Consider the following 230,339-nt stretch of genomic DNA (forward strand, 5'->3'; position numbering starts at 1 on the left):
GCTTTACAAGCTTTTTGCCTGTTATTTATTGGGTTTATTTATTGTGTGCCATTTTCTTATTGACTTGAAGGAGTCCTTTATATTTTCCTGATACAGGTCCTTTATTGGACAAACATATCACAAATATGTTTTCCCACTGTGTGGTGTGATGTCTTTTAAAGGTATGGTTGGATGAATGAAAACTCTGGATTCTCATATAATCTAATTTATCAGTGGTGGGTGGTTTTGGTGTCCTGTTTAAGAACTCCTTCTCTACTACAAAGTAAAGAAGATAATCTGTTTTCCCTTAGAAGCTTTTCCATTTCATATTCTATACTCTATCTGAGAATAATTTCTAAATATATGAAGTGTCAATGTTCAATATTGTTTTTATAAGGACACTTCAACTGTCCAGCAACATTCATTGAAAATACTTTCCTCCATTGTCTTGCAGTCTACCCTTGCTGTAATTTAGATAATCTTCTATGTGTGGATCTTTTGTCCAACTCTTTAATCCCTTCCATTGGTCCATAAATGCTGTTTTAAATAATGTGCTTTTAGAATGAGTCTTTATCATCCAGCAGCACGTCATCCAATTTTGTCCTTCATCTTCGAGACTGACTTTGCTATTCTCAGCCCTTTACATTTTCATTAAAATTTAAGAATCATCTTGCTAATTTCTTTAGAAAAGACCACGATGGTTTTGATTGAGATACAGTGTTGCCTGCTGGGAGTGGCCTCTAGTTTAGTTACCCGGGGTATGGGGTTTGGAACCTGAAACATGGGAGAAGCTTTAAGTTTGGCTGGAGCCAGATTTTAAAGAAACCCGAGGGTCATTTAAAGAGTTTCTGCTCCCCTCAGGGGACTATGGGAAGGCATCAGAGCTCTTTGAGCAGATCAGTGAGATCATCAGATTTGTGTTTTCCTGGGTCACTAGAAGGCAGTACCCATATCCCATTCCAGCCCCATAAATTCCTAAATACCCACCCTAAAGGGGGAGTTATGGTAACACCCAGGTGTAGGGGAATGAGTTATTCCTTCTGGAACCCCGAAGCAGACAAGTCGCTCCATGCCTAGGGCTGGAAGGAGAAATACCTTCACGTGTTAAACACAGTGTGCAAGATATTCCTTCCCAGTACACCAGCCTCCAGTGTGAGCCTGCTCGGAACCAGTTTCTGTCTGTGGGGAAGTAACATCATTCTCTGTGATGTACACGGTGATGAGAGCAGACACAACGGCTCAGGTCCTGGAGATGTGCCGGCATAGCTCACCCTCCATCCCAGATCTCCCTATCATCTCCCACCCCCACCCCCAGCACTTGAAAGTACTGGAGACATAACACATCCGGAAGCCACACTGCGTTCAATGAATTGCACATGAGACAGCAATGCATTCAGAGACACTCAGCCGCGACTCAGATCCTGCCCCCCCAAACTTCTGACCCAGTTAGCGGGAACAAGCAGGCAGCCCTGCAAAAGTACAGATGGTTCTTTCCCAGAAACCAGCTGGCTGAGTAGCTTACTTAAAAATTCATATGCATTATTTAGGACAAGAGTCAGAGAAAAACACTATAAGAGAAGAGGAAATGGGAATAGTAGTTAACTCACTTATCAAAACTAGGTGACAGGAACAATCTATTCAAATTACATTCATATTGGGAAAAAGAGAGCGTCGTGCTTTGTTTTTTCCACCCATCTCCTATGGAGTGATGGGGCTCACAAGGGCACAGTGGCCACCAGTCTACCCTCTGACCATCTCTTTAGGTCGATTCCAGAGTCCATAACTGGACAAACCAAGGAATTTTTTATTAACGATTTATTTATTTATTTCTCTCCCCTCCCCCATCCCACCCCCATTTGTCTGCTCTCTGTGTCTATTCGCTGTGTGTTTTAATGTGTCCACTTTTATTCTTGTCAGCGACACCGGGAATCTGTGTCTCTTTTTGTTGCATCATCTTGCTGTATCAGCTCTCTGGGTGTGCGGCACCACTCCTGGGCAGGCTGCACTTTTTTCGTACTGGGCGGCTCTCCTTACGGGATGCACTCCTTGCACGTAGGGCTCCCCTAGGCAGGGGACCCCCCTGCATGGCACAGCACTCCTTGCATACATCAGCACTGCATGTGGGTCAGCTCCACATGGGTCAGGAGGCCCTGGGTTTGAACCCTGGACCTCCCATGTGGTAGGTGGACGCTCTGTCCATTGAACCAAAGCCACTTCCCAAACCAAGGAATTAATTGTGATGTCTTTTGCAAAAGCAGAATAGGCCAGAATGGCTAAAAGAATATAAGTAGGCCTAATTTCTGTCCAGATCCAGGGAAAGCATTAGTTCTGCTTTTTTGATTTGAATACAAGAAAGACTTAGACAAGCCATCGCATCCAACGTCTCTGCACTCACAGAGCCCCCTTTCCAGACCCATGGATTCTCTCAGCCTCGGCAGGAAGGTTCAGGAGCTCCTTGGAGAAAGGCAGAAGCATGAGCTCCGTGCAAATGTCCTAGCCCAGCCTCGTCCTGGAGGCAGTGCTGAGGCTTTCCCATGAGCAGGGTTGGCTTTCCCAGTTGGAGAGCTAGACAAATTCGTGGGGCAAAGTCAATGTTGGCATATTTTTAAAAAATCAAGACAGAGGGGAAATTAAAAGAATTTGATATTCAATATTCCCCTGAGAAGCCTCAATGTAGTCATTATTAAAACAGAAACCAAAGGAAAGCAGATTTGGCTCAACGGATAGAACATCCACCTACCACATGGGAGGTCCAGGGTTCAAACCCAGGGCCTCCTGATCTGTGTGATAAGCTGGCCCATGCGCAGTGCAGATGCGCACAAGGAGTGCCGTGTCATGCAGGGGTGTCCCCCGCATAGGGGAACCCCATGCACAAGGAGTGCTCCCTGCAAGGAGAACTGTCCCACACGAAAAAAGTGCAGCCTGCCCAGGCTGACACCACACACACAGAGAGCTGACACAATAAAAAGAGACACAAATTCCTGATGCTGCTAACAAGAATACAAGTGGACACAGAAGAACACACAGTGAATGGTCACAGAGAGCAGACAACTGGGGGGGGGGGGGGGGAAGGGGAGAGAAATAAAAATAAATAAATATTTTTTTAAAAAAAAGCAGAAACCAAAAAACCTTGCTGAACTTCCTTACACTTATTTTATTGTTTAGCATTTTGATTTTAGGATATTTAAAGGCATAATTCAGCCCAGCCCATCCAGAAACCCTGACCAACAGATACAACCTGGGGAGGTTTGTAAGTCAAGTAGAAATGACTGCATGAATTCACTGGGGCATGGCTGTCATGACAGAATGAGAAGACAAATCAAAGGGCTCACCTGCACAAGCCTACCTCTGTAACAGGCGGTCACTAGTGCTGTGCCCCGGGCTAGCTCTTCCCCACCTCTCTGTCACCACACCCCTACCCCAGCATCCCTGCTCACACCAGGACCCCACCCTGAGCTAAATGTTTAATGTGAAGGATGGTCTACCAAGGTAGAAAGAGAGAAGGAGAAACCCCTGTGGGAATTTATGATATCAGTTTACCCTTGACTCTTCTAATAAAACAATGGTCTCAGATTTCAGCTGAATGATCTAGAAAGAGACATCCTATACAGCCAAGTGATTCTGCAGGCTGAGCTCATCTAATTCTCTCACTCCCGCCTTATACTTCCTTATACTATAGGGTCCACATGTCCCACCTTAACCCTTGGACCCTCAGCCTGTCCCTGAGCCCTCTTCCCCCACTGGCTCAGCCTCCCACACACAGTGCTCAAGCCACATTCTGAAACACAGGCACAGCAAAGAGTTACAGCTCCCAAAATTCAAGTAGCTGGGAAAGCGATGAGGTGCGCAGCTGCTTTCTATCATCCATCCATAGATGTGGCTGGAACTGGGGTTGGGAAGGATTCCAATCTGCCGACTTGCAATGGAGATAGAGAGTATTTCGTCTTTCCACCAAGTGCTACTTGTGTTATCTCATTTCTCTTCATAGCCACCCATTGGGGCAGGCACCAATAGCACCCCATATTACTGATGAGGAAATCTAGACTGAGAGATTGCCTTATCCACAGTAACGATGCTGGTTAAGTTATACATATATATTTTTAAATGCGTCTAGCTTCCACATTAGGCTACTTCTTTTAAGTATTCCCCAAGGATATGGATGACATTCAGATGAAATATGAATAAAAATTCATTACTGAAGAAATAAAGCTAGCATTGGACTTATGGCAAAGAGAAAATTACAGCAATTTACAGTGAAAAGGGAAAGGATAAGATTGGAGTATTTACTATTTAAACCTCTACTTGTTACCTCTGAATCAGTTTGCTTTCTATAGCATGCCTTGTGCAAAATTAATAAGGTATTTATGGTTACAGATACAATTTTAATATACTCAATTCGTTATGATGATTATTCTATTTTCCAATTTTAGAAATATTTTTCTATAGTTTGGACAGAATAAGTTAAATATAAATTAATTATTAAGTGTTCTAGGCCCAGGGTCATATTAGATACTGCTGGAAATTCAGAGTAGAAGCTTCTGGTGATGCTTATAATCTTTACAATTATCTTACAAATCAAAATGGAAATGTATAAATGTTTTATGATGCTTAAAACAAGAGAATGGTACAGATTCAGTGATTAGTCAAAAAATATAAATTTTATTTATTATGAGCGTTCAGAGGGGGAAAGAACACATTTCAGCCAGAGCCTGGATATTTCATAGTTGAGAATCAGTAGGAAACTGACACCAGTGGATAGGACAACATCAGGTATTCACACGAGAGGCATTTACATTTTAGGCAGGAGAAGGAATGATCTAGAAGGCCCAGAACTCAGTGCTGAGACCTGTCTCTCCACTGAAGAGACCCTGGAATTCATGAACAACATTCAGTGTCCATTCCATCCCAACTAGCATCAGGCATCATTTTAAGCACTAGAAATAGAGAGACAAAAAGACTTGGTCACTCCTTCAAGAAGCTCAGAGCCCAAGAGAAAATAAAGACATTCAAACCATCACCTGTAATAGTGCAGTAATTAGCATTCTGAGTTTTAGAGCTGCACTGACCCGCTTTGAACTCTCACTTCTTTTACTTGCTGGCATATTCTTAACTTCTCTGACCCTGTCTCTGCCACTACAAAATCACTATTAACATAATTGACATGAGAATAAAATTTGACAATTTAAGAAAATGTTCATTACAAAATGACAGTTCTGTGGTTTTGAACACGTGAATGTTTTAGAATGCCATCAGATAGGAGCAATTCATTTGAATTACCCTATTGCATAAATCTAAAAAATACCGATGATGGGACCTCACTCCAGACAGATTGTATCCGTTAATATCTGGAAGTAAGGCCTGCCATCATCAGAACCTGGTAAAATGTCCCCAGGTGATTTCTCATGTGCCAGCTATGTGGAGAACCTCTGTGACTGACAGATGGGGGAGTACCTTGGAGAAAAAAGTGATTCTGCCTGTATGTGTCAAGGGAGGGAAACAGTCCAGGTGGGACTTGAGATGCCCGAGTAGTACAGCAGGTGCAAGAACCCAGTGGAAATCATGGGAAAGTATTAGATGCCGATAAGACATTGGAGAGAATGGGCAGGGTTATGGTCCCCTGTTTGGACTTAAAAGTGATTCCCCACTACAGCATATCTCAAACTCATTGAGTTCTCCAAAGAAAGAGAACCAACAGCAGGCATGTGTGTGTGAATGTAAGTACATATAAGAACAGGTTTATCTTTAAGTCATTGGCTCACATGGTGGTGGGAGCTGACAGGCTGGAAATTCCAATAAGAAATGATGTTGAAATATTGAGTCAAAAATCTGTAGGCAACACCAGCAGGCTAGAAACACAGAAAGGAGTAGATGGTTTTTTTCCTTTTCTTTTCTTTTTTGGGGGCCCACATTTCTTTGCCCTTAAGGTTGCCGATTGATTGGATGAGGCCCAGCCACGATGTCAAGGGTCATCTCCTTTATGCAATGTCAACAACTGCGAGGCCAATCCCATCTACAAAATACCTCCACGGCAACATGTTTGACCAGTGTTCGACCAAACACCTGGACACCATAACCTAAACAAGTTCACACAAAACTGACCATTGTATCCTCTTACAATTTCTTGCATTTGAAATTTCTCTCAACCTGCAGCAAATTACAAGCCAGGAAAGTCAACAAAGATGCATGACCGCAGCGTCCAAGGCCAGAGCAATCAATAGTGTAGACCCTGCCGGGCTGCCACATGCCTGTGTTCAGATTCTCGGGTCCCTGAAAGACTCCCTGATGGGTTGGGGATTGGAGGTGCTCCTTTCAGTTTACAACTGTCCTTAAGGAAAGGAAGGGTGTTGCATGGTTGCAGCCAGGTCACACGCACAGCCCGAAATCTGCAGTCCGCTCCAGTGTTTTCAGAGAAGCAATCAGAGTAAAAGACATTTAAAACTGGGTCGCACTTAAATCATCCCCTCACATCCAGCTTGCTAGAAGATTAATCAAAGGCTTTTCATCTTCTCCTCCATGTGTGAGAAGAAAGACATCATCTCCAGACCAAAATAACCAGGAACAAGGAGCATTAATCTCACTGTCCTCATTTTAAATTTCCCAGTGAGGATAGCTCTTGGCAAAATCCAACCTGAATCTGTGCACCTGTCGGAGTGCTGAGTACAGCCCCGTTACTGCCCATGTCCCTCCTCATCAGAATGGCACAGGGGCCTCCAACATTGATATGCAAGTCACTCGCGGGCTATGAGTCAGTTTTCTTCTCAAAGCAATTAGCAATTACCAGCATTTATTCAGTGAACAAGAGTCAGGCTAAGTGAACAGACGCTGACAGTCTGTCATTATCCCAACAAAAGAATCGCAGCTTTCATCCTCCCCAGAGGAATTAAATTTTAAGAACTCCTCAACTTTTAAGCTCACACTTTACCCAGACCTATGATTTATTTCCTCAGGAATCGTAAAGTAATATAAAGTTCTTCCATTTATTTCTATGGAGTTGCTTACAGATGCAACTCCCAAGGATATACTGTGGAGCCCCATAAAATGCTAATCAGAGACACCTGAACATGGATTTAGTAGGCCCATCCATACAGGGCACTTCTTCTACCTGCACCTCACTTTTTTGAAAAAATTATTATATTTTCAATTTTTTTATTAGAGCAGTTATAACTTACAGAAAAATCATGCAGAAGGTACAGAATTCCTATATACACCTTCCTCCTGCCCATACACACAGTTTTCCCTATTAACCTTTGTTTTGATCTATGAAATGATATTTTTATAATTATACTAAGTAGTCCATGGTCTACATTAGGGTTCAATCTTTGTGTTTTACAGGCCCATGTTTTTATTTCTTTGTTTTAATTCTGATAAACACAGAGCCAATTTGCAAAGACTGTGGAGTGTGTTTGGAGCTGGTTTGCTTGTATTTGTTAGCTCCTGATACCAAGAAAGCCTCTGTCATCACACTATCTGGAAACAAACTTAAGGAACAGACTACTCAGGGACTAAATCCCAGAGTGAAACTTTAAAATATTAAAGTGTACAATACATAAAACAGGATTGCAAGACAAAGAAATAGGAAATGATGGCCTATCCAAAGGAACAAGAAAAAAATGTAGGAAGTACTTGCTCGAGCACTGAGACAAGAACCAGATATAAAAGGCATTCAAATTGGAAGGGAAGAAGTCAAAATTTCATTATTTGCAGATGACATGATCCTATATATAGAAAACCCTGAGAGATCTACAACAAAGCTCCTAGAACTCATAAATGAGTTTAGTAAAGTCGCAGGTTATAAGATCAATGCGCAAAAATCAGTAGCATTTCTATACACCAATAATGAGCAAGATCAGGAGGAAATCAAGAAACAAATACCATTCACAATAGTAAATAAAAAAATCAAATACTTAGGAATAAATTTAACTAAAGAGGTAAAAAACTTATACATCGAGAACTATACAAGATTGTTCAAGGAAATCAAAGAAGACCTAAATAAATGGAAGAATATTCCCTGTTCATGGATAGGAAGACTGAATATTATTAAGATGTCTATCCTACCAAAACTGATCTACACATTCAATGCAATCCCAATAAAAATCAACACAGCCTTCTTTAAGGAACTAGAAAAACTAACTATGAAATTTATTTGGAATAGAAAGAGGCCCCGAATAGCCAAAGACATATTGAAAAAGAAAAACGAAATAGGAGGAATCACACTTCCTGACTTCAAAACATACTACAAAGCTACAGTAGTGAAAACAGCATGGTACTGGCATAAGGAGAGACACACAGACCAATGGAATCGAATTGAAAGTTCAGATATAGAACCTCATGTATATAGCCATATAATATTCGATAAAGCCACCAAACCCTCTCAACTGGGAGAGAATGGCCTATTCAACAAATGGTGCCTGGAGAACTGGATAGCCATATGTAGAAGAATGAAAGAGGATTACCATCTCACACCTTATACAAAGATCAACTCAAGATGGATCAAAGACCTAAATATAAGAGCCAAGACCATAAAGACCTTAGAAAGCAATGTAGGGAAACATCTACAGGACCTTGTAATAGGAAATGGCTTCATGAATATCACACCAAAAGCACGAGCAGCAAAAGAACAAATAGATAAATGGGACTACCTCAAAATTAAAGCCTTCTGCACCTCAAAGGAGTTTGTCAAGAAAGTAAAAAGGGAACCCACACAATGGGAGAAAATATTTGGCAACCATATATCTGATAAGAGACTTATAACTTGCATATATAAAGAACTCATATATCTTGAAAACAAAAAGATAAACAACCCATTTAAAAAATGGGAAAAAGACTTAAACAGACACTTCTCCAAAGAAGAAATACAAATGGCTAAAAAGCACATGAAAAAATGCTCCAAATCTCTAGCAATCAGGGAAATGCAAATCAAAACTACAATGAGATACCATCTTACTCCCATAAGATTGGCAGCCATGAAAAAAACAGTAGAATACAAATGCTGGAGAGGATGTGAAGAAAGGGGAACACTCATCCATTGCTGGTGGGAATGCAGAAGGATCCAACCATTCTGGAGGACAGTTTGGCGGTTTCTCAAAAAATTATCCATAGATTTGCCATATGACCCAGCAATACCACTGCTGGGTATATACCCATCAGATCTGAAAACAAGGACACAAACCGATATATGTACACCAATGTTCATAGCAGCATTGTTCACTATCGCCAAAAGTTGGAATCAATCCAAATGTCCATCAACAGATGAGTGGATCAATAAAATGTGGTATATACACACAATGGAATACTACTCAGCTGTAAGAACCAATACACTACAATCGCACGTGATAACATGGATGAACCTTGAGAATCTTATGTTGAGTGACGCAACTCAGGCATTGAAGGACAAATACTATATGACCTCAATGATATGAAATAAGTTAACTCCCTCAGAGAGCTAGAGTCTAGAAAAGTGGCTTACAGGAAATCGGGGGGTGGAGGAAGGATGTGAGTTAATGTCTGCAGGGGTGGAATCTGTGATGAGCTGGTGGTAAGTATGAGCACAAAGAAGGGACAAAATGGGGGCAAGGGGTTACCTTCGGGTGGGGTTTTCTGGGTTTGAGGGGGGCTGGGGATGGGAAGAGGGGTGATATTGTCCAAGAAATAGGTGGGAGGGAGGGGCAACATACGAATATGGGAGAGTGTCAGAAGTTCGTTGAGAACTAAATGTTGAGTAAAACGTATCAAAGTATAAGTAGGAGGGTTACCTGGTTAGGACGCTCAGGGGGTATGGTCTGATGCGGGACGGACTCCGGAGGGAATAGCTGAAGGCTCATTTTGCCAAGGTGGGTTCTACCATTGGGTGGGGTGGACCCATATCCTGGGGAAGACTAATGCCGTTGAATAGAGAGAACTGTATCTCTCGTGAGAAAGGACGGCTCCCAGGGTATCAGATTGGCAGGTGTTGTGGGCCCTAAGGGGAGGGGAAAATGGATGTGGAATGGATGGAACAAAGGTAAATAAGGGGGCAAAAGAGGAGTTATGTGAGAGTACACGAGGATGAATATAAAACAGCTAATATTACACCAAAAACATATAGGGGACGACAGACTAATAATGAAAACCATAAGACAAAACATAGGATAACTAAAAAATTTAGAAAACTGTATAGCCTAAAATATGGACCACATAGTAAGCACAAATGTCACCTTGTTTGAAAACTATAGTGTTGGAATCTGTACATCAGTTTCAGGAAATATGATATGAATAAGTTAAAAGATTATTGCTGTGCAAGGGAAAAGGTTTTATGGTGGATTTGGGGAAATACTGTATATTGTATATATGAATTTCAGTGATCTAAGACTCTTCTGAAGCTGACATTATGTTGGGATTCACTTTACGGGAAGTTTTGGATCACAGAGTGGTTCAACAATGGCAGCGGAGGAATACTGATATGGGATGTTATTGACAGGATATATATGGTTGACAGGGAGTTATACAGGGCATATGCCCAGGGTATATGGTAATGTCTATATATACTCATAGTGGAAACAAAAACAACAGCTGGGGGGATACTGGGCTCCTGGCCGGGGGGTCACTGTTGTGGGCCCTGGGAGAGCAGCGGCAATCCTCCAGGTGCAACGGCAAGAACCAGGAAGGAAGGAGGGCCCAACAGTGGGCTCGTGATACTAATGGTTACACTTTTGAGCCTATACACCTGCAATAAGAACAAGGCCTAGAGTAGCATTGTGCCTGGGGGTTTCCTCCTGACAGCCTGCATGTTACTCAAATGTGGCCACTCTCACAGCCAAACTCAGTGTGTAGATGCGATGCATTCCCCCCAGCGTGGGACATGACACCCGGGGATGAGCCTCCCTGGCACCGAGGGATCACTACCACATACCAGCTGAAGAAGCAACTAGAAAATGACCTTGAATTAAAGATTCAATACGGAACAGCAGAATATACCTGTCTACATATAATAACATGACTTCGGGAAGCTGTTTGACCTAATGTAAGGGGGAAATGGAAAGGAGAAATGAGATTATAAGGCTGTGAGTCTCTAAAAAAGAGTCTGGAGGTTGTCAGAAGGAATAGCCCTATGTACAACTGAATAGAGTCTAAGAGACAGATAAGGTAGATACAACCCCAGGTATTGGTTCTTTTGAGGGATAAAGAGACCCACGGGTTCTATGGTCATGGCAGAAGGGGTTCACTGCCATGACAGATAGCCCTTCTTTGGAGCTGGTGTTTCTGCGTGATGGAATTGGACTCAGAGGGGATCTCTTTTCACAAGACTTGCATGCTACTTTATTGGAATTGTAGTCGGTGCTGGGTTTAAGATATATGTAGGGGATTTGAATCTCTGGACTGATAATATGACACCCAGGCCCAGAGCCTCAACAGACTTCAGCTCCTACACTTTGATTTATTGGACTTACTCCATTCAGCTAACATGGAGTTGAAGAAGGTCAACCACCACAACATGGAGCCTAGAGTGTCTACAACTGGAAGCGGGAGGAGTGCATCCAGTACCCATATGGAATCTAAGCCCTCACTTGACATAGATGTGCAATGGACACAACCAATCCAATGTCCACAGAGAAAATGTGGAATGGGTGTGGGAACGGTAGCCATGGTGGCTGCTGGGTGTGGGGAACGGGAGGAAGAGATGAGATGTGGAGGCGTTTTCGGGACGTGGAGTTGTCCTGGATAGTGCTTCACGGACAATTACAGGACATTATAGATCCCCCCAGGGCCCACTGGATGGAACGTGAGAGAGTCTGGGCTATGATGTGGACCATTGACTATGGGGTGCAGTGATGCTCAGAGATGAACTTACCAGGTGCAATGGATGTGTCATGATGATGGGAGAGAGTGTTGCTGTGGGGGGAGTGGGGGCGGGGGCGGTGGGGTTGAATGGGACCTCATATTTTTCATAATGTAATTTAAAAAAAAATAATAAATAATTAAAAAAAAAAAAAAAAGTAAAGATCATCGACTAAGAAAATCAGAGTTTGGACATACCAGACAAAGACCTTTAAAAAATGAGTCTCAATAAGCTCAAGGGGTTAAAGGAAAACACAGAGAAAGAACTAAGGGATATCAGGAAAATAATAAGAGAAATTCAATAAAGACATAGAAATTTTTAAAAAGGAACAAAAGAGAAATATGGAGTTGAAGACCCCAATAACTGAAATGAAATATTTCCTGGAGATTTTTGGTAGCAGACTGAAGATGACAGAAGAAAGAATCAGTGAACTAGAACACATGACAATTGAAATGATTCGAGCTGGCAAGCATAAAGAAAAAAGAATTATAAAGAACAAGAAGAGCTTAAGAGGACTTTGACACCATCAAAGATACCAATGTAAGTATTATGGAAATCTCAGAAGGTGAAGAAAGAGATAAAGAGCAGAAGGAATATTCAAAGAAATAATGGCAAAAAAAAAAAATCCCAAATTTAAGAAAAGACATGAATATGCACATTCAAGAAGCCCGACAAATCAAAGTAGGATAAACTCTAAGAGAAACTCCCTCAGACACATAATAGTCAAGATGTCAAATGCCAAGGATGAGGAGAGATCTCAAAAAGCTGCAAGAGAAAAGTGATGTGTTCAGGCTCCCTCTTCCTCTTAAGGCTCCATGGTCCCAGTTTCTTCCAATATCAGCTATAGGCTAGGTTAAGCTTGTCTCTCTCCTGGGGCTTATTTCTCTCTGGGCTCAGCTGCTCTGCTCTCTACACAAGTTCAGCTGTAAACTATTAGGCAAATGGTTCACTTCTCTTCCCAGGACCTCTGCCATGTCTACTGGAGCAGTCTATTCCACTGTGTTCTTCTCCTGTGTGTTTACTTCCTGGGACTCCAGCTCCAAAACTCTACCTCTCTTCTCTGCTGTGTGATTTTTCTCTGCCTTGGTGGGTAGTGACTCAACTTTCAACTGATATGGCCCAATCAAAGCCTTCATTATAATTTTATCACACACAGAGGAACAGACTAGTTTACAAACATAATCCAGTATCTATTTTTGCAATTCATAAACAATATCTAACTGCTACAGGGTACACTACAAAAAAAAAACAAATGAACACAGAAGAAGATATTAGCAGAAGAATTGAGGGGCCAAAAAAGTAGAAGACTTACAAATACAAGGCAGCAAAATAGCAGAAGAAAATCCTGCATTAGCAGTAGTTACTTTAAATGCAAATGGAATAAGCCCTCCAGTCGAAAAGCAGAGAATAGCAGAATGGATAAAAAGCATGACCCAAATATATGCTGTTTACAAGAGACTTACCTTAAATTCAAATACACAGGGAAGCAGACATGGCTCAATTGATAGAGCATCCATCTACTATATGGAGGGTCCAGGGTTCGATCCTCAGGGCCTCCTGACTCATGTGGTAAACTGGTCCATGCGCACTGCTACCGGGCGCAAGGAGTGTTGCACATGGGAGCCCCACGTGCAAGGAGTGCAACCTGTAAGGAGAGCCGCCCTACATGAAAAAAGTGCAGCCCACTAGGAGTGGCACTGCACACATGGAGAATTGACGCAGCAAGATGATGCAACAAAAAAGAGATGCAGTTTCCCAGTGCCACCAGATAATGCAAGTGGACACAGAAGAACACACAGCAAATGGACATAGAGAGTAGACAACAGGGGGGAAGGGGAAAGAAAGAAATAAAATAAATCTTAAAAAAAAATTCACATACACAAGTAGGTGAAAAATGAAAGGATGGAAAACATATGTACCATGAAAATAATAACCAAAAGAAAGCTAGGGTAGCTATACTAACATCACACAAAAGGTACTTAAGTCAAAAACTGTTATGAGGGATGTAGCAGTTTGATATTATTGATGAATTCCAAAAATATTGGATTATGTTTGTAAACTGATATGTCCTCTGGGCATAATAAATTATATTGGATTCATAAGTTTCCTTGATCAAGTAATCATGTAAACCTTTTGTGCCAGTAGGGCATTGAGTCCCCACCCTTTGGTGGGTGGGGACTCAGATAAAAGGCATGGCAAAGGACAGAGTTGAGGGTTTTTGATGTTGGAGTTTTGATGTTGAGTTTGATGCTGAAACCTTAGGCTGAAGCCAGGAAGTAAGCACACAGAGGACAGAGAAGCAAGGTCCTAGAAGGGAGGAACCCAGGAAGCCTGAACCCTCGTAGACATCGGCAGCCATCTTGATCCAATATATGAAAATGGACTCTGATGAGGGAAGTAACTTATGCTTGATGGCCTGGTATCTGTAAGCTCCTACCCCAAACACCCTTTATTAAAAACCAACCAATTTCTGGTACTTTTGCATTAGCACCCATTGACTGACTAATAGAAGGGACAAAGGCAGTGACTATATATTGATAAAGGGATCAATTCAACCAAAAGACATAATAGCTATAAATCCACATGCCCTTAATGGCAGAGTCCCAAAATGCATGAAGCAAATATTGACAGTTTCAGATGGAGAAATAGGTGGTTCTGTGTTTATAGTAGGGGATTTTAATACACCACTTTCAATAATGGATAGAACATCTCGACAGAAGACCAGTGAGATAGTAGAATAGAAGACTTTAACAAAGTTAAGGAAAAAATTCAATTTACAATAGCAACTAAATAATCAAATATCAGAATAAATTTAACCAAGATGTAAAGGACTTAAACATGGAAAACTGTAAAACATTGCTAAAAGAAATCAAACAAAACCTTAATAAATTGAAGGACATTCCATTTTCATGGACTGGAAGACTGGATACTGTTAAGATGTCAATTCTACCCAAAGTGACTCATCCCAGTCAAAATTCCTATAGCCTTCTTTTCAGAAATGGAAAGCCAATTGTCAGATTTATATGAAAAGGTAAGGGGACTTGATAGCAAAATAATTATTTTGAAAAAGAATGAAATTGAAGGACTTATACTTCCTGATTTTTAAAACTTATTACAAATTTACAGTGGCCAAACAGCATGGTATTGGCATTAAGAACAGACATAAAGACCAATGTAATCAAATTGAGAGGTCAGAAATAGACCTTACACCTATGGCTGAGTTTTGAAAAGGGTGCTATGGTGGTTGGAGGTTACATACCCCAGAAACACATGTTCTTACACCGAATCCATTCCTGTGGGTATGAGCCCATTGTAACCAGGACTCTGATGAGGTTACTTCAGTTAAGGTGTGGCCTGACCCAATCTAGATGAGTCTTAATCTTATTACTGGCATCCTTTAGAAGCAGAATGAAATTCATAGAGAGAGAAAGCTACAGGAAGCAGGAGCTGAAGGTCAACAGAGCCCAGAAGAGAACAAAGAGAGACCAGGAGAGGTTGCATGTTCATTGCCATGTGACAGAGGAGCCATCACCAGCAGCCAGCCCCAGAATGCTGGTTTTCAGAGAGAAAGCATTACCTTGATGACTCCTTGATGTGGACTTTTTCCAACCCTTAACAGCATGAGCTGAAAAATTCCCATTATTTAAGTCAATGCCTTGCATGGTATTTGCTTGAGCAACAAGGGAAACTGAAACGGATGCCAAGTGCACTCACTTGGGAAAGAAGAGTCTCTTCAACAAATGGTGCTGGGAACCTGGATATCCATATGCTAAAGAATAAAAGTACACCCTTACCTCTCACCATCTACAAAAATTAACTCCAAATGGATCAAAGGCCTAAATATAAAGACCAAAACCTATGAAAGTCCCAGGGGAGGGGGGGTAGAAACAGGGAAACAACTTCAACTTGTGTTAGGCAACGGTTTTTTAGATTTTACATGAAAAACATGAGCAACAAAAGAAAAACTAGATAAATGGGACCTCATCAAAATTTAAAACTTTTGTGCATCAGAGGACTACAAAATGAAAGTAAAAAGACAACCTATAGAATGAAAGAAAGTATTTATAAATAATTTAAGGGTTAAATTGTATATATGTTACTGATAAGGGTCTGATATCCAGAAATTATACAGAAATCCTCCAAAGCAACAAAAAAGACAACCCAATTTAAAAAAATGGACAAGGAACTTAAATAGGCATTTCTCCAAAGAAGATAGACAAATGGCCCAAAAGCACATAAAAACAAATTCTCAACATCATTAGCCATTAAGGAAATGCTTATCAAAACCACAATGAGATACCATTTCACACTCACTAGAATGGTTAATATTTTAAAATGAAAAATAAGCACTGCAGAGGATATGGAGAAATTGGAAAACTTGCTCAATGTTTGTTAGGAATGTGCAAGGGTACAGCTGCTTTGTAAAATAGTTTGGTCGTTCCTCAGAAAGATATGAATAGAATTACCATGTGGCCCAGCAATCCCATTTCTAGGTATATTTCTAAAAGAACTGAAAGCAGAAACTCAAACACATATTTGTACACCGATGTTCATAGCAGCATTATTCACAATTGCCAAAAGACAGAAGCAACTCAAGTGTCCATCAACAGATAAGAAAAATATAGGATACACATACAATGGAATATTATTCAGCTGTAAAAAGGAATGAAGTTCTAAAACATGTGACAACATGGATGAAACTTGAAGACATCATGTTGGGTGAAATAAGCCAGGCACAAAAGTATGAATAATGTATGATTTCACTTATATGAAATAATTAGAGTAAGTACCTCTGTTAGTGTCAGAAACTAGAATACAGGTTACCAGGGACTGGGTTATGGGTAGGGAATGGAGAGTTAACAATTAATTGGTACAGAACTTCTGTTTGGATGATGGAAAGTTTATGTAATGGAGATGGTTATGGTAGCACAACATCGTGAATGCATTTAACAACACTGCATTATATATTTGAACATTGTTAAAAGAGGAAATTTTAGATTGCATATATGTTACTAGAATAAATTTTTTTAAATCCACAGAACTGCACAACACAAACAGTGAACCCCACGTTAAACCATGGACTCTAGTTAATAGTACAATTATAAAAATGTGCTTTCATCAGTTGTAACAAATGTACCACACCAATACAAGATGTCAACCATAGGGTGGTATATGGAAATCCTGTATTTTATGCATGATTGTTCTGTAAACTCACAACACCTCTATTTAAATGCACATATACATCTGGTTATGATATTGTACTATAATTTTCCAAGTTATTTTTATTGGGGGAAATGGAGTAAAAGTTACATAGGTCTCTTTGTATTACTCCACACAACTGCATGTTAACTTACAATTATCTCAAAATTGAAAGTTTGATTTGATTTCAAAAAATTTTTAAGAAGTGTTTTAGGGACACAGTCAAAATTCAGTTCATACTTACATGTTTTTCTGGCTCCATTAGTGTTCTAAACAAGCATATCTAGAGATATGTCATGTTTATTCCAGCCAAAAGAATCCTTACAAGGGAATAAGGTTTGGTGTCACTCTCAGAAGCTCCAGGGTCAAGGAATGGTGAAAGTTCTTAAAAGAAGAGCTGCTTGGTAGCTGAACTTCAAGTTTATGTTTGATTATTGTAAGGGCAAAGACAACTAAAATTCAACTTCACCAAATTCCTGAAGCCTTAGCCAAACACACAAAGGTCTAAACAGGGAGCATTGCCTAGGCCTGAGAAGATCTCTGATCGGAATCCAGGAATTACAAAGGATTGGTTTTGAGAAAGGTTGTGAATATTGAGAATGCTCACCAAGGAAAGTCTTGAGAAGTATGGGCTATATGTGCTACCTAATACCATGATGGCTATAAATCATAGGAGAGAGCAATGCACCAAATAAAGTTGGTATTTAAGAATATGAAATTGGCCGAGATTGGTAATGGTATTACCGGGTGGAAATGCTGTCCAGTAAGAGGAATTTTCTAAGCACTCTTGACCATATTACTCTCCCACAGAAGTGGAGCAAGTTTCTCTTGGTGGACTACTATTGCTCCATGGCTCTCAAATGCATGGAGTTAATCTTTCAAAAGAACTGAATCTCTCTGAAGATCTCGTCTCCTTCTGTATCACTCTTTACCTGCACAGGGTAAGGCAGCCACTGAGGAAGACTTACTATGACTGCTCAGTAAATTCAAACTTTGCTTTGGAAGAACTGTCACAAAGTCTGGTCTAAGGGAGGAGGGGGAATGGTGGACAAAGCACTTTGATCTTCCACATCAAAATCACATTCTCTAAAATCAGCTCTGTTAAAATATGTGGCGTCTCTCTCTCTCTATGCTGACGTTTACATTATTTTTCAGTTGGTTCAGAACTTGAGCAGATAAGAGGAGGGTTGTTTATGGAAGTCCCTCAAACTCCAACAGAAAGCAAGTTGGGAAGGATTGCTTTCTGTAAAAGTCTCAGTGGAATGGTAAACTTTCTGAAACTGCCCTGCTCAGCTCTTTATCATGAAGGAAATGAAGATGCTTAAATTCCTAGGATTGTCAATTTAGGAATCTCATTTTAGGACGAATATTTCTCCAGATATGCTACAGGGTGGGTTAGTACCTGCTACGACATTCTTGGAGAATATGCAATGGGGACTGTCATCTAAAGCTGGACTCGACAGGTTTAGGGTGGGTTTTCTGGATGGCCCAAAGCCTGAGAGAATGGTTGGCTGTGATGTCCTGTCCTCAGCGAAAGGGCCCTACGGTGAGGATGAGGCATCTCTGCAAGTAAGTGCATGTCAGGAGGGAAATTTGCTGAACTTGGATGTTTAGATAAAGGAAGAATGTAAGAGAGAAAATTTCATCCAATCTAATCTGATTGATGGTTTGTAATGGTAACTGATTATGAGGACAAACCCTTCAATTCTAACCATGTTTTTGAGGTAGATAATGGAATCTTTTATGCATGACGTGTCGACTAGAGATTAAGATGTGTTGTGTGATGATGGAACATTATGCAGCAGTAAGAAGGAATGAAGTCATAAAGCATATGACAACATGGCTGAACTGGAGGACATCACACTGAGTGAGGCAAGTCAGACAGAAAAGGGCAAATACAGTATGACTGTGCTGTTATGAACTAAATATATCATGTAAACTCATAGAATTTAGAATATAGGTCACCAGAAAATAGAATGGGGGTAGAGAATAGACAGCTGAGGGTTAATCTGTGCAGAATTGGTTAAGAGGTTGTTTGTAAATCTTTGGAAATGAATAGAAATGGTGAAAGCACATCATAGTGTTTGTAACTAACAGCTATTTATAAGGGTATGACAGTGGTTAAAAGGGAAAGTCTAAGGTCATGTATAGTACTAGAAGGAAAGCTAGAAAAAGTAACATGGGACTGTGTAACATAGTAAAACCTCTTGTGAAGTATGAATAAGGGTAGTATTGCATATATAAGACTGTTTTTACAAAATATAAATACAAATAAACTAAAGAGATGGAAACAGAATAACAGCTACATAAGGCAGGGGAAGCATAGAGAGATTGAGAGGTGATGAGTTGTTTGACTGTTTTTTGTTTTTTATTTTTATTATTATTGGAATAATGAAAATGCTCTAATAATGATTGATAACTACAGAATACCATTGAATGTACACTTTGAATGAATTTGTGCTTTATTAACATGGATAAATAAAACTAATTTTTTAAAAATCAATAGAATCATTCCAAAAAAAAAGGAAAGATGTGTTGTGTGATTGCTACTGAAATGAGTCTGACATTCACTTACAGATTACACGTTACATTAAGGTGATGGGTTGGGAAGTTAGAGAAAAAGAAAGGCAATTCATTGTAATATTTTAAGATTTTATTTGTGCATAGTTTATGGAAATACCTTATGTCTTGTAAGGAACACATGTGCCACAGGTTTTAACTTTTATGATCTGAAATTTTCTTTAATTCTCTAAACAGAATGTCGTGCCAGTCAACAAGAACCTATAGTACGTGCAAGTCAAAATTTGTGGACCGACAGCAATTTCAAAAAATCTAAATACTGTTGTACTAATAAACCTATAAACTGGAGAAGACCACATTGGTGATTAATGAAAATAGATTCCGCAACATAAAGTGATCTTTAATTTATACAAGGAAAATAGCAATAGGCTCTAGGAGTCTGTTATTTTTGTGACTGCCACGAGAGGGCACTGTCCCCTTGGCAGACGATAAAAGCGCAGCCATTAAACACTTCATGGCGAGAGGTTTTTTTCTTCAGGAAGCAACATTGCAGGGCAGGAAATGAACACCAGTGGTATATTTCAAAATGTTCTTCATGTCATCCAACTAAATTGATTTTCTCGTGTTTTTATTTTTATACGTCATGCCACCTTTGCAGTTAAGTGAAAGAGGGTAGATGACAAAGAACAGAAGCACAATACGATGTAAGGTATAATTTCCCCATTAATATCTTCCCCCAGATACCATGCAATGCTAAGATCCCATCCCTGTCATGCAAGGACGTTTAAATACACCGTGATTAAACATCCTGGTTCTTATGACAGGATGCCAAAGGTTTCCACGGAGCATGCTTCCCCTTTGGACTCAAGGTAAAGAATTATCAACACGGAGCAGCTAAGTCTCCTCACAGTAAAAGAATATAAAAACTATTTTTTTTTAAAGCATATAATCTCTTTTTAATATTTTCTATGTGTCATTAGGAGGATGGAGAAGAGTGTCAGGTGGAAGGCACAGATTATACAGGATTAAAGATGGGCAGAGGCGATGAAGAAACTGCTTCCTGCCTCACAACCGAACAAAACATGGGGTGCCCCAATCTATTCTTCACAGAATGGCAGCTTTTTTTGAGGGGTGGAATTATGTCCCCTCCCCAGTGACTTCAAAATGGGTTGTAAAACCACAGTTTCAGTGGCTTATGTTTTCAATTATGGATTACAAAACCCTATGCTGGACAGTCATCTCAGTTTCTAGAACTCTGTTTCTCTGTGAGAGAAGTATACAAAAGATTGGAAGGGAAAGCAATTGGAAAATCTAAGTCAAAAATCACATACTGATAGGGCAGACTTTCAATATAAAGTGACTTTTGGACAGCATCCTCTGGACCTAAATTGCTCATTAAATCATTTCTGTGGCTGTATCAAAATATTATCATTCAGTGAGAATATCTTACAAAGAGATATGTGTCCATGCATGTATATATGGCTTGAATTTGTACAGCACCTTTCCTCAAAATCCTAACACTATTTATTCTTTTTATCTGTTTCATTTCTGTGACTTTGTCATATAAAGACTATTGGAGGAAAGTATCCAAATCCCATGAGAAGACATTGAGAAAGGAAGGTTAAGCGACCAACCTTAGTCACCAGATTTGGTCTCTGACAACACCTGGTGTGAAAAACAGAATATACCCGATTCCTCTAAACAGACCTGTTTCATCCAAGGATCTCACAGAACCTAAGTAGGATAATTTACCTAAGGAAAGGAAGGAAGCACAGAGTGATCAATAAAAAACCCAATTCACAGACAGCCCACCAGCAGCTCTCTGCAAGAATCAAGGCCTCCTCTCAGGCCATTAGGGAGGAGATTCTGCTCATGGGAAAGGAGGCCCCTCAGCTTTCAAGCGGACGACACAGCAAAAAGCCACCACGCGGTGTGCGGGATTTCAGCGCCATGGAAAACGCCGATTCGCCAACTTCAGTGGGCTTTGGAAAGAGAAGGCATGGGATTCGCATTGAAACGCGACTCCAGACACAATCCTCTTCCTTGGCTTCCTGAAGTCTTTGTAGTCATCCCACACTTGAGGATTCTTTCTAGACCTTTGGAGATGTAAACCGTCGTGGCAGAACTGAGAATTCTTCAAAGCAACCTCGAGCACAGGGCCATCCAGTGCGGTCTGTATCACAACGTAGCAGAGAGTGCAGGTGTCATGTCAGCCACCGGTTTGGGTCTGGGGTCTGCAGGCAATAGAGAAAAGCTGTCCTCCCCACAACCCCAGGGCAGGGTCTTCTCCTGGCCCTGGTACCTAACAGGTCATGCTGGTTTGGCCCTACCTCTGCTCAGGGGTTCTCTACTTTCTTCTTGAGTGGTCCGTGGCTGGGTTATAGTACAGTCCACAGACCTTCTGGCTATGATGTAGACCTTTGGTAGTTTCACCTTTGACCAAGAAAAAACTACCCAGGTCACTCCTACATTGAACCTTATGAACAGTGTCAGACTTGCCCTGCCTCCCACCATCCTCTTTGTAGTCACACCTGAGATTGGAGCCCCTGTTTCCAACCAGGACCTGGTGGAGAGCAAGAACATTTACAGAGGAGAAAATGCTATTGGGTGGGCGATTTTGGTCTAGAGGAGACAGAATCATGCAGCTCTGTTTAACTTTCACTTTGGGAGTTTCTGCCAAGAATCCGTTTTAACCGACAAAGAGAAAATTCTGGGTAATATTCTTGAAATGACTTTGAAAAATAACTGTCTGAAAGGCTTGAGCAAGTCATCTTGTGGACCTATTTTGCCTTTAAATTTGAGTAACGGCATTTCCACTAAAAGGTCAGTTAAATGTGTATTAAAGACCAGCCGCAGTAAACCATTTAAATGTGCTCCAAGCCTTGGTCAAACGCTTCCATAGCTCTTCCATTGAGGAGGAACTGTTTAGAAGGCTGTAAGCTAGAAGAATGTTTTAGGTCATACTATTATTTCCTCCCATTACGATTTTGCATTCCCTCAACATTTGGTCTACACTGTGAGTCCTAAACAACCATTCAATAGCTGCGAATCATGGGAAGAATCCATGATAGTTTCCAAAGCAGAAAGTTCAAACATGAGCCGCCCTAGCTAGAAACATCAGGGACCAAGGTAAGGAGCTAAATGATTACTTCTCTCCTGTGAAGACTTGGGGAGCGGGGAGCTGTCTTCCGTGTAGTCCAAGGCCCTAAGTAGCACCTTCCACTTGGCATACAAACATCTAAATGAAAGCTGGGAAGCTTCTATGACTGCAACTTGCTTTCTGGTTTTTCCTTTCTTAATGTGAAGATTGTTTTTTGCTTACCAAATATTAAAACTTCTTGGTAAAACTGGGGAAATATTCAATAAATATTTCCATTTAGCTTGCAGATAAAATTCAGAGGGTTATTTCAAGTTGAATGTCAAGCCACACTCCCATGATACAAAACAACATGTGTTACATCGACAACTTGCCAAAATGGGTTTTTAGTGGGTTGTGGTTATTCTCGTGGTAAGAAATATTCACGGTGCTTAGTAAACGAAGATGGTCATATTGTTTCTTTAACAAAATGACCTCTTCTCTAACAAGGGACCCCAAAATATCTATTATTCTTTAGTCAAAAGACTCTGTTGTGTTTCATAGGATTTAAAGCTTAGGTTTGTTTCATTTGGTTTGATCGCAAAAAGCTTAAAAGAAAGTGCATTTAAAAGAAGGGATAACCTAAGATGAAATTTCTTTTCTAGTTAAAAGAGTGACTTAAAGCAAACAGAGAAATCTAAGAGCACTGGGTTGAGAGAGAGAAAGAGAGATGGGGAGAGATACAAAGCAATAAATCAAAGATTATTAATGCATGCCCCCATATTTATCCCACAAGATTATCTGAGCATTCCTCATATATTAGAGTGCAACATCATAACATCAGTGAATCAACAGTATTCCTATTTTCTCAAGCAAAAAGAATATACTTTGAGAATATATACTGAGCAAAACATATAATAGTATATCATTTTTTAAACCCTAGTAATTTGAACTTCTATAAATATATTTAAATAACAAACATATAATAGATAGCCATCTATTTACATAGGACCCAAAGTGACACATAACCATACAAAAATAAAACAAATCGTGTTTAAACTCTTGCTGATTTTGTTGTTTGTTTGGAGCAAAGGTAATAAAACAATTCAGACGCCCATAATCATCCTTTCAGCAGTGACCTCAGGGAAACTGGCTATAAATCCATACTGTGCAGAAGCACCAGAACCAAGGTCAAAAGCAGCAAACACTTCCTGCTGGACTAGTTTTCTCCTACAGTTGCTTCGAAGACCTAGGAGAGAGCGGAGGTCCCCAGGTGTACTGTGATGCCCTTCTCTAGCTGTTTCATGGAAAAGGAATGTTGATCCGAGGCTCCCACCTGAGTCAACTGTGAAACCACCAAGTTGTCCTCAGAATGGATTACAGACCATGCCTCCAACTTGGGCTCTCCCACAATCCTCTAAGAAGCAATTGTCCACAAGATCTGTAACCAGAGGTTTTGTTCCACAATTCCACACTTGCCCAGCTCCAGTTGCATTCCTCCAGTCCAAAAAAAAAAAAAAAAAAAATCGAGTTGGAGAACTCAGCGACCCAACCAAGGGGAACATATGTATCCTTCTTTAGTAAAACAGAATATTTCTATGAATAATTGCCCCTGGTAAAATTTTATCTTTTGTCTACATAATAGTTGTAATTATCTTGAGAGCAAGGAGCAGAAAAGTGACTTCTCATGCCCCACCTAGAGCCTAGCAGAACCTGAGCTCCCAGCAGGAAAACACGAAATTTCTGCCCAACTGAAATAAATCATGCCCATCGTGATGGATGCTTTACAATTGGAACTCAGAGTCTTGTTGTATTTGGTGCATGCCTTCACCGAAGTTGCATCTTTAGAGGGGAGGTGATGCTTGAGGAACCAGGTTCCTTTTTCCTTTCAAGAAAAAATGTAAGATCTTGCAATCTCTAGAAGTGCTGCTTGGATAACATATAAGGGGAGAGAATCCAGGCTTGTTCTCAAAAAGAACTTTCAAGACAGGCAGAGGAAGGTAGTTTCTCGAGTTCCTGGGGATTGCCTTCAGGGGCAGACGTGGCTCGTTGCTGGTAGATATCCTGAATGAGCAGGGTGTTCACCATTTTCCATTCTCTGTATTTCCTGGCTGTCAGCTTTGGATCATCCAGCAACTGGTTGATGGTGGCGAGGTCATGCTCTTTGCACTGTCCAGGTAGAATAAGAGAGGTAAGGGGATATGGTTGGTGAGAACCTTAATTTCAATAAATCATATTTAGCACTTAAGACATTTATCTTAAAATTACCAAAGTGTTTTGCACATTACTCTTCTAATCTCTATACCTAGCTCAAAAGGTAAGGTAGGACAGTCATTTACGTGTGCTAGCTACAAAGAAGTTCAGTGTCCTCCCCAAGAGTTGGAGAAAGAACTAGACATCTAGCCAATGTCTTCTAAGTACTCTTCCCTGATGAATGGAGTATTGATAGTACCTTGGTATAAGCCTTCTTCCTCCCAAAACTTACAGTTGTATAATCATTCTTTTGACCATCCAAAGTTCACTATGGAAAACTGGAACATAGTACTTTACCTAAGAAATCTTTTAAAATTTTTCAAATACATTTTTTAAAATTTTTAAATAAATCACACACATATTTTCAATGAAAATATACAGAATGAACATACAGTCTACCTTTTGTATTGAAAGAAAAGACTACTGACCCTCCGGCAAAGAGTATTTGTTCAAATAAAGCTAATAGAAAAAAATCTATTCATATTATTTCACTCCTTCATAACCAACACACACATTATTAAAATATCTAGCTCAGATTTGGAGTTTTCTGTAGTCAAGGAACAGAGTAAAAGATGCATTCACTTCCGCACTCAAAAAAAAAAAAAAATCACTCAGTCCTGACAATTTTATCTCAAATCCATTCTTTTTTTTTCCATTCCAATTACCACAGTCCAGATTTTGGTTCCAATATTTCACACTTTGTCTAAGTGCAGCTCCTGCCTCCAATCTCCTCTTTCAATGTGCCAACTACATGGTGGTGCAGGGGGTCCACCCAGAATGCACAGGTTCCTCCAGGTGGCTCCCGTAGTACCCTCAGCTCCCCGTTACCTCATTAGGTCCACCTGTGGCCACTCCGCTCCCTTCTTCTTCCTTTCTATTCTAATAGTATCAACCTGCATTTCCACCCACACAGTGCTATTCACACCTGCATGAGGTTGCACCACACCATGTGGAGAAGCTTCCTCACCTTTCTTCACCTGATTAACTCTAATTCATTGTTTCTTCCACATGGAACACAACACCAACTTCCTTTGCCTGATTTTACTATAACTCATAAATCTGTATTCACTCTTGGCATCAGGTTCTCCCCTGAACTCCCAGATTGGAAAGCTTTTTTTCCTATGTTCTCGTGCTTTCTGGTGCTGACAGCTCTCCCGGGAATGACCATGTTATACTGAATTTAACAGTTATGAGTCTGTCATCCCACCTAGCACTTCCTTAAGGAAGGTTCCGTTTTATTCCATCCAGTGCCTGGTGCAGACATTCAGCTCTTGTTCATTGTTGAACCCATCTCTCCACCTACCCCACAACAGCAGGTACTAGTTAAATGTGCCTGGGGAAAATTTCACAACCAAGCCCATTGTTCTCACTGTAAACTCATGACCACCACCCCTAAATGGACTTTCACTGCTAGCCAGCTATGACTAGGTTTCCTCATCTCTTTTTTCACCCCCTCTTCCTAATGACTATTTTAAAACTTCTCATCTCTTCTCAATCATCCTCCTCCATCCTCACATGCAGCTGATGACCTTGCACCCTACTTTTGGAAGAAATGGAAACAATCTCGAGAATTTCTCCCAAGTTCCTATCACCCAGCACAAATGCACACAGCCTGTTAATAGGGATGAAATGTCTGTGCTCCCAGCAAAAGTGAGTCTCTCCACTTGTGCTCTCAGCAAGTGAGAGACTCTCACAGTCTCTCCTCCTCAAGGAAATCACTCCAGCAATTCTTTCTTCTGTCACCAGTTGATCAGGTGATTTCCACTTAATTACTCACACTGGCATACATGTCTGTCATTGTTTCTCCCATCTTAGAAGACTTCTCTTGGCCTACTTCCATGTTCCAGCTAATGCACCACTTTTCTCCCTAGCTCTACATAATAATTCATCACAACAAGGTTGTCTCAACTCACTGTATCCAATTTCCCTGTGTCCATTTGCTCACAGACCCACTTCAGCCAGGTATTTGCCCTCACTGTTCCACCCAAACTGCTCTTCTTTTCAAGGTCATCAGTGATCTCCATGTTGCTAATTCCAATAATCAATTATCCATCTTTAACTCATTTATCAGCAGCATCTAAAACTGTTGACTACTTCTTCTTCTTAAAACATTTTCTTCTCATGACACACTCTCCTGATTTTCTCCATTCCACATGAGCCGCTTATTCTCAGTCTCTTTTGTAAGTTCCTCCTGACTGACCAACCACTTGACATTGAAGTGTCCCCACATCCCACCTTGAACCTCTTCTCAACTCTACCTGCACTGATGCTCTTGGTCATCTCATCTCATCTCTCTCATTCTCCTGATATACTCATGGCCCCAAAAGTACCACTCCAGCCTGACCCCTTCCCTGAACTTCACACTTGTTTGTCTAAACTTCCTTTCAGCAGTTTTGCTTGGACTCCTATTAGGCAGCTTCTGTAACATGTCCAAAACCAAGCTCCCATTATTCTCTTCACCACCAACTACCAATCCACACTGATAAATTTCCCATGGCACTTAAAAGCCGCTCCATCTTTTGAGTTGCAGAACAAAATATTGGAGTCATCCTAGACTTTCATTCTCATATCTAATCCATTAGCAAATCCTGATGGTTCTACCTTCAACATATGACAGACTATGCCACGTCTTTATTCACAACCTTCCAAAGGAAAGGCTTCCCATCTCAGAGTAAAAGCCAAGGTATTTACAACGGCAACACAGCACTATATGACATGACCCCCAGGTGCTCCTCTGACCCACTGCTGCCCTCCCCACCCCTAATCTTCTGCTCCACCCCAGCCACACTGACTTTACTCTTCTTCAAACATGCTAGGCATAACTCCCACTCCCCAGTACCTTGGCATCCTTTGCCTTGGTTACTTTTGCCTAGGACATTCTGTCTCTTATATTCTTGCATCTCATCCCCTTGCTTTTTTCAGGTTTTACTCAAATTCTATCTTTCAAAGAGCCTTTTCATGCATATCCTAATAATGAATCACCATCCAACATTTCTTGTTCCCCTTCTTTTTTATTCTTTTCCAAATTTATCATCACTTAGCATACCATAAAAATTTTTTTTCTATTTTATTATATTCTTTTATCATTTTCTTCCCCCTGCTGAAATGTAAGCTTCATGAGGGCAGGAATTTCTTGTCTGATAGATCCACTGCTATATCCTCAAGTGCCTGAAGGAATATTTGACCCATGGTAGACAGTCACTAAATATTTTCTGGAAAAAAAATGATGTATAAAATAAAGAATGAATGAATAAACTAATTACTCATTTACTTTTTAATTTTTGTTGCATCATGAATGCTATGGAGAATCTGAGGGAGTCTCTCCATCAACAAGTTTATATACAGACACATACATTTTCATAGTTTCAGGGATTCTGCAATCAACAATATTATTTTATCCAAATGAGGCATCTGGTCATGTATCAGTGGCACATAAATACATTATTTGTACTCTACAGTTAGATTTAACTTCAGTTTTGTTTGGGGTGTTTTATTCTATTTCCTTGTTTTCCTCTTTTCATGTTTCTGAATTATTCAAAATAACAGGGATTTCAAGGGAAATCAAGAGAATAAGAATGAGGAGACAGAAGGAGGCCAAGAAGTATATTTGGATGCCAGGAAAGAGAGAAAAATCATGCAGTAGAAAAGTAACCAAGGAAGGAAAACCTAAACTGGAAGCAAAGGAACAGAAGGTTAAACCAATGGGTAGCTGGAAGGGACTGCTATGTAAAAGGCAGAGCCAAGAGATTTTCCTTTCTTCTGAATCCTCAACAACTAGGCATCAAAATGGTCTCTTCAAAAATAATACTAAGATTTTCATCCTCTGCTATCAGCATAGTACTATTCATATGAAGTTATTTAAGGAATTCTACTTCATTCTAAAGGAATTCTGACATCTTCTTTAGAGGGACTTTTTAATATTTTATTGAAAAAGATAATGTGTTCTTTACAGAGTAACAAAATTTGAGAAATTATTTTTTAAAAGGCAAAAATGAATCAATCACCCCTGTATATCTGATGAAACATTTTGGGAAAGCATCTCTTCAACTTTAGGCATTAGGCTGACACTTCCCCTAAGGATTTTGGCCCTTAGAATTTCTCACTATTTGACTCAAACCTACGTTAGTTTGGATAAAAGAAAAAACTGTAGAAAACAATACAAAAGAAGGAAATTCATGAAACAACATAATGAGCTCCTTCCCAGACCAGGCACTTGGGGTCAGCAGCAACAGGTAAGGGCCCTGCCTTTTCCATGCCTCTCAGTGCTTCACCCACTTTCATGTTGCCCTCCCAACATTCAGTGAAAGACTTGACTCAAGACCTAAGCTTTGGAAATGTGTTCTGCCGCAGCAGTTAGAATAAAGGGTGGGTTCATTTTTATATAGGCCAGAGTAAACCACTCATCAGCCTATTAATCACTCAATTCAAAACAGGCTTAGCTCAAAGTCAGTGAATGTCCATCTGTTGGAAATCCCTAATGAACTACATTCAAATATGATACTGTCATTTGCTCAGCTTTCTAGAAGAATTTCTCCAAAGAGCACTCTTTCCAATGCAGTTCCAATGCATTCTTCATCTATGGAATGTGCCTGTCACTAATATAAACATTACTGTTAAAACAGAGTTTCCTCGTTTCCTCAAGAAACTGTTGTCTTTGCCTACTCTCTAGATTTGAGGATTTTAAAATAATAGGGGAAGCAGATTTGGCTCAATGGATAGAGCATCCACCTACCACATGGGAGGACCAGGGTTCAAACCCAGGACCTCCTGACCCATGTGATGAGCTGGCCCACGCGCAGTGCTGATGCGCATAAGGAGTGTCATGCCACGCAGGGGTATCCCCTGAATAGGGGAGCCCCACGCACAAGGAGGGCACCCCGTAAGGAGAGCTGCCCCACGTGAAAAATATGCAGCCTGCCCAGGAGTGGCGCCGCACACACAGAGAGCTGACGCAGCAAGATGAGGCAACAAAAAGAGACACAGATTCCCAGTGCTGCTGACGAGAATACAAGCGGACACAGAGGAGCACATAGCAAATGGACACAGAGAGCAGACAACTGGGGAGAGGTGAAAAGGGGAGGGGGAGAGAAATAAATAAAAAATAAATCTTTAAAATATAATTAAAACAATAGACATTATTGATTGCAATGTAATGTACATACAGAAAAATGGGCGCACATAAAAAGGTGCCTGCTTAGTGAATTATCACAGAGTGAAGACATCTGGGTAACCATCGAGATCAAAAAGGAACACTGTCCAGCACCTCAGAATCTCCACTTATACCCCCTCTTCTTCTTCTAAGGCAACCGCTACCTAGTCTACTTTGAATATTAAAGACAATTAAAAAATAATTCTTGTAGTCTTTCAACATGAATAGACACACACATGCCCAGTTATCTTCCTCTGTTGAATAGGTTGATGTCTTTTTTCCTTCAGCAAGGTCCCTCACCACATCATCAAGTCCTCTCGCCTCCTGATGAGATTAACAGAACAACAGAAGATGGGCTACGTCTCATCAGTTCCTGGCATTGCACTTTCTCAAGGCCACTTGCCATGAAGGTACAGAGAGAACAGTTCTTCGGTTGGGCCCCCAAGATGGCCCCAGTGTTCCCCGCTTCCTGACGTTCATACCCCATAAAATATAATAGCTGGGCTGACCTAGTGGCTTGCTTGAAACACAAAAGGAGAGGGATGTCACTTGCTCACTCGCTCGCTCTCTTACTCTCTCTGAGGGAAGCCAGTTTCCATGTTGTGGAAGAGGTCTGAGGGCAAGGAAAGGGGGGCAGCCTCCAGCCAACACTCAGAAAACAAGTGAGCCCCACAGTTCAACAACCTGTAAGGAACTGAAGCCTACCAACAGCCCCACGAGTGAGCTAGTTGGGCCTGGGGATGACTGCCACTCTGATGACACTTTGATGGCAACTCATCTGAAACCTGGTGGCAAAGGCACCCAAGCCAAGCCACACTCAGACTCCTGCCCCACAGAAATTATGATAAAATTCATTCTTATTGTTTGAAGTTGCTAAGCTTTGAGGTAATTAGTGTCCTAGCAACAGACTTCCAGTGCACTGGGAGGAAAGAAAAAATTGCTGAGCTCATGAAGTACACAGCCATAGTGCACAGAGCACAAGAAACCACCGGACCAGTAAAACCTTTCAATTCTTTCTACTAACTTGGTCTCCCAGTGGTGGGGCCACACCTGATTCTGAGATTGCTGCTCTACAGAAAACCTGGGACCACAGTCTTTCTCCTTCCAGAAATGGCCTGAACTGCCCCTCATCCCCTTACACCTCTACTTCTTGTTTCTCAAGAGTTTCCCTTCCTTGAATGTCCTTCCCTTCTCTTCCCAACATTCTTCAACTTTTACTCATGGCCAGTTGTCGCCACATCCGTGACATGGTCCTTAATGACCTTAGGCAGTTAGCCACTTCCCTCTTTGGGATACCAAAGCACAGCTGCACATAGATAACCACAGCACTCATCTCGTTATGCTTTAGTGATTTGTTTTTCAGCTCTGTCTCCACTTTCCCGTAGGGTTTACCCAATGGTCTTCAGTGCCTAGAACAGTCCCTGGTACATGGTATGATTCCAAAAGTATGTGTTCAATGAACCATTTATTCATTTCTATCAGCTGCCACAGACAAATAAGACAGTAAAATCCCAACATGCATATTACATGGAGTGATCACACTCTGTCCACACTGTAGACTGTAACCTATCTGCCTTTGATATGGGTGCTAGGCTTGTCTTTCCTCAAGAAATACTTGGAATTTATCTGCACATGGATTTTCTTTTTTTATGTGAAATATGCCCTTTCCTTTTTATGTTTTCAGCCTCATTTTTGCAGCCTGTTAAGGTGCTTAAGTTTCCTATTGACCAACAGGGACGTCTGAGTAAGAGTCACTCAGCCATCTCTTTGTAGCCTTGTCCTTTTGATTGCTGCCATTTCTTCCTGGAAAAGGACTCAAAGTTCTTAATGTAAAAGGACACGTCAAAAAGCAGAATTAAATTGCAGGATCTATCAAGGCTTTTCAGAATCGCCAACTCTTCAGCTAATTTGAAACTACTTTACAAAATATCCTGGCCTCCTCCTGCTCATGGTGTAATCCAAATGTAAAAGCGGGAGGCTTTTGTTAACAAGAACCATTTTAGTTTCAGGAGGTCCTGAAAATAGTTTTTGTACATCCTGCATGCCATCCTCTCTTCACATTGTGGAAACATAAAATGTGTACTTCCACTGCTTGACTCTTATGGCATTCCTTGGTCGACAAGTGAGAGTTGCTAAGTCTTTTGCTATACCTGATACCTAGGAAATTTCTTCTAAATAATAGCATGTAATAAATCAGGTGAAATCCCAAGATCTTATTAATATTATTTTTTATCTCAAAAGTTGACTATTTTAGACTCTAATCCACAACATTTATGGATCCAGGCACTATTCTAGATACAATGGGAACAAAAACAAGTTACAAAAGCCTTCAAATAGTTTAAAATCTGAAATTTCATATCAGAGTGAATGAAAAATTCAAGGCCTATAGGCCCTAGGGTTTTAAGAACACCAGGGATAATCTTGCCAGATACGGACTGTATTTGCTTTTCCTGCCCTTTGCTCTACCTACACAAACAAACTGTAATTAGCATAAATCACTACAGGGACTCCTCCCAAGTCCATAGAGTTTATCCACAGTCTGGAAATTTTTACCTTTAACGTGCTGTTCAAGGTTCGGATTTTGTGGAGTTTCTCATTTATGGATGGATTTTTGCACCGCCTAACAAAGGACTTCCTCAATTCCTTTTTGGTTGAAGGTCTTCGGTCTCCAAGAGGAGATAAACTAGCTTGCTCTAAGGATTTGTAGAGCTTCTCCATCTCATCATCACCAGACACTTTTGTTTCTTCTAAAAAAAATTTAAGAAAAGAAGCAAACATGATAAACCCAATTAAAATCAAGGAGAGAACATTAGGCACAGTGGCACTAAATCCCAAGAATAGAATTCAAAACCAGACTTAGAAACACAGAGCTCCTAAACTTCATCCACTCATCCATTTATTCATTCATTGCCCCAAAAGAGTCCCCATACCTACTATGTGCCACAATATTGCTTTTAGATAGGATTTGTCCTCAGATGTCCTGTAGAATATTCCATGTTGGCCATTTCATTGATTCTTTTTTTAAAATAAAGTTTTATTGAATCTTTCATACTCATGCACATACATAAACAATAGGTGTAAAATAAAAGTTGTGAGCTTAAAAAACACACATGCATATCATCATCTAGGGCCCCGCAGGGTTCCTACCCCACCACTTCACCCCACCACTTCACTGATTCCGACAATTTCTTAGTACTTTTTCAAAGTGGGAAATGCTACAAATGCAACCAAGAAATAGAAGACAAGCCATTCTGATTTAATCACCCAGTAATCCACATTTACATTTTTTAACACTACCAATAAATACAATAAAGTAAGTGGAAAAGTAAATGCAATAAAACAAATTGCAAGGAATTTAGATTTCAGTGTAGGGATTAGAGAGGCTATGGAGAGTAAAACTTTTAATCTCTACTACTCAATAAGAGGAAATATACTTAAAATGGAAAGTAACTATCTATATTGCTCAACAAGATGAACGTGCTACTGAAAAAATTTGTAGTAAGTACTTCTATGAAGAGCTTTAAAATACAGTAGTGTATTTCTAAGTGCATAATGTAAATCAAATTCATATTGATTGGTTGACAGGTTTTTATCTTTCTGAGATGGTGTCTGTCTAAAAGGAATTTTAAAAAGTCCTCCAGATCAGTGTTGTCTTTGTTTGCCACAGCTGCTACAACAAATACACCACAGACTGGTTGGCTTAAACAACAGGAATTTATTGTCTCACAGTTTCGGAGGCTGTGAGTCCAAAACCAAAGTATTACTAGGCCATGCTTTCTCCTGAAGTTGCAGGTTCCTGGTGAAAGTTTGCAGCAATTCTCAGGGGTTCTTGACTTGTGAATGCATCTCTGCCTCTGTCACATGATGATCTCTCTCCTTCTGTTTCTTCCACTCTGGTTTCTATCGACATGTCCAATTTTCTTTGCATATAAGGACTCCAGTCACTGAATTGAAGCCCAACCTGGCAGTTTGGCCTCACCTAAACTAATAGCATATCCAATGGTCCTCTTTACAAATGGGTTCACACCCACAGGACCAGGTATTGGGCCTTAAGCATGGATTTTATGGAGGGCATGTTTTGACACCCAACAAGTGGCTCTCAAAGTGTCTTCCTCATTAGCATCACCTGGAACTTGGTGGAAATGCAAGTCTTGGGCTCTGACTAGGACAAGGAAATCAGAAATTCTGGAGTAGGAACCAGGAATCTTGGTTTTTAAAAGGTGATTCTGATGTACCCCAAATTTGAGACCTCCTGCCCTAGATGGCTGCTAGGTGTCCTCCCAAGAGATATCTTTTGAGAGATGATGTCTCTATGGTCTGGGGTTTTAAGCAGAAAGCGATCATTTCTCATTTTCCCACACAGTCTTCATTCCCCTTGCCACCCTGAGCCCACATGCCTCAAGCAAAGAGGACCCTGCCCTAGGATCCAGGATGACTGTATCCTAGGCTAAGTCAATGGCAGCTCCATCATGCTGACCACAGTAATTGATTTGGGGGTGATTTAGTTTCTCATTGCTAAAGCAATGGACTGCCTTAAATAGTGGGAATTTATTGGCTCACATTTTGAGGCTAGGAGAAATCCAAATCAGTGTCATGAAGGTGATGCTTTCTTCCTGAACAGGGGCGTTCTGGGTCTGGCTGCTGGTGATCCTTGGTCCTGGGCTCTTCTGTCACATGGCAAGGCACATGGTGGTCCCTCCTGGTGTCTCCCTTCTCTTCCGGGTTCCACTGACTTCGAGCTCCTGGTTGCTCCCCTTGTGGTTTTTTCCTCTATTGTGACCTTCTCCATAAGAACTCCAGTAACAGGAGTAAGAACCTTCCTGGGTCACACCTTACCTGAAGTAGCATCATCTAAAGGTCTTATGTACAGGAGTTCACATCCATGGGAATGAATTAAGTTTAAGATCATGTTTTTCTAGGGTACAGAGCTCCAAACCACCAGGGGTGAGCATGCCTCTCAGGTCAGGCATGTTGGGACCAGGGAGCCTTAATTCCAGCAGTTTGGTTTGGTGTATCAAGGAAGTAGTCTCTCTTTTATCTAGAACCAAGAGCTGGGATGGCATGAGCTGGAGACTTCCAGGAATCAACTAAAGTATCATGAGAATGGAGCTTATCCATACAACACAGCTGAGAAACAGGTCTTGGGGGTAGCTTTGGAGCCCTCTCAGCTTCTGGGGGCCAATGTGCTGCCACACTGGATCTGGTTCTTAGTCAAAAGTCACTGAAAAGGCTTCAAATGATACAGAAAGCTACCCAGAGGAACCTACATCTCTTGATGTTGCTTTAATTTCTCATTTACAACTTCAATCTTTTATTCCTCCATTGTTTGAAAGTAATCTTGGGAAAGATATGCAATGAGATTTCTCTTTCTACCCTGTAGTCCTTAGTATCTATGAGTCTCACTTCCTCTCCTAAGAACAAGCTTGATTTGACCACATAAAAAGTACGGCATTAGGAGGAACTGAGTAAAGGGCCTCCCCAAAAGGGAGAGAAAAACATATAATGGTAATGCAAGAGCATCAAAATTGAGCACACTTCACTTACTTTACAATTAACTCATCTATGATTAGAAATCTTTAAACAAGAATTCCTCCATCCATCTCCAGAAGGCCTCCTAATAGTCTTTCATAAAATGGAGAGCAAAGACGTTGGACTACTTTTAAATGACTTGATTAAAGTATTAAGCAGCTCGACCTCTTTGTTTTCTAACAAAACCATTTCAAAACAACAGAGAAAAATATACAAAAAGCACTATCAGAAATTTTGGCTCCGCTGTGTACAGGTATCAAAAGTGGGCATAAGCACATGAAAAGATGCTCAATATTAAGGAAATGCAAATCAAAATTACAATGATATACCACTTCATACCTACTAGAATGGCTAAAAACAAAAAGGCAGAAAATAACAAGTATTTACAAAGATGTAGAGAAACTGGAACCCTCATGTATTGCTGGTAGGAATGTAAAATGCTGCAGTGACTTTGCAAAACATTTTGGCAGTTCCTCAAAAGGCTAAACATATAGTTACCATTTGATCCAGCAACTCTGCTCCTAGGTATATACCCAAAATAATTGAAAACAGGGACTCAAACAGATACTGTACACCAATGTTCATAGCAGCATATTCATAATATCCAAAAAAGGTGGATGCATGGATAAATAAAATGTATATATCCATACAATGGAATATTACTCATCCATTAAAAAAGAATGGTGTACTGATACATGGATGAACCTGGAAAGCACTATGCTAAGTGAAAGAAACCAATCACGTAAAACCACATATTGTGTGATTCCATTTATACGAAACGTTCAGAATTGGCCAATTCAAAGAGACAGAAAGCAGATTAGTGATTTTCTGGGCTGGAACAGAGAAACACAGCAATGAGGAACCATTTCCTCAGGGGATGTTGAAATGTTCTCAAATTAGATTGTGGTGATGGTTGCACAACTCTGTTAATATACTAAAAACCACTAAAAAGTGCATTCTAATTGGGTGAATTTTACGCTATGTGAAATACATTTCAATAAAGCCGTAAAAAAAAGGTGGGCTTGTATGTGATTGTCATTATAACTGATAATTGCACAGCAGAAATCTTAAGGAAAAATTATGCCAACAATTCTGGGGTTAAGCTAGAGACATTAGACAGTCTTTCAAAAATTAAAAGGAAAGACATCAGAATCTTAGAGAAGACCTTAGGAATTACAACTCTGGTACTTTTGAGACATCCAAGGATGCTATAATTTTACTGATTTGTTTTTAGGCAAGGGAATAAAGAATTCACTGAGAAACAAGGAAACTAGAAATGAGATAAATAGGCGACTTGTAGCATAGGTTGTGGGTGTGCTACAGGGTAAGATGCACTTGTAATTTTACTGATTTTTACAACATGCCAGCTGGGACTACACTTCAAATAAAGTCAAGACATAGAGCTTTCAGAACATCACAGTATTTTAAAGTCAGTACTGTACACTTTAATAAGCTTCAAGGTACAAAGTATATAACAAAAATCAAATAAAATAGAGTGGCTACCCTAGATTTCTCCATGTTCACCAAGTACCTCAGTTGTGCTATTAAAGACTGTGGTAGAAAATGAAATTGCTTTTGACTAATACGTAAGTTTATAACTAGGTTGAGATAAAAAGTATATTAAGATCATGTACCAGATTTGATGACTATTAAATTGGTAAGATAAAAATAACTTTAGGGTCTTGAGATAACTTGGCATAAATCGCATTCCTTAAATGAAAAACAAATGGGACTCCCTTTTAGGATAATTTTAATTTTATTTAATATAAAATATATTCATAAGGGAATATATTATTTCTTATGTTAAAAAAAAAACAAAACAGAGGCAGTCTTCCCTCCCTCCGCCCTTCCTTTCCCTAAGTTAAAGTTCAGGACGTTAGCCATCAGGGTATTTGATAATTCTGACAAATAGATATGGGAGTCAAGATTTTCAAGATTTTATGTGTGTGTGTACATATATATATGCATGTACATATAAACACCTACACATACATATATACACACATATATATAAATTCAGATATAAATAACTTGATCCTCCAGGAAATAATAGAACTTTAACGTTAACATACAAGTTAAAGTGGACCTGTTGAGAATCCCGAAAATTAATACAGAATTCACCTAAAATATGACCTGACAATGTTCATAAAATGAACACCCGATTTGAATTAATCTACAGCTGGAGAACAAGTTGGTTCGGATAAGATGAAGTCTATTGGGGGAAAGAGAACAAATGAAAGGCAAATTACCACTTATTTTCTTTCCTCTCAGCAGTCAGTCTCTTTTCAGGGAAAAATGTGCAATTGAAAAACTATATGCCTGGCTTCTAATAACCTGATTCCAGAATCGCTTACGCACATAAAGAAAATAAAATAATCAAAGGCAGAGGCAAGAGTCTTACTGGCTCTTTGGTGTCATAATATGAACGATGTACAACATATTACTAAGTGGCCATGGGACCTACCTGTGATACCAAGTCCATGCCTTAGCCGCCCACTGTATGGTGCTTTTTACCCTTGCTAATGGCTAGTGCTTAGGTTTTCACAGAGTCATAAGCTGAGCATCCACTAATAATGGAAGCTGGTAACAAATAAGACCATAGAACAAAAAAGGACCCAGAGGATACAAGTACACAACAAAACACAGCTTGCACTTGACCCCAAAGCAGAGGTGAGAGGCCTTCTCAATTGTCATACCCAAGTCCAGGGCTGGCTTATTAAGCTGTTAGGGCCACTCTTGTATGTCTACGAAGCTTTTCAATAAAGTACTATTTTTCTAAATTATAATTTCATTTTAGAAAGCACTAGGTTATTTCCCTTATTTCACCGGACTGTAGAGAGCAAGGACAAAGATTGGCAGAAAAGACCACCCTTCTCTCTCCTACTGTAAACAGAAGTCAAGTCAATTATTTCCACTTCCATTGTCTTCCAAAGAAAAGTAAATGGATTTTGTCCAACAGTCAAGTGTTTCTAATGCAATTGCTATCCTTCCTGTCAAGTGCATATTTCAGTCTTCCAATATAAGATAACGGGGCTTTGATTCCCATCACCACATAAGTCAGTCTATAGTCTGTCTCATTTATCCTCTCGAAGGCTTTGTTAAGTAAGAAAACTACTTTTATGGATAAAACAATGGAGATGCGAAACATTAAGTGATCTTTCTGAAATGCAAGTTAATTATAGAGTGAAGAATAAATGCACTGTGTCATGCAAATCTAAACCAATGCTTCTCAAACCCTCATGGGCACAAAACACCTAAGGACATTATTAAAAGGTGGATGTGATTCAGAAGGTCCAGGACGGGGCTTGGGAAATGTTTAACAAGCTCCCAGGTGATACCGGATCTGTGGGTCCTGGGCTAAAGTTGAATTAGCAAGGCTAGACTCTCTACAGCAATTTGTCATGAAACACTGGCGTCAACTCCTGGAAGAGACAAAGCCTGGAGTTACAGCTCGAAAGTTGAGACCTGTCCATAAAGAAGCATCTGTTTTCTTTGTGCCATGACCCTTTTTTTTTTAAAAAAAAAAAAAAAGCACATCTGGCTTTGTCTGAAGACGTATGTCTAGAATCCCTGCTCTACGGCATCTCTACCTTATATGTTGAGTTGGTGGGCACTTGAGATAAATGTTAGTGATTCTTTGCATCTGTTTGACTAATTCCCAGTGTCTTGAGGGTTTAGAGTAATAAGCTCTATCCAAACTCAGCTCAGTAATCTAGCAATTTAGACCCTAGAAAGGTATGGTATTGTGTTTTTTCACAAGATCCTTTCTGGCATCATTAGCAAACAAGACAAAACAGCGTTTTCAGCTAGTGATTAGGAGTTTGCTCCTCTCCAAGACGGTGTCAGATGAACGTGCTGCTCGCTTCTCAGCCTCCTACATAGCACAAGCTATTGTCTGCTTCTGGCAGGACAGGCAGGCTCCAGGAGAGCCAGAATTTGCCTGTTGACAACACTGTACGCAGATGATCTGTCTAAGCGCTGTATTTTCTTCCAACGCTGCCTCCTCCACTGGCTTATTTTTGGTGTCTCCTTGTGCCTTCTAGAACGTTGCTGCTTATTTTCTATTTAGAATAAAAATGCTGCCTTCAGGAGAGCAGGGGGGGAATCTGTCTGCCCTGTTGCCTATCAGAATTTGAAAGGACGCCTTTTCAAGATTGGCGAAGTCTAACCAATGTCCCAAGGAAGATAATTATAGCCTCCAAACATGAAACGCTTGGAAAGGTTTAGGTAGAAAACGGCATTCCCTGTTTCATGTGCAATGTTCTAAATGTTTGAGAAAGAAAAAACCACGGAAGGCACTTGTCACAAGGAGAAGAATTAACTCCACAGTCATGTGGACATTCTGGAAGGGCTTTAAGTGTTTACATGCCATTTCATGTAACCCTGACGGCAACAGAACAACAGCGGTTTACAGGCCTTCTCTAATCAGGGTTCTGACAACTCTAAAGCATAGCAAATGACTTGGAATCATAGCGACAGAAAGTATGAAATTATCACAACGAAGATAAATCTGGATAATAAGGACCCTGCTGCCTGACATCAGCCTAAAATAATTTGGGGAAGAGTTCCTATTTCTGCTGCTACTGGTGGCGGTGGAGATAGCTAAAGTTTCTTAAAATCTTCCTATGCAGCAGGCCTTGTGTTACCCACTGCACTATCTCATTTAGTCGTTGTAAACAGCCTTGCAAGAACAGTATCGTTAACCCTGATGTAAAGGAGAAGGTATCAAGACTTTTTGATCAAGAGCCTTGACCAATATCACGAAGAGGCAAATGTAGGTTATAGACCTAAAGCTCATTTTCTTAAACACTATGCTAGTAAGTGTGTGTGTGTGTTTTTTGTTTTAGGCAATGCCAGGATCTGGTACATGGGAAGCAGGCACTCAGCCATTGAGCTACATCCACACCCCAATGAGATTTTTTTTTTTTTCATTTGTTTGTCTTGTTTTGCTTATTTTCAGGCAATACCAGGGATGGAACCTGGCTCCTCATATGTGGGAAGCAGGAGCTCAACCACCTGAGCTGCATCTGCCCCCCTATGCTACATTATTAATATATTTAATGTACTTGCTTTTGAATAAGATGCAATTGAGACGATTCCAATCAGTTACCAAGATGGTAACTGGCCATGTGGACAGGCCAAGGCCGGGCTGCCTCTCCCACTATTCTCTCTTCCAAAGGTAAAACCCCACAAACAGCCTCTGCTGCTGAGCTGCCCAGTTTCATGCCACGTTCTCTGTTTCCCAGTGGGCACAAGGACTGGACCCTAGGAGAGGAAGTGCATGTGCCAGCCAGCAACCTCCGACACAGGCTGGGCAATGAGATTCTCTCCTCCAGAGTTTGCATTGGACACGTAGGGGTAATGAATCAAGGGCAGAAGACGAGTAAGTGCGTGAAAGGCTGTGGCCATGCATTCAGCAAAGAGAGGAGCCCTTAGAAACGGAGAATATAATGGGGGAATCCCAGTTGGAAGAATGGTGGCTAAAAGTAAAAGATGATCCAGAAAAGTAATTCCATGAGAGAGACAAATCAAACATATTAAGAGAAAGATGGAAAATGCACTCATGGCGCAAGCAGTATTTTCACTTGTGCTCTTGTGTGCCTAAGGGAAGAGTTGTTTCACTTTGATTTCCCTCATTTTTCTGTTTGCTTAATCTCTCTGCTGGAGTCTGGTCCACATATTTTCTCTTGCATGGTTGCTATCTCTTTTAAGGAAGGCAATTCAGTATTCTTCTATTATATTATTACTTCTATTAATAAGAACAAACCTAGTCTGTTGGGCGATCTTTAATGTTGCTCTCTTGTTTTATTATTGCCTCTTGTGGCAATGATTTTTCTGAAATAATTTTAGATTTACTTCATTTTGCCCAACCATCAGATGAGTAGTGTCACAATCTTAAAGCCAATATCTCATTTGTTTTCCAAATGTATGCTTCCAAAGGTAAGAGTACCAGGATTAGGTGAAATATTTACTATAGAGATAAATTTCTATTTCTGCTCACATCCAAAGAAAACAAAACATTGGCATGCACACACATATACAAAAAGACATTTGTTTGGTCTTTTTCTAGGAGATGGAGATTCAATGGGAAAGAAATAAGAAAAAAACATTAAAAAGATGGAAGATTGTCTAAACTCAGGGATACAAAGTCAATGCACTGTAGAAAAATATGACAGCACTGGCCCCATCACCTGCTGGATGCATCAGTCGCCTGGATCCACAATGGGGACAGGAGAACACAACATAAAGAAATGGAGAATTCAGAAGGAGGGAAGGTTAATTCACTTGGCCAATTCCTTTGGGGCAATCAGGCCTAGATCACATCACCCCTTGGCAAGGCCCTTCCTACCCACCCATGCTAACCAACGTTCCTGCTCTCCCCCACTATTCCCTACCAGAAATGATCCTTTCTTGTAGTTAACTGCTTATCATCTTGTCACGTGCCCAAACTGACATACACCCAGGCTGTAAGCTCTATCAGCAAGGGACGTTTACTTCCTTATTCCCAGAAGTATCCCCAAATGCTCCATATTTGCCTGGATCAAAAACAATAAATATGTATTAAATCTTTATTGCACGGACGAAAGTTTCATACTTGATTTCACTCTCACTCTGTCATCTGTCCGTGTATCAAATAAGGACAAAGAACAAATTTTGAAATTGGATTTTCAAAAAAAAAAACACAATAGATAAACCATATTTATTAATTTTCAAGTGTCTAGACAGCTCTAGGGCAAAATAAACTATTTTTCAAACCAATGCTTACTATAGTTTGTGTACTTCTGAGGCAGACAGAACCTTATTTGCTTTGGCTTTAATTAGGAAAACAAAAGTTACAGCTAGGGAAGCGGGCTTGGCCCAGTGGTTAGGGCGTCCACCTACCACATGGGAGGTCCGCGGTTCAAACCCTGGGCCTCCTTGACCCATGTGGAGCTGGCCCATGTGCAGTGCTGATGTGCGAAAGGAGGGCCTTGCCATGCAGGGGTGTCCCCCACGTAGGGGAGCCCCACACACAGGGAGTGTGCCCCATAAGGAGAGCCGCCCAGCACAAAAGAAAGTGCAGCCTGCCCAGGAATGGCGCCGCACACACCAAGAGCTGACACAACAAGATGACGCAACAAAAAGAAACACAGATTCCTGCTGCCGCTGATAAGGATAGAAGTGGTCACAGAAGAGCACACAGTGAACTGACACAGAGAGGAGACAACTGGGGCGGGGGGACAGGGGAGAGAAATAAATAAAAAATAAATCTTAAAAAAAAAAAACTATAGCTAGAGAAATTAGAAATTGACAACAAATAGGCAGTGCAGTATTAGACCCTCCAAGTCCAAGGATCTCAGAGTGATGAAAACTGACCTTAAATCTGCCCTTGTTTTCTGTAAATTCAGACACGGGCTGGGTCATCTTGTCCTAGTTACTTGCACTTGATGAGCGGGCAGGCATGTGGTCAGGGGTCTCCAGAAGAAGTGAGAAGGAGCTAGGAAACCACGGTCAAAGGAAGTAGCCACCAAATCTGAGACCATGAAGTTAGGAGAGTTTCAAAGGACTGGACAGGGTTCTTTCCAGAGGAAGGAGTGTAATCCCAGGGGGACAGCGGATCAAGGAATAACCATCAGTCCTTGGGGCAGGCAGGGCTGACCCAGGTCTGAGTAACCACCTCTACAGAGAGAGTCCCACTCCACTGTCAATAGGAAATCCGCATCCTTTTCCCCAATCATTGGCACAATTAAATCATTACTGCTAACCAATCATTACTGTGATCCCATGCAGAGAGCCCAATAAATCTCTAATTGCTTTGAAATTTGCAAACACTCCTCTAAATACATGTCCAGGTAAAGAAGAAGCTAAAACCGAATTTGGTATAAAAATTCACAGTTTACAAAAGGCCAGCCATGAAGGCACTGCACAAACTGCGAGTGACAGTGGATGGGGTGCTCAGGGCCTACATGTATTTACTAGGAAAGAAAGTGATGGAAAGAGAATCAACCAGGCAATTAAATCCAGGAGCTAGTCAAGGCCAAACAAAATAAGATCAAAGAAAGTAGAAGGGAACAATTCATAAAGATAAAGCAGAATTTTATTAACTGGATAACGAAAATAATATACAATCAATAAAAGCAAATAATGTCTGTTTTTTCTGAAAAAAGTAATAAACTAAAGAAACCTCAGGCAAATTCTGATCACACAACAAGTAACAAAAAGAAATAAGGCATAAATATTAGAGAGAACAAGAAAAAATGGTCAGTTTTTTTTTGAAGATAGGATCACTTACCTAGAAAATCCAAGACAATTTTTAAAAACTTAGAACTAAAAAATAGGTTGACTCATATATGACAAAAATGAAAAAAATTAACCTTCGAACTAGCAATAGTAGTGACAAAATATAATGCAACAAAGGGATTCCATTCACATGTATAAGAATTAAAGTAGCCTAGGAACAAATTCAATAAGATAGTCCTAGACCCATAAGAAGAAAATTGTACATAAATGCATAAAATATCCTGATTGGACAGGTGTCCTAATATCCCATAACCATGTTTGGAAGGACTCAGAGCCATTCTCACCTAATCAACTGAAATATCCAAAGAAATTTTCATTGAAATCCAAATGTTATCTTTTAAATAAAGTCTAGAAGAGAGAACTCACACTCTACTAAACATCAGAGCATTCTATACAACTCGAATCTAACCACAGCACTGGCAACATGATAAACAAAAGATTAGGGGGGTATAAAGACTTCAAAAACAGACCCACAAGTATATAAGATTTTTAATATTTGAAGTGGCAATAAAAGTCAGTGGCAAAAGAATGGGTTATCTGATAAAAAGCACTGGGCAATTGAGTAGTCACTGAAAAATAAGATCCTTGTAAACATAAAAGTAGAGAACTGTCTTTTCTAAACTATAAATGGACTACAAGAAAATATGGGTGAAATTTATCATAAATTGGTTAAGTGGCCTTTTTTGAGAAAGATGCAAAACCTGAAAGCCAGACCACAGCCTAAAACTTAAAAATCTCTGTATGAAGGCACTATAAACAATTTCTTAAGATCAAGTAATACACAGGAAGAAATTTTTGCAAAATCCATAATAAAGTATAACTATTCCTAACAAAGAAATAAATAGCTCCTAAAAATCATTTAGAAACCATTTTAAAATGCACAAATTGAACAAACAGCAAAGGCATAGAAAATATAAACAAATGAAAGTTCAATCGCACTGGTAATCAAGGCACTGCAGAATAAAACAAAGATTTATAATATCTTTGTAATATTTATGTATGTGTATGTATGTATACATACATGCATGTGTGTAAGGATATATGCATATATACACAAATATGTATATTTTGTTTGCTTATTTTGCTAACCAGTTTGGCACTCACATGCAAATAGAAATTTTCTCATATACTCTGGGTGAGTTATTAATTATAGTTATTACTAAAGCTGTTATTAATGCAGCTTTTTTAAGAGAAAGTTTTCAGTGTATCTCAACATTTTAAGTGCACTTGTCCTTTGACTCTGCATTGTAGCTACCTCAAAAAAATAGCACATTTGCAGAAAGTGATACATACAAGAATGTTTCCTGAAACAATCTCAGGAATAAATGAAAAATTGGGAATAACTTTAGTGATTGACGCCCATCAACTAGAGAATAATTAATAATGAATAATACTGTACTGGCTACATTACTATATTCATACCATAGGAAACTATGTAGTTACCAAAAAAGAATGATATATATCTGTATGAACTAATCTGGGAGATAGCTAACACTGATGTTTTAAAAAGCAAGCTGCAGGGGAGCGGCTGTGGCTCAATCAGTTGGGCTCCCGTCTACCATATGGGAGGCCCTGGGTTCACGTCCCGGGGCCTCCTTGTGAAGACAAGCTTGCCCACCAGTGCCATGGAGAGCCAACTCAGCAAGGTGACAGAACAAAAAGGGAGACAAGCAAAAAAAAAAAAAACACAGAAGAGTGCACAGCAAATGGACACAGAGAGCAGACAACAAGCAAGCTGCAAGGGAGGGGGGAATAAATAAATAAAATACAAGACACAGAGGAAAGCACAGCAAATGGACACAGAGAGCAGACAGCAATCAAAAAAAAGCCGGGGGGAGGGGGAAATAATTTAAAAAAAAGCAAGCTGCAGAAAAGTACATATAGTATAGTCCCATTTACGTAAAAAAGATATTGATGGTATATATATACGTATCTGTATCCATACACGGAAAAAACACAAACTATTACAATGAGAACAGGAGCCCCAAGAAGACAGAAACTTTGTTGTGTTCACCAATATATCCACAATATATGGTTTTCTGTCAAACCACAAAAACATAATCAAAATCTCTTGAATTTTTGACATCTTTCTGTAGTATACTGAATATACCACTATACTATTCCAATTAAAACATTCTTAATATTTTAAACTAATTCTGACCACCTCTTTAAAAGAAGACAGATAATGTTAAATGTCACAAGAAACAAATAAACGTAATTCCTTCTAATAAAGTAAAATTATTTGTGAAGTGTTACTAATGCATATCAGCGTACAGCCACTTTTCCTTTAAAAATAATGCAGAATGGAGTTTCCAGCTCTTCTTCTTGGTGTGATTACCCAGTCTTTCAGGTTAAAAAGCATATGCCCATGGGATAAAGGAAACAGTAAATACCAGTGATGCCTCAGCCTCTTACCACAGTATAATCAGTTGAGTTTAAAAGAGTTTTGAGAAAACAACTCAGAAAGGGAGTTTCATACAAGGCTGTGCTGCCCTAAGGACAGGTGCCTCAGTACTTCTGGTTCAGCACGTGCAGACTCTAAGCCAGTGACTGCACAGATACTCAAGCCAAGGTGTTTCCTTCCAAATCGTACTTAAATCCCAAACAGGAAGATATTTGCAATGCACCTTCAAACATTCTGAAGGTATTTCCAACAGGCACTTTGTATTTTCATGGCAAAAAGGTTCAGTGCTACCTAACGTGGTCTGTATGGCTGATAGAACACATTAACATCTCAAAAAACAGAGTTATAAAATTGCAGTAGACTTGGCTTTGATTTAAACAGAAGATATGCCATAGATTTATTAGAAACATGCTGTGTCAGGGGAAGCAGATTTGGCTCAATGGATAGAGCATCCACGACCACATGGGAGGTTCAGGGTTCAAACCCAGGGCCTCCTGGCCTGTGTGATGAGCTGGCCCACGCGCAGTGCTGGTGCATGCAAGGAGTGCTGTGCCATGCAGGGGTGTCCCCCTGTAGGGGAACCTCACATGCAAGGAGTGCACTCCGTTAGGAAAGCTGCCCAGCCTGAAAAAAGTGCAGCCCACCCAGGAGTGGCACCGCACACACAGAGAGCTGACGCAGCAAGATGACGCAACAAAAAGACACAGATTCCTGGTGCCACTGACAAGAATACAAGCGGACACAGAAGAACACACAGCAAATGCACACAGAGAGCAAACAACTGGGGGGGGGCAGGGCGGGGAAGGGGAGAGAAATAAATTTTAAAACATAAATCTTAAAAAAAAATGCTGTGTCAAATTCCATATTATGATTATGTCCTCAGCTTTTAATTCTTACCCTACTTGACTTCTCAGTGGCTCACACACTTGACCCTCTCCTCACTCCCCGGGATAACGACTCTCCTTGTTCTGCTCCCATAGCTTCAGGTCCCTCCTTTTAAGTCTCCCCTCAGGTACCTCTTCATCCTCCCTGCCTGTGAATACTGGGGTACCCCAGGGCTTGGCACCAAGAGCTCCCCTTCTCTCTATACATATCTCCCTAGGTGATCCCGAATCACCCCATTCTTCACATACAATTAACAACTGTAGACCTCCAAGCCATCCCCTGAACCCCAAGATCCTCACTTGGGTTTCCGGAACGCATTTCAAAGTGAACACATCCAGAGCCTAATTCCTGATTCAGAGCTCCAAACAGCATGTCTTTCCCATTTCAGGAAATGATGAGTCCATTTTTCTAGACTTTCAGGTCAAAGTCTTTGAAATCATCCTTGACTCCCCTCCTTCTTTCACACCTCTCAGCTTTCCTTGAAATGTCTGCAGAGCTGACCAGTGCTCTAGAACTGTTGTAGAAGTTGAGAGAGGTTCATTTATTTGTGTATAGAAAGGCCAGGACTCAGGAATAATTTTGAGAAGGAGAAAGGATTTATTTAGGACCGGCCGGGATCAGAGCTTCTCATTCAAAATCAGGGCCTCAAACAAGATTTTTGAGTTCTTTTTATACAGAGGAAGGGCCAAATGGTTCTTTGTTTCAGTGCTCAATAAGCTTGAATTAATACATAGTTTTACATTCTAGGTGAGCTTTTAGCATGGACTTCATCCATTCCATGTAAGCTTTTAGCACATTTGGTTTGCATTTTCCCTGAATATTTAAAGTTTATAGAGTTTGCATAGCTAAATTGTTTCTCCAGGACTGGAGTCATTGCCATGGTTACCAAGGGCAGGGCTGCAGCTTCTCACAGTCCCACACGCACAGCTCGGGACACATACAGCTCAGGTTATCTACGAAGAGATGAACAGCCCCCTACCCACAGCCTACATCAGAACAAGCCTCCATCATCTCACCTCAACTGCTGCCAACAGCCTCCCAACAGGCCATCCCACTTTCACCTATGCCTCCTATTATCTGCTCTTTCCTAAAAGTCTGAGCAATCCTTTTAAAACCTAAGTCAGACGGTGTCACTCACTCCTAAAAACACTCCACAGCTAACCCATCTCACTCAGCGGGAGCTCAGAGAGAGTCCTCACCGTGACTCCACGTGCCCTGATTCCTTCCACCTCTTCTACCTCCTCTCCACATTCCTGCCCTCTGCTCCAGAACCTCTAGCACCCTCCTGTCTTCCATTCTACCAAGCACTCTTCACCCACAGGGCCTTTGCACTTAGAATTTTTTCCCTGGAAGGCTATTCCCCAGATTGATATTCCTTTGGCTCATTCTCTCCTTCCATTAGCTTTCTGCTCAAATGTCAACTTAGAGCACCTTCCGTGCAGCACACCCCACGTCCGCCCCTTACCCGAAAATGTCAGTGTCCCTATAACCACAGAAAATACTGTTTATTTGCTTGCTATCTCTTACAGCTTTTCCACCCAGTCTTTCTGCCATCTGTGTAAGCTCTATGAAGGTATATTTTGGTTTTTGGTTGCTTATTTTCCCAGAACATGACACAGTATTTGGCATATAAGAGGCATTCAATAATTATTGGTGAATGAATGAATTCAAACCCCAGCAAAGTGCCATAACCAAGAGATGCCATACGAATATTTAGATGCTTCTATTTCAGTCATTAGGGGGCCTGCACTATGGGTACAGAAAAGGCATGCCATATAATGATTGATTAAGAAATTAGTCTGGTTATATATGGCTTGGCTCCTATCACGTCAAACCCCACCTGTGTCTTACTGATGATTTCTTCTGAATTACTCTTAGATATTCAGGTGGTTAAAACCTCAGGCTCTGAAGTCAAACGGAACCACAATCCAGACACAACTTTCACTCTTGCAAGCTGTATGACCACCTTAAGTAATCTATTTAACCACTCTAAACCTCAGTTTCTGCATCTATAAACTAGAAGCAATAATTAAGCCCCTACTTCTAAGTTTGCAGTGTTGGTGAAACAGTGAAAGCTCTCCCTGTGAAGTCTGGCCCACCACAATCACCATTTCTGTCAATTTTGAACTGAAGAGCCTAGTGAGAGCAAGAAAAATAAATAGGAGAGAGAGTTATCAGAAAGGAAAAAAGCAAAACTATCGTCATTTGCAGACAGGATGTGAAAATCTCATTGGGGGAAGTGGATATGGCTCAACGAATAGAGCATCCGCCTACCACATGGGAGGTCCAGGGTTCAAACCCAGGGCCTCCTGACCCATGTGCTGAGCTGGCCCACACACAGTGCTGATGCACGCAAGGATGCCGTGCTACGCAGGGGTGCCCAAGCATAGGGGAACCCCACGTGCAAGAAATTGCCCTGTAAGGAGAGCCACCCAGTGCAAAAAAAAAGTGCAGCCTGCCCAGGAGTGGTACCATACACATGGAGAGCTGCCACAACCAAAAGAGACACAGATACTAGGTGCCGCTGACAAGAGTACAAGCAGACATAGAAGAACACACAGTGAGTGGACACAGAGAGTAGACAACTGAGGAGGGGGCGGGGAAGGGGAGAGAAATAAAAAACCAGAAAGTCTGACATTTCCTGGAGAGAATGTGGAATGCTCTCAACCACACTGGAGGGGATATGATTTCATAGACCCAATTGAGAAAACACCTGGAGGTCATCTAGTAAAGCTGAAGATATGCATAGTCCAAGGTGGGCAATTCCGAGTCTAGGGACATACCCCTAAGGAAGGCAGGCAGATGTGGACCACGGTACATCTGTAGGAACATCTCACAAGGTACTGCCACTGACAGTACTAAAATACTTGCAGTTTGTTAAAACAGCGGAGTACCATAACACAATGAGATGAACAAAGTCAGATACACAGAAAGGATGACACAGGAACTTCTAGAATGCAGGCTAATTTCCACTTCTTCACCTGAATGGTGACTACAAGGTTATTACACATACACATTTACTTATTATGTCTAATATATATTTTATATGCTTTTCTCTATATATATATATACATATATGTTACTTCTCACAATACTAAACAATCCTATGGAAGAGAAGAAATACTGAAGCATTTGAATATGCAAAAGAATCATGAGAGGATCTAGAGAACCAAGAATTTGATCAAACACACGAAGAAGTTACAAGAAAGAGGAAAAAAAAGGAAAACCACTCTGACAATAACTTTCAAAACCATCGAGGGCTCCTGGCTGCAGTGAGAACTTCTGTTTTGCTGCTGAACCACGGAGAAGGACATACCTGTGGCAGGTCACTTTGGTTCAGAGTGACTCAGAAAGAGATCAACCATCAAGAATGAAAATATGCCCTAGTTTTTCTCTTCCAGTGTTTCTTCCTATACTCCATACAAACAAAAGCAAATGCTGACGAAGTTTTGGTGAAGCACAATTAAACCAGACGTCCAACATGACTGACTTTCAGGACTTGCTTTTGTCACGACAGATGCACTTTTAGACTGGAAGGAATCTGACATTCCAGGCAGAAATTTGTGGCACTGAGCAATGGTGTCCTAGCGTGTTTGACAGCCAGGGTACGTCATTTTTTTAACCTCCTCTCCTCAACTGTTAATGTTCCTCTATATTTACAATCCTTAACCAGTAAATTTCCTTAGAGTACAGGAATCCTCTTTTACCTTTGTCTTAGTCAACCAAAAGGGTGCTGATGCAAAATACCAGAAATTGGTTGGTTTTTATAAATGGTATTTATTTGGGGTAGGAGCTTACAGATAGTAGGCCATAAAGCATAAGTTACTTCCCTCACCAAAGTCTATTGCCATGTGTTGGAGCAAAATGGCTGCCAACCTCTATGAGGGGTCAGGCTTCCTGGGTTCCTCACTTCCTGGGGCAGGCTTCTCTTTCCTCTGTGAGCTTACTTCCCAGGGCTCCAGCTTAAGGCTTCAGCATCAGACTCCAACATCAAAACTTCAACATCAGAAACCCCCAACTCTGTTCTTCACCATTCCTTTTATCTGTGATTCCCCACCCACCAAGGGGTGGAGACACAATGCCGTAATCATAACTCAATCATGCCCAGGTACAGATCAGATTACAAGCATAATTCAATACCAAATTTTGGAATTCATAACCATATCAAACTGCCACAACCTTATTCACATTTTCCATCATCACCTTCACGCATGACCTCAATTCCCTCTGCACAACCCTTCCAAACAATCATTGCCGCTCCATGTTTACAAACCTCCAAAGTCTTAGTTTACTCTTGTGAAGTCTACTCTTAGTTTACTCTTAGTAAAGTCTTTGGTTACTCTTGTCACCGTCTCTGAAACTCTTGCTCCACACACTTCACACCACCTCCCATTTACAATCTGAATTGTCAGCACCCAGACTGCATACAAATTTGGCTAATAATTATTAAATTCTGAAAATGGCTCGTTTATGTCCCTGTCCCGCCATCCCATGCTCATTCTAGAATGTATGGTTTTGACTTTGGTCTATTCACCATAATAGCTTTTTATTCAGCGTGTGGTCTACCCAACCCCCAGATTGATCTGGGTTGTACTTGGCAAAAATCCTTTGGAAACGCTGAGAATCAGTCTTGTTGGTGGGACCTTCATTCAGCTTTTCAGTGTCCGGGCGATCCTCTTGAGTGAGTATAAGTGCAACATTCTTCACATCATCAGTGGGAAGAGCACGTAGTACATAACTTATGCAGAGACACAGCGTGTGACTCATCATTACCCAGACATATACCATGATTGAGATAACCTTTTGCAAAAGAAAGGAACAGCAAGAGCAGCAGGAACTTTCCATGAGCCCAATCATCTCTTTTCCCACTACACTTTGTGGAAAGGTTTGGTGAAGAATCCCCAGAGCTCTCTCTCTCTGGAACTCCCAGGATAGAAAGGCAAAGGATGCAGTTAACTGCCTGCATTGTTTTCCAGACATCTTACACTGCAGAAGAGAGATGTCTCAAAGGAGATCTAAATTCACTATAAAATTCTAGCAACCACAATTTTAACTGCCTACCATGTGCAAAATATTGCCCTCATTGTCTAAATAAAAAGGTTATAATATATGTTGTCTTCTTGTTTCAAAACTCGGTTATTAACCTTAAAAATTTTTTTTCTAGGATAAAATTCACTTCCTCCTGAAAAATACATCTTAAAGGGCTCTAATTTTAAAATTCTAACTCCTATCTTGGACCATATCTAAACTTCAGTCCCTGCCATAAATTCACCCTGAGCTGTATCTCCAACACAGAAATTTCAGGGCTTTTATTGTTTTGATTGGCAGCTCCAAAACAATTTTTAGAAGTTACAAAAATGAAGAGCTACCTTTCTCCCCAAAGCACAAACACACCAATTTAAAAAAAAAAAAAACTATCGGCAATTTGATTACTCAATAGCATGTCATCACAAACAAAAGAAAAGATTGGGTTGCCGTTTCCATAGTGACTATTTTATGCAGTTTAGCTATTCTGGGAATTTAACCAAGGCCCAGGAGCAGGGGGAAATCATCAGCGAAAATTCTGTCACATACGGCAAATGCCAATACATCAGAGAGGGAAGAAAAATACTTTTATTTTCTCCTCTTTTCTGCTGAGAGAAATACCTTCACTCCAAGCTGTTGGAGGAAGTACCCCAGTTTGTGGGTTGATCTGCAAGCCAACTCAAAACTACACATTATAAGGTTTCCTCGCTCTTAGATTGAAAGAGCTGCTGGTCCCAGGTCAGCTCCATGGCACATACATTCCCAGAATAAAACTTGGTCATGAATCAGAAACATGCATCTTCCCAAGAATCTCAGGTTATGGCTCCCGAAGGAAAACTCTCCATCTGCAGAGCTATTCTTGGGAAAGAATGCAAATGGAATTGTATTTTCTACCATACATTTGAAGCCATGCCGATCCTGGTGTGGCATGTATGTGAGTGAGAGAGAAACTTTTACTGCTCTACTTATGGCCCAGCGAGGACAGTAAGAGTTTTGTAAACAGGCAAAGAATAGACATGATACTTTTTAATTATATTTATGAGGCCCCTCCAGTCTTTTACCCGCAAGGATCAAATTAGAGGTCATCGAGTTGAAGACACTTATATTCTCCTTTTAATACACCCTCACAAGAACCAAGCTTGTGATCAATAAGCAGTACAGTATCAATATGTATTGAAAACAGTGGTCTCCGAATGAATAAACACCTCCAGTGGCAAGGAACGTTTACTTTCCAAGGAGCCAATTCAATTTTGAATGGCCCTCAACACTGAAAAGAAGTTTACAGACTGAAAGGTTTATATTGATGTTAAAGTTCTTGAACTTGAAAGCTGTACTTATAGTGGTAAAACATAAGTGAATACCCTTGTTCTTAGGAAATGTACATGGAAGTACTATGTTCAAGGACCGTGATGTACAAAACCTACATTCAAATATTTAGGTGATATAGATGAGAGATAATTGATGGATAGATGGAGGGATGGATGGATAGATAGATAGAATAGATAAATGATGGATGGATACATAGATATAACGAAAGACAGATGATAGATATAGACAGATATATGTGATAGATAGATAATAGATGGATTGATTGGTACATAGATAGGTACATAGATAGATAGATAGATAGATAGATAGATAGATAGATAGATAGATAGATAGATAGATAGATAGATAGAGATAGATAATGGGTAGATAGATATAATGATGATGGATAGAGATATATAGGTATAGATGATAGATTGATAGATGGAGGAAGGAAGGAAAGAAGAATGGGAGGGAGGGAGGAGGAAAGGAAGGAAGGAAAGAAGGAAATGGCAAATGTGGTAAAATGTTAAAATTGGTGTACCTTGGTATCTATGGGGAGATATGTTAGAGTTCTCTGCATAGGTTTTGATTTTTTCAACTCAGTAAGTTTAATAGTATTTCAAAATAAAAAGTTTAAGGGAAAAAATCTTCCTTATACTGAACCTAAATCCCCCTCCTTTTCACTAGCACCACCCATCTCCGTTTTCTACTTCCTGGAGATACACCTTAACCCCAGCTCTTCTTCTCCATGATGGTACCTCATAGACCTGAGGACAGCCGCCGTCTGCTCTTTCCATCCCTCACAGTCCCAGTCTGGGCCCCACCCATTCACTCTACTCTTTCTCATATAAAATCGAGAGTTGGCCTGAATTACGGGAGCAAACAAAAATGCCAGCAGAGGCCAGCGGGTAACTCAGCTCTGTGAGCATCTTCAGGAAAGGCCCCAGAGCTGGGCCAGCCAAGGTGACCAGGAGGCTGGGACACCAGCCTGAGCCTTCAAACCCACACACAGCCGCACACACCACTCAACACCGACGCATGGACCATGCACATACATCACACACATGTGTCACACACACAGGGTCTGCCTGGGTGATCCTTGGCCTAAATTACCCTATCAGATATTCAGTTAATAAAAGGCACCTGAAAACTGGAGGGCTTAGAGAAACATCCAGTCCCTGCTTAGGCTGGGGGTGGGTGGGTAAGTGGTCAGTCACGGTGACCCTGGGAAATCCTGTCTCCTGTCCTACCTCTCGGTATTTCACAACCCATGAGCCACTCCCCATTCTCTCATTGCTCACTGTCTTGTATCAGGTAAGCTCTTTGGACACCAGAATGAAGAAGGCAGAGGAGGACCAAAAACACACATCACAGCTGAACAATCATCAGAGAAGTTAGTCCTGCATCAAAGATAAGGGCTGATTATCACACAGTATTAAGAAAACACATCGTTAATTTTACAACCATGAACTCTTTTTCTCGCGAAGATTTCAATGTTTCTCAACAGAATAACAGGTGCTCTCCTTTCATACCCTGTGCAGTGTGCATCCTCCAATTTGTGCGTCTTTCGGTTAAGCACACAGGCATATCAGGAACTGGCTAGCTAGAAACAGATCTTGTTTGCGGCTGTGGTCCAGGTAAGATAAGGAGCTGCTTTCAATCGGATTGGAATCACTGAGCTGACGTTATGAATTTCAGATGACAAAACCCTAATTTAATCACTGTAAGCTCCAGGGAATGGGACAGGGAATCAAAAGAGAAAGAAAGACCAAGTGTTTTTTCAATTTGGTGGAAAAGCATCATTTTATGAGCTCATGCATTGCAGTTCAAAGGCATTTGGTTAGTGATATTTATAGCTCATAATCAATGGCAGAGGAGTTGATTTCCTCATGTGTCATGTGTATGCATCTGAATGACTGAATCATCATTCATGAGTTACACACTCTTGTTATAGATCGGCATTAGCATTCCCCATAGACGGACAACTATCCATCTCTACAGAAAAGAAAACAATGTTTTTGTTTACCTCTGTCCGACCTCTTGGCTCCAGTAGGCTTGTCGGGGACAGTAAGATGGTCTAGGGTGCTACTCAACGAAGAAGTGTCACCACTAGATAAAGAGTTTAAAAATCCACTTTCTGACGTGGCAGAGCTGCCTTCTGGGGGCTGGCAACTGCTTGCTGTGGGGACAGGTGAGTGAAGCTGCGCCGCGAATGTTCGAGCTTGCCCCACGTCTTCAGCAGCCGAGGAGGGACTGACAGAGTGGAGCCGGGACTGCCTCTCCTTAGACGAGGAGGGAGAAAAACTGCTTGGCGTCTTGGCTGTGTTTTCCGAGGAAGAGAAAGAGCACGACATTTCACTCAATTTGGGTGAGGATGAAGATGCTTGCTGTGCATCCTAGTTTTCAAAAATAAAACCAAAAAAGAATAAAAGAAAACATGATTAAACCAGCATTCTCGACATTCTGTTTTCAATGACAATAACCCCCAGTGTTTCAAAAACAGGCCAATAACAACAGAGACAAGGATCGATATGTCTACCTGTATGCTAGGCCTTATAAAGCCATTTTTCAAAATCAATTTGTATAATTCTGAATTCACATCTTTATACCATGATTCCCCCTATTCTCCATTGAGCCCCAGAACCTTAAAAAGCTCCTTTGGGGATTAGAATACTGAATGACACCTTGAGCAAAAACAAATACCCTTCTCTCACTGAACTCACACGATTGAGCAAAAACTCTTGAGAAGGTGATGTAGCAGTTTGATATGGTTATGAATTCCAAAAACAGATACTGGATTATGTTTGTAACCTCATCTATACCTGGGCCTGATTGAGTTATGATTAGGGCTTTAATTGGGCCACGTCATTAGGGCATTGTCCCCGCCCCTTGGTGAATGGGGATTCACAGATAAAAGGCATAGCAAAGGACAGAGTTGAGGGTTTTCTGATGTTGGGTTTTGATGTCGGAGTTTGATGCTGAAGACTTAAGCTGGAGCCCTGGGAAGCCAGCACACAGAGGAAAGAGAAGCCAGCACCAGGAAGGAAGGAACCTTGAACCCAGAGAAAAGCAAGCCCCAGGAACGTAGGAACCCAGGAAGCCTGAACCTTCACAGACGTCGGCAGTCATCTTGCTCCAAATAGACTTTGGGGAGGGAAGTTACTTATGCTTTATGGCCTGGTATCTGTAAGCTCCTACCCCAAATAAATACCTTTTATAAAACCAACAAATTTCTGGTATTTTTGCATCAGCACTCCTTTGGCTGACTAATACAGGTGATTAAGAGGAAGATAGCAAGAGCTGGAGACAGACATGGCATAACACATGATTATATGGAGATCAGTGATGTGGGCAAGGCATATATATTTAAAGTCTCTAGTATTTTTCACTTATTCCTAAGCACATGGCCAATATCAGCTCATCACCCCGTAGATAAGTGAAATAATGTTAACTGGTCTCTCTTTAATAATTTTAAAAAACTTATTAAATTTCCACCATAGAAGACAAGAACCCATGTGCAAGCTCCTAATTCATTAAAGAGGATCCCAACATGGCACCATAGACTGTGAAAAGTGGGTTGATGACAGAAGTTCCTAATGCACAATCCAAGGGTGTTTGACGCTCCTAATCACATTCACCAGGCCACAGAAAAACACGGATGTAAGACCCCCTGTCCTCTCAGAGGAAGGACTTTATTTATTCTGACATTTTATCCCTGTTACATTTTGGTATTAAAATACATGCCTTCTCATGGAAAATGGTTATACAATAGTAGATAAAGCTTTTGTCTTTTCGGAGTTTTTTGGTAACATCCTATATAGCAAAATAAATATTTTGCCACTTTATGTTGTTCCTCCATTTTTTATTTTATTGGCCAATAAAATCCCCAAATTTAGGCACCACTGCTCTATGGGTCACCTTATATCTCTACAGAAGACAGAGAAGACATTTTATGGTTCAGCATCATTACTATGGGATCGCCCTCTGGGATACTCCTGTCAATTTCAAGCAGTCAAAATTACAAGAAAGTGGTAGGAAAGAGATTGCTGGAGGGAGGAAACTCAAGAGCCAACCAGGACCCTCTGCTAAACCCACAGAATCATTACAACCAACTCAGGACAGTTGACTTTGCTCCAAACAATAGAGCCCCAAGAATTTTGCAGGTTCTAAGCTCAGCATTCTGATGAGAAAAGCTAATGTGTATCCAACTGTCTACTACACATGGATTCCCAAAGAATCAATAAATCAACTTTTAAACAGCATGCCATTAGAATATCTAGTTAAGATACTAACTCATCACACACATGTTATCAATAATACTATATTTGCACAGATAGGAAAACTTTCTGTTAAGGATTCTGTCAGGTGGCTTGGGGATCAGTTGCCTTAAATCTCTCAGACCACTTAATAATTAAGAGATCAAAGAGCTGTAATTCACTAAATAATACCCTCGTGATCTGAAGGAGGTAATGCACGCCTACCCAACTATCCAAAATAAATGTCAACACCAGTTTCCTCACTGGCAATGTCTACAAAATAAATATTTGAAAAAAAAATCGATTCTGACTCAGTCTACAAATGTTCCACCACTGTGAGCTATTTAGTAAAACTCAGCTTCCACGTGGTCAGCTTTCTATTCTGAAAGGAGACCAGGCATGAGTTTTTCCTGTTGCTTCTGCTGATACGACTTTAATTTGATTCTAGGAAAATAGGTTATTTGAATGAAAGACTGAGCGCACAGCTGCTGCAGCACTTTCTGGAAGCCCTTCTGAGCCTCACAACTCTGTTTAAAGGGTGAAAGACAGACACATCACCCTGTTTTTCAGTAGGGCTCAAACATAGGGCAAATCTTTTGACCCATCTTTCCCAGGCATCGTGTAACATTTATACATTTGATTTTTTTTTTAGGAGGTACCAGGGGTTGAACCCAGGACTTCCTTATACATGGGAAGCAGGCACTCAACTACTGAGCTACATCAGCTCCCAATGAGAGGGTTTTTGTGTGTGTGTTTTATAGGAGGCAACAGGGATCGAACCTGGAACCTTGAACATGGGAAGGAGGCGCTCAACCACTTAAGCTACATCTGCTCCAATACACTTGATTTTAAAATGGAGAAAAGGGTAGTGAAGAAGAAAAGAAAAGAAAAAGATGGAATGGAGAGAACTGGAAAGAAGGGAAAAAGAAATGAGAAAAAGATTATGTGCCAGGATTAGATAAGAGTTTTCAATGAGACAAAATCCAGACCTGAGTGAAAGAGAGAGAGAGTGTGCTACATGAGAAGAAAGCTGTAGTTAATTTTTGCAACTCCTTTTTTTTGCATTTCTGCTGACACAGTCGGTAACAAATTAACAAAGAATGGTTTGGAGAGCCAGCTACCTGAAGAAACCCAACAGAGAAGTCTCTCATTTTCAGGATTTAGAGTTTTCCTGGGTGGTACGCAGGGACAGATGCTGGACACTGTATGTCCTGCCATGGCCCACTGGGTAGACTGGGGGAGAGTGTAAACTACAGTGTAAACTACTATCCATGTGGTGCAGCAGTGCTCCAAAATGTATTCACCAAATGCAATGAATGTGCCACGATGATTAAAGAGGTTGTTGATGTGGGAGGAGTGGGGTGAGGGGGGTGGGGGGTATATGGGGCCCTCTTATATTTTTTTAATGTAATATTGAAAAAAAAAAAACAAAGAAAAAAATGGCTTCCCGGCATACTCTGCAAATTTGCGATGGGTGATTTTTCCTAATCCCCGGATCAAGGAGAAACTGGTACCTTTCACAATGCAAAGTAGTCTCATAAAATTTTCTTGTGGGCTCAAAAAAATAAATTATTATTTTATTTAATTAGAGAGAATGATGGTATATGGTTTTATTTATTTCAGAACATCTGGGTTTTAAATATTTTTATTTTTAATGAGAAAATTAAAGGCATTTCGAAGATCTTGCTTTTAATCAACAGACTAGATATGATGATTAAATAAAATAATCAATATTGGTATTTTTCCCACTTTCTGTATAGGACATTTTTTATTCATTGAAGAAATTTTGCTCAATTACTTGACAAATGGCGGTTAGTGCTGAAGTCTTTTTCTTTACATTGTTTTAAAAACATGAGTTTGGCATGATAAAGAATAGTTTAAAATAGAAACCTAAAACTTGCAATTAAGAGGAAGTGAGTCACCATATAAATCTTAACCAACATTAGCCAAAGTATATGAAAAAAACGAAGGGAGGGAGGGAAAAAAGAGGGAGGGAAGAAAGAGGGAGAGAGGGAGGGGGGAAGGGAGGAAGGGAGGAAGGGAGGAAGGGAGGTGGGAAGGAAGGAAGGAAGGAAGAAGGGAAGAAGAAAATAAAGGAAAAACTTAAGAAAGGAAGGAAGGAAAAAGGAGGGAGGGAAGGAGAAAATAAAGGAAAAAAGACTAAACACAATGAAACCAATCAAGAAAAGAAGACTGGAAATCACACAGCTTTTCTTTCCTTTTATTGGCTGTATCAATAAAAACAAGCTAGTGGACTGCTGTTGAGCCTAGAAAGTACAATTTCTGTGTTTCCATCATATGCTAAGAAACGTAAGAAAAACAAAGACCTTGTAGACTCTATTCCTTCCCACCCACCCCCAGAACCCTCTGTCCAACCTTGGGCAGTGAGTTGAGAGAAGACCCATTCTTCCCTCCACTCTTAAAACTCCGCTGACCTTGAAGAAGCCACCTTCCCTCCCAGCCCTCGTCTACTTAGCTTCCTGCCTCCACCATCCCCCACCAGGCCATCCTCCAAACACCAAACAGATCACGAGATCAAACCTGCCGAAAGCCCTCTAAGGACTGCCCGTCCTAAGTAGTAAAGCGCCCACAGTCCTCATCAGAGCTGACAAGACCCACAGGCACGCGTCTCCTTCCATCTCTCTGCTCCCACCCACCTCTTTCCAGCCACATTGGCCCTCGGCACATCTCTGGTTCCTTGATCCTGGAAGGTTCTCCTTCCTCCTAGGCACCGAGAGGTGGCTGCCTCCTTCCCAGCATTGGGTTTCAACTCAAGTATCACATCCTCAGCAGGGTCTTACCTGACCCTGCTAGAACTCTCCATCCATGACCGCAGCCACTCCCTACCACATTGCCTATTTTATCTTCTTCATAGCATATATCAGCACCTGAAATGACTTGTTTGAAATATAAATTTACTGTCCCTCTTCCTCAACTTAGAACTTGAGGTGCTGAGGGAAAGAGACATTGTCTTATGCAGTTGAGTATTGCAGATGTGCAACAAGACCAAATACCTGGTTGAAACATGAGATTATTTAGTAGCTACCTGACAGACTCAGGTTTATCAAGAGGAGCCAATGATCTAACATAAAACAATATTCGTAATAAAGCCTAAATGGCTTGCAAATGTTACTCATGAGAGTGTTGACTTCTCTGGAAATTGACTTCCCCTTTCATGAAACGAATATGGGATTTTCAGGAGATTCAAACGAAATCACTCTTCTCAAAGCCATGTAAGCACCAGGCAAGTGTGAAGTCGACTCTTTCTAACACATTTGACATATCTGTGAAGGCTGTGGTTGAAGTCAAGATAACTACCCTCTCCCCTATCTTCTATCCATTAAATAAAGACCTGTGTAGTTTCAAATATGTGCTAGGCTTAGTCCTAAATGCTGTGGGTAAAGAAAAAAATACTGATACTGCCTCTGACCTTAAGAATTTAATCAAAAGAGAAATAAACCATATACACAGAACCCACAATACAGAGCAGGGAATGATAGCGACATGAAAAAGGTGCCAGGAAGGGGGCAGGGTTGAGACACTATATAGGAAATTCCAGAGAGAGCAGAATTATCCTGATTTAGAAGACTACAGAAGCTTTGATGAAGGAAGGCACATCTGAACCTGGTCTTGAAAGATATTTAGATGGCGGAACTGGGATGGAGGTGCGTGGTTCCTGCAAGTGGAGAAACTTTATAATTAAAGAGCAGGAAAGTAAGGAAAGCAAAGCACTTAGGAAGAGAGAGGCAGTTTATTTGGCTGCTGCCAAAAGAGGAAATCAGTAATGGAAGTTTGAAGAAAGCCCAAGGGCCTTAAAAACAGAGCCAAAGGATTCTTGAGTGAATTTGATAAGCACTGAGGAGTCGTCGGAAGGTTTTGTGCCAATGAATCATTATAATCAGAACCGGGCTTTGGGAAGACTAATTTGGAAGTGGTTTTTAAGAGGATAGAGAGACGAGGGGAAGGGGGAAAAAATACCCTATTTCAACAACCCAGGCCATAGCTGATGCTGTGACAGGTTGGCAAGAGGGGACATGCCTGGGAGAGGCTGTGGGACAGAGCTACCAAAAGAGAGCAGTGAGAAGACATGAACTGCCAAAGCAAAAGGCAAAAGAATAGAAAAGACTTCGAATCAGTTAAATATTCCACCATAAATCCTGAGGAGTGACGGTGACCATTTCTTTCAACCGCTTTGGACACGCCGTCACTGGCGTTTTTTCCATAAAACGTTCTCACTTGCAAGCATTTCTCTTGATAGCAAAACATCAAGCAGATTTTAGTTAAGCAGCTGTGCAAGTTTTGCCCTATTGAGATTAAATCCACTTCTAAAACTGATCCCCCCTCCCACGTACAGGCCAATGGGCCACGGTTTGCAGGTTTATTTTTACTTCTTGCTTCTTCGGTTTGCTTTAGTTGCTTTTCCCCCCATCATTTCAATAGAAGGAACTGGACTGCTGAGAGGCCCCAGAGTGCAAGGACTGGCGTGTTAAAATATCTCTCAGAGCTGCTTGAAGCTGGGCTTATGAATATTTATCTTCTCTGTTTCTCTCATAGCTGATCTACCCACTGGGCGGCCTAACTTCTAAATACATTTAACATCTGACCATTCCCTTTCTCAGGTACCCATCTGCTGTCTCCTGGTGACTTGCCCCCCTCCCCTGAAGTTTCCTTGCTTCTGTGGGACCCCCAGCCACAGAGCAGCCTGGGTGATCCTTTTACAGAGGAATTGGGTGCATCCCTCCACTGCTGGAGACCTGTCCAAGGCCTCCCTCACTGCTCAGGTCAAAGCTGGTAAACACGGGTCCTTACATGGCCGCCTCTACCCTCTGGCTTCACTTCAGCCCACTTCTCCTCATTCTGCTGCCCCAACACAAAGGACCCCTTGCTTCAGCATCTACAGCCAAGGAGGCCGGGACTTCACTTCTCCTGGGCTTGGAAATGCTTCACGCTACGTGTCCACCTGGCCCGTTCTCCTTCTTCCAAGTTCTTGGCTCAGATCTCAGTTCCCACCTCCCTTATTCGCTGCCGTCATCTGAGCTCCAACCCTAACCCTTCCTTTCTCCCTGTTTACCACCTTCTGCTGGCACAGCAGCTATTTCACTTACTTAGCCTGCTGGTTGCTGATATCCACCTCCCGCCACCAGCAGTTAAGCTCCGTAAAGGCGTGAATCATCGTCTGTTTTACTTCCTGAATGGAGCCAAGTACTTAACAGTGGCTAAATCAGTTATTAAATGAATGAGTAAGCATACATCAGGTCATCCCACGATGCTTTTCAAAATTAAAATAGAAGCAAAATATGGGAGAGTGTGAGCTCTTAAATCACTTGGTAACTTACAAAATCATCAGATTTGAAATGTGAATGAAGTTGGTTCCTTTTTTTGCTCTTTTGTGAACTTGTGGTATCAGGTATACTGACTTCTACCAATTATCTTTCCGATGAAATCTGCAAATTCCTATTTATTCTAAGCCTCCTAGCCAATAAGCCAGTTTAAATGCATCCCATTTCTAACTCCTCTTTGAATAAATGAATGTTCTCTCCAGTATCAGTCCTGTGAAGCTTTCTCAAGAAGGACACAAAAGCACCTCCTACTCAGGGATAACCCTAAAACATTTTTTAGCTTCTTGTGGAATGTGGTTCAGCCCCTTTGAAGCAGAAGCCCAGATGAGTCTGACGCTGAAGTTATACTAAACTGCTTAGCCTTATTCTGTAGCGATTAGAATGACTGGAGGCTACATTAAATGTTTAAAGATATTAAAACATCTTCGCAAGTTAATTTTCCAGGAGAGAATTACTTTATACCTCCAAGTTCATCATCCCAAAATGAAAGTTCATTACCCAAAATATTTTAGGAAGAAAGTACATGGAAAAAAATTTTTTTCTTCCCAGGTTTGTCTATCTCAATTCTGTCTGGCCTCTACTAGACTGCGCCAAAATAATAACTTGATTCACACTCTGGATGAAAGTTACCATGATTTTTCTAATCTCATCTGTTTAAGTAAAGAGCAAAAATGTTATTTTAATCAAGTGCCTTGCGTGTCTGTCTTTCAAAAACAAGAGAAAACAAAAACAAAATCTGCTCGGGAAATATGTGAGCAGGAGAAACATATTCTGTTTCTATGGGGAAACAACTCTACCAGTTCAGCATGTTTCTGGCTAATTCCAATATATTTCTTTAGAAAAAAAAATAGCCTTTAGTGGTCTGCCAAATAAGGTTCAACTCGGGGCTTTTAAAAACTAACATTTGACGGATGAATCAGAAAATTCTAAAGAATCCTGTGACTTCAGCCACCTAACCTAGTGTTCTCAGAAGTCTCCCTTCCATTTCTGTTATGAAAGGAGCATTTGCTGAGAACCTGATGCAACCACAGGGCAGCCTGTCATTGCAGAAAGCAGTTGAGCTGTGACCCTACATCTAATTTGGTTGTTTTTACTTTCGCCATGTACAGTTGTAGATGCCTGACAATGCCCTCGGTAGTCTGTGATCCCAGTTTGCCATTACGAACTGGAAATCACTGGACTTTAGAGCTAAAATAAATCCCAGGACAGTCAGGGGTCGGATGGGAGGGAGAGCGGATTTCTGGAAAAGACGGCAGAACAACCAACCAAATTCCTTTGTGTTTCAGGTTAAAATAAGACAGAGAGAGAGAGAAGGAGAACGAGAAAGAGAATGGAGTGGGGGAGGAAGGAGAGAGGAAGAAGGAGAGAGAAGGAGAGAAACTAACAAAATAGATGCTTCTCTACCAAACCACCAGCAAGAAACACTTTTTGAAGACCTACTCTGCACAAGGTTGATGATTCTTTGGGAACAAAGAGGGTAACCTTCATCAAAAAAAGTTGCTAAAAGCTGGAATACACTGTAGGGTCTGAAGTTCCTACATTCGCATAATCTCAAGAATATAAAGGCCTTTTCTAAATTCAGAAAGATTACTTTAAGGAAAAGTTATGGACATATTAAAAATGAATGTATCAGGGAGCAGATGTGGCTCAAGTGGCTAAGCACCCATTTCCCATAAAGGTGGTCCCGGGTTCGGTCCACATTGCCTCCTAAAAAACAAACAAACAAACAAAAAACAACTCAGGGGAACTGATGAGGCTCAGTGATTGAGCACCGGCTTCCCACACGTAAGGTTCCAGGTTCAATCCCCAGCCCCGGTACCTCAAAAAAAAAAAAGAAAAATCTATTTTATGTCTAGTTCAAAAATCAATCTAAATTTTACCGATGTTCAGAGTTGAATTTTATTATAGCTTGCTTAATTTTGGCGAATTTGAATAGCCAAATCTCTTCAATAGGGATTTTAATAAGCACTTTCATTCTACAAATATTTATTTCTGCTCTTGGCCACGTGTCGAATGACAAAAGTGCTCAGAGTTCTCTGTTGACAGTGTGTAAAAATAGGTAAGAGGTCGTTGTTTAAATGATCACTTTAACATGTGAAGTCCAGAAACTGAAAAAACACAAGTAAAAGTGAAAAATTTTACCACCAAAAAAAGAGAGAAAATTCTGACCCAAAGTTCTGGTGCACGGACGAGTGCTGTGCACGGACGAGTGCTGTGCCCTGTTAGAATGCTGTGGTTATTGGGGTACATGGGGTACAAGACTGGGGGATCATGGAAGGACGTACTACAGAGCCAGACAGCCAGGGACACCCCACTGTGCGCTCCATTCATTTATCTGGCCAGACCATTCTACCTCTCTGACCTCAGTTTCTGTACCCATAAGAGAGGGATGAAAAATAATCACTGTCTCATAACCCAGGGGTGGGAAACCATTTTTAAACCAGAAACAAAAGAATGTGATCAATAAACATGATACATTACAATCTAGATCATCTGTTTACAAAAATCAAAAGCCGTGGAGTCAGTTATAACTGACAAAGTCCTAATATAGAGAATAAAAAAGAAATCGAATAACCTTTTAAAAATCATCATTATCATAAAGACAGTCAAAACTGGGCAAAAGACTTTAGAAAAGAGGAAATCCCATGGGCCAGGACACAATGAAAGGGTGCTTGGTTGCATCAGTAATCAGAGAAATGCACATTATAGGATTGGCTGTCTGAGGGTTGTTTGGGGAATTAAATGATCATATATTTAAAGTACTGAGCATAAGATCTGGCACACGGGAGGGGCTAAGCAGAATTCACTGGCTTTCTGGTGACGCTTTTCTGACCCATTCAGTGGCCAGCACTATGATACTAATGAGCTTCCAAACAGCAAACCCTTCTCCATAGCCTCAGAATCCACTGAAAACCAGCCCCACTGGATGCATGCAAAGCTTAGCATCCAACTGGGACTCATTTCTGTTGAATGTGTAGACTCATTCCACTTGTGGGTTGTTGTTTTTTTAAGTAATCATTTTTTTTTTTAATTTCTCTCCGCTTCCCCTGCTCCCCAGTTGTCTGAGTCCATTCACTGTGTGTTCTTCTGTGTCCACTTGTATTCTTGTCAGTGGCATCGGGAATCTGTGTCTCTCTTTGTTGCGTCATCTGGCTGCGTCAGCTCTCCGTGTGTGCGGTGCCACTCCTGGGCAGGCTGTGCTTTCCTTGCACGGGGCAACTATCCTTGTGGGGCGCACTCCTTGTGCGTGAGGCCCCCCTATGCAGGGGACACCCCTGTTTGGCACGGCACTCCTTGCGCATATCAGCACTGCATGTGGGCCAGCTCATCACATGGGTCAGGAGGCCCTGGGTTTGAACCGTGGACCTCCCATGTGGTAGGCGGATGCTCTATCCATTGAGCCAAATCCGCTTCCACTTGTGGATTTAAAGCACTAACTTCACTCCTGGGTTCCCGCTACCTTTCTGATTCTCATTTTCTCTTTAGGCTATCTTCCTCATCCCCTTTAAATTCACTTTACACTTTTCCTCTAGGCATGGCATGTTCAATTCTTTCCATAGGCAGGGAGGGTATTTTAAAAGCAAGCCTTTGCAGGCTGTGACCCTGAATTCACTGAGCCTAATGATATGTCCATAGTTCCTGCACAAATAAACCAGTGGGTTGCTTTGGAGAATTGCACTTGCTCTTTGGCAGGTACCTGGATTTGGGCTATTCTAATAATTCATTGGCCAAGGTAGCTTCTACCGGGGGGAAGGAATGGCCTCCACGCAGCTGTTGGGTCACAGCTGTACATACCAAAGCAGGCAGAGTCTCCGAGGAGTTCGGAGCGTGGGAAGACTCCGTGGCAAGCTCCGGATCTTCCTGCTCGCTTTCACTGTAGCATTCTACAAGAAAAATGAAAATGCTTCAGGTTCTCAAACCACCATCGCTCCCTCCCTATTGCACGAGCAGAGGTTTTTCTCCATCTGGTATTGCAATTTCAAGCCAATTTGCAAAGTATTTATCTGGTGAACTCCCTGATGCAGGGAAACGACATGAGGGTGAGAATGAATGGCCAAGTCAAGACTTCTGTCCTCCAAGACTGCCGGAACTAGGAAAGAGAACTGTAGCTCAGGTTAAATAAAATAATACCCCCAAAGAGGTGTGAACCATATTCTAAAAGAGGATAAGATCAGTAATGATGAATTATGATCAGAGGAATCATAATGAGCTAAAACTGGCAAGATAAGTAAGCCATCAACAGTGCAAGAGGGAGGGGATACCAGCTGCCAGGAAAGCAGGCTGAGCCAAATGGATGGAGACCCCCGGAAGAGGAAACTGAAAGACATGTCATAGAAGGCCTTAAACACCTAGGGAAGGTAGTGTAGTTTTTTTTTTTTCTCACAATTTATAAATGTATTTTAAAAATATAGAGGCTGTTTAAAATACAGCAGGAAAAGAGGACCAGAAACTGGTTTTAGCACACTGATTTCACAGTGTTACAGTCTCTTCTTCATTGTTTTAAATCAAGGTGCCATTTTTTCATCTATAAGACACTATGCTTTTATCAAAAATGGAACTCTCTACTTCCATTTCTCTGCTCTTCTGTGGTCTGAGCATGTTAGCAACAGCACCAGCTCCATGGCCACAGCACCCAGTGCTTTCCTCTTCCCCCCACTACCATCATCACTACGAATTAGACTCCAGCTTTTGAACCCTGACAGCTAGAGACTGAGCTATAAAACACAGCCTGTGTCACAGTCTTTCAGGCTGCTAACACACTCTCAGGGCAATTGGTCTCATCATACACCTAATGGAAATGTTAAAATATCAGAGAGGAAAGAGTGGGCTAGAGGTTATCTGACTCGACCCTGAATAGCTCCGTGAAATGCAGGTCTATGACTAAGAAGTCAGGGAAGCGGGGCAATGAGACATTTGCTTTGGCAATTGTCTGATATGTCAGCAAAGCCTGGAGCCACTCAAGTGTGGGCGAAGTGTGAAGAGCATTCGTAGCCAGCAGGAAAGCGGGATTCCATGGTGGTTAGGCTGTGTGAATATATCTGCCTCTACATGATCATTTTAAATGCCAAAGTATGTTTCATAAGGATCAGCCTATGCATAGAACTTGACTTTGGTGTTTCATCCCATTGCAGATATTCGGAGCGTCTTGCTGAATTTTCAGAAATTTAGAACAGGGCATACCTTCATCCTTTGCAGTGGCGGCATGATGAATTACAGCTAATCCAAGTTTATTTAACCACCTAAAATTCAAATAGAATGTAAATAAGTAAATGTTTAGCCACAAAGATTGCTCCCCGGACCCTTTACCTTCCCCTTACAAGCTAGAGGAAGGTCTTGTGCCAGACTTTGTAATGAAATTAAAGCATAATTCTACTGTCACTCGGAACATTTCTAGAAATAGCAAAAATTCATGGCATCAAAACTAAGTCCTCCGGTTCAGTAGTACTTTCTCTGTCCTCAGGACCTCCTTCATAAAATACAAGACAAGATGGCCCATTAAGGAGTTGGTTAATAGGGGCAACTAAACTAGATTCTCTAACTCTATGATCAAATATAGCTTCTCTTGTAATTGTGCATTTGAAATTTTAGCAACCATCAAAATCTTTATCTTTTAATTTAGGAACTTGACACAACACATAGTTGTATCTCCCTAATTCCTAAAAAGGTCAGTTTATTTCAGAAAGAATAAAGACAATTCATTTTTAACCAAGAAGATTTATACTTCTATCAATAAAAGATTTGGCTAGAACTTGGCTGATATTCCTAAGCTGGTGCAAATTTTCATTCCCTGCAGAATTTTGAGTAAGGTAAAAATTGACGATGCCCTATCTTTTATTGATTTACTATTTTATTGGCAGCAAATTCCCGTTAAACATCAGTAACAAAATAGAACTATGCAAACCTTAAAGAGCTCCAACTTGGTTTATGACTTTGGGTTTATTGTTCCTTTACAGGGATTTATTTATGGCAATATTTTAAAACATAAATTTTGAATAAGACAAGATCCAAAATGTATGTTTATATGTTCCTAACTATGCAATCATATAATTAAAGGGAAAAACATTATTTGGGGGGAATATTCTATATTTTCTAACACTCCATAATAAGTATTCATTAACTGTATAGGAGAAAATATATAATGGATTTGATTTTTTTAAATTAAAAAAAAAAATAGGACTTTATACAAGAAGGAAGATGAGCTCCAATTTCTTTTACAAAGACTTGTCTAGCATCCTGGTAAACATGAGTCCTCTAATGGCCAAGTAAAACAGATCACACCATAGGAACCAAAATGCTGATCAAGGCCCAATAAAATAATAGACAAAGCAAAGAACATAAAATTATCGAGGAAGTACAAAAGGTTAATAAACAGGGAAAAATTTCTCAGCCTCAACAAATATTTGGGGACATGCATATTCAAAACAAGAATATGTTTGAGTATGCATCGGCAAAAAATCCTACTGGATTGGCAAAAATTAAAAATATTGTTGGTCTCTAGAATTTAGGAAGAAATGGGAAAATGAGCATTCTCATAGTTTGGTGAGTTGAACATGAAAGTTGATGCAGCCAATTTTGAGAAAACTTTTTGATGGCATCATTTAAAATTTTAGATATCTATGTCCTTCACCCATCAAATCCAATTATAAATATCTACCCTACAGAAACAAAGCATTATGATGTAAAAAAAATGTGGAAGGATATTAACTGCAATAAGGATTGATATGGCAAAAAGAAAAGCACATTGAAACATTGTAATTGTCTACTAATTTTAAAAATGTAGAAATAAATTATGACACTGTCTCCATCAATACCATATTATAATGAAGCCATTTAAAAGACTAAAATGCAGCACCTTGTAATGATATGGAAAATTTCTAACATGCTGTGAAGTGAAAAAAAAGTAAGCATAGAGCAATATATTGAGCCTGATCTAATGTACTTTTAAAACTACATTTTGCATGCATGCATTAATTGTTAAGAAAAGGAAAGCATCAGAAAGGTGCATGTCATACTCTTGAAAGTGGTTAAACCTAGGGAGAGAAGTTGAACTGGAAGTTGCGATTGGGCATATAAGAAGGCTTTCTCTTTTTACTCTGGGTACTTTTCTATTATTTGATATTTTTTACAAGAATATGTTTTATGTATGTTTAACCAAAAGATACTCTTAAAAGTACCATTTTAATAACTGATCTGGCAATGCACAATAAATTTAATGGTTTGCTTTTAAAATACCAAAACAATTTATAGCTTAAAACTGATTCCATAGTTGCATAAGATGACCCCCCCCAAAAAAAATCTAAAAGTGAAATGGCAGGGAAGCAGATTTGGCTCAACTGATAGAGCATCTGCCTACCATATGGGAGGTCCAGGGTTCAAACCCAGGGCCTCCTGACCCATGTGATGAGCTGGCCCACGCATAGTGCTGATGCGTGCAAGGAGTGCCATGGCTCACAGGGGTGTCCCCCATGTCAGGGAGCCCCATGTGCAAGGAGTGCACCCCGCATGGAGAGCTGCCCTACAAAAAAAGCACAGCCTGCCCAGGAGTGGCACCGCACACACAGACAGCTGACACAGCAAGGTGATGCAACAAAAAGAAACACAGATTCCCAGTGCCGCTGACAAGAATGCAAGCAGACACAGAAGAACACACTGCGAATGGACACAGAGAGCAGAAAACCGGGGGTTGGGAGAGTTGGAAATAAATAAAAAATAAATCTTAAAAAAAGGCAAAAAATTTTGAAATGAAAAAAAGGTACAGAATACTTTTGAATTGAGAATGCCTGTAAGAACAACAAAAAGGCATTTCTAAGCTCATTTCCAGGATGCACACAAAAAAGCAGAAAGACAAGTAGCAACAGTAAAGAAGGGCTACCTGCTCAGCCTTCAGGGAAAAGGATCTCCTTTCAGCTGCCACTATTTTTTACTTGTTAATTATTTAGAATCTTGTTTGGCTACTTTGTTTCTAGGACTCACTGGCTGAGGGTACCACCTTTACTCAGGATTTTGTTTTTCAACATCAAGGCAGTAGGAAAACTTCCTTTGGGGGGTAAATAGTTGGAAGCACAAGATGGCAAATGTTTACAGGGAATCTGCCATCGTTAACTTGATGCGGATGTGTGGGTTGGAGGAGCACAAGAAATCGATGGACAAAACAGAAGCGTTCTTCCCGTAATAGCTGTCTGAGAAGGTGGCTACTGCAAGTCTTTGTTAGAAACCAACTCTTTCATTACCCTTGCTTACTTATCCTGCACTTTCAAACTGAGGATCACTGTGGAACGCAAGGAGTTTCTATTAAACTTAATTACCCTTCCCTTCAGCATCCCTGAAAGAAATGTCACACCCCAAAACACAGTATCCCAGGAAGACGAACTTCTAGAACTGGAGTCTTCAAGCCAGAATGCCACCTCCTCCAACCCCCACGCCTCTGCGTCTCATTAAGTAACGCCCAGAGACACTGTTTACTGAATTCAACTCCAACCGTAGGAAAGGCAGCTCTTCAGATATTATTGCAAAAGAAATCTCTAAATACCATCCACATAATCTCATGTGAGAAGGGAGACACTGATTTGGAGGCCCAGGGATATCCTGCATGGTTGGCTATTAGAAAAATCCTCAAGAAAATAACACCCCAAACTAATTTATAAATACAAGAAATACATGACATATTCAGGCAACAATGGATCGTTTAGCTATGAGTGGCCATTTTCAGATATAAATGTCACCATGAGTTATTTAAAACTATGGGGTCAAGAATCCTTGAGTTCATATTTCAATCAATATGTCTTTGTATGCTGGAAATAAAAACAAAGACTAACATAATTTCCAGTGAAATTAACAGATCCTCACAGCATATGTAGGTGATGAGCTCTTAACATTGTTAACCTTTGAAAGGCTTTGATTTAAGAGCCAGTCTGGTAGGGGTGTGTGTGTATATATATAAAATCATTATATGTATCATTGTATATAATTCATCAGAATACATAAATATACATATATACATAGTATATCATATATAGTATATACCTGTGAACAGTTGTTACTCATTATACAATTCAGTTTGCCATTAGGTAGATATCTGCAAAAGGCAAACATACTGGGGATGGGAGGGGCCATGGAGCAAAATAACTCCGATGTGTGAGATTCATAGAGCGAACCTGCCTGAAATAAAACGAGCTCAGGTAACCATGTAAAGGCTTCGCACTTTTTTGTGGTTAAAAGACAAAACAAAACACATTTTACTGTGTGGGAGGACACATGCACTAGGTAACAAAAAACTTAGAAGCAGTTGTTTCTCTGGTGAACTCAGGCTCGCCCCTTGTGGGAGAGAATGGAACTACAGCCAAAGAATCCCTCAGAGGATGGCAGGAAGGATGCTGAGGAGAGAAGAAACCACGGAGTGGAGACCAGGAGGATCTCAGGAAGGAGTAGACAGGCCTGGGCATGCTGTTCAGGCAGGACTGAGAGTTACCAGTGCAGACAAAAGGAGGCATAAGGAGCTGTGACTCTGAAGCATCCAAAACCCTCTCCCACTGTGGATTAGCGCTTATTGAGAAAAGACAAAAGCTACAATCACAAAGGGGGCAGAAACAACCTCTCCCTTCATCAGAGTAAATCAAAGACTTGCTTGCCAGCTCAGTTGTGCATCCATTGCCTTGTCACAGCCAAGGCAGGTTTCCCGACCTTCCGTGGTGAACAGCCAGCCATCCTGCCCTCTCCTGAGACATGCGGCAGGGAGGTAAGTGGAGGCAATGGATGAGAACACTTCAGCTACCTGGACTGCCCTGCAAGAGGGTGTGGGGCAGAGCAGAGGCGCAGCTTCTGTTTCCTCTAAGTTTCCAGAGCAAAAGGGGAGGGTAAAGGGCAACCACAAAGGACAGGTAGATACGGGAAGCATTCTGCCTAAATCAGTGAAATAGATTAAGCTGCAAACTCTGAACAGATGGATGATGGCTGTTTTGGTTTTTTCCCACTGCATCTGCTGCAGTGCTGGGACACATAGTAGGTGCTCAGTAAACATATTTCCTTGATTATGGGAAGGTAATAAGACACCAGGAATGCAGAGTAAGACTTGAGTTAAATAGCTAGCTCTCTGATGCCTCAGGGAAAGTTTCATTCAAACAACAGCCGTTGTCATCACACCTTCACCTGACTCAGCAGGGATGAAGGAGGGCAGGTAATTGTCTATGCATACATCCTGAATATTTAAAGCAGAGTAAACAGGAAATGGCATTAAGGAGTATACATTTTTTTTAACAAATCAATTTTACTGATACCTATTATTATAATAAAGCACAAATCCACCCAAGGTGTGAAATCAACGGTATTTGGTATAATCATGTATTTGTGCATTCACCAATTTAATCATTCTTAGAGCACTTTAATTATTCCAATAATAATAAACAACAAAAAACAAACAAAACATCACTTTTCAATCTCTCTATGCTTCTCCTGCCTTACGTAGCTGCTATTCTTTTTCCTTCTCTCTAGTATATTTGTATTTATATTCCTGAAAAACAGTCTTAAATATGCAATATCACCCACATTCGTGTGTTATGTGAGATTTTACTATCCTACACAGTCCCATGTTACAGTTTTCAGCTTTCCTTTTAGTAATGTACATGACATTAGACTTTAAGAGAGGATAAAATTTTAAGTTTGGCGAGCCCTCTAAGCAAGGACTTTTCTTTTTTTTTTTAGTAGGTACCAGGGACTGAACTGAGGAATTCATATATGGGAAGCAGGCTCTCAACCACTGAGCTACACCTGCTCCTGCTAAGTGAGATCTTCCTAGAGACTGCTCCGGGTGGTATGTGGAAAAGTGATAAACACACGAATCACTCTAAACATCCCACAGCACACACTGACCGCTGTGGAGATATTCTGCAAGTAGAATTCTCAAAGCTGAGAGATGAGTTACCTAATACCTTCAAGCCCTCTTCCTGTGGTGCTGAGCCTCCTTTTAACATTGTCTTAAACTGATATCTGTCCATTTCTTTCTCCAATTTAGTTGTTCCCTCAAAAGAATCTCATGAATTCTTCCTATAGCGTTTTCATATGTGTACATCTCCAAAAGTATTAGAAGAATGCAAGGGGAAAGGCATTGTAACTGCTAAAGAGATAAATCCTTAAAGTAGCAGAAATAAAGCAGCAGTTGATCTGACCATATGCCTAATCTTCAATACCTGATCAAAATACATCTATTCCCATAAAGATGACATGTAGCTGTTTTCTCTACTTACACGTTCATTTCTTGCACATTCTCAGCTGCGAAATAAAAGGTCTTGATTGGTGGATGGCTGATCTTAAAAGCACTTGAAGGTGGAAAAGCAAATACACACAAGAAATTAGTGTTTGCAGTAGTCGATGGATTTCAAAATAAATCAGTTAACTAGAAGCATTGTGCGTGCATCCACTTTCTTTGTAAAGTCAAGAAAAATAATTTAGTCGCATTGAGCACTCATTTTTCTACTCCTTATTTCATATAGAGAACTGAAGATCATTTTGTGAGGGCGGGACATCCAGAACAGAACAAAATTTTGGTGTGTCAACTGTCTCCATTTAAAATTTATGGGCAAATCCTTTTATTTTCATTTGCTAACTATATTGCTGTCCTGCTATAATAAATTAAAATTTAGAGTGACTGAGGTGTCACTTCAAATATTCAGACCAACTCCTTTTGAGTAGAACATGGGCTTGAATTCCCTTAAAGATTGACAAGGATTTTATTTATACACAAGAAGAGGTCTCAGACGTCCGCGCATGACAATGCAACAGAAGACTTATCCAAGGTAACCTACAGAAATAGTATAAGGTAGATTTGAGTTTAATAGAAAAGTCTGTGACATTGAAGATAATCAATGAAGATTTCAAAGTAGCTGCTTCCACTCTTCTGTCTACACAGGAAGCCCGATGGTTTTTGTTAATAACCAGCTCCCACCAAAAACCACAAGACTCAACCCAACCCCAACTGGACGCATGCAGCTACAGCAGAGGGGCAAAGACTTAGAGTCAACACCAGTTAATTCGTTTTCTTATGAAAAAACAATCATTGCAGCCAGTAATACAGGGCAATAGGGAAATGTTCCTAGGCAAGTGTGGAAAAGATGCCAACTGTATAAGAAAAAGATCAAGAGGACACGCTGCAAAAAGAAGGATGCTTCCATGGGAAGAGCACTGGGCTGGGAGTCCACTCTTTGGGTCTAGACCAGCCCTCCCATGAGCTCTCGGCAGGTCTCACACTGTCTAGGCTGTTTCCTCTTCTGAAACAAGGGCCCCGGGCTGGTGATTTTGGTCCCCCTCAAGTCTCAAATCCCTTGGACTTGGCCTATGACAGCTGGGAGATTTCAGTTCCAGATGAGCTACTGCCCCTTCATGAACTAAGAGAGAACAGTGGCCTTGCTGCCACACCTAAAACACTGTCAAGTCCTCCTTAACCAGCCCTTCTCCTAAGGAGTCACGCCCTGGATATCTCGTCTTTCCACCAGTTCCGGATAGGACGGGGACCTGGTCACAAACACAGACCAACAACATTCCACTCCAAGGCTCCCTGGGGTTTTAAAACACCATCTGCTCCACTGAAATCCCAGAGAGCACGAGGACAAAGGCTTCATCACTAGCACGTTGTCCACAGTACTCTACATTCCCAGACACGTTGAGTGTGGCTATCACCAACGTCGGAAGCACCCCATCTCTCCGCGCACATGCTGGAGGGACCTCACCCTGGGTCAGCCGCAGCTCCGTGGAGAACGACAGACAACTTACTGCTTTTTCTTGCATTCAGCGGCTCTTTCCACCGTGAACTCAGGCAGGTTGACAAATCCATCGGCTTTCTCTGCCTGCAACAAACCCAGACCACAAATATGAATAAGTGGGCCCATCCCAGGGGCTGGTTTAGTAAGACCGTATACACTGAATCGAGTTGGATCATCGAAATGAGGAAGAATCAGAACACACAGCCCTGAACCAGAATTGACTGGCCGCAGACTTCGACCAGATAGAGTTTACAAGAGAAACGGAATGTTCTCCTGATGTGCCACGCGGCGTCTGTCCGTAAGATGGCTCACATTTGGAATGCATCACAGCCTCCCCCGTCCTGTGCTGGTGGAAAACGCCGCTAACCCCTCCGAGCCCTATTTCCTGCCAGTTCTACAGGCATCCACGGCCTCCTGCTCCACACACTACTCCAGTAAAACCTAAGTACAAAAGACAAAGCCTAATGAGCCCCCCTGCAGGGTGGAAAGAGCCCTGACTTTAGAGTCAGCAAATCTAGGTTCATGTCGCTGTTGTTATAAGATCGAAATGAAGTCAGATAAATAAAGCACTTAACAGACACTCTACAAACATATCCCCTCCCAAGTCGGTAGGCCGTGCCTCAGGGCACAGAACTATGTCTCAGAGAACCTCCTTTCTGGAACCCATCTCTGGCCTTTTTTTCTACAAAGGAAAGACCGCAGAAGGAAGCGATGCTTTTGAGGACGTGGCATGAATATTACTGTAAATCCTAGAGCATTTTATAGGAAATGTGATCATTGTCCGGCCTTGCTAAGAATTTGTCAGTCCATATTTTACGGACAAAAGTTAACAGAGCCACAATTATACCTGGATTACTTGTAAAAGGTATAACTCCAATTTCCTCTCATCGCACTTATGTGTCTGAGTATGAAGAGACAATCCACAGGATTAAACACAAATGATTCACTGGTTACCGGGAGATGAGTGAAAACTGATTTCAAGAACACAGTCTTAATTTTAAAAGTTTGCAAGCTCTTAGATTTGAGTCCTGGCTGCTTACTTCTCTTTACTGTTCTTCATCTCTATGTTCCTTAGTACTAACTTGCTCTTTTTTTTTAAGAAAAATTAAACTGAAACATCCAACTCTATGCTCATCTTCTCCCTCCTACCTAAGTCTTTATCCAACTTCTTTCTTTGTAATGCTGTCTTCTTATAAGACCTAAATCTCAACTCCAATCTGCCTTTCTTCTTTATAAATTAAACCTTCATGTCTATATTCAACTTATCTCTTGATGACTTATTTGATTACTGGAGGTGCATTCACCAATCTTCAAAAACATAAATTGCATCTAGTCAACCTTTCAAAATGTATACTCCTTCCTGTGGCTTCTCAATTAGCAGTATATAAAAGCATAGCTTTGAAAACCTATGTTAGGCTAAGCTATTTTTATAAGTCTATGTAATGGTTTTAGAAAGAAAAAAACACCAATGATTAATATTTGTCCCCACTTCCTCCCTCCCCATTTTGCTGCTACCCCCCCTGTTGCACACAAGCTGTGGTTCCTATGAGCCCCAAACCTTTCCACGTTGCTTCTGTTTCTGTCCTCGCTTACTTGCGCCCTCTCTAGTAGCTGGTCCTGCAGCCCATGCCTTCCCTGTTGAAAAGCGCTTCTCGCTTGGCTTTGCTGACCACACATTCCTGCAGCCTGCCCACCCTCATTCTTTCACCCATGCCCTGCTTCCTTGGGCTCTTCTCATCTCTGGTCTTAAGTGTCAGTGCCCCCAGAGTTCTGTCCACAGACTAGTCCGTCTTAGCCCTGCCTTTGGGTGCTCATGCTCACGGCTTCATGTATCATCACTGCACATGGATATCCAAACTCAAGATCCATACCTCACCCTAGCGCCCAGGCCCGGAGCCCCGTCCCAGGGATTCAGCGCTCCAATGCAGCTCTTCAAAAGGGTATTTCACGAACTCCCAAGACTGACAGGTCCTAAACCAAACTCATCCTCCTACCCATAAAACTACTGCTCCTCTCTCCCCTGTGTTCTCTAGGTCAATGGATGATGCCATTCTCCATCCCAGTACCCAAGAAGGAAACCTGGGTGATCCACACACACGTCCTCACCAAGCTGTAGCGTCATTTCTGCAATCCCTCCACTGTCCACCACCTCCTGCAGGTCATCCCTAGCTCTCACCAGAATTACTGCAAAAGTCTCCTAAACTGTCAAACATCCCTTGCTGGCGAGATGTGAAGCAACAGAGGCTCTCACTCATTAGGAGACACTTGGGCAGTTTCTTGCAAAGTCAAACACAGGTGTTTCACAGGATCCGGCAGTCACGCCCCTAGGTATTCGCACAGATGAGCTGAAATCTGTAAATGAATGTTTATAATTTCCAATAATAGAAAGCAACCAAAAGGGCCTTCAGTAGGTGAATAGATCAACTGTGGTATATCCATACAATGGAATATTATCCAACAATAAAAAGAAAGGGGCTGTCAAGCCACAGAACGATGTGCATCTTGCTAAGGAAAAGAAGCCAGTCTGAAAAGTCTACATACTCAACAATTCCAACTACATGACATTGTGGGAAGGGCAATACTATAGAGGTAGCAAAGTTTCATTGGTTGCCTGGGGTTTAGAAAGACAGAGGGGAGAGTGAAAAGGTCTCGGAGTATGTTTTTAATAGTGCAGAGAAACTGTTCTGAGTGACATTGTAATGGTGATACATAATATTATTCATTTGCCAAAGCCCCAGAACTGTACTATGCAAAGAATGAACCCTAATGTAAGCTACGGGCTTTGATTATTAACAATACATCAAAATTGGTTCATCATTCGTAAGTAATGTACCACACCACTGCAAGATGTTAATAATAGAGGGGAGAAGAGCATATGGGAGCTCTGCATTTTCTGCACAGTTTTTCTGTAAACCTAAAACTGATCTAAAAACATAAAGTGTATTTTTTTTAAGTTTCCTAAACGGTCCTCCCTCGCTCTAGTTTTGCCCTTCCATCCAGTTGACGGGTCAAATCACAGGTCACTGTCACAGCAATTACCCGTGTCAGGAACGTTTTGCTGTATCTCTTAAAACCCTGCACAGCTCCCAGTTGTCACTGAATAAAACGTCAGTGCCTTCGCAGGACACAAGAAGCTCCTCAGGCTTGAGCCCTGCTTAATTGCCCAGGTTCATCTCTTCCGGTGTCCCTGCCCCTACTCAACCAAAAACAAACAAGAAAAATTAAAACAATGCTTCCATCAAGTTGAATTCAAATTGACTCCCAACCTATGGCAAGATTAGTTTCAAGCAATTCCTTTTCAGTACAAGAAGCCCATCCCAAATGATAGCAATACCAGACTCAACCAACAAAACTGAAACACAGTTAATGCTTTTGCAATTTTTCTTTTCCTTTTAGCATAAATCGTTGTAAAAGGCAGGCTGTCAATCTTTACTTGGGCAGGTTCCTTTTCTGTATAACTAGAATGGCTAAGATTTCTTCCAAATCAATTTGGATGAAGATACCTTACTGTTCTCCCAGGAAATCTTTCCTTTACAAGAGAGGCATGTTTTCATTATTCTGAAGACATTCAAGCTGTACTAGAAATCACAGATCACTGTGTAAAAACTCGTCCTTGCTTGTTTGACTTGCAAAAATGCTTCGAAAATGACAATCATACTGGGCAAATCCTAATGGAATGACAGTTTCCTCCACCTATCCTTCCATCTCAGGGCCTTGATCCCCTGGTACATTAACTAAAATAACTTCTCAAATGATATCCTTTCTCTTGAATGATTCTTAACTTTCTGAGAAAGTGAGCATTCTGCACAGGTACCTGCAAATTTCTTTCCAAATCTGGATATGGTATAAAAAAAAACATGCTTTTGTCAAAGAGATCAATCCACTCATTGGCCATTCTGCAAACTTGGCTTACAAAATCTAGTCTAGTTCTGAAGCAGGTCAATGCTTTTCACTTCATCATATGATAATCTGTCATCTCCAAGGTGTCCCCATCACATATCCCCAGCAGCTTTGATTTTGTTAGTCTCAGAGGTGAATACACATTTTTATCAAAACTATTAGTGTTAGAAGGCTAAAAAAATAAAATAAAATAAAAAGTTTGCCAGGCAACATTCTCATGCCAGGGATCACCTGGTTTATGTCTTCCGCAAACACTCTGTTCTCACTTGCTTACAAGCTTTACACATTGATTTGTTCAACAAATATTTATTGAGTACCAGGACCTGGGACAGACACTTGGGCACATGAGTAAACAAAACAGGTGTCTGCTCCCAAGACATTGGACTCAACATATAAATGCATGCATTGCACAGCATGTTAGTAGGTGGCAGTTGCTATGGAAGAAAGCACAAGCCTACAAAGTTCTTACCTCCCCCCCAGGTAAGTTTCCAGGTTTCAGCTTAGGTGTGACTTTCTCCAAAACTTTGTCCCTGCCTCCCCTATCCTGGAAGAGGTGTCCTCCAGTTTGCTTCCAGGAGTGGGCTTCTCTTACTTCTCTTACTATATTTTAGTTACCTCATTATTTTCTGCTTCTCCCATACACTGTGAGCACCTTGAAGGAAATGATATTGTCATTTATAGTTACATCACTAATACTTGGGACAAACTAGATGCTTGATACATGTGAAATAAATAAATGCTTTATGAATGAATGAATGATGGGAACATTTTTTTTCCTCTAACAATAAGGGAAGTGTTCAAATGAGGTCAGAAGCCACCGTGGAAATGAGTTTGGCAGTTTCTCAAAAATATAAATATATAATGTCCATACAATCTAGCAATTCCATTCCTAGGTACCTATCCTATGCCCACACATACACTCGTTGCATGCAAATGTTCATAGTAACATTATTCATAATAGCCCCAAACTGGAAGCAGCTCAAGTGTCCATCAACAGATGAATGGATAAACAAAATGTGATATACACATACAGTGGAGTATTATCCAGCCATAAAAAGGAATGAAGTTCTGATACATGCTACAAAATGGATGAATCTTGGAAACATTATGTTAAGTGAAAGTCGTACAGAAGAGACCACATATTATGTGATTACATTTATATGGAATGTCCAGAAATGGCAAATCTACAGAAAGTACAGAAAGTAGACTAGCAGTTTCCTGACTCTGGGGATGGGAAGAGGGATTACTGTAAATGGATTCAAGGGATGTTATTTGTGTGATCTAAACTGATCTAAAGCCTCAGCAGAGTGGCGACTCCTACTCTCTGGTCCGTTGGTCTTACCCAGGTCAGCTAACAGGGAGGTGAAGCTGGTCAACCCCCACACCAGGGAATCAAGAGCGCCTGCAACTGTAAGCAGAGGAATTGCATCCATCAACCATATGGAATCTAAGCCCCCTCTTGATCGAGACGTAGAGCGGACATCACCATCCCAGGGTCCACAGGATGGAGGAATAAAATATGGACTAGAGTGGACTTACTGATATTCTACTATAAAACTATTGTTTTTACCATTTTAGCATTGAGGTGGAGAAAGTGGCCACAGTAGTTGCTGAGGGCAGGGAGAGGGAAGAAGAGACGTGATACGGGGGCATTTTTGGGACTTTGAATTGTCCTACATGATATTGCAGGGTCAGATGCTGGGCATTCTATATCCTGCCATAACCCACTGGATGTACTGGAGGAGAGTGCAAACGACAGGGTAAACTATTATCTGTGTACTGCAGCAGTGCCCCAAAATGTGTTCACCGAGTGTGATGAGTGTGCCACAATGATGGGGGAGGTTGTTGGTGTGGGAGGAGTGGGGCGGGGGGGTGGAAGATATACAGGAACGTCTTTTATTTTTTAATGTAACATTTTTTATGTGAAATATATATCTTCAAAAATACATAATTTTAAAAAAGAAAACAGAAAAGACCAAATCCCTGCCTCCACTGAGCTCACATTGTAGCAGAAGAGACAGCAATAAACAAGGTAATACGGTAAATATATACTGTGTTTGAAAGTGAGAAGAGCTTAGGAAAGGGGCTAAGGAATATTAACAACATATTTTTATAGTAAAATTAAATATCAAATTCAAAAGCAAAAAAACCTTGCGTTATAGTGATGGTTGCACCATTTGATATATTTAGCAAAAATTATTGAACAGGGTGAATTTTATAAAACATACCACAATAAATCTGAAAGCTGAATATGAGATGCAGAACAAGCTTAGGGCATACCCTTTCCCAGTTTTTAAAATCTAGGAAGGAAATCCCTTCTGCTGGGATATCAATGAGGCTGAAAGAGGTTGACCCTGTTTATGACTCAACACGGTTCAAACTTTTGACACAAAACTGGCTTAATATTTCTGATGTTCTATTGTTTAAGCTTACCCATGGTTTCAATTTGGGGCTGTAGGAATTTTAGAGACATAAAATATTTTATACAAAATTTGCCACGCTTCAGACATATTTTTTAAAATAACTAAAATCGGCATCAAATTTTAATTCTTAAATGCAAAACAAGAGTTCACTGCTACTGGTAAAATTTAGCTTTTATGTACCACAAACACCTTGGAAACTAGAATTCCTTTTGAAGAATCTACTGACATGAGGAAGGCAAAAGGTCAGAGTTATGGAAATAAGACTGATGTATGTTCCAGAAGCAAAGTAGGTCAAAGAATACTAAACCAGAAACAAAGTTTGCTATATACCATAGGAAGTTATTATTCATTTTATGGTTTAAAAATATAATTATCCCTCTATTCCAAATGGTACTATATTTCCTTGATTCTAAGAAACCTGCTTTTTATACTTCATTGATTCTGAAATCAAGGAGCATCTTAGAATCGATGTGTATTTTCATTATGTGTTTCCCCTAAACCTGTTATTAAATAAGTTATAGTCTTAAAATAGCATCTTACATTCAAGGTAAAAATAGTTTTTTAAAAAAGGACAGATGTCTTTGAAATATGCTTTTGTGCTTATGTGTGAATATAAATGTGATTGAAATTCCAGGAATTACTTTAACCAAACTTAAGTTTACCCAATGAATATCAGAATCAGGAGAAGGTAGAAAACGCTCTGATTCTCCTAATAAATTTGTAGTTTGCTCCTATCACCCCTAATAGCCCCAGCATGGCAGAAACAGACAAAGTCTCAACTCTGAGCCACAACATCCACTCGCAAGCCATTCCAGAACAGCTGTCTCTAAATTCAGGGTTTTCAGCGATTTCCCACAAACAGCAGATTGCCTAGTTCAGGCCTCGGGAGTTTTTTCCACTTGAGATTCCGCTTTAGTTGAGCCAGGATAATCCACTGGTGAGAATTTTTGCATAAATCATTTTGCATGAGGGAAACACACCAGCGTGAACCAGATCTTTTACGAATGCTTAAAGGAAAGACCAGAAAATGAGAGGAGCAAATAAACTGCTTCATTGCAGGAAAAACCCAGTGTGGACAGACGAGGGGTGGAGAGGCAGAGCGCCCCATTTCTGCATGGAAACATCGTGGCCTTGGGCAGGACTTCCAGGAGCCCCTGCAGCCTTGGACATCCGAGTTGCCCGCTCTCTGACAACAGAACCGTGGGGCTCCCTCGGGGACTGCCCAAATAAAATTATAACTTGAGGCAGTACCGGTGTCGGATCCAGCATGAAAAGAGCATTGAAATCATCACTCCTGTCCTCACAGCAAGAAAAGAGCTGAAAAACTGAGAATTGACAACTCTTTTAGTAACATCACATCCATGAAATCGGGAGAGACAGGTAAGCACAGAGAATCATAGTTTACAGGGGGGACAAAAAAAAAAATCACTGGAGCCTGCTCCAGAGAGGAACACTTAAAGGGTAATTGACTCACTGCTGGGGACTGAGCATGGGCTACCATGCGAGATAAAAAATTCCTTGAGGCCCAGACAAGTGGGAGTTCCAAGAGTCCATGAGTTTTACTTTGAAGATTCCCCCCTGGGTTTCCAGTGTGAAGACAGGAGAAAATTCTCCTTGAGCTTCCAGCAGGCAAAGGGGAAAAGTAACCATTATGAAATATGTCCAGAGCACATATGCCTACCTCAAGGAAACTAACAAATGCCTACCGCAAGAAAACCATTTTACCAGAGCATAATCCGTGTGGGTCTTACCAGCCTAAGCAAGAACACGGATGTGGTTTGGAGCTGTACATCCCAAAAAAACATGTTCTTAAACTTAGTCCATTACTGTGAGAGTGAACCCATTGAAAGTAGGATATTTTGATGAGGCTGCTTCAGGTAAGGTGCGGCCCTTAACTGTCTTACTCCTCCTACGGCTATCCTTTATACGCAGCATGAAATTCAGAGAGAAAGCCAGGTGGAAGCTAGAAGCAGAAAGTCAGTGGAACTCAAAAGAGAAGGGAGAGGCCGAGAGAGGCCGCCATGTGCATTGCCATGTGACAGAGGAGCCCGGGACGAAGGATCACCTGCAGCCAGACCCAGAATGTCAGTGTTTTGGGAAGAAAGCATCACCTTGATGATGCCTTGGTTGGACTTTTCCTGGCCTCAAAACTGTAAGCTAATAAATCCCCATTGCTTAAGCCATCCCATTGGGTGGAATCAGCTTCAGCAACGAGGACACAAAAAGAGTAGGGAAGGAAAAGCCCAACACCAGCCCCTTCTGGCCTTCCTGCCTCACCTAAAGGGTGAAAATTTTATTAAGGGCACAAATCCAGTACTCTACATGCAGAATTAAGTGCGGATATGTCTGAATTATTAATGAAGTCCTAATGGTACACACAGACTTATGAGCACTAGAGAAATATGAATTATATTCCTTAATATACAATTAAAAGTAAATGTAGATGGAAGGAAAGATACCATAAAAAATCAGTTTTCAAAATTATGGTTCTACTTCTATAGGGAAATAGGTATTCTCAAATATTGTTGGTAGGAATCCAAAGTGGAACTTAATGGAAAGAAATTTAGCAGTAACTAGCAAAAATGCATTTACCGTTTGACCCAGAATTCCCACTTCTAGGATTTATCTTAAACATGCCTTTACAAAAATGTGAAATGACATGCGGACTGCAGCATTATTTGTAATAACAAAAGATTCTAAAGAATCCAAATGTCTGTTATCAGGGGACTGTTGAATAAACTATGGTATCCACACAATGGATAGCTATGCAGCTGAAAAAGGAAACGACAAACACACATCCAGAGTTATCTCCAGGGCATATTATTAAGAGAAAAAATAAGGAACAGCAGTAGAGTATATAATGTCTGCTGATTCTGTATAAGAAATGGGGGGAGAGATAGGACCATACTGATTTGCTAGTTTTGCAAAAATGAAAATAAGTCAAAAACAAATATAAAAGGGGCAAGAAAGAGTGGGAGAATAGAGATGAAACTGAGACTTATCTAAATATTATATAGTTTTGAACTTGGAATTGGATAATGAATTACTTAAAAAAAAATCAAAAGGGAAAATCTAAAGCAAATCCCAAAATTAAAAACAAATGGAAACAAATGAACCTAAATGAATATAAACATGGTGACATAACCACACACATAAAATAATTATCTCCAAAAGAACTTAGAGTACAATCTCTTGACAATACATAATTAGTGAAACAGTCTAAGGACTGTTAGTTGGTAAGACTGATGTTATTATTTTGAAACTCTTTGGTATTCTGTAGGAAAAAAGAAATACGATGTTAATTTTGTAAGGATTCAAGATTACCCATGTAAGAGAAAAGAAATCAATTATGAAATTAAGTAAATGAAGTGAAATCTAGAATTTTACATTTGAATAGGAAACACCAGTACAAAATCATGATATTTTTGCCCTCTTCAGATTTCCTAGTTCTAGTCAATGAAAAGGCAAAAAAACAATCCTATGTAAATCATTCATTGCTTAAATCTGTGAAAACAAGTTTCTCTGGGAGAAAAAGTAAGCATTTATAAGTGTTTTTTGTTTTTTTGTTTTTTAAGATTCATTTTTATTTATTTCTCTCACCTTCTTTCCTCCCCCCACCCTGCCCCAGTCATCTGCTCTCTGTGTCTATTTGTTGCATTTTCTTTTTTGCCCGCTTCTGTTGTTGTCAGCAGCATGGGAATCCGTTTCTCTTTTAGTTGCGTCATCTTGTTGTGTCAGCTCTCCCTGTGTGCGGCACCATTCCTGGGCAGGCTGCACTTTCTTTCATGCTGGGTGGCTCTCCTTACGGGGCGTGCTCCTTGTGCGTGGGGCTCCCCTACGCGGGGGATACCCCTGCATGGCAGGGCACTCCTTGCGCGCATCAGCACTGTGCATGGGCCAGCTCCACACAGGTCAAGGAGGCCCGGGGTTTGAACCGCGGACCTCCCATGTGGTAGACAGACGCCCTAACCACAGGGCCATGTCTGCCCCCTATAAGTGTTAAGTGATATCAGTCATTTTATTGTATTGATGTAATTGTTTCTCAGTGTTCGTGTTTTCATTGCAATAAGAAATTCATTAAAGCTTCCATGTTCTATAATTACTATTAAAAAGCTTCGTTATTGGGGGAAAAAAATGATAGAAGTTAGTATCCCAAGTTTCCAGAATGAGCTCTCTAAATACTATTACCCTCTAAAAGGGACCAAGGCTGATTTCAGTTCTCAGGTAGGAAACGTCCTGCCACAAAGCAAGGAAACTAATAAAGACTAAGGTGACATATCAAGGGACACAAAGGAAAAAAATTTAAAAGGTGGGGATGCAAGAATTATCCTGAACAGCTGTCCAAATCTGGGATAATCTGAGCATCAAAAAGAATAATGACTGCAGTATAGACAGATTAAATAAACAAAATGCCTTGAATTCATAATATTACTCAGTGAGAGAACTTATTGGACAAAATTGGAATTTGGATGCCAACTCATGAAAATTGATAACTAAAAGGTAAAAAGTCAAAGTTCTGCACTACCTTTCTGATATGAACATATTTCAGGGTAAAAAAAAACAGTAATGGATGAGAGAATGTTCTACCCAGAGAAATTTCAAACTAAAAAGTACAGAAATAATAATAGAATTAGGTGTCATCATTTTGCCACTCCTGGTGAGAATAAAAAAAAACAGATTCAGTTTATTGTCCTCAATAGATACTACAATCATTAGGTCCAAGGATGATGGGACCATTCAGTTAGAGAATAACTGTCACTGCCTACTGGAGTGGGTTAACCAGGTATTGTCTACCTCCTATGCAACTGATGTAAGCATCACCTCCAATGAACTATTCTTCCACAGTTATTTAGCCAGAAACCAGTCATGCTTTAGAACCAATTCCAACTCTAATTCCCAGGAAATATAAGGAATAGAGGAACAAATTAAATGACACCACAGGAAGGAATTAACCAAATTCCAACTAATAAGCTATTAGTATCAACTAATTGAGTATTCTCCAATAAGCCAAGGAAAAAATAGAAAGAGAAGAGGCACCATTCTAGATTAAAGCAGACTTCAGAGGGAAGCGAATGTGGCTCAAGCAATTGAGCTCCCACCTACCACATGGGAGGTCCCATGTTCAATTCCTGGTGCCTCCTAAAGAAAATGAGCAAGATAGCAAGCTAATGCAATGGGCTAGTGCAACAAGATGATGCAACAAAGAGGCACAAGGAGGAAGAACGCAGTGAGAGACTCAACAAAGCAAGGAGTGGAGGTGGCTCAGGCAATTAGGTACCTCCTGCCCATATGGGACATGGGTTCAGTTCCGGTGCCTCCTTTAAAAAAAAAAGACAAGCACACAATGAACAGACACAGCAAGCGCAAACAATGGGGAGGGAGGATAAATAAATAAAAAATAAATCTTAAAAAAAAATAACAAGTCAAGCCCTACCAGTGGGACAGAACAGTTCATTCAACAAATGGTGTTGGGAGAACTGGATATCCATAGCCAAAGGAAAGAAAGAAGACCCCTACGTCACACCTTATAAAAAAATTAACTCAAAATGGATCAAAGACCTAAATATAAAAGGAAGTACAAGAAAGTTCCTAGAAGAAAATGTAGGGAAACATCTTCAAGACCTGGTGGTGGAGCTAGAGCAGATGTACATCACTATTGCAGGATGATGGGAATATGGAGAAATATGGGAAAACTACAAGTGGTGTGACCCATAGACTGTGGTTAACAGCAATACTCTAATGTTCTTACATTAATGCGAAGCTATACTGTGTTGATAATGGAGGTGTATAGAAAAAGTGTGCCAAATGTATGCTATGGACTGTGATTGGTGGTAATAGTCTGATGATATTCTCTCATAATCTGTAACAAATGTTCCACCAGGGTGTGAAGTTGTATGGGAAATCTACACATCCGTATGATTGTTTTGCAAGTTCACAATATCTGTAACAAAAATACATTTTAAAAAAATACTGTGGGTTGGGGGAAAAATACACCAAATGTAAGATAAGGAATATAGTTGGTAGTAATATGTTGACAATGTTCTTGCATAGCTTGTAACAAATGTTTCACACCAATGCAAAGAGCTGGTGGAGGGGTGATGTATGAGACCCCTGTGTGATGTTACGTATGTTTATTTTGTAAGTTAGCAATCTTTACTATACACTTATTGTTTATGTGTGTTCATGTATGAATGATATATTTCAATTTTAAAAATGGAGGAAAAAAACCAGACTTAAGAGATAAAGTATCAAGTATGGGTCTTGTTTAGACCCTGGTGTATTCTGGTCTGAGGCAGGAGATGCCAATCATAGGACGGCAACTTGGAGATGAATGGGAACATTTGAATATGGTCTGGGCATTAAACGATAATGAGGAATTACGGTTCATCTTCTTAGGAGAGGTAATGTCATCATGTTTAGGAAACAAAATATCCTTTTTAAAAATATATACAGGGAAGTGGACATGGCTCAACTGATAGTGTCCACCATATGGAGGGTCCAGGGTTCGATCCCCAGGGGCTCCTGACCCTTGTGGTGAGTGGCCCACGTGCAGTGCTGCTGCATGCAAGGAGTGCCGTGCCACGCAGGGGCGCCCCCGCATAGGGGTGCCCCACACACAAGGAGTGCACCCCACAAGAGAGTCGGCCTATGTGAAAACAGCGCAGCCTACCCAGGAGTGGCACCGCACACACGGAGAGCTGATGCAGCAAGATGCCGCAACAAGAAAGGGACACAGTTTCCCAGCGCCGCTGGATAACGCAAGCAGACACAGGACACACAGAGAGCAGGCAGTGTGGGGGAAGGGGAGAGAAATAAATAAAATAAACCTTTAAAAGATATATCTGTATGTACACAGCCAAGAGTTTAGGGGACAAGTAATATGATGCTTGGGATTTGTTCTGAAATACCTCACTACGACCACCCCGAAAAGTACTGGGGAAGAGATGAAACATAACTGGGAAAATGTCGGTGTTTGTTGAAGCTGAAGAATGAATAAGTCTGGGTGCACTACACTATTATCTCTATCTTGTGTGGGTTTAAATTTCTAAAGCAGAAAGTTAAAAAAAAAAACTACAAAGAAAAAACATGAAGCGGAGAGGACAGAAATAACAATAGCGAAAGTTCCTAGCAATACATTAGTCTGAAATAAAACTGTCACTTTTTCTGCTTCGGAATTTAATATTCACAGAAACCTACTTTGTCATTTTTTAATGAAAATTTAACGTTGACCAATAATCAGTGGATGAAGTGTTAGGCAGTAATTATTTATATTAAATATCTGTTGTTCTTTTTAGACTGTTCTGTTAGCTTTTCTCCATCCACCCCAGAAAAATAAAATTGCACAGACTCTAAAGGTTTCCCCTTCTCTCCACACAACACCACTATGTTATAATAAACAACTCATCTCCTTCTCTTTCAGAAAGGAAAGATGCAGATTGGCATTCCAAGATCTCCTGCCTTCTGCAAGAACAGCCTAGGCCTGCAGGCAATGAGGCTGCACTAGTCAGCGTTGGGCAGTGACAAGCATGGCCAGGCGAGCAAGCAAACAGGCATTTTTTGTTGTGCTTTTATTTCCGGATATCAGTAGCAGACTGGCAGCAAAAACGCATGGAATTCCTTTAAGAAGTACAATGATCTTGAATAATATCTTATAATAGCTAACAGTTCTGAAAGTTAAGCCTGTACCAGTGAGGCACCTTAAAGGAATAAACAAAACTAAATTGGCATTATAAAATGGCAGAGTCATATGGAGTTATTAATGCAAAAACTCAAATCAGTGCCCAGCAAGCAGTTAAATAAATCCAAACAGGAATATTCTTCAGTCTCAACCAGGAGCTACAATAAAGGAAGAGAATCTTTTCTAAATTGCTTATATTTTAGAGTGGTTTTGATTTTATTTCTTCTTTTTAGCTCTCAGGCAGATGATATGCCTGACACAGAAGAAAGAACCCTGGATTAGAAAATCAGAAAATCTGGACGTGAGCCACTTACTGGGTGACTTCAGCAAAGCATTTGACTTCTCTGAGAGCTGGTGTCCTTCAGTGCAAACGCAGATACAACTTGCTTCTCAGGACTACGTGGGGTTAATAGAGATGACAGTAAGTGGTAAAAGCGTGAAAACTATAAAACGATATTCACTCCTAAGAAATCAGGAAAAGGAGAGAAAAGGAAAAAAAAAAGAGAGAGAGAGAAGGAATCACCCAAAAGGAAAAAAGTGAAATAAAATGAGCTTTTTCTGAGTCACTTGGTTGTCACTTAGCCCTCAACTCGCTGTTTCCGTGTCTCCCTCTCCTTCTTCGCAACAGATTAATGGTTGAAAAGGGGATTTTAAAGTCTTTGAAGAACAATAATGCTTACTCTACTCATCCCTACATTATCTGGGGTAGGTTTTATTGAGATATTGAGTTTATCTAACATTATCCCATAAATATGATTAGACTTTGATCCAAAGGGACATTCTTACAAATGCCTCTGTTAGGGCTTGAGTTGTGTCTCCCAAACGTGGGTCTCAAGTCTTAGCCTTTGGTCCTGCTTGGAAATAGGCTCTCTGAAGGTGCTATGAGCGAAGATGAGGCCACATGGACTGGAGGGCCGTGACCCACCAGGACGGGGGTCCTTAGAAGAGGAAGACGCAGAGAGAAGAAGCCTGTGGCGGCTGACCGGCAGGTGGCCACGGCCAGAACCGGGCAGAGGCACAGAGATGACGCACCTAGGGTCCTCAAAGGGGCCAGGCCCTGCCGATACCTGGATTTGGGGGCTCTGGCCTCCAAAGCCAATTCCTGCTACTTTAAGCCATCCAGGTTGTGATACTTTGTTACAGCAGATGTAGCAAACTAAGACAGCCTAGGAATAAATATTCTAAAGGAAAACATGTGGTCATTTTTTTTTTTTTTTGGCAGTACCGGGATTAAGCCCAGGTCTCTACATGCACAGCAGGAACTGAACCACACTGTGCTACACCCGTACCACTAAATGTTTTTGAGTAATAAACAGAGAGGCTCAGTTTCCCACAGACCTTGTGGATTCTTGGCAGAGAATTGATTGGCACTGATTATAAAAAGGGACTGAAGGAAGCAGATGTGGCTCCAGAGACTGAGCTCCCATCTGTCACATGGAAGGTCCCAGTGCCTCCTAAAGAAGCAAGACAGTGAGCTGACACAAAAAGAGACACAAGGAGGAAAACAAAATGAGAGATTCAATAAGGAGGTGGCTCACACAATCAGGCACCTCCCTCTCACAGGGAGGTCCTGGGTTCAGTTCTCAGTGCTTTGTAAAAGGAACATGGGCATACAATAAACAGACACAGCAAGCGCAAACAATGGGGGAGGGGGATAGAATAAATAAATAAATAAAAATAAATCTTTAGGAAAAAACAAAAGACTGAAAGTGTTAATGGTGGTTCTGAGGATGCTGAGGCTAAAACAAGAGGGCAGAGTGTAAAGGGGCCCTGAGGTAAGCTGGCCACTTGGAGCAGTGACCCCCATCTCGTTCCATCCCCAGTCCCCCGGCACTGGCTGGAATCCCCCTGCCGGCACCCACGTCTCTTTGCAGGAAGGCTTCTCCGTTGCCAGGTGTCACTTGGCCACCGGTACCACGGTCCAGGGTGCTTGGGGACCCCTGCCCCCAGAGCGCCCCAAGGTGCGTGTTTTCCACAAGCTCTCAGGGTTCCCCAGCAGGACGATGCTTCAAGTACTGCAGTGGCCAACTGGCTTGCCAAGGAGCCCTCTCGCAGCTAACTTTCCACGCCTTTCTCCTGTCCCCATCCTCCCCCAGGATTTCCTGGGCCCTTTCCCAAATAAATTTCTTATGCTCCAATCCTCCTCTCAGGGTCTGTTTCCAGGGAAACCCTAATCAAGACACATTCCTGTCGTAGAAAATGTGCCCCCCAAGGCAACAAGTTCACCTGCCCCCTCTTCCATAGTTCCTCCTGAAAACCACCTGAGGAGGCGACCGCCTTACGATCAGGTTCAGCCTGATTCAAAGGGCAATGACAAAGCGAAGCGACTGGCACCTCGTCATGAGCTCTAGGTCTTGTTTCCCACCAGCCACTTTAATTTAGATTCTTCCATTCTCTCTCTATGGAATCATATTTTTAAAGACATAAGTTACTGAGGAATGGGTGTAGCTCAAGTGGTTGAGCACCTGCTTCCCATGTATGAGGTCCTGGGTTTGATCCCCAGCCCCTGCTAAAAACAAAACAAATGGAAAAAAAACTCGCACTGAGGAGCAGATGTAGCTCAAGTGGTTGAGCACTTGCTGCCCAAGTACAAGACCCCAGGTCCAATCCCCGGTACCTCCTGAAAACAAAACAAATGAAAAACCCAACTCGCATCGGGGAGCGGATGTAACCACTGTTGAGCACCTGCTTCCCATGTTCATTCCTCAGTACCTCCTAAAAATAAAATACAAACCAAAAAATCTGAGAAAAGTTATTAGCAAACTTCTAATACTCTGACCCTCGAGGATTTTGTGTCATTTTCAAAAACAAGGATGATGGAATGTTTCAGAACTTAGAGGACTTTCGTGGCGATTCTTTTCTGTAATATAAAATCCTCAGCACATCAGCCTAGTGTTCATGATCTGTCCCTCTCGAGCCTCATCTCTCACCTGTTACTTAGAAGTTTTAAAATAGCATGTCTAGACGCTGTTGTTTTTTTACCTACACGGTGTTGGGCTCTTCAGCAGCAAGATCAAAACAAAACAAAACCAAAAAGAAAGAGAAAGAAAACACTAACTAGGAACTGAAAGTTTTAAATGAATGGGAGGAAATTTGATCAAACCTCACTATGACCGAATAAATTATGTCTTGTCATCTAATAAATTTCATCTACCATCTGCAGTTGGGGCAGGGAGTGGGAGAAGTAAGTAAAGGAATACCAACGGAGAAAAGTAAAAATCTGGTGCATTCCCTCTCAATAGTAGAGATTTGGGAGGAATAAAAAATAAGGTGAAAACTTTAAAACAATGACAGTTAACGGGTCTAACACATAATCTTGCCTTCATCTCATGAGTACTAACTCTTCAGATTCCACAGGAACCTTCAGATCTGTTCAAGTTGTTTTCATGAGTTACAAATGCCGTTAAAGCTGCTACTCCAAAAACCCTTGTGGGCCAGGAAAGAAGGTAGATGCATTTACCCAGAAAGTTTTACAGGAGCAAAATATAAGCACGTCAGTGGTTAATGCACTCTCAGTGAGCACGTCCCCTTCACAGGTGAGAGCTCTTCTTTGTATTCTTCAACATTTTCACTTCACTTTTAGTTTCATTTGCTCTTCTGAAAGTCCCTCCGAATGATGTAAGGAAAAGTATTCATGGTAAAGTTTACTGGTAAGACAAGGGATACATTGAGAGCTACATGGCTGCAAAGGGGTACACAGCTTTGTAAGAAAGTGCTAGAGAGAATTCAGATGCGTCTGGTCTCTCTGCCTGCCAGCTTAAAAGAATAATTCAACATATATATATATAAAATTATAGACACACGCATCCATGCACATACACACACACATATAAATACATTTTAAATATATAGAGTTCTATATTTGTGTGTCTGCTTCTGTATTCTATCTCCTCCTGGCTATTAGCTCTTTTATAGACTTTGAGAGTAAAAGACACTTTTGATTTTAAAATTCTATGGGTTGATAAATAACCTATGGCATATCCACGTATAATTCTTAGAATTCATTAGACATGTCATGGATACATATTGACTGACATGGAAATATATTTATAATACATGGCTTAATGAGAAAGTCAAGTAGCATCATCCATAGTTATTTATTTTTGGAAAACACAGGAAAAATGTTTGGAAAGATATATACCAAAATGTTAGCAGTGCTCATTTCAAGGTGATGGGATAGTGGATGATACTGATTCACTGACCTGTCAGTCTGTCAATCAGATAGGGATATCTGTCGTCTTTCTCTAAAATTTTTCTCACCTATATTTTCTAATATAGCATTGCCCAGCAGAGAAGATGGTGCCATGTGCCCGAATGGGCACTCTGCCACTGTCATGAGCTAAAAGGACTGTTCTCTAATAGAGCCAGCCTAAAATCACAGACCCCTGCCCCTTCTTCCAAATCAGCAATGCTCAAGCATTCCACTGCCCCCTCAAAAGAGGCGAGCAAAACAAAGAAACCAAGGATTTCATAGCTCTTGGTGTTGCACAACTAATTTTGAAAGATTTGGAAAGAATGTAGAAGTAGACAGTATTTGCAACATAAACAAAATTATCCCCACATTATATGGAGTTAGCAAGAGGAAGTTATTAAATAACAGACCATCCCAACTTGAGACTGACCTGATAAAAATCTATGATGGGGAGCCATTATTGTAGAAATACATTCAGAGAACTGTATACCAAGGAAACTTAGTATTAGGATACAAAGATGCAATAAATAAATCAAACCAAACACCCATTTTTAAAATCTTATCATAAGGGAACTGTATGCAAGAAGTCCCTAACCATTCCTACACTTCGGTTTTCAAACAGCCCCCTAAACAAATGTTTTGACTTCTCCAATCCATCAGTCATTATCTTGGGCTAAAGGAAGTATTTACAGCCACTAAAACATCCTTTTTTTGCCTTGTGAAGTCAACCTGTCCACATTCTGCCTTCTCATTCTGCCTTCCAGAACAACTTCTATGAACACATGTTGGCAAAAATTCCTCAAAATTGTCATCATTGTCTTCACTGAAGAAACATTTTAAAATAAGGGAGATCGGTCTGGGACACACTCAGAGGTTGGCTGCTGGCAAAGACAATGAATATGGAGTTCAAATAAATTAGAAGCCCACAATTCATAAAGCATGGCATTTGGACAAAACTCTGGTATTTTAGTTTCCTGGCTGCTACCATACAATGGATTTGCCTTAACAACAAGAATTTATCAGCTCCTAGTTTCAAAGGCCAGAAGGCATGCTTTCTTCCCAGCTCCGTGTCTTCTAGCCGGCCAGCCACCTTTGTGGGTCCTTGGCTTTACCATCACAAGGCAATGCATATGGCGGCTTCTCCTCCTTTCTCTTCCGAGTTCCACTGACTGTCAGCTTCTGGCTGATCCCCGTGGCCTCTCTCTCCGTCTGACTAGCACTCTGCTTATGAAGGACCTAGCAGACCTAGCAAAGTCTAGAAATAAATATGCTACATGGAAAACATTTAGGAAATGCTTTTGACTATTAAACAGGAAGGCTCAATTTCTGTTTAAATAATCCATATTAAAGTCCAATTTGCTTCGGTAGGGCCCCACTTTAACTGAAGTAACACCTTGAAGAAATCTTATTTACAATGGGTACACAAGAACATGTTCACACTGTGGTACACTATTTGATCCATATCATCTGGGAATGCAGGAGGCCCTCAGTAAACACTTGGATTAATTGATTTATGTAACTACTCAATGACTAATGTATACTAATGAAGGAATACAGCCACAAATGCCAAATGCCTGCTCTGCACTACTACCTCCAGGTTCTAGGAACACAGTTTACAAACATGGCAAGTAAAGATTATGCCCACAAGTGCTTACATTTTAAAGAGTAAAAGAAAAGAAGAAAAATTTAATAAGGTATGATTGGTGTTCACATATTCCTATGGAAACTTTTACCTATCTATGGTCAACTCATCCAGACATTTTTCCAAAATTTATGCTCACAGTTGATGAATGATGAAAGGTATGGAAGACTTAATATCTCTTTCCCAGGGAGAATTAATCTATTCTTTATTTTCCTTAAGCTGAAAGCAAGGCACTCTATGTACTAAAACTTTTAGAAGAGTTGTCACATGAAAAGAAAAATTCTGGCTTTCAAGTAACATTTCTACAATGGCACACCCTGCTCAATTTAAATATGGATTCGAATTTTACTAAATATAGAAATTCTCACAAAATTGATTCCAAGACAAAGCCCTTCCAAATCTGAGATCTTCTGAAATTTCCGTGAAGTGCACACACAGCTAAAGATGGGAAACAATTTATGTCGATTCGGTTACTGGAATCAGCAGGTACATGGAATAATTCAGAAGGAAAGGAAGAGACCCAATCATATATGGACAGGAACATTAGATTCTCAAAGAACCAAAAAGGCTGCATCAGATGTATTAAACCAGATATTAACCTACAAACTCATCAGTGTGCCAAAAGTTTTCATGAAGTAGAGTTGGGAATTTACCCTTTCTTTAAGAGACCCAGGGACTGCTGGAACCCGTTGAACTGTTGATGCCACAGGATAAATGGTATCCAATAGCTATAACTTAACTGCTAAAGAACTCAAGTTTCTAGTAATGTTGTACAATAGAATGTGTGGAACTAACACAAACTGGAGCACGTAAACAATGGATCTAAATGGAATTTCCCATGTTTGGTGATAAGCTTTCCTCTCCTCAGTTTTCCTATCATTTCCCAGCCTCCCCAGGCTTCAGAACTGGGAATCTATGTCATTCTAGCCTCGCTGTAGTTAGGCTCTATGTCCAAGCGCTACACACACCTCGTCCTTTCTTACTGGGTACTGCCTCGAACACTTCCTCGGTGTCCCCCAGCCCAGGTGCCCACTTCTGCAGGGCAGCAGTTGCCAGCCCCTGTTGACTGGCCTTCCGAAAGCCCTTCCTTCTCCATTCCATCCCATTTGCTGCTGCTGGGTTAACATTTTTCACACGCCAATTTCACTAGCTCTTCTTCAGGCTTAGGAACATGCAGTGGCTCCCTACTACCCAGCTCAAGTCCACCTCCCTGCCCTGGAGGCCCCCACTTACTGACCCCGGCTGGCCTCTAAAGGGGTGGCCTCCCAGCCAGGGGAAGAGGCTGGCTTTGGTTTGACCGCAGCTCTGCCACTTATGCCCTAGGCCACATCTTGACTTACTAAAATTCCCTGATCCTCGGTAAACTCGAACGGGAATAATTCAGTATAATTTTTTATGAGGATTCAGTATAAAGTCCAACACAAGAAGAGGCACCTCGTAGCTCACTGAAGTTTTCACTTTGTGAAAACTTTGTTTGTATTTGTCCCCCAGGCTGGAAAGCCCATCTCCCCCCACCCCCTACCCCACAAAAAAATTTAATTTTTGCAAGATTTTAATTAAGACTTCTTAAGAAAGAAAAAAATAAAAGAGCACAAAGGTGAAATCTACAAAATGTAAACGTGGTATTACCTAGCAAACATCTTAAGGACTTTCCTTGTCACTACTGCATATATAAACTAATTTTCCCCTTTTTTACCACCAGGCAGATTACTGGCTGAAAAGGAGAGATTGCCTTCCAAAGCTCCCCTTAAGAGAAATCTTCGCCCTAAAACCTTCTATATTCACACAGACGCACAAAGAGAGTGTTTCCTTGATTGGGGAAAACTATGTTTATCTAATAGAAAAGACAGGCCTCTTGGAATTGAGGGTATCAGGTTGCTTTGGAAATGGATTTTTAAAAACCCGTGAAAAATACACTTTCTTAGGGAGGAAGGATAGCTAGCCTGCTAACAACAGAAGTCACTGCAGCAAAGCCATCTCACATCCAATCCAAAACAGTTCTCTTATCCTAGGTATTTATGGAACGCATTTATATTACATAATCTCAAACTGACTTACCCCCACCCAATGTTCTCTGTTACGTTATTTTTACATAAGTCTTTTGTCCCTCACAAGTGTATAAGCTCCTAATCAAGAGGAGAAATACCATCTCATTTTTTTTTACCCTGTACAAACATTTAGCACAATTAGCAGAGGTTGTTTTATAGTCTCAAGAAATGCTGGGGGAGGGTGTGTGGATGGATGGGTAGATAAGATTTTTCATGTTTGCATCACTTTAAAAGATATTTTTTTAATCTATCATCCATAGCTATTATGAAACTGTGCTATGTAATTAAGAGACTGAATTGTTGAGGCAATGCCTCAAAGTTGTACATCAGCATAATGTATGGGTTTCCTAGATGTATTTTGATAGTCCACATATGTTTCTCAATGATGTGAGAAAACACACCAATAAGGCGAAAAAAAAGTATACGCCTGCTCTCTGGATAGAAATACTGAAAAAATTCACGAATTTAAGTGGGTTACATAACACACATTTGCTCTATGATGTTTTGAGTATAAATAAAACCCACAACATAATTTCCAAGGAACTGTGCAAGATTTTAATTAAGACTTCTTAGGAAAGAAAAAATAAAAGTTAGAGCACAAAGGTAAAATCTGCAAAATGTAAACATGGCATTACCTAGCAAACATCTTAAGGACTTTTCCTTGTCACTATTGTATATATAAACTAAGTTTCCTCTTTTTTTTACCACCGGGCAGATCATTGACTGAAAAGGAGCGATCATAAATATTTCCAAAATCTCTTTTCCAATAGAAGATACACAATTCTTATCTTTTACCTTTAAGTTATAAATTCCATCTGCTGGGAAGAATCGTACTTGCCTTTGGCATGTCTCTCACTGCAAACAAAGCTCTCGGGATTTATATGAAACTTTTCAAAGTGGCTACAGACAACACTGATTTTCAATACAGCAAGTCTTCCAATAATGTTATGAAACCATATAGTTATGTTCTAGAAAACACAGCTCTCGTTTTAGGAAGTGCTCCCAAACATGCCTGAAGGAAAATAATAATCAGCAAGAAGATACTGAGCCCAAACAGCAGTCTCCAGCTTACTGGTATCAGTATCAAAGGAAGTTCTAGAGGAGAGAGATTTCTCTTCAGAAACCTCCCTTCTCTCTTTGCACACCTCTGTTCCCTACCTGGTAATCCCAACCACAGGCCCTTGCTTTCAGCCAGAGGCCTGGCTAGAAAGAATCTAATAGGGCATAAGCAAAATAAGAGCAGCTGTGAGGGACCTATTTGAGGCCACGGGGACCATTGGAGTAAATCTCAAATTGCAACTTATCCTGTTTTGTTTTTTAAGAATAGAGGTGGAAATCCCTTTATTGGGAAATTATTTTCTATTGAAAACCGGTCTGTCTTTGCATTTCCAGTTCTCAAAAATGCCCATGCGTGATCTAAATGCCTAAATCATATCTCTGTAATCAGCAAATATTAACTGAGCAAGGTGCTGCGGGTACACCTGTGGTCCTGCCCTATAGAAATTAGGACCATCCTGGGAAAGTCTAACAAATAATGAACCCAAAGGGCAGATGAATATGATGAAAAGGAACACACAGGCTGCTCCTGGGACAGACAGAGGGGGCCTCATTTAGGCCAGGGGCAAAGGAGGTCCACCTGGGAAAGGTGATTTAGGAACAAGGATCCCATGGAGGTGGGGTGGGAGGAAACTTCTGGGCACGGAGACACCCAGTTTAAAGGGAGAGCTTTGTGATGTTAACAGGAATAAGGACAGGGATGTGGCTCAAGTGATCTGGCTCCCGCCTACCAAATGGGAGATCCAGGGTTCGGTTCCTGGGGCTTCCTGGTGAAGGAGAGCTGGCCCGCGTAGTGAGCTGATGCAACAAAAAAGAGACAAAGAGGAGAAGACAATGAGAGACCCAAGAAACCAGGGAGCTGAGGTGGCTCAAGCAATTGAGTGCCTCTCTCCCATGTCGGAGGTTCCAGGATCAGTACCCAGTGCCTCCTAAAGAGAAGGCAAGAAGAGAAGACAAGCAGACACAGAAGAACAAGCAGAAAATGGACACAGAGAGCAGATAGTGACCACAGGTGGGGGGTTGGGGCGGTGGGCAGGGATAAATAAATAAATAAAATCTAAAAAAAACAAACCAAGGAATTAAAGATGTGGGGGAGAGAAGGGGACATAAGAGAGGACACAGGCCAAGGAAAATCTCCCGAGTCAGGAAATGGATTTGGACTCCATCCTAAGGACCCAGGAAAACCTACAGCATGAGTTCTGAATCTTTGATTTTAAGCAGCCTGGATTTGATGGCTGTTGAAATTTGAATGTGGTTTTTAGGGATTGGCACACATTCCTGTGTGCCGTGGCCACATGGATTGTTGAATTTCATGCCAAGCAAGTCAAGTGGGCTGTGGAAAATGGTGGAGGTGTCTCTGGATTGACCTCTCTCAAGAAAGTCTAGGCGGGACTGTTTGAAGCAACCAAGCATCGGGACAAAGAAGGGGCACCATTTGCCAACTACTGGATACCAACAACAACAAGGAAATTTCCAGGAGAAAAGTGAGGATGGGTTGGTTCCCCCAGCATTGGCGGTGAACAAGAGGAACAAGCAAAAGGATCCAAGCAGATTCCTCATCAATTCATCAAGGAATTGCCCTCGATTTCATTTCTAGAGACCTTCTCCCAGAAAATTGGGTGACCTTCATCTTCTCCTTTATCCTGGTCCTCATACTGCAATGAGCGTGGACCTTGGAGTCCAGCAAGCCTGACTGGGAGTCTCTTTTCTTCCACTTTCTATTTGTGGGATTTGGGGCAATTTATATGATCTCTTCAAGTCTCAGTCTTCCCAACTTTAAATACATGGTGACAATTACTACCTCAGAGGATGCTTTCCAGGGGCAAATGAGAACGTGCATGAAAGATTCTTAGAATGCCCCCCGGCATGTGGTAGATACTCAAGAAGAGGTGGCTCTTCCTGGGATGGGGCCGCTACCTTGTGGCAGCAGGTGTACAGGAAAGGCTTGTCCTTCAGCAAGAATAAAGAATAGGGGGGTGGGATAAGAAGCCCCAAAGCCTAACTGTTAGGCATAGATGCCTCAGGAGCAACTTTGCTGACTCTAAATTCTTGAAGTGGCAGAAAATAAAGAAATGTTCTTAGCTTGAGGGTACGTGCTCGACTTATTTCACAATTGACATTTGCCTGAATAGTAGATAAATGGCTGCCAAGTAAGTGTTCACTGAGTAGTTCTTTTTCCCCACCCAAAAATATAGTTAAGGTGTCAGGGTGTGTATATGTCTGTGAGAAATGGGCAGAGAAGGGAAAGTTCCTGTAGAACACAGATTCATTAGCAGGTGAGTGGTCCTTCTGGTTTACCCCTTCATAATTCACCTTTCATAATTCACTGGCCAGATAACAGCAAGGGTATTCTCCATTCAGTGTGGCTAATCTATCTATATTTGAGTTTATGGTTTACAACCTGAATATCGTTTTATGCATTTGCATGAAAGTAAATAAGGATGGGGTGCTTGAACGAACTGGTGCTCTCTCCTTCTCTGCTAGAAACACTGCTGCTCCCTCTAGAATCGGGAGCTACCTAGAGCCTAAAAATAGGAAATGCATTGCTTCCTCCAGGAGAATCATAGCCAAACGAGCTGGCGGGCCCAAAGGGCCAAGTCTGTAAGCATGTGTGATTCAGAGGGACTTCCTTTAAGTTCTGCAATATCAGAGCCCGCACCAGAACAGATGTGCTGAATAATTTGGGTGAAGGAGAGAATGAACATCCTCCTTAGAGCTGAGCCGCTCAGCGCCCACCGATGTGCCAGGACCCATCAGCCCCCAATCCTTCCAGCAACTTCTGGAAATTCCCTGGGAGCTACTAAAAGGTAAATCAGGAAGGCCTCTACAGAGGGCTATAACCTGCCACAACTACCCAAGAGCAAGAGCCTAAAATAGCATCAAGCAAGAGGGAGACGTTTGTGTTGACCTGATTCCTCATAAGACAGAAGAGGTGTATTTGTTTAGGAAAAAACCCTTAAGAGAGAAGGCGAGATCCCCTTCCAGGGAAAACGGTTGACTGATGAGTGCATCTAGGAGGGGCTAAGAGAAGGGAGAAAAAGAAGGAGAATGGTTCCCAAGATAGCTGAAACCGCACATTCTGCAAAGTGACTCCTTCTTGTGAACCCCCAAAATCTTTGATAAATGTGTTAACAGGGAGGTGAAGAGGGTCAACCACCACACCAGGGACCCGAGAGTGCCTACAAGTTCAGCTAGGAGAATTGCATCCATCATCCATGTGGGATCTAAGCCCCCTCTCAATATAGAGGTGGAGTGGACATCACCATCCCAGAGTCCACAGGATGGAGGAATAGAGTGGACTTACTGGTATACTACTATGGAACTTACTGGTATACTACTATGTGATTAGAAATGGAAGAAATTATAGCATTGATGTGGAGAAAGTGGCCACGGTAGCTGCTGAGGGTAGGGAGAGGGAAGAAGAGATATGATGTGGGAGCATTTTCAGGACTTGGAGTTGTCCTGGGTGGTGCTGCAGGGACAGACGCTGGACATTGTATGTCCTGCCATGGCCCACTGAGTGGACTGGGGGAAAGTGTAAACTACAATGTAAACCGTTATCCATGTGGTGCAGCAGTGCTCCAAAATGTATTCACCAAATGCAATGAATGTGCCATGATGATGAAAGAGATTGTTAATGTGGGAGAAGGGGAATGAGGGGGAGGGGGAGGTATATAGGAATCTCTTATGTTTTTTGTAGGTAACAAAAAAAAAGGAAAAGAAAACTCACAAAATGCTTGAAGAGAATGAATTTGCATGGAAATCAATGAGATTTGTAACACGTAGCACGTTTCATGGGGTGAAACCAAATATGCTTGGCAAGGGTTGGAGAGAGCAAAGAGGAAGGGGGGGTCAGGTGGGGGGACCACGGGAAGTATGTTTCTCAGAGGGCACTGGAATTGGGCTGGGGCCGGTTTAATCAAATCTTCAAGGTACAGGTGCCTTGTGGCAACTGGGTAACGCAATTGTTTTTATTAAGGCCAGTGACATAAATTTATCACCTAGAGAATTCACTCACAAACAGGTTAACCATTGTAAAACCAACCGACCTACTGAAGAAGGTCAGAGGAAAAAGAAGGGGAAGGAGAAAAACTGAGAGGCAACACAAAATGGAAAGAGCTCTTCTGAGACGAATCCATTTACGCCCTTAATTGGTTGGAAAGCCGAGTCCCTTTTTAGGTAGAAAACTTCCAAATATCTAGTTCCCATATTAAGTGCTGGCCACATAAATCTCGAAGCTATTTGGTCTTCTTATGGATTGGCAACATTCACAGAATCTGACATTTGGACTCCCTCCCTCTCTCCAATGAAAGGTGAGTCAAGCAGAGTGGTTTTCTCCTCAGCAAAATGCAACCGAACACCCTATCCAGCTGTTGGACCTGAAACAGCTTCTGCAACTTATTGGCTTTGTTTCAGGGGTCAAACATCAAAATCGGCGTTCCCATGGGCATCACCTGACCCACTAGCCCTTCTCCATCCCCCGGGTCAAGAGGCTGGGAGCTGGAGGAAAGACGCGACTCACCAGTTGACTGCTGTACCAGTATAGCGACGAGCCCTTCAGCACCAACCAGAACTTTTTCCATTTGTTGCCTAGGAAAGTCCCCTTTTCCTTTTTCTTATACAGCCACCCTTGACAGTCAGCATGTCCCAGATCTTTACACGATATTCTCCTCCGACTCATGGTGAGAAAGCCTGCAACGATTACATAGAGAGGCAGGTAAAGTATAACTCCGATGTCTGTGATACAACCATAACTTTTCTTTCTTTCCCTCCCGGTAGTTGGATTGTTTACCTAGAAGATCGATGCCAAGTCAATATTTTTTCAAAAAGCCATTTATCTGTTTCATTTTCAAACATCCACTGGGTGCTGAGCAGGTGTAAGATACACCCAAAAGAAACAGTGAAACTAATATGTAGGTATTATTCTGAAAATCTTACTCTTCAGCAAGAGTAAGCTGAAAGCATGAAAATCAGTAGCTTGGCAGGGACATCGTTACCCTAACCCAGTTCCTTGAAATAATAATAGCTGGAGTTATGCAATAGAGGGTGAAGGGTTAATAATCACCTACAAACACAGCGACTCCCCGACTCACAGCCAGGGTTTCTAAGCTCTACTGGCAAACCAGGAGGGATTAATCCAAATAAACAGCCTGCCGTTCTTTCTTAAAACCCATCCAAAAATAACCAAAAATTAATCTGCCATCCACCTTCTGATATCAGCAGTCAGGCTGGCCAAAATCTTACCCCACAGGAGGCACCCAAAAGAAAAACCACAGTCACACGTGTGAAAAGAGGATAAAGAAACAAAAGAGATCTAATTACCTTGAGTTCGTCTCCTCGGCTTCTGACGCAAGGCAACCTGCTGAAAATGCAGGAAGGAAGAAGAGGAAATTTCTGATTTTGTTGTAACATTTGTAGAGAGAAGGCAGGAGGAGGTGGCTGGTGCTTGTGTGCAGGATGGAATCTAAAAAAAACTCTCCAAGCAGAGCTAAAGGGGAGCTACTAGCTGAGGCACAAAATGTGCTAATTAGAATCAATATACATTGAGCTGAACCTGAAAAAAAATGTAACACAACATTTATCACCTAAATTTCCTGTTTCCACCCACAGGCAGGTCTCTCACTACTCCTTTAGTGATGATAGAATGGTGTTCACTGAAGGTTTAAAAAATTATAAAATATTTCTCCTTTAAATTTTTTGAGAGGAGGGAAAATACACCCTGCTTCTTCCCTGGCAATTTCTAAATAGCAGCTATTATTTAAGTAAGCCTGGAAGAGTTCTCAAATCCATCACAGGTTCAAGGTGGACTATTAATATTAAGTTCTTGAACTTTCCACCAGAGTTACACCTAATCCACATCAACTTCGTATCCCAGAAAAGGAAATTCTACAACGGCTTTTAGTGAGATGTAAGTAACAATCAATCCTCCCTACCAAGAAATTCTTGTATATAGCCAAATTTAAATTTCTTAATCGGTCTGTAAGTAGCTCTCAGTAGAGGATAAATTAATTACCAACTTCTTTCTTGTACCATCTCTTCAAATATTCAACTCAAACATGACAATAGATCTAAAATACATTATACAATTTTCAAAACATATTTTTAAAAATTCATGTAAAATCAGAGTATCAAAAAATACTTGCAGATAGACATTTCTGTGTGTATGGAGAGAGAAAGAAACTTCATTTTTCTTCCACAATTATCTTAATTGAATTTACTCAGATTTAAATGACTTAACCTTATACGTTAACAAGAAGAGGATTTGAACAAAATGTGTATAATTGAAAATGTGTATAATTCTAAAAGTTGGTACGCCATCTTATTACATTTCATAATGTTATTCAAGAAGCACCCAGCTAATATGCTGTATATCTAACTATTAATCTAAAATCTATTAAATATGGTTATACTGTATGTTTGAAGAAGAGCTATATGCTCTTATAGAAATAGGCTGGGATTTGGAATCAGAGGCCTTGAGGCAACTCACGGTTCTCATTTTCAGCAGCTGTTTTACCCAGGGAAAAGCAACTTTACCTCTCTGAACCTGCTTCCTCATTTCTAAAATCAAGAACTTCATAATAACACCATTCCTATAGTCTCATAAAGATTTAACAAGCTTGTATGTCATTTGAAAACTAAAAATCATTAAATACCACTGTAAACTTATATGATCATACACAATAATCATGTCAATAACACCTTATTATACCAGATACCCATGTGATATTATGATTACAATTGCAAGAATATAGATATAATACACAAATACTTCATATCTCATAAGCAAACTAGGTGTCATTTTTTAGTTTCAGTAGGACTTGTAGTTCCTCCCACAATGATGATGAAAGTAAACTGCTCAAATGATATTTCCTGGGGAATGTATATCCTGGGAAATCCTGCACTGACTTTTTATTTTATGAATAAAATATTTTATTTTATGACTTTTAATTTTAGTTTATGAATGTTAGAACACAATTTTAAAAACAAAGAAACGAATCATCTGTGTGAAGAAGGAACCAAACACAGGCAATTAGAGCCCTAAATGTTAGGCAAAGATGGACACGTTACAAACAGGACATGTCACTAAAATCAAGGCCTATGACTAGCAGGCCACCCATCAATCCTCAGCTCCACTGCACAGAACACTTCCCACACTGGCCCTCCTCTTGGGCTAAAATTCCCACCATCCCCTTCCAGGATCTCTTGGGATCTTTCTTGATAGGCTGAGTTTTCTGAGATAAGCAAAACCCAATTAGCACCTAGTCACAAAATATTTTAGCCCCAATACATATCCTACGTGGGCAGACAAGAGACAGGACTAAATGAAATGAATAGGATCTAGAAGGTGGGAAAGAGCTGGAGAAACCTGGCATTTGGAAGGCCGCAGGAACCACTGAAGACAAACTAAGAACCAGGGGAATGGAGAGCAGAGGGAGTTGTAGACAGCTTTCCTGGAGAGTTTGGCCCCAGATGAACAAGGTAGAATTGCATTAAGTCAAACAAAAGGACCGTTTTTAAAAGAAAAAGGGGGGGGGGGGGGGTGGGAGGTCCACCGAGGCAGGGACCATTCAACTCCCGGACGGATTTCCTCCCTTGTAGCCCAATGAGCTCCTCAGTGGATCAGGGCTCACGGGCTCCAGCATCAAAATTTAGGGCTGGTTCTAGAGTAAGTCCCACCCCCAAATCAAACCATGAGCTGTAACTCGGGTTTACCCATGACCAGCCTTTAGCACTCCGCTAGTTCCTAGTGCCAGGCTGGGCGACCTGTGAGAGTCCCCTAGAGCAGGACAGTGCCTCAAACAGAGCGAGCACCAGCTCCAAGGAAAGCCTTTATTCAGGTTAAAAAAACAAAAACCCCCAAACGTGGCTGCAGATGTTTAGGATATCGAGTCAACCCTCTCGATAGTACTTCTCTTAAACAGATTATTATAAAGCCTGCATAACTGTCTTCCCGGATCAGAAAGACTGCATATTTTTGAAATAACAAAGTACAGGGAGTTTCAGTTTCACTTGACATACATCATTTGAAACCTCAATTGGTTCACATGAGAGAATGAAAACAATCTTCAGAGCGCCAGTGAGTTGAAGCTACATTTTCCTCCTCACAACAGGAAGTGGAATCCGCAAACCAGTCAGTTTCAGAAAGACCTTACATGTGGTTTTTCACTCAGTGAGTCAAAGAGAGCAAGCAAACAGTTGAGCATTTTATATGACTGGTTTTCATTAGGGAAATTATAACGTGTTCTTCTAATAAATATCCAGAGCCTGATATGTTAATTTTCCTCATACCATTTTCTTCCAGTTGGAAGGTTGTAGGTAAAACTGAAGAATTATTCTTAAATCGGAATTGGCCTCAGTTTATATCTAAAATTCTTGGAAAATGTTTCTTTGTAAAATATACATTTCCTTTTTACTGAAGAGTGGACTTTTACTTTTAAAGAAGACTGAAAAACTTCATTTGGTGACCAACTGCATATAAATATATGCAAAGTTTGCAGACACAATTTACCATGTGATATATTAAATTTCACAGCATGATTGTTTGTCATTACATCAAGTCATAAAAACTCTGGACTTTAGAAAAAATAACGCAGTTATATGCTGATAAATGAAATCTGTTTTGGTCTCCTGCTTCACAACTCTTTCCCTAACCTTCCTTCTACCTGTTTCTTTGTTTTTATTGTTGTTGTTTTCTATTTCATTAACTTCTGCTCTTAACTTATTATCCTTATTTTTTTTTCCTTAAATTTATGCTATTTTTCTTTTTCTAATTTCTGGAGACCAACATCAACTCATTTATTTTTATTCTTTGTTTTTAACAATACATTTAGAACTATAAATTTACCTTAATAATCTATTTCACCTTCTCCCTATTTTTCAATTCTAAATAATTCCTTTCTAACCAATTTGATATTCCCTAACTTTTTAACTAATTTTTCCCTTTAATTTCTAAATGTATTACATTTTGCTCAAAGAGCATAATCATTATGATATCAGTTTCTTGAGATTTATTAGCATTTATTTGTGACTTACTACATGGTCAAATTTTATAAAAATTATATGTAAGCCTCAATCAAAGTTGCTAATTTTGTTTGCCAAACCTTTTATATAATTTTTGTTGCTGGAGCTATAATTTTCTAATAAAAGTGTGCTAAAATATCGTACTATGATTGTGGAATTATCAATTTCTTCTTGTAATTTCATTTGTATTTCCTTTGTATTTTTCAAATGCATGTAATTACATTAATAAAGTCTATAATTGTTATATATTCCTGGTAAATTTTTTATTTTATTGCTCTATAGTACCCTGCTTTTTCCCCATAATGCTTTTGAGATTACATTCTATTTTACCTGATAGGACTATAACTATACTAGATTTCTTTTAGCTGGTCTATTCTAATTATTAACTCCATGAGTTTACACAATATATTTAATTCATAAGAGCACAATCACATAGCATCTGTCCTTTTGTGTCTGGCTTGCTTCACTCAACATAATATCCTCCAGGTTTATCCATGTAGTCATATGCTCTACTACTTCATTTCTTTTTACAGCTGCATAATATTCCATCATACAAATACACCTCAGTTTGTTTATCCATTCATCAGTTGATGGACACCTGGATTGTTTCCGACTTCTGGTAACCATGAATAATGCAACTATGAACAATGGTGTGCAGATGTATGTTTGTGTCTCTGCTCATTACCTAGTAATGGTATTGCCAGGTCACACGGCAAGTCTATGTTCAGCTTCCCTAGGAATTGCCAAACAGTGCTCCACAGTGGCTATACTATTCTACATTACCACCAACAGAGAATAATCATTCCTTTTTCTCCACATCCTCTCCAGCACTTACAGTTTTCTGACTTATTTAACAGCGGCCAGTCTAATAGGTATGAAATGATATCTCATTGTACTTTTGATTTGCATTTCCCTAATCCCTACTGATGTTGAACATTTTTTCATGTGTGTTTTAACCATCTTTATTTCATCTTTGGACAATGGTCTTTTCAAGTCTTTTGCCCATTTTTTAATCAGGTAGTTCGTCTTTTTAATGTTGAGTGGTATGATCTTTTTGTATATCATGGATATTAAACCCTTATCAGATACGTGATTGTCAAATATTTTCTCCATTGAGTCAGCTGCCTTTTCACCTCTTTGACAAAGCTTTTTAGGTGCAAAAAGTGTTTAATTTTGAGGAGGTCTATTTTTCTATTTTTTTCTTGTGTTACTCATGCTGTGGGTGTAAGGTTTAAAAAACAGTCACCTACCACAAGATCTTGAAGATGTTTTCCTACATTTTCTTCTAGGAGTTTTATGGTGGTCACTTTTAAATTTAGGTCCTAGAACCATTTTGAGTTAATTTTTGCATAAGGTAAGATAGGGGTCCTCTTTACGTCTTTGGGTTATGGCTCTCCAGTTCTCCCAGCACCATTTAGTGAATACACTGTTGGGGCCCAGGTGGGAAGGCTTGACGGCTATGTCAAAAATCACTTGACTGTAGATGTGAGGGTCTATTTCTGAGTTCTCAATTTGGTTCCATTCGTCAGTCTTTCTGTTTATATGCAGTATCATGTTGTTTTTACCACTGTGACTAAGTAATATGACTTAAAGTCAGGAGCGAGTCCTCCAACTTTGTTCTTTTTTATTAAGATATTTGTTATTTGGGGCCTCTCTCTCTTCCAAATAAATTTGATAATGGATTTTTCCATGTCTGCAAAAAGGGCTATTGGTATTTTATTGGGATTGAGTTGAATCTGCAGAAAAATTTGGGTAGACTTGACATCCTAGCAATATTTAATCTTCCAACCCATGAAGACAGAATGTCCTTCCATTTATTTAAGTCTTCAGTTTCTTTTAGCAATGTTTGTAGTTTTCTTAATATAGGTCTTTTATGTCCTTGGTTAGGTTTGTTTCTAAATATTTGATTGTTTTAGTCACTATTATAAATGGATTTTTTTTTTCTGATTTCCTCCTCAGATTACACATCAGTAGTATATAGAAAGGCTATTGATTTTTGCTTCTTAATTTTGTATCCCACCACTTTTCTAAACTTGTCTGTTAGCTCTAGTAGCTATCTTGTGGATTTTTCAGGATTTTCATTATATATATATATCATCAGGAAATAGTGAAAGTTTTACTTCTTCCTCTCCTACTTGGGTGCCTTTTATTTCTTTATCTAACCTAATTGCTCTGGCTAGAACTTCTAGCACAATATGAATAACAATGGTAACAGTGGGCATCCTTGTCTTCTTCCTGATCTCTGAGAGAAAGTTTTCACTCTTTCTCCATTGAGTACAATGGTAACTGTAAGTTTTTAAAATATGCACTTTACCGTATTGAGAAAGCTTCCTTCTCTTCCTATCTTTTGGATTTTTTGGGTTTTTTAATCAAGAAAGAGTGCCTTATTTTGTCAAATATGCCTTTTCTACATTAATCAAGAGGATCTTGTGATTTTTCTTCTTCAGTTTATCAATATGGTTTATTAAACAATTGATTTTCTTGTGTTGAATTTATCAATGTGGTTTATTAAACTAACTGAGTTTCTTGTGCAAGAATCCCTTGCATTCTTAGGATAAAACCCACTTGATCATGGTGTGTAAGTCTTTTAATGTGCTTTTGGATTCAGTTTGCAAGTATTTTGTTGAGGACTTTTGCATCTATGTCATTAGATGGGTTTATAATTTTCTTTTTTCATGGTATCTTTATCTGGTTTGGGCATTAGGGTGCTATTGGCGTCATAGAATGAATTTGGTAGTGTTCTTTCCTGTTCAATTCTTTGGAAGAGCTTGAGCAAGACTGGTATTACATTGGCTTTGAATGATTGGTAGGATTCATCTGTGAAGCCATCTGGTCCTGGGCTTTTCATCTTTGGGAGGTTTTTGATGACTGTTTCAATATCTTCACTAGTGATTGGTTTGTGGAGGTCTTCTATTTCTTCTAGGTTTTGATGTAAGTGATTAGATTGTTTCTAGACATTTGTCTATCTTGCCTACTTGTCAAATTTTTTGGCATACAGTCATTTGTAGTATCCTCTTATGATCACTCTTATTTCTGCAGGGTCAATGGTAACGCACCCTTCTCATTTCTGCTTTTATTTATTTGTGTCTTCTCTCTTTTTTCTTTGTCCATCTAGCTAAGGGTTTGTTAATTCTGTTGATCTTCTCAAAGCACCACCTTTTGGTTTTGTTGATTCTCTCCATTGTTTTTTGTTTTGTTTTGTTTTCAATTTCATTTATTTCTGCTCTGATCTTTACTATTTCTTTCCTTCAGCCTGGTTTGGGATTAGTTTGCTGTTCTTTTTCTAGTTCCTCCAGATGTGCAGTTAGGTCTTCAATTTTAGTTCTCTCTTCTTTTTTTTATTGTGTTTATGGCTATGAATTTCCCTCTCAGCACTGCCTTTGCAGTGTTGCATAGGTATTGATATGTGTGTTCTCATTTTCATTCATCTCTAGCTCTTTTCTGAATTCTATTGCAATTTATTCTTTGACCGGCCCACTGGTTATTTAAGAGAGTGTTATTTATGAATTTTCCCTTTTTCTGTAAATTATTGATTCCCAGCTTCATTCTGTAATGAATAGAGAAAGCGTTTTGTGTAATTGCAATCTTTTTAAATTTATTGAGACTTTTCCTATGACATAACATGTGGTCTATCCTGGAGAAGGATCCATGAGTGCTTGAAAAGAATGAATACCCTGCTGTTTGGGGGGGGTGTAATGTTCTATAGATGTCTGTTAGGTCAAACCTATTCAAGTTCTCTGTTTCCTTATTTATCCTTTATAATGCTCTATAGATTTCTGTTAGGGCTAACCTATTCGAGTTCTTTGTTTCTTTTTTTATCCTCTGTCCATATGTTCTATCCAATACTGAGTGTGGTATATTTAAGTCTCCAACTATTATTGTAGAGCCATCTATTTCTCCCTTCAGTTTTTCCAGTTTGTGCCTCGTGTATCTTGGGGCCCTCAGGTTAGGTGCATAAATATTTATTATAGTTATTTCTTCTTATAAATTGTCCCTTTTATTAATATAAATGAGTTTCTTCATCCCTTAAAAGAGTTTTACATTTGAAATCTATTTTATCTGACTTTAGTATCACTACTCCAGCTCTTTTTTAATTACTATTTGCATGGAATATCTTTTACAACCTTTTGCTTTTAACCTGGTTGTGTCCTTATGTCTGAGGTGAGTCTTTTTGCATATAGATGATTCATAATTTTTTATTCATTCTGTCAGTCTATGTCTTTTGGTTGAGGAGTTCATGCCATTAACATTCAATATTATTACTATAAAGGCATTACTTACTTCATCCATTTTGTCCTTCAGCTCTCTGCTGTCATATCATTCTATTGTCTGTCTTTTTATTCTTTAGTTTGCCTTTCCTAAAAATCTTCATTTCTAAACTCTTCTCCAAATCTCTCACCCTTGTGTTTTCCTTTCAGGCTGCAGCATTTCCTTTAGTATCTTTGGTAATTCTGGTCTTTTAGTAACATTTTCTATCAGTTTTTGTTTGACTGTGAAGACTTTGAGCTCATCCTCATTTTTGGACAGTTTTGCTAAATATAGAATACTTAGCTTACAGTTTCTCTTTCAGTACCTTAAATACATCATACTACTTTCTTCTCACCTCCATGGTTTCAGATGAGAGGTTGGCACTTAGTCTTTTCAAGTATTCCTTGTATGAGCTGCTTTGCTTTTCTCTTGCTGTTTTCAGAATCTTCTATCTCTAATATTTTTCATTCTGAATAGTAGGTGGCTTGAGGTAGGTCTATTCAGATTTATTCTCTTTGGGTGCATTGTCTTTCTAGGTATTGATATTTATGTCTTTCACAAGGGCTGGGAAGTTTTTGGTCATTATTTCCTCAAATATTTTTTCTGCTCCTTTTCTATTCTCTCCTCCTTCTGGGACACTGATAATATACTGTTTTTTCCTTTATAAGTAGAATATTTCCAGATTTGCATTTAAAAATAATTATCTGTCCCTTTTCCAGTATGAATTTAATCTGATTACATTTATTGTAATTTTTATTCTGTTTTTTCAGTTTATATCCATTTTATTTTTCCTTTTCCTCTTTCTTTCCTTTTCTTATGTTATTCCTTTGATGTTCAATTTAGTATTTCTAAATTCATCATAACTATAACATGTAACTCAGCATATTTTAACTGCTACTTGTATGCCTTCTCTCTGAGTTATTCTAGTCATTTTTATTTTTTCATTAATAGCATTATCATTATTATCCATAAGTAATTAAATTTAATTATATATTTTGTCAATTACTGTGATCATCTTGGTTTTCTTATAATATACCTTCCCATTGGATCCATTTTTCTTTTTATTCTAATATCTTTTTTAATATTACTTTTAATGGCAGTCAGTAGATGGTGACTTCTCTTAGCCTATGTCTATTGTAAAGTCTTGATTTCACCCTCAAGGCCAAATGATAACATAGTTGGGTATAAAATTATTTTCCCCTGGGAAAAAATTGGTATGTATTGTGTTGTATTGTGTTGTACTGTGTTGTATTGATGAAATTTCTGCTTTCAGTCTCACTGTCACTCTGTATGTGATCTGTGTTTTCATTCTTTTAAAGTATACTCATTTTTGCTATTCTGTGGTTTCACTTCAAATGTGTCTATTTAAAGATTTATTTTCTTTTATACTGCTTAATCCTTAGAGTGAATCTTTTACCTGGTAAAATCTATCTTTTTTCAAGTGTGAAAAATTATTATCAAAGATCTTCAAATAGTGCTTTCCTGCCACTTCCCCCATTCTCTTCTTTTAGGACTCCTATTAGATACATGTTAGAGATGATTATTTTTCTCCCATTCCTTAGCTCTTTTTTCCTAATTTTTCCCCCTTGTGCCCCCCCATTTTGATGTTTTTTTGTTTTGTTCTCTGTGTCCATTTGCTGTTTGGTCTTTTGTTTCTATTTCTCTTTTTTGTCTCTTCTTTTCTAGGATTCACTGGGATTCAATTCTGGGGACCTCTGATGTGGAGAGAGATTCCCTGTCACCTGTGCCACCGCAGTTCCTGGTCTCTGCTGCACTTCACCTTGACTCTCCCCCTTTGTCTCTCTTTTGTGTGTCTTCATCTTGCTGCATGACTCACTTGCACAGGCACTGGCTCATTGTGTGGGCACTCAGCTCACCACATAGGCCCTGGCTCACCACACGAGCACTCGGGTAGGCAGTCAGCTCACCACGCAGGCACCGGCTCACCACGCAGGCACACTTTCTCTTCTTTTTCACCAGAAGGCCCCAGGGATCAAACTGGTTCCTCTCATATGGTAGGTAGAAGCCCTATCAGTTGAGCGACACCCACTTCCCATTTTTTTCCTAATTTTTAATATTTTTATGTCTCTGTACATGTGTGTCATATATACAATTCAAAACTGCTTCCAAGACACTACTTTTCTTTTTTAATGTGTCCATTGTTCAATTTATGTCATCTTCGAGCTTTTTATTTTAAGGAATATATTTGCCTTTTCTAATAGTTCTAATTTTTTTCAAAATCCACATAACTTTTTCATTTATGCCCAATTTTGTTTCACAATATCTAAAAAGGTTCTTGGGCTTCATACTCAAAATTTTTGTGAAACTTTTAAAAATTTAACTTAACCTAAAATGGAACTGTCTCCAAATTACTATCCTAAATCCTATCTTTCTTAGCACTAGATATATTTTATGTGTTTTTGGTCTGTCAGTTTGCAGAACTGTGGGTTGGAGTGTTTTTCTCTCATTCTCTCTCCTTCTTCCCCTCTGTGCTCATAGTTCTCTCTTTAGAGGTTTAGAGGTTTTTTCCACTTGGTGCAGATTCAGTTCCACAGTTGTGTCCTGAGTCAATCAAGGAGACTATTGTACATATAGCCACTTATCCAGCAGGTAACCAAGTGCAGCTACAAATTCCTGGTTTTGAAACTATAACTCCTTCTAAGGTCCACAGTTGTCTAAAATTATAACCCCAGGAAGTGATTTGGCAACCATTTTTTCTGTTTCTTGTTAGCCCATTGTGGGTAGTATTACCCCCATTTCTCACTGTCATTAAGCAGTGAATCTAGCTCTCCCCATAATTACTGGAACTTTTTATAAAATCCCCTTAGCATGGGGCAGGAGGCAAACTATTTCCTGCTTCCAGACCAGGTACCCATGGCCTCAGCCATGCTTACTGCTTTTTATTTTTGATCCACAGAAATAATTGTTTGAGCCTTGTTATACCTTTTTAGTTTTCTATGATTCTCTTTGTCTATCTTTGCTGTATGCTTGCAGCAGAGTAGAGTGTCAAAGTGTAGTCTCACAGGATCACCCTTCAATGGAAGTCAATGATTTCATGTATAAGACTCCACCTTGGAGACACAAGGCAAATAACATGCAATTCCCTTCCCATAGTGGCCTCCTCTCCTGACACCTTAAACTCTTCCCTATTCTACACAAATGCCAGACATTTTAACAACTCCTTACCTTTGAATACTTTATTCTCTTCCCCATTTTTCACCTGGTAAATGCTTACTTATCTTTGAGACCCAGCCAAAGATGCTCCCATCAGGAAGCCTTCTTTGAATTTAGAAGGCCATTTGCTCATATAATAATCTCATATTTATTATGTGTTAATTATTTGCTAATTAATTACTTGATTTTTATTAGTTATTCCCTGAAGAGATACATGATACATACCGTTTTTATCCTTCTCTTCACAGATGAGGAAAGTTAGCTTGGTGTAGTTAACTAACTTCCCCAAAGATCCCACAGCTAGCAGAAAAGCCAAGTTCAGGATCCAGGCTTGTCAGACTCCAAAGCCTATTTAGTTAACTATGTATCACTCTGCTGCTTCTATTCCCACAATGCTTTGCTCATGCCTTTGAAATGGATATTGTAATTTGTCTATTTATGTATCTGTGTATTTCCATACATTGCGGTGATACTACCCACAATGGGCTAACCCAGAACCTGTGTGCAATCTCAGATTGTCCCTCTCCTGCATATTTACCCAGTCACCACCCTACCCATTTTGCTTCCTAATGTTTAACAAATCCTGCTTCCCTCTCCATCTCTTCAATCACTGCTACCGTCAGAGTCTTATCAATTCTCTCCCAAACACTGACTACCTCGTTCCTGGTCTGCAGTCTCGCCCCTCAACAACCCATTCGCCACACGATTGAAAGGCTACAAGAAGAAGCAGGGAGAAGAAATTTGTGTGATTATATCCACAACACAAAAAAGCACTCAATCTTATTTAATATCCATCACTTTTTAAAATTTTTTAAATAACGAGTTTTACTGTAACGTGACAATATATCTATCTCGGTTCCCAAACAAGCAGCACAATTAGTGGAAAATGCTATAAGCAATTCCATTAAAGTCAAGATGAACGCGAGAATCTTCAGATCTTTCAATGTTCGGGCAAAACTCCAAGAGGATTCATGAATCTGAGCATGTCACACCTTCAAAATTAGCACCTAATACAATGTTTGACACACAGTTAGCCCTCAATCAGTATTTACTCAAAGACTTGCTGTGTCTTATACCATTTTTTACATCCTATGATGCCTTACTAGTGCTCAGCAAATACTCTGGAAAATCACTTACTGCTTGATTACTCAGAGGAGCAAATTTCCTCTCCTAATAAACAACATCAGCTGAGTTAAGCAACATCTCATTTTCTTCAGTGCCTTTCTCACCTCTCAAAGTATCACAGCCATAGAAAAAAATCCCCTGGGATTGTCTGACACTGAATTTGAACCAACTAGGAGACCTGACCCTTGGCATTTCCTTGAAGGTAAGAAGGAATTTTGGTGAACAAATCTATACTTCTATCTAAAAGACTATTTCCTCAAAACCCACAATAGCTTTTTTTTGGTTCTACCCTGGCCTCCAAGTACAGAGAATCAGGAAACCAAGAAATAGAGAATATTTGGGGGAGGGAACAGAAGTTTTCCAATGTATCTAATGAGTTCCTTCCAACCTTACCCAGTAATCTTCTCCCCAGAAGGTTGTCATTCACTTCTCACTTGAAGTCTTACTTAGGACAGGAAATATATTCAACAGCCCTCTAAGTCTGATTCCTGTGTCGGCCTTGTGCACACCAAATTTAGCACAATCATATCAACGGAGGTTTATGTTGATATAGCCCAAAAAGCAAACTGCAAAAATGTCAGCTCCTCTTTTGACTTGATCCAAAGTTTTGACAAATGAACTCCTTGCTTCATGCCTTGAATATCGTGGGTATGTGAGTCCTACACCATGAGCACAGAGATGGAAGGAGATTCAGGGCCCGTTCCATGAGGCAGAAATCATGTTTGGGTTGTTCTTTACGCATAGTAACTTTGCAATAAATGTTTAATGAGTAGTGAGTACAGATCTTTCTTGGGAACCAACATAGCAAGTAGCAGCCTACAATTAAACAGAACCTAACCCCAGTGCCAGAAGTAAATATTTGTTCATATTCACTGTACTTTTCTTCATCTCCTTGGAAACCAAGAAAAGTAACCATGATTTACATGCATACGTTTTTTTTTCAGCAAAAAGTCATCAGCTGACATTTTATTTTTAGGCAGTATTTTAATGAAGGAACTGTATTAAAAGCATTCTTTGGGAAATACTCTAACAAAGCTTTGTCTAAGATAATTCTGATATTTCTTTGCCACGAGGGCCAGCCCTGGAAGCAAGAGCATTCAGGAACTTTGGGGAAAAGGATCACATTTGAGGGTAAGAGAGATCATCTGTCACATCTCTCTGAGCATTGTCAACTTTAAACAAGTTTGTTTTCCTTTCTTAGTGAAAACATCCTGTTACTAAAGTCTAAGACCAGAAAACTTTCTGACCAAACATTTAGGGTTTATATACTAGTCTTTTGAGTGTGTGTGAGAGAGAAACTACCTGTAAAATAAAGCTAAACAATTTGTGTTTTTGTGCATAATACTTTATCACCATAACATGAAACATAGTAATCTTTATTAATATCAAAGGTAGTATGTAAATGGATTCTTAGAGACGTTAATGGATTGTACCAAATCTAATAATAATGTTGATTTCCCAACAAGGGATGGCTGAGAACAAAGGGTGATTATGTTCATTCTTTCAGGCCACAATTTAGTATATAGCATAACATGGCTTTTGTTTATTCAACAGTTATTGGACTAATTCTTTGTTGCCGAAATCAGCGATCCAAGGGCAAGCAAGCTCCCATACAGTCTACTGTCAATCGTGGAAAAGAGGCAATCAAATGAGGATAACAAGGTTTTCACATAAGAGTTCTAACAGGGTACAAAAGAAGCACACAGAAGAGACAGGTTATCCTAAATCGGGGAGTTGGGGAAAGCCTCTCACAAAGGGATGGCTAATCAGAGATGCAAGAAACCAGGAGCTGAACATGACCAGGTCCCAAAAAGGGATGTGTACCAGGCGCCTCAACCGTGGAAAGGGGCAGTGCCTAAAGAGTAGACTGATCAGACAAGCCCCATCATGCAGGACCTTGTAAGCTCTAAAAGGGTGGTATTTATCCTAAGGCCAATGGGAAGCCATTGAACAGGTAAGCAGGTGAGTGGCATAATCGATGTGTGTGTAGAAGTTTCATTCTGGATGCAGAGTGGCAAATGGACCTGAGCGGGGCGGGCGGGAGGTGGAGAGATTGAGGAGCAGTGGGAATGGGCCAGTGTCATGGCTATGAAGACGGAGAAATATTTAGGAAGTAGAAGCAGCTTCCTTTTGGTTCTATGTGAAGTTGAGGCTTTTGGTTCGATGAAGATTTAGTTTTTAAAATTCTGCTATTTCTCTCAAGAAAGAGAAAAGAATACTAGCAGGTAAGAAAAGCAGTTGGTCCAAACAAAAAAAAAGGACAATGGTCATCTCATATTCACATAATGGCATTTCGGGTGCTTAGAATCTATTTTCTTAAGCAGTTTCATTGGCATCATTTACCATACCCAAATCAATGAAGACTCTCCGCTAGGATCAACAAAAGTGCCTTAAAAGTATTTTCCTGCCTTCCCCCAGCCTCTCAGATGGGAAGCCACTTGCCTTGGTACTTCAGCAGCAACAAAATACGTTAACACACGTAGCTCAACGAACATTAGTTTAGTGGGAATGAAGTGTAATTTGGGATGTGATTAGGTCAAATGTGTTAAACCCCCTGAAATTACCTGCAAAAAAGTAGGTCTCCTGGGCTATGTTTTACTTAGAGAACAAATGACAGCAGAAAATGGACCTAATTTTCTGAATGGAAAGATAAGGTAGGGTAACCACTGAAAAGCCCCCGGAAGAAATGCTTAAGGGACACATTAAGCAGGAAAGCCTGGATACTGATGGCTGTGAGGTAAAAATAACAGGTAGGTAGACATACATGGAAAGCAGGGCTGCTTGATCCTGGGGCTATGGGATGGCTTGTGAAATGAGGGAGACCCATCGATAGCCAGAGTTCCCACTGATCAGAGCTGAATTCACTTCTGCACTGGGTTCATGGGGTAGCAGGTTACCGATTACAGTGGTACCAGCTCTAGACTGGGAAGTATGGATTTGTTGTCTGATAAGTACATCCCCATCTACCGTTTCAATTCTCAAGATTGTACTCCTTTTTGAAGAGGTGGTAATTTCATCTCGTCTAAAGTGATCATGAAACCTCCAGTTCCTACCTAGTAAAGTACCTGATATGTGTTAGAGTCAGGATAGGTGATCAGTGAATGTTAAATGAATGGCTGAAGGGCTCCCTGAATGAATGAGCTGGTTAATTCAAAGTAGTTAGGCGTTCTCTTATGTCAATTTCCACTTCTTCTTACACCTGTAAGGTGAACGCCTTCCCGCTGGAAAATTATATTCTTTCAAGGAAAAGATGGAGCCACCTAAGAATTAAACATTGCAGTACCTTTCCTAAGGATCCAACAATCCTATTTCTTCCTTTTTGCTTCTTTACTCCATGTAACACACACATGCATGAGCGTTTATAATCACATGCATTTTTTTTTCTTTCCATGCATTTTCGTAAACCTTGGGTAGCTCTGAATGTTAGTCTTCCCAACTCTAATTTTATACAACTCTGATACCTATTTCTGTTACCTTGACCATATGACCAACCTCTGACATCCTGGGCAGACACCTTTATATTGAATCTCGGCAAAAGCCTCCCATGGCTGCCATATTTATTTTCTCAGTTGTTTCTCTTCTTTATACTCTTGTGATTATTCACATTTCTGTTGTCATATAACACCCACCCATTCATGTTCAGGGGCGCACAGGTAGGGTACACAATTGATTAGAAATTGTGTTTTCATTGTACTCTTATGTAGTCCTGTTTCCCAACATTTCCACCATTTCCACTAACAAGTCTTTCCACCTCACTTAGAATTAGTATCAGAATTAACATGCCCTCCATGCCTTCTCTACTTATGGGACATGAAATTGCTAACAAGGCAGGTGGAGAAATTATCCGCCGTCCTGTTGCCTTATAAAATGTCTCTTCCAGGAGCTGTGTAGTTAATTCAATTTCTCCATCACTATTATTACAACCTGTCTTGACATCCATTTTCTAATTTGCATCAAGAAAGCCCTGTCCATGCTCCTAACTGGGCAGGAGACCTATACTGTATTCTCTCAACAACTGCTTCTGATTCTGCCTTGCTTGTATTCTCAAAACTTTCTCCTATAGAGCCATCTTGCAGTCATTTGATTTGCCAAAATATATACCATACAATACCACACTGTCACATCCCCTTCAATGAGAAATGTCATGTTACTAACATCCAGCTTCTTAATTTCTCCCTGTAAAAGATTCCCATCTGTTTATTAGGGATTATAAATTCGTTCAACAAGCTTACTTGCTTTGGGTAAATTAATGGATATAAAATTGTTTTGAAAGGAATACATGACTTCAACATGGATAATTCACACATTTTCCCATAGAGGTTGCATGCAGCACTGGTGTCATTGAGAGCATCTTCTTAAAACGCAGAGATAATATACATACAGAGGGTTAAAAGGATTAATCTTTAATCAATAATTAAATAGCTTGGGCTCTAACACAGTGCTCGGTGATCCTAAGACCCTTGAAACTGAACAAAAGTGCCATTTGATTCCATTGTGGCCAATGAATATTGGAAAATAAATAGCTAAACTTTAAATCAACTCATCTACTATATTACTCATTCATCAAACTGACAATGAATATCTAAAGTTTGGGATCTTCCATAGGGTACTTACGGGAGAATTGCCATCCATAGCCATATATGATGTCAAATTGGCAGAAACAGAAGCTAGAAGAGAAAAAGATTTTCCGTGAGATGTGGGATCAAAGTATTCATAAAAGTATATATTTCTTTGAGGAAATAAAAAAGCATTTCTATTTTGATTGATGAATTTCACAATAAAAACAAACCATTCAATGACCGTTATTTCAAAACTGCATAAGGCAAATGTTGCGAACTGAGTTTGTAAAATCAGCCAGAATTTCATGTGTACATTTGTGAATGTTCTTTCAAGTCCACATTAAAAGACATGTATATGATTTATATACTTAATATTGTATATATATTTTTTGAAAAGAGAAGTATCTTCCTCTTTGTTTTGAACAGCACAATGTAAAAGGTGGAGCTATTTGATCCCTACTCTTATCTTGATGGTATTAAGAAATATTGCCAAAAATGTAACTGATTGTGTTGCCTTGCACTAACTTTAATATGAAGATGAGGTCCTTTCGATGTCTCCTACTTTGCAGTGAATTGCCTGAAAAAATAAGACACTCTGCAGTTTAAAGAAAAGCAAATGAAACAAAAGGATAGAAACCTCTTATTTTCAGAGTTTGACAAGCCAGTACCCTGTTAAGCAAGCAAAGTGACGGACACTCTCCCCAAAGCAGAGGGGGGTCTTTCAAACTTTTCTCAGTGGTACCACAAACACAGACCCATTCCATGTTTGACTTTAGTTCTTACATCAATTATCCCCAAACGTTTGAAGAACAGATACTCCATTTTAATACCAAAAATGTAATATTTGTATGACATAGGTATGAATAAAACATTTATTTGCAAAATGCCAAAGACAGAAAATATAAAGAAGACTGATATATTTAACTACTTAATTTTTTAACTTATTTATTTAAAAACACTAAAAATAGTTAAAAAGCAAAACATTAGCTGGTACAAATACCTGCAATAGACATTCAATATATGGGTCATAACATAGAGAAAAGTTTTTACAAACCAATTTTAAAAATTACAGGCATTTAATAGAAAAATGAGTGAAGGAAAATTCAAAATGTAAGTGAGCTATTATTTAACCTCATTAGTAGTAAAATGAAAAGGATATAAAACATTCCCATTTTTAATTCAAGATTGGCAAAAAAGAAAGAAAGACATTGAGTGAGAGAAGCCACATTTGGAGGTGTGTGAAAAGAATACTCTCATTTGTTGTTGGGACGCCACATCAGCACAGCCTATCTGGAGGGCATTTGTGATGCAAGTGCAAATGCTATGGTAGCTACCATTTGCTGAGCTCTTATTATGTGCCATGAACTCTGCTAAGCATAAAGAGAGTCCTACAATGCATGTTAATGAAAAATTAAGTTTAAAAAAAAACATTAAAAGGATGTACAGAATAATCCCATTCACACATTTTAGGATGTAACTCAAGTGGTTGAGCACCTGCTTCCCACATACAAGGTCCCAGGTTCAATCCCCAGTACCTCCTAAACACAAAAACAAACAAACAAAAAACACTAACTCTCGTTGGGAAGTGGGTGTAGCTCAGTGATTGGGCAACTGCTTCCCATGTACCAGGTACCACCTGAAAAAAAACAACAGTTTGCTTACCCACACTCATACATCCATGCATTGGTAAAGGTCTGAAGAGATTTACAGCAAAATGTGTACAGTCATTATCTATGAGAGTTAGCATAACCAGTGATTTGATTTTATTCCTCCATTTGTTTATTTTCTATAATAAGCATTTATTTGCACAATAAAAATATTTAAATAAGATGTTAATATTTTATTGGCTTTTATTAACTTTTGTGAAGTTTTAGTATACACTGACTGAGAAAATACATAATCAATAACATTTCATTTCAATTCAGCAGCACTTTTAGGTAAAGAGGGAAATATATATATTGTAGACATTAAGAGCAAAAGCCTTGGATTGGTCTGGACTGGATTTAAATCCCAGTTTGGTTACTTACTAGCTATATAACCTTGGGCAAGTAACTGATAGTTTGGGGCCCCTGGCCTCTCATCTGTTTCCTCCTTAGGGTTCAATAAAAATCAAATGAGAAAATGTCTTTAGAATGTTTATATCAGGGCCTATTGTGTAATAAGTGCCCAACAAACCATTTGATTGTGATAAAATATATTCATTCCTTAACGAAGGTTAACTATGTGTACCCTTTACAGATGATCTTAAGTGGTTAGAAGAGTTAGAATCCTCTGTTGACTCTAGCCCGATGGATAATCTTTGCCTTCCCTGTAATAATATAATAGCTAAATTTACTGTGTTTATTAAACCCTTACTATGTGCCCAGCTCTGCTATGAACGATTCTTGTCTATCATGTCATATAATTGTCAAAGCTACCTTATGAATAGCGTACTAACAGCCCCATTTCATAGATGAAGAAATCTGGGCAATTTAGATGAGGAAGGTAGTAAATGGATATGTCAGAATTCAAATCCGACTCCAGCACCTGCTCTCTTAACAACCTATCCGGGCTTGCTCACCATCTCCCACAGGGCATGTTCATAACTCTGCGAGGGCCATGGTTGTGGTCCAGTTGAACAAAGAGAACATCCAAGGCAGGGGCCAAAACATACTTCTTCTTTGTACCCCAGTCCCTAGCCCAGTGGTGAACACAGGTTGGACAAAAGGTGTTAAATGATGATTTTAAACTAGCAGTTAACAACACCTTCAGGTGACCTTAATTCAGTGGAATTCTGAATCCTCTCAGCAAGAGTTCCAGGAGTAAAACAAGCACAGAAATCACAGGAGATTTGAAAGAAAGAGGGGAAAAAATCATCTTTAATTCTTCTTCTTCTTTTTTTAGCATGCAACAATGTCTTTTATTATTATTATTTCAATCTCTCCATACACAGGCAAAATGAAGTATACCAACTATATTAGTCAGTCAGGCAAAGGGGTGCTGATGCAAAATACCAGAAATCTGTTGGCTTTTATAAAGGGTGTTTATTTGGGATAGAAGCTTACAGTTACCAGGTCATAAAGCATAAAGCATAAAGCATAAGTTACTGCCCTCACCAAAGTTGCCACATATTGGAGCAAGATGGTTGCTGACAAGAGTTCACGCTTCCTGTGTTCCTCTCTTTTCAGGGCTTGTTTCTCTCCAGGCTCAGCTGCCCTCCTCTCTCAACAAGGCCAGCTGTAGAATATCAGGCAACCAGCTCTGTCTCTCTCCCTGGGGCTCGATTCTCTCCAGGCTCTAGATGCTCTGCTCCTGTGTGCTTACTTCCAGGCTCCAGCTCAAAACTCCCTTGTGTCCTCCTTCTCCTTGTCTTTACTTCCCAGGTTCCACATCAAAACTCCAGCATCAAGACTCCCACTCCATCCTTCACCATGTCTTTAATTTGTGACTTCCCACCCACCAAGGGGTGGAGACTCCATGCCCTACTGATGTAGCCCAATCAAAGCCCTAATCATAATTTAATTAAGTGAAAGTGAAATTTCCAGACAGACCAGGTTACAAACATAATCTAGTATCTATTTTTGGAATTCATAAACAATATCAAACTGCTACACTAAGTTTAATGTTTTGGAATGTGCAAAACTGATCGCTGCCTAGAGAAGGGCAAACTATCTAAAGTATGCTTAACCAGGAGGCCAACTCATCTGCCCACCCCAAGAACATGGAGATGGTCATGATAGACAGACAGACTGCCTCCATCTGAACCTTCACCCACCGCCATTCAATAGCCCTTCTTCAGGCCCACATCAGCAGCACATTTCTTGCCAACAATCATTAAATGTCCAAATAGCCTTTTGTCCTCTTCTTCTGCTACAAAAATATGAGAAATATGTTTCTTAGAAACCATCAGAAAATGTGTTGGTGCTTGAGGGGAAATGTCATAGAAAGCAAGACACTGGTCATCTTCAAAAATTATGTTGACAGAGATTTCCTTGAGGATACTCTTCCCAAAGATCGTGTCACCGCCAGGCCAAGTGGCCTGAGCCTTGGCCATCTCATCTGCCTTGGTGGCCCCCCTCCCACACAGCAGCTCCAGGAGAAGCAGGAGAGGTGGGACGAGCCCTGGGCAACTTGTGGAGAATATACTGCTCTAGCCACTAATACTGAGCCTTCCTTGCATCATGAGGAATATTTCTCTTGTACAGATTTTCCCTCTCAACTATCACTTAAATGTGTCCACTCTCTCTCTCTGTTGATCGCCACCGCCTGGTCCAAGTCACTAGCATCTTTCTCTGACCACTACAGGAGCACACAAACTGATATCCCAGCTGAGAAAGGTTGGTGTTTTCCCAGTGCAGATCTGACTAGTTCAGCTCTGTCCTTACATTCTAAGAATTGCTTCCCCTTGGTCTTGAGATTAAGACCAAAATCATGAAAATCTCTAGAAGGAGAGCTTTGTATTATCTAGTCACTGCCTCCTCTCCAGCCCCATCTTGGATTATTTCTATGTCTCTTTTTCCTCACCTCCTGACTCAATGGCCTTTCTTTCTTCAGGCTCCTTAAATATGTTCTTCCTGCAGCTCCTAAAATCTCAGAACCTTTGTACATACTCTTCTTCAACAAAACCTCCCAAGAGGGTTTACACCATCTCACTGTTCAGCTCTCAGACTAAATGTCATTTAAGAAGGTTTTTCCTGAGCTCTGTGAGATATCAATTCCCCTTTTATATGCTCTCCTAGAACCTTCTCTTTTCTTCATAGAACATCTAATAATTGTACTTCAATGATTAAATTTTCAATTAGCCATTTAATATGTGACTCCTCACTAAATATAACTTACCTGAGGACAGGTGCTACATCATGCCTCGTTCATTTGTTTACTGCTGTATCCCCAACTTTGTATACCAGATGATTCGATAAATATTTGTTCAGTAAAGGAATTTAAAGTACAGACAATAAAACCTCAAAACTACAGATGAGAACCCATAAGGAAACCCCAAGAATTCCAAATCATTTTATTTAATGGAATATCTGGATATCCTATTGGAAGTCCCCTTCTCGATCTGAGGTATGTAGAAACAAAACAGTATTCATGCCAAGCCTACTCTAACTAAAGAGCAAATTGATAGAAATAATAAGCAATTAGTGGTGGGAGAGGGATGGGGTGGGGGGCCAGCAGCATATGGAAATGTTTTTGTGAAGGCTATCTATGCATATTTTAGTTAGTAATTACTTCTAAGAGGTTGCAAATTTCACCATTATTACTCAAAGATAATTCTGCGCAGAAAAATCATAAAAATATCAACAACCCAGTAAAAAAAATCGGCAAAGGAATTGAATAGGCACTTTTTCAAAGAAGACATACAAAAGGCCAAACAAACACATGAAAAGGTGATCAGTGTTACTAGCCATTAGGGAAATGTGAAACAAAACCACAATGAGATACAACTTAACACCCAGAAGGATGGCTATTATTTGCCAAAATAATATTAATAATAAGAGTTGAAGAGGCTGCAGAGAAGTTGAAAACTTTTATTGTTGGCAGGATTATACATGGTACAGCACTGGAAAGCAGTATGGTGTTTCCTCCAAAAGTTGAATATAGAATTACATATGACCCTATCCTTAGGAATACACCCAAAAAAATTGAAAACCAAGACTTAGATACTTGTACACCAATGTTCAGAATGGCATTATTCACAATAGCCAAAACGTAGAAACAACCCATGTTCATCAATAGACTTATGGCTAAATAAAATGTGGTACATAAACACAATAAAAGATTATTCAGCCTTAAAAAAATGAAGTTCTGATACATGCTACAACCTGCATAAATTTCGAAAACATTATGTTGAGTGAAATAAGCAAGCCACATAAGGACAAATACTCTATGATTCCAGTCATACAAAATATCTAGAAATAGCAAATTCATAGAGTCGGAAAGTAGATCAGAGGCTTTCAGTGGTTGGGGGAGGAAGTATGGGGATTGCTGCTTGGTGAGAATAGAGTGTTTGTATGTCTTAGAAATTAAAGTTAACGAAATCATCCTCCTCCTCCTCATCATCATTATCTAAGTTCAACTACTGTTTCCCCTCTACCATACAAAGTAAAGCACGTAATTATAATCAAGAAGCACTTGGAAGTGAAATGGTGGTCATAGAATACAGGTAAATATATTTCCTTATTGTTTGAACAATGAAAACTGGCTCTGTTAACTGGGTTAAAAGGCATATGGTAACCACAAATTGATGAGCTATATCTACAGCTCCAAGATTTTGATGAAAATATATTTAAAGCACACAATAAAAGCCTTTTATGAAAAATAATAAGCTCTGTTGGCAAAGATGTTTTAAAGTAATGAATTTTTTCAAATACACAACTCCTTCAGAGACTATCAGCTGAAGCAAGGTGCCTAAAAGTGGAAGAGTCAAAGGAAGAAATAGTAATTATTGCATATGTCATCATAAAAGATTTTGGGATAAGTCCCAGAAATTTTTAAAAAATTATAAGACTATAATAGTGACAGTGTAACAAATTAATTGTGTAAGTCAAGTGGTTTCCAATTTTTTGCTTTCAATGCAATTAAAGAAAATCCTATATGAGTTGTCTGTTGGTTATTAAAAATCATTACTGTGATAAATCCAATCTGATTTTTGGCAAAAATTGAGAATAAGTCCAAAAATTCTCCATTCCCATCTATTTATTTTTGTGAAAAGTATTTCTAAGTGCTTACATATATAAAAGCCAGTAGGTGGATTAGAATTGGCTCAGAACGCTCTTTCTTTCTAGAAATAAATAATATTCATCCATGGATATATGATCTAATTAGGAGGGAAAAACTTCCTAAGTGATGCATTTTCAGTAAAAATGTTTACCTCTTGTATTTAGTCATTATTTATCAAAATATATAACCTGTTTGTTAAAGAATAATAATTCTATGATAACTTGCTCCAAATAAAATGTTTTATGGTTTAAAGAATGTCACAGAAAAAATGTTTTAAATTAATGCCTATTTAAATATGTAGGGTTTTGTTTTTTGTTGAAATATGATAGAGTGATCAATATAAGATTTTTAAGCATAAAAACATGAAATAGAATAAAACCGAAGGGGTGATGATAGCACAATATTTTTAATAAAATTAATAACACAGAATTATATATTTGAATGTGGTTTAAAGGAGAAATTTTAGATTGTATTTGTTACTTGAATAAATTTTTTTTAATCCAAGGGTAGAGGAATGAAGACATGAGTTCCACAAGAAACAAGAACAATGTAAACTTTGCAGCTCCTAAAGTTTTAATGATGATACATATCAAATATCTATGATTGTACAGATTATATTTAAAGACAAATGTAAACTTTTTAATATCAAGCGTCACAATATGCCAGAAATTCCCTCTTTTTGCAACTGGTTAAACTTTTAATGAAAACTTTAGGTGAAAAGTTAAAGTATGAGGGGTACATAGGGTTTCCAGGTTATTTAATGGGTATACAACCAAGTAAAAAAAAAGTTGTAAAATTACTACAGTATATTAGTCAGGGTTTTCTGGAGAAACAGAAACAAATATGTATATGTATATATATATATATATAGAGAGAGAGAGAGAGAGAGAGAGAGAGAGAGAGAGAGAGAATGTTTTTATCATAGAAACCGGTTCATTGGCTCGCAGGCACATGAGGATTAGAAAATCCGGATTGCGGGTGCAAGGGGCAAATGGGGAAACTCCGATGAAGGTGTCAAATTCTCCAGGAGCAAAGGGCTGGTTGAAGCAGAGATAGAAATTCTTCCTGGCTTGTGAAGTCCTCAATTCTGATTGGATGAAGACCATCTCCTTTGTTGATTATAGATGTAATCACTCATAAATGCAATCAACTGACTATAGGTGCAAATTCCTAAAACAATATACTTACAGTGATACAAATGCATCTGTGAAATATTCTCAAGAAAACAATCAGCCCAGAGCTTGACCAAAGCGTTGGACACCATGACTTAGACAAGCTGGCCCATGAACTTCATCGTCACAAGCACGCGTCAAATAGATTTAAATCTGAACCCAGCTCTGCCACTGGTTAAATGTGTGAACTCGTGAACATTAATTTCTCCTAATATCAGATGCTTCATCAGTAAAATGGAGTGTAATAATAACCAACTGGTAGAATTTTTGAGAGAATTAAATGAAATAGCATATGGAAAACAACGAAGGCACCGCGCATGGTCAATAACGGGTAGAGATTACCTAGAATGGGAACAATTACCAAGAAATAGCTTGGTAATGCAAAACTCTTCTTCCTAATGGAATTAGACACAATTACAGGGTTCCAACCAGTGTGAGAACAGATTTCATCAAATAAAATAGCTTTCTCACTTCAAGGTTGATTAAGCACTTTTTTCTGTTCTCTCAGAGACATTTTTGGTGCCTCGTTTCAGAGCTGAAGGGAATAGTAGCTTCAGAACTGCTTGAGGCAATTTTCTTATTTAAAGCACAATTCCCCAACCACAGCATGAGACATAGCCAAACCAATGTGGTCATTAACAGTTGGGGTTTTTTCCCAAGTTTGTGAAATGAAATGAGTTAGTGAAACACTGTGTAACTGAAAAGCAGACAACACATTTCATTATATGTGAGTTATTAGTTCATTTCAAAGCAGACACTTCCCCTCAAATACACTGAGAGAGAATAACTCCAGCGTGTTTTAGATACCAGCAAAATGCACGCTTGTTGAATCAAGTTTATTCCACGAATTTATTTTATAAATTGTTTGGGAAGTTACATAAGTAGAAAAGGAAGATGAACTGGCCCTGCACCATTTGAAAATCAGGAAATACATCAAGAACATCAATAAGAAAGAAATGATCTTTGGATAAAGAAGGCAGTTACCATTACACTTGGCATTCGCTATGGACCAAAGGAAAAATTCCCTAAGAAGACTCGTGGGTTCAGTCAGTTCAAACATAACTCTCTTGTTTATTCCAAATGATATTATAACCTTTTGAATGATGCAACAAAATAAGTACCGTGCCTAATGCTTTAAAGATTTTTTAAGAGGACAATTTATTGCAATTTAGAGATAACTTTGCAGCTGAAAGAAAATATGGGCTGGGTCTATTCTCTTTTTCACAGGGACTTAAGTGACAGCAACATAACTCTAAGCTAAAATTAACAAAAACCCACAGATTAATCCATAAATTGCTTATCCTTCAAAATTACTAGCATTTGGCAAGATATTATCAGAGCAACAAATGGATTTATAGAAATTCTACAGACACAAGAAAATAAGGTGCAAGAAACCAGAGCTAAAGAGGAAACAAAAAAGGCTTGTCATTCTTGAGACAGGAATCTCAGTCATCAAAAAGCATGGAATAAATGTGGCAGCAAATGTGTGCACTTAACTTGCAAGTGGAATTGTTTGTATGCATACTATTAAATGATAGTCCGTCATCACGATGCCATGGAAAACGGGGGAGCAAAAACATCTTTCCTCATATATAAAGCAAAGACATGAAATAATCCATTAGTTTTGCCAATTAGCATGTGATTTCACTTGTCAAGGCTGAACAGGAGAGAAGAAATCAAAATGCAAACTGACACTTCCGGTGTGTCTAATGATAAATGGGATCAGGGGATCGTTTGGGGTTGTTACTTTGTCCCAGAAATTTATGAAGGAAAAAATGGTTTTATCCAAACTATTGCAGGCATTTTTTCCTTTTAATTTAAGTTCTAAGTGTCATTCTGATTCCAATTCGTTTTCTCCTGGCTTTAGAAAATTCTCATTCTTCCTCTTTCATTTATTTTATCTTTTTTATCGTCATCTTTTCTACTCATTTCACTGCATTTCTTTTCTGTTCTCTCTACACTTTGACAGATGGTTTGAGGAACCAAGCATTTTTAAACCAGAGAAACTCTGATGCTTAAAATTACTTTATTTTCAACCCCATTAAAAAAAAAACTGTAAGAAGCCATCTGAGAAGATTGGCAGGCCGCTTCCTCATTTTTCCCTTATGCATTCCCACATGAGCTGTCAATCCTGACAATCAAGGCACAGATGTACAAAATCGACACCTCTAAGGGGGAAAAAAATTCCTTCCTTCAGCCAGTAATGCCAATCTCTGCTCCCAGCTGAGCATCTTACCACAGCAACAACCAGGTGGCCAACTGCAGGGGACTTCTGAGGACCTGACCCCAAAGCTAAGGGCTGTGGGGCATGCCCCAATGGGTGGCACCGAGCTCCTCACCTCACTGAACAGCTAGGTTCTACTTTCCTCCTGCAGGTTCCAGAACCCAAAACTTCCAAGCTTAAGAGGACACCCCCAGATTCATGTGCCCCCAAGTCCAGTCCTCCCAGCATCCTCTCTTCAAATCTGTGCATGGAGAGCACCGACACTTGTTTCTGTGCTTCGCGGTGGACCTCCACTCCACCAGGGTGACCTGGCAAGCCGCTGCTCCTCTGGCTCTCCAGAAGAGAGCTAACATGGTGACCCCACCAAACATATTTGCACCCCCTCCACACACGCACCTCAAAGGCAGCCCTTGTGGACCAGCGCAGATAAGCCCTGCAGGTGTGTAGTACTCCTTTCCAAGATCCAGGACACTTCAGGGAGAGTATTAGTCAGCCAAAGGGGTGCTGATGCAAAATACCACAAATTGGTTGGTTTTCATAAAGTGTATTTATTTGGGGTAGGAGTTTACAGATACCAAGCCATCAAGCATAAATTACTTCCCTCACCAAAGTCTATTTTCACGTGCTGGAGCAAGATGGCTGCCAATGTCTGTCAGGGTTCAGGCTTCCTGGGTTCCTCTGGGCTCAGCGCCTCTGTTTCTCCACAAGGTCAGCTGTAGACTGTGAGGCTCTCTGGACTTTGCCTCTCTCCACAAAGTCAGCTGTAGACTATTAGGCGAACAGCTCTGCTCTCTCCCTGGATTTTCTGCTGTGTCTAAGGAGCCGTCTCTGTTCCTCTGTGTTCTTCTCCTGGCTCAGGTCCTCTCTTCCTGGGCTGGCTTCTGTTTCCTCTGTGTGCTTACTTCCTGGGGCTCCATCTTAAGGCTTCAGCATCAAACTCCAACATCAAAAACCCTCAATTCTGTCCTTTGCCATGCCTTTTATCTGTGAGTCCCCACCCACCAAGGGATGGGGACTCAATACCCTAATGACGTGGCCCAATCAAAGCCCTAATCATAACTCAATCACCTCCAGGTACAGACCAGATGACAAACATAATCCAATATCTATTTTTGGAATTCATAACCATATCAAACTGCTACAGAGAGCCAGCCATTCTGAGAGCCAAACTAGCTGTATGCTTTGGTCCATCCCATGGAGTTGTGATGGAAACCCAAGACGCCCCACTCAAAGGTTCGTCCTGGCTCCCAGGCTGCTGTGTTGTGTAGAAAAAGGCATGCCAGAGCTCCAGTGAGCCACGGGAAAGGATGGACTTCAGCCCTTTTCAGCTTTCCTGGACACCAGAGTCCAGATTCTACACGACTGGTCTTCGCTCTCTTTTGTTGCACATTTTCTCCCTTTACTCTTGGCCGCCTTCGATAGGTAGGGACAATTTCAGTATTAAGTTCATCAGCAGCTCATGTTTTTATTCCCTCTGCTGGAATAGGAGAGAGCCGAATATATTCCCAAACTGAACACGCTGAACTTTCCTGTCCACACCGCTGTGGTTTAACCCTAACTTCCTGGATTCTTTTTTTTCCCCCTTAACGTATTCTCTCCCAAGCTCTGGGCATTTGGTTCCTTCTCCTTTTTTGTAACAACAGCGCTGTGGGGAATGATTTTTGCCTTGTTACCGACATTCCTGCTTCTGAGTTTTTGTTGGCTTTTTTTTTTTTTTAATTGTCTTTCCTAATGGGTCGGTGAGTGACCTGGTAGCAAAATAAAACTTCACCGAAAAGAGGACAGAGGGATTCCGCTGCAGCTTGTGAACATGTTCTTTTTTTCTACCTGGTCTTTGGAAATGGGGGCATGGCTGGGCAGTTTTGGGGGAGTGTTCTTTGGTCCATAGTCAGGAAGGAATGCCCCCAGGAAAGGTGTCAGTGGTTAGGACACTACTGTTTGTCCCCTCAGGGCCCTAAGCGACCACCCCTGGCTGCTAACCTCAGTTTGCTCTCACCTGTGAGAACCAGATCATACACGGAGCTCTAAGCCGGCCACCTGGAAGGGCAAACGGTGGCCTTCGCCTTTCTGCCACCAGCATCCCTAAATTTCTCAATAATAATCGTATGTTCTCTCTAAGGATGGCAGCGTGTTTTTCTGTTTGGTGAAATCCAGACTGTGCGCCCACAGCACTTGGGCAGCCAGTTGCTGTAACTCAGCTTTGCCAAAGAACGTTCTGCAGAACACTTCCCAGCAAAGTGAAGATACAACCCACAGAGTGACTGGAGCATTCGTGGAGGGGAAAAGAAAAAAAAAAAAAGACTATTATAAAACCTGTCTGTCGTTTGCACCTGTTGCTCTCCAGTTGGAGCCAGATTCCTCTTTTGTCTAGATAGTTCTTTGATTAGGAAATAGCTCTTTAATGGGCCTTGTGATTTTGCAAGGGTATTACCCAAAGACTAATCAGGTGAGAGAGGTAGAAATTACTAAGGCTAAGCTATTGTCCTAATAATGGGAAAGCCTGCCTTTAGCAAGGACAGGGTGACTTCTCCCAGGGGCACTTACGATGATATTTGGCAGAATTTTTGCAAGCTGTTTTTGTTTTGTTTTTTTCAACTTTTTAAAAAGATTTATTTTATTTATTTATTTCTTCCTCCCCCGCCCCCGACCCCATCCCATTGTTTGCATGCACTGTCTGCTCTCTGCTTCCTGTGTGTTCTCTGTGTCTGCTCTTCCTCTTTTTTTAAGGAGGCACTGGGAACCAAACCCAGGACCCCCCATGTGAGTGGGAGATGCCGAATTTCTTGAGCCACCTCCATTCCCTGCTTGTTATATCTCTCACTGTATTTCCTTATTGTGTCTCCTAGTTGTGTCATCTCATTACATCATCTCATGGTGTTATCTTGTTGCATCAGCGCACCTCGCCAGCCTGTCACATCACCTTGCTGTCTTGCTTGTCTTCTTTTTTTTTTTTTAAAGATTTATTTATTTCTCTCCCCTTCCCCCTCCCAAACCTGGTTGTCTGTTCTCTGTGTCTATTTGCTGCATCTTCTTCTTTTCTCCACTTCTGTAGTTGTCAGTAGCATGGGAATCTATGTTTCTTTTTTGTTTTTTTTTTTTTGTGTCATCTTGTGTCAGCTCTCCATGTGTGCGGCACCATTCCTGGGCAGGCTGCACTTTCTTTCGCGCTGGGCAGCTCTCCTTACGGGGTGCACTCCTTGTATGTGGGGCTCCCCTACGCGGGGGACACCCCTGCATGGCACAGCACTCCTTGCGCACATCAGCACTGCGCATGGGCCAGCTGCACACGGGTCAAGGAGGCCCGGGGTTTGAACCCTGGACCTCCCATGTGGTAGGCGGACGCCCTAACCACTGGGCCAAGTCCGCCGCCTTGCTTATCTGCTTTAGGAGGCACCAGAAACCAAAGCCAGGACCTCCCATGTGGCAGGTGGGCGCCCAACTGCTTGAGCCATATTCGCTTCCCTGTTTTTATTCTTTACAGCAAGTCTGTAAGGTAAGTAACCTACACTTTTACAAACAGAGAACCTGATATACAGAGCAGGTGGACTACCCAGTTTCCACATTTGTCAAGTTACAAAGCCATAACTTGAATTCTGGTCACCAACTCCAAGTTCTGGGTCCTAGCAGCTTAATTTTTCTCCAAACAGTAAATCTCATTACATTCTGGCAGAATGAATGACTCCAGTAATTCTTGTAGATCCGGGCCAGACATACAGTAGGTGCTTAATAAATATCTGTTGACTTCTATTAACCCTGCCTTAAATATACATCAAGTTCGAGTGAGTGAGCTTTATCAAATGTGGACTGGTTCAGGAGGGAGCCTAAGGGGACTGGCAATGATAATGTGGCTGCCCAAAGAGCTACATGGGAGAGCACAGAGCTGCTGTCCCCGGGTGGGTTTGAACAGTCTGGTCAGCCAGGCATATCTAACTCCAGAAGGAAGCACTGGAGAGCCACGTGCCCTTGGTTTGGGATCGCACATCCTTGCCAGGGCTTCATTCAGAAGTCATGTGCTGCCATCTTGGTGGTCAGAATCCTGAAGGGGGGAAGCAGATTTGGCTCAACAGATAGAGCATCCACCTACCACATGAGAGTTTCAGGGTTCAAACCCAGGGCCTCCTGACCCGTGTGGTGAGCTGGCCCACGTGCAGTGCTGATGTGCACAAGGAGTGCCGTGCCACACAGGGGTGTCCCCCATGTAGAGGAGGCCCACGCGTAAGGAATGCACCCCGTAAGGAGAGACGCCCAGCGTGAAAAATGTCCAGCCTGCCTAGGAGTGGTGCCGCACACACGGAGAGCTGATGCAGCAAGATGATGCAACAAAAGAGACACAGATTCCCAGTGCTGCTGACAAGAATGCAAGCGGGCACAGAAGAACACACAGCGAATGGACACAGAGAGCAGACAATGGAGGGGGGGATGGGAAGGGGAAAAAAATAAATAAATAATAAATTTTTAAAAAAGAATCCGAAAGGGGCAGGCTGCTGTGTCCCAGGCTTCTGTGCATGACAGGCTGCTCTCAACCCTGGCACAGGACTCTGAATTTTGCATCCTGGCCGACAATTCTGGGTTAACGTCGCCAACATTTGTCAAGCAATAGCGAGAGGTGTAACCAAGATACACCTACTTATTCCTTAGGAGAAACCACAAAATTTAAGCCATTCCTAAATACTCCAAAATTGAGCTATCTGTTAACACAAATCCATATAAGCTAATGCCTTCAGGAACAGATTAGGTTTGTCATGTAAGCAGAGACACCTAATGGACAAGCACGTAAGTACACTTTTTAGCTTGAGATCAAATGGTTCGCTGCCTAATAGGACGTTTCTTTGATTTCAGTGGAGCCTTTCTTAAACTACTAAAATCAAAAACCCAGAAATATAAGTTTTGTAAATGAATATTCTGTGTTTACGTTTATAGATATTTTTGCTGTTTTTCAATTTAGACGATCTACTGCACAAAGTCCTGAGAAGTGATATTGGCTAACTGGTTGAGCACATCTTTCCCTAAATGCAGGTGTTTATTTTTTGTTTCCATCCCTTTGTAGGCTGTGTGCGTGAGATTTTCCATTTGCCTTTGGGTTGTTTTATTCTTACTTTTAAGGAAAGCCAAAGACTTTTCTTCCAGCCAGCGTCTGTGGTCCACCCACTCTTCATTGCATGCTCACTTTCGCAGTTTCACCTCACCCACATGCTGTTTTGGATCCTCCTTCTTACCTCCAGCTTACATCGGCATCAGCCACTTTCACCTGCTGCCTGAGATAACTTCGTCTAACCTCAAAAGAGAAAGTCTGTTAATCACAAAATACCAGGATTCCTCCTTTTTTCCTTGAGCCCCTATGACTGAAAGTTGGTTATATCAAGAGTTTAGGTTAGCAATTGCTTTTTAATCAAATAGATGTCTTTCTGTGCAATTCATATGACCTTATGGGTTCAAGCTCATTGTTTGAGGAGCACCTGCTCTAGGAGAAGTCAGAAGCCTTCATGAGGTCCAGCCACTCTGGAACAGCCATGCTGTACAAAGCCAAAGCTGTGTGGTAGGCCCTAGCGTACCAAAAGAAGCAAGGAACCCTGAAGCTCCAGACAGGTAAGTGGGAAAGGGACCTTGGAAGTGGATCCTCTAGGCCAAGCCACCCCAAGTGAAGCCATGTGGACCAGAGATGAGCTGCAGAGCCCCGTTCTTCTCAAATCCCACCATCTTTAGTCAAGAAGGAGGTGCTTACTTTCTCCGCCACACACTCAATGGTGAGATGTCACAAGCTTCCCCTCTGATATTAGGAATAAGGCAAAGATGCTCATTATCATTCAACAACATTTTATCAGAAGCACTCGCCAAAATAATAGTAAAAGTCATAATGATTAAAAAGTGAAAAATTAAGACGGCCGATATTTTCAGATGATGTGAGTTTACATTTGGAAAATAATCTACAGGTAAATTATTAAAATTAACAAGTAGGCATAGAAAGGTTGCTGTATACAAGGCCAGGATATAAAGTAACAGCACTTCAATATCCCAACAACATACAGCTTGAAAATAAAATTTTTAGGAAGCTTCAAATAGAACAACATAACGAAATTCAAATACATTAGAATGAATCTGACAAAAGGTCTGCAAGGCCTCTGAGAAATATTTACAACATTATTGAGAGGAAAAAAGACTCTCTAAAGAAATGGAAAGATATGTCATATTCATTAATTGGGAGACTCAAAAGCGTAACAACGATTATAGTTGGTGCTTTTTGTTTGCTGTTAATTTTATCATTCTGAAGTCATAAGAAAGCATGCCATGTGTTTTCTTCTAGGACTTGTTTTCCCTGACATATTAGATCTACCAACTGCTTGCAATGGTTTATTATGGTTTGAAGTAAAGGTCAAGTTTCATTTTGCAAAATGATAACCAATTGGTTCAGGGCCATGCATTGACAGCATTGTCGTTTCCTCAAGCTTTAATCATAAAGGAAAAGCTTGATAAATTGGAGCACACTGAAATTAAGAATTTCCATTCAGCAAAACACAACATTAAGGTAAGAAAGTGAACAGGAAAAGATATATGCAGTACGTAAAACCTACACAAGGCTATATCCAGCATATATAAAGAACTCCCACAAATCAATAAGAAACAGGCAGAAACCCAAGAGAACAATGAGAGATTTGAAAGGCATTTCACACATGAAAATGTGATTGACCTCTTTAATAATCATGGAACTGGAAGGAAAAACTGCAATGAAATACCATTACCCTACCACCAAAGTAATGAAATTCAAAAGACTGACAACCCAAAATGATGACAAAGCAACAGAGCCAGTGAAAATGCTCAGACTGCTGGTGGGTTCTTCATGGCACCCACTTTGGAGAACTGTTGGGCAGTATCTGCTACTCTATGCAAAGTCCACGACCCATCAACTTTACTCCTAGGTGTACATACATCAGATATGTATGCATGTGTGCAATGAAAACATGTATAAGGTGTTTATAGCAGCTTTATTAGCAATAGTCAAAAAGTGTAAGAAACTGGACTCTCCATCAATGGGAAAGCGGATAAAGTGCGGTATAGACATACAATGAAATACCACTTGGCAACAAAAAGAGTAAAATATCTCACATGCACAGCTATATAACATTGAGAGAAAGAAGCCAGATGCAGACATTTTCTTTCAATTTTCTATAAAAAAAGAAGAGGAATGGCATCAGATTTCTCATGAGCAAAACAGGATGCTAAAGGACATTGGAGCAGGATCCCAGAAAAAGCCAAAGTGGATACAACCCTAGGTACTGTTTCTTCTGAAGGCTACAGAGATCCACAGGGTGTATAGTCATGGCAGATGGATTTGGAGCTCTGTGCCATGTCAGAGGGCCCTATTTTGGAATTTGTGCTCCTAAATGTGATGGAGCTGGACTCAGATGTGACCTTCCTACACATGCCTCTTCTGTCACTTTTACTGAACCTGTGGTTGGTGCTAGGGATGGTCCATACTCAGGAGACTTGAATCTCTGGATGGCCCATGTGCCAGTTGGGCTCTGAGCCTCAGCAGAGTGGCAACTCCTACCATCTGGTTCATTGTTCTTACCCAGGTCAGCTAACAGGGAGGTGAAGATGGTCAACCACCACACCAGGGAATCAGAGTGCCTACAACTGTAAGCAGAGGAATTGCATCCATCATCCATGTGGGATCTAAGCCCCCTCTTGATCTAGAGGTGGAGAGGACATCACCATCCCAGGGTCCACAGAATGGAGGAATAAAATATGGACTAGAGTGGACTTACTGATATTCTACTATAAAACTACCGTGGCAAGTAATAGAAGAAACTTTAGCATCGAGGTGAAGAAAGTGGCCACAGTAGTTGCTGAGGGCAGGGAGACGGAAAAAGAGACGTGATGTGGGGGCATTTTTGGGATTTTGAGTTGTCCTTAATGATATTGCAGGATCAGATGCTGGACTTTATATATCCTGCCATAACCCACTGAATGTACTGGGGGAGAGTGCAAACTACAGGGTACAGCAGTGTCCCAAAATGTGTTCACCGAGTGCGATGAGGGTGCCGCAATGATGAGGGAGGTTGTTGGTGTGGGAGGTGTGGGTTGGGGGGATGGGGGATAAACAGGAACCTCATATTTTTTAGTGAAACATTTTTTTTGTGATGTATATATCTTCAAAAAATACAATTTATAAAAATGATGTGGTGGGGGGTGGGGAGTGGGTCATATGGGAACCTCTTACGTTTTTTGTTTTTTTTTATGTTTTTGAATGTAACATTCCTTATGATCTATTAACTTTAATTTACAAAAAAGAATAGAAAAAAAAAGGACACTGAAGCAATGTCTTCAAAGTTCTGAGTGAAAATAAAGTCCTGCATAGGATTCGGCATCCTGTCAGACACATAGTCAAGTATGAAGGCCAAATAAAGACATTTGCAGACACATATATCCTTTTATACCTTATGTGAAAGTATTGCTTGATAAAACACTTCAATAAACTGAAAAAGAAATAAAAGAAGATGGAAAGTGTCTTAGTTTGCCAAAAGCTGACAGGAGCAATATACTGGAAATGGGCTGGCTTTTATAATGGGAGTTTATTGGGTTGACAGCTTACAGTTCTGAGGTTGTAAAAGTGTCCATATCGAGGCATCATCAGAGAGTCTGTCTCATAGAACAAGGGCTACTGCTATCCTGGACTCGTCCCACGTGACCAGCCACATGGAGGCATCTGCTTCTCTTCCAGCTCTCCTAGCTTCAGCTACTGGCTGCTCTGTCTGTGGCTTCCTCTCTCCCGGGTTCCTCTCTGAGCTCTGGGCTCCTTCTTTCCATCTCTGCTGCTTTCACTCGGTCTCTGCTTTTAGTCCTCCATCATAAAGGACTCCAGCAAGAGGACCAAGACCCACCCTGGGTTACGCCTCGCTGAAGTCATCCCATCAGAGGCCCCAACTAAGTCCAATCCAATCCAAGGGTCCACACCCACAGGAATGAGTTTGCTCCAAGATCACGGTCTTTTCTGGGATCCACAAAAATTTCAAACTGTCACAGAAAGCACGAGACACAGGAAGGGAAATAAAAATGGGCTTAATATTTAGGAAAAGCTGACTATGTAATGGCCAAAAATCAAAGAAAAAATTAAAGACAATCTACTGAAACTGTTTTAATGTGTAGCTTCATATTCCTAGTTTGATACCCTTCAAAATGTTTTTTCAATCAATCCTCACTGTAGCTATGTTTCATATCAAGGTATAATTTTAATGAAAAGAAAAATAAATAATAAAATACTCTTTATAATACAAATAAAGTCTATAGACAGACTTACATGTGGACAAATGAGGCCAAAATATTACTAGACATTTTTCCATTGTTGATTATGTCTCCGACCCCATTAATTCCTTGTCTATAATCCCTGAGTTAAATCTTTACCACGAGACAGTAAGTAAAAATTTGTGAAGTGTGTGAAGTTAATAAAAGAAATTTAAAACAACTAGCCTGCTTAGTAAACAGAAGGAATTATAATGTGACTGATTTAGCAGAAAAGAACCTTGTTTTATGTAGAGGCCTGATGCAGGAATTTTACAACAAATCCTTCAAAAAAGATGCTTCTGGTGTTCACCAGGTTAGCTCTTCTCTCCTCCTGAGGCCTACAGGAAACCTCCCAGCCCCAGGTAGTGAAGAGAGGACACACAGCTAGGTCTGGCCTCTGGAGGACAAAAAATTATGCAGGAAAGCACAAGTTTCCACACACTTCCTGTGCTGGCAAACCCTGAAGTCACCTGTTGAAATGGCGTCCCCACTTGATGGTGTGCTGCAAGCCTTCTTCCTTCATACCCCACATTGGGTGCCAGTTGCTGAGATCAGCTCAGCGATAGGTTGGCTCAAAGGGAAGGCGATGCAGAACTTCATGAAATAAAAGGACACAGAGAGAGACACAAGAGAGGAGATAAAGATGGGACCAGAAGACTCACAGCTTCTGGAACTGAGAGCCTTGACCCTAGTTTCCACCTCCTATTTACTGGAAACTACCAAGCAGCTGTTTGCTATTAGAACTGCAACATCATCTACAATAATAGGGAACAACTGTGATATCTAACAACCACAACATTGCAATAGAACAGGTGTAACATTTACAATAAGGAACAGGTAAGCCAGTTTCCCACAACAATGGTGGAGCTTCCGTCAGCTTCCATACTTGAGTGACCCTGTGGCTCCTTCCACTGGCAGTAGGAATAAGAAGTCTAAGCTTGTTGCTTTAAGCCCCTGAGATTTCAGCGTAAATTTGCTACTGCAGCATAGCACAGCCTATCTTAACAAGAGGCCCTTGTGCCTCAGTAATTACTCAGAAGTCTTTTCTAAATTTAAGTTCTTTGTAATATTTTCCTGTGCGAAATACACTGATACCTAGCCAAGGTAGTTAAGCACTTTTTGGAATACTTTAGTTGGTAGGTGATTTTATTAGGAAAGGCATTGATATCTCTACTGAGGGTAATAAACTAAGGGGAAATGAAACATCTGGCAACAAGAAACCCTTTGCTCTCTGAGTAAACTTTTTCCTCTCCTTCACCTTTTCCTCATCGTCTACAAACAATAAATGCAGAAAATTTCCTGGGAAAGTTCTCTATTAATTCATGGAAGTGATCTCAAAAGATTTTGAGATTTTCGATTAATACCTCATCATTCTTGGAATTATATTCTGTCCCTTAGAAAGCTATATCTATGGTTTAAAGTTAAACATTAAGAGAGCACAAATATTATTTACCAAAAAAAGTAATAGTTCAAGTGTTAATCCCCCCCTTGATGATTTGAAAATCTTGCACATTCTGTTTTCAAAGAATAATTTCTATGAAAGTATTTCTGCAGCTAGGCAACTCTCTCTTTGTAATCCAGTTTTCCCTATTTCTGCTCACATGATATATACTTTGAGCAAATATATATATATATTACAAGCCTTTCAAGAAGAAACATATGTAGTCATCTATTCCTTCAGTCACTAGGATGCAAGATTTTAACACAGAGTTTATTTTCAAACAAGCCAAGAAATCCTTGGAGTCCAAGTAGTTTCCCCATTAGCAATCAGAGACTTAGCCACAAACATTTCAGTTCTGGAAAAAGTCCATTGACACCCTGAATCACCTGGAAACATAAATCACATTGAATAGGTCTTAGAACAGAACTCTCATAGGCACATAATAAAAGAAAAAGAAAACTATAACCTTATACTCAAAATGCATTCAGGGTAAAACTTTGCAATATTCACTGCCCAGCAGGAATATGTCAAAATAATTAGGCAAGCATTTGGTACATAGCAATTCTGTGCAGAATTCAAAATAATCATGGGGCCAGAAATTTAGGCACATGTGAAGGAGAGCTAAATATGAACTATTTTCTCCCACTTACACTGGGAGCTTGGGACTCTGCCTATAATTTGTCACAATGACTATGTAAGCAAGGGCACTTCACGATTGTGGAATGACTTATGCTAAAGATGAAAATGGCCAAAATTTTTAGAGAAGTTTTGGATTTACAGAAAATACAGAGAGTTTCCTCACCCATACCCACACGTAGTTTACCTTATTGTTAAGATCTTTCTTTCGTTAGAGTGGCGTTCAAATTGATGAACCAATCCTCAACCGATACTGAAGCATTGCTAGTAGCCAGAGTCTATAGTTTACAGTTTACTCTTTGCACTGAACAGTTTTAGAGACTTTGACACTTGCAGCAGGTCATGTGTCCATCATTACTGTACCATCCAGAACAGTTCCACTGCCCTAAAAATGCCTTGTGCTCCACCTACTCTTCCCTTGCCCTCCTCTCTGAACCCCTGGCCATCACTGAATTTACATCAATGTTACAAGTTACTCTGTTAGCACAAGTTAATAACTACAATAACAATTACATCTGCTTTGGTCCATAGTCACACTCCCCTTTTATGTTTGTTCCTTCCTCAAGCTCGAAGGGTTTGGGATGATGTCCAGTCTGACTGCTTCAGGCTGAGATGGGATTTAGATATTCTGCAGCAGAGGGAAGGAATTGTTTAGATTGCAGTTGTAGTCACTCCTTGTTTGGGGGATGGGACTTGTCCATCATCATCGTTTTGTTAGTTGTCCAGGGTCCTTTGCTATTGCTTAATGACTTACACTAAAGATGACAACTGTTAATAGAATTTTGCTTCAGGTTGGAGAACTTTTTATTATCCTAGTAGCTGGCGCTCAAGATTTTCTCTTAGGCAAACATCTGATGTAGCTAGGAAAATCCCATAATAAGTCCCTTTCTGGTAAAATCTGAGATCCAAAATTGCTTGAATGTCTGCTGAATAGCCTACGTGAAGCATTAGAAGGAATTTTCTCCTGCCCCAAAGACAGGCAGGGGGAGATGAATAAGAAGATGGGATGGGAGATGAGCCTGTAAAATGGAGGGAAGCGAGTGACAGAAGTGACTGCAATGATGTTCTAAATAAGAAGCAGTGAAGAGTGTGAATTTTGCCTACACGTCAGCTTCAGGTGGAACCAAGACAGTACATGAGGACACCTAAAGAAAGAAGCTGCTGGGAATTCATGGAAGTCATCATAAGATGTGCTCCACTCTTACAGGGGATCAGTGCCAAATGTACCAAAATGTCCATGATGCCCAGATGCCATGGTGAGGACAATCTCATTCATCACCATCAATAGCAAGATTTATTGAGTGTCTACCTACGTACCAGATATTGTTCTAAGACATATTCATATTAACTCATCAATCCCTTACGCCAGCTTTGTGGCATACTACTACTGTCTCCGTTTAACAAGTAAGAAAAATGAGACGCAGAAAGTTTCAGTAAATTACCCAAGGTCACACAGCAAGTTTTAATGAAAAGATTTAAGCCCAGGCAGCAATCTGATTCCAAAGCCTGCCCTCTTAACTACCATATGATGTCTCTGATTATGGTCAAGGCAAGAAGTGTGTAGCAAGATTCAAATTATCTAATTTGTTCATTGGGGGCATTGCCAGGTATTATCTTATATAAGAAATACAAGGTTTTCTATTACAACTAATGTAGGCTCTCCTTACAATACGCCTTTTTCTGATCACAAGCCAGGCTCTTTCAGGATGGGGCACCCCCTCATCTGAACATCAGAAGCTTTTTATATATAAAAAAAATTGCTTGACAACTTTTTTTTTTACTTTTCTTTTTTCTTTTTAAAGATTTATTTTTATTTCTTTAATTCCCCTCCCCTCCCCCAGTTGTCTGTTTTCTGTGTCTTTTTGCTGCGTCTTGTTTCTTTGTCCGCTTCTGTTGTCCTCAGCGGCACCGGAAGTGTGGGCGGCGCCATTCCTGGGCAGGCTGCTCCCTCCTTCGCACTGGGCGGCTCTCCTTATGGGTGCACTCCTTGCGCGTGGGGCTCCCCTACGCGGGGGACACCCCTGTATGGCACGGCACTCCTTGCGCGCATCAGCACTGCGCATGGGCCAGCTCCACATGGGTCAAGGAGGCCCGGGGCTTGAACCGCATACCTCCCATGTGGTAGACGGATGCCCCAACCACTGGGCCAAAGTCCGTTTCCCGACAACTTTTGAAGATGGTAAAATTCGCCCATTTTCAGTCAGTACCTTAGGCTGGGGTAACCAGTTTTGTAAATCCCTATCCATGTGCATGCAAAATTATTACTTAAAATTCCTCAAAAAAAACATCAAATTGTATGGTTTTAAAAAAGGCATTCCTTACCATGGAAGGCAACATAAGCTCTTCTTGATGGAGTCTCCCAATCCATCCCATCAATAATAGCTTATCTTTAGTAAACACATGTTGAAACAAGAGACATTTGTGATATTAAGACATGCAAGCAGTGGAGGCATGCACCCAAAACTAATTTGTATGTCAGTGAGTTGGACAACCAGAACATTGGGATTTGCTAAGCAGGGAAGGCAAAAAGAGAAGGGCAATATTCAACAAAGGTGCAATAGGGATGAATGGGCCAGGTGGAACTCCAAAGACATTGCAATCTAATTGGAAGTGGTAGAAATTATGTACCGGGGAGAATAGCAATTATTATTGTTATCATTGTTGTTATTAGTATTATTATCAAAGGTTGGTTTATAGAAAATAATAACTTTTAAATTAACACACTAATATTTTCAGGAAAAAATTACCGGGATTTCACTTTTATCCATAGAGTCACAAAAGGATGTACCCTTGAGATACAGCTATGGAAAGAATGTTTCCCTTGCCTTCCCTAAGCAAGTCCAGAATTGTTTCATCTTTAAAAAGAATGAAACCAAAGAGGAGATAGGTGTCCCAGTCAGGTGCTGAGACGTAGAATTCTTTTTAAATCATTTTATAAGTAGAGAAATCAAAGCAAATGAGAAGCTTACAAATGTATTCACAGAACTCCTGTCTAACCTAGAGCATCGCAGATGGAAGTTAAAGGTGGGGACATCTTAAGATGGTTTTATTTTTATTTTATAGTCGTTAAATATAAACCTTCTATTTTAATCATCAACAAATTTAGATCAAAAAGTGCTCCATTTTCTGGAGCATACATCTCAACACAAGTTGCTCATAAAATAGAGCCTTCACGTAAGTACAGGTCTCTAGCTCTTTGATCATTATGGTTTGTTTCTCACCGCTGTAGGGGTCAAAGAAGGTAATTCCAGTAAGAAAGGAACTGATTTACTGAGCGACTCTCCCGCTGAAAAATCACCACCACTAAGAAATCCATTTTCAAGATGAAATCCAGAGGACCTTTGGCTTAAAAATATAGCCAGTTATTTGTCAAGGTTGTTAACTTCCCTCAGCATAAATCTGGCCTTAGGGATAAACACATCTCAGCAATTCTAACTTGGGTCACAAATTAAAAAAAGAAAGTAAAGTTCAAAGAATTTTCAATTACATACACAGAGGCCAAGAACTGCCTCCCGTACTGTTGCCCCTGATCTGATGAGAAAGAGACAAGTGTGTCAAGAGATTTTTGCCTGGACTCAACGGCCTAAGAGGAAATCAGAATCCTACACAGCAACCCCTGCAAGAGGCCAGAGAATGCTGTGTTGGTCACCGTAACTACCCAGTGTCTCTCCTGGGGAATGAGATAGAAGGTTCCATCTCACAGTCAAGCAGAAGACCTGAGAATCTCTAGCATTGTAGCCTTTTCCTTCCCACAGCCTGTAATTGGAGATTTTCTAAAAATAAGATGAAAACCATGTTTTAACCGTTGTGAGCACCCCCAAGATAAATTTTTACAGTATTTTCAGATGCCTCAAAAGACATTCACTTGAATTCAGACCTCCCATCTGTTTTCCTGCAATTTCACCAGTGGGAAAATCTTTCAGATTAATAACAATAAACCCACTTACTGCCTACTCCATAAGTTAGAAAAAATTCTGCTTCTTCTTTTGTAAACCTATGTATTTGTGTCTCACAGTGAAGTAAGATGGTAGAAAAACATTAATCTGTAAAGGGCCTCTTTCAAGACTAGGGTTTTAATAACTCAGTTGGCTTGAGTAATGTTTCTTTTTGCATTTTCCCCCAACTTCTTATTCTGAACACTTTCAAAACTAGAAAAAAAAAGTTGTAGGAATAATTTAACAGTGAACACCTCAATAGCCTCCGCCTAGATTCAAGAATGAATAACATTTTCCATGTAATGACATAATAACGACTGCACTCTGGAAATTTTAAATTGACAAAACACGGTATTCTAATATGCAGTTCAAATTTCCCCAGCTGTCCAAGAATGCCCTTTTCAGTTTGGGGGATTTATCCTTTTATTTTAAATACAGGACCCGATCAAGTGTTGCCCTTGTCCAGCGTTCCATTCTATTGCTTATGCTAAGTCTTTATAACCTCCTTTTGTGTTTCAGATCTGACCTTTTTGTAGAGTCCAGGCCAGTTTTGCGTAGCGTCCCTCATTTTGGATTTGCCCAGTGGTTCCCTCGCAGCTGGACTGAGGTTAATTATTTTTGGCAGAGGTACCCACAGGTGATGTTGGAGTACTTTGCTGCTTTGTATAATTTAGGAAAAGATTTTAGATTAAGATTTTGTTTTTTTAATGTGATTTTTTAATGTTTTTTAATGTAACATTCCTTGTGATCTATTAACTTTAATTTAAAAAATAAATAAATCTAAATAAGGAAAAAAATAAAAAATAAATAAGTAAAAGAGTGTCTTTCTATCACTTAACACTTGGCAATCACTTCCTCTAGCATGAAGTAAATTTAGCGTCACTTTGCGATTTACAAAATGCTTCCTGGTGTGGATTATCTACTTTGCACGATAAGCCCACGAGATAGGTATTTTTTTAATCATCTTTTCTTTTGGAATGGAAAATTTTCCAAGTTTATATAGCCAGGAAGACTACTTCTGCGCCCCAGATTTAAGGACAGAAACACAGTGGATATCACAGTAGAGTGAGAAAATGTCTCTCTCGGGGCATTCTCATCTGCCTCCTGCCTCCCCTTGCCTGAAGGCCGCACTTGACCGCTCTTGTTCTGCTAAGTTAAACTTGAAGGTCGTGTGGGAGTGTGCCTTCCTAAACATTTTCCATCCATAAGGATTTGCAATTATGAGTTGAACCAGGAACAACTTAAAAATAAATGAGCGTTCACTGTACTGAACACCACAAAACTATTGTGTAGTTTTTGTTTTCTCATGTTTATAGCATTTGGTGTAACCTTACCCCTTTCTCGCCAGAACAGTATTTCATGTCACTTCCTTCTACTTCCCAAAGCGGTGAAAATGCCAACTCTGTCTCACGATGTAGCAATCGGCACGCTTACAAGAATTTCTTAGCATATTAAATTAGGTGGTTTTCCCTATTCCCCACACCCTGGCATCTCTATCCCGGTATTGTCGAGCTTAGGGTCAGGCCGAGAAACTTTTGGAATCAGTAGGAATCAACAACCGTGATATTGGTGGTGACTCAATCAGTAACTCCAATCTCCAGGCAGACATCCCAGCGAGGAGTGCCCTTTCTCCCACCCGGGAGGCAAAGGGTACCTAGCGGGTAAAAGGCAGGCAGTGTCGGTGGCACTACTGAAATTTAAAAAGCTACACCACCCATGCGCAGGGAGGGCCCCTGCAGCTGCTCATCTGGGTGGTATCCAGACCAGATACACTACCTAAGTCATTTTAAGCTTGGAAAGATTTTGAAGCAAAAGGGTGCTATTTTCCACTGATAAAACCCCTTCACCACCCCCAGAGAGCTTTAAGCTGAGATGACGGTTCAACATCCACTTATTCCTTCGCTTCTGCACAGTTTTGCTAAGACTTATTGATTTGAATATCTCTTTTCCAAGTAAAAGCACCCCTTTTAAATGCCTGAATAATGAGTGCGATTGTTGTCCTTGTCCAGCGCTCCATTTCATAAAGAAGTGGATTCAAAAGCCCAAAAAATACCCGAAGAAGGAATGGAACTTTCTTTTCACCTTTCACAGAGTTTGGTGAGTGTGACAATTCATTTCTTTTGAATTGGCATATTATGCGCCCCCTTTAAAGAAAAATCTATGCTTTAGTCCTAGGAAAAGCATGCTTCTTTTTCTTCACATGAATTAGTTTTCAAGGACAAACACAGTGAAGGAACTGCATTTGATCGTTATGCCGTGAAAATTAACTTGTGGCGGGACAGAGAGTGAGAAATGTTTCAGCTATGAAGTCTTTAATAGAATTATTTCGTTCACTTCTCCCTCTAATCTTCAGCAGACTATTCAGATAACAATGGGAGAGGCTGCCTGCAGTTAATTTAATCACTATAATTTCCTCAGAAATAAAGACTGCTGTCTATTGAAATTATTTCTACAATGTCTTGGAAAATGAGTTCAAAACTGTTCAAATGACTACTTTCAGTAATATATTAACCTCCACAGAGTGTTATTAGCTATTGTCACAATCTTCCTAAATTAAAGAATGACATGAGTGCCCAATTTTTTACTGAGCAAAAATTCAAATTGAAGACACCATGATTAATTTTAAACTTTGCTCAAGTTCAGCTCACTTAAGGTTTAATCTAAGCCTTTTCTAATAAATCCTGAGAAGCAATTCCCTTGCTAAAAAAAAAAACAGCTAAAATTATTTGAGTGTGCCAGTGAAAGTAAACCATATAACATCTGAAAAACGACTGAAGATGGGTGGAGAAAAGGAATCTCACAAAAACAACAGTGATAAAATCAATAAAAATAGCCAGCATTTATTAAGCTCCGATCATCATTTGTGCCAGGCCTCTGCTAAACGCTAAATGATTCATTTTCACTACAGCCATGTAAAGTTGGCTCTGCCTTTAATCCCATCCACTGCCCTTGCTGTCTGCTCCTGCTGGTGTCCTCTGCTTTGTGGACAGCTGATACTCCACTGCTCAGGTGGCTGCCTGTGCACCAGCAACCTCCTCTGGATCCACCCCCCACATGTTTCTGGCCATTACTTGGACGAAGGTTTTCTACAATGACACAATCCCTCCTTTGAACATAGCTCTCTCCCTCCAGGGTCCACAGACACTCCAGAGGAGAATTCCAGGGGCAGGGAGCAAGGGAGGGCCTGCGCTGCCCCTCCTCTTCATTCATCTTCGTTGTGCCAGGGTCCCCCTGCTCTCCATCCAGTCCAGCTCCTTAGAGGGCCTTCAATCCAGCAGTCAAGTCTGTGCTCGTCTAAACCACAACCACCGAAAGTTTAGTTTTGCTTCTCCCCAGGGCTCTTGGGCCCCATGTAATGCACCTGGCGGCGTCTCTAGGTCCCAGAACTTTCCGCGACGGTCCGGCAGTTCCCTGAACACTCATTCTCCGACAGCCGGGCGGTGGCTCTGCCCACACGCAGAGGCCCTTCAGCCGACGGCGGCAGCCTGGTTTCACAGTCCCCAACACTGTTCAATGCTGTGTTCCAAAGGCTTAGCTAAAGGGCATGGCACTCAGTTTGGAGTCTCCACGTGCTGTGAACTCTGTGTACACTTGATGAGGGTGAAGTGCAGAGAGAAGGAACAGAAAGGAAAGACGGGGGAGATGAAGACAGGGGTCCTTTGGGGTGAGCAGTTTGGTGGCAGATTGTTGGAGGGTCTTCGCTCTTTTAACCTTGCAGCAGTTTGATATTATGGATGAATTCCAAAAAGAAATGTTGGATTATGTTTGTAAACTGGTCTTTTCTCTGGGCATATGAGATTTTATTGGATTCAGAGGTTTACTTGATTTAAACCTCTTGTGCCAGTAAGGCATTAAGTCCATGCCCCTTGGTGGGTGGGGACTCGGAGACACAAGGCACGGCAAAGGACAGAGTTGGGGGTTTTTTGATGTTGGAGTTTTGATGTTGGAGTTTGTTGCTGAAGCTGGAGCCCCAGGAAGTAAGCACACAGAGGGAAGAGAAGCCAGCCCCGGAAAGAGAAGAACCCTGAGCCCAGGAAGAAGCAAGCCTTGGGAAGAAAGGAACCTTGAATTCAGAGAGAAAAAAGACCCTGGAAGGGAGGAACCTAGGAAGTCTGAACCCTCGCAGCCTTCGGCAGCCATCTTGCTCCAACACGTGAAAATAGACTTTGGTGAGGAAAGTAACTTATGCTTTATGTCCTGTTATCTTGAGCTTCTACCCCAAATAAATACCCTTTATAAAAGCCAATCAATTTCTGGTATCTTACAGCAGCACCCCTTTGGCTGTCTAATACAAGCATCTTTAGCCAAACCTAAAGCTCCACCACACTCTCTGGAAAATCCAGGGAGTAGAGATTCATTTGTGTCAACTACCAACACCCAAGAAAAACTCTCCTCAGGCACCTCTCCCTGCCCAAAAGGTGCACACCGTGTAAAATTGGTAACATAAGGATCAGTGGCCGTGGTTTAGGGTAAAGGTGAAGGAACACTGGTGACAGGGGCTGATAGCCGCCCTGGCAAGCATGAAGGGGTGGGCACGGGGGGTGATCCACAGGTCGTAAATGCAGATAGAGTGAAGCTGCCCCTTTCTCTCCCCCGTTGGTCCAAAGGCACTATAATTCTAGTTGTTTGGTCCTTCTAGCACACAGCTCCTGGGTAGCCAATCACCTGATTCACCAGTCCCACCAAGATCCCATTTTTTAGCCCAAGGTCAGTATGCACATCCAACTAGGTGGGCCTTGTGCTTACTGTAAGGGTATCTCTGCCAATAAATACAGCGTCTACTCCCCCTTTTTTAAGAAAATAAAGTTGCTTTGATGTTATAAAAATATACATTTGCATGGCTGTAAGCTTAAAAATGCAAGAGAGAAAAGTTAATAGAAGAAAACCAAAATGACCCAAAATCCCCAAATCCAGAAGCACCCACTGTTAACACACTGCATAGTTCCAGCTCCACTTTCTTCTATTCATTCTGAGAATTTGTACCATCCCCATGAGTATTCTGTCGAGGCAGTTTTATGTCTGCAAGGCTCAATCTTAGAGCCTGCCATAGAAGGGAATTATAGCTAAAATTTGAGTCGCTCGACAAGGGACATTTGGATCCTTTAATCACAGTCAAGGCCCTGACATGGCACGAATTTTATCAGACGTGGATAAGACTTTGTGTAGTACCCAATGAGCTGACCTGCGCCAGAAGAGCATTCGTTTCTTTTCCCAGTTGCTGGGGTGCAGAAAAAGTAAAAGTCCACATGCACGTTTTCAATGTTTGACAGCCAGTACAAAAAGGACAGAAGTACTTTTGAGACCAACACCAGTTCCTCTTTTGAGACGCAATTATGGGGTGGTCTCAAATATTTCACAGTTTGACATTTCCATACTCTTTTACAAGAAAGCTACATAAATGGCAGAGTACAAATTATACTCCATGATTCTAGACTTCATGATTCAGATGAAGATTGTTGAACTCACAGTTTATGCTTAGAAGGAAAATACAGGGTTCAGGATCATCTGGCTCCATTTTAGAAAATCTCTAGTTTTTGTTAGAAAAGAAATTTGAGGACACTTTTGAAAATATAGTTATCTTTCATAGTCCCATCGTGTTAACATTTTCCCAAAACGTCCCCTAAACATTTTTTTCAGAGCTGGCTTATAAAGAGCTTGTTAATAATACCTTCAACTTAAGCGAGAGGCCTTCTTCTTTAACTTTCCAAACATTTCATTCATTATTATAGTCAATTATATAACCTCAAAGCAATAGGACATTTTTATTTATTTACATAAGATACAGCTTGTGCCAGACGCAGTCAATTGAAAAATGACGCAAACTCAAAGCAAAGGCAATGGAGAACAATCTTCCTGGAAAGAATGAAGAATGGTTAAGGCTCTCTCCTGCTTTCAAGTGAGCATAAGAAATTCTGATCAGTTCACCAACAACTCACGTGCTCACACATACACACACACAAGCATCCAGGAAGAATGGAGAGCGGTGCTTCTATTTATCCCACTATTTCACCCCAGAGAGCCCTTAGGAAACACTCCTGTTGCTTGCTCAGAAATGCTGGGAGTCACCCATGCCTTCAAATGCTGTTGCCAGGGGTTAGCCTCCTACACCCTCTAACAATCAGTCTCCCAGGGAGCACCGCATGAAGCACCAGCTTCACATTCACAGGGCTACGGATGCGGAAGAAGAGCTGAGGGCCACTGAGAGCTTTGAGAGGGGGCAGCTACACACTTGGTCTTCCCGTGGACTGTAGGGTGCACGTTCATTCAAAAAAAGGTTCTAGAACTTTAAAAAAAATTATCTGAGTAATATGAATTTATGCCCTCCTAGTTTATATATTTTCCAAAACTCAGGAATGCTGTGCCTGAAAAAAATGTACACATTCGTCAGTTGGTTTCTCAAAAATGAAAGCCCATTTCTAAAACCCATGAAAGCTCACGTGGACCTAGGGCCCCTGCTTGGCTCCCTCCTCGCCGCTCACTTTCCACACGGGAGGGCATCTTGGCCGTGACCGTGGCATTCTGCTCGGAAGGAAAAACCAGCAACCCTCCAGCCCTGATGTTCCAATGCAGGTTGGCCTCTTAGCGGTGGAAGTCAGAAGCAGAGGAAATTTTAGGTTAAACATGGAGAATTCCTATTTATTCTGATTCCTCAAGTGAGCCTTGGGAAATAAATTTTTCCACTTCTTTGACCATAGGTGTTGAGAGAAATTTTTTTTTTCATTAACAAACAAGCAAAGTAGACCCCCCACCTTAAAAAAAAAAAAATCAGAGGCACAGAAACATCCTACTTCCATGGACTTTGAAGAGGCAGACGTTTCATGTTCCTTAACAACTCATTCCTATCTTGACTGAAATGGACAGATAGTCCCTTTTCATAGGTAATAAAAGATAAAAATTCTTATATTTGAAAGCAATAGCTTTTATTGTTAAGAGCTAGGAGTGCTTTTAATGGAGAAGTTGCCTTGATAGCTAATCACTTTGAAAAAGGTGTTTCGTTTCCTAGCTGCTAAACCAATCCATACAATGAATCACCATAACAGCAGAGATGCTCAGCTCATGGTTTCAGAGGCTAGAATACTTGCTTCCTCTAGAGGTGGGTATCTTCTGGCAGACTGGCAGTCTCTGGGGCTCCTTGGTTTTCCCATCATGTAACAATGCAGATGGCGGCATCTTCTCCTTTCTCTTTCAAGGCCCATTGACTTCCAACTTCTGGCTCCTCTCCGTGGCTTCTCTCTCCACTTGACTTTCACCCTGCTTGGAAGGACTCCGATAAACTCCACTAAAGCCCAACCTGATCCAATGGGGCCACCTCTTCACTGAAGCAAAGCCTTGAAGTGATCTTACTTAGGATGGGTCCACACCCACCGGAATGAAGACAGAGAGCAAGCACATGTTCAAACTGGGATCCACCATTCAATCCACTGCAAAAGGTTGCAGACCAATTCCTCTAAACCCAAAGCGATCCTCTTTGTTAGACTTAGTCCACAGTTTTAGGCTTATGAGCAATAAATCCACCCAATGAGTTAACTCATCGATTAATGAAAGCAGATGTTTTGCAGACAACGATCTTGGCACATACACCAGAAAGTCATATTCAACACCCTGAAAAAATTTCGCGAGTGCTTTCTCAAAGGTGCCATAGTTGGAAGTAGCACTGGGGGATAGCTGGTTTAAATGTCCAAAGTTAAAATCATCTTAGCCATACTCTATGGTGTGTGCTTCCATGGCCTGAAACATCCTCTTACCTGTGAATGGGAATCTATGCCCAACTGTTTCTCATGGTTGCAAGGGGTGGTTTTCTCTTTCAAATATACTTGTTACTGCTGGCTGTCCTACTGTAGTAATAGCTTCCAGCAGCACTCCTTCCCACTGGGCCAATTCCTCCAGTGGGAAGAGGGGCTAGAGGTCATATGGCAATATGACCACGTCCTATCGCCCAATGATGGAATTGTGTGGACTGTGGAAGGGAAACTAGGTTCGAAATGAACAAAACCAGGGGCAAGTCTGTGGAAAATACTTCTAAATCTTTTTTTTTTCTTTTCTTTTTTCTTCTTCTAAATCTTAAAGCTTATAGGGAAAGAAACTTGAGAGAGAAATCCTAAAAATTTACATTGCCAATAACGAATTATGAACCCAAAAGAAAATTTTATTCTAAACAATCCATTTTTAAAATTCTGAACAACTATGCTAGAGGAAAGACTGAATTACCTTCCTATCATCTCTAGAGAAAATGATATTGTGAAATCATTGTCACGGGAAGAGGCAATCAAAAACCACACAGCTCAAAAGGTAGAGAGAAAAGTATTTCAGAGGCATGTCAGGCAGCTCCTTTCAGAAGTATGTTATTTTTCTGGATAATGTGCTGTTTTTGGTATCGGATATTTTTTAAAATTTCAAATGCATTGTCATTTCTTTTCTCATTCTAAATAAATATTAAGTTTCTTACAATTCTGCTTGCAATTCTGTATTGTTTTTTCCTAAAGAGAACTCCCCTAAATGGTACGAGCATCGGGTCTCACAAAATCTGGAGCCACGCTGGCTCTCCGTCAGCCACTGCGTGACACCTTGGTCTTAGCTGGGCCTTGGGCAAGGATGGGTGGGTGTGTATTCACAGTTGGGTCACTGTCCCCTGGGACCATGCTGTGTGCAGCCAGAGATCTGTGATAGTCCCCAGGGAAGTGAGAAGCTTGGGTTCAAGAGCTGACGCTGTAGGATTCAGGCACCCCTCCAACATTGAAATATTAGCTTGCTGTTTGGTTAAGGTGCCTGCAAGTTTCCTGTTCTCCAGACTATTCAAGCATTTGCTTAGACTGAAACATAGAGTCGGTGCTCTCTAACACCTGCCAGGAGCATTAAATCCAACTCACTGGTTCTCAATGCATGACAACTTCTCAGTTACAATAAACAATTCTTATATAATATATTTAGCGGTACATCTTTTACTCTGTATCCAACAGATTTTTACTGAGTTATTTACTGACTCCTGAGACTCCAGGAGTTGAGTGACCCTTGAAATTATATGTGGAACTTAATGTATACGCATATTTATAGTTTTCAGAAGAATCTTAAATTGATTGATGACATATAAAAATTAAGGATCATTGATCTACATTTCAAAATCAAGGACCTCCAAGGGAGGGTAATTATCATGATGATAATACCTTATATTCCCCAAATTTATACTAGATATTTTTAAATCCATTCCTACATTAATGTAGGCAAAGAGAAATGTATACTGGTGATTTATAGTGAGAAAGTATAATAAATAGCCCAATGAAACCAAGGTTTATTAGAGCATTGCTCATTTCATTATAATGTACCATTACAAGGCTGTAGAAGAACTTTCTCTCCACTTTCAGTAGAGAAATAGCTGGGCATCTCCTTATTTCATTTTACAGAAAGTGTGATCATGAGTCTATAACCATTTATTACCCTTTGCATTGAATGTCATAAAACTTAGACTCAGATTTATCACTGGACTCTAGTAAATGTATAGAACTTTCCTACATACACTTTGCCTATTAGCCTAGCTCCAGAATACTTGCTATTTTTCATGCTCATTCTCCTTTTATTCATTTTATCTCATCCACTTGTATTAATAATGTGGTTATATTTCAATGTAAGCATTTATTCAAGTTGCCTCAAATCCTTTAAGAAACAAGACAAGTTATAAGTAAAAATATAAATGAAAGAACTCATGCTTAAATGAATGACTGACTGGCCAGTTAATTTTGACAAGGGTTCCTACTCCACTTGGTGAGGAAAGAATAGTCTTTTCAAAAAATGATGCTTGGACACCTGGAAGTACAAATGCAAAAGAATGAAGTTGAACCCCTATCTCACACCATATACAACCATTAACTCCATATGGACAAAATACCTAAATATAAGAGCTAAAAATCACAAAAATGTTAGAAGAAAACATAGGAGGAATATTCGTGACCTGAAGTTTGGCCATGGATTCTTAAACTTTACACTGAAAGCACAAACAATGTAAGAAAAAATAGATAAATTGCACTTCATCAAAATTTTTAACTTTTGTGCCTCAAAGAACATTATCAAGAAAGTGGAAAAACAACCTATAGAATGGGAGAAAGTATTTGAAAATCATATATTGATAAGAGAATATATAAAGAACTCCTACAACTGAACAAGAAAAGACAAACACCACACAGTTTTTAAAAGGGCAAAGGACTTGGAAGGACATTTCTCCAAAGAAGATATACAATAAGATCATGAAAAGATGGTCAACATCATTAGTCATTAGGGGAAGGCAAACTAAACCATAGTGATATACCATTTCACATCCAGTAGGATGGCTATTATTAAAAAAACAGAAAATGGAAAATGTTGGTGAGGACGCAGAGAAATCGTAGTCCTCCTTTACTGTTGGTGGCAATGTAAATGGTGCAAGCCATTGTGGAAAACAGTTGAATACTTCCTCAAAAAGTTCAATGTAGTACTTCCACATGGCTTGGTAATTTCACTCCCAGGTATATATGCAAAAGAGTTGAAAACAGGACTTAAACAGATATTTGTACAGCAAAGTTCATGGTACAAGAAGCATTATTCACAATAGCCCAAAGGAGAAAACAACCCGAGTGTCCCTTGATAGATGAATGAATAAACAAATGTGGAATGAAGTTCTGACACATGCTGCAACATAGATGATTCTTATGCTGGGTGAAATAAGCAAATAAGCCAGTCACAAGAGGACAAATATTGTATAATTCCACTTACATAAGATATCTAGAAAAGCAAATTCTTAGAGACAGAAAGTAAGGTATAAGTTACCTAGAACCAGGGGGGTGAGAATGGGGAGTCTTTACTTAGAGCATCCACAGTTTCTGTTGGGGGTAATGGAAACATTTTGGCAATGGATGGTGGTGACTGTTGCACAACATTATAAATGTAATTAATGCCACTGAATTGTACATTTAATGGCTGAAATGGCAAATTTGATATCTATATAAACCCAGTAAAAAAATATTAAATATATACATGAATGTTTGTTGTTTCTATTTGAGAATTTACAATCTAGATACTCATAACTACATTTGATAATAAATGTAAGTAGTCACTTGAATTTTAGAATATTTATCTTAACCATGCTCAGAACCCTGCGAAAGTACTGATCTCTTCCAAGGGCCCTTAACCTGGGGTTCATGAACCCCCAAGGAGTCTGCGAACAGAATTCAGGGAGTCTGTCATTTGGATAGGGAAAGCATATTTTCATTCTCACTCATCTTTAATTGAAATTTAATACGTCCTTCTAATGTGAGTGCTGGCAACAAGCCGCAGCAGAATCAGCAGGGTCTGTGAATTTGTTTCCTGTAGAAATCACAGCTCTTTTCCTCTCCCATTATAGTTGTTGCAGCTATCTCAAAACATCGTTTGTGCTCATCACCACCATTTGACTGCTATTATGCTTGCGGCTAGATTTTGTTATTTAAAGCATTAATAATAAGCACATACATTACTACATCACAAATTTCTTGATATTTCAATAATTGTGTTTATATAACTGGGTCTCCTTTGTAATCCTTTCTAATTTGTTTTGCGCATTTAAAAACACTATTCTGAAGCAGTACATTGGACTCGCTTGTTTACAGACTCATTATGTATTTTGCCAATTATCCCAGTCTCTTCCTTTCATCTCCCCCACCCTTTGGGCTTCAGGCTTCTTTTGCATTTTTATTGGGTGCTCTGGCACCTTAAGCTGAGCAAGAACAAAGAAATACAACAGAAAACAGTTCATAAGATTACTTAGCATACACTTAAATATTATTTTCAATGCTATTGTGACATTACAGTTGGGACCTGGTACAAAGGAGTGTGTGTATTTGCGTGGATGTCGTGGGGGCCACCATAGATGTGGCAAGGCCACCCCAGGAAGGCTGCAGGCAGGGGTTGAGGCCAACCCGGAGGCATTTATCACTGGGCCATCTGCCCCTATTCCAGTGAAAGTTGTGGTTGGAAATTGGAGTTCATCATGAAGCTAATGCCCCAGATTATCTAAAATCCACTGAGTTGACATCACTTTGCATAACTAGTAAATTTTCCAGATGGCTGAGTTCTTATCTCTTCACACGCCAGCACTTTTTTATGCTAGTTCTTTTCAATAACTGAATTTGTTTTAAATGTTTTATATACTTCCTCTTTACTTTTAAAAAGCAGCCTGAAACCAGTTTATTGGTGAGTTTGGGTCAACATTAAAAACACGTTTCTTTATATGGGCATGTTACAAGGGGCCCACTGAGGTAACTGATGCTAAGATCTTTGAGTTCTTGAAGATGTTTTTTCTTTCTTTCTTTCCTTCTTTCTTTCTCTCTCTCTTTCCTTCCTTTCCTCCCTCCCTCATGCTTTCTTTCTTTTTCTTTCTTTCTTGTTTTCTTTCTTGTTTTCTTTCTTTCTTGTTTTCTTTCTCTCTTGTTTTTTTTTTTTTCTCTCTTGTTTTCTTCCTTTCTTCCTCTCTCCCTCTCTCCCTTTCTTCTTTTCTTTTTTTGCTCATCCTTTTTTGTTAGACTGCTGGGCATCACTTCTTGCTGTTTCCAGTAATCCTAATAAAGACTATCATTCATCCTTCCTACAGATTTGGAAGCCAGATAAGAAAGAATAAATAGATGCTACATGAGGGCTTGAGGGCATCTTGCATGGAATGAAAAGCGCAGTGCATGGGCTTTATGATGTGTTGCTTGGGACATTTCTTACGTGTCCGGGAAATTTTGGGCACTTGCTGACCCTTTGTAGCATGCTAGATGTGTGAGGGGCTGGCAGAGGCGTACCCCTGTCATAGGGGTAGCCTACGGCTAGGACAGCTGGCTTCCAAAACAAGAATCCACAGGACACAGTTTTCTGTGGAAAGGATTCAGGAAGGCATCACTAGACGCCAACTCCACTTGCCAGAAGAATCTTTCTCAAAAATCACATCTCACTTTTAAAAAAACCAGGAATCATCCTCTATCTTTAGCTTTCCTTTTCAGCCTAATGACACTGCCCCCAACATCCTTCTTCTCCCTTCCCACTTCACTTCTGCTGTCTAACTCTAGTGAGCCCTCCACTTCAGTAAAATGAACCTCATCATTACCTGTCTTCTCATCCAAATTATTTCCTTGAAGACATAGACATTTTTAAAGATTTATTTTTTTTTCCCCTTCCCCTCCTCCTGCCCTGCTGTTTTTGCTGTTTGTGTTGTCTTTTCTTCTCATTTTCTCTCCTCTAAGATTCACCAGGATTTGATCCTGGGGACCTCTGATGGGGAGAGAGGTTCCCTGTCAATTGCACCATCTCAATTCCTGGTTTCTGCTGCGCTTCACCTTGACTCTCCCCTTGTCCCTCTTTTGATGCGTTGTCATCTTGCTGCATGACTCACTTGCGCGGGCATTGGCTCCCCATGCAGGCACTCATATGGGCACTGGCTCACTGCACGGGCATGCTTTCTCTTCCTCTTTTACACCAGGAGGACCCAGGGATCGAAACTGGGTCCTTCCATTGTTAGGTGGAAGCTCTATCGATTGAGTCACATCCGCGTCCCAAGACATAGATTTTTATGGTCAAAAAATGACCTTAGAGATCATCTAGAAATTCTCATGCAATCCCTGCATTTCTTTACACTCAAGAAACAAAAGTCCAGACATGGCTGTTAACATCCTTCTGTGAGAAAACTCACAGGATTACAGCCCAACTTTCTTACCTCCCCTTTGGACCTCACTTCCACAGCCAGGGAAGACAAGGAGAGGACAATTTTCATGAAACACCCACCACTATCCAGGCACTGTTCTAGGTTTCATGTGAGCTCATGTGATCCTCACAATGAGTCCATTTTACGACCAGCAAATCAGAAACTCAGAAAGGTTAAGTAACTTGTGTGTTCAAGGCCGTGCATCTTGTCAATGTCAAACTCAGTCTCCAAACCTTAGGCTGGACCCCCAAATCTCAACCTTCTTTTTATCATATATCATATCATATATCTCACTGTCCACACCCTAAATTCTACAAAACTCACATTTATATTTATGTCCCTCTGTGTATGTTATTGTACATGGGTGAGCCAGAACAAGATCTACTACTTTTTTTATCCTTCCTCTAACCCCTGGCAAGTACAGTAATGTCTTTCACTAAATTACAGTAAAAATCCCACAAATACCAGACTTTTTAGTAAGGTTTAGACACTTTTGCAAATCTACATTTAACGTGAGAATAATCTAGATATGCATTCACCCGTGCCCTTATTGCTAATTATACCCCGCTTTTACCTTCAAATAATCATCAAAAACACAAGGTGAAAAAAAAACTATTATGTGCTAGCAGCATTAAGTTCCTTCTATGTGCTAAATATGACACTATTATGCTACCAGATCCATAGCATCCTTTCCCAATTCCCCCATTCTCACCTCACCAACTGACAAAAATTAACAAAGAAAATTTCCCTTAAAGATGTCACCATTGAAAAGAAGACAGTCATAGGCTTTGCTCAAAAACCCTCATTTCATAAGTAAAAATAGTCCTCCAGGGGACTCAGCAATTATTAGGGTGAAGGGCCTGAAAAGAAACAGGTAGCGAATTGTGGAACAAAATAAGAAAAGGTTGAGAGGGGTCCAAAGGCATGGTGAACTGAATATTTCCCTCTGAAATATTTTAATGAGTGCTTTGAATTTAAAATTATGCCAGCTAATTCACATTTTTGCAAATCTTTTCCAGAAGCTGTCTTCCCTCCTAAAGCAATAGAGTTTTTATATGGGACAAAGAATAAAATATACTTCTTGTTAATGTTAAGACTTCCTGAGAAAGGACATTATCCCTTCAAAGAAACCTGTGTTAGTGTGGTACTTTGGGACTATATATACCCTAGAAAATCATGTTCTTAAAGCTGCTCCAGTCCTGTGGGTGTGAATCTGTTTTGGGTGGGACCTTTTGATGAGGTCACTTGTTAAGGCATGGCCCAGAGTAGGTCTTAATCCTCTTACTGGCGCCCTTTATAAATGGGATGAATTTGGAGAGAAAGACAAGAAAGAAAGTCACAGAAGCAGAGTGAAAGCAAGGGAAGCCAGAAACTAAAAGCAACAAAGCCCAGATGACAAGGGCGAGGCCAGCAGAGGCTGCCATGTGCCTTGCCATGTGACAGAGAGGCTCAGGTTCACCAGTAGTGGGTCTTTGGGAAGAAATCATTGCCAGATGATGCCTTTACTTGAAACTTTCAGAGCCTAAGAACTATAAGCTTGTAAGTTAATAAATTACTGCTTACTGTTGTCATTGTAAAACCATCTCATTTCTGGTATAGTGCATTTCAACAGCCCAGCAGACTAAAATAGTGAGTTAGCTGTCCATCTGAAGTAAATGAAATTGACTAATAATAATAGCCATTACACTGTGTGGCTTTCAGGTGAGTTTAATCTGAAACCAGGGTTAAAGTTAATCAGTAATTTATGTTGAAGGAGAGTAAAGCAACTATAAATATACCAGCCCCTAATAGATGCAGTAGGGAGATAATACACAGTTACAATTTCTGGATGATCCACAAAGTGGCAATATTACTGAGTATTCTAATTTTTGTCAGTTTTATAGGATGAGAATACTTTTCAGTTTAATGTGAGTTGTGATATCTACAACTCAGCAACATCGGGTCAGTTCAATAAAATGGGCTTTGCAGTCCTTCCTGGTTTTCATTTTAAAATAGTAAACATGTACATTTATTGAAAAAAAAAAAGGAACTCCTTTACAAATATGTCAAGTCATCTTAGATGAGGAAAGTTTTGTAAAGGGACATAGGAGGAAGAAGGTCAATGTTTGCTGAAATGTGTTGCCTCTTCTAAATAATAAGATTTCCAAAAAAAGGAAAAATCTTTAACATTTATTAACTATTATGTACCTAGTGTCCTCTCACTCCCACTGCCCAAAATAAAAATTTCTCTCAGGAAAACTTCCCTGAACTCCCCATCTGAGGCTACCACCCATGCAGGGTCTCAGAACCCACCTGAGGCTACTGTATATCCAAGGTCTCAAAACCCACCTGAGCCTCCCGCCCATGCACGGTCTCAACCCAACCTCAGGCCATCGCCCATACAAGGTCTCAGAACCCACCAGAAGCTACTGTACATACAAGGGCTCAACACCCACCTGTGGCTACCATCCATGCAAGGTCTCAGAACCCACGTGAGGCTACTGTACAAACAAGGTATCAGAACCCACCTGAAGCTACTGCCCATGCAAGGTCTCAGAGCCCACCTGAAGCTACTGCCCATGCAAGGTCTCAGAGCCCACCTGAAGCTACTGCCCATGCAAGGTCTCAGAACCTACCTGAGCCTACCACCCATGCAAGGTCTCAGAACCCACCTGAGCCTACCACCCATGCAAGGTCTCAGAACACCAAACCTCAGAACACCATACAGGGCCCTGATCAGTGTCACAATTTTGCATTTCTTTATATGATCAATATTGATGCCCATACCCCCACTCTATGAGGGAGGGACCAAACTTATTTTTGTTCACATTTTATCCCCAGGACGGTGCCTGCAAAGGAAATGATGTTCACAAATATGTTAAATAAAGGAAGACCTAACTGATCCAGAAAGGAACATAGCTTGACCTTCATACGCAATGTGTCTTTCTTCTTCCATCTTCCATTTCAACACCTCCCCTCCTAATTCTCAGAGGAAATAGAGACCATCCTTTTGTACTTGCCACCCTGCTTTTCCAATTTAATACCAACCCCCCTAATGTGCTTGGGCTCCTATTCATGTGCTTACTTCTCACACCGTATTTTATTTAACTATCACAAATGCCAATGACTCCCAAATCCATATCACTTTCAGTACAGAATTATACTTTGAGCTCCAGAACTTCCCACCCATCCAATAGCCCACTGGCCATCCCCATTGGCATCTATCACAATTTCCTAAAAATGTAGGGAATGAGTTCATTACTTATCCTCTAAAACTTGTTTTTTTATCCTCACCTTCAAGAACAACACGTCCGTCTACTGGTCACCTAATCCGAGATCTTCTATTGTCTTTACATATTATCAATACATTAATTGATAAATATAAAATTAACGTGATTCAATTAAATAGTAAAAATATTTTAAATTACCTATAAGTATGTATTTTTATTCAGCTTATGAGAACCCATCGATGCCATATAAATTCTCGCAAAGAATTTAAATTTAATGACTAGATTAAAAGTATTTTAAAATTAGCACTATAGAAATTATGCCTCCAGAGCATTTTAAGGGGTTAGGAAATGAAGTAAGACTAAAAAGAACAAGTCCTTGAGACTACCTATTATCCCTAAAAGATCTCAGGAATAAGCTCTCACAAAACTGGATGCCTTTCCCTTCAGGGCCCTATTTTACTTTGTAATTGGGTTGCGTTGGTGTGGTTATCTGATTAACATCTGTCTCCTCTCCCCTCTTTGAAAGCTTCAGGAATTTGGGGCTGGGGGAGTGAGGGTGGAAGGAGTGGGAGGGGAGTGAATGTTTTGCTCCCCCTTGTGTCCTAGCATGAACAGTCTTGGTGTCCAGTGAATATCTGTAGGACACTTCTGCAGGACATGGGGCAAAGCATTCCTGGGACTATGACATCTCTATAGGGAAAGGGAATGGCCCGTGGGAGTCCAGAGGAAATGTATCAAGAGTGGGAGCCACTGGAAATTGAAGAAGAATTTTTAAATACTGCAAATGCCAGAGTTTTCTCTGGTCACTCTTGTTTTACTAACACAAATAAACTTTATTTGGAATGTAAGGCATAAGGCAAGGTGAAGGAGAGGCTCACAGCCCATTTCCTTCATGGAACCACTAGAGGTGGGAACGGCTCAACACTCAGCACTGATGACGACAGCGTCCTGAGTCTCACACTTTATCTGTCTCTGCACCAAGTAAGGGAGTTGATAATCCAGTCCCACCAGTGCCCCCGTATTTAACCCTGGGATGTGAATCCCGAATCTCTCCCCAGGTAGGAAAGGCAGAGTCACATTTGAAACTTTTAAAATAAACACTTACTGAACATTTAATGGAAATTAAAATACAAAACACAGGCCCAAGATTCAAATGTGATTAAATTCTTAACTCTTACTTCAGGTGGCACTCAGTAGAATCCTGGTTTGGTCGTCCCAGGACTGCTGGCAGGTCCTTCCTTCTCCTTGCGCCTCCACTGGTGGACAGGAATTGTGACCTTAGTTGGGTAAAGAAATAGATCATTAATTGATTCAAAGGTCAATCTGATTGAAGAAAGAAGTCATCTCAGTTTAATAAACATGCATGTGCATTTCAGATGAACAAGCAAAATCCTCTCCCTTCCAACTCATCCTCATGTGAAAATGACTCTACAATATCCAACAAAAGATATTTTTATTTAAATGGAAATGACAGTGGGTTACATAACCAAAAATGATTATTATGTTTGTTTTCAAATAAAGTTCTACTTTAAGCATCATCTTTTTTAAATAAGTATGATTCCAGAATATTTTCAGAAGACATGTATATAGATAATATATATTCTAGCTGTATAGCTAGGATGAACTCTACTTTCCTACAAAAACAGGAGTCAGGAAGAGTATCAGGGTTTATGATAAAGTGTTGGTGAATAATTATTAACATAAATTCTCCCATACATGAACTGCAATCTTTCAAAATTAGAATACACTTAAATATTAATACAAAACTGTATTGGAGACACAGTTGATATATTAAAATGAACTTTTGACTCCATAATATGTCTACTCTTAATTATGAAGATGTTTGATATAAATGTAGATCATATCTTGTTATTTGTATTGCCCTGGAGTTAAATAAACATATCAAATAAATGAATGACTGATGTTGCCACAGCTTAGGAATGTCAAAATACAGGATATCATTTAATACAATATTTATCTGGAGTATTAGTATAATATTTATAAGAATGATAAGATGTTAATCTTTTCCATTTGTATAGAATATGTATACATTTTTAGAGACTTCCACATACATTAACTCAATCAATGCCTAAAATAACCCTAAGTGTGGGCAAGGTAAGCATTATTAACTCTAGTTTACAGGAAAAGGGTGAAAGAAACACTTCACAACTATTATGAAGTTAGTGTAACACTTATACCAAAACCAGGGAGAGACATCATAAGAAAATTATAGACAAATAATCCTCAAAAAAACACACACATGAAAATCTTTTTAAAATAACAAGAAATAAAATTCAACAATATATTAAAAGGATAATTTACCTCAGGAATGCATGGTTGGTTTAACTTTTGAAAACCAATCAAAGTAATTGAGCACATTGACAGAATAAAATAATGCAATCATATGATCACTTCAGTGGATTCAGAAAAAGCGTTTGACAAAATTCAGTGCCAATCTTGGGGGAAAAAAACCTCCCAGAAAATTGTGAACGGAAGAAGCTGCTTCAATCTGAGGAATGGCATGTACAAAAACTCACGGATAATATCATCCTAGATGAAAAATTCACCACTCTCCAACTAAGATCAGGAACAATAACAAGATGTTCATCCTCACAATTTCTATTAAAAATTGTGACAGGCTTAGCCAGTGCAATAACGCAGGAAGAATAAATAAAAAACACATATTTAAAAGGAAGATGTAAAACTATCTTCAGTCACACAGAATATGGTTATGTACATAGAAAATCCAAAGAAATCCACAAAACAAGAATTCATTTGTTAATGAATTCAGCAACATTTTAGGAAATAAAGTCAATACACAAAAATATTAATTCTATATTATAGTAATGAACAAATAGAAAGCAATGCTTGTTTTGGTTTCCTAGGCTGCTGAAAGCAGATACCATGAAATGGGTTAGCTTAACAATGGGAATTTATTAGCTTACAGTTTGAGACTGAGAGAAATGTACAACTGAAGTCATCATCCTGGCAATGCTTTCTTCCTATAGATTGGCTGCTGGCGATCTTGAGCTCCTTTGCCACGTGGAAAGACACGTGACAGAGTCTACTACTGGTCTGTCCCTTCTCTTCTGGATTTCATTGCTTTCAGCTTATTGCTTCCATGGCTTTCTCTCTCTGTATTCACCCAGTTTATAAAGGACTCCAGAATGAGGATCAAAACCCATCCTGTATGAAATGGGTCACACCTTAACTGAAGTAGCATCCTCAAAAGATCCTACTTACCATGGGTCCACACCCACAGGAATGGATTAGATTTAAGAATCTGGGGTACATACAGCTTCAAACTACCACACTTCACCTTCTGGACCCCAAAAAGACATGTTCTTACTATATGCAAAATACATTCATTCCATCAGAATATCCCAAATGCCTTAAGTCATTTCAGTAACAATACTAAGTACAAAGTCTCATTAAGATTGGTTATAAGCGTGGGCTCTCCTGGGAAACAATTCCCACGGAAATCTACAAAACAAGGTCCTATGGACCTGTGTAACTTAGAGAACAAGTCATCAGCTTCTAATATACAAAGGAGGGACAGATATACGATGGACATTTCCATTCTAGAAGGAAGAAATTGGAAGTAAAACAAGAGTTGGGGGCCCCAAACAATTCCAAAAACCTACAGGGAAAACTCCATTAGATTTCCAGGTTTGAGTATCATTTAAGGACTGATGTTTTGTTCTCTGAGTGTGATGGAGCAACAGTCCCACCCCTTCCAAGTGTTTGTGCACTGGCCATCCTCTCTCCAAATAGTAGGGTGAAGATTCCACCCCCATCAGGCATCAGAGTGGCAGCTAGACTCTAAGCTCCACCCTTGTCAAACATTGGGGTGGTGGTCAGGCTCTCTGTAACCTCCAAGGCATCTAAGAACCCTGGTGGGGTAGCGCTCTTTCTGAACAAAGGGGTGGAAGGCCCACCCTCTCCAAGTTCCAGGGCATACTCACCTTTTCCACATGCATGGGTGGGCTTGCTCTCTTGGCCCTAAATGTTTTCGGTCCAGATCTCAACTTTCATGGTACTGCCTGTGAAGTCATTTTTCCTTCAAACTGTCCCTTTTATTTCAGGCTGGCTGTGGTTCCATTCATGCAGATTTTGCAATAAAACTGGTTGATTTTGCATGTAGCACACAGAGATCCAAGCCATCAGACAAAAGAACTTTCCAAAGATCCTTCCTGGATAACCACATTTCCAATCCTGACTTGCACTGAAATGGCTGACTTGTTTCATGTGCAGTTAAACCCTCACATGGAGCACTGTTCTCTGGGGACTTGCTTTAAGAAGCTCAGAATTTTCCAAACCATTGATTTCTGGTTTCTTTGTGCCCAAGAGTTCAGTCCTCAGCTTAGCCCTTTCCTCTTGCATTTTACTGTAAGCTGCAAGGAGAAACCAGGCTGCATTTTCCACATTCAGTTCAGAAACCTCAGCTAAATATCCAACTTCGTCAATTTCAAATTCTGCCTTCCATCCAACATCAGATGGAATTGTCAATTTCTCTGCCACTTTAAAATAAGGGTCATCTTTCTTCCAGGTTCTGATAACCGTTCATCATTTCTGTCTAAGCCCACATGAGAAGGACTTTTAGTGTCTGTAGTTCTACCAACAGTCTCTAAAACAATCTAAGCCTTGTTTTTTAACAAACCAATTTTACTGAGGCCTTTTTTTAATCAAGCACTGTACAATTCTTCCAGCCTTTACCCATTACCAATTCCAAAGCTGTTTTCATATTTTTGGTATTTGCAATAGCAGCACCCCACTCTTACAGTATCAAAATCTGTTTTAGTTTTCTAGGGTGCTGTATTAGTAAGCCAAAGAGGTGCTGATGCAAAATATCAGAAATTGGGTGGTTTTTATAAAGGGAATTTATTTGGGGTAGGAGTTTACAGATACCAGGCCATAAGGCATAAGTCACTTCCCTCACCAAAGTCTATTTTCACATGTTGGAGCAAGATGGCTGCTGACGTCTGCAGGGTTCAGGCTTCCTGGGTTCCTCTGGGCTCAGCTCTTCTGTTTTCTCCACAAGGTCAGCTGTAGACTATGAGGATCTCTGGGCTTTGCCTCTCTCCACAAAGTCAGCTGTAGACTATCAGGCAAATGGCTCTCTCTTTCCCCAGGGTTCCAGCTTAATTCCAGCATCAAACTCCAACATTAAGAACTTTTAACTCTGTCCTTTGCCATGCCTTTTATCTTTGAGTTCCCACCCACCATTGGGTGGGGACTCAATGCCTTACAGGCACAAGAGGTTAACATAATTACTTAATCAAGGAAACCTATGAATCCAATATAATCTAATATGCCCAGAGGAAAAGATCAGTTTACAAACATAATCCAATATTTCTTTTCAGAATTCATCAATAATAGCAAACTGCTACAAGTGCTGAAAGCAGATACGATGGAACAGCTTGGTTTAACAATGGGAATTTCTTAGCTTACAGTTTTGAGGCTGAGAAAAAGGTCCAAATCAAAGCATCATCAAGATGAGACTTTCTTCCTGAAGTCCAGCTGACAGTGATCCTGGACTTCTCTGCCACATGGCAAGGGACATGGTGAAGTCTGCTGGCCTCTCCCCTTCCAGATTTCATTGCTTTTGGCTTCTTGCTTCCATGGCTTTCTCTCTTTGTTTTCATCCAGTTTATAAAGGACTCCAGTAAAAAGATTAAGTCCCATTCTGAATGAGACTTAATTGAAGTAACTACAACAAAAGGTCCTCCTTTTGCGTCCACAGCCACAGGAATGGGTTAGATTTAAGAACACACTTTTCTGAGGTAAAAGTAACTTCAAACCACCACAATGTTTACTTTTTATAATAACATCCAAAAACATAAAATACTTATGGTTAAATCTAGCAAAAAATATCTAATATCTCTGTACTAAAAACTATGGCTGAGAAAAATTAATGGAGATATACAGTATAAAGCTGTTATAATCAAGACACTGTAATATTGGCAATAAGGATATACAAATTGAAAATAGAACAAAAGAGAGAGTTCAGAAATAGACATTTTCATAGTCAACTGATTTTTGTCAAAATCTCTAAAAGAAAACTTTGGAGTGGGAAAAAATCCTTTTCAACAATACTGCTGGAAAAACTGGATGTTCATGTAAGAAAAAAAATTTAACTTCACCTTCTGGCTCATAGACTTAAATATAACAGATAAAATTATAACGCTTCCAAAAGAAAATATAGAAGATATCTTTGTGACCTTGGGGTATGCAAAGATACAGAAAGCACTGAGCATAAAGTAAAAAATTTTTAAGAAATCCTTCAATGCACTAATCAAATGGCAAATAAACCAATTAAAAAATAGGCAAACAACTTGAACAAACACTTCACAAAAGATTTACAAATGGCATGAACTAGTACTCAACACAATGAAAATTAGGAAAATGCAAATTAGAATCACAGAATACACTATAGATTCTCTATACTGGCAAAGTTTAAAAGATGTTGAAAAAACATGCAAGCAACCAGAACTTGAATACATTAAGAATGGCAGTGTAAAATGCTATAACCACTTTTGTAAAGTTTTGGCAGCATCTTATAAAATTAAACAACATACCCTGTAACCACCAGTTGTACTCTTTAGTTTTCACTCAAGAGAAAAGAAAACATATCCACACAAGGACTTACATATGTGAATATTTGGAACAACTGTATTTACAATAGCCTCAAACTGGAAATAGCCCAATTGTCCATCAACAGGGAAATAAGCAAATTGTGATAAATCCATTCTATGGAATAGCCAGCCATAAAAAGAAAAATGAGCTGTTGCTGATACACAGGACAATATAAATTACTCTCACAGATGTTATGGTAAACAAAAGAAATCAGACACATGAGAGTACATGCTGTGTGATTCCTTTTATGTGAAGTTCTGGAACAGGCAAAACTAATATAAGAAAGAAATCAGAACAGCGGTTACCCCAGGTGAGAGGAGAGGATGGTGGGATGCAGTGGAATGGGAGACGAAGCAAAATAGTCTGTATCTTGATGAGAGTGTGGGTCACATAAATGGATGTATTTGTGAAGCTCAGAGAAGTTGCACTTGGGATCTCTGCATGCCACAAAATAACTCGAAAGCACGAAAAGTAAGTAAAGACTATTACTTTGATGGAATTAAAATTAAATTTGAACACAAATAAAGAGATAAAATAAGACAGGAGGCTCGTTCCACTCTTCCCATCATGAAGATGGTGAGTGACAGGGAAGGCATAAATCTGTTTTCACTTGACAAGATTCATAGCATGATTCTCATTTTAGAGATACATAGTTTCCATGCAACATGCTCCTGATGTCAATAATTTCCTCCTTTCCACACACCATTTGGTCTATAAACAAAAGCCAACCTCTTCAGCTGAAACCTACAGTAGATATGGTGAACTATTTCAACATGGGAAGAAAAACTGTCTGTATTAGTCAACCTATGAAATGTCTGTGTGTCTGTCTCCAACGTGGTACATTGCTGAGGGATTTTCAAGGTAAGTCTGAACATAATGATTTCTGCCGTATGTGCTGACTTTAGAAACTAGCCTAGTATAAACTGTGATTCCACAGTAATTTTGCCTACATAAATTGATACAAATCTACTCTAAGTCCAAATGCATAACTAAATTCCTACCATATGATTCTCAGTTCCCCAGCTAGAATGAAATATATGGATTTTACTTGAATAAAGAATATTAAAATTTTCCTAATCCTTTCCCTTACCTCCCCCTACCAAAAAAATTATGCAACTATTTATAAAGTTTTCAGTCTTTTCATTTGGTTTTACTTATCTTGACTCATAAGCCACGCATGGTAAATTTCAGACCTATAATTTGTGGCTTCCTGCTTCCAAGATTATTCCAGAATAGTTCTCATGTGATTGTTTTTCTAGTTAAATATTTACACGTATACATGGGGTACACAGGCAGTTCATATTTGACATGATTTAATGGCATCCACATCTGTTTCTCATCATAACATGACTAAAAAATGTGCCTACTACACATTTTTAAATACATTTGTCCAAAACATTGTTTCCACTCTCATCTGGAGACATTTTCTGTGTAAAGAAAGCAGAAGATAAGATGGTTCCTCTCAGGACTTTTTTCCTTTTCAGTCCCATTCGAAGTCTTCAGGATCCTTTTCAATGATCAATCATTTCTTAAGCCTGAATAAAGCCTGGGTTATATCCGCCTTATTTTTACCAGGGTGTGTAAGAAGAACAAAATTAAATTGAGATGCGAAGGGGAAAATATCGTATTTAAATTTTAAAAGCCTCCAAAAGCAACAACTGGCTTCAGCTATGAGACTCCAAGTTTCGCCCAAGTGCATTTGGATAAAGTCCCCGAGGATATAAACATTCTTGAACTCTATTTCACGCTCGCAATCCACAATCTCAAGCACGAGTTTTCCAAATAGGAGAAAAAGAAAATTCTTGGCTTTCTAGAGGATATCGATCTTATGTCTATAAAATTTCAAATCACAACACAAATATGCTAGGAGGTCAATCATATTTTAGAGCCATACCTTTATTTTCCAGATAGATAAAGCATGGTTAAGTCATGAGAGTATTCTCTTTATAACACTAATTGAGAATAAATCAATCTTGTCTGACTTTCATTCTTTTGTTTTGGGTTTCAAACTACAGATCCGTTTTCTCATTTTTATTCATATATTGTTAGCATAAGTATTTACAAAACAGAATTTAAAAATGAAAACAAAAAAATTCATGAATAAATTATATAAGTCCTGGAGCTGATGATATTTAAATAGATCAAAGAAACATAAATAAAGGTAATGGCTGTTTTGAACTATTTCAAGAGTTATTTTCAATTAGTGTCTAATTTGAAACTGCTTTTTTTCTTTTCTCTTCCCTATTTCTCTTTTGGCCACTTTACAGCTCATTACACTCTTGGAGAGAAAGTGATTAGAGAAAATAAAAGGAGATGAGGCATGCTTAAGTGCAATTGGCTATTCATCAAGAGTCCCAAGGAAAAGTTTTGTTTTCAAAGAGGTTAGAAAATCTGACTCTAAAAAGAATTTTGGTATATATAAAATTTAAATAAACCTTAATATTCTTAATTCTTGTCACACTGCTTAAAAAGAGTGACAGTAGATTTTTACATATTCCACTTTGTCACACTTTACTCAGAGAAACACGTCCCCAACACTACATATTTTCTAAAAAAAAAAAAAGTATGTGTGTGTTGCCTTTGGATTACTGTTCTGATGCTTGAAATATCTATGTTAGTTGGAGAAGGTAAGTAATTGCAATATGTGAACAAATAAATCCCACGTATGATGCATTTGTTTTGTTTTATTTGTTTTTTATTCATGAACTTTTATTGCAGAGTAGATAAATATTTGGGAAAGGGGCTAATTGTACATTTAAATTTTTTTCTCATCCTTTGGGGATGCCTCAAAAAGACCCAAGAAACTTTATAAAATCATTTAGAAGACAGTGGAGGGAACAATTACCAACTCTTTCATGATACCAAAATCTAACATAGACATAACAAGAAAGGAAAAGGAATAAGAAAGGAAAATTGCAAACCAAGTGTCCATTTTGAACATGGATACAAAAATACCTAACAAAATATTGGCAAATTGGCTCCAGAAATATATAAAGAGGATACCAGATCATGACTACATAAAGTTTATCTCAGGCTCAATATTTGAAAGTCCATCAGTATAAATCATCATATAGACAGATTAAAGAGAAGAATCCATATGCTTATCTCAATAGAGGCAGAAAATATATTTTCCAAAATTCAAAACACATTCATGATTAAAAAAACAAAATACTTTTAGTAATGATAGTTATAGAGGGAAATGTCATATGATAAAAGTCCATCTACAAAAAAAAAATTACAGCTAACATAGCATTTAATGGTAAAATATTAAGCATTTTCCCCCATAGTTGAGTACAAGGCAAAGGATGTCCTTTCTCACTACTTCTATTTATTATTGTTCTGGGGATACCACCCAGTGCAATACAGTAAGGGAAAAAAATTAGAAATTTAAAAAGTAAAAAAAGAAGAGATAAAACTGTCTTCTAAAGTAAATCCTAAAGAATATTTTAAATATAAATACTATTTATAAAATCCTATAGAATCTATGTTGAAAACCCTTACAAATCTACACACACACACAAAAAAAAACCTCCTAGAAGTAATTGCATTTATTATTTGGTCACAGGTTGAGAGAAATTTATAGCATTGCATGTCTAGATTAGAAAAGAAGAAATGTTTCAAATAAATGATCTCAAATTCTATATTAAGGGACTTAAAAAGAAATATGAGCCAAACCTGAAGTAAACAGATGAAATAATAATGATTACAGAAGAACTAATGATGAAATAGAAAAAAAATTAGAGAAAATCAGTGAACACAAAACCTGAATCTGTAAGGAATGAAGAGGTTTTATCATCACAAATTACAGATATTAAAAGGATAATGAAGGAACCAAGTGAACAATTTCATGCCAATAAGTTTGATAACTTAAATGAAATGGACACATTCTTTGAAAAATACAAGTATCAAGACTCACACAAAAAGCAATAGGTAACCTGAGCAGCCATATATCTATTAAAGAAATTGAATTTGTAATTACAAACCTTCCCACAAAGAAAACTCCAAGCCTGATGGCTTCACTAATAAATTTTCCCACACATCTAAGGAAGAAATAATACCAACTCTATATAAAGTCTTTGAAAATTGAAGAGAAAGGACTACATCCCACTCATTTATCAGACCAATATTTCTCATAAACATAGGTCCAAAACTTAAAAAAAAATTAGCAAATTAATCCAGCAATATATAAGAAGGATACCACTTCATGACAAAGTGGCATTTTCCCAGAGACACAAGGTTGATTTAACATTTGAAATAAATAAGTGTAATTCACCACATTAACAAAATGAAAAAGAAAAACCACATGACAATCTCAATAGATGCATAAATAGCATCGAACAAAATTCAACATTCAATCCTGATAAAAACTCTCAGCAAACTAGATATAATTAGAACAAAAATTTCTCAACCAGTAAAGAGCATCTATGAAAAACCTAAAGTTTATAATGTTTTTAGTAGTGAAATAGTGAATATTGAATATTTGAATATTTTCCCTATAAGATCAGCAACAAGGCAAGGGTATTCACTCTCACCATTTGTAATTCAATTGTACTCAAAGATCTAGCCAGTGCAGTAGGGCAAGAAAAAGAAACAAAGGGTCTCCAGAATGTAAAGGAAGAAAAACACCTGTCTTTATTTGCATATAACATGATCATAGAAATAGAAAATCCTGTGCAAACTCCAAAATGGCTTTTAGAAACAACAAGGGAGTTAGCAAAGTTGCAAGAATACAGGCTAAATGTAAGTTATGAATTTTATTTCTATATTCTAACAATGAATAACTGAACCCTGGTATTATCAAGTAATAGCCATTACAATAGCATTAAAATATAAAATTGTTATAAATCTGATAAAAAGATGTGGAAGACCTATGTACTAAAAAGTAGAAAACATTGCTGAGAGAAATTAAAGAAAACCTAAATAAACTGAGAGATGTACCTTGTCCGTGAATGAGAAAACTCAATATTATAAAGCCAGCAGTTCTCTCCAGATTGATCTATAAGTTCAATTTATTCTTAATCAAAACCCCTGCAGGCTTTTTTTTCCTTGAGATGTTGACACTAATTCTAATTTTTTATTAAAATGCAAAGGATCTAGAAGAGATGAAACAGTTTTAAAACAGCAGTAACAATGGACTGAAACTATCTGACTTCACGATTTATAAAATTATAGTAATCAAAACAGTACAGTTTTACATCAAGGTAGACAAAGAGATCAATGAAACAGATGAAGATGCAAAGGCAATTCAGTAAAAATCATGATAATCTTTTCAACAAATAGTGCTAGAACAATCAGATATCCATATGTAATAAAAAAGAACTTTGATCATACCTCTCACAATATGCAAAAATTAACTCAAAATGAACCATAGACCTAAAAATAAAACCTGGAACTATAAAACTTCTAGAAGAAAATACAGATCTTATCAAAATTGAAAACTTCTGCTCTTTGAATGACATTCTAAAGAGAAGGAAATGGCAAGTTACAGACTGGTAGAAAATATTTTCAAGTTATATATATGATAAAAGTGCTCATACCCAGAATATACAAAGTTTATATTCACAGTTTTGTTTTGTTGTTGCTGTTTTATTTTAGGGGGTACCACGAATTGAGCCCAGGACCTTGTACGTGTGAAAGAGGCGCTCAACCACTGAGCTGCACACGCTCCCCTTAAAAAACTCTTAATACCCAATAAAAAGAAGACAAATATCCTAATAAAAAATGACAAAAGATCCGAACAGACATTTCACCAAAGAAAACAGATGTCAAATTAGGCATATGAAAATATGTTCAACATTATTAGCCATTAGGGAAATGAAAATTAAAAACACAATGTTACCACTACAGATTTACTAGAATAGCTAAAACTAAAAAGACCATACCAAGTGATTATGAGGTTATGGAACAAATGGAACTCTCATACATTACTAATGGGAGTGCAAAGTTGTTCAATCCCTTTGGCAAGTAGCTTAAAAAGTCAAACATACACCTACCACATGACCCACCATTCCACTCCTAGATATTTACATGAGAGTAATGAAAGCATGTATCCATTCAAAGACTTATACATATATATGTGCAGTGCTTCATTTGTAATAGATAAAAACTAGAAACAACCTAAGTGTCCACCAATAAGTAAATGAATAAATAAATTGTGGCATACCCATAAAGTAGAATTCTACTCTGTTGTTTAAACAAAGTAAATAAAAAGTAATAAAATATCGTTACATGTAACAACAGGTATATGCTGCATAAAATAAGCCAGTCAAAAGAGAGTACATCAAATTCAAGAAAATTCTAACTAATCTATAGTCATAGAAAGCAAGTCAGCTATTGCTTGGGGATGGGCAAAACAGGAAAAAAGAAAGGAATTATCTGGGTTGTGATGATGGTTTCATAGATGTATACATATATCAAAACTTATCAAAGTGAAAAAACACTTATCCAAGTGTATACTTTAAAATGTACCTTTATTAAATATCAAGTATCCCATAGTAAAGTGCATGTTTTTTTAAAAAAAAGCACCCCTCTATGCAATTAGCTTCCATAAGGCCAGTGTAGCTAAAATCTGGCTGGTGAAAGGGAGAATGTAAATAATGAAGAAAGAGAAGTAGGCTGGGGCTTGACCCGGTGTGTTTTTGAAGGCCAAGGTAAGGCATTTGGAATCTATTTTTAAGTGGAGGATCTACACAGAAGAGTAATGTGCTCTCATTATGTGAGTAGCTCCTTGAACAAGGTAAAACAGTCAAGTCAAAACCCTGTTCAGGTGGCTATATTCCCTTCTTTCAACAGTGCTTCCTAAATCTGAATACATGTGGATCCTTTATTGTATTTATATCAGAATATGATACTCCAAAGCCATATAAAAAATCTGTAAAGAACTGATTAGATTTCTGATATATTCTATCATGACTATGTCAAACAGTAATCTTTAACTGAATAGCTACTTGGTGTCAATTTCCAAGTTCCCTGACTTTTCATAAAAATAATGGTGCCAGTTACTTTTAATAATTGTGATGGGTATATCGCAGTACCAATACCGAGGCAAATCTCAAGTTATATTTAACACAGCACATTTTTTTAGTTTTTCAAAAATTATTATTATTAAAGAAGCTTTGGATTACATAAATGTTACATTAAAAAAAAAAGGACATTCCCATATACCCCACACTCTCTGCCTCCCACACTTTCTCCATTAACATCTTTCATTGGTGTGGTATATTTGTTACAATTGATGAACATGTATTGAAGCATTGCTACTAATCATGGACTATACTTTACATTATAGTTTACATGTTGGATGGCACAATTTTTTAGATTCTGGCAAAATGTATAATGGCTTGCATCCATCATTGCAATGTCATGCAGGGCAGTTCCAATATCTTCCTAGTACCCCATGTTACACCTATTCTTTCCTCTCCCTCCCCTCAGAACCTCTGGTGGTCACTGACTTTACATCAATGTTACAAGTTCTTGTAACAATGTTACTAGAATAATAATAAGCCTACTTTAGTCTGTAGTTGCATTCCCCCCTTACATTTGTTCATTCCTCAATGTTGAGGATTTTGGGATGATGACGCCCACTCTGTTTCTGATTGAGAGGGTGCTGAGATCCCATGGGGCAGATGGATGGAACTGTCTTGCTTGCAGTTGTAGATACTCTCTGTTTTTTGGGATGAGCATTGTCCTACATCATCCTTTTATTAGTTGTCCTGGGTGAGTACGATGAACTGGAGAGTAGGTGTTGGCTGCAGTTCTGCCTGAGATTCAAGGCTCAACTGGTATGAGAACAGACCAAAGACTTAAGTCTCTCAGACAGACATTTAACAAGTATAGTGCTAATTATAGGTTCAATAGAAGGAGCAGAAGAGTCATGTGTAGGGAAATTGCAAATGAGTCTAATTCCATTCACATTGGGAGCATATATTCCAAAGTAAGGCCCACTGATAGGGTGCCAAATTCCTGAGATTGTTTGCCCTGCTTGTAATGTCTAGATGTCTCTAGAGCCCTCAGGGGCACCCCTGCTGGAGGCACTGTCTACTGTGGCAGTCAATGAGATCCTGCTGAGACATGTATAAGCATAATCTCTGGACTGACCTCAACTCACTTTGAAATTTCTTAGCCATAAAAATTCATTTGTATTTAATATTTCCCCCTTTGGTCAAGGTCATTTTCCAAATGCATCACTAGTCGGTGCTTGGTAATAATCCCTCAGTGCCAGTGGGGCTTACCCCTGGAGTCATGTCCTACACCTGGGGCAGGGGGAAGGAGGTAGTACATTTATATGCTGAGTTTGGCTTAGAGAGAGGCTACATTTGAGCAACAAGGAGGCTTCAGGAGGTAACTCTTAGGTAATATATAATACTAGGCTAAGTTTCAATTTCACAAGAATAAGGTTCATAAGTACAAGCGTCAATATCAAGGGCCTGGCATAATGGCCTGTCCTCCTTTGCTAGGCACTGCCCATGTACTCAGGGGACTCTTGCCACTCTATTAGAGAATGGAGCAGGACTCCCAGGATGGGAATTTGATATTCTTTGGTTATTGTTTGGGTCTCCACCCACTAAGACAATGTCCTATGACCACTTGAACATATTCATATGCTATAGAAGCCTGCTGCAGGTGCGCCCCTCCCCATATATCTCCCCCCACTGACATATATATCCCCCCACCCTTCTCATATTATCTGCACCACTGATTCTCCCTGCCAGAGTTGTGACCCTTCTGATTAATGCAGCATAGCCTGATACTGGCTATGCTTCAACGTATAAGATAACTGAGGAAACTTGAACAATAACTGAAAATTTATAATGTTAAAGAATGTCTTTAATTGTTTTAGAAGAGGTCATTGAATTATGGTTATGTTTTTTTTTTAAATACATCTTAGCAGATTTTGGTCAGATCCATATCCATATCCCTTTGGACACCTGCCCAATTTTCAGCTGCCAGCACCTGTGCCCCTTTGCCGAAGGCGTCAATTAATACTGCTGTGCTCTCCCCAACCCAATGACTGGTGGGAGTCAGCGAACAAATATCCCGGCTCCCTTGCCCTTGATGGTGGGGAGATAAGAGTGTATTCTCCATTGTCTCCCAAAATCCCCAGGACTAAGCTTCTGCAGGTAGTATCTTGCTTGACTGTGACATCTACCCTGACTTCCTCTGCTTCCCTCACTCATCCTCCTACTCCCTGAAGCGCATTTCCAAATAAACAATTTGCATTCAAATCCTTGTTTCAGCTCTTGCTGCTGGAGGAACCCAAACTGGAAAATAGGCATCTTCTGGAATATTTTGATGAAACAATGTCAAGTCTGTAATTAGGTTCAAAATACTCTAGTCAGGGGGAGAAGTCTAGAAGAAGCAAGACTGAGTGTGTTGAGGTGGCACAGCTCACCTCCCTTACACCCATCTATACCAGAGCTGACTATTCCTAACAGCGCCAGCTTTTTCTATGCAATGGGTTCTTTGGGCAACTATCATTTTCTCTTCACCAAGAAGACCTTCCCGGTGGGAACCAACATCAAGAAAGGAGCCTGCCCAACCTTCTGCAGAGGAAGAAGATGGGACTCAGTTCCCAAAGGGCAGCTACTAACTGGCTTCGGTGCCTACCGGCCTCAGGGTCACCCTTCCTGGGTCTTGCAGGTGAGTTAAGCATCTCTGACCTGAATAGGCCAAGCCAGGTGGACACTACTCAACTGACCAGCCAGGCTGTGCCTACCCCCAACTCTGGCTTCACCCTGAACCTCTCCTGTTGCCTGGCATGACTCTGCCCTTGGCAGGCTCTCCTGGACTCCAGTGGGCCACTCGCTGCCTTAGTGGGCACTGCACTCTCCTCGGGCCATGGGCGCCTACCCATGTGGTTTCCCAGGGGTCCTATCCTTGTCTCGCCATAGTCTAGCCTTTCTCAGTCTGGAACATTCTATCATCAGGGCCCACCCTCAACCCAGGCCCTCACCCCATGGGGAGGAGGGAGAGGCCATTTTCGCCCGGCCAACCCTTCCGGCAGCGTGGGAGCAAGAGCCCAGCTGAGTCCACAGATGTCGCGTCTCAAGCCCCACAGGAGTTACACGCTCTGCTGCGCCACGTGAGGCGGCGTTTGTGGGAGGGTGTATTTGAGGGGATGAGAGGATTATGGAGTGTTTGTATAAAAGAAAAAAATTATCTATTGGGTAGGGGTAAATTTATTGGTTATAAGTAGCAAATGCTCTACAGTAAATCCTGCTTCTACTCTTTAAAAAAAAGATTGTGTTGAAATTATTGAAGCTAAGTGATGGTAAGGTATACTGGAACTTCATTTTAGTATTCTACTTTCCTAAGTTTGAAATTTTCCATAATAAGCGAATTTAAATAATTTCTCAAATGAATTTTTAACTTCATTGAAATTTAGACCAGGATGCAGATGGCATTTCAAGTCATTAGGAGCCATGTGCCATATTCAACTGATGAACCAACTGGAAAACATTTAGTAAAGCTACTTTAAATTGAAATAAGGAAGCACCATGGCTCAAGCAATTGGGCTCCCATTTACCATATGGAGGACCTCGGTTCAAACCCTGGGATCTCCTGGTAATAAAAAAAAAGAAAAACAGCATCCCAGACTTGCATTTGAAAGGCACAAGCCCCCATGTGGCAAAATGTGCACCAAAAAGATGATAACACAACCAGATAGAAAAAAAAATTGCAATAAGTTCCATATAAACTTTTAGAAGTAAATAGAGAAGAAAATATTTTTTGAGCTAAGAAGTCTTTTGTAAGCACTATACAAAACCAAAATTCCAGAAAGATTAGTGAGTGTGACGCCATGATATCTTTTACTTTTTGCAAAAAAAAAACCATACAAAGTCAAAAGACAGAAGATGGACTGGGAAAATATTTTAATACATAGGACAGTGAGCTCATTTCCTTAGTATACAAAGACCTCTTACAAATTCATTATTATAAAAGGCCACTAAACCAACAGAAAAATTAACCAAGAACTTAAAGAGACGGTTCATAGAAAAGAAACACAAATACTCTGAACACATGAAAAGCAACTTGGTCAGGAAGAAATGAAAAGTAAGGTAGCAATGAGTTATACTTTTTCATTTATCAGTCAGGCAATTAAAAACTATTGGGGGAGCAGACATGGCTCAAGCAGTTGAGCACCTGCTTCCCATATGGGAGGTTCCTGGTTAGATTCCCGGTGCCTCCTAGAAAAAACAACAACAAGCAAAACAAATGAAAAAACCAACTCAGAGAGGCTGATGTAGCTCAGTGATTGAGCACCAGCTTCCCATACGCGAGGTCCTGGGTTCAATTCCCAGCCCCCAGTACCTAAAATAAAACAAAAAAATTATACATATCATTGAGATATATATTTACGTAAACAAATTCAAGACACAGTACAGAATGCATAGTATGCCTCCACCTATGTAAAAATAACTCTATGTTAATGTGCATATGTATATGTATATATGTATGTATGCTTAAATATGCAAAAACATTTCTAGAAGAATAGGACATTTTCTGGTCACAAAGGTTGCATCCGCAGAGGAGAACCAAGTGTGGGAGAAGAGAAGTCCTAAGTGAGCAGAAGATATAACTTCCCCCTGTGTATTACCTTATAATGTTTAACACTTTTAAAGTACATCTGCATTACTCTTCAGTAAAAGTGACTGATAAAATAAACTAAATTACTTATTTCAACAAATATCCACTGAGCATATACTCTGAGCCAATCACTATTTTAAGTGCAGGGTATACCGAGTGATGGTGAGGTGAGCCCCACCACTCCAATTTTCTACTGGGAGGAGAGTAATTAATGCCTCTACTGAACTCTGCTCAGTCTAATAATTTTCATTGCAACTTAAGGAATATTTTCTTTGGATGAGCCTTTTATATGTGTGTGTGTATTAAGCTGTACATAAAGTAATGATAAACACAGTCTTTGGAACTTACACCATAATTGTCACCATAATACTTTGGATAGCACCCCACCAGATTGTTTCCTTCAAGGATAATCATCTGATGAAGCACAAAGCACAGCAAAAACCAGAAATAACAAATTAAATTTTTTTAAAATTGGAAAAAGAGAAATCCAATTCAAACTACCCCCCTCCAAAAAAGAATAAAAAAATGCAATGGGAAACACCTTCCTTTTAACAGAATACCTGCAAAACACCTATAATTATAACCTCTCTTCAACTACCACTCTACCCAAAGCCACTTTATTGGATGCCATTTGAAAACGATTCCAAGGATTTTGCACAGCTATGGAAACTTACTACACTTACTTCCAAGCCCTTAAAGGGAAAAAAATAGTTTTGTTTGCTTGGTTCCTACAGTCCTGAAGGGTGACATTTCTAAAGCCTACCAGCTAATGGCAAACTTTCATAAAGGAATCCTTTGCTTCTATACTTAAAAGGTGCAGTTTCCACCACGAAAACCCTCCTGCAACCTTCACTAACTCATGTTAGGACAAAAGTAGATGAAATATCATGGACAAGACATTGCCATTTTTCTCTCTCTTCCAGACACCTCACTTGTTGGTACCTTTTTATGAAGCAAATTAAACTTCTGGGGAAAGCCCATGAATAACAAATCTATACTTACCTTGGAGCCTAAGTTTAATACATCAAGAAGCTAAAATTAGTAGTTCTACCATGTATTTAGAGACACTTTGGATTAAAAAAACCTTGAGAAACTTTGCAGTGACTTTTCTCCTTCAGCAAGTCAAGTGGGGGCACAAGCCTTTGCAGTTTCTGCCCGCATGTTCTCTGCTCGTTAACAGTCCTCCCCACGCCCATCCTCCGTAGACTTCTAAATCACTGGAGAAACCGCCAGGTAGAAGGTCCCTCCAAGTCTAGGAGAAGATGTCACTTCAAGAGGGAGGTCCAAAGGAGAATGGGGGACTGGAAAGGGGGGCCTTTGTCATAAGTGGGGCACATTACATGGTCAGGAAAAGCTGTCAGACAAGACCTATGTGCTCAAGAGACCCCTAAAAAGGCCATGTAGCATGTTGACGCTCCTCTGATCTTGAAGCAGGCTCAGAGGGGAACATACTTGGAAGAAATGTGATCTAATAGAAAACCCACTCAATGGGCCTTGTGGAAGCACTGGCTTGTCTCTCATCTGAGGTCCTCCAGAGCCAGCTCAGCTTCATTTTCTAGGTCTTCAGAGTTACTCAAGTTAAGGTCACAGCATGGATCTTCAAACAAGCCAAATCGTTTAGGTTCTCCTCAGTTGCAGACTGCCCCCACCCCTAACATCTTGCACATGCAAGACCTGGGTTGAACAGGTATCAAAAAAGAACCCATCATCTTCATGCACAAAGGGCAGTTCTTCATTAAATACAAAGGTATTTTAAATAAGGAAAGCTGAAAAAATCTTCAGAAATAAGCCATACAGGCTTGGTTGTTGGGTAGTTAACACTTAGAGAGTCCATTAGGCATTTATCTGCCCTGAGTTGTAGGACAGATGACCGGGCAAGACAAATTAACTCTCAGTTTGCAGCATCTGATTGACTAATCCACACACTGGTTTTGGTAACTCCAAACAGTTGAAAGACCTTCCCTTCCAGGAATGTGTGCATTTTAACCCAGATTTAACCTAACCCTAGAAAGAACCTAGGAGTCAGGGAATCTAGGTTATGATATGAGCTGAGCAAATTTCGGCAAACCACAAAGAAACTCTCTGGAACTCAGTCCCTTATGCATGACGTGGAAGGGTGCAAGTAAATGAAGTCTAAACTCCCTCCTAGATTAAAAAAAAAAAGTTTGGTGTGTGTGATTCTATGGAATGAGCACTAACAGCAGGCGTCAGAGTTGAGGAGGGGCCTCCCAAGGAGACAGCTAAGAAACCATGATCTGTATATGCTCCCTGGTTGAAGACACTCCAAGGTTGGCAGTAGCAGAAGATCCTGAGACTGGCGGTAGCAGAAGATCCTGAGACTTGAATTAGATGAATCAAGTAGAGTTCATCAACTGATGAAGTGAAGACACTCCAAGGTTGGCAGTAGCAGAAGATCCTGAGACTGGCAGTAGCAGAAGATCCTGAGACTTGAATTAGATGAATCAAGTAGAAGATCCTGAGACTTGAATTAGATGAATCAAGTAGAGTTCATCAACTGATGAAGTGAAGACACTCCAAGGCTGGCAGTAGCAGAAGATCCTGAGACTGGCAGTAGCAGAAGATCCTGAGACTTGAATTAGATGAATCAAGTAGAGTTCATCAACTGATGAAGGTCAGAAAACAGAATGCTTGGGGACAGGGGAGGGAAGGCAGGGACTGAGGGCAGGGGCATCTCAAGCAAGAGACCCTTAAATTGGAGTTGAAGCTTCAGCTCAGCCATTCTTTAGTAGCATGGCCTTGGGCAGGACACAACCTTTCCAAGCCTTAGTTTCCTCAATGGATGTACAACCTTCCGCCCACATACAGACAGCACAAAATCTTTGCATCACTTTTAAGAAAATGTGCGCAAAAGCGCTTGGTCGATCCATATGCAGCCGTAGCTTGGATGCCTCGTGTAAACAGATATTTAGAATTTAGAGGGAGGCTTCCTCCTCAATGAGTAGAAGAAAAACAAACAAAAGTCTTGAAATAAGCAGCTTCCTACTGTACCCCATTAAGACAGAGACAGCGAAATGTCAATAGGTGAAACATTTCTAGGATTTCCAAGAGAAAGGAGAGCCGACTTACCATGGGGAATGTCAGTATGATAAAAAGATTGCTAGACCTCAGTCTTTCTCTCTCACCTTCTTAAGTCCTCAGACAAATACAATGCCATGCAAGTAAGCAAAAGACTCAGAGCCTCTCCTTTATTTACTACAAGACAGGGCTGGGCTCAGGAAAGGCTTGGCCCAGGTGACTTGGGTTATCAGGAAGAAGTGGTACAGGAAAGAGATGCAGCCACAGCCAAGAATCTCCAGCAATTATTGGTTGGTGGGAAGAGGTGGGAAAGAGGAAAGCTTTTCTTACCTGAATGACCAGGTAGACTAGGAAGAGAAGTATTATGTAACAAGCTCTCCTGACCCAGCATTGCCTGATGTGACTGGATAAAGCAGGGTTTACTCCTAAAGGAGGGAGGAAGAGAGCCTAATGGTTTTTTAAAAAATTAAACTTAACCAAGTTCACTGGTTTTGATCAACTCTCCAAGAGTTCTTCAAAGAGTGCAAGGAGAACAACAAAATAATGGGTTGTAATTCCACTTTAAATGAAACTGAGTACAGGTGCAGAGTTACATCAAAATGAGAGAGATGGAGGTTCAAATCATATTGGGGAGGTAAGTGACAATAACTGAGGGTAAGGAATTTCCTAAGAGAGAAAGAAAGAGTTAGAAGGCAGAAGAGGCAGCAGGCACTGGCTCATGGAGTCTACAGAAGGAGTAATTTGGGGAGCGTGCTGAGTCAAGGAGGATGAGCACTGAGAAAAGGCAAACCCATCTCTCCATGCCAATCAGACAGAGGAGAGGTGCCCACGTACATCAACCCACCCTCTACCAGGCCATTTTCCTGCCCCAAGCCACACCACCCAATTATGCACTCATTCTGTCTCTAAGATTACTCACATTGGCCCATGGTGTGTTAGGACTACTTTACTGTCCTCCTGTGCCCTGATTTTGTGCTTTTCCTTCTATGTGTGCAGTAAATCACCATTACAACTGACATTTACATTCCGCTTTTCAGTTAGCAAAGCACATCAACACCCATCATCTCCATGGCGACCCCCATAAGTCAGAGGCCTATAAAGGTATGAGTCTATGCATTTCACAAATGAAGACACTGAGCCTGGGAGAAGTAGCAGCCCCACGTTCACCACTTAGCATCTGGCATACTAAGATACCCCCACTTGTGGTCCAGAGATTCTTCTCATTCTACAGCTGCCTAATATTTAGCATCACTGACCATTTTGGGCTTAGCTCAACGGGGAGAACTCTGAGAATTATATTTTATCTCAACTCCCTTCTCTCCACCCACTGAAACCTCCTCTCCCTTCCTTGTGCAGATCAACTTCTCCCTCTGCCATTAAACTGCCTGGTAGTGCCTGGTAGCTTTTACTGAATTCTCTCTGGACTGTCCACTATGACAATCCTGTGTCATGTTGGGTTCTTTTGTTCAGTGTTTCATGCATATATTTTGTTGTGCCAATAAAGTAGAAAGATACTTGAAGGGGATTTTAAAAAAATAGTTATTTCATATTTTCCACAATGCCTAAGGTAGAGCAAAAGTTCTCAGCAATTTGTTCCTGAACTGGGTGGAATTCAGGACATCAGAACATTTCTGTGTTTAAGAAAGCAGATTTGGCTCAACTGATAGAGCAGCCACCTACCACATGGGAGGTCCAGGGTTCAAACCCAGGGCCTCCTGACCCATGTGATTAGCTGGCCCATGCACAGTGCTGATGCACACAAGGAGTGCCCTGCCATGCAGGGCTGTCCCCAGTGTAGGGGATTCCTATGCACAAGGAGTGCACTCCGTAAAAAGAGCCGCCCCACAGGAACAAAGCGCAGCCTGCCCAGGAGTGGCACCGCACACATGGAAAGCTGATGCAGCAAGATGATGCAACAAAAAGAGAAACAGATTCCCAGTGCCACTGACAAGAATGCAAGCAGACACAGAAGAACACACAGTGAATGACACAGAGAGCAGACAATGGGGGGAGGAGGGAAGGGGAGAGAAATAAAAAAATAAATCTAAAAAAAAAAGAAATTCCTTTTCGATACCACTTTCAGCCAAGTAGCTCAAAACATCTTACGACTGATGATTCCAATAGACCAGAGAGCATGTAGAGTTCACCATCCTGTACTAGATCCAGGACCTCCAGGCACCAACACAAAGTTGCACAAAAATGTAAATCAATTTGGAGAATAGGTATAGCTCAGTGGTTGAGCACCTGCTTTGCACATACGAGGTCCAGGGTTTGATCCCCTGTGCCTCCTAAAAAAAAAAAAGCAACTCACAAGAGGGGCTACCTTCTATTTCCTTTACTCTTTTATTATTTTCTGCCTTCTCTTGTTTTACATGACTGCTACGACTTGTCAATTCTTTGCACTAATTGCTAATTCTGAATATTTGAACTTTTATGATCAGGTATCATAAAGAAAAGAGCTCACTTCACATAACTATTTAATTTTTATTCAAAAAGGTTGACTACTGTACCTCAATCTGGTAGATTATTGTACTTAAAATATAAATGTCCTAGGAATATTATTTTAATAAATCAAAGCACATTTCATGCCCTATTTGTCAAATATGGACACATAGAAAGAAAAAAGGATAAAGTATTGAAGACTTTACATCAAACTGTTAACTATGATTATATCAGTGTGGTAGGTACACAGGATATTTATCTTCTCCTTGTTTCTCTGCATTATTAGCAATAAATATGCATTATATGTGTACTAAAGAAAAATAATTATTTTTAAAAATTTAATCAATAAATAACAATATAGTTGATCAAATAAATTTAAAATGATGCTGAACTAAAATTACTTACTAAAAAGATTTTTCCCTCCCTCTTTTTATCTAATTTATTATTTACTAATCTTTTTTTTCTCTAAGTACTTTTTTTTTGATCTTTTAATAAACAGAACATGGTTGGAGACTATTCAAGGATATACTCTCAAAATCCTGCCTTCCTGTCTTCTAAACTCCTTTTTCTTCCCCTTTTCAATCTGAAGCCTTGGAAGCAAATGTCCCATTACCCTCAGCCCCAATCTCTGCTTTGATTCTGGAAATATCTTTAAGAATGAGATTTTCTTCAATGTTCAGGCAAATCTGTACCAAGCACCCTAAAAAGATTATCCCCCTAAGCAAGCTCCCTGCAGCCTAAATTAGGTTAGACAAGCCACATTCTCCAGCCCAGGAATGGGGGCATAGGTGGACACCCACAAAGCAAACTTTTCCGAGAGGTAAGATGTGGCATGGTTGGCCAGTGCCTCACTTCTACCTTAGGCTACTGGTCTCTGGCCCCTAAGACCTCAAGATGCAGATGCTGAGTCCAGAGTCAAAGGAGCGGCCTGGGAATCTCAATTGAGTCAAGTTCTTACACCCTCTGAAACTCTTTCAGTAAAATGGGGGCAAGTTGGCCATCATGGCACTTTCTGGAATTATTTGATTAAGAAATTAGCAGGGAAGCGGATTTGGCTCAATGGATAGAGCGTCCATCTACCACATGGGAGGTCCAGGGTTCAAACCCAGGGCCTCCTGCATGTGGAGCTGGCCCATGCACAGTGCTGACGTGCACAAGGAGTGCCATGCCACGCAGGGGCATCCCCCATGTAGGGGAGCCTCATGCACAAGGAGTGCGCCCCTCAAGGAGAGCCACCCCGCACAAAAGAAAGCACAGCCTGCCCAGGAGCGGCACCGCATGCATAGAGAGCTGACACAGCAAGATGATGCAACACAGAGACACAGATTCCCAGTGCTGCTGACAAGAATGCAAGTGGACACAGAAGAACACACAGTGAATGGACACAGAGAGCAGACAATGAAGGGGGAGAAATAAATTGTTTTAAAATTAGCTAGCGACTGCCAAACCTTTGACACCTTTCCTGGCAAGTAAGAAGTGGTCAGTCCATGTTCCCTCTTAGTGATGACCATAAGGCTAGCCCCTGGGGAGAAGGGGAGCGAAGTAGCCTGTTTAAGAAGCAACGGCTAGAGAGGAGCTTGCCCTCTCTTCTGGCTCTTTTCTCTTCTGGCTCTATGGCTCACCTCAGCAGCTCTCACAACCCAGAAGGCCCCAGGCATGGCTGAGGTCACGGGCGAGGGCGTCCCTCCGTTGGTCAAAGCCCCTCCTCTGCCATGGTGAGCTGTGGAGGGCCAACAGTGGGGCCCAAGGCTGGCACTCAGCCCAAGACTGAGGGGAGAAATCTCTTGCTGATTTGCTCCCAATGCAAAGCCCGCCATAGGAAGTCAAGCAACACAGAAATGGCCCCAGTATCTGGGACCGTGCTGCTACCTGGAACCCCCAAACGTGAAAGCAGAGTCGCTCCACAGCGCCTTGCCGAGCCTCGCTCGCTCCGCTCACTTACTCTGCTTGGTGGCTGCTCGGGTAGCCCTCTCCCCACGCTGGCTTCTCGGCTCAGAGGAGCTGGGTGTCTGGGGCTCCTCTCAAGCAACTGATTTGTACACAATGTCGGAATGTTTGTCCGGGTTCATAAAATAAGGCTCAACAGCACTCTAGCGCCGAGCGCATACCTTGCTCAACAGTCCCTCCCTCAGCACCCTTTCCCTGGGCAAAGCCGCTCTGAGTGATTAATCAAGCTGAAAATCCCACTGCAGAATGGCTTGCTAGTTTGTGTTTCAGGGTGAAAGCCAGCTCCAGCTGGAAAACCTTAACCGTATTGAACCCAAAGAGTTCAAGTTCAGATCTTCTCTTTGGCAGAATGACTGTTGCTGTGCCTAGCCAAGAGGAGGTGGTGTTGATCTTGCAATTATCCAGGGACTTCAAAGGTTGTCTTGTCCTTTCTATTGCTGTGAAGCACCTGACCCATTACCTGGAAATCAGTAAGCATTTGGTGAATGGTGCGGCTTCAAACACGGGCCCTCATCATATTATATGATTAATATTCACACTCACGAGTGACAACTTCTCTTTGCCTGTTTTGTCCAGATGGATTTGGAGATAGGGATTTACAGCTGAACAAAGAACTAGAACATAAGGTTCTTGACAGGTGGAAAGATCTGACCTGCACTTTAAGTGAATGAATAAAACGTTCCTCTTGCAGCCATAAATTTGCTAGGATCTTCAAATGTCTTCAAGAAATTGATGAGACTAAATATATTCAGAATGGAATAATCATAAACAAGTAGCCTAAAAGGATGGTTTTCATGTTTATAGTCATTTCCTAGGTTTCTGAAAAGAAGGAAAGGTTTCTTCCATAAAACACAGTATCGTTGCAGCCAAATATCTTTTGGATGAGCTATGACACCTTACCCAGAATTACCTTCTATAGGAGTATTAAAATATTAAATTGAGGCCCCTGGGAAGTTTGCATGTGCCCCATGTCTTTCCTTTTCTAGTGGTCTGTATTTCCCCATTTTAGACCAAGTTTCAGTATCTGAATATACATTTGCCCACAAATGGTTAAATGTTCTATTCTTCCCTGAAATTAGAGATCGGTGCACAAGACTCCTAAGAAATCATTTTCCTTCACAGTAATCAGGAAAAAAAGAATTCTACCCTGATCAAATTTGAAAGAAGCTATCCATTCCCACATTTGTATGGAACATTTTCAAAAATATTAAGCAAAATTAATTAAATATCTGAAGAAAATTAGGTATGGATTCAATGTTGAGGAGGAGCAAAAAGATATTTTTAGTTGCGTGCAGATTAAATGAAAGTTTTCCTGTTAAAGAATGTTGCTCTGCTGGGGATAATTGTGGTAATAGAAATCAGAGTAATTTAACCTCTCCTGAAAAAAGGTATTTAAGAGATTATGACATTGGAGAGAAACTGGAGAATGTGTGAAATCTCGGTTTTGGCTGTGGTCATTAAAATCACAGTGCAGGTACCAGATTCACTTTATGCATCAGACAGATGCAACCATTAGAATGACCAGACTTATCCCATTAATTGAGGAGTTTTCACTTGCTCTATGCTTAGCTGGGAGCTTTAGATTTTATATCTGGACCAATGTGCCATCTCTTGCATCATTTTCAAATTTGGGATATTTGAACATTTATTTGAATATCCAACTTGGGGGAATAAGTATTTCTTCAGAAAGACACTAAGATTCCATTTCCAGCCAATGACCACATTGGTATTATAGTCTGGGACCCCTAGCCAAACTTAAATCAAGAAAGGATGCTTTTCTTTTTTTTAAGATTTATTTTATTTATTTCTCTCCACCCTCCCACCCTCCCCCGCCATTGTCTGCTCTCTGTGTCCATTCTGTGTGTTCTTCTGCATAAGCTTGTACTATCAGGTGGCACTGGGAAACTGCATTTCTTTTTTGTTGCATCATCTTGCTGCGTCAGCTCTCCCTGGGTGCGTCACCACTCCTGGGCAAGCTGTGCTTTTTTCACATGGGGCGGCTCTCCTTGTGGGTCGCACTCCTTGAGCATGGGGCTCCCCTACACGGGGGACACCCCTGCATGGCATGGCACTCCTTGCGCACGGCAGCACTGAACGTGGGCCAGCTCACCACACGGATCAGGAGGCCCTGGGTTGGAACCCTGGATCTTTCAGATGGTAGGTGGACGCTCTATCAGTTGAGTCACATCCACTTCCCATGGATGCCTTTCAATAGACTTCACAATACACTGATTTTCATTGTATAAATGTATTTCATTCTTGAGAGTCTTTATTCATTGCCATTCAATGATGAAGTGACTACTGCTCCAGGCCCAGTGCCACAGGTTAAAGACAAAAAGTCAGGCTGGATTTGTTCCCTAGAAGTGTTTGCCAGTGACATAGATGAGTTTATTACTAGCATTTACAATGGTTATTCTTTACCCACCATTACCTTTCATCAAATCCAGTTCTGCCAGTTAAGTTCTTGTTTGCCAACTGATTCTCTACATGGAAAAGGAGCATGAGCAAAGACAGAAGGGCCCGGTGGCTTTTCATGAACAGTGATTAATATTGCCTCCCATTCCCCAAAGCATGTCCACATGCGCTCATTTGGTCCACACAGCAATGCCCGTTGGTCAGTATTTATCTCCGCTTTTACAGATGAGAAAACGACAGTGCAGGGAAGTTAAATGCCTTGCTTGGTAGCGCACACCTTTGATGTGCCAGATGACACACAGCCCGTCGATACGGGTCCAGTGATGCCCCCAGTTTACACACTGGAGGGATTAAAATTAGAGCGTCTTTCTAAAAGCCCACCCACGAGGAATCCTTGTGATGAAACTGTTCTATACTCTGACTGTGGTTGTGGATACACACACTACAAAGGTGTCAAAGTTGTATAGAACTAAATACACACACATGTGCAAGTAAAACCAAGAAACTCAGAATAAGATCAGTGCAATGCCTGAATGAATGTCAATATCTTGGCTGTAATATTTTGCTGTTTGCAAGATTTTGATATAGTTACCTTTGGGGGAAGTGGGTGGGGAGGTAAACAAGATTTCTCTGTATTATACCTTACAACTGTGTGTAAATCTACAATCATCACCGTAAATGCGGTCATTGGAATTCTGGTCCCATCTGCAAATGCTGTCATAGATATTGGGTGAATGAGTGAAGGAAGAGAGGCTCATCCAATATTTCATGGGTTCATAAAGGTGCCAGGTTGGAAGGAACCCTACAGATGGTCTAGCCCAGCAGGCCACCTGTCATTTGAAGCCCTCTGCAACATCGCAGACAAGTGGCCACCTAATATGTGGCCAAAAATTTCCAATAACAGGGAAAACGTCACAAACCAGCCGTTCCACCTACAGTCTAGTTTCTTCACACTCCAGCCCTATGTCTCAACTGTGGGGCTGTGTAGGAACAAACTTAATTTCTCTTCCTTATGCCAGTCCTTCAAATACTTTAAGACAGTGACCACAATCCCTTTTAAGGCTAGGGTGCCTGGAGCCAGCCATTCCGTTTCTTAAGATAACCTGGTTTCTCACCTTCCCATTCAAAAGGCAGTGGGGTGGGTGTGTGGAAAAGGCCTTAGATTCAATATTAGAAGGTAGGGGGACAAACTCCCACTCTACTATTTATCAGCAGAGTGATACAGGCAGGGAGTGATCCTTAAGACTCAGTCACCCCAACTCTGAAGAGCAGATTTTAAAATATCTTCCCAGGGAGTAGGTGTAGCTCAAGTGGTTGAGCGCCTGCTTCCCATATATGAAGTCCTGGGTTCAATCCCTGTACCAAAAACAAACAAACCAAAAAAAAAAAAAATCTTCCCTATGGGTTGTTGTAAAGGTTCAATGACATGGCCAGTGTAAAACACTTATGCTCCCTGGTACTTGCTTCTGTAAATGGAAGATAAGTTCCTTCCACTGGACCACTCTGCCTGCCACAACCTATCTAGGACATGAGCAGTTTTCAGCATCTTGAGAGTCTTATGTCCCTCCAAACACACTATGACAGAATGGAACAACAGCAACTATAAGATTTCCAAGAAGAACATTAATTTATTCAAACATTTATTTTTTTTCAGCGTTTCAGTTGCCATTTCTGAACCAGCCACCAGCAGGGTTTGTAAAATTTTAGGATATGAAAAAAATGCAGCCCTAGTATTAGAAGCACACTACACTGAGAAGACTTCAAAATATAGTACCCATTTTGGGTGATCTATGTAACTTTTAAAAATAAATAAAAAATATAGTTTAAAAATAGATATACAGTACCCGAAAACCTAATTCCTTAGGACTTCTTAAAAAACACTTTTACAGCAGCCAAGAGTGTAAACTATAATCCACGGTTAGTGGCCAGGCTCCAATATATGTTCACCAATTGTAACAAATGCACCACACCAATGAAAGCTGTTGATAATGTGGGAAAGTGTGGGAGGGGGAGGAAGTGGGGCATATGGGAATCCCCTATATTTATATTTTTACAAATGTTACATATTTATAACTTTAGATTTAACGTTTCTTTAAAAATAAATAAATAATAAAAAATAAAAATGACTTGAGAGCTTGCTACATGCAAGAAAAGGCAAACAAGAATAATAATTTCAGACAGGAAGGCATACATCTGAGACACTTGCCCTCAAGCAGAGGAAAAGTGGGGTTCAAGCGGTGTTAAGCGTCCGGAGGAGAAGGTCACTGGTAGGGTCCTCAGTCCACTGAGGAAGGCTGGAAGGGTGGTCTGGTGAGAAGCCTGGATTACTAGGTGGGATGTGACAGCCGTGGAGCCCACCACCGCTCCAGCCCCCTCTGGTCCCCTGCAGGTTGAGAAGCACGCCCCACGTGATACCACGGGCGGGCTGCCTGAGAAGTGGGCTGCGATGACAACCGCATACGCAGTTATTTCAAGACCCACGTACCTCCTGGGAGAAAAGGAAACTTCTTTTCCACTGCCTCCACAATAAGAAAGTGGAAAGGAATTTCCGCTTAAGATTTCAAAGGAGAGAGTCAGTCTGCCCCAACTCACCTCTTGGCCTCCCAGTTCTTGGTCTCCAATCACTACCTTTTCTGAGAAAATCTTGACCTTGAGCGAAGCTAATGGAGTGCTGTGCGGGATGGTGTTTAGACCACTGGCTCCGACGCACGGAGGCCTGGGAGAGAATCCCGCCTCTGCCTCCACTGAGCAGGGGAGTGTACCTCTCTAAGCTTCAGTGGCACGGGGAACGAGACTGTTTTCAAAAGTGCCTGGAGTCATTCATGCGCTTATTGCAGGGCCTGGAAGTGTTCAAGGATCTTACTAGTTTTTATTCAGTTCCTTGAACGTGAAACGTTCAGAAAATGTGATGGACTCTTTATTCCAAAATCTATCAGGCGGCCGATTAGCTTTCAGTTCATATTCCACGTTGGGATATTTGGTTTTTGTTCTTAGCCTAAGGTTTGTTGTCTGATTAACCTTTTAATTTCCAACCTTGCCTCGTTTTCACTGACAACTGAGTCATCTTTTTCCATCTTTTGAAAGAGCTCATTCACATTGCTAGTAATTTGGGGGTGAATTTAAACTGGCTACCATTTCACCTTGAGACTACTTCCATTTTATCACCCACGTCGGTTTGGGGGATCCTGCATTTGGTCCCATAAGCATGGTGTTTCTCTTCTGTTGCCAATTATTTCTGAGACCAAGACAGGAGAGTTGTTTCAATACCTACAAACCAACATGTTCAATTTCGGTTCAAGTCCAAGTTTCTGACAAGGGACACCACCGTCACCAGCTGACCCTGTGCTGTGGCCAGGCTGAAAGCTTAACATCAAGAATAATTTTTTGACGCTACAAAAAAAGTTTTCTGAACTCCCCCCATGAATATCAAGATGATGGAGACACTTCAACATTCCTTTAAAAAGGAATTACTCTTACACTGGAAAATCTAGATGCAGTTTAATGAACTATCTGGACTTTCTAGAAAGTCATCCAATTCAGGCACAGAAGCAGTTATGCATCACAGAGAAACAACTCATTTTCATATGATTCTAAGAACTAATTCCACCAGCCCACCCCAGACCGGCCTGCTTTCTTGTTCTGACTTTAAGGCCACCACATGATTTGGTGCCAGTCTTAATCTCAAAAGTTATCCCCCTACAAAGATTAAATAACATGAATTTTACAGGTAATTTCTAAGATTGGAAGAAACCACAGACTTTAGCACATACAACTAAGATTACTTTAATTTTCTTTTAGGTGGAAGATTGAAAGAAAGTCAAGTATTCATTTTCATTCCACATTTAGTTTGCTTTTAAAATATTACAGTAATCTGATACACTCCACTAAGTGGGGAAAAAAAACATAAAGACAAAAATAACCATCAGCTATAAACCCACTTTTCAAATCATAACATTTCAACATATTTCACCTCCATATGCTTTCTCTGCGATATTTTTTACATACTTGAAGAGGTTGTGTTCCTGCATTTTTGTACTCAGCATTATATCATGAGAATATTTCCAGAATAATAATTCACTGTATTTGGTAATATTCCTTTATATAGGCATACCACATACCAAGTATGCTTAATCATTTTGATAACTATGCATATACATCTACATCTACATATACATCTACTTTTTTTGTCTTTATTTATTTTTTTAATGTTACATTAAAAAAATATGAAGTCCCATATACCCCCACCCCCCTCACCCCACTCCTCCCCCCATAACAACAACCTCCTCCATCATCATGAGATATTCACTGCATTTGGTGAATACATCTCTGAGCACCGCTGCACCTCATGGTCAATGGTCCACATCATAGCCCACACTCTCCCCCAGTCCACCCAGTGGGCCATGGGAGGACATACAATGTCCGGTAACTGTCCCTGCGGCACCACCCAGGACTACTCCAACCCCCGAAAATGCCCCCACATCACATCTCTTCTTCCCACTCCCTACCCCCAGCAGCCACCATGGCCACTTTCTCCACACCAATGCCACATTTTCTTCGATTACTAATCACAATAGTTCATGAATAGAATATCAGTTAAGTCTACTCTAATCCATATAACATCTACTTTTAATAAAAGTTTCTTAAAAAGAATCATGGTAGGGAGCAGGTGTAGCTCAGTGGTTAAGCACCTGCTTCCCATGTACGAGGGCCCAGGTTCAATCCCTGGTACCTCCTAAGAAAAAGAAAAAAAAGTCATGCTTATTCTATGAAATTTAGCATAAAGAAGAAAAGATGAATTAACAGTTATATTCTTAAACGTGACTGTGAATATTTGAAGACTGAAGAAAATATATCGACAACCGCCATTTGGTGAAGACCCATGATGTGGCAGGCACTATGCAACCATATTCCTAATCCTCACACAATAACCCAAAAAGGTAGGTGTTTATAACCACCACTTCACGTGTCCAGAGGTGAGACAGCTAGTAAGTGCTGCATATACATCTTAAACAGAGGTGTCTGACCCCAAAAGGATGTTTTCCCCAGCTATATCACACTGCCCTCCCCACCTCCCACACCCTCACCTCCACCATCTCCATCACCACCACCTCCACCTCTACCACCTTCACAGTCCCCATCTTCACCTCCACCAACATAATCACTACCCTTTCCACCACCATGACTTCCAACACCACTGGTATCTCCTCTACCACTTCCACCATTTCCACCACCACCACCAACAGCAATGCCTCCACACCACCTCCACCATCAGGTCCAACAGCACCTCCAACACCACCTCCACCATTACTTCCAACACCACCACTGTCTTCAACATCTCCTCCAACACCACCTCCACCATCACTTCCAACACCACCTCCAACACCACCTCCACCATCACTTCCAGCACACCTCCAATACCACCTCCACCACTACATCTCTAACGCCACTTCTGCCACCTCCACCTCTACCACTTCCACCACCACCACCAACATTGACAACTCCAACACCTCCACCACTACTTTTAGTACCACCACCGCCATTTCCACCACTACATTGCCATCCCTTCCACTATTCTAACCTAGGGCTTCTCATCATCCCTCTTCTACACATCCTTTCTTCTCTTCATACCCTCATAGTCTCCTCCCCTGCTGCTTCACTTTGGCCTCTTCCAACCTGCATCCCCTCAAGCATGTGGGTAAGAGATGTAAAGCAATTGCTACCCTCACCACACCTGTCATATGAACACCCTGATCATTCATTCATTCAACAAATGGTTACTGAGAACCTACAATGTGCCAGGCATTGCTCTGAGTCCTGGGCGTAGAGTGGATTTCCCCATGTGCAGGATTTTCTTCAACACCAAAAGACTATTTTTTTAGGCTTTTCTACACACACCCACACACACACCACACCCATAGCCTTGTTAAATCTGCTTGCAGACTGTCAGCTTGTGCGCTGGTTACCAGCACACACTGCCCAGCCTCCAAGCAGGATGGAAAGCAGAAGTGAGCAGCTCAAGAAGGATACTCGAGTCAAAAGGAAAGTCTCAGGCAATAGCCATGAAGTAATTTCTTATCTCCTATTGCCACAGCGAACTACCGCAGGAAAGCACTTCCTATTTCCATATTCTGATGATGCATATTTGCTTAATGCCACTTGCCTGAAATAGTTTATGCAGGCGCCCTCTGCAGAAAAGACACTTGACACATTAAGAGAGGAAAAGAAAAAGATCTAAAGGTAAATTAAAGAATGAGAACATCAACAAATACCCAAACTTAGGTCCTTTTCTTCCTCACTTGCATGATGTGACCAGAGAGGAACATGTGTTCTTTCTGTTTCTATTTTCTATGTAAAATAAATAGCTCTAGAGGATTCAGCCTATGCCTTTTTAGGGTACAGGATAATGCTGGGAACACAGAAGCCTCTAGAGACTAATAAAGCCCCTGCTATAATCAAAGAAGTCTTAGTGGGTTTTAACTCAGACTCCTTTAGTTAAATTTCTTTCACATACACCCAAACAAAAATAACCAAGCACCCCAAATGCCCTTGGTAAAAGCTTTGTACTAGCATCTTCTTAGCTCCCCTTTCCATACCAGAGATATTTTGTCAAGCCTGTTACTTTTATCTAAAGTAAAATCCCCTGCAGCTGCCTGCATACAAAGGGAAAATTCTCCACAAAAAGCACACCTACTCAAAAGGAGGTGACCACAGTGTTTTCCAAAATGAACTCTTTAGGACCCAAATAAGCACTCAATTGTGCTTTCCTAAATCAAACCCTTCACTGCAGTCCAAACAGCTATCAATACAACAGAGAAGCAGTGCAAGGACTACCCAACTCTTTCCGTGAAAGCTCTTTAGCACAGGACATCACAGCAGCAGGTTTCGGAAGCTGAGCCAATATTATAACCCTAGAGCCACACCTCAGAACTCCCTATTGTAAAGGTAGTGCTAAGGTATACATTGTTTTGCCATCTCAACCTGCCAACCAATTCCTTCTCATACATCAGCCAAGGAGTGATTTTACTTACATGCAACAAAAAGAGAGTAAATCCAAGGGCTGTCTCTTTATCCCTGAATTCAGAAAACTCATAATACTCTGAGGCAAAGGTTGTAGATTCCACTCTTAGCTCCAGCTCTGGAGGCTGCCTACACAGGACTACCATTCGAGGCTGAGCAGAGAATAAAGTTCTTTCAAAAGAAGAGGAAGTGTCATCTTACTTCCTCAATTGAATTGTTCTTCCTTCTTACGTTATTGAGCCTTCCTTGAGTCCAATATCCAGGGCACAGTACATGCAAAGCAGGTCTGTCATATCTGACTGGCTCCATTCACCACTAAACACGACCCATTGGATCCATTGCCAGGACGCGTGCCGATATCCCACGGCTTCACTCTCCTGTTTGGAGGCAAAGCTGTTGATTGACAGGCCTGGAGGGTGAGGTCCTTGTGGAGCTGTTCTCGTAATATTAGGTTGAGATGACATTTTAAAATCATTGACCCTTCCATACTCACATCTCCTTTTGAATCTCCTTCTTTTCTCGTCTCTTACTCATTCATAGTGCCCTACTAAATAAACAGGCTGAGGCTAAGTTTGTAAAAGATATTTTAGGATAAAAATAAGTGTGGCCCGCTGTCCTTTTGCAATATACACAAAAAATTCTCTAACTTCAAAGCTTTTCTTGCACATGCTAGAAAAAGCAAATGGCAGACTGAAAAGTTAGAGATATCTGAACTCATTGTCACTAAATTCCTGCCACCTGCCTCACTCCTATCATAAGGTTTTGTTTTCAGCTCCAGCATCTTGTCTCTTTATATTTTCAAGGGAAAAAATATACAATCTCACTATATTTATACTCTGCTTTCAAAGGATGGAAAGAGATCATTAGCAATGGGCTGATGACCAATGCAGTTTTCCTAAATGTGGAAGCCATGTCCTTAGCATGTGCATTATTTGCCAGTCATTGCATAATAGATAACCTCAGAATTTAGAGGCTTGAAACCAAAACCATTTATCACGTCATAATTTCTGTGGGTGAGGAATCCGGGCGTGGCTTGGCTGGGTGCCTCTGCCTCAGGGTCTCTCACAAGGTGCCATCAAGGCATTCGCAGAGCTGCAGTTATCCAGAGGCTGAACGGGTGAATGAGCCTCTCCCCAGCTCAATGACATGGCTGTTGATACAGCTCAACTTCTCATGGACTCTTGTTCTGGGAAGGAGCCTCTTCCAAGCTCACTGGCATGCCTTTTGGTAGGATTCAATTCTCGTGGGCTCTTGTTCTGAGTGCCTCAGTTCAATTCTAGCCATTAGCCCAAACCACCTTCAGTTCCTTGACATGTGGGCCTCTTCTAAGGGCAGTTGACAACAAGGCCACAGGAAGCAAGTGAGAGAGAGTGAAAGAGAATGAGCAAGACAGATATCACAGTCATTTGTAGCCAAACCTCAAAAGTGATGTCCCATCAGTTTTGCCATATTCTGTTTGTTAAAAGTGAGTCACTAGATCCAGTCTACACTCAAGAGGAGGGAATTATACAAGGCATGGGCACCTGGAAGTGGGGACCATAGAGGGCTATCTTAGATGGTGGCCTACCATAGTATGTAAAACTTTTATCCAAGGTCAAGTTGCACCTGTCAAGCCAAATAATATAAGGTGGAAGACCTGTCTAAAGGTAAAGTCATTTGTGTAGTCACATTAATGAAATGAAAGCTGAGGTTTTCGTCCAGCCATTAAATTAGCCTGCAGCTCTTTCTAGTTATTACCAAGCTCACACTGATCAGACCTGAAAACCTAATGACACTTATCATTCCACATCCAAGAAACAGTCAAAGCAACATGCAAACTAAAACCCAAACTAAACTATAAAAGTAACGTAGCATCTGGAAGGGGGCTGATGCAATTTCAATAAATTCCCTGGGTCAGAATTCCCTGACACCTGGCCTTTCTCCTCTCCACACTCCAGGAATCTGCTCCTTCCTAAGAATGACCCAGCAGGGCTTCATTGCCTGGGGCTCCCACTAATCCCACATGCTACAAAAGCAGATCCCATCGTCCATCTTGCTTTGTTGGCCTGAGCAGCTTGGACCAGAAGCAACTGGAAGGTCTGTTTCTCTGTCATGCAGACAACTGGAGAAAGAAGAAAAGGGTCATTCTGAGTAGAGAATTCCATTGACCTTAGATCTTCCTAATTTAAGGATGTGTTTGTAACATCTGGCATTTCAGACAGATGCCAGTGTGTCACACAATTTTCAGTTTAGCTTGCAAAAGATCAAGGGCAATCTTTAAGAAGCCAAGTGGAAATCCTCTGTAAGGCATGTTTTGTGTGTCTGCTTTAAATGATCTGAAGTTTCTTTTCCTTTCATTTATAGATTAAGCATGGTCTACTTTCCAACACACCACATACTTCCCAATCCAACTGTCAGTAAAAACTGTATTAAAAATAAACACTGTTGTCAGCAGAGCAGAAAAAGAAAGAATACATAAATAAAATCTCTATTTGGTAACAGCAATTACGTTTAGAGAATAGATAATAGTTGGAAAACTACTTCAGTTTCTGATCTCCAGCTACCTCTCATTTTCTGCATATTCATTGCACAAGGAGATAAAAATTAAATTAAACTTGTAAGATGTGAAAAGATTAAAAGAAGATGCTGCACAAAAAGAAAGCTTTCTCTGTAGGACTTATTTGTGTAAACCTCTATTTATGGGAAGTACTGCCTCATCTTCTCCCTGCATTGAGTTGTTCCTCTAGGTCCCTGCTTTATGAAGTATCCAAAGAGTACTACATGATACACAATGGCTTGAAGCTTTATGTACCCCAGAAAATCATATTGTTAAAGCTATTCCACTCCTGTTGGTGTAAACCTATTGTAAAGAGGCTCTTTTGATTAGGATACTTCAGTTCAGGCCCAAGGTGGATTTTAATCCTCTCACAGGAGTCCTTTATAAAAGAATGTAATTCAGAAAGAGAAAAGAAAGCCACAGAAGCCAGAAGCTGAAAGCAACAAAACCCAGGAGAAAAGGGAGAGACGAGCAGGTGCCACCATTTGCCTTGCCATGTGACAGAGGGGTCCAGGATCGCTGGCAGCCAGTCTTCAGGAAGAATTCATGGCCAGATGATGCCTTGATTTGGACATTTTCATGGCCTCAGAACTGTAAGCTTATAAGCTAATAAACCCCCATTTTTAAAAAACAACCCATTTCTGGTATATTGCCTTCAGCAGCCTAGCAGACTAAAACGTGATATTAAAAGCATTTAGAGACATCAATAGCAAAGGCTTATTTCTCACTGGGCTTTTAGATGCCATCATCAAAGACATCATCAAAGCGCATGTTATTTATAATGATGGGATCAAGGCTGGAGCCACTTAAATTTTTTGAGCAGAGATCACCTGACATGTAAAATTGAATAATCCTCAGGGTAGCTAGACTTCCTGTTTAAGGTAGTGGACTGACTACAGATTCTTCTTGCCTCTTCCCTTCCCTCCCAAGACCTCCTTAAAATGATAGTAGTAGTATAAAAAGATATAAACCCACAATAACCAAAAAATGCAGGAAAAACAGTAGAGCTGGAGAGGTCGGAACAAATTTCTGAGAGTTGAAGGAGGAACAGTGATAACGAAGGTAAGCTGGGAAACATGGCACAGCATCATGAAGGAGAGGATTATGGGAGAGGAAACTGTCCATCCATGGGGCATCATCCCCAAGAGGATCAGGACTCAGGAGGCCTGTGGGAAGATGGTGACAGACTAACAGGCAGAGCTGAATGCTCTCAGGGAAACAATAGAGAAAGAGCCAAAAACTGTCTGAGGGCCTTGCTTTGAGGGTCAGCAGACCAAGACAGTGCTACGCAACTCTGAGGATGGTGAGGGACAGAGAGACCAAGAAGGCAAAAAGACAAATGTGAGTTACCAAGACCCCGTGGCAGCCAGGATGGGCTCCCCTCCCCCATCACCAAGAGATTAAGCTGGGATAAAACCCCTGACTCACTGCAGCTGACTGAGAGAGAAACAGACATCTCCCTCCCTGTCAGCTGTTTCGAGGGAAAAGGGAGGGAAGGTACGGGTGCTTTTCTTCAGAGAATTTGGCAGCAAAGCCCTCTTTGAATCTCTGCTCTGGGAATTCAATGCAGGAACAAAGGAAAAGCAGAGACTGCAATAGCTCCATGGAATGGTGTACTGACAAGCTCCATCTAGTGGCAGGCCTGGAAATTGCATGGACAAAAACTGCTCGTGCTTTCTGTATCCAATCCATGGGAGAAAATCTGTGACCCACTAGTGAGTCCTTAGCCAGATTTATAAACTTAAGCTGGGAAATCTTAAAGACTTAGAATAATTTGAACCAAATATCAAAGAAGAGCTGTGGAAAAAAATAGGCAAGAGAGAGAGATTAGCTATCAGAGTAAATTCACAACATATTCAGATGCCTAGACATCAGCAAAAAATTACAAGCCATACTAGGAAACAGGAAGAGATTGCCCAGCCAGAAGAACAAACCATATACCCTGAAGAGGTACAGAATTTAATACAATTAATCACTTCAAAGAATTTAAAGAAAATATGACTAAAGAAATAAAGGATATTAAGAAGACATTGGGAGAGCATAAAGAAAAATTTGAAAGCCTACAAACAAAAGTAACAGAGCTTATGGAAATGAAAGACATGATGGATGAGATTTTTAAAATATATTAGAGACACTTAAGAGCAGATTTAAATTGTTGAAGACAGAATTAGTGATTTTTGAAGACAGAACATCTGAACCGGAAAAGACAAGAAAGGAGAAAAAGAAGAGAAAGGAAAAAATGGAACAAAGTCTCGGGGAATTGAATGACAACATGAAACACATAAACATTTGCATTATTAATGTCCCAGAAGAAGAAGAGAATGGAAAAGGGACAGAAAGAATATTTGAGAAAATAATGACAAAACTTCCCAACCCTTATGAAGGACATAAATAACAATAACCAAGAAAGACATCACACCACGATAGCCCCCCAAACAGAATAAATATGAATAGACCTACTCTGAGACACCTACTATTCAGAATTACAAATATCAGAGATAAAGAGAGGATTCTGAAAGCAACAAGGGAAAAGCAAAGTATCACATACAAGGGAAACCTGATAAGATTAAGTGCTGACCTCTCTTCAGAAAGCATGGAGGAGAGAAAAATGTGGTATGATATATTTAAAGTACTGAAAGGGAAAACTGACAGCCAAAAATTCTGTGTCTGGCAAAGCTATGAGGGTGAGGGTGAGTTCAAAGTCTTCACAGACAAGCAAAAACTGATAGACTACGTTACCAAAAGACCAGATTTGTAAGAGATACTAAAAAGGTGCTGCAGCCTGAAAGGAAAAAACAAGGGCAAGAGATTTGGGGAAGAGTTTAGAAATGAAGATTATTAGGAAGGGTAAACTAAAGGATAAGAAGACAGCAATAGAAAGATATGACAACAGAGAGCTGAAGACAAAATGGATGAAATAATTAATGCCTTTACAGTAATAACACTGAATGTGAAGTGAATAGAACTCTCTAATCAAAACACCTAGACTGATATAATGGATAAAAAAATATGAGCCATCTATATGCTGTCTACAAAAGACCCACCTCAGACATAAGGACACAACCAGGTTAAAAGTGATCAGTTGGAAAAAGGTATTACAGGCAAATAGTAACCAAAAAAGAGCTGGAGTAGACCAGATAAATGTAAAATAACAGCATTATAGTTTATGAGCAATAATTACTCAGGGCAACTGGCAAATTCTTCCTGTGATCATGTTCTGTTATTTTTTTTCATACAAAATAAACCTTTCTTTTAATTGAGGAGGACTGGTGAAGAGATATATTTTTGGATACTTCATTTTTCCTTAACCCTTTCTTATTCATATTCTTTAATTAAAATAATCTATCTGGATCAATAATGATTTAGCATGACTACTGTTGAACAAGATTTTGAGTTTTTCTGCCTCTTAAAATTATCTGTTGGCAAATTATTATCTGCTGTAATTTATTCCAATAAGATGTGAAGAATTCCCAAATAGGAATGTGATTATTTAGAAAGAATTATTGCCAAATGGAAATTAAATAGCTAAACCAATAATTTATTTCATTCTTTGAGATTATTATGTCCAATAGTTAGAGCTGAAATATAAAAATTAGAATTATGTTATAATTAATTTCTATTATACTTGAACTATTATTTACATATATAAATGTTTGTTGCTATGCTATCTATTTTTTATAATTGATCATATTAAATCTAACCTGGCCTTGCACTCTCCTTTGAAATTTGTAAGTTCTTTCAATCTATTTTTCTCTTTATTTTACAATTTACAATAAATGACTGTTTAACAACTAAAAAAAAAACCATTGATTATGCACTTTGGATAGATCATAGGGTATGTGAATATATCTCAATAAAACTGCTTAATAAACAAATAAATAATTGTGCAAGAATAGCCAGAAATGGCAACTATGTACATACAGCAGGGGAAACAGAGAGATTGATAGGTAAGGAATTTTCTTGTTTGTCTTTTGTTTATTATTATTATTGTAATAATGAAAATGCTTTAATAATGATTGAAGTGATGAACTCACAATTGTGATTATACCAAATACCATTGTTGTACACTTTAGATAAATTTTATGTTTTATTAATATGTATCACTAAAATTGATTTGTTTTTTTAAAAAAAGCTACAAGAAGGTAGAGAATCTAAATAAGGGATGGGGCCGAAAACAGGAAAATGACTTAAAAATCTGCAAGACTCTCACCCCCTTCCCACTCTCCTCTTACATATACCTCTACCGGCCAAGCTTTTTAAAATATATTTTAAATTGAAGTATATCATTCATACATGAACATACATAAAGAATAAGTGTTTAGTAAAGGTTATGAACTTACAAAATAAACATGTATCACATCATACAGGGGTCCCACACATCCCCCCTCCACCAACACCTTGCATTATCGTGGCACATTTGTTACAAACTATGCAAGAGCATCATCAAAATATTACTACTAACTATAATCCATATACATTTGATGTATTTTCCCCAACCTGCCCTATTTTAAAAAAATAAATATTTTTATTACAGAGGTTGAGAACTTCCAAAACAATCATGCACATGTGTAGAATTCCCATACAACACCCCTTCATCAAAACACCACACCACACCGTGGTGAAATATTTGTTACAGATTATGAGATTATCCACCAAGCTTTTAACCATACACAAATGATCCTGCTGGGCAGCCATGCAAGAGGATTCATCTCTGAGCAAATTGAAGTTATGCAGAGAATACAGACAACTTTTGTGGAGTTGGGCCCTCCAGAGTGAAAACTCCACATTGTGGCAGTAGAGTGGCACTCAGCATACACTGGAGGGTAACACATCTCTCCAGTTGGTTACCATGAGGCAAAGCCAATCCATCGACAAGCGCCAATCGCTTGTCCACAGCATGTGATCTGATAGGTATTGCTCAGCCTTAAATAGGATCTAAACCCAACAGTCACCAGCATTTAAGGAAACCCTGCAGTAGGAAGGAAGAGTCTAAGTGTGTGGTGTGTGAGTGCTGGCACACTGGAGACCAGGAGGCAGTGACATCAGCTGGTGCCACCAGTACATCGACTGTGCCATCTCCCCTGGGTGAAAATGGGTGTCAAGGCACTGAATTTGCTTCAGGAACATGGAACGTCAGTAAATTTCATCAGTCAGGATGCTTCTTGCAAACTATAGAATCAACTCTGCCTCATTAATGCATAAAGAAATCTACGAGGCTCTAAGTTGTTGATGGTCTCACCATCAAAGTGACTCTGTAGTCTTTGTGTTCTAACTGGGCACTAGAAGGTGCTCTGAGAATCCCTCGGTTTCTGCATATCCTCATTCCTGCCCATGTTCTGTAGCAGCAACTCTCATATATCAATCTCCCATCCAATCATGATAATTCCTTTTGGCCTGTCCATCTTCTAGGGCCCCAGATAATCTTGCAACTCTCATCTCAGCTTCCTGTTCAATGAGTAATAATTGGAATCCCTGGAAAAAGAATTCCTCCCTTGTATTCTAGCACTTCTACATCCATAGAGCCCAAAGTCACAAGGATAGAAAGTAAAACTCTGCCTGTGGTCATTAGTTGTAATAGTAAGAAATACTACTCTTACTTCCACCCATTAGTTCTTAGAGGCAAAGCTGTGGGCAAGAAGGCACCATACATCAAATCAGGGCATATGCTGTATGTGCAGGAGTCCTTCCCATTTCATAAGGTGATTTCTACATATTGATGTCGTAGTTGAGTCTATAAGATATAAACTATTCTTCCACTTGAGAAGGCCAGCTGCTTTTGGGAGATGGGAAAATGGAAAACCACTGATTCCTCTTGAATTGATTTCCTTACTTCTCTTCAGGGAACCAGACTACTTCTATCTTTTCCTTCAGCTGCAATTAGAAGGGACTTGTCGCACCTAAAAGATGGCTGGTCAACCTCCAGCTTGACAACTGCATTCCAGGGAGGAGAAGAAGAAAGGCAGAAGGCAAAGGACCAGCTTAGCCAGCCGGCCTTTCAAACAGTGAACTACCATCCATTACCGATGATAAAAACTGTCTCTTTTACCATTGGTCAGAGCTGGCACATGGCCACTCCAAGCTGCAAAGGAGGATGGGAAATGTGGTTCTTAGCTGGACACGCTGATGCCTCAAACAAAATAGTTCTGTTAGTAAAAATAAGGGTCGGATGGATAGTGCATGGTCAACTAACAGCGTGGACACATGAGTGTTCCCTCAGAAGGAAGTGTTAATTTCTTCTTGGATGTGTAAGTTCTTCCTGAACAGTGATATAAGCCCCAAGTATTAAAGGCATCAAACATCTCAGGTGCAGCAAGACAGGGTCTTGTTCAGATCTTGTCCTCAGCAGTTACAAATCCATACTGGGAATTCTGAGAGCTAAGGAAAGCTTCCTGAGATATGCTACATTTCATCCTGTTTAAGAGTTCTCTTAGCTGCAGCTGAGTTTCTATTAGCAAACAAATCATGAATTTAATATCAACTTAAAGTGTGTATGTTTGGGAGGAAGTTTCTTCCCATCAATCTGCAATCCACCCTAGGAAAGAAAAATTTTAAATGGCCTTAGAGAGATCTATGTAGATATTGTATCCGTAAAACAAGATTGAGGTATAAAAAAAAAATAATCAGAGAACAAGAAAGAACCCCTTGGATATTATAAATATGATTTTAATGGAAGGGCTGGATGATAAATTCACGTAAATCTATCAGGAAATAACGTTCATTGATATCACCAAAGAAATAATATAAAGGATTTCCCTGAAGTGAAGTCCATGAGTATTTGGAATAAAAGTATCTTAGTTTGGCACAGAACTGCCAATGCAAAGTACCAGAAATGGGTTAACTTTTATAATGGGTTTGTTTGGTTTTTTTAAAGATTTTATTTTTTTATTTATTTCTCTCTCCTTCTCCCCTTCCCGCCCTGCCCCAGTTGTCTGCTCTCTGTGTCCACTCACTTGTGTTCTTCTGTGTACACTTGTATTCTTGGTATTCTTATCAGCAGCACCGGGAATCTTTTTTATTGAGTCATCTTGCTGCATCAGCTCTCCATGTGTGCAGCGCCACTCCTGGGCAAGCTGCACTTTTATTGCACGGGGCGGCTCTCCTTACAAGGCGTGCTCCTTGCACATGGGGCTCCCCTATGCGGGGGACCCCCCTGCGTGGCACGGCACTCCTTGCACACATCAGCTCTACGTGTGGGCCAGCTCACCAGATGGGTCAGGAGGCCCTGGGTTTGAACCCTGGACCTCCTATATGGTAGGCAGACACTCTATCAGTTGAGCCAAATCCGCTTCCCTATAATGGGGTTTTATTTAGGGTAAAAGTGTACAGTTCCAAGAGCATGAAATGTCCAAACCAAGGCATTAGAGATGCCTTCTCACCAAGGTCATCTGCTGGTGATCCTGGCATCCTGCCATGTGGTGAAGTGAGATGGCGACGGAGCTCTGCCCAGGTCCCTGCCTTCCCCTCCAGGCTCACCTCCCCCAGAGCCCAGCTCCAGGGGCTCATCTCTTCAGCCCTGAGCCACTCTTTGAGCTCAGGCTCTCCGGGGCTTTGTGCCTCAGCTTTGGCTGCTGGCCATCCCCGAGTCCTCTCTCCCGCGTAGCAGGTTGAAGATGGCGGCAACTCTCTTTTTCCGTGTTTCCATATTGATTCGAAAGGAAAAACGTTTCTTTAAAAAACATCTTGTCGTCTGGGCTCTCCCACTTCAGTCTTTATTTGTGAGAGGTTACTGGGATTGGATTTCCCCTGCCTCTACCACATGCTCCCATTATGTAATAGAGCCCATGACTCTGATCAATTAATTCATGTACAGAAACTGGCGCCATGTTTATAACAATGTATTTCTAAGATTCAGAAGAGATTTATTACCTCCTCGGCCTGAACTAAACTGATCACCGCCACCAAGTGGTAAATGCTGTCGCTGGAGTGAGCACAGGGCCCCAGCAGCCTCTTTCATTTCCTCATTCTGTTGCACAAGGAAGGCTTTGAAATTCATCCCAGACCTCGGCTGGCCCAGTGAGGAACTGGCGTTTGGAGCAGCAATTAGCAGGATTTTTATAGCAACGCAGGAAGAAAGAAGTAAGAACACGCGTGAGCTTCCCGAGAGAAATTAGTTGTTTTTCTCTCCTACTCTCCTTTCCACATTCAGCTCTGCTAAACCACAATACTACCTTATTTATTTGACACTGGGTGGAATATGATAGTCCGAAGGTTATTTTCAAAGTGACTCATGCTTATGTCTTTAAGAACTAAAACGACTTGTTTTTAAAATCCTAACCATGTAGAGTGGACATACAGAGACACCTCCCTGCAACAGAAGTTTGAACAAAATGATGTGCCTTTCTGACTCAATGCAGCCTTGGGGGACCAGGAGTTGTCACGTCACCTGGCTCGCACTGTCCAGGGTCAGTACCCCCTTTCAGGCACTGAGACGCCGCTCTGTCCTTGCCTTGGGGTTTCCCAGCTACAAGGATGTTGACTCATCCTAACCGAGACACACACACACAAACCAGAAAGCAGACACAGTCATGATTATGTGTTGACGTTAGTCGGGCTACTGTTTTCTGTACCCGTGTCAGGGGTTGGGATCAAGGCAGGGGGATGGAGGATGGGGAGACCAAGATGCCCCTGACAGAGTGAAGCAGAGAGCTGCATTCTTCCCCTTTGTCTGAGTAAATGACACGAGTCTCCATCCCTCGCAAACAAGAAGATGAGATTAAAATGCCATTAAAGGGAAGCGGCTGTGGCTCAAGCAGTTGGGCTCCGTCTACCATATGGGAGGCCCTGGGTTCACGTCCCGGGGCCTCCTTGTAAAGGCAGGCTCGCCCGCATGCCACGGAGAGCCACTGGCCCGCAAGCGCCATGGAGAGCCAACTCAGCAAGGTGACGCAACAAAAAGGGAGACAAGTAAGAACACAGAAGAGCGCGCAGCAAATGGACACAGAGAGCAGACAATAAGCAAACCACAAGGAGGAGGGGAATAAATAAAAATAAAATACAGACACACAGAAAAACGTACAATAGATGGACGCAGAGGACAGACAGCAAGCAAGCTGCAAGGGGGGGGGGGGGAGTAAAAAAATGCCATTAAACACCAGAATCATTAAGGATGGCTCTGATTTGCTTTTTTATTTTAATTTTGGAGCAGTTGAGGATGTTTTTGTTATCATTTAAATATTTGCTAGTCATTTCTAGTTTTATTGCTAAAATAGTAAGAGAATGCATCTGGTATAATTTACGCTTTGCAAAATGTATCTACCTTTTCTTATTGTCCAAGCATATGATTAATTATCATAAATGTACACCAAACACAAAAAAGGTGAATTCACCGTATTGTGAAATTTAATTGACATCAGTTAATACATCGTTCAATTATATTACTGCTTATCCATGTCTACATAAAATAACATGACTTTAAAATGCTGTTTGACCTAAAGTAAGGGGGAAATGGAAGGAGAAATGAGTTTATATGGCTACGAGTTTCTAAAAAAGAGTCTGGAGGCTGGCAGAAGGATTGCCCTCATGCACAACTGAGCAGAGTCAGAGAGACAGATAAAGCAGATACAACCCCCAGATATTGGTTCCTTCGAGGGCTAAAGAGACCCATGGGAGTTATGGTCATGGCCGATGGGGTTAACTACCAGGTCAGATGGCCCCTCTTTGGAGATGGTGTTTATGTGTGATGAATCTGGACTCAGATGGGATCTCCCTTCATAAGACTTTCATGCTAATGTGCTGGAGGTGCAGTTAATGTTGGGGTTTAAGATATATTTAGGGGATTTGAATCTCTGGACTGACAATGTGATAACCAGGTCCTGAGCCTCAACAGACTCCAGCACCTACAATCTGATTTATTGGACTTACCACACTCAGCTAAGATGGAGTTGAAGAAGGACAACCACCACACCATGGAGCCTAGAGTGATTACAACTGAAAATGGGAGGATTGCATCCAGCATCCATGTGGAATCTGAGCCTCCTCTTGACATAGAGGTGCAAGGGACACAACCAATCCAATGTCCACATAGAAGAAGTGGCATTGGATTGGGAAAAGTGGACATGGTGGACGATGGGTATGGGGAAAGGCAGGAAGAGATGAGAGGTGGAGGCGTCTTTGGGACATGGAGCTGCCCTGGATGGTGCTTCAGAGGTAATCACCGGACATTGTAAATCCTCACAGGGCCCACTGGATGGAATGGAGGAGAGTATGGGCCATGATGTGGACCATTGTCTATGAGGTGCAGAGATGCCCAAAGATGTACTTACCAAATCCAATGGATGTGTCATGATGATGGGAACGAGTGTTGTTGGGGGGGGGAGGGGGGGGTGGGGGGTGGGGTTGAATGGGACCTCACATATATATTTTTAATGTAATATTATTACAAAGTCAATAAAAAATTTAAAAAAACCGCAAAAAAAAAATTATATTACTGCTATTCATTATCCTCATTTACTTTGTCTAACTTGAACTTTCCAAGGCTGCAGAAGGAATGTTAAGTTCTACGATGTTTGGGTATTTGTCAATTTCTCTTTCTATAGCCAGTGAAAGTTGTTGTATATGTTTAAATGTAGGTGCTTGGGTTCACACATGATTTTGACTCACACATTCCCTGTGGACTGTACCATTTATTTTAAATGGTATGCTTCCCCATCTGTTCCATCTTGAAATGTGGCTTATCTGAAATTAGTATTACCACTTCCTGTGTTTTTTTAATTGCTCCACATAATTTTATTTTGGACATTTTCTAGTTTGTCATATATCATTTGAGACTTTCTGGAAATATACTTTGAGACTTTACATCTAGCCTACTTGGTCATAACAGATATATTTGATCTCCCACCATCTTGTTTCACACTTTCTGCTGCTTTGTGCTCCGTTGATGCCCTGGATTCCAGGGCTAGAGCATGTGACCCTGGCCTAAGCCAATCAGAGAATTCCATGTGACCCAAGCTGGGCACAGGAGCCATCAGGAAGAGAATCTCTTTCGTGTTGAATTTAAGTCTGGAGATGTGAGTTTAGAGGTGCGATAGCCAGCTTGCTGGTCTGAGAATGGAACCAACACAATAGGAAAAACAGTTGGGAGGTGAAAGAAAGAACGTCCTAGAAATATTGTTCAAATCCCTGAATTCACCGATAGTGGAAGGCAAGCCTCCCTCTAGCCCAGCTCCGTCTGAGGCCACCAGAACTTCCTGCCTTGGTGGGAATGTTCTATAATTTGCGCCATCCACTATGGAAGCCTCTAGCCACATGATAGCTATTGAAATATGGATAGTGTAACTGGGGACTTCATTCTAGTTTTATTTAATTTAAATTAATAAATTTAAATAGCCACATGTGGTTAGCAGCTGCCCTATGAAACAGCACAGCTAGGTTTTCAGCTATGAGAGATATAAATACTATTTCTTTGCATAACACCATTATCTGTCATTTGTAAGCAAGTGCCCTAACTGATACAGCCACTCTCTACAGTGCTGTTTTGTGCTCTACCACACTTATCATAAGCAAATCTTTGATAAAGATGGTGCATTATTAACAGATAGGAAAATGCAGACAGAGATTAAGCATTTTGGCTAAATTCACAGAATTAGTGGCAGAACCCAGAACTTGTAACCAGATCTTCTAGACCAGGAGTTCTTAACAAGGGGTTCATGAACTTAAGTTTAAGTTCAAAAAACCATTATTCTTATGGGGACATGTTGGTGTGGATGTGCTATATTTATTAAATAACACAAACTATAATGTAGACTTAGTAAGGGGTCTGTGGTTTTCACCTGACTGGCAAAGGGGTCCGTGGAACAAAAAAGATTAAGAACCCCTGTCCTAGACTTTACTTCTGGATTCTGCATATATGAGCTGAGATTTGCAATTAGTTAACAAGAAAATAATAAGGAACTAAAAAATAAGGTTTGTATTTGACTTCTATTCTCTTCTGTTTTTTATATCTTATGTCCAACTGGTATCAAATATAAATAACAGTCTTTGGGGCTAAATTATCTCTGATTATGCCAAAGATGAACATACTGCTTTTATTTTTAAATTTTCATTTATTTGTTTTTTGTTCTTTTCTCTTCTTGTTTTCTCCTCTAGGATTCACCGGGATTTGATCCTGCAGACCTCCAATGTGGAGAGAGGTTCCCTGCCACTTGCGCCACCTCAGTTCCTCGTTTTTGTTGCATCTCGCCTTGACCAGCCCTTCGTCTACCTTTTATTGCGTCATCATCTTGCTGCGTGGCTCACCGTGCAGGCACTGGCTCGCTGCACAGGCAAGTCTTACCGGGAGGCCCCAGGGATCGAACCCAGGTCCTCCCATATAGTAGGTGGAAGCCCAATCACTTGAGTCACATCCACTTCCCAACATATTGCTTTTCATATATGTCCATCTTCAAAGCTGATGTGCCAGTTCTTTCTTAAGATGTCCTATGAGTTTGTTTAGGAAGCTCTAAGTGATTCTGGTTTCCATATTCTAATTCCTAATTTACATCAGTCACTGATGCTGACATTTTAAAAGACAGGATAGAAACTGTCACTCTGGGAAGAAATAGTTATAGAACAGCTTCTCTGAGCTACTTGGAGCATCAGACATCCAGAGCTGCTAAAACATGCCTTGCTAATATTGACTGTACAAGGAGATGTAGTGTTGGAAGAACAATGTTTCATTTTCCCTTTTACATGGGCAATGACTTTTCTCTCTTTGCCTCTCTTTTGTGTGAGTCTATTTAAGGGTTTTTAAAACATTTATTATAATATCGTGCTATATTTGGATTATAACACTAGGCAAAATGCCAGCCCTCAGTACTATTTCAGACATAGCTAGCAGATCAGGAACGTCCTGGAAATTTCAAGAACTTTTTGAAACCCAAAATGTCCACCTATGACCTCTCAACGATCATGCTCTTGCCGTGTCAAATATGGTCTAAATGGGCGGCCAAGAAACCTGGAAACCCAGTAACAGCAGTCATCGAAACGAGCTGAAATGCAGCTGCCGTCTTTTTTTTAACAGGACATGTTACCATCCCATTTCTGATTTGTGTTTTTGCAGAGCCAGGAAGGGAAGATTTTTGAAAAAGAGAGAGAAAGAAAAGAAAGGATGGAGAGAGGGAAGGAAGGAAGGGGAAAAAAAAAAGAAAGGAGGGAGGGAGAGAGGAAGGGGAAGGAAGAGAGAAAGAAGGTAAAGAGAGGGAGGGAGAAAGGAAAGAAGGGAAAGAGGGAGGGAGGGAGGGAGGGAGGGAGGGAGAAGGGGCACTGGGCTCAAAGCAGTCAGGTTTGGACCCCGCTGCATCTGTCAGGGAGAGAAGCAGAGCAACTTCCCAGCCAGGAGGCTGGATGGACTCTAATCCTCTGCTCCTTGGGCAGAAAATGCACAGAACTTGAAATCATTCAACTCTCAAGTTGTCAGCAATTTCTATAATGAAATCTGACAAAATTTCTTCCTTCCTTAAGCAAAACGCAGTATGTACGTACAAAAGAACACTCTTCGGCTGTAAGAAGAAATGAAATCAGGATGTAGATGACAACTGGATGACCCTGGCTGACACATGTTGAGGGAAACAAGCCAGGCACAAAAGGACAAATCTTGTGTCGTCTCACTAATATGAACCAAATACGATGAGTAAACCGAGGAGCACTCTAGAGTACGAGTTACTAGGAGACAGAATGTGGCGTGAGGATGGGAGCTGATACTTAATGTATGTAGAATTTTGAATCAGGTTTATTGTAAAAGTGTGGACATGAATGAATAGAGTTGAGTTGATGGTAACACATTATAGTGAGTATAACTAACACTGCTGATTTATAAATGTGATTGTGGCTGAAAGGATTAATCTGTGGATGTTCCCGTCAATTGAAAGGAAGAGAATAATCCAGGGACTGTATAACAGGGATTTCAGTGGTGGATGAAGATTGTTCATATAACATTCATATAAGAATGTTCTTCTTTTCCAAAGTGTTATGCATGGGAGAATTACAACTGATGTAACTTATGGACGATAGCTAACTAATGTAATGTTTTTGCAGCAACGGCAAAGAAGATATTCTATCAGTTCTAAGGGATATCGATGGGAGTATAAGATGGTATGCGATTTTTCCTTTTGGAGTCATGAAAATGTTCTAAAATTGACTGAGGCTATGACAGCAAGTCAATGATGAAAGGGAGAGCTGCTGAGTGTACATTTTGGGTGGGATGTGTACAGCCTGGGACCGTACAACACAGGGAAGCCAGCGGTGGAAGATGGACTGTGGTTCACAGGACAAATGCGAGAACATTCTCTCATGAACTTGAATGTATAATACCAATACAGGGTGTTAGTAATCCAGCGGGTTGGGGGAAAAATACACCAAATGTAGGATACGGGCTATAGTTTGTAGTAATATTTTGACGGTGCTCTTTCATAGTTTGTAGCAAATGTTTCACGACAATTCAAGGTATTGGTGGAGGGGCGATGTATAGAGCCTTGCGTGATGCTATGCATGTTTGTTTTGTAAGTTCACAACATTTACTGTATATACACTTTTGTTTATGGAAGTGCATGTGTGAATGACGTACTTCAATAAACTTGGGACAATTCAATCCTGTTTTCCTACAGATTGCTGTTCTAAATTCTGCACACCCAAGAGAGAACAAAAAATTACCAGCGCATCTTCCGGAAGGCTCGGTGCTGGCATCTTCGTGTGGCCCCTGGGCCGCTCTGAGCTGGCCTCCTTCCAGACGTGGTTACACGCCCAACACGCAGGCCAGGCCTCAGCAGTGGCAAGTGACCTGACTTCTGCTCCCACAGAGCCGCGCAGCTGGCAGCAGCTGACCTCAGCAGGGCGGCCTTGGCGCATCCTGCCTCTGGCAGGAGTTCACAGAGAGGCTTCTCCCAGGCGCGGGAGGACAGCGGGGCTGAAACCCTGGCTGTGTTTGAAACCCTGAGTCCCAGCTCGGACGAGAACTAAAAGATCATGCCTGGCCGCTAAGCGCATTTAGGGATAGACCCCCATCCACTCGAACGTAGAATTTAAGATCCCTTCTGCAAGGCAACGAAAATGCTATTGGGATCATCGTCAAGCCCGAGAAAGGGAAGGTGTGGAGAGATACTGTGACAGAGTTTGATTTAGAAAATGAAAAGTTGGGCACTATGGGTAGTCTCTTGCAAATAAACCTAAAAATTTATACTAAGATAACAATATGTAAGTGACTTTATGGCAGAGTTAAATCATTTAAAAACTAAAATATATATATATATATATATACACACACACACACACACACACACATAACCTCCCCGAGATTGCAATCTTACTTGCATGAATTTCAGTTACTAGGGTGTCCTAGTCTCCCCAACAAGAGGGCAAAGTTCAGTTACCATGATACACTAATTGTGAGCCATTGCATAAAGTTCAAGCTCCGTGGCTGGCTCTTAGGTCCCCAGTAAGTAAAGGGCAGGTGGCAGCGGGGACCAGCAACCTCTCCCAAGCTTCTCCCAAAGCAGCAGGTGATGGTTGCCATGTGCATGGGCCTCAGCTGGGGTGGAGACAAAAAAGTGGATAATCCAGTGGGGAAACTGGCCAATAGAGGCCAAAGTGTAAGTGTTACAAAGACACGCAAAAGGCAGAGACCAGCTAACCAAATGTAAACGGAGCCGTAGAAGACAGAGCTGAGCTGCCGTATTTTAGGAGACTCCAGACAAAAAAATAAATAAAACAAAACAAATGAAAGAAAGAAAAAGAAAGAGGGAGGGAGGAAGCGAGGAAGGGAAGAAGAGAGAGGGAGGAAGGGAGGGAGGCTTCAGACATACAGCCAGAGGATTCAAGTGAGGGCAACCTTCTCAGCATAAATGGGGAACATGGTTGTGGCCAAAGCATGAAGATGTCCCAGAGGAAGGGACACCAGCAGAAAGTTTCATGTTATAGGAATGCTCAGAAATCTTTCACACTGAAAGCACAAAGGATAAAATGTTGGAAGCTGGCAGCGGACTTAGCCCCATGGTTAGGGCTTCCGTCTACCACATGGGAGGTCCGCAGTTCAAACCCTGGGCCTCCTTGACCCGTGTGGAGCTGGCCCATGCGCAGTGCTGATGCGCGCAAGGAGTGCCGTGCCACGCAGGGGTGTCCCCACGTAGGGGAGCCCCATGCACAAGGAGTGCGCCCCATAAGGAGAGCCGCCCAGCACGAAAGACAGTGCAGCCTGCCCAGGAATGGTACTGCACACACGGAGAGCTGACACAACAAGATGACGCAACAAAAAGAGACACAGATTCCCATGCCGCTGACAACAACAGAAGCAGACAAAGAAGATGCAGCAAATAGACACAGAGAACAGACAACCAGGGTGGGGGTGGGAAAGGGGAGAGAAATAAATAAATAAATCTTTAAAAAAGAATGTTGGAAGCTTACCTAGGTTTAGAATGGGGTATGACAGTTCACTAAGACATAGAAAATGCTTCAGGACTTGCAGTTGTCCTGAATGATATTGCAGGGACAGATGCTGGACATTATATATCCTGCCATTCCCACTGGATAGACAGGGGAGAGTGAAAATTACAATGTAAACTGTAATCCATGCAGTTTAGTAGTGCTCCAAAATGTATTCACCAAATGCAATGAATGTGCCACACTGATGAAGGATATTGTTGATGTGGGAAAAGTGGGGGGTGTGGAGAGTGGGGTATGTGGGAACCTCCTATATTTTTTAACATGACATTTTGTGTGATCTATATATCTTTTAAAAATAAATTTTAAAAATATTAAGAAGAAAATGCTCTGTATCATATATTATATGAAAAGTTACAAGGTGAGAAAAAGAAGCACTCTTCAAATTAATCTTGATAAGTTTTTTTACAAAGAAATAGAACATTTTAATTTTCCATGCTTCTGACATTTTAAATTTCACAGTACTAAGCAAAAATTAGTTTTACTCCCTTTTTTCATTTTCCTATACACTTATAACAGAAAGTAGGAGAGTTTTTAATGTTCTGAAAATAATTTTTTAAGAGTCACAGAACCATTGAAATATTTCTCATGGATTATTAAAATGGCTCTGCATGGTTTCAGTTTGCACGTTTTTATGGTCCTCCACTGCTGGGCAAAGCACGACTGACTATAATCTATTTTAAATCAGAACATGCATCCCAGAGTTTTAAGCTCTTTTGCTCAAGGCACTGATATGTGTGCGGCAGAATTCCCAAGACACCAACCGTACCTGCCTACCTTCCATTGCCATGTGCCCCCATCCGCACCCCAAAAAGAGAAAAAAAAAAAGAGTGGCTTTAATAGAATCACCACTATGGCCAGGATGAAACACATTATCCTTTCACTCCAAATTAAAGCACTATTAATTAACCTCCATAATTAAAAAGTATAAAAATCATTTTATAAATTATAAACTCATAATTTAAAATTATGTTGATGGTCTGCAGTGCAAAGACTGATTTCAAAAACTTCCATGGGAAGTGACTTTGGCTCATGGAGAGAGCATCCGCCTACCACATGGGAGGTCCAGGGTTCAAACCCAGCACCTCCTGACCCATGTGATGAGCTGACCCATGCACAGTGCTGATGTGTGCAAGGAGTGCCGTGCCACACAGGGGTGTCCCCCACATAGGGGAGTCCCATGGGCAAGGAGTGCACCCCGTAAGGAGAGCCGCCCAGCACAAAAAAAGTGCAGCCTGCCCAGGAATGGTGCTGCATACACGGAGAGCTGATGCAGCAAGATGACGCAACAAAAAGAGATACAGATTCCAGATGCCACTGAAAAGAATACAAGCAAACACAGGAGAACACACACTGAATGGACACAGAGAGTAGACAACTGAGAGGGGACAGAGGGGGTGGGGAAGGGGAGAGAAATAAATAAAAAATAAATCTTTAAAAAAAAACTTTCATGACCCTCTGGGAGCTCCCCATAGCAAACTGAATATACCTGTAATATCATTGCCATTTTCATGCCAGTTTGCAGCCTCAAAATAAGAGATGTACAAAGATTTCCTCCCTTCTATTCTCACATATTATACTTCTCACTTCTGCAGGGAAGACTAGCTATTCTTTCTAAAACCTTGCTCTCTTCCCAGCTCGGTACCCCTGCCAAGCCATCTCTCTTCTTGGAATGCCTTCCCACCCACACTGTCCAATTGTCTCACCCAGAGACCTACCTGCGCTTCCGCAGGTTTTTGAGCCCCTCCTACAGGGCATAGCAAATTGGACACACCCAATACTGCTGGGAATAAATGAATAAATGAATGAATGAATGAAGCCTCCATCTCACCTTCCCCGCCTCTACCACGTGGACCAGGCCACACTCTCCTCTGCAAGTTGTACTTCTGTGTCTTTCATCTGATACATCCTTGATTAACTTTCAAAAATACATAATACCTTTGCCCTCCTATTTTGAGAAACTCCTCTCCTGGGCCCTCGATACCTCAGATAAACATGTATTCCTTAGCTGACATCATTCATGCATTCCTTCCTTCATTCAACACCCATGAACCAGTTGTCATGCATGCAATGAACAGTTTGAAAACCCTGTCTTCAAAGAGTTGACAACCTGGTTGTCCTGAGGGTTGCAGAGACCCACAGGTCCTATGGTCATGGCAGATGGCTCTGGAGTTCAGTGTCTTGTCAGTCAGCCCTACTTTGGAGTTTGTGTTCCTGAGTGTGATGGAGTTGGACTCAGATATGACCTTTCTACACATGCCTCTTCTGTCACTTTTACTGGACCTATGGCTGGTGCTGGGGTAGGTGTATACTCAGGAGACCTGAATCTCTGGACTGTGCATGTGACAGCCAGGCCCTGAGCCTCAGCAGACTTGCAACTCCTACCCTCTTGTTTATTGGACTTATCCCACCAGCTAACATGGAGGTGAAGAAAGTCAACCACCACACCAGGGAGCCAAGAGTGCCTACAACTGCAAACAGGAGAATTGCATCCAGCATCCATGTGGCATCTAAGCCCCCTCTCGACATAGAGGTGGAGTGCACATCACCATCCCAGGGTCCACAGGATGGAGGAATAGAGTATGGATTAGAGTGGATTTACTGATATTCTACTATGGAACTTTTGTGATTAGTAATGAAAGAAACTGTAGCATTGATGCAGAGAAAGTGGCCACGGTAGCTGCAAGGGTAGGGAGAGGGAAGAAGAGATGAGATGTGGGGGCATTTTCAGGACTTGGAGTTGTCCTGGGTGGTACTGCAGGGACAGATGCTAGACATTATATGTCCTGCCATGACCCACTGGGCGGACTGGGGCAGAGTGTAAACTACAATGTAAACCATTACCCATGTGGTGCAGCAGTGCTCCAGAATGATTCACCAAATGCAATGAATGTGCCGCGATGATGTAAGAGATTGTTGATATGGAAGGAGTGGGGTGAGGGGGGTGGAGGGTATATGGGGACCTTATATTTTTTTAATGAAACATTTAAAAAAAAAAATAAAGAGGGGGAAAAAAAAGTGTTGATGGCGTGGACTAGCTGACAGATGCCCCGGCAGGTCATTACGACACGGTGCAGGGCACAGAGGGCCTCGTCCAGACCACGGGCAGGGAGGAAGGAAAGGCTTTCCCCTAGACAGCAAGTGGTTGTGCTGGCATAAATCAGAAGTTTCCATCAAAGGAAAGTGAAGAGAAAGGGGTGGACATACATATATATACACATACACACATACACATATGCATGTCCATACTATATAAACACACACACCTACATATGCACATTTATATAGTTCGTGTCTTCAACCTTGCCTTTTTCACTTAATATATTGGGAGCTGACTCCCTCGCAGCAGAGAGAGCTCTTGGCCGCTCCCTCTTTCAGCTTTGGAGCATTATGTGACTATGCCCTGTCCCCACTGATGGGAATGAATGTGATTTCCAGTTCCATTATCTGCTCTCGTCAATTGCACTGCAATGAGTGGCTTTGTGCATATTTGCTGCATTTGTAATCTTTGCCAATTGTAAACTTGGGGAAAATTCCTAAAAAAGCCATTGTTGCATCAGAGAGTAAAAGCAGGTATAATTATGCTAAAAATCCCCCAAACAGCCTCCATTGGGGTTATGTCAGTTTGCACTCGCAATGTCTGAGACTGAAGGTAATTTACAGAAAGATAAAGAGGAAGTAAAAATGCTTGTCTGAGAACTATAGGAGTGTTGAATGGGAAGGACAGGGTTAAAAAATCCGAGGAGCTGAGGAAGTCAGACTCACAGAGGCGGAATCATAAAAAAGGAACATTTATTTGAACAGATAACTAGGTGCAGAAAAATAAACAAGACCTCTTGCTAACCTCTGGCACACCACAGAATAAAACAAATAAGCAGCCTCCTGGCAACTGCAGGGACGTGAGCACCTATCTATTCAGCGAGGGGTAGTGAGAGGAAATTAATAGAATATTACCCTTTGCTATGATTTAATGTTCCTCTGTTTCCGAACTCTGTTTTTCCATTCAAGTAAATCTCCCAGCTGCAAACTCTTTCTGCCCCAAAAGTTTTTAAGAGTCTCGCCCTCAGAGAGGGAGCCCTATCTTGCTCATTTCTGCTCCTTTCCCGACCCCAAAGTCTTCATTTTCCCTGAAAGGATAGTTGTCAGGGTCACATTCACTCCAAAGCTTAGCTCTTTGAACCTCGTGGCTCATCTCCTGCCCCTCATCACACCCTCCCAAATCCCTAAATCGATGTTCTGGGTTCTTGGTTTGGGAGGGAGAAGCAGAGATGGTGGTTTTATTCTTTTTTTTTTTCTATAAAATATGTGATGTAAATAATACGTTACGTATATATGCAACATCTGTGTACCTCATGATGGAATCCAACACAGTCCACCCCTGCAGGGACTGGAATTTCTCAGTATCTTTGAAGCAGCTTCTGTGTTCCTACTCTATCCCATTCCCACCTTTCCCCCAAATCTCTTCCAAAGAGGGGGTGTGACTGCACCAGCTTTCTAGAGTTGGGTGACTCCGTGGGCCACGCCAGCCTCCTGGGGGTCTGTAAGCCTTTGTGCTGTTGGGGTCCCAGGGTTTGGGGTCCCAGGGTGGAGCTGAAGATGTGTGCTCAGGAATGCGATCTCTCCTGTCCATTCACAGCTCAACACTCACCCACTGCAGACATCTATCTCCCTTTGTCCTTGAAAATATCCCTTACATTTTATTTTTTAATTTCTCTCCCCCTCCCCCCCCCCCCCAGTTGGCTGCTCTTTGTGTCCACTCACTATGGGTTCTTCTGTGTCCGCTTCTGTTCTTGTCAATGGCCCCGAGAATCTGTGTCTCTTTCTGTTGCATCATCTTGCTGCATCGGCTCTCCGTGTGTGTGGTGCCACTCCTGGGCAGGCTGCGCTTTTTTCATGCGGGACGGTTCTCCTTGTGGGGAGCACTCCTTGCACGTGGGGCTCCCCTATACTGGGGACACCCCTGCGTGGCACGGCACTCCTTGTGCACATTAGCTTTGCACGTGGGCCAGCTCCACACGGGTCCTGGACCTCCCTTACATTCTTACATGCCCAGCAATGCCTGATGGAATATCTTCCCTATACAGCAGGAGGAATCTTCATAGTATCTGGTAGCGCATCTGCTATTGAGGGAAGTCTGTGGCTTCACAATTTTTGCCTCTGTTCTCTCTTTTTTTTTTTTAAGATTTATTTTTTATTTATTTCTCTCCCCTCTCTTCCCCCCCCCCCCCCCCAGTTGTCTGCTCTCTGTGTCCATTCGCTGTGTGTTCTTCTGTGACAGCTTCTATCCTTATCAGCAGCACCGGGAATCTGTGTCTCTTTTTGTTGCATCATCTTGCTGTGTCAGCTCTCCATGTGTGTGGCACCGTTCCTGGGCAGGCTGCACTTACTTTCGCATTGGGCGGCTCTTCTTACAGGGCGCACTCATTGTACGTGGGGCTCCCCTATGCGGGGGACACCCCTGCATGGCATGGCACTCCTTGTGCGCATCAGCACTGCATGTGGGCCAGCTCCACATGAGTCTAGGGGGCCCAGGGTTTGAACCGTGGACCTCCCATGTGGTAGGCGGATGCCCTAACCACTGGGCCAAGTCTGCGTCCCCTCTGTTCTTGTGATAGTGTCCCCCTTCCTTGTTATATTCCAAGGAAGTGTTATGACAAATCCTATTACCCTTTAGGCTAATATTTCTGGTAATTCCAAATAATTGGTAGTGATTACCTAACATTCTATCTTGAAGAACTTGAGATTTTCTTTTAAGGAATGCATGTGCGGAGACACTAGCAATTTCTACCCTGAGTAAGTGTGTAGTAAGGGATGCTGTCTTGTGGATAAGCAACTTGCTTGGTATTTTACGCTTAACCTGCCTTCTGAGCCCTGCTCATTAATACAGTTGTAGGAATGTAAGGAGCAAACATCTTCTTTCCATTTCTTATTTCTCCATTCCTTCATGACCTACTATATTTGATGCATTGCCACTAAATCAGTCTCCCGAAACTCAAGCTTCTTGAGTCATCTTTGATGTCCTAAATCCTTGCCCCGCAAGAAAAACTCTATCATGAGGGAACCCTTTGCTACCTGAATTGTGTCCCATATCAGGCCCCATTCTGATTGTTCCATAATGACTAATTCTGATTCCTGCTTAATAATCATCACCTGGAATTTTGGTTCTCTCAAAGCCTCTAACATTTAACAGTTTGAGAAAGTAACGAACATTATCTTCCCCGGTTCTGTTGGTCTGGAATTTGGGAGTGGCTTAGCTGGATGGCTGGGGAACATGTTTGAGATTACAGTCAAGATGTTGTTTGGGACTGCAGTCACTGGAAGTCTTGCCTGGGTAGAGGAGCCTCTTCCAGATGGCTTACTCACATACCTGGGAAATCAGTGCTGAGGGTTTAGGACACTTCAGATCCTTGGCACACGGATGTCTCCACAGGCTGCTTGAGTGTCCTGAAAACATGGCTGCCAGCTCCCCTCAGCGTGAGCCAGAGAAAGAATGGCGTAAGCTGCTGTGTCTTTTATGACCTACACTGGAAATTCACTCCCTGCCATTTCCTCCATTGGCATCACAGGTCATCTCTATTCAACATGGTAGGGGACCAGAAAGGAGAATAAACACCAGGTGATAAACAGCCATCCGAAGGCTGGCTACCACACCAGGCAAACATTTTTCATTTGAAAGAGATAAGAAGTAAAAGATCCCCAAAGCCTGAAGTTTGATGGTTTATAAACTACTCCAATGTACTGAATAAGGAGCGTAAAGGAAACTTTTACATTTCATAGGCAGAAGATGGATCTCACAATTTTTTTTTTCAATGAATCTCATAGCTTTGAGGCTTATCACCCTACATCTTCATTGAGATTACAAAAATAAAAATGTTGGGAAACTGACTTGGCCCAGTGGTTAGGGCGTCCGTCTACCACATGGGAGGTCTGCGGTTCAAACCCCGGGTCTCCTTGACCGGTGTGGAGCTGGCCCATGCGCAGTGCTGATGTGCTCAAGGAGTGCCATGCCACACAGGGGAGCCCCACAAGCAAGGAGTGCACCCTGTAAGTAGAGCCCCCCAGCGCGAAAGAAAGTGCAGCCTGCCCGGGAATGGCGCCACACACGCGGAGAGCTGTCACAAGGTGGCACAATAAAAAGAAACACAGATTCCTGTGCTGCTGACAACAACAGAAAGCAGACAAAGAAGATTCAGCAAATAGACACAGAGAACAGACAACCGGGGCGGGGGGTAGGGGGGAAGGGGAGAAAAATAAATAAATAAATAAAATTTTAAAAAATCTTTTAAAAAATAAAATAAACAAAATAAAAATGTGTCTCCTGACTAAAAAGCAAACAGCAATGGGATAGATAGGAACGATGGGGTAAGGGCAGAAAGCTGTTGCTCAAAGGTTTCTAAGTATCCCTCTTGAGAGTGCTTTAGTTCAGTTTTTTCCAAAGAATAATAAGCTCCATTCAAAGAAAAATTCTCCTGCCCTCTACTTCTGACAGTAACTATCATCATAGAATAACAGCAAACTACATTTTGTTTTGTTTTGCTTTGCTTTGCTTTGCTTTGCTTTGCTTTCCCTTCTGGAATGCCTGATAGGATAGCCCCCACAGAGTTTCTGGAATTTTCTTACAATCTTCCAAGGAGGTAGAAAGCTATAAGTATAATTATAAAACAATGTTAGCCTTGTCACTGCTAGGTCAGCAAGCCAGAAACCTGGCAAAGTTCCACAAGGCAGCAGTTTTAAAACATTTATATAAAACTCTGTTTAGTTGCCAACCCCCTGAAAAACTGCTGGAGTTTTCACAAGGCACATCAGCATCAACAAGGAGTATTTTCTAAGTCCTCTGCTCCTCATTCAAACTCAAGAGACATGTAGGAGAAAGTCTACCATAAGTATGTTCCAGACATTTTTTTCCAGGCGTTGTGGAGAAATTAAGAAAGCTAAGATCCTGTCCTCGAGGAGCTAGCAGATCTTGTCTCAGGGCAGTAGACTTTAATTGTACGCCCCTCCCCACCATAAATCTGTAATAAGATACGAGATCAAGTAATACCGGGAACCAAGTGGTAAGCCTCCTTCATCTTTCCATCTACCCACTCCCCATACTTCCCTGGGAAACTCCAGTCAGCCTGTCCACGAGCATTACACTCAGCTTTTAGAGCCTCTGGGATCCCAGTTTCCCGTTTTATGATATAACAGCAACAGAAAGCAAGCCTCAGTCCCTGGTGATTCACGCAGAAGGGGGCGTCCAGAACTCATCCCAACTTTTGAGAGAACCACCACCCTGCGGGCAGGAAAATGGCCGAAGCTATGGTGTTTTCAAATGCCCTCCAGAGTTTTCTTTTTTTTCTAAGGAAGAAAAACAATAGTATTTCATCCAAACTAAAAACTCACTTGATTATTCATCCTATTTCTTGGTGACAACTCCGCTCCTCCTCTTATCTGTCCCTCAGTCCACTCAGAATTCTTTGAAAAGAGCCCCCTCTTGATATAGAGGTGGAATGGACATCACCATCCCAGGGTCCACAGAATGGAGGAATAAAATATGGATTAGAGTGGACTTACTGGTAATCTACTATAGAAATATTATGACTAGTAATGGAAGAAATTGTAGCATTGATGTGGAGAATGTGGCCATGGGAATTGCTGAAGGCAGGGAGAGGGAAGAGGAGGTATGATATGTGGCATTTGTGGGATGTGGAGTTGTCCTGAGTGATATTGCAGGGACAGATGCAGGACATTACATATCCTGCCATAACCACTGAATGGACTGGGAGAGAGTGTTAACTACAATGTAAACTATAATCCAAGCCAACTTCAACTCCAGAACTACTGTGACTAGGAAGAAACTGTAGCATTGATCTGGAGACAGTGGCCACGGTAGTTGCTGAGGGCAGAGGGAGGGAAGAAGAGATGTTATGTGCGGGCATTTTCAGGATTTGGAGTTGTCCTAAATGATAGTGCAGGGACAGATGCTGGGCATTATATATCCTGCCATAACCCACTGAATGGACTGGGGAGAGTGTAAACTACAAGGTAAACTATAATCCATGCAGTGCAGCAGTATCCAAAATGTATTCACCAAATGCAAAGAATGTCCCACGAGGATATAAGAGGTTGTTGATGTGGGAGGAGTCGGGTGGGGTGGGTGTGGGGTATATGGGAATCTCTTATATTTTTTAATGTAACATTTTTTGTCATCTATTATCTTCAAAAAATACAATTAAAAAATTAATTTTAAAAAAGCTACTAGGTTTATGAAAGTGGGCACTTAGTGCATTCCTTCCCAAAATAACTAAAATTTCCTAAATACATCTTTCTATGCTGTTGCTTAATCCTAAAGCCTCCCATTTAAAAACAATTTATAGATTACATAAATACAGATATTCATATGAGATTATTAGCATTCCATCCTTCCTCGTCTCTCCCCACCTAACATGGAGCACTCATTTCCTACACCTCCCTTCCACCCGTCACTCCCTAGGATTAAAAATGGCAACTGATGAGCCCTGAATCTCAGCAGGGTTGCAACACCTCCACCAATTCACTGGGCTCACCCGGCACAACCAACAAAGAGATGATGATGGGCAACACCCATCCCAAGGAACAGAGAGGGTCTGTAATGGCAAGCAAGAGAGTCTCCTCCATCTGCCCCATGGGATCTAACTCCCCTCTCAATTAGAAGCAGAGTGGACATCACCATCCCAGAATCCTCAAGACTGGGGAATGAACAATGGACAAAAGTAGATTTATTATTATTCTACTATAGACATTATTATTCTAGCAATGGAAGAACTCTTATCATTGACACAAAGGCAGTGGCCATCAGAGGTTCTGAGGGGAGGGAGAGGGAAGAATAGGTGTGACATGGGGCATTTTCAGGACATTGGAATTGTCCTGTATGACATTGCAGTGACGGATACAGGTCATTGTACATTTTGCCATAACCTACAAAGTCATGCAGGACAGAGCGTAAACTATAATGTAAACTACAGTCCATGGTTAGCGGCAATGCTTCAACATGTGTTCATCCATTTTAACAAAGGTACCCCACTAATGAAGGATGTTGTTAATGTGGGCAAGTGGGGGGGGCCTATGGGAATCCCCTATATTTTTTATGTAGCATTTACATAATCTTAAGCCTCTAAAAAAAAAAATCAATAATAAAAACAGAAATGACGACCAACTTTCCCAGAAGTCCAAAGGCAAATTTTCGCCTGTGCAGCTCTTCACTTTTGAAATGAGATGAAGTCATCCAAACCTAAGGTTTTAAAGGGGGGAAAAAAGAAACCCCAAATGAATATGACACGCTCAAGTAATAATTCTTCTATTGGAAGAACGCGTTCAGGCTGGCCCTGTGGCAGCTCTCCCTACGTGTGCCGGCTCTTTCCTGCCTGCCACTTCAGACACCTCCTCACACACACCTCAAGCTCCCCTTCGCCCCATCCCTGCTTCGGGCCCCAAAGCGTTGCTTCCGTGGACCCCTCCATCGAGGGGGCTCTCCATCCTCTGGCTTCCAGTTGAGTCCTGCCAATGGGCCACTGGCAGGAGGAGAGGGATGTCGGGACACATCTCCCCCTCCGCCTGTCCCCCACTGGCTTGCTCCTGAGAGCGGCAGGAGCTGAGTTCTTCTCCCCAAGACCAAGGCTGCTCTCGGCCTCGCTGTCGCCTCCCACTGCTGCAGGTCCCAGGGGCCACTTGGGACCCTTGCAGGGCCTTCAAGCCCCATTGCAGGGCCTGAGAGGCTGCAGCACCCCTGGTGGCATCTCACCCTGCCTACGCTTCTGTGACTAACCCGTTCCTGAGGCTCGGTCTGTGACCCCTGGCTGAGGACACCAGCCCTTTCCTCCAGGGACCTTGACCGTGATGGACATTTACAGCCTTCGCTTCAACATGGTTCACTCTTTCCAAATGAAAAGTAAATTACGAAAGAGAAGAGTAAGCCAACCACAGGCCGCACAACTTTACAGCGGTAATAAAATAAATTTAGGCATCGCTGCAAAGGAAATTAAATAAAGATGGTTTCTTGGGTGCTTTATTGAATTGAGGCAATAAGAAAGGAAAGCTAAGAAAAGCAGGAATGTTTGTCAAGTTCACGGTCCTCGATAACCACAGATTCCTACACATTCCAGCCACGTGAGTCTTTCACATCTGATATAAATATGCATGTGGAACAATTCTACTTTTAATGAAACATGAGAAATGGGTAAGCCTCGGAAATGAGAAACACGCATATTCAATGTTTTGTAGTTGGGCTTTGTTTAAAGAGAAAAGTTTTCTATCACCAAATTTATTGCACGTTAGGTTTTAACATTTGAACACAATAGCTGATGAATAAAACTGGTCGGAGATTTAATCATTGAATTTATACAGGAGGTTGTGATACCTTCTTTCTTTCAAACAGATTTAAATTAGCTTTCAAACTAACCAGATAAATTCCTGGATGGGGGCAGGGGGTCCCAGAACTGAAAACAAATGCTGTTTTCCTTCTAGAGAAAAGTAACCAAACTGGCTCTGGAACACACAATTGAACTAATAATGTAATCTTTGATTCCTTATACATCACCACCACTGGTCTATGCTTTCCCCTCTTTTTCTTTCTTTATTTCATTTTAAGAATAAGGAAACAAGCAGCCCACTCTCCTCAAGAACGCCCATAGCCAGGCCCTGAGCCTCAACAGACTTCAGCTCCTACACTCTGGTTTTATGGACTTACCCCACTCAGCTAACATGGAGGTGAAGAAGGTCAACCACCACACCATGGAGCTAAGAGTGCCTACAACTACAACTGCAAGCAGGAGGATTGCATCCAGCATCCATGTGTAATCTAAGCCCCCTCTTGATATAGATGTGGAGTGGACACCACCATTCTAAGGTACACAGGATGGAGAAATAGAGTATGGATTAGAGTGGACTTACTGATATTCTATTCATGAACTATTGTGATTAGTAATAGAAGGAAATGTGGCATTAGTGTGAAGAAAGTGGCCATCGTGGCTGCTGGGGATAGGGAGTGGGAGGAAGAGATGTGATATGAGGGCGTTTTCGGGACTTGGAGTTGTCCTGGGTGGTGCTGCAGGGACAGTTACTGGACATTGTATGTCCTCCCATGGCCCACTGGGTGGACTGCGGGAGAGTGTGGGCTATGGTGTGGACCATTGACCATGAGGTACAGCGGTGCTCAGAGATGTATTCACCAAATGCAATGAATGTCTCATGATGATGGAGGAGATTGTTGTTATGGGGGGAGGAGTGGGGAGAGGGGGTGGGGGGTATATGTGGACCTCATATTTTTTCAATGTAATATTAAAAAAATAAAGACAAAAAAAAAAAAAAAGAATGCCCACCATCCTAATGTGTGCCCTAAGCAGGCCCCTCTCTCAGCCGCTCAGTCACTGCTCACACTGGACCCACACCACCTGGGCGGACCAATTCCCTGTGGTGACCAGGGCAGGCTCTTGCGCTGACCCTCATCATCAGCCAAGCTGACCCCTGCACGTCCCGCCTCCAGCACCTTCTGCTCCTTATGACACAGGCCATGAGGCCACGCTGCGGGGTGGGTCGTTGACTTCCCATGGACACGCTCTGACCAATGGGAGACAAGAGATGGGGGGGACCTGAAGATAAGGTCCTTCTGCTCCCTCCCTCCCATGGACCACCTCTCACAGCTTTCCAAAGACGCCTGCTGCGGGGCACACAGTTGCTTCGACTCTTTGTGGCTCATCTGAAGTGGTACCCAACAAGCTTAGGCATCGCTTTGTGTGACTCTACATCTTCTTTGGCCGCACTCTCCTTTCTTCCCACCCTAGTTGTCCTGGGTTTGTAAAAGCACCAGGACTTGTAGCCTTGCCCCAAGCTCTGCTTTTAGAGGGCCAGGCTAATAATGACCTACTGCATAGGGTTACTGCTAGTCCCTTCTTTTCCCATGCTCTTGCCTCCTCCACCCCATCCTGACGTTTCTGTTTGTCATTCGCTTTCTTAGCACTCACAGTACAGTCCTAATAATATTTTGCTCAGTTTCACCTGGTCTTGAATGTGCAAAAGGTGTCACCTTCTGGAACGCACTCATTCCGCTCAACATTCTGTCAATAACATCCACCTCTTTGGTGTGGTCCGCTCTAATCCATTCAGTTGTGCTTGCTGCTGAATGATATTCCACTGTTAGAATATACCACAATGTAAACATGTTTCTAGTGACGGACATTGGGTTGAGTC

The 230,339-nt window shown here is 40.7% G+C and overlaps 1 protein-coding gene across 1 annotated transcript; it reads right to left on the minus strand.

Moving 5' to 3' along the window:
• Positions 1–19,631: 19,631 nt before the first annotated feature.
• Positions 19,632–198,366, minus strand: IPCEF1 (interaction protein for cytohesin exchange factors 1). The gene is made up of 12 exons (XM_004477802.4): positions 198,205–198,366; positions 164,293–164,391; positions 120,891–120,943; positions 104,031–104,070; positions 103,231–103,400; positions 75,780–75,853; positions 74,258–74,329; positions 68,199–68,257; positions 66,813–66,901; positions 55,449–55,818; positions 32,545–32,738; positions 19,632–24,758 (listed from the first exon to the last, which is right to left on the minus strand). The coding sequence occupies exons 3-12, from the start codon at positions 120,912–120,914 to the stop codon at positions 24,558–24,560; spliced, it is 1,293 nt and encodes a 430-aa protein (XP_004477859.1). The 5' UTR covers positions 120,915–120,943; positions 164,293–164,391; positions 198,205–198,366; the 3' UTR covers positions 19,632–24,557.
• Positions 198,367–230,339: the final 31,973 nt, after the last annotated feature.

This window comes from Dasypus novemcinctus, chromosome 28 (genome assembly GCF_030445035.2).
Source record: "Dasypus novemcinctus isolate mDasNov1 chromosome 28, mDasNov1.1.hap2, whole genome shotgun sequence".
In the NCBI taxonomy this organism is placed as follows: Eukaryota; Metazoa; Chordata; class Mammalia; order Cingulata; family Dasypodidae; genus Dasypus; species Dasypus novemcinctus.

Excerpts from the sequence above, each read along its gene's own strand:
- IPCEF1 (XM_004477802.4), bottom strand. The coding sequence starts at position 120,914 with ATGGCTATGGATGGCAATTCTCCC. Across the intron at positions 32,739-55,448 it reads AGCCAAGAGGTCGGACAGAG|AAGAAACAAAAGTGTCTGGT; the intron begins GTAAACAAAAAC and ends AATTTTTTTTAG. Across the intron at positions 24,759-32,544 it reads CCTTGAACAGCACGTTAAAG|TGCAAAGAGCATGACCTCGC; the intron begins GTAAAAATTTCC and ends CTACCTGGACAG.